The 288,228-nt window shown below is 44.8% G+C and overlaps 3 protein-coding genes and 1 long non-coding RNA gene across 8 annotated transcripts; 3 read left to right on the forward strand and 1 right to left on the reverse strand.

The window, feature by feature from the left end:
- The first annotated feature begins 41,383 nt into the window (after nt 1-41,383).
- Nucleotides 41,384-213,756, forward strand: LOC141050923 (phosphatidylinositol-binding clathrin assembly protein-like). Of its 3 annotated transcripts, none has more exons than XM_073547625.1 (21): nt 41,384-41,793; nt 88,198-88,340; nt 90,783-90,858; nt 98,371-98,473; nt 98,556-98,649; nt 98,732-98,843; nt 123,459-123,565; nt 124,163-124,204; nt 132,411-132,496; nt 132,704-132,827; nt 136,086-136,222; nt 178,608-178,711; nt 183,241-183,384; nt 184,660-184,767; nt 200,205-200,336; nt 200,428-200,458; nt 205,178-205,298; nt 206,020-206,046; nt 207,383-207,439; nt 207,592-207,699; nt 212,409-213,756. In XM_073547625.1, exons 1-21 carry the CDS (start codon nt 41,664-41,666, stop codon nt 212,421-212,423), a joined length of 2,001 nt encoding a protein of 666 aa, XP_073403726.1. In that variant the 5' UTR covers nt 41,384-41,663; the 3' UTR covers nt 212,424-213,756. The 3 variants fall into 3 exon arrangements, with proteins under 3 accessions (XP_073403726.1, XP_073403727.1, XP_073403728.1); XM_073547626.1 differs by having other exon boundaries at nt 200,220-200,336; XM_073547627.1 differs by lacking the exon at nt 206,020-206,046.
- A 16,740-nt stretch (nt 213,757-230,496) lies between these two features.
- VBP1 (VHL binding protein 1) lies at nt 230,497-244,923 on the forward strand. Of its 3 annotated transcripts, none has more exons than XM_073547629.1 (6): nt 230,497-230,615; nt 232,380-232,504; nt 232,595-232,661; nt 238,660-238,758; nt 243,154-243,292; nt 244,389-244,923. In XM_073547629.1, the coding sequence occupies exons 2-6, from the start codon at nt 232,398-232,400 to the stop codon at nt 244,457-244,459; spliced, it is 483 nt and encodes a 160-aa protein (XP_073403730.1). In that variant the 5' UTR covers nt 230,497-230,615; nt 232,380-232,397; the 3' UTR covers nt 244,460-244,923. The 3 variants fall into 3 exon arrangements, with proteins under 3 accessions (XP_073403730.1, XP_073403729.1, XP_073403731.1); XM_073547628.1 differs by having other exon boundaries at nt 230,514-230,668; XM_073547630.1 differs by lacking the exon at nt 238,660-238,758 and having other exon boundaries at nt 230,514-230,668.
- Nucleotides 244,924-261,846: 16,923 nt separating this feature from the next.
- Nucleotides 261,847-285,104, reverse strand: RAB39B (RAB39B, member RAS oncogene family). The gene is made up of 2 exons (XM_073547632.1): nt 284,178-285,104; nt 261,847-266,283 (listed from the first exon to the last, which is right to left on the reverse strand). The coding sequence occupies exons 1-2, from the start codon at nt 284,390-284,392 to the stop codon at nt 265,857-265,859; spliced, it is 642 nt and encodes a 213-aa protein (XP_073403733.1). The 5' UTR covers nt 284,393-285,104; the 3' UTR covers nt 261,847-265,856.
- Nucleotides 271,897-278,655, forward strand: LOC141050926 (uncharacterized). Its single transcript, XR_012220562.1, has 2 exons — nt 271,897-271,946; nt 278,136-278,655. It is a non-coding gene; the product is annotated as an uncharacterized lncRNA (long non-coding RNA).
- Nucleotides 285,105-288,228: the final 3,124 nt, after the last annotated feature.

Raw genomic sequence — 288,228 nt, forward strand, 5'->3', positions numbered from 1 at the left:
AATCATAATGGAAGATCAGTTTTAGCATTTAGTGAACCTAGTAAAAAAGCAAAACAAAAAAACAAGTGCGGGATTGCACTTACTTTTTTAGCAATTTTATCGCACTTGTAATTTTTTTACAATTTATGAGTACACGATATGGTACAACCAATGGTGTCGTTCAAAAGTACAACTCATGTACAAGCCCTAACATGGCCTTTTTGACCAAAAAAATAAAAAAACTTCTGAGTCTGGGAAGAAGGGGAGCAAAAAATGAAAATGCAAAACCAAAAATACCTCTAGTCTTTAAGGGGTTAAAATATATTTTTTTAAAACTTTTTTCACTGGTTTAGTTAGCCCCCCCATCCGATCGCATGTGTTCTTATATACAGTCATGCCACAGCATCGCTGCATATAGCAGAAATTACGGTCTCCTTTGAAGACGGGCCACAGGAAGCTGACCCCGCCTGTCATGACAACCCATCGGCTACCCGCGATCACGTCATGGGTGCACCAATGAGTGAAAGATGCGCACGCATGTTGGCACGTGATAAATGCTGCTGTCAGAGATTGACAGTGAATTTAACATGCACCATACATGTAAGGCGGATGTCGTAAAGGTGTTAAATACCTTCCCCGCTGTGTTACCCAATATACTGTGGGCAGGTACAGTCTGGGGCTGAAATTCAGCCCTTGCATTTGAAATCACACAGGCCCATGCTGTCCCCATCCCCAAGCACCAGATGGGATATATTACTAATATCACCCTGCATGGAGGAAAGCAAGATTTACTACAAGACCAATGTTTCTAATAATACCTCTTTCATAACTCTAAACAGTATGGGTGTCTTGAGAACACCGATTCCATTAACAACGTAGCAGACAAGGTGGCCCATGACCAGACAGGCCCTTCTCACATTTGCCGGAATTGCCAGATGGCCAGTCCAGCCCTGCCTGTGGGCCCTGTCCCCCAGGTCACTCGATCTCCTATGGGCCCTCTCCCTCACTGTTTCACCCCTATTTTCTTATGGGCCCTCTCCCCAACTGTGTTACCCAATATTCTGTGGGCGCCCTCCCCCACTGTTTCAACTCTATTTTCCTGTGGGCATGCTCAGAGGGGGGAAAGGGGACCCACAGTAAAATAAAGGTGGTTGACACAATAGGGGAGGGGGCCCACAGGAAATTAGAATTTAACTGTGGGCCCCCTCCCCTATGTCACGTTTAGGTTGCATGGGGGCCCTCTCCTCTAACTGGTTCAGTGGCTGGAGAAGTAGTCAGGCTGCAGGCATCATATATTTCTTTACTTACAGTCACACTGACTGCAGCCATCAGACTCCCTCTGCTCCTCTGTACAATATATGGCTATGCTGCTTTGGCAGGACCTTGATCAATCACAGCACAGCTCCTTGCCTGAGCTATGCTGTGAGGTCACACAAAGAAAACTAATGCTGACTGGCTGAATTGCATTCCCACTGCTGTCTAGGACTTTGTGGAAGGGGAGCGGAGAAACACAGCACAGGAAACAGGTGACTGTGGGACAGCTGTTGTGTACTTGTGTGTCTCCTCTCAGAGTCAGCCTCACACTCAGCTATGCCTCTAAGGCTATGTGCGCACGTTGCGGAAATTTCTGTGCGGATTCTGCCTCTCTTGGCAGAAAACGCAGTTGAAATTCTGCACGGTTTTGATGCAGATTTGATGCGGATTTGACTGACTCAATGGAATTCAATGGGTGCAGAAATGCTGCAGATCCGCAAAAAGACATGCTGCCGAAAATAAAACGCTGCGAATCAGGATGGAATTTTCCACAGCATGTGCACATCAATTCTGGATTCCCATTGATTAACCTTGCTTGAGCAACCATTGAGGATTTGGTGCAATTCCGTGCAGAATAAACGCTGCGGGTCCGCAAAAAAATCTGCAATGTGTGCACATAGCCTCACTATGCTGGCTGCAGTGAGAGTCCACACACACAGCTCTCTTGGAAGAGTAATAGAAGCCTGCAGCGGTGGCAGGTGATGTGAAGGCGCTGCCCCTGCACTTCCCATCACATCACTTGTGCAGCCTGCCAGCCGGTGCCAGCTATACAATAAAGTGCACACCGCTCGGCACACGCTATGGGCATGCAGGGCAGGCACGAATGAAGGAAGCAGAAGCTGGGAGCGGGCCCACCGGAGGATCCTCCGGTGTCCCAGTGCCCCAGTCCGACCCTGGGCGAAACCATGACAGCTGGGTCGTCCACTCCAAATGTTATCCACTTGTGAATAAACTTTCTCACTTTTGAATGACGGCGTCTAACCTGTTTGGAAAGGTCTTTATAACCCTTCCCAGTTTGTTGGGCAGCAAAAATAACTTCTCTAAAATAATGTATGATGTCTTTCCTCCTTGGCATTGTTAAGACGTCTGAATACGCCACACCAGCAAACTGTCAACATTTTTTGCTTTTGTTGCAGTTATTACACTTTGTAATGAATAATTAATCAAGGCCTTTTGATTAGCAGCAGTTTGCTGCCATTTACCTTTGAAATACGTAATTGTTCACATACAGCGTCTGCATTTTGCTCTAGGTTTTGTTAAATAAATAATGACCCAATGTAATTTGTCACGTGTTGCTGTTAGTTACGGAATTGTTCAATTGTTAGGTGACATGTCTGACAGCAGAATGAACATGTACTGCTGACTGTTTCCAATGGCAACCTGCTACATTTTGAAGCAGCTTGGTTTATAAGCAGAGAAAACAGAATGGAATAATTTGAAACATATACACAAACAGGTGAGAACACCGAAGCATTTGCAAAGATACTCAACCTTCATGTGGATCTAAACAATATCATTGTGCTATGAAGTTACCAAGATTATTGTGACCTGCTACTAAAACATTGGTATTTCCTGAAGTTTTTTGAGAAATCTTGAATTAGTTATGCCTGATATAATAGCCATATAATATTGTGTTCTGTTTGTGTTTTTCTATAATCAGTAGTAGCAAACCTTAGCTGAACCTGCTTGCAGGAATTGTAGGATTTTGACTTCTTCTAAATCTGACTCATTTCCTCCTGTAGATTGTTTGTGCCTCATTTTTTGCATAAATCTGCAGAAAAAATTGCATAGCCTTTTCCTGCTTAAGGAAAAAAAAGGTCACATATATCCATAAACAGGAGGCTGAACATGAGACTATTTGACCGTATAACTCCTGTTCTCCAACTCTTTTTAGACACACGAATCTGTGTCCGATATACAGGATAGTTTCTGACAACCGCAACCAGTCGTCTGAAATCTGGGATGATATTGCAAATGCATGCACATTTATATAAAAATAAAATTAAATATATTTATCTCCTTTCCCCTCCGGTATCTAACTGTATTTCTTAAATAAATTCTAGAGTTAACTTGTTGTGTCTACAGTTCGGTGTTTCTCCAACATCTTGCAATTAGGGCTTGGGCAGCGTTTAAGGGTGTATGCGCATGGTGCATTTTAGAATCTGGCTTACCTGCATTATTTTTTAAGCAGAAGATGCTTGAGGATAAAACCGGCAGTGTCACTGAAGATTTTTGTTTTTTTTTTGAGTCTTTTTAATCATTTTTTTGGAGGGGGCAGTTTTGCCACTGGCAATTTTTTTTTTTTAAATTTAATTAAATAGTAGCAGCTTGCAAGCGGTAGCCATCAGGAGAATGGTCAGGTCACTTCTTGCTGCTGCATTTGAAGCCTGAGATACTTCAAAAAAAGCTCAAAACAGATTGCGCACATGCACAATATTAGTTTTGACATTTCTGTGCGCATGTCCATTCTTTTTGGCCTTTTTTGCAGGCGTGTTCCAGGCGGAATCTGACAGAAAGAGACATCGTGCACACATACTGTTGGAAGCGGGAAATTGTAATACTGATGCGATAAATTAATTTCACTTACTCTTAACCTAAGTGTAAGTATTATATATCCTGTTATGTTGATATTTTGTTACTTAGGAATAAATTCTTGGACTTTTAAGTGCGCTGCCAGACAAATTCCAAAACCACACCAGGTTAAAAAAGTTAACCCTTTAATCCCTACGCGTTTCGAAGCATAACACTTCTTCTTCAGGGGTTGACACATGAATACAGAGAGCTGTCACCACATTTATACATGCAGGATTCAAATTTGGCGCCATGAAAGACATGTGATGCGCCGCAAAGGTCAAAGATCAAAATAGTTCAAGTGTCAGGAAAAGTTCATCAAAGTTAACTAATCTATAATTAATAAAATCAATTATATATTTATTTTATTTTGCAGATAAAAAGAAATGGGAAAAGAAAATTCTTTGTAATAATTGGCACATTTTACTAAATGACCCACTTCTGCAAAAAGTACTCCCTAATAATCCGAGGGTTACTTTCAGGAGGGCTCCTAATATCAAAAATCTTGTAGCCCCCAGTCATTTAAAAAATGGGAAAAAAACCCTTGTAATAACCAACAGTCCACCAAGAGGCATTTTCCGTTGTGGGAAGAAAAATTGTGCTTGTTGTAGTATTATAACGCATAGAATGAAATGGTTTAGATCAACCACTACGGATGAATCTTTCCCCATCCGAGAATTTCTTAATTGTACTTCTGAATATGTGATCTATTTAATTGAGTGTGACTGTGGGAGACAATATGTTGGCAGAACCACACAGCCGCTACATCTCAGAATTAATTCCCATAGATACAATATTAAAAAGGGCTTTTTATTGCATGGTCTGTCTAGACACTTCACTTTGAAACATGATAAAAACCCTCAAGGATTAAGGATAAGCCCCATCGAACAAATTCCTATTAACCATCCTGACAGGATGGGGCAATTAAATAGGAAAGAAATTTTCTGGATCTATAGGCTGAATACTCTGAAAACCCAATGGGTTAAATGAAATTTCTGAAGTGTTTCTCTAATATTCTTGTTATTTTGTTATCTCTAACTTCCACCAATGTGTTAAATCTATCTATATCATTGTCTAGCATAGTTATATATGCATATAAATGTTATTAAGTTTTTTATTATACATTTTTTGATATTTTCTTCTATATGTCTTCACTATACACTGTCGCATATAGTTGTATTTCCTTCCCCTCCTTTCACTTTCTATCACACGTGGTCCCTCACTAATATTTAGGTTCCTTTTTTCTTTCATACAAAACACAATGGGTTAATTTCATTTATATTTTTATTTTCGGTATTATAATTTTTCGTTTTCAACAATTTATTCCTGTCAGTCTGGTTCATGCTCCTAAAATTCCGGATCTGCACTGTATCTTTGGAATCAAATAACTAATGCGTTTTTTTGCTTTATTGGTTTTTATTTCTATATATATTTCATATTTTTCATAATAATATTTTAAAAAACTCTCACAATCATGTACGCACATAGACATATTTTCCTTAGTGTCCCTCTAATTATACCCCTTTCTAGCGGTTTTTTCCATTGATGTATAGTCATGGGTTAACTTGATTTTTCGGTATAGGGTTTTCTCTCTTTTTTATTAATTTTATTAATTTTTTCATGTTTTTAACGTTCCCCCGTTTTTAATAATATTGGTATCGATGTTATGCTCTATTGTATCGTTTTCTGTCCTGAGTGGTGAGCGATCTGGTGATTTCTTATGGGGCTGTTTTTTCGGGTGCGTTTTCGCCCATTGAGTTGTGCGACTGATTTCCTTTGGAATGAAAAGCAAAATAACTGGGACACTTTAATTATTTATTTAATTTTTTATTCAATATTTTTATATATATAAATCTTTTTGTCATTCTTATACGCATTTTTAATCATATATTTATATAAATATTTTTTTTTTTCATACATATATATTTCGGAGACACTTTTTCCTTATGATCGTTTGGCAGTACAAATTGTTTTTTCCTTTTTTAATCCGAACACTCTCCTTGGTGTGGTGGTGTGTTTGTTGGACTGCAATCCTTTTCTTCCCCCTTTTTTTCCCACGTTGTGGGTTCATTTCTTCTTTCCTCTCTTTCGTTTTTTATATATATTTTTTTCTTCTTTTTCTTTTCCCATTTCTTTTTATCTGCAAAATAAAATAAATATATAATTGATTTTATTAATTATAGATTAGTTAACTTTGATGAACTTTTCCTGACACTTGAACTATTTTGATCTTTGACCTTTGCGGCGCATCACATGTCTTTCATGGCGCCAAATTTGAATCCTGCATGTATAAATGTGGTGACAGCTCTCTGTATTCATGTGTCAACCCCTGAAGAAGAAGTGTTATGCTTCGAAACGCGTAGGGATTAAAGGGTTAACTTTTTTAACCTGGTGTGGTTTTGGAATTTGTCTGGCAGCGCACTTAAAAGTCCAAGAATTTATTCCTAAGTAACTGTGTTGCGGTTCCGCTGTGGACCGTTGGACGTGCAGCAGGCTGACATACTATACAGGCTTTACTTTTTCTTTGAAAAGGTGAGTATAAATACCTTAATTATTTATACATTTTACCCAGATAAGACCCTATTGCGCTCTTGTCTCAACCTTTTAGTGTATACAAATGTTGATATTTTGGTGAATTGTGAGATAAATTGAATTAGACAAATAGTTAATTTCATTGTTGAACAAAAAATCTAAATATATACATTATATACCTATATAAATGTGTACATACATAAATTAAATATATCTGCCTTGGAATCTACAAGCATGCAAAGTCTATATATGTACAGTTGTGGCCAAAAGTATTGACACCCCTGCAATTCTGTCTGATAATACTCAGTTTCTTCCTGAAAATGATTGCAAACACAAATTCTTTGGTATTATTATCTTCATTTAATTTGTCTTAAATGAAAAAAACACAAAAAGAATTGTCCTAAAGCCAAATTGGATATAATTCCACACCAAACATAAAAAAGAGGGTGGACAAAAGTATTGGCACTGTTCGAAAAATCACGTGATGTTTCTCTAATTTGTCTAATTAACAGCACCTGTAACTTATCTGTGGTACCTAACAGGTGTTGGCAATAACCAAATCACACTTGCAGCCAGTTGACAAGGATTAAAGTTGACTAAACCTCTGTCCTGTGTCCTTGTGTGTACCACATTGAGCATGGAGAAAAGAAAGAAGACCAAAGAACTGTCTGAGGACTTGAGAAACCAAATTGTGAGGAAGCATGAGCAATCTCAAGGCTACAAGACCTGAATGTTCCTGTCTCTACCGTGCGCAGTGTCATCAAGAAGTTTAAAGCCCATGGCACTGTGGCTAACCTCCCTAGATGTGGACAGAAAAGAAAAATTGACAAGAGATTTCAACGCAAGATTGTGCGGATGTTGGATAAAGAACCCCGACTAACATCCAAACAAGTTCAAGCTGCCCTGCAGTCCGAGGGTATAACAGTGTCAACCCGTACTATCCGTCAGCGTCTGAATGAAAAGGAACTGTATGTTAGGAGACCCAGGAAGACCCCACTTCTTACCCCGAGACATAAAAAGCAAAGCTGGAGTTTGCCAAAACTTACCTGAAAAAACCTAAAACGTTTTGGAAGAATGTTCTCTGGTCAGATGAGACAAAAGTAGAGCTTTTTGGGCAAAGGCATCAACATAGAGTTTACAGGAGAAAAAAAGAGGCATTCAAAGAAAAGAACACGGTCCCTACAGTCAAACATTGCGGAGGTTCGCTGATGTTTTGGGGTTGCTTTGCTGCCTCTGGCATTGGACTGCTTGACCGTGTCCATGGCATTATGAAGTCTGAAGACTACCAACAAATGTTGCAGCATAATGTAGGGCCCAGTGTGAGAAAGCTGGGTCTCCCTCAGAGGTCATGGGTCTTCCAGCAGGACAATGACTCAAAACACACTTCAAAAAGCACTAGAAAATGGTTTGAGAGAAAGCACTGGAGACTTCTAAGGTGGCCAGCAATGAGTCCAGACCTGAATCCCATAGAACATGTCATGATCCAGTGTTGGATCTGGCGGTATTAAAAGCACAAAGTGAACTTTTTTTACTTTGGTTAAGTTCAAAGGTGTTTTGACTGTCCCCGGTGGTGGTTAGTGGTATTGCACCTTAGGTTAGGTTGCGCTTAATTATGGTTCAGGTGTTGGACTCTATAAATGGGTCTCAGGGTGTTCACTCACTGCTGGTGATATTCCTTGCTTAGTTGTTGGAGAGCCTGGTGGAAGGATGGAGCTGGATAGGAGTCCTGCGCAGTCAGCCAGAGAGAACGAGTGCCAGCTAATGGTGTCAGCAGGAAGGACTGGCATGGCCTGGTGGAGTCGCAGTTTATGGTGTCGGCGGGAGGTGCGGGCATGGCTTAGAGGAGTGGCGACTTGGAAGAGAGTTGCACTCAGCATGTTCGACTTGGTTGCTGAGAACTGGACTCGAGCATGCTTGGATTCTTGGCAGAGGCTGGACTCATCTTGGGACTCTGTGTACTGGACTGCTGCAAGTGGTGATGGACTCTGCTCCCAGGCTGCACGATGGTGATGGATCAGGGTGGAGGAGATGCACACAGGTGGTGGGCTCTGTTGCTAGGAGCGTACGCAACAGAGCAAAGATAAGTGGTGTTTCCCCTGTATTGTCTCTTTCCTCATGTGTGTTATTAGTGCAGTGGTGGGATTAGTCTCCGCACCGACCTATTCCCTAGTGAGGGTTTAGGCGCAGGGCGAGCCAGGGTTTTGAGGTACGCGTGCGGCGACAGGCTCGGAGCCTGTATAGGGAATGTTAGGAGTGCAGGGACACTGGCTCAGGGGAGCTTAGGAGGTCTCCATGTCCCCATTCCCTATCGCAGGGCCCACCATTGTTAAAGTTTCCCAGGTTCCCCCCTTATTATTTAAATTCGCCGTACTGGAGGCGGTGTTTCCAGAAATATATATGTTAACGTGTAATTCCTAAATTCGCCAGGTGGAGGCGGCGTATCAACCTGCACGTTCTATTATTTAAATTCACCCCACTGGAGGCGGTGTATCCAGGGTCACGTGTGTTATGGGTTCGCCTTGCGGCATCATCTGCGTCCTGACACACGTGACCGTGACAGAACACCTGTGGAGAGATCTAAAAATGGCAGTTTGGAGAAGACACCCTTCTAATATCAGGGACCTGGAGCAGTTTGCCAAAGAAGAATGGTCTAAAATTCCAGCAGAGCATTGTAAGAAACTCATTGATGGTTACCGGAAGCGGTTGGTCGCAGTTATTTTGGCTAAAGGTTGTGCAACCAAGTATTAGGCTGAGGTTGTCAATACTTTTGTCTGGCCCATTTTTGGAGTTTTGTGTGAAATGATCAATGTTTTGCTTTTTGCTTCATTCTCTTTTGTGTTTTTTCATTTAAGACAAATTAAATAAAGATAATACCAAAGAATTTGTGCTTGCAATCATTTTCAGGAAGAAACTGAGTATTATCTGACAGAATTGCAGAGGTGTCAATACTTTTGGCCACAACTGTATGTACATATGGGCAGCATAGTGGTTCAGTGGTGCAAATCCCATCTGCAAGGAGTTTGTATGTTCTCCCTGTGTTTGTTAGGGTTTACTATGGGGTCTCCAGTTTCCTCCCACACTCCAAAGACATACTGATAGGCAATTTAGATTGTGAGTCTCAGTGGGGACAGTGCCGATAATGTCTGCTACATAAGGGAGTAAAATTAGTGATAAAATGGGTAATACTACATTTCTGATTGGTTTTAAAAGTAAAAAAATAACAACTTCAAATCAAGATAATTTAATTGTATTATATGTCGGTATAATGGCCCCAGATATCAACCTATTTTTTTAAGCTATCGTTGTGCTTCAATGTTACTAGTCAGGTCAAATAGACAATGGCAGCTCCGATTAGCCACCTGCTTTAAAGGATCAGGGCAGGCAGTTGACAAGAGCAGAAAGCAATCTTCTCCATAGTCAGCCTCATGCACTTGTCAATGGTTCTAATTTTATCAGGACAATCCAGAGAATTACCAAAAAGAGTGAGATTAAGCAAATCATGCTCAAATGAGGTGTTTGGGAGGAATTACTGTGCGGATTGGGCTCATTCTGGTGGCATGGCCCTTATGGGCTTAAGCTACGACATGCTTTTTGTACCTGGCACCGGCACAGCAGTCATTGACCGCTGCTGCCAGCGATTCAGCTGCTCAACGTCAACAGAGCAGCTATTCCTCTTAAAGGCTGCTCTGTCGTCGGGGCATGAATGCAGACATCATGCTGATTGACAGCTAGCTGTCTGCAGTTAGGCACCAGGGAGCCAGCTGTCAATCAATATGATGTCAACAGTCACATTCCGACAATAAATTAGAGCGAATCCGCTGCTCTGTCGACGTCATTTCAGTCTGTGACTGCTGAATTCCGAAGTCCTGAATTCTGCTGTCTTAATTTTGGCAAATGACGCTTTAGACTGCTGCACTCTTTTGGCCCTAGTGTCAGGAGTATGCAGTAGATAGTATGTTTGTTGCAGAAATTTAGAAACGTGCTTGTTAACAAAACAGTCCGTTTGAGGATGAAAAAAATGTCTTACTACCCAACTTACTAGATCTACTGGTACAGCGAGGGATACAATCACACAGAAATTATATATCTGGTAGGCACATCCTCTGCTTCTCCCTCCACCCTGTCTCCTAATAACAGGTTTTTTTTTATTTTATGGTCATGACACATTTTTCCTTCAGATAGCATTATCTGTCCATGGCATTATACATTATCTACATAACCGTGTACGCCCTTTGCCTTACTGCATTGCATCAAATAGTATATTGGAGACATTATTATTATGCATTTATATAGACATGTCACTTTTCCAGAGCATTTGTCCAACCATTGACAGATAATGGACCAGAGCAGGGGGCTTGATTATTTTCAGCAAAAGTTGATGTTGTTATTGGTAGCATTTTGGGTAAATAACTTTTTTATCACTTTTAATAAGGCTGGTATAACATTTATCCTGTGCGTTACACCGAATACTAATGTTGGAGTTTCCATCTAAATCTCCCCACAAATTCAGATGAAACCCCCGAAGGAACTATTCACTATAATAATTCAGATAGAGCCTCTGGTGTCCCGTTTCTCTAGGCATACACACAACTGTGGTCGATTACATTTTTGTGCACTATAAAGACACTTAAAATGATGGGACATTGCTGGAACAGAGGCCAGACGCAGCCCTAAGTGACTCCATCTGCCTCATTACAGTGATGGTTCCATCAAGGGATTCATCTGTATTACGTTTTTGGCTGGGAATTTACATGGAAATCCATGATGTAAGCGCTCAGCTTAGAGCACAGTATAAATATTAACCGTGCCTTGTTTCAAATTTTGGGAGGCAGAATGAGCAAATAAACAGCAGTTTCTAGTGGCAAAACAGCTTTCCACGATTTTTTTGTTTTCTTTTTTTACATTTTGTAAACTTTTTTAAATTTCTTTTTAGACTTTTTACTTATTCCCACAATGAGACATGAATATTTTTCAGTTTGATTCTTGTCACATGTACTGTAGTGCATGAGTCCTATCAGTCTTTCACTGACATAGCCTGTTAAATCCTGCTCATTACAAGACCTCAGGTTACAGTAGCAAATATTGTCACCCACGATAGATGCCGCATCCACGATTGGCAGAAGCATCTAAGGGGTAATCGGCCCAATCAGTTCCAGAAGCTATCCAGATCGATGGCCAAGAGTGTCAGTCGACAACTCCGTTGGGTGGCAAAGTACACCCATTCCTCAGTGCCATGAAAAAGTAGCACTGAGGAATAAAGCCGCTTAATCACAACTGTGAAAAAGGTTTATCGGCTTCATCAAGGGGTAAATGTTTTACTTCCAAGGTATAAAACAATGTATATGGTCAAAACTCTGTCTTGTAATAAACCAAATGGCAGTGTATCCCCATGACGTTGACAATTTTGTATTATTCCTAATAAATTGCTACAAGCAGAGATCTTGAAATTGTGAAGAAACGATACAGAACGTAAATTGTAAAGTTGTTTAACTTACTTATACAATGAATAACATAGTGATACACACCTTATCATACCAGAACCACGGGCAGCATGAAGCAGACACTGGCTAGTTACTCAAGTGGCATTTACGTTTCCCTTGAACAACTCGGAGTAAAACATACCTGGCTGAAACGATACAGCCAGTGTCTGATACATTTGCTCCATGGTTAATCCATAGGCATTAACATAGAGTTGGTCTCCACGTTCCGCATCAAAAGTATGGTATTTGGCCACAATTCTTTAATGGACATCTGGCCAAACAGTGAATGGGTGTAGTTGAGTCCCACTGGTTGCTGTCAATCCTGCACTGTTGTACTTCTTCCAATTTTTAAGGGAAGCATGGCAAGTCTTTTATCTCCATTTATCATTTTAGTAGCCCGCCTTTGAACCCTTTCAAGTTCAGTAATGTCTTGAGCACCGGCGTCCAAAATTGCACACAATACTCCAAGTGATATGTGATTATACCTCACTAATCTAACTATTGCCTGTTCTCCCGTCCCTGCACTTGTACTTGTACAGATGCTGGCTGGTCCATGCAGGGTTATTTGAATGTCCCTATTAATGATAGAGATGCCTGGACTGTACATGACAAGCACTTTATGTTTACCATTTGTGTCCTCCTTATTTCCTCATAGGGGAACACTTGTGAGCACGGCCCTCAATCCTCTTGATATGTATGGGACTATACATTACTTTGTAACACCTTATCTTGTTTGCACAGGAATCCTTTGAATTGTTAAGTGCTGTGTAATATGTTGATGCTATAGAAATAAAAATTATTGTTATATGGCCCCCACAAAGCCCAGATCGCAGTATCAACGAGTCTGTCTGGGATTACTTAAAGAGACAGAAGCATTTGTACAAGTGACATTTCCATATCTGGGGTTAGTGCTCCAAGATGTCTTGAACAACTTCCCTGCAGTCTTCTTTCAAAAACTCTGTACAAGTGTATCTAGAAGAATTGATGCTGTTTTGATGGAAAAAATAGGTCATACCAAATATTGATTTCAGATGTCTCTTTTGCTTATTCATTTTGATAATTGATAAAAAAAAACCCATTAACAGTTCTATTTTATAAAGCATTCTTTATTTAGTTTTTTTTTTTTTTACACACACCTAAAACTTTTACACAGTACTGAATTACCAATATATGCAGTAGTAGAAACACCACCATACTGACCAATAACCAAAAATACTCTACTAAATACTCATATTATTATCACTACCACCATACAGTGACCTTGTAAAGGTTAATCAGTGAGGCACTGGTGACTTTCTTGCTAACTATTCACTTTATCTTTTCCAATCACCCTAGAAAGCCATGACCACTCCTTCCATCCATGACTCATCCCTGCAGAATGTAACATACAGACATCTATTACTTATTGCTTTTCCAGCACCTCATCACATTCCCCATCCTCTACACAAACATATAGTGCACAGCAATAGTATCCTCCTCATGCCCGTCTGTGTGCCTACATAATAATAATGCCCTTTCTGCTCCTCCACATAGTAATGATGCCTCCTTATATTGAACCCACATTGTCCCTCACTGTATTAATGACTCTTATAATAATGACCCCTCCATTATTCTGCCTTATATTAATGACTCTCCATTATGTCTCCTTATAATGACACCCATTGTGTCCCCTTATCATACTGATCCTCCATTGTGCCTTTTAAAAAAATTCACCATCGTGCCAATTCCAATACTCGTCACCCACTGTGACTCCTCTTAAAGGCCCTTTTACATTTAGCGATGCACCAGCGATCCGACCAGAGATCCGACCCGGTCAGGATCGCTGGTGCATCGCTAAATGATCGCTAGTGAGCTTTCATACAGAAAGATCTCACAGCGATGCAGCAGCGACGAAGCGCACGATACTCACCTTTCACACACAGCGATCCTGCCGTCCTCCCGCCCGCCTCCAAGCGTCGCTCGTCGTCACAGCAGGAAGTCTCAGCAGGAAGCTGACGACGAGAAATGGAGCCAGACATTCTCACGCGATCAGCGATGGACAGCGGGGGAGCCGGTCGGAGGCAAGTATCACACGTAGCGATATCGCTAGCAATATCGCTGCTACGTCACAAAACCGGTGACGTTTTAGCGATATTGCTAGCGATATCGCTTAGTGTAAAACCCCCTTAACACTTCCAATACTCGTCACCCACTGTGACTCCTCTTAACACTTCCAATACTCGTCACCCACTGACTCCTCTTAACACTTCCAATACTCGTCACCCACTGTGACTCCTCTTAACACTTCCAATACTCGTCACCCACTGTGACTCCTCTTAAAGCCCCGTTACACACTGCGATATCGCTAGCAATATCGCTGTAAAGTCACCGATTTTATGACATTACAGCGATATTACTAGTGATATCGCTGCATGTGATACTTACCTCTGACCGGCTCCCCCGCTGGTTATTGCTGATTGCGCGAGCTGCTGGACCATTCCTTGTCGGCCACTTCCTGCTGTGACGACGAGCGCCGCGTGGAGCCGGGCGGGAGGACGCAGGATCGCCGCGTCTGACAGGTAAGTAGCGATCCCCGTCCCCTGCGATGTCGCTGGTGAGATCTGCCTGAGTGACAGCTCACTAGCGACCACCCAGCGATTCACCAGCGATCCTGACCGCGTCATATCGCTGGTCGGGATCGCTGGTGAGTCGCTAGTTGTAAAGGGGGTTTTACACTAAGCGATATCGCTAGCAATATCGCTAAAACGTCACTGGTTTTGTGACGTTATAGCGATATTGCTAGCGATATCGCTATGTGTGATACTTACCAGCGACCGGCTCCCCCGCTGTCCATCGCTGATCGCGCGAGAATGTCCGGCTCCATTTCTCGTCGTCTGCTTCCTGCTGAGACTTCCTGCTGTGACAACGAGCGACGCTGGAGGCGGGCGGGAGGACGCAGGATCGCTGTGTGTGAATGGTAAGTATCGTGCGCTGCGTCGCTGCTGCATCGCTGTGAGATCTTTCTGTATGAAAGCTCACTAGCGATCATTTAGCGATGCACCAGCGATCCTGACCGGGTCGGATTGCTGGTGCATCGCTAAATGTAAAAGGGCCTTAACGGTACCCTTACACTTCCAATACTCATCACCCACTGTGACTCCTCTTAACACTTCCAATACTCGTCACCCACTGTGACTCCTCTTAACACTTCCAATACTCGTCACCCACTGTGACTCCTCTTAACACTGCCCTCTACGTTGTGCTTCCTTTAAAAAAAAAACACCACCTGTTGTACAAACCATGATGTGCCTGCCAAAGGATAAAAATAAACTAATATCTACTGCACTTTTCTCAGATGCCACGTGGTCATGCGCTCCTCTACTGCAGGCTACAGATTGAGGCAGCGTGATGAATTGATGCCTGATGTCCCTGCCTAATGCCTGCTTGAGTGCAAAAGACGGAGCGAATAGGTTTCTGCAGATGTCAACAGTCGCCAATGCTGTTAAAAGTGTTGCGGACCATCCCGTCTGGCATTCACCAGAATTACCACTTTCGACTCTGCCATTTATAGAAAAGACACCAAAATGCTACATTCATTTTGGTGACTATGCTATGAGGGCTGCTGCAAGGACTTAGGATTTTGTTCATCTTTCCAAATCCATCAGCCAATTTTAGGTTGTAGCTATGACAACTGTATACTATTTACTGCTGTGAGTTGCTGCTTGGCCCAAAAATGGAATTTGAAAATTATTTCCCAGTGATGTATATAAGAAAAGAGTCCATGGATTCACGAGTCAGAGTTGGTGGGCTTGTACTATAGGCATCAGGTGGGCCGCACAATATTAGATAAGCGTTCTATACACGTGTCATCTCGCAACATTGTCCCCTACAACATGTCTAACATCTTGGAAAATTAGGGCTTTCTTTAAGTGTACTGTGTATACAGAAGAGTGATTGCTAGAACAGCGGCAGCAATGTTATACTATAAAATCAGCTTAAAAAATAACCAGTGAAATCATAATCAGCTGCTGTCATTGTATCGATGCTCTTAGCACAGAACGTATTATGAAGCAACATCTCTATTTGTTTGGCTGCCTTGTACTCTGCACCATATCCAGCTTGCAAAACGTTACCAAGAATTTAAGTTTGTTTCCCACTAGTGAGTCTGATAATATTTAAGGTGGAATGGGGAATACATCAGCTTATCTGTAATTCTAGTCTGTACTTAATGTATGGGGAACACTTGTAGGATTTATACCGATATACCGTATGTATATATTACAAAAATCGGAAAATGGTGGCACAATTTCTAATAAAATTAATTGATGACCACTAGTTACACGCCAGGGTAAACTTGCATGTGGGAGGGACACTAGACTAAAAACCGAACTCCAATATATATTGGGCACAAAAAGTGACAAAGGTCAGATGTTAGTCTGGCGGACATATTTGGCTATGTGCACAAGCTGCGGATTTGTTGACCGCATTTATTTTCTGCACGGAATTGCACCAAATCCACAAAGGAATGCTCAAGCAATGTAAATCAATAGGAATCCAGAATTGGTGTGCACATGCTGTGGAAAATTCTGTCCTGATTCTCAGCGTTTTATTTTCTGCAGCATGTCAATTCCTTTTGCGGATCTGCAGAGTTTCTGCACCCATTGACTTACATTGAGTCAGTCAAATCCGCAGCCAAACTGCAGGTGTAAAAAGATTTGCATGCCAAAAACGCTGCAGAAAGGAAGGGTGTGTGGGTGGAGAATAATATGTGGGTGTCTGTCTGCAGTGATACACTGACAGGAGGTAATCCGCACTGTATCACTGCGCCGCCGTGAGAGTTCACAGGAGTTCGTGCTGTCACTTGCAGAAAATTCTCACGCAGCGGTGCCGTGAGAGCACAAACTCTGGTGAACCCTCAGTGATGCACTGCAGGAGTGACTATCTCCTGTCAGTGTATCACCGGAGGCCGGGTAGAGCAGTCGCATCTCCCGATGTGACTGTTCTACTTGTGACATTGTCGTGGGACTCTCGGTAAATGGACTACTTCGGACAAGAAGTATTTATGTTGGCTTATTATTTTATTTTTGCTGCAGGAGACCGAGGGAGTCGGGGATTAGGCGTTCAGTAAGTATGGTAAATTAAGATTCAATAAAGGAGTCTGTGTGATTATTTCAATTAACATAACATAGTAACATAGATAGCAAAGAAAAAAAAGACTTTTGTCCATCCAGTTAAGCCTATATACCATCAGTATAAGTCCCCAGGTCTACGTCCTTCTAAAGATTCTAATAACTGTAAGATACAATATTGTTATGCTCCGTCACCTTCCTTGGTATAAACAGATCCTCGGAGAGATGTTTGTATCATCCCCTTATATACTTATACATGGTTATTAGATCGCCCCTCAGTCATCTTTTTTCTAGACTAAATAATCCTAATTTTGCTAATCTCTCTGGGTATTGTAGTCCCCCCATCCCCTTTATTAATTTTGTTGCCCTCCTTTGTACTCGCACTAGTTCCATTATATCCTTCCTGAGCACCGATTCCCAAAACTGTACACAGTACTCATGTGCGGTCTAACCAGGGAATTGTACAGAGGCAGTATAATGCTCTCATCATGTGTATCCAGACCTCTTTTAATGCACCCCATGATCTTGTTTGCCTTTGCAGCCGCTGCCTGGCACTGGGTGCTTCAGGTAAGTTTATCATTAACTAGTATCCCCAAGTCCTTCTCCATGTCAGATTTACTCAGTGGTTTCCCGTTCAGTGTGTAATGGTAATATTGATTCCTTCTTCCCATGTGTATAACCTTACATTTATCATTGTTAAACCGCATCTGCCACCTTTCGGCCCAAGTTTCCAACTAATCCAGATCCATCTGTAGCAGAATACTATCTTCTCTTGTATTGACTGCTTTACATAGTTTTGAATCATCTGCAAATATCGATATTTTACTGTGTAAAACTTCAACCAGATCGTTAATAAATATGTTGAAGAGAATAGGTCGCAACACCGACCCCTGCGGTACCCCACTGGTCACCGCGACCCAGTTAGAGAATATACCATTTATTATTTATTTATATAGCACCATTGATTTCATGGTGCTGTACATAAGGGGTTACATATAAATTACAGATATCACTTACAGTAAACAAACTTACAATGACAGACTGATACACAGGCTAGAGGAACCTGCCCTTTCGGGCTTACATGCTACAGGATGCTGGGGAAGGAGACATTAGTTTGGGGGGTTGCAGCAGTTCCGGTGTTGGTTGAGGTGATATCTCCAGTAGTGGTGAGGAGGTAGTGGGGTCATTGCAGGCTGTAGGCTTTCTTGAAGAAGTGGGTTTTTAGGTTCCGTCTGAAGAATCCGAATCTGGTTGATAGTTGCACATGTTGGGGCAAAGAATTCCAGAGGATGGGGGCTATTCGGGAGAAGTTTTGGAGGCGGTTGGGTGAGGAGCGAATAAGTGTGGAGGAGAGAAGGAGGTCTTGGGAGGATTTATAACCACCCTCTGCTTTCTATCACAGTTACTTACGCATTTATACACATTTTTTCCCTATTCCAGCATTCTCATTTTGTGTACCAACCTCTTGTGTGGTACGGTACCAAACGCATCCAATGACTCACCTTGGTCCAGTCTATAGCTTACCTCTTCATAAAAACTGATTAGATTGGTTTGACAGGAGCGATTCCTCATAAACCCATGCTGATATGGAGTTAAACAGTTATTCTCAATGAGATAATCCAGAATAACATCTCTCAGAAACCCTTCAAGTATTTTACCAACAATAGAGGTTAGACTACTGGCCTATAATTTCAAGGTTCACTTTTAGAGCCCTTTTTGAATATTGGTATCAAAGGTCTGAATCAGCTTTTTCTCTGATATGATAAGTGTCATGTGTCTGGGTTTGAACTCTTGAACCTGTGCTTTGTAGTCAGCCTCTCTGTTCGCCAAACCGCAGCAGATACAAATTAATTTAAAGGACTTTATTCTGGCTTTGTCTTTATTTACCATATAACTATAGGATTAGTAATGGATAGGTGTCTTATTGACGCTTCTCCATTACTAATCCATGGGCTTGATGTCACCGGACAATACAAAGGTGACATCAACCCCACAAATATTACCCCACTTGCTACCGCTCTATAAGCTGAACATTTGTGGAGCGGCTGAGAGCTGATGTTTTAGCCTGGGGTGGTGCCAATATACATGGCCCCTTCACAGGCTATTAATATCAGCCAGCAGCTGTCTGCCTAGCCTGTGCTGGTTCGATTTTATAGCAGGACCCCCATGTAAATTTTTTTCTGGGATTCCCCTTTAAAGTTGCCAGTAAAGGCTAACCAAACATCTGTGAGTTGATATTAAAAGCCTGGGAACCTTTATGGCAATTGGCTCCTTCCCAGAATATTATCACCAGCCCTCAGCTGGTTAAGAAAATTACGTGGGAGCTCACGCAATTTTTTTTTTTTTTTAAAGTTTTTGAAAATTAAACAGATATTGCATTTCACGCAGATTTTGTGTGTTTTGTTTAACTTTTTATGTACCATTTTATTAATGAAGGTATCTGGCCAACACCTATTCATTACTAAACCTCGGGCTTGGTATTAGAGATATATATATATATATATATATACACACACACACACACACACACACATATACACAGCTCTGGCAAAAATTAAAAGCACTGCAAAATTTTCAGTTTATCTGATTTTTCTCTTTATAGGTATATTTTTGGGTAAAATGTACAGTATTTTTCGGATTATAAGACGCTTCGGGTTATAAGATGCACCCCAAATTTTCAGAAAATAGGGATTTTTTTTTAATAGAATGGTGGTGTTTCTTATAATCCACGCGTTTTATTGCTTACCGAGGGTGGTGGCTGGGGTGAAGCGGGGTCCCAGGGTCGCTGCTGGAGGGAGGAGTGAGGTGTTACTGCAAGCCGCAGGGTGGGTCCGATGTGCAGTGTGCCGCTACGGGTGTTCCCGGCAGTGCTGCTGGGGTGCCCGGCACCGCTGCTGTCCAGGGTGTCCACTGGGGCCATTCTCCCAGAGTCGACTGCACAGGAGGAAACCACAGAACTGCGGGGGTCTCTGGCCTTTCAAGAAATGTCGGCAGAGCCCTCTCGCAGCAGCGGACACCCCAGGCGGCGAGCGTTCTCTCATCCCAGTCTGCAACAACGGTATTGGTAAGGTATATACGCATTATTTGAAGCACCCCCATCCCCCAAAAAAAATTTTGGGGAAAAGAGTGCGTCTTATAATGTGTAAGATACGGTAATTTGCTCTTTTATTTTATAAACTACAGACATGTCTTTGAATTTCCCAACATTAAATTTTGTATTTATTTTCAGAAAATGAGAAATAGTCAAAAGAACAAAAAAATGCAGTGCTTGCAGACCTCAAATAATTGTAAGAAAACAAGTTCATAATCATTTAGAAACAATACCACTGTTTTAACTCAGGAAGAGTTCAGAAATAAATACTTTGTGGAATACCCATGACTTTTAATCACAGCTTTCATGCGTCTTGGCATGCTTTCTACCAGTCTTTCACACTGCTTTTGGGAGACCTTATGACACTCCTGGTACAAAAATGTAAGCAGTTGTTTGATGGCTTGAGACTATCCATCTTCTTTTTGATTACATTCCAGAGGTTTTCAATGGGGTTCAAGTCTGTAGATTGGGCTGGCCATGACAGGGATTGATGTGGTGGTCCTTCATCCACATACTGATTGACCTAGCTGTGTGGCATGGCGCATTTTCCTGCTGGAACAGTCCTCAGAGTTGGGGAATATTGCCTGAGCAGAAGGAATTAACTCTTTTTCCAGGATAACCTTGTATGCGGCTTGATCCATACGTCCTTCGCAAAGATTAATCTGCCCAATTCCAGCCTTGCTGAAGCATCCCCAGATCATCTCTAATCCTCCAAATTACACAGTGGGTGCAAGACATTGTCTTGTATGCCTCTCCAAGTCTCTGTCTAACCATTAGATGACCAGGTGTTGAGCAAAACTGAAAATTAGACTCATCAGAGATTACCCGACTCCAGTCTTCAATGGTCCAATCCTTATGGTCTTTGGCAAACTTCAGCCTGGCTCTCCTTTGCTTCTCATTGATGAAAGGCTTTTTTTTCTAGTTTTACATGTCTTGAGCCCTGCCTCTAGGATAGGAGCCTGTTATAACTGTTCTTGCCATGCACTTCATCCCAGCTGCCATTTGCCATTCCTTTTGTAGGTCACTTGATGTCATCCTGCAGTTGCTGAGTGACATGCGAATAAGATGAGTCATCCCAGTTAGTGGAGAGTCGTTTTCGCCCTCTGCCGGTCTGTAGCTTTGTCCCCAATTTCTGCTGCTTGACTTTGCTGTAATGGACTGTCGTCTTAGAAATTTTAAGGCTGGAGGCAACATGACGCTCACTGTATCCCTCTGCTAGTAAAGCCAGAATTGAGCCTTTCTTCCACTCACGCAAGACTTTTCTTTTAACCCATTCATGACCGAAGCGGTTTTCGATTTTTCACTCCCCTCCTTCCCAGAGCCATAACTTTTTTATTTTTCCATCAATATGGCCATGTGATGGCTTATTTTTTGCGGAACAAGTTGTACTTTTGAACGACATCATTGGTTTTAGCATGTCGTGTACTCGAAAACGGGGAAAAAATTCCAAGTGTGGTGAAATTGCAAAAAAAAGTGCAATCCCACACTTGTTTTTTGCTTGGCTTTTTTGCTAGGTTCAATAAATGCAAAAACTGACCTGCAATTATGATTCTCCAGGTCATTACGAGTTCATGGACACCAGACATGTCTATGTTCTCTTTTATCTAAGTGGTGAAAAAAAATTCCAAAGTTTGCTAAAAAAAAATTTTTTTTTTAAAAATTAGCAATTTTCCGAGACCAGTAGCGTTTCCATTTTTCGTGATCTTGGACTGGGTGAGGGCTTTTTTTTGCGGGCCGAGGTGACGTTTTTAATGATACCATTTTTGTGCAGATACGTTGCATTTATTGCAATGTCGTGGCGACCAAAAAAACGTAATTCTGGCATTTTACATTTTTTCTCGCTATGCCGTTTAGCGATCGGGTTAATGCTTTTTTTATTTGATAGATCGGGCGATTCTGAACGCGGCGATACCTAATATGTGTGATTTTTTTCAATAGTTTTATTTTGATTGGGGCGAAAGAGGGGTGATTTGAACTTTGTTATTTTTTAAATTTTTTTTTTTTTTACCTTTGGCATGCTTCAATAGCCTCCATAGGAGGGTCGGTGATGAGCTCACTTCCGGCCTGGTGGCCGGAAGCTCTAGTTAAATGCTTGCTGTCAGCGCTTGACAGCGGGATTTAACTAGTTAATAGGTGCGAGCAGACGGCGATTCCGCTCACACCTATTGTGGGCACGTGTCAGCTGTTTATAACAGCTGACATGTCGCAGCTTTGAGGTGGGCTCATCGCCGGAGCCCACGTCAAAGCAGGGGAGTCTGATCGCTGATGTACTATCCCGTCAGCGTCAGAAAGGGGTTAAACTCCTTTTGCATGGTTAAGAGTTATTTTTTCATTCCTATTACTTTTGGGATATTACTAGCACTTGTTTTCTCATCCAGCTTGTCCTATTGCAAGAGGATTGTGAACACCACAGCAGGGTTTTTATACTTTCCTTCGTTAAATAAGATTTAGAACAGGTGATCACCTAATCAGAAGCACATTAAGTAGAATGAGGTGTACTCTGGTTGGAATTCAACGGACACTGGAATGGAATGGCTGTCAGACATGTAGAGAAGCTAATTTTTATAAAACTGTGCAGTGGTCTCTTAATTTTTTGCCAGAGCGCTGTGTGTGATACATACAGTACAGACCAAAAGTTTGGACACACCTTCTCATTCAAACAGTTTTCTTTATTTTCATGACTATGAAAATTGTAGATTCACTCTGAAGGCATCAAAACTATGAATTAACACATGTGGAATTATATAATTAACAAAAAAGTGTGAAACAACTGAAAATACTGTATGTCTTATATTCTAGGTTCTTCAAAGTAGCCACCTTTTGCTTTGATTACTGCTTTGCACACTCTTGATGAGTTCAAGAGGTAGTCACCGGAAATGGTTTTCACTTCACAGGTGTGCCCTGTCAGGTTTAAAAAGTGGGATTTCTTGCCTTATAAATGGGGTTGAGACCATCAGTTGTGTTGTGCAGAAGTCTGGTGGATACACAGGTGATAGTCCTACTGAATACACTGTTAGAATTTGTATTATGTTAACTTGCACAGATCCAGTCAGTCCCACCGTTCAACATAAGAGACTCTCTCACAAGTCACTTAACCATCTGCTCACTCTTTCTATCCTCCTTCTCCTAGCTGCAGGAGACATAGATCCCAACCCTGGTCCCCCATGTTACAGAAAGTCAAACCCCCCAACTGTTACACTCAGAAACCCCTCTACTCTTATTACTATTCCCTGCATGCCATCTGTCTCTCTTAATTGTGCACTTTGGAATTCTTGCTCAGTGTGTAACAAGCTCTCCTTCATTCATGACTTTTTCCTTTCTTATTCTCTTAACCTCCTGGCTCTTACTGACACCTGGATCCAGCAGTCAGACACTACCGCTGCTGCTGCTCTTTCATACGGGGGACTACACTTCTCTCATACCCCAAGATCAGACAATAGAGCAGGTGGAGGCGTTGGTCTGCTCCTATCACCAAAATGTACCTTTCAGGTTATCCCTCAACTACCCTCACTAGTCTTCCCTTCTTTTGAGGTCCATGCCGTCAGACTCTACACCCCCTTCTCCATGCGAGTGGCGGTGGTGTATCATCCTCCCGGCCCTTGTCAACAGTTCCTGGATCATTTTGCCACTTGGCTTCCACATTTTCTCTGCTGTGACATCCCCACCCTCATCATGGGAGATTTCAACATCCCCATTGCTCTTCCCCTCTCCCCATCTGCTACTCACCTTTTATCTCTAACCTCCTCGTTTGGCCTTTCGCAGCTTACTAATTCTCCAACGCATGAAGACAGAAACTCCCTCGACTTGGTCTTCTCTCGACTTTGTGCAGTGGATGATTTTGAAAACTCCCCTCTCCCGCTCTCTGACCACAATCTTCTTTCATTCTCTATCAAGAACTGCCAGGCTGCTCCGGTCACCCCCACTGTCCATACTTATAGAAACATACAGGCCATTAACACACAGAAACTTATGAAGAACTTGCAGTGTTCATTGGCTCCTATCTCCTCCCTCTCCTGTCCTGATTCTGCATTGAAGCAATACAATGAAACACTTCAAAGTGCCCTGGTTGAATTTGCACCCCTATAAATAGAGCACCACAACACAGACGGCGACAACCCTGGAACACCCTGCAAACACGTTTCCTGCAGCGGTGCTCCAGGTGCGCCGAACGTCTGTGGAGAAAATCCAATCTACACGAAGATTTCACCCATTATAAGTTTATGCTTAAAACATACAACACTGCCCTTCACCTCTCCAAAAAAAAAAACCTATTTCAACACCCTCATCAACTCACTGTCCAATAACCCTAAACGTCTCTGACACTTTTCATTCCCTACTCAACCCAAGAGTACAGGCCCCAACCATGGAGCTCCAAGCTGATGATCTGGCCAAATACTTCTAAGAAAAAATTGACCAGATCCGACAGGAAATTATCTCCCAATCACCTCATACCATGCACTGTCCTCCTTCCCCCACTGCATCTAGCTCACTCTCTGATTTTGAACCAGTCACAGAAGAAGTAAGCAGGCTCCTTGCATCTTCTCGCCCAACCAGTGACCCATTTCCGTCACATCTCCTCCAGTCCCTTTCCCCTGCTGTCACCCCTCACCTAACTAAAATATTTAACCTCTCTCTCTTTTCTGGTATCTTTCCCTCCTCATTTAAGCATGCCATCATACATCCACTACTTAAAAAACCATCCCTCGACCAAAACTGTGCTGCTAACTATAGACCTGTCTCTAATCTTCCCTTCATCTCTAAACTCCTGGAACGCCTGGTCCACTCCCGTCTTATCCGCTATCTCTTTGATAACTCTCTTCTCGACCCTCTCTAATCCGGTTTCCGCTCTTTACACTACTGAAACTGCCCTCACTAAAGTCTCTAATGATCTACTAACAGCTAAATCAAATGGCCATTACTCCATGCTAATTCTCTTGGATCTCTCTGCAGCATTCGACACTGTGGATCATCAGCTCCTCCTCACTATGCTCCGTTCCATTGGCCTCAAGGACACCGTTCTCTCCTGGTTCTCCTCCTATCTCTCTGACCGCTCCTTTACTGTATCTTTTGCTAGTTTCTCCTCCTCTCATCTTCTCCTTACTGTTGGGGTTCCTCAAGGATCAGTCCTAGGCCCCCTCCTCTTCTCTTTGTTTGACCAATAGGGGCAGTGTACAATCAGTAGATTTGGTTTCCAGTACCATCTCTATGCTGATGACACCCAATTATATGCTTCTCCTCCTGACATCACGCCAGCCTTTCTAGAAAACACCGGCGATTGTCTAAACGCTGTGTCTAACATTATGTCCTCACTATATCTGAAACTGAACCTGTCAAAGACTGAACTCCTTGTGTTTCCTCCCGCTACGAATGTACCTATACCCGACATTGCCATTTCCGTGTGTGGTTCCACTATTACTCCTCAGCAACATGCCCGCTGTCTTGGGGTCATACTTGACTCCGAGCTTTCCTTTGCCCCCCACATTCGATCACTGGCTCGCTCTTGTCAGCTGCACCTCAAAAACATTTCTAGAATTTGAATTTTTCTTACTTTTGACTCAGCAAAAACTCTGTCTTTCTTATTCATTCTCGTCTCAACTATTGTAACTCTTCTAATCGGTCTCCCTCTTACCAAACTCTCCCCTCTCCAATCTGTCTTGAATGCTGCAGCCAGGATCATATTCCTCACCAATCGTTACACCGATGCCTCTATCTTGTGCCAGTCATTAGACTGGCTACCCATCCACTCCAGAATTCAGCATAACTTATTACCCTCACCCACAAAGCCCTCCATGGCTCAGCACCACCCTACATCTCCTCCCTTGTTTCAGTATACCACCCTACCCGCGCCCTCCATTATGCTGCTGACCTGAGGTTAGCATCCTCAATAATCAGAACCTCCCACGCCCGTCTCCAAGACTTTACACGTGCTGTGCCAATTTTTTGGAATGCACTTCCCAGGTCAATACGATTAGTCCCCAATCAACACAATTTTAAGCGTGTCCTGACAACGCATTTATTCAGACTGGCCTACTGCTTCAACACATTAACCTAATCTATCCCTGGGTGGCACAGTCAAAAGTTTAACCATAACCAGGTTCCCCACATCATGTTCCCACATGCTTTATGCACCCATTAGCCCTTTGTGTCTGTACTGTTACACACTTAACATTATGTCTGGTCCAAACAATCAGGGCAATTGTTACCACCCACCTTTCGTGTCTACCTCTTTCCTCATAGACTGTAAGCTTGCGAGCAGGGCCCTCATTCCTCTTGGTATTTGTCATAATCTATGTGATTATTGTTATGCTGTAATGTCTATTGTCTGTACAAACCCCCTCTGAAATGTAAAGTGCTGCGGAATATGTCAGCGCTATAGAAATAAAATTATTTATTATTATGGAAAGAAAAAAGAAGCTAAGAAAAACAAGTGGCCATCATTACTTTAAGAAATGAAGGTCAGTCAGTCTGAAAAATTGTGAAAACTTTGAAACTGTTCCCAAGTGTAGTGGCAAAAACCATCAAGCACTACAAAGAAAGGGGCTCACATGAGGACCTCCCCAGGAAAGGAAGACCACGAGTCACCTCTGCTGCGGAGGATAAGTTCATCCGAGTCACCAGCCTCAGAAATCACAGGTTAACAGCAGCTAAGATTAGAAACCAGGTCAATGCCACACAGAGTTCTAGAAGCAGACACATCTCTACAACTGTTAAGAGGAGACTTTGTGCAGCAGGCCTTCATAATAAAATAGCTGCTAGGAAACCACTGCTAAGGACAAGCAACAAGCAGAAGAGCCTTGTTTGGGCTAAAGAACACAAGGAATAGACATTAGACCAGTAGAAATCTGTTCTTTGGTCTGATGAGTCCAAATTTGAGATCTTTGGTTTCAACCACTGTGTCTTTGTGCGACACAGAAAAGGTGAACGGATGGACTCTACATGCCTGGTTCCCACCGTGAAGCATGGAGGAGGTGTGATGGTGTGGGGGTGCTTTGCTGGTGACACTGTTGGGGATTTATTCAAAATTGAAGGCATTCTGAACCAGCATGGCTACCACAGCATCTTGCAGCGGCATGCTATTCCATCCGCTTTGCGTTTAGTTGGACCATCATTTATTTTTGCAACAGGACAATGAACCCAAACACACCTCCAGGCTGTGTAAGGGCTATTTGACCAAGAAGGAGAGTGATGGGGTGCTACGCCAGATGACCTGGCCTCCACAGTCACCAGACCTGAACCCAGTCGAGATGGTTTGGGGTGAGCGGGACCGCATAGTGAAGGCAAAAGGGCCAACAAGTGCTAAGCATCTCTGGGAAATCCTTCAACACTGTTGGAAGACCATTTCCGGTGATTACCTCTTGAAGCTCATCAAGAGAATGCCCAGAGTGTGCAAAGCAGTAGTCAAAGCAAAAGGTGGCTACTTTGAAGAACCTAGAATATATGACATATTTTCAGTTGTTTCACACTTGTTTGTTAATTGTATAATTCCACATGTGTTAATTCATAGTTTTGATGCCTTCAGAGTGAATCTACAATTTTCATAGTCATGAAAATAAAGAAAACGCTTTGAATGAGGTTTCCTCTTTTTGAGGTTTTCATGTTAGAGTAGGGACTGACAAGTGTAAGGAACTTTGACGCAGTTTGTCAGCTTCCGTATTAAGGCCTTAATATCAACCAATACCTTACATAAATTGATATGTTTTTTGTGCACTTTTTATATTTTTTCCAGGGTACAGTTGGGCCCAAATGGTTCTGCAAACTTGTGGCCACTGTTCACACGGGATGCATTCTAGTTGGCACTGGGCAGCCCCCCTTATGTCCATTCCTTGTGTTCTTTAGCCCAAACAAGTCTCTTCTGCATGTTGCCTTCCTCAGCAGTGGTTTCCTAGCAGCTATTTTACCATGAAGGCCTGCTGCACAAAGTCTCCTCTTAACCACTCGTTTTTCTTTACTTAGAATTTGTATTATGGCAAGTAAAAAGCAGCTAACAGTCTATTCAGTAGGACTATCAGCTATGTATCCACCAGACTTCTGCACAACACAACTGATGGTCCCAACCCCATTTATAAGGCAAGAAATCCCACTTATTATACCTGACAAGGCACACCTGTGAAGTGAAAACCATTTCCGGTGACTACCTCTTGAAGATCATCAAGAGAATGCCAAGAGTGTGCAAAACAGTAATCAAAGCAAAAGGTGGCTACTTTGAAGAACCTAGAATATAAGACACACAGTATTTTCAGTTGTTTCACACTTTTTTGTTAATTATATAATTCCACATGTTTTAATTTATAGTTTTGATGCCTTCAGAGTGAATCTACAATTTTCATAGTCATGAAAATAAAGAAAACTGTTTTGAATGAGGTGTGTCCACACTTTTGGTCTGTACTATATATTTTACACACACATACATACACACACAGTATATAAAAACTTCCTTCTCACCCCCAGTGGGGAGGGTCTTTGTTGTTGTCCTTTCTCATTCTCGGTTCCTCTACCAGAGGCCTGGGAGTTTGAGGGTTCTGCACAGGATCTTAGTTGTTCCCAGTATTGCACATTTTCTGGACAAAGAGTTCAGATGTTGATCCTGGGATCTGTTGTAGCCATTCTTCCAACTTCGGGGTCACTGCTCCAAGTGCTCCTATCACCACTGGAATCACTGTTGCCTTCACCTTCCACCTCCAGTTCTCCTTTGAGGCCCTGGTATTTCTCCAGCTTCTCATATTCCTTCTTTCTGATGTGGCTGTCACTTGGCATTGCCACATCTATTATCATTGCTGTCTTCTGTTCCTTGTCTACTAGCACAATGTCTGGTTGGTGAGCCAACACCTGCTTATCTGTCTGGATCTTGAAGTTCCACATTATATTCACTTATATTTGCTTCGTGTGTGTAAACGTATTTGAATATGGCATGTAATGATATTATGGTCTTCAATGGAGAATGAAAAACAAGAGGTTGGACAAGGAAATGACATCACAATTTTTTTTTATTTAATATATATTTAGCTTACAAAAACGCATACAAATCTGCATGTAAATCCGAATCAAAAATGCATAAAACCACGTGGAATTTCAACTGTGTTTTCTGCCAAGATTTGCGCAGATTCTGCCTAATTTTACAAAAGCAAATATGCTCACATATCCTAAGGGGGGACAGGCATAGAAAGCCCTTCAAACTATAGGCGCTGTGTGGAAGGGTGGTATTATATTTTATTGGATACCCCCTTTTAATCTCTTCACGACATCCACTGTATATGTACAGCACTTGTGGGAGGTGCCTTCCTGCAAACTGCCGTACATATACGGAGTGATGATCACACGGGCTCACTCCGAGCGATGGCATGATCAAAAGCGGGTGTCAGCGCTATAGGAGATCTGACACCTTGAAGAAACGTCCATGATTGGTGCTAGTGTCCATCACGGACGTTTAACCCCTCTGATGCCACTGTCAATAGCAACATTGATCGGGTTGCAGAGAGAGGGTGATCTCTTTCGGCTCCAATGGACCAAAGACAATTGTGTTGTGCTGATGGTCTCCATGGTGACCCCGGGCCGAAAAATGGCAGTGGGGGTCACCTAGGTACGTAGGCCTCTAAGCTCAGACGCCTCTTTCTGTACTGTGAGAAATGTTTATTTAATGCCCTGAAAAGCAAAAACACTGCAGAGTATTAGATCAGAGTTCAGTCAATGGAAAGTTGATGTCCCATACTGGGAGAAGGTTAAAAAAAAAAAAAAAAAGTAAGAAGTTTAAAAAAATTGTAAAAACATGAAAAAAAACAAAAAACAAAGAACCAACAAAAAATTAATCCAATAAATACATAAATTTATGTAAAAATAAATAACCCCTTAAAGGGAATCTGTCACCCTTTTTTTGGCCTTGCAGCTGCCAGCATAGACATCGGGGACTTATCTACAGCATTCTGTAATGCTGTAGATAAGCTCTGATGTAACCTGAAAGAGAAGAAAAACACGTTATATTATACTCACCGAGGTGGGCGGTCCGGTCCAATGGGTGTTGCCGTCCCGTCCGGCGCCTCCCTTCTTCATGCGATGACGTCCTCTTCTCCCGTCCTGTAATGGCTCCGGCGCATTGCTCTGCCCTGTTGAGGGCAGAGCAAAGTCCTGCAGTGCGCAGGCGTCGGGAGAGGTCTGGCGCCTGCGCACTGCAGAATTCTGCTCTTCCCTCAACAGGGCAGAGCAATGCGCCTGCGCCGGAGCCATTTCAGGAAGGGAGAAAAGGACGTCATCGCATGAAGGGAGGCGCCGGACCGGACCGCCCACCTCGGTGAGTATAATATAACGTGTTTTTCTTCTCTTTCAGGTTACATCGGGGGCTTATCTACAGCATTACAGAATGCTGTAGATAAGCCCCCGATGTGTATGCTGGCAGCTGCAAGGCCAAAAAAAGGGTGACAGATTCCCTTTAACGGCCGCTGATACGCCTTTTAACGGCGGCAGATAAGGGTACTTATTCTTCAGCACCGCTTTTTAACAGCGCTGAGAAATAAGTGTATAGCGCCCCCCCATCATCAGAAAATCTCCAGGGTCTTGGCTCAAGACCCCGGAGAACATGATTTGTGTTGGTTTTTACCGACCCAAGTGTTGCAATCACCGTTATTCACGGAATAACGGCAACCACAAAAAAAAAGTCAGATTTCCCATTTATTTCTCTCTCCTCTGATATGATATGATCTAGCACATCAGAGGAGAGAGAAATGGGGTCCCCTAAGCCCTCCCAGTACCTGCGGTGTCCCTCAGTCCTTCTGGCTGTGTCCCCCGGCCCTAGGCCTCTTCTTCCAGGAAGAGAATGGCGGTTCGGATGCGCAGGGCGCCCGCCAAGATCTACTGGCTGGAAACTTTTTCCTATTGGTTCATTTTGATCACTCTGATAGGTTCTATCACAGTGATCAAAAAAAATTGTAAATCAAACACCCCTTAGTTAGGTAAAAATAAAATATAAAAAAAAGTTTCCATTTATGTTCCATTAGGGTTATTATGGTTGGGGTTGGGATTAGGGCTGTGTTAGGGATGGAGTTAGAATTGGGGGGTTCCACTGTTTAGGTAGATCAGGGGGTCTCCAAACGCAACATGGCGCCCGCCATTGATTCCAGACAATTTTGCGTTCAAAAAGTCAAAACGGTGCTCCCTCTCTTCTGAGCCCTGTCATGCGCCCAAACAGAAATTTTCCCCCACATACGGGGTATAGGCATACGCCGTAGAAATTGCACGACAAATTTTGTGGTCCATTTTCCCCTGATACCCTTTGGAACCAAACTTTTTTATTTTCACAAGTAATTTTTTGTGAAAAATTAAAATGTACATTTTTTACTTCCACATGGCTTTAGCTCTCGTGACGCACCAGAAGGGTTAATAAACTTCTTGATTGTGGTTTTAAGCACCTTGAGGGGTGGAGGTTTTAGAATGGTGTCACTTTAGTTTTTTTTCTGCTATATTGACCCCCCAAACTCACTTCAAATTTGAGATGGTCCCCAAAAAAAATGGTTTTGTACATTTTGTTGGAAAAATGAGAAGTCACTGGTCAACTTTTAACCTTTATAACATCCTAACAAAAAAAATCAGTTTAAAAAATGCTGATGTAAAGTAGACATGTGAAGTATATTGTTTATTAAATATTTTGTGCGATATTACTGATTTAAGGGTACAAAATTAAACGTTTGAAACTTGCAAAATTATCGAAATTTTTGCCAAATTTCCATATATACACGCCAGTCATATTGAAGAAATTTTACAACTAACATGAAGTACAATATGTCACGAAGAAAACTCAGAATCAGTGGGATCCATTGAAGCGTTCTAGAGCTATAACGTCACAAAGTGACAGTGGTCAGAATTGTAAAAATTGGCTTGGTCATTAAGTACCAAATTGGCTCTATCACTAATGGGATAAAGTATACATATTTGGTATCGCTGTGTCAGGGATGACCTGGCCTATAAACCTGTTAACCTATGCAGTAAACAGCGTAAAAAAAAAAGTGGCAAAAAACTATGCTTTATCATCATATTGCCGAACAAAGTGAATAAAAACGTGAACAAGAAGTTGAAAGTAATAAAAATGGTATGGCTGAAAACATCTTATCAGGCAAAATACAAGCCGCCATACAGCTCCATCAATGGAAAAAACGAAAAAGCTATAACTCTATGAAAACGGCGATGTAAAAAATTAAAAAAAAAACAAAACTGTGTAAAAGCGGCAAAACATTAAAAAAAACTATATACCTTATATACTTGTGTTGTAAACTCATTTTCTGGTCTGCCTCTGGTTTCTGGTGAAGGAGCTGGTTGTGCTGACAGAGGAGTTGTGAGTACTCTTTCCGGGCTCCCTCTGGAGGTAATGAAGCTGATCTAATTAACAGAGACCTGCCACCTGATAATGAGGACGATGATTGGACATCTGGAGTCTCAGACTGGATTTAAGACAGCCAACTCCCTATTCCCATGCTGGTGATTTTTCTGCCTCTTGAGGTCTTGGTTTACAGCTCAGTTCCAGTCTTCTCAAGCTAAGCTTTCTCTGCTAATGTTCACATTTGATTTGGTTTTGTTTATTCAGTTTTTGTGTGGTCAGCCAGCCCCAGCTGGGGCTGTGCTGAATTTTCACTCTTATGTTACTGTATGTGCCAGTTTGCTTTTTGTCCCTTTTTAGATTGGCCTCATTTTGCTCTATTCCCAGAATATGCCAGAGTGCTGATATAGTGGGTGAAGTCTAGTCACTTCAGTGTTTTTTTGCTATCAGAAGTGTTGGACATTTTTTGCAGGGTTTTTTGGCGTGATTGCAGACAGTATCTTTCCTTTCCTGTCCTTTCTAGTTAGTGTGGGCCCCATCGTTTGCTCAGCCTATTTTCCTACCTGCGTTTGTGTTTTCATCTTGTCTCACCGTCAATACATGTGTGGGGGCTGTCTATTTCTTTGGGGTCTGCTCTGCGGCAGTTTAGATTTCCCCTTTTCTTGCTTTAGGCTTTAGTCCTCCGGCTGTGATGAGGCATCTAGAATCATCGTAGGTATGCTCCACGGCTGCTGTTAGTTGTGTGATTAGGATCAGGGGTCTGCAATCCGCGTAGTTACCAACCTCTCTGGTTTTCTGTGACTTAGCTTGGTTTTGTTTTCCTCCTCGGTGACACAATCAATCCGACCAGAGTATAAGCCGAGGCCCCTAATTTTGCCACAAAAAACTGGGGAAACTTATTGACTCGAATATAAGCCTAGGGTGGAAAATGCAGTAGCTACTGGTAAATATTAAAAATAAAAATAGATACCAATAAAAGTAAAATTGAGACATCAGTAGGTTAAATGTTTTTGAAAATCCATATTGCATCAGGAGCCCCATATAATGCTCCATACAGTTCATGATGGCCCCATAAGATGCTCCATACAAAATACCCCCCATATAATGCTGCACAAAGGTTAATGATGGCCCCATAAGATGCTCCATAAAAAAATAAGCCCCATATAATGCTGCACAAAGGTTAATGATGGCCCCATAAGATGCTCCATAAAAAATAAACCCCATATAATGCTGCACAAAGGTTAATAATGGCCCCATAAGATTCTCCATAGAATATGCTCCATATGCTGCGCCATAAAGGTTCTGGCCCCATAAGATGCTCCATAGAATAGGCCCCATAAGCTGCTGCTGCGAATAAAAAAAATGAGACACTCACCTCTCGTTGCTGGGGGCCAGGTGCCGGTGTCCTGAGCAGGCAGGGCCACCGGCGCGTTATGAGGGCCAGGTGTCGGTGTCGCCGCTGGCTCAGGGCCCCGGCGATATTCACTTGTCCCCATTCCACCACCGCGCTCCGCTCTGTCTTCCGGGTCCTCTGTCAGTGACTGTTCAGGCAGAGGGCGCGCAGTAACTACGTCATCGCGCCCTCTGACCTCAACGTCACAACCAGAGGACGCGGAGGACAGAGCAGTGCGTGACGGTGGACCGGGGACAGGTGAATATCGCATGGCTCCCCCTCTCCTCCCCGTCATACTCACCCCCTCCTAGCGTATCTCTGCAGTCCCTGCTTCTCCCATGGTCTCCAGCGCCACAGCTCTTCCAGTGTTCAGCGGTCACGTGGTACCGTTCATTAAAATCATGAATATGCGCATTTTCATGACTTTAATGAGTGGTAACACGTGTCCTCCTCTGAACACAGGAAGAGCTGCCGCACTGGAAACCATGGAAGAAACAGGGGCTGCAGAAACCGTGCCAGGAGGGGGGGGTATGATCTGACACCCGCGCCCCCTCCTCCGCGGTATATGACTCGAGTATAAGCCGAGAGGGGCACTTTCAGCCTTAAAAAATGGGCTGAAAAGCTCGGCTTATACTTGAGTATATACGGTAAATGTGGTATCGCTGTAATCGTACTGACCCGAAGAATAAAGCTCTCTTAGCACTTTTACCACATGGCAAACAGCATAAAAAATCCTGAATTGCTGTTTTTTGTTTATTCTGCCTCCTAAAAATCAGAATAGAAAGCGATCAAAAAATAGTTCCAATAAAAACGGCAACTCGTCCCGCAAAAAATAAGCCCTCACATGACTTGTCAGAAATATAGAAAAAAAAAATATAGCTCTCAATATCCATCAGATCCTCCTTCATAGATGACCTCAAATCTGACCTAATAATTTTAAGGCTAGAGAACAACACTACGGGTACCGTTACACATAGCGATGCACCAGCGATCCCGACAACGATATGGATCGCTGGTGCATCGCTAAGTGGTCGCTAGTGAGCTGCCACACAGGCAGATCTCACCAGCGACATCGCAGGAGTCGCTACTTACCTTGTCAGACGCGGCGATCCTGACGTCCTCCCGCCCGTGTCCACGCGTCGCTCGTCGGCGCCACAGGAAGCGCCCGACAAGAAATGGTCCAGGACCTTCTCACGCGATCAGCGATAACCAGCGGGGGAGCCGGTTGGAGGTAAGTATCACATGTAGCGATATCGCTAGCAATATCGCTGCTACGTCACAAAATCGGTGACTTTACAGCGATATTGCTAGCGATATCGCAGTGTGTAACGGGGGCTTAACTTGGGTTGGAGGCAAAGCCAAAACCACATGGGCAACATCTCTAACAATTTCCGGGTATAAAGGAATTGCCTCATGCACAGTCAGTTTTGATGAACGGTTGAATTTTTCTATTTCTTTGCGAGCAAGTGAAACATTTTGCTGAAATATGGTCAATCTGCTTGCTAGAGACGGAGTGAAATCTTTTTTCTTGCGGCAACGCTTGCCTGCTCCATGTCATCCAAAGTCAAACTCCTCATCTGAGGAGGATGAAGACATGGCAGCTGTAGCACTGTCAGGACCCAAGTCCTCTTGTGCCTGGCAGTTCTCCTGTAGGCCACTCATCCTAACTGCTACCTCAGTCAGAGCTTCTTTTCCTTTAGTAAGCTGTTGATCATAAAGCAGTATATGATGACTTGGGTCCACAAAAACAGCTGCCAGAAAAATGTTATTTTCCAATAGCTGTGTCTCTCTCCGTTTCATTGAAGCAGAAATGCCATCTGCGATTAAACCTCCTCTTTGGGACAGGCAAAATAGCAAGTTCTTCCACACCCTTATGAAAATGCCAGGAGTTAAATCCTCAGCTTGTAATTTTTTAGTCACGGTAAACGGGTGATTAAGCAATTCCTTCAATTCATCCACCTGTGTCCATTGACCTTCATTTAGGGTTACCTGAGGGTTCTCCATAGCTATAAGAAACGGTTTTAGTTCAAGCAATCGCTCAATCATTAACCCCTTCATGACCAAGCCTATTTTGACCATAATGACCTGGCCATTTTTGGCAATTCTGACCAGTGTCCCTTTATGAGGTAATAACTCTGGAGCGCTTCAACAGATCCTAGCGATTCTGAGATTGTTTTTTGTGACATATTGGACTTCATGTTAGTGGTAAATTTAGGTCGATAATTTTTGTATTTATTTGTGAAAAAAACGGAAATTTGGCGAAAATTTCGCAATTTTCACATTTTGAATTTTTGTTCCAGACAGTTATGTGACACAAAATAGTTAATAAATAACATTTCCCACATGTCTACTTTACATCAGCAACATTTTGGAAACAAAATATTTTTTGTTAGGAAGTTATAAGGGTTAAAAGTTGACCAGCGATTTCTCATTTGTACAACAAAATTTACAAAACCATTTTTTTTTTAGGGACCACCTCACATTTGAAGTCACTTTGAGGGGTCTATACGGCAGAAAATACCCAAAAGTGACACCATTCTAAAAACTGCACCCCTCAAGCTACTCAAAACTACATTCAAGAAGATTATTAACCCTTCAGGTGCTTCACAGTAGCTAAAGCAATGTGGAAGGAAAAAATGGACATTTTAATTTTTCCAACAAAAATTTTCTTTTAGCATCAATTTTTTCATTTTCACATGGGTAACATGATAAAATGGATCCTACAATTTGTTGGTCTATTTCTCTTGAGTACACCGATACCTCATATGTGGTTATAAACCACTGTTTGGGCGCACGGCAGGGCCCGGAAGGGAAGGAGCACCATTTGACTTTTTGAATGGAAAATTAGCTCCAATCGTTAGCGGACACCATGTCATGTTTGGAGATCCCCTGTGTGCCTAAACATTGGAGCTCCCCCACAAATGACCCCATTTTGGAAACTAGACACCCCAAGGAGCTTATCTAGATGTGTAGTGAGCACTTTGAACCCCCAAGTGCTTCACAGAAGTTTAAAGCGCAGAGCCATGAAAATAAAAAATAATTTTTTTCTTCAAAAAATTATTTTTTAGCCCGCAATTTTTTATTTTCACAAGGGTAACAGGATAAATTCGACCCCAAAAGTTGTTGTCCAGTTTGTCCCGAGTACGCTGGTACCCGATATGTGGGGGGGACCACTGTTTGGACACACGTCGGGGCTCGGAAGGGAAGTAGTGATGTTTTGAAATACCGACTTGATGGAATGGTCTGCGGGCGTCATGTTACGTTTGCAGAGCCTCTGATGTGACTAAACAGTGGAAACCTCCCACAAGTGACCCCATTTTGTAAACTAGACCCCCCCAAGGAACTTATCTAGATGTGTGGTGAGCACTTTGAACCCCCAAGTGCTCTTCATAAGTTTATAACGCAGAGCCGTGAAAATAAAAAATCTTTTTTTTTTTTTCTTCCACAAAAGTCATTTTTTTTAGCCCCCAATATTTTATTTTCCCAAGGGTAACAGGAGAAATTAGACCCCCAAAGTTGTTGTGCAATTTTTCCTGAGTACGCTGATACACCATATGTGGGGGTAAACCACTGTTTGGGCGCACGTCGGGGCTCAGAATGGAGGGAGCGCTGTTTGACTATTTGAACGCAAAATTGGCTGGAATAAATCGTGGCGCCATGCCGCTTTCGGAGACCCCGTGATGTGTCTAAACAGTCGAAACCCCTCAATTCCAACTCTAACTCCAACACACCACTAACCCTAACCCAACCCTAATCATAACCTTAACTACAACCCTAACCCCCAACACACCCCTAAACCAAATCCCAACCCACCCCTAACTCTAATTCCAGCCCTAACCCTAATTCCAACCCTAGCCCCAATTCTAACCCTAATTCCAACCCTAATTCTAACCCTAATTCCAACCCTAACCCTAATTCTAACCCTAAATGGAAAAAAATATATATTGCAGCATCGGCCATGGCTGGATTGTAATATTTCACCAAATTTCATTGGTGAAATATTATAAATCGCTCTGATTGGCTGTTTCACTTTTAACAGCCAATCAGAGCGATCATAGGCACGTGGGCGCTAAGCAACGCCCCCTGGGATTAACTATAAAGTGTCCTCTTTGTGCGGGTCAGGTGACCTTTCAGTGACCCCGGTCACCCGACCCGCAGGAGGGCGATTTATAGCATGATGCCTACGTAGGCGTCATGGGTCGTTTGGGCACGACTTTTCATGACGCCTACGTAGGTGTCATGGGTCGTGAAGGGGTTAAATAAGTGCTGCTCCACCGAGTGGCTTGATCGACAATTGCCCCTTTCCCAGCACGTCTCTTCAAGATGGAATCAATTTTAGGGGTTCTGGCAGCAATAACCAATTTCCTCACTTTTCCAGTCAGATTTCCAGCATGTCCCTCTTGCAGACTATCTCTTATTGCCAGCTGCAGCGTGTGCACAACTTTCTCACTTTCTCCAGCTCGGGGCCCAGGAATCGGATCCTGTGCAGGGCAGGCACCCTTCCCCCTCCTCTCTCTGGTGAAGATGGCAGAAGACAGGACAGAGGAGGGGAGATTGCCCCCTGCAGTCTGGAGCCGATGCAGGACGGGAGCACTGCAGCATACAAGTGAGTTTTGATAGGTGCGTGCCCCTGCTTCTAGGGAGGGCAGCTGCCCCTCGCTGGCTACGGTCATGATTCACACACAGCATTTTTGCGGATCCGTTTTTTGCAGTAAAATGCAGTGACTCTGGGCATCCCAGCAAAGACAATGGGTTTCAGGATATGACATTCAGACACATTGTTTTGTGAGGATACGTTTTTGGGCTGAATGAGCATGTCAGTTTGTGTGGCATTTTTCTAATCTGCTTTTGCTATTGAAAACATTATCTATGAGCTCAAAAACCTTTAAGGTGATGCGGTTTTTTAAAAAGCTGATCTGCTTTTGCAGCTGAAAAACATATCCTCAAAAAACGCAGCAAAAACGCTGTGTGAATGTAGCCTTAGATCAGGAATAGAACAGCCATTTATAGGACATTTCATAACTTTCCCAAATTCCCATGAAAAAAAAAATTCAGCACATTCTGCATTGAACTATTGTACCCAATTTATTATATACTTTAGGAGTCGGTTCATTTTATACCGACTCCACAGCCCTGGTTAGGGTTAGGGTTACGGTTAGGGCTGAGATTAGGGTTAAGGGTGTGTTGAGGTTAGGGTTGGAGTTAGAATTGGGGGTTTCCACTGTTCGGGCACATCAGGTGCTCTCCAAGCGCAACATGGCGTCTGATCTCAATTCCAGCCAATTCTGTGTTGAAGTCAAATGGTGCTCCTTCCCTTCCAAGCTCTGCCGTGTGCCCAAACAGTGTTTTGCCCCCACATATGGGGTATCAGCCTACTCAGGACAAATTGCAAAACAACTTTTGGGGTCCACTTTCTCCTGTTACCCTTGGGAAAATAAAAAAATTGGAAACTAAAAGATCATGTTTGTGGAAAAAATATTTTTTTTATTTTCACGCCCGGGCGTTATAAACTTCTGTGAAGCCCTTGGGGGTTCAAAGTGCTCACCACACATCTAGATAAGTTCCTTGGGGGGGGGTCTAGATTCCAAAATGGTGTCACTTGTGGGGGGTTTCCACTGTTAAGGCACATCAGGCTTTCCAAACGTGGCATGGCGTGCAATCCCAATTCCAGCCAAAAAAGACAAATGGCACTGCTTCCCTTCCAAGCTCTGCCATGCGCCCAAATAGTGGTTTACCCCCACATGTGGGGTATCAGCGTACTCAGGACAAATTGCACAATAACTTTTAGGGTCCTGTTACCCTTGGAAAAATAAAAATTGGGGGTGAAAAGATAATTTTTGTGGAAGAAATGTGATTTTTTTAATTTTACGGCTGTACGTTATAAACTTCTGTGAAGCCCTTGGGGGTTCAATGTTCTCACCACACATCTAGATAAGTTCCTTGGGGGGGGGGGGTCTAGTTTCCAAAATGGTGTCATTTGTGGGAGGTTTCCACTGTTTTGGCACATCAGGTTCTTTCCAAAAGTGACATGGCGTCTGATCTGAATTCCAGCCAATTTTGCATTGAAAAAGTCAAACGGCGCTCCTTCCCTTCTGAGCTCTGCCATGCGCCGAAACAGTGGTTCCCCCCCACATGTCAGGTATCAGTGTACTCAGGACAAATTGCACAATAACTTTTGCAGTCCAATTTCTCCTGTTACACTTGGTAAAATAAAAAAAATTGGACCCGAAGTAATTTTTTTTGTGAAAAAAGTTAAATGCTCTTTTTTTTTAAACATTCAAAAAATTCCTGAGATACACCTGAAGGGTTAATAAACTTCTTGAATGTGGTTTTGAGCACCTTAAGGGGTGCAGTTTTTAGAATGGTGTCACTTTTGGGTATTTTCTATCATATAGACCCCTCAAAGTGGCTTCAAATGTGATGAGGTCCCTAAAAATAAAATGGTGTTGCAAAAATGAGAAATCGCTGATCAACTTTTAACCTTTATAACTCCCTAACAAAAAAAATTTTGGTTCCAAAATTGTGCTGATGTAAAGTAAACATGTGGGAAATGTTACTTAAGTCTTTTGTGTGCCATATCTCAGTGATTTAAGGGCATAAAAATTCAAAGTTGGAAAAGTGCGAAATTTTTGCCAAATCTCCGTTTTTTTCACAAATAAACACAAGTTATATGAATGAAATTTTACCACTAACATGAAGTACAATATGTCACGAGAAAGCAGTGTCAGAATCAGTGGGATCCCAGAAAGTGTTTCAGAGTTATTACCTCATAAATGGACAGTGGTCAGAATTGTAAAAATTGGCCAGTCATGAACGTGCAAACCACCCTTGGGGGGGGTAAAGTGGTTAGAAGAAGGACACCGCTGAACAGAGGCCAGATGGAGTCCAGAGTATCACTGCTGCCTCATTATAGTGAATGGATCCCTCAGGGGATTTAGATGTAAACCCTGATGTAAGTGCTCAGCGTAGTGCGCTGGATAAATGTTATCCCAAATTTTATGTAAAATGTTCCCAATAAAAGCTTCAACTCAATCCATAAAAAAAGCAAGTTCCCACTCACGGCTTTCATTCGTCAATGGAAATATAGGGGCTTCCACGTTTCTGGTAGCGCAAAGGTTCTAGAATAGCTCTATGGCTCCTCGCCCCTCAAAAAGAAAACCAGCAAATTTTGTGTTCCCAAATGCTCCCCTCTCTTCTGAGCCCCAGTGTGCCGAAACCACATACAGGAAGGATTAGAACGTCTCCCACCAGAGAAGCCTCCAGCGCCAGTCATGGCGCCCATCCTGGTGGTGGTAAGGTGGGAAACACCCACCAGTCCCTCCATGAGCTCCTAGCTCAGTCCTAAACCCCTGTACCTGTGGAGAGGGAACAGGACAGGTGGGCACATTGCGCCATTATCTCGGTGTAGTCCTCTCATTCCTGTGTACGAGGAGCTCCATGAATAATGACCGGTCCCAGTCAGCCACTGACGCCCCTCGAGGCCACACAGGAGCTGCCTACTATCAGGGCACACTCCCAGCACACGAGCTCTGCAGTGACACATTCCCGGGTCTCCCCAGCACCGGAGCGGGCACACAGCTGTCTCCCCAGCACCGGAGCCGGCACACTAGTGCCCCCTGACAACAGCCGGCGCTCTGCGGACCGCGGTCACATGACACGGCGCCGCCATTTTGTCTTGTGAGTGAAGTAAGGTAAAAAGAGAGAAGGGAAAGAAACCGGAAAGGAAGAGGGAGGCAGCCAGTCACACAGAGCGGAGCGGGGCACGGACTGCTGCCTGACACCACCAGCTGTCAGGGAAGCCTCCGAGCAGGGTGACCCGGCAGCACGTAGCTGGAGGATCGGCGGTGACCGTGACACATCCTGTATCCATAGGCCCGGCCGGGAGTCAGCGCAAACAATGTCGGGGCAATCAATCACCGACCGAATCACGGCGGCCCAGCACAGCGTCACCGGCTCGGCCCTGGCAAAAGCCGTGTGTAAGGCGACCACCCATGAGGTGATGGGGCCCAAGAAGAAGCACCTGGACTGTGAGTGATAAGTACATGGGGGAGGTGCACACTGAGGTGTCATAAATGTACTGAGGTGTATGTCTGAGCCACACGTACTGTATGTATACACTGAGGGGTATGTATGAGCCACACGTACTGTATGTATACACTGAGGTGTATGTATGAGCCACACGTACTGTATGTATACACTGAGGGGTATGTATGAGCCACACGTACTGTATGTATACACTGAGGTGTATGTATGAGCCACACGTACTGTATGTATACACTGAGGTGTATGTATGAGCCGCACATGTATGTATACACTGAGGTGTATGTATGAGCCACACGTACTGTATGTATACACTGAGGGGTATGTATGAGCCACACGTACTGTATGTATACACTGAGGGGTATGTATGAGCCACATGCACTGTATGTATACACTGAGGGGTATGTATGAGCCACATGCACTGTATGTATACACTGAGGGGTATGTATGAGCCGCACGTGTACTGTATGTATACACTGAGGGGTATGTCTGAGCCACACGTACTGTATGTATACACTGAGGGGTATGTATGAGCCACACGTACTGTATGTATACACTGAGGTGTATGTATGAGCCACACGTACTGTATGTATACACTGAGGGGTATGTATGAGCCACACGTGTACTGTATGTATACACTGAGGGGTATGTATGAGCCGCACATGCACTGTATGTATACACTGAGGGGTATGTATGAGCCACACGTGTACTGTATGTATACACTGAGGGGTATGTATGAGCCACACATGCACTGTATGTATACACTGAGGGGTATGTATGAGCCGCACATGCACTGTATGTATACACTGAGGGGTATGTCTGAGCCGCACATGTATGTATACACTGAGGTGTATGTCTGAGCCACACGTACTGTATGTATACACTGAGGGGTATGTATGAGCCACACGTACTGTATGTATACACTGAGGTGTATGTATGAGCCGCACATGCACTGTATGTATACACTGAGGGGTATGTATGAGCCACACGTGTACTGTATGTATACACTGAGGTGTATGTATGAGCCACACGTGTACTGTATGTATACACTGAGGTGTATGTATGAGCCACACGTGTACTGTATGTATACACTGAGGGGTATGTATGAGCCGCACGTGTACTGTATGTATACACTGAGGGGTATGTATGAGCCACACGTACTGTATGTATACACTGAGGTGTATGTATGAGCCGCACATGCACTGTATGTATACACTGAGGGGTATGTATGAGTCGCACGTGTACTGTATGTATACACTGAGGTGTATGTATGAGCCGCACGTGTACTGTATGTATACACTGAGGGGTATGTATGAGCCGCACGTGTACTGTATGTATACACTGAGGGGTATGTCTGAGCCGCACGTACTGTATGTATACACTGAGGGGTATGTATGAGCCGCACGTGTACTGTATGTATACACTGAGGGGTATGTATGAGCCGCACTTGTACTGTATGTATACACTGAGGGGTATGTATGAGCCGCACGTGTACTGTATGTATACACTGAGGGGTATGTATGAGCCGCACGTGTACTGTATGTATACACTGAGGGGTATGTATGAGCCGCACGTGTACTGTATGTATACACTGAGGGGTATGTATGAGCCGCACGTGTACTGTATGTATACACTGAGGGGTATGTATGAGCCGCACGTGTACTGTATGTATACACTGAGGGGTATGTATGAGCCGCACGTGTACTGTATGTATACACTGAGGGGTATGTATGAGCCGCACGTGTACTGTATGTATACACTGAGGGGTATGTATGAGCCGCACGTGTACTGTATGTATACACTGAGGGGTATGTATGAGCCGCACGTGTACTGTATGTATACACTGAGGGGTATGTATGAGCCGCACGTGTACTGTATGTATACACTGAGGGGTATGTATGAGCCGCACGTGTACTGTATGTATACACTGAGGGGTATGTCTGAGCCGCACGTGTACTGTATGTATACACTGAGGGGTATGTCTGAGCCGCACGTGCACTGTATGTATACACTGAGGGGTATGTCTGAGCCGCACGTGCACTGTATGTATACACTGAGGGGTATGTCTGAGCCGCACGTGCACCGTATGTATACACTGAGGGGTATGTCTGAGCCGCACGTGCACCGTATGTATACACTGAGGGGTATGTCTGAGCCGCACGTGCACCGTATGTATACACTGAGGGGTATGTCTGAGCCGCACGTGCACCGTATGTATACACTGAGGGGTATGTCTGAGCCGCACGTGCACCGTATGTATACACTGAGGGGTATGTCTGAGCCGCACGTGCACCGTATGTATACACTGAGGGGTATGTCTGAGCCGCACGTGCACCGTATGTATACACTGAGGGGTATGTCTGAGCCGCACGTGCACCGTATGTATACACTGAGGGGTATGTCTGAGCCGCACGTGCACCGTATGTATACACTGAGGGGTATGTCTGAGCCGCACGTGCACCGTATGTATACACTGAGGGGTATGTCTGAGCCGCACGTGCACCGTATGTATACACTGAGGGGTATGTCTGAGCCGCACGTGCACCGTATGTATACACTGAGGGGTATGTCTGAGCCGCACGTGCACCGTATGTATACACTGAGGGGTATGTCTGAGCCGCACATGTATGTATACACTGAGGTGTATGTATGAGCCGCACATGTATGTATACACTGAGGTGTATGTATGAGCCACACATGTACTGTATGTATGCACTGAGGTGTATGTATGCCCTGGGGTATGTATGAGCCACGCTTGTACTGTATGTATACACTGAGGGGTATGTATGAGCCACACGTGTACTGTATGTATACACTGAGGGGTATGTATGAGCCGCACGTGTACTGTATGTATACACTGAGGGGTATGTCTGAGCCGCACGTGTACTGTATGTATACACTGAGGGGTATGTATGAGCCGCACATGTATGTATACACTGAGGTGTATGTATGAGCCGCACATGTATGTATACACTGAGGTGTATGTATGAGCCACACATGTACTGTATGTATGCACTGAGGTGTATGTATGCCCTGAGGTATGTATGAGCCACGCTTGTACTGTATGTATACACTGAGGGGTATGTATGAGCCACACGTGTACTGTATGTATACACTGAGGGGTATGTATGAGCCACACGTGTACTGTATGTATACACTGAGGGGTATGTCTGAGCCACACGTGTACTGTATGTATACACTGAGGGGTATGTCTGAGCCGCACGTGTACTGTATGTATACACTGAGGGGTATGTCTGAGCCGCACGTGTACTGTATGTATACACTGAGGGGTATGTCTGAGCCGCACGTGTACTGTATGTATACACTGAGGGGTATGTCTGAGCCGCACGTGTACTGTATGTATACACTGAGGGGTATGTCTGAGCCGCACGTGTACTGTATGTATACACTGAGGGGTATGTATGAGCCACACGTGTATGTATACACTGAGGTGTATGTATGAGCCGCACATGTATGTATACACTGAGGTGTATGTATGAGCCACACATGTACTGTATGTATGCACTGAGGTGTATGTATGCCCTGAGGTATGTATGAGCCACGCTTGTACTGTATGTATACACTGAGGGGTATGTATGAGCCACACGTGTACTGTATGTATACACTGAGGGGTATGTATGAGCCACACGTGTACTGTATGTATACACTGAGGGGTATGTCTGAGCCACACGTGTACTGTATGTATACACTGAGGGGTATGTCTGAGCCACACGTGTACTGTATGTATACACTGAGGGGTATGTCTGAGCCACACGTGTACTGTATGTATACACTGAGGGGTATGTATGAGCCACACGTGTACTGTATGTATACACTGAGGGGTATGTATGAGCCACACGTGTATGTATACACTGAGGTGTATGTATGAGCCGCACATGTATGTATACACTGAGGTGTATGTATGAGCCACACATGTACTGTATGTATGCACTGAGGTGTATGTATGCCCTGAGGTATGTATGAGCCACGCTTGTACTGTATGTATACACTGAGGTGTATGTATGAGCCACACATGTACTGTATGTATACACTGAGGTGTTCTGTATGAGCCACATTTGTAATGTATATATACACTGAGGTGTATGTATCTGCCACACATGTAATGTATGTATACACTGAGGGGTATACAAGTGCTTCTCACAAAATTAGAATATCAAAATATATATATTCTCACAAAATCAGCAAGGGATCAAATATAGCTCTGGCAAAAACTAAGAGACCACTGCAAAATGTTCAGTTTGTCTGATTTTTCTCTTTATAGGTAAATTTTTGAGTAAAATGTCAATTGCTCTTTTATTCTATAAACTACTGACAAGAAGTCTTCAAATTTCCAAGCAATTTTGTATTTATCTTCAGAAAATGAGAAATGGTCAAAAAAATTAGAATAAGATGACGATCATCCCGGTCAGTGGAGTCGTTTTCGCCCTCTGCCAGCTGTAGCTTTGTTGTCCCCAATGTTTGTTGCTTGACCTTGTTGTAATGGACTGCTGTCTTAGAAATTTTAAGGATGGAGGCAATGTGACGCTCACTGTATCCCTCTGCTAGTAAAGCCAGAATTGAGCCGCCCTTTTCCTCACTCAAAACTTTTTTTCTTTTCAACTTCTTTGGCCTTGTTAAAAGTTATTCTTTCATTCCTATTACTTTTGGGATACTACTGGGCCTTGTTTTGCCATCCAGCTTGTCCTATTGCAAGAGGATTGTTAACACCACAGCAGGGTTTTTTTTTATAATTTCCTTCATTAAATAAGATTTGGTTCAGGTGATCACCTAATCAGAAGCACATTAAGTAGAATGAGGTGTACTCTGGTTGGAATTCAACTGAAACTGGAATGGAATATATATTATTATTATTATTTATTATAGCGCCATTTATTCCATGGCGCTTTACATGTGAGGAGGGGTATACATAATACATACAAGTACAGTAATCTTAAACAATACAAGTCACGACTGGTACAGGATGAGAGAGGACCCTGCCCGTGAGGGCTCACAATCTACAACGGGATGGGTGAAGATACAGTAGGCGAGGGTAGAGCTGGTCGTGCAGCGGTTTGGTGGATCGGTGGTTACTGCAAGTTGTAGGCTTGTCGGAAAAGGTTGGTCTTCAAGTTCTTTTTGAAGGTTTCCATGGTAGATGAGAGTCTGATATGTTGTGGTAGAGAGTTCCAGAGTAGAGGGGATGCGCGGGAGAAATCTTGTATGCGATTGTGGGAAGAGGAGATAAGAGGGGAGTACAGAAGGAGATCTTGTGAGGATCGGAGGTTTCGAGCAGGTAAGTATCGGGAGACTAGGTCACTGATGTACAGAGGACTCAGGTTGTGGATGGCTTTGTATGTCATGGTTAGGGTTTTGAACTGGAGTCTTTGGGTAATGGGGAGCCAGTGCAGGGATTGACAGAGGGGAAAGGCCAGGAAATAGCGGGGGGACAGGTGGACTAGTCGGGCAGCAGAGATAAGAATAGATTGGAGGGGTGCGAGAGTGTTAGAGGGGAGGCCACAGAGCAGGAGGTTGCAGTAGTCAAGGCGGGAGATGATGAGGGCATGGACTAGGGTTTTTGCAGATTCTTGGTTGAGGAATGTACGGATCCATGAAATATTTTTGAGTTGAAGTCGGCAGGAAGCGGAAAGGGCTTGGATATGTGGTTTGAAGGAGAGATCAGTGTCAAGGATAACCCCGAGGCAGCGAGCTTGTGGGACTGGAGAGAGTGGGCAGCCGTTTACTTTAGTGGATAGGTCTGTTGGGGGGCCACGTGAGATGGGCGAAAGATGATTAATTCTGTTTTGTCCATATTAAGTTTTAGAAATCTAGCGGAGAAGAAGGATGAAATAGCAGAGAGACATTGAGGGATTTTGTTTAGTAGGGAGGTGATATCTGGTCCAGAGATGTAGATCTGTGTGTCATCAACATAGAGATGATACTGAAAGCCATGAGATTCTATGAGCTGTCCGAGGCCGAAGGTGTAAACGGAGAAGAGCAGGGGCCCTAGGACTGAACCTTGCAGGACTCCGATGGATAGGGGGCGCGGTGAGGAGGGGGTGTGCGAATGGGAGACGCTGAATGTCCGGTCTGCTAGGTATGACGCAATCCAATATAGGGCCAAGTCTGTGATACCAAGAGATGAGAGGGTCTGTAGTAATAGGGAATGGTCCACTGTGTCAAAGGCAGAGGACAGGTCCAGGAGGAGGAGGACAAAGTATTGTCGCTTGGCCTTGGCAGCTAGTAGGTCATTGGTGACCTTAGTTAGGGCAGTTTCAGTGGAGTGGTGTGGCCGGAAGCCGGATTGCAAGTGGTCAAGGAGGGAGCAAGAAGAGAGGTGGGAGGCTAGTTCAAGATGGACGTGTTGTTCCAGTAGTTTTGAGGCATAGGGGAGAAGTGATATAGGGCGATAGCTAGATACAGAGGATGGGTCAAGAGAGGGCTTTTTGAGGATAGGTGTGATTGAGGCATGTTTAAAGCTTGAGGGGAAAACACCAGTTGTTAGTGATAGGTTGAAGAGATGGGTTATGGTTGGGATGAAGACTGTGGTGAGGTTTGGGATGAAATGGGATGGGATCGGGTCAAGTGCACAGGTAGTGAGATGTGATCTTGAGAGTAGAGTGGAGAGTCGATCTTCTGTAATGGTGGAGAAGTTGGTTTTGGGGGAGGAGGGCAGGGCAGGTAGGAGGAAGGGCACTGGGGGTTGTTGACCAAAACTGTCTCTGATGTTATCAATCTTCTCCTTGAAAAATGAGGCAAAGTCTATATACAGTTGTGGTCAAAAGTATTGACACCCCTGCAATTTTGTCAGATAATACTCAGTTTCTTCCTGAAAATGATTGCAAACACAAATTCTTCATTTAATTAAAATGTCCATTTTTTCCCTCCACGTTGCTTTAGTTTCAGTGAAGCACCTGAAGGGTTAATAATCTTCTTGAATGTAGTTTTGAGTAGCTTGAGGGGTGCAGTTTTTAGAATGGTGTCACTTTTGGGTATTTTCTGCCATATAGACCCCTCAAAGTGACTTCAAATGTGAGGTGGTCCCTAAAAAAAAAAAAAAAAAAAATGGTTTTGTAAATTTTGTTGTAAAAATGAGAAATCGCTGGTCAACTTTTAACCCTTACAACTTCCTAACAAAAAAGATGTTTCCAAAATTGTGCTGATGTAAAGTAGATATGTGGGAAATATTATTTATTAACTATTTTGTGTCAGATACAGTTGTGGCCAAAAGTATTGACACCCCTGCAATTCTGTCAGATAGTACTCAGTTTCTTCCTGAAAATGATTGCCAACACAAATTCTTTGGTATTATTATCTTCATTTAATTTGTCTTAAATGAAAAAACACAAGAGAATGAAGCAAAAAGCAAAACATTGATCATTTCACACAAAACTCCAAAAATGGGCCAGACATTAGTATTGGCACCCTCAGCCTAATACTTGGTTGCACAACCTTTAGCCAAAATAACTGCGACCAACCGCTTCCGGTAACCATCAATGAGTTTCTTACAATGCTCTGCTGGAATTTTAGACCATTCTTCTTTGACAAACTGCTCCAGGTCCCTGATATTTGAAGGGTGCCTTCTCCAAACTGACATTTTTAGATCTCTCCACAGGTGTTCTATGGGATTCAGGTCTGGACTCATTGCTGGCCACCTTAGAAGTCTCCAGTGCTTTCTCTCAAACCATTTTCTAGTGCTTTTTGAAGTGTGTTTTGGGTCATTGTCCTGCTAGAAGACCCATGACCTTTGAGGGAGACCCAGCTTTCTCACACTGGGCCCTACATTATGCTTCAAAATTTGTTGGTAGTCTTCAGACTTCATAATGCCATGCACACGGTCAAGCAGTCCAGTGCCAGAGGCAGCAAAGCAACCCCAAAACATCAGGGAACCTCTGCCATTTTTGACTGTAGGGACCGTGTTCTTTTCTTTGAATGCCTCTTTTTTTCTCCTGTAAACTCTGTTGATGCCTTTGCCCAAAAAGCTCTACTTTTGTCTCATCTGACCAGAGAACATTCTTCCAAAACGTCTTAGGCTTTTTCAGGTAAGTTTTGGCAAACTCCAGCCTGGCTTTTTTATGTCTCGGGGTAAGAAGTGGGGTCTTCCTGGGTCTCCTACCATACAGTCCCTTTTCATTCATACGCCGACGGATAGTACAGGTTGACACTGTTGTACCCTCGGACTGCAGGGCAGCTTGAACTCGTTTGGATGATAGTCGAGGTTCTTTATCCAACATCCGCACAATCTTGCGTTGAAATCTCTTGTCAATTTTTCTTTTCCGTCCACATCTAGGGAGGTTAGCCACAGTTCCATGGGCTTTAAACTTCTTGATGACACTGCGCAAGGTAGACACAGGAACATTCAGGTCTTTGGAGATGGACTTGTAGCCTTGAGATTGCTCATGCTTCCTCACAATTTGGTTTCTCAAGTCCTCAGACAGTTCTTTGGTCTTCTTTCTTTTCTCCATGCTCAATGCGGTACACACAAGGACACAGGACAGAGGTTGAGTCAACTTTAATCCATGTCAACTGGCTGCAAGTGTGATTTAGTTATTGCCAACACCTGTTAGGTGCCACAGGTAAGTTACAGGTGCTGTTATTTACACAGATTAGAGAAGCATCACATGATTTTTCGAACAGTGCCAATACTTTTGTCCACCCTCTTTTTTATGTTTGGTGCGGAATGATATCCAATTTGGCTTTAGGACAATTCTTTTTGTGTTTTCATTTAAGACAAATTAAATGAAGATAATAATACCAAAGAATTTGTGTTTGCAATCATTTTCAGGAAGAAACTGAGTATTATCTGACAGAATTGCAGGGGTGTCAATACTTTTGGCCACAACTGTGTATGTGTGTATGTATGTATATATATATATATATATAATATATACACACACTACTGTTCAAAAGTTTTGGGTCACCCAGACAATTTTTTGTTCTTCGTGAAAACTCACACTTTTATTAATCAAATGAGTTGCCAATGTAGTCCAGACATCAACAAGGTTCGAAAAAAAAGATTTTTATTTGAAATAATAATTCTCTCCTTTAAACTTTGCTATTGTCAAAGAATGCTCCCTTTGCAGCAATTACAGCATGGCAGACCTTTGGCATCTAGCAGTTAATTTGCTGAGGTAATCTGGAGAAATTTCACCCCATGCTTCCAGAAGCCCCTCCCACAAGTTGTTTTGGCTTGATGGGCACTTTTTGCGAACCATACGGTCAAGCTGCTCCCACAACAGCGCAATGGGGTTGAGATCTGGTGACTGCGCTGACCACTCCATTGCAGATATAATACCAGCTGCCTGCTTCTTCCCTAAATAGTTCTTGCATAATTTGAAAGTGTGCTTTGAGTCATTGTCCTGTTGTAGGATGAAATTGGCTCCAATCAAACGCTGTCCACAGGGTATGGCTTTGCAAAATGGAGTGATAGCCTTCCTTATTCAAAATCCCTTTTACCTTGTACAAATCTCCCACTTTACCAGCACCAAAGAAAAACCAGACCATCACATTACCTCCACCATGCTTGACAGATGGCGTCAGACACTCTTCCAGCATCTTTTCAATTGTTCTGCGTCTCACAAATATTCTTCTGTGTGATCCAAACACCTCAAGCTTGTATTCGTCTGTCCATAACACTTTTTTCCAATCTTCCTCTGTCCAATGTCTGTGTTCTTTTGCCCATATTAATCTTTACCTTTTAATAGCTAGTCTCAGATATTGCTTTTTCTTTGCCACTGCTCTGAAGGCAAGCATCCCGGAGTCACCTCTTCACTATAGACGTTAACACTGGCTCTGCGTTTATAACTTCTGTGAAGCACTTGGAGTTTCAAAGTGCTCACCACACATCTAGATAAGTTCATTGGGTCGTGTAGTTTCCAAAATGGGGTCATTTGTGCAGGGTTTCTACTGTTTAGGCACATCAGGGGATCTGCAAACGTAACATGACGCTCGCAGACCATTCCATCAAGTCGGCATTTCAAAACGTCACTACTTGCCTTCCGAGCCACGACGTGTGCCCAAACAGTGGTTCCCCCCCACATATAGGGTACCAGCGTACTCAAGACAAACTGGACAACAACTTTAGGGGTCCAATTTCTCCTGTTACCATTGTGAAAATAAAAAATAGCGGGCTAAAAAAATCATTTTTGAGGAAAAAAAATGATTTTTTATTTTCACTGCTCTGAGTTATAAACTTCTGTGAAGCACTTGGCGGGGATTCAAAGTGCTCACCACACATCTAGATAAGTTCCTTGGGAGATCTGTTATGAATGGGTCACCGAGGAGGAGAGCAGGCCCAGGCTAAGCCACAGAAAACCAGAGAGGTTGATAACTAAGCGGATTGCCAACCCTTGATTCTATCCACACAACTAGCAGTAGCTCTGGAGCGTACCTACGATGAGCCTAGATGCCTCGGCACAGCCAGAGAGCTAACTAAGCCCAAAGCAAGAAAGGGGAAATCTAAACTGCCCCAGAGCAGACCCCAAAGGAATAGATAGCCCCCCCCAAACATATTGTCGGTGAGACAAGATGAAAACACAAATGCAGGATGGAAAATAGACTGAGCAAATGATGGGGCCCACACTGACAAGACAGGACAGGAAAGTTAAGACACTGTCTGCAATCACGCAAAAAACCCTGCAAAAATTCCAACACATCTGATGCACAAAAACACTGAAGTTGGCGACTTCGCCCCCTACTATATCAGCACTCTGGTCTCTTTTTGCTCTGCTTTCGGAATATACCAATCTAACAAGGGACAAAACAAACTGGTACATTCAGTAACATATGGGCGGTGATTCAGCACAGCCGGAGCTGGCTGACCTGCACAAAACAGAGATGGCCAAAACTAGATCAAATGCAAACAGAATAGCAAATGAACCACTTAGCTGAACATGCAGGGACAGAGCTGGAGACATCAGACCTCAGGAGGCACAGGAAGAAAATCACCAGGTGGGATAGAGGGAGTCGGCTGTCTTAAATCCCAGTCTGAAACCCCAGATCTCCAATCGTCATCTTCATTATCAGGTGGCAAGCCTCTATCAATCAGATCAGCTCCATTACCTCCAGTAACCACCAGAGGGAGCCCAGAAAGAGAACTCGCAACCCCTCTGTCAATCTGACCAGCTCCACTACCTTCAGTAATAACTAGAGGGAGGCCAGAAAGCGCATTCAAAACAGTAACACCCCCCCCCCCTTGAGGAGGGGTCACCAAACCCTCATCCACGCCACCAGGCCGATCAGGATGGGCCCGGTGAAAAACACAAACCAATCTTTCGGCATAAATGTCAGAAGCAGAGACCCAAGAATTATCCTCCTGGCCATAACCCTTCCATTTGACCAAGTACTAGAGTCTCCGTCTAGCCAAACGAGAATCCAATATTTTCTCTACCTCATACTCCAAATTGCCTTTAACCAATACAGGGTCAGGAGGCGCTGCCATTGGAACTACTGGCTCCACAAACCTCTTCAACAAAGATTTATGAAACACGTTATAGATCTTAAACGTAACTGGAAGAGCCAATCGGAAAGAATCGGGATTAAGGATTTTCAAAATCTTATTAGGTCCAATGAATCTTGGCTTGAATTTTGGAGACGCAACCTTCATAGGAATATTCTTTGAAGACAACCAAACCATATCACCCACTTTAAATCGGAGACCAATGGTCCTATGCCAGTTGGAAAACCGTTGGGCTTTTTCCTGAGAGTGGGACAACTTATCCACCACTTGGTCCCAAATCTGCTGCATTCTCTCTACCACAGAGTCCACACTTGAGCAGGCCGAAGATTCCACTTGCCCTGAAGAAAATCGAGGATGAAACCCAAAGTTACAGAAAAAGGGCGACATCAAAGTGGCAGAACTAGCTCTATTGTTTAGCGCGAATTCGGCCCAGGGCAAAAATGAGACCCAGTCATCCTGATCAGCAGATATGAAACATCTCAAATAGGACTCCAAAGTCTGGTTTGTTCTCTCAGTCTGCCCATTGGTCGAGAAAGATAACTGAATTTCCAGTTTGGAACAAAAAGCTCTCCAAAATCTGGAAACAAACTGGACTACTCTGTCCGACACAATGTTCTCAGGAATCCCATGCAACCGAACCACCTGTTGTTAAAACAAGGGCACCAACTCAGAAGAAGATGGCAACTTTGGGAGTGGTACAAGATGGACCATCTTAGAAAATCTGTCACAGATCACCCAGATAGCAATCATTCTCAGAGAGACAGGAAGATTGGAAATAAAATCCATTGAGATATGGGTCCATGGCCTCCTGGGCACCGGCAGGGGCATCAACAACCCACTAGAACGAGAATAGGGGTTGGACCGAGAACAAGTCCCACAGGACTGCACAAAATTGCTGACATCACGAGATAAGGCAGGCCACCAAAAAGACCGACTCACCAAATCTCTGGTACCAAAAATACCTGGATGACCAGCCAATGCGGAGCAATGAATTTCAGACATTACTCTTTCCCTCCACTGGTCAGGGACATACAATTTTCCCATAGGGCAACGTTCAGGTTTGTCGTCCTGAAATTCCTCTAGGGCACGTCTCAAATCGGGTGAGATGGCGGAAAGAACTACACCCTCATTTAGAATGGTAGTAGGCTCGGTCACATCAAGAGAATTCGCAAAGAAACTCCTAGAAAGGGCGTCCGCCTTAACATTCTAAGTGCCCGGAAGAAAAGAGATCACAAAATTAAAACGCGTGAAAAACAAGGCCCCCCTAGCCTGTCTAGGATTCAAGCGTTTGGCTGATTCAAGATAAATCAAATTCTTGTGGTCAGTGAGGACCACAACTTGATGTCTAGCTCCCTACAACCAATGTCTCCACTCTTCAAATGCCCATTTCATGGCCAACAATTCCCGATTCCCCACGTCATAGTTGCGTTCAGATGGGGAGAATTTTCGAGAAAAGAAGGCACAGGGATTCATCTTAGAAGTCACCGGATCTCTTTGGGACAAAACGGCTCCTGCACCAATCTTAGAAGCATCTACCTCCACCTGAAATGGAAGTGAGGCATCAGGTTGCTGTAGAACCGGAGCAGAAGTGAATCTCCGCTTAAGCTCCTGAAATGCCGAGGCTGCCTCTGGAGACCAATTCACCACATCAGTGCCCTTTTTGGTCAAATCAGTCAGTGGTTTAACAATACCAGAAAAATTACTTATAAATTTGCAGTAGAAATTAGGCTAGTTTCACATTAGCGTTTTTTTGCGCAGCGCATCGTGCGCATAAAAAACGCAAAGAAAAACGCAAAACAAATGTGCGTTTTTTTTTCTTCATGCGCACGCTGATGCGTCAAAATAACGCAGTGTTACTTGCGTTTTAGGCCGGTTTCACACTAGCGCATTTTCAGCGCGCGCACGGCCGGGGGTAGCTCCGCCCCCGATCCGTCTCTCTGCCCGGCGTGCCCGCCCCTTCCTTGTAGCGCCGCCTCCTAGCGGACAGCGGCGCCTGCGATCGGCGCACCCTATCTTTAGCATAGGGTGCGCCGATCGTGCGCAGGCCGTGCGCTAGTTGCGCTTTGACCTGCGCTGCGCACTTTTGACGGTGCGCCGTGCGCGCCAAAATCCGAAAAGTTTGATTTTGGCGCGCACCGTCAAAAGTGCGCAGCGCAGGTCAAAGCGCAACTAGCGCACAGCCTGCGCACGATCGGCGCACCCTATGCTAAAGATAGGGTGCGCCGATCGCAGGCGCCGCTGTCCGCTAGGAGGCGGCGCTACAAGGAAGGGGCGGGCACGCCGGGCAGAGAGCCGGATCGGGGGCGGAGCTACCCCCGGCCGTGCGCGCGCTGAAAATGCGCTAGTGTGAAACCGGCCTTACATGCGTTTTTGCATGCGGTTGCGTTTTTTATGCGCATGCGTTTTTAGGTGTGACATTTCACAATAGCAAAATCTTTGACCACCAATGGGTCACCAGTGGGCGTGTTTCATTGGAATGTTTTATAGACCCTGTACTGCTGAATTCATCAGATTTTGCTGCTGTTTCCGGTGTCAAGATGGACTTGCGTCTGGATAATTTCCGCTTCAAGCTGGATCTTGACATTGCGCTGTCTCAGGCGTATGTCTTTTGTTGCCAGCAAGAAAGGGAGAGGGAGAGACAGCAGAGACGGCAGCGGCGTAGGTTTTGGAGGCATCCAATCATCGAACTCCGGCCAAGCCGTGGAGCATATCACACGCTGTACAGCGAGCTACAGGAAAACCCGGAGAAATTTGCTGACTATACACGGATGTCCCAGGAAAGCTTCCTTGACTTGCTGGGTATGGTTGAAGGAAACATCCGGAGAAGGGACACTCAGCTCCGGCGTGCCATTCCTCCCGAAGAAAGGCTCCTTGTCACCTTACGGTATGTATGTTGTTATGTTTGCATAATTTTTTTGGCTTTTTATTTTTTTTTTTTTTTTTGGTCCAAAAAATTAGGTTTTTTTTGGCTATTGATTTTTAACATTATTTTTGTGAAATTGCTTTTTTGCATAATGGTTTTTCTTCTGGCATGTACTAATCCCAAGCCTTTATAAAATGTTTTTTTGCTATGTTGTATTAAAAAAACATGCAAAATAGTTAGGCCATGTACTTTTTTATTTTCAGTGTTTTTAGTAATACCCAAGACAGAAATATAATTATTTTTTCTTTTTATGTTTGGCAGGTTCCTGGCAACTGGAGAGAGTCTTTCATCCCTGCATTTCCAGTACCGGCTGGGAATCTCAACTTTATCTGGGATTGTTGCCGACACCTGCAGGGCTCTGTGGGATGTTCTGTGTCCGGAGTTTCTGCCATTGCCCACTGCCGAAAAGTGGCTTCAAATATCGGAGAAATTCTGGGCAGTCTGCAATTTCCCGAACTGCCTAGGAGCGGTGGACGGGAAGCACATCCGCATCACAAAACCCGCAAGAAGTGGCTCCGAGTACTACAACTACAAGAAGTACTTTTCCACAGTCCTAATGGCCATTGCGGATGCAGACTGCCGGTTTGTGGCGGTGGACATAGGGGCATTCGGACGGGGCAACGATTCACAGACTTTTAAGAACTCTGATATGGGCTGGAGGTTGTACGGCAACCATTTCAATTTTCCACTGGCACGGCCTCTTCCCCAAACCCAAACTCCACCACTGCCATTTGTAGTGGTTGGGGATGAGGCATTTCAGATGTGCCCAAACCTGCTGAAGCCGTACTCCAGCCGTGACTTGGACCACCGCAAGAAAATTTTCAACTACAGGCTTACGAGGGCTCGCAGGACTGTAGAGTGCGCCTTTGGCATTCTAGTGTCCAGATGGCGAATTCTCAGCACCGCCATCAATCTCAAAATGGAAACAGTTGATGAGGTCGTGAAGGCATGCGTGGTTCTCCACAATTTTGTTATGGCAAAGGAGCGGCCGAACTTTGACATGGATGAGCCTGCTGCCAACCCTTTGCCAGATTTTACTCAGCACCCTCTTCGGTCCTCAGTCGAAGTTGCCCAAATGAGGGACCAATTTGCGGACTACTTTTTATCCGATGTTGGTCGTGTAGCATGGCAGGATCAAATGGTTTAATAGTTTTGTTGTTTGTTAAAAATAAAATACATGGTTTTTTATACCTGTACCCAGTGTACTGTGTCTTAATAAACTCCACTACTCATCTGCCCAGGTTAAATTGAAGAAAGGGAAACCACCATAAAAAAAAAATATATATATATATAATATATATATATATATATATATATATATATATATATATATATATATATATAAATATATTTATATATATATATATATATATATATATATATATATATATATATATAATTTTTTTTTTTTTTTTTTTTTTTGTGGTTTCCCTTTCTTTACTTTCTACCGGATGGTCAGCCATCCAACTCTGAAAGGGATACTATATTTCATTTTTGTTATATATATATATATATATATATATATATATATATATAAAAAAAAAATAAATATAGTATCCCTTTCAGAGTTGGATGGCTGACCATCCGGTAGAAAGTAAAGAAAAACAAACCATAGTGTAGGGCGCAGTGTGTGCAGGCGGCGAAAGACACAATAACCAAACATTATTTTGAAAAAAAAATATAACATTTATTTAACTTATTTTTTAGTTGCTGGAAACTGGGGGGTGTGGAGGGATGAGGAACGGCTTTGGGTGGAGTAAGGGGTTCTAGGGGAAGGAGGAACCAAAGAAGTGGGGGAAGGGAGCTGAGGCAAGGAAAGTTGTGAAGTGGGAGGTGAGGGAGGAGGGAGGGTAAGAGTCCTCCTCTTTGTTTTTTTAGGACGGTGGCCCGTCGTCTTCCTGCTGTCCTCGCTTGAGCCTGAGGACTGGCTAGACCCCGGGGACCGCCTTGAGCCTCTGGACCGCCTTGAGCCTCTGGACTGCCTTGAGCCTCTGGAACGCCTGGAGGCTGGGGACTGGCTGGAGCTGGGGGACCGCCTGGCACTTGTTGACCGCCTGCCAGGATCTTGTTCCAGCTGTGGCATGCTGGAGGTGGTGGATGTCCTGGCAGGGGCCGTAAATATTGAATGCGGGTCCCCCAGCTGATGCTGCTCCGAGGTGGTGGTGGTGGTGGTGGTGGCGGTCCATGCAGGCGTGGTGGCTGTGGCGGTCCATACCGGGGTGGTCCTCCCGCTGGTGGTGGTGGTTGCGGCGCTCAAGGCAGGGGTGGTGGCGGCAGCAGTGGTGGGCCAGGCAGGAGCAGCGCTTGGCATGGTGTTGGCGGGTAAGTGTCCAGCTGCACTCGGACTTGGGGCGGTATATTGGTGTCCGGCGAGGCTTGGAAGTGTGGTGGCTGTGCAGTGATATGCAGCAGAAGTAGGTAATGCTGTAAAACGAGTCAGTGGTGGCACCGGTGGAAATGCCACCACTGACTGCTGCATAATCCTACTCTGCTGCATAGCCTGCATAAAAGCATTGTTGCAGGCCTGCATGACAGTCAACTGGAGGTCAGGGGTAAGGTGTTCCGCCGTGTCCCGAGCTATTTGGGTATAAAAATGATGCGCTGGTCTGGCGAGGTCGACTTCCAGGCGCTCAAGGCGACCCTCGATAGACTTGTAGCGTTGGTCCAAAAGGAGGAAACCACTCTCAAGTCTATCGGAGAGTGCCTTGAGGCTACTCTGAAAGACCGAGCTCAATTCAACGAACTCGGGCATGAGAGGCCTGTCCAAGGTCCTCTGCCGCTGCTGGCGGGAAGTGCCCGCAAAACCAGTGGCAGAGACCTGGGACAGGGGAACACCTGAGCGACCAGCTTCCTGGTCTCCAGATGACTGTGGTGCAGACCTGCAAGGTGCTTCCTCGCTGATGGATGGCTGGGAGGGGTCCGGGGCAGCTTGATGAAGGACCGCTTCGGGACCAGGTTGCAGGGTGCTGCTCCAGGTGCTGTGAAAAGAAAAGAAAGAAATTACTACCATAAATTAACAATCGCCAACTCCTGTGGAATAGAAAAGCACAGAATAAAACACAATACAACTAGAAAATACTTACGTTCGGGAGGCAAGGACCGGTCTTAAAAATGCCAAGGCACGATGGTATCGGTACTTCGTGCCGGTCCTTGCCGCAGCACCACTGCGAACCTTATTCTCCTGACGGATATCCCTGTTGAAGCGGTCCTTCATCGAGCGCCAACGGGTTCTGACTTTGTTCACTGTGATGGAAAAAAAAAAAAAAAGAAAAAAAGTAAGACTATGCACTGGAGGCTGTGATCATCCAACTGTGTGTGATGATAGAAACTCCATGGAGTTAATAGCATCACACACAGTTGGGTGATCCCGGCCAAGATCACTGCTGCATCACACTGCATTTAAATACTTACGAAAATCCTTGCGGACCCGGGGAGAGGCGTTGTCCCAGCCATCCATCAGCGATGCGGCCACCTCGTTCCAGAGCCGCCGGATCACCACGTTGTCCGAGTGCAGTTGGTGACGGGTGTCCCACAACGGGACTCGCTCCTGGACTAGACGGATGAGCTCGTCGTTGTCCAGGGCGAGGTCCTCCTCCCGCTGTGGAGCCTAGAAAAGAAAGACAAACATTAATCTTTGAAAGATTTAAAAAAAAAAAATATCGATAACTAGCTGAAGAGCCCGGCGCTGCCCGGGCATAGTAACTAACTGTGGTTAGTTATATAAATTTAAAATTATCCTCCATCCCATAGTCCCGTGCCCATATTCCATCATACATATCCTCCATCCCATAGTCCTGTGCCCATATACCCATCATACATATTCGCCATCCCATATGCCTGTGCCCATATACCCATCATACATATTCGCCATCCCATAGTCCCGTGCCCATATACCATCATACATATCCTCCATCCCATGCCCATATACCCATCATATATATCCTCCATCCCATAGTCCCGTGCCCATATTCCATCATACATATCCTCCATCCCATAGTCCTGTGCCCATATACCCATCATACATATTCGCCATCTCATATGCCTGTGCCCATATACACATGATACATGTTCGCCATCCCATAGTCCCGTGCCCATATACCATCATACATATCCTCCATCCCATGCCCATATACCCATCATATATATCCTCCATCCCATAGTCCCGTGCCCATATTCCATCATACATATCCTCCATCCCATAGTCCTGTGCCCATATACCCATCATACATATTCGCCATCTCATATGCCTGTGCCCATATACACATGATACATGTTCGCCATCCCATAGTCCCGTGCCCATATACCATCATACATATCCTCTATCCCGTGCCCATATACCCATCATATATATCCTCCATCCCATAGTCCCGTGCCCATATACCCAAACAAACATACACACACACACACACACACACACACACACACACACACACACACACACATACACACTTTGAGCCCTAGATATTGATAAACAATCCATGAAAAAATTATTTGTTTTAAATGGAAATAAATGGGAAAAAAAACAACAAACATCGAAAAAAACAACCATGAAAATTTAAAAAAAAACAACTAAAAAATACCAAAAAAAAAAAAAACCAGACTAGAAAATAAGTAAAAAAAAAAAACAGTCCGTCTGTACTTACATCACGTCTACCCGCCCGCACTTGGCCTTGCTGCTCCTGCCGTTCCTCCGGTGGTGGTGGCGTGATGGAGGATGAGCTCTGAAAATTAAACCAAAAAAATTAATCACGTGTTTATTTTTTCAAATCCATACGGAAGCATAGTACTCACTTCTTCTGCCTCTTGCCCTGTCCCGGGGACATATTCTTCACCAGATGAAGACATGCTGCAATAAAAAAAAAAAAGAGACATAAGTACATAGAAATGTATTGAAATTTCAGCCAGACATTAGGTTTTTCATACTTACATTGGTGCAGCTTGTGCTGTGTGTCCACTAGTGAGCAATCCTTAAAGTATTGTGGAATCCCAGTGCCCACACCATTTTATCACCTTGGTTCAATTTTTTTTTTTTACTGTCTAGACCAAATTTCAGTCATGTTTATGTAAAAAACGCATGCGCATAAAAACGCAAGACCATGCGCAAGTATTGCGCTCCCATAGGCTCCAATGTGGTGTTTTTGCGCATTCCGTGCGCATTCCGTGCGCATTCCGTGCGCATGCGTTGTTTTAACGAGACAGGGCGGAACCAAAAATGCAACATGTTGCTTCTGACGCGCCTGGCGCAAAAGACAAAAAAACGCATGCGCACGAAAGCGCAAATATGCGCAAGACCATGCGCACATCATGTAAAATATAGGTGCGCAGTGCGCATGCGCACTGGTGCGCCCGATGCGCTGCGCACAAAAGCGCTAATGTGAAACCAGCCTTAGCAAAACCCAAAAACTTCTGGAGAGCCTTCAAAGAAGTGGGCTGAACCCAATCATAAATGGCCTGTATCTTGGTCGGGTCCATTTCAGTAGCAGACGGGGACAAAATGAATCCCAAAAATGAAATCCTCTGTACACCAAAGAGGCACTTCGATCCCTTAACATAAAGAGAATTTTCCCTCAAAATCCGTAACACAATCCGGACATGTTCCACATGAGAATCCCAGTCACTGGAAAAGATCAAAATATCATCCAGATAAATGATCAAAAACTTATCCACAAAGTCCCGGAAAATATCGTTCATAAAAGATTGGAAGACAGAAGGGGCATTAGTGAGCCGAAAAGGCATCACCAGGTACTCAAAATGTCCCTCCGGAGTATTAAACGTCTTCCATTCATCCCTGTGCTTGATACGAATATGATCATACGCCCCCCAAGGTCAAGCTTGGTAAACCAACAGGCACTTTTAACTCTGGAAAGTAAATCAGAAATCAGGGGTAACGGGTACCGATATTTAACAGTGATTTTGTTAAGGGAACGATAGTCAATACATGGCCTTAATGAACCATCTTTCTTGGCCACAACCCCCCCCCCCCAGCACCTAAAGGTGAAGGGGATGGTCTAATATGACCCTTCTCCAACGACTCCTTGATATAAGATCGCATAGCATCATGTTCGGGTACCGATAAGTTGAAAGGCCGACCATTGGGAAATTTACACCCAGGCATTAACTCAATTGCACAGTCATAACTCCTATAAGGAGGCAAAGACGCAGACTTACTCTCACTAAATACATCAGAAAAATCAGCCAAATAGTCAGGAATATGATGAGACTGGGGAGAGGTGGAGAAAACAGGAGTGTCACTAAGAACACATTGACAACCCCAACTCGCCACAGACACAGATTTCCAATCCAAAACAGGATTATGAGTTTGCAACAAAGGAAAACCCCGAACAATAGTATCATGTAAGTTGTGCAACACCAAAAATTTCCAATTTTCTTGGTGGTCCGGGGCGACCCGCATTATCACCTGGGTCCAAAACGGGTTTATTCTCCACCAAAGGAGTAGCATGAATACCTCTGAAAGGGATAGGAGTCCACAGGGGTATCATGGGAAAACCACAACGTTTAACAAAGTTCAAATCCATCAGCTTCAAAGCTGCTCCTGAATCTACAAAAGCCTTAGCGGAAAATGTAGACAAGGAGCAGATCAGGGTAATTGCCAAAAGGAACTTAGGCTGTACACTGCCAACCGCAAATGTGTGAGCAAAACGCTTTTCTCGTTTAGGGCAGACAGAAATAGTATGAGAGGCGTTCCCACAGAAACAACACAGCCTATTACGCCTTCTAAACTCCTGACGTTGCACCCTAGACAAAACCCTATCACATTGCATGGGTTCAGACGTTCGTTTGAAAGGCAACAACGCCTCTCATGTATTTTTACATTCACGTAAACGACGATCAATTTGAATGGCCAATGACATAGAGTCGTCTAGACCAGAGGGAACAGGAAATCCCACCATAACATGTCTTACGGTTTCTGCCAAACCCTTCCGAAAGAGAGCTGCTAGGGCAGCGTCATTCCATTTAGTAAGGACCACCCACTTTTGGAATTTTTGACAATATAACTCTGCATAATCCTGACCCTGGTTCAATGCCAATAAGGTTTTCTCAGCTTGATCAATAGCATTAGGTTCATCATACAATAACCCCAAGGCTTGAAAAAACGCGTCCACATTAGCCAGAATAGGATCTCTGGGTGTCAAAGAAAAGGCCCAATCCTGGGGATCGCCACGCAGCAGGGAAATAACAATGAGTTAGGTTTCAAACCAAAAAATAGTTTGCAATTATTCTTAAAATTCGAGTAACAACACACTGGCGCTATTCCACTTGAAAATGTGTAAAAGATCCCAGAAGCGGCTGGTGAAAAACAGGCTCTGTGCCGGTTGCCTGTTAAAAAGAGCTGAATCAAATTGAAAAGGATTCACCGCGCTTAAAAAAAAAAAAAAAAAAAAAACTGATTTACACGGATACTCACTTAATGGTGTGAGAAGAAACCCAAGGTCAGAGTTGATACTTGATGTCAGGGATGCTTCACTCTGTTTGGTGATACGTAAGGAAAAATTGCTGGATAAAGTAGTAAGAATTTTTAGGATTGTACTGACCAATAGAAAGGTTAGAAAGCGGATACCTGGACAGATGGTACTCACTTGAGTATGTCCAGGTCCAATGGTGAATGATACCGATGTCAGATTTAGGTGATTTTTAGATCCAGAATAATCTTATTCTTAACTGGGGATATAGCAGTGACAGTAAGACGTAACAATGACAAGTTTGGCCTGAGGTAGAGATAATAGTTAAGTAACTGTAAGCTGCACTTACTGTGCAATGCTATAAATTGCAGTATTAAATGGTTGATTCCTTAAGAGCGCTGATGGAAGTGAAGCGCTGAATTAAGGTTATAGATGGGTAGCTGAGTAGCAGTCTGTGTCCGCTGATGGAACGAGGTGCTGGGCTAGGTGAACCTGCTATTGACCGCTAGTTGATCCAGATGGAGAGCGGTTGGAGCTCAGGCCCTGTGTGATAGATGTGGGTGAATGACAGGCTAGGCCAGCTGTGGAAATGAAGTGCTGGGTTGGTGCACTTACTTGGGGTGGCTGGTGCTCGGTGAGGTAGGCTGGGTGATGGTGCTCGGCTGGAGTGCTGATCCTGCAGCTGCTGCGGCTGCACGTGGAAGACACCGGCACCTGGCGCGCCCCGGCCGGAAGCTACGCAGAGGGGCACGGCGAGTGGTGGGGGCGGAGCTTGTGTGACGTCACACTGGAAGCAAGGACGGGGGCGCAGGAGAGGCACAAAACCAACGCGTTTCAAGGGAATACTTCCCTCTTCATCAGGGTTGTGCCAATTGGTGTGTATACCGTCCTTTTGTAGCAGCGCTGGGTCAATTAGTTCCTCCATCACCTGAACCAAATGTCTAATTGGCTCCTGAATTAAATCAGTTAGATGTGGAATGTGTATCACCTAGATGAGCGCAGGACCCTGGGATTAGTCATTTGTAAGAGGGCAAAATTAGGGTATGTGCACACGCTGCGGATTTGGCTGCGTGGATTTTGTAAAATCCGCAGGTAAATCTGCGGGTCAAAAGACCTGCGGATTAGCCTGTGGTTTTGCCCTGCGGTTTTTCATCTCCACAATGGAGGAGATGGCAAACCGCAGCGGAATCCGCAGAAAGAATTGACATGTCAATTCTTTCAGCGGTTTAGAAACCGCAGGAAAACTGCGCGGAAAAATCTGCACCGTCTGCACTGCGGTTTTTAATATCCATAGGATATTATCGTATTGTACACCGCAGCAAAAACTGCTGTGGATCCGCAGTGGCCAAATCCGCTGCGGAATCCGCAGCGTGTGCACACACCCTAAGACATACAAACACGAATTAACCCTTCTTTATCCAGGAGTTTTAATTAGAAAAAATCACTAAAAAATAACTTTTCAGGCATCTTTCTAGTTATCTTTACATGTAACATGCCTCCATAGGCTGTTTAGTATACGGCAATTAGTATGCCCAAATGAGCTGAAAGAGTGGGGAAAAAAAAAAAAAAAATGTGAGGGGGGGGGGAAAGAAAAAATGCAAAAAGCTTCTACATTCATAAATTGGCAAGAACTCTCCTACCTAAGAGGATTTTTTTATGGAAACATAAAACCGAACTTTTATTAGAAACCCTTCTTAAAAAAGAAAATTGACTGCGTGTAACAGATACATAAAAAGATGAATTTTTAAAATGAATTTTTTTTTAAAACACGTATTGTGGTGAGCCAGAAAAATAATTAAATGAATGAAAACCATTTTATGGTATAGGCATAATAATGCCCCGCTTGGTTCGGGAACAGAGTGCAATTACCCGACTTTTAAAATGCAGTGTAGATACAATACGATGGCTCGAGGAAAAACGAAGTACCGTTAAAAGTCGAAAAGGAGCTCAAATGTCTTGAATTCCATAGTAAAAAATCCTTTAAAAAATGAAAGTAAATAAGCCCTTTAACCCCTTCATGACCCAGCCTATTTTGACCTTAATGACTTGGCCATTTTTTGCATTTGTGACCAGTGTCCCTTTATGAGGTAATAACTCAGGAACGCTTCAACGTATCCTAGCGATTCTGAGATTGTTTTTTCGTGACATATTGGGCTTCATGTTAGTGGTAAATTTAGGTCGATAATTTTTGCATTTATTTGTGAAAAAAACGGAAATTTGGAGAAAATGTTTTAAATTTCGCAATTTTCAAATTTTGAATTTTTATTCTGTTAAACCAGAGAGTTACAGTTGTGGCCAAAAGTATTGACACCCCTGCAATTCTGGCAGGTAATACTCAGTTTCTTCCTGAAAATGATTGCAAACACAAATTCTTTGGTATTCTTATCTTCATTTAATTTGTCTTAAATGAAAAAACACAAAAAAAATTGTCCTAAAGCCAAATTGGATATAATTCCACACCAAGCATAAGAGGGTGGACAAAAGTATTGGCACTGTTCGAAAAATCATGTGATGCTTCTCTAATTTGTGTAATTAATAGCACCTGTAACTTACCTGTGGCACCTAACAGGTGTTGGCAATAACTAAATCACACTTGCAGCCAGTTGACATGCATTAAAGTTGACTCAATCTCTGTCCTGTGTCCTTGTGTGTACCGCATTGAGCATGGAGAAAAGAAAGAAGACCAAAGAACTGTCTGAGGACTTGAGAAACCAAATTGTGAGGAAGCATGAGCAATCTCAAGGCTACAAGTCCATCTCCAAAGACCTGAATGTTCCTGTGTCTACCTTGCGCAGTGTCATCAAGAAGTTTAAAGCCCATGGCACTGTGGCTAACCTCCCTAGATGTGGACGGAAAAGAAAAATTGACAAGAGATTTCAACGCAAGATTGTGCGGATGTTGGATAAAGAACCTCGACTAACATCCAAACAAGTTCAAGCTGCCCTGCAGTCTGAGGGTACAACAGTGTCAACCCGTACTATAAGTCGGCGTCTGAATGAAAAGGGACTGTATGGTAGGAGACCCAGGAAGACCCCACTTCTTACCCCGAGACATAAAAAAGCCAGGCTGGAGTTTGCCAAAACTTACCTGAAAAAGCCTAAAACGTTTTGGAAGAATGTCTGGTCAGATGAGACAAAAGTAGAGCTTTTTGGGCAAAGGCATCAACATAGAGTTTACAGTAGAAAAAAAGAGGCATTCAAAGAAAAGAGCACGGTCCCTACAGTCAAAAATGGCAGAGGTTCCCTGATGTTTTGGGGTTGCTTTGCTGCCTCTGGCACTGGACTGCTTGACCGTGTGCATGGCATTATGAAGTCTGAAGACTACCAACAAATTTTGAAGCATAATGTAGGGCCCAGTGTGAGAAAGCTGGGTCTCCCTCAGAGGTCATGGGTCTTCCAGCAGGACAATGACCCAAAACACACTTCAAAAAGCACTAGAAAATGGTTTGAGAGAAAGCACTGGAGACTTCTAAGGTGGCCAGCAATGAGTCCAGACCTGAATCCCATAGAACACCTGTGGAGAGATCTAAAAATGTCAGTTTGGAGAAGGCACCCTTCAAATATCAGGGACCTGGAGCTGTTTCCCAAAGAAGAATGGTCTAAAATTCCAGCAGAGCATTGTAAGAAACTCATTGATGGTTACCGGAAGCGGTTGGTCGCAGTTATTTTGGCTAAAGGTTGTGCAACCAAGTATTAGGCTGAGGGTGCCAATACTTTTGTCTAGCCCATTTTTGGAGTTTTGTGTGAAATGATCAATGTTTTGCTTTTTGCTTCATTCTCTTGTGTATTTTTCATTTAAGACAAATTAAATGAAGATAATACCAAAGAATTTGTGTTGGCAATCATTTTCAGGAAGAAACTGAGTATTATCTGACAGAATTGCAGGGGTGTCTATACTTTTGGACACAACTGTATCTGACACAATAGTTAATGAATAACATTTCCCACATATCTACTTTACATCAGCACAATTTTGGAAACAACATTTTTTTTGTTAGGAAGTTGTAAGGGTTAAAAGTTGACCAGCGATTTCTCATTTTTACAACAAAATTTACAAAACCATTTTTTTTAGGGACCACCTTACATTAAAAGTCACTTTGAGGGGTCTATATGGCAGAAAATACCCAATAGTGACACAATTCTAAAAACTGCACCCCTCAAGCTACTCAAAACTACATTCAAGAAGATTATTAACCCTTCAGGTGCTTCACAGGAACGAAAGCAACGTGGAGGGAAAAAATGGACATTTTAATTTTTCCAACATAAATTTTCTTTTAGCATCATTTTGTTTCATTTTCACATGGGTAATAGGATAAATTGGTTCCTAAATTTTGTTGGGCACTTTCTCCTGAGTACACCGATACCTCATATGTGGTCATAAACCACCGTTTGGGCGCACGGCAGGGCTCAGAAGGGAAGGAGCGCCATTTTGACTTTTTGAATGGAAAATATGCTGGAATATTTAGTGGTTGCCATGTCGCGTTTAGAGAACTACTGTGCGCCTAAACATTGGAGCTCCCCCACAAGTGACCCCATTTTGGAAATTAGACCCTCCAAGGAACTTATCTAGATGTGTGGTGAGCAGTTTGAACCCCGAAGTGCTTCACCGAAGTTTATAACGCAGAGCAGTGAAAATAAAAAATCAATTTTTTTTTTGCTCAAAAATGATTTTTTAGCCCACTATTTATTTTCACAATGGTAACAGGATAAATTGGACCCCAAAAGTTGCTGTCCAGTTTGTCCTGAGTATGCTGGTACCCCATATGTGGCGGGGAACCACTGTTTGGGCGTACGGCAGGGCTCAGAAGGGAAGGAGCGTCATTTGACTTTTTGAATGGAAAATTAGCTCCAATCGTTAGCGGACACCATGTTGTGTTTGGAGAGCCCGTGTGCCTAAACGTTGGAGCTCCCCCACAAATGACCCCATTTTGGAAACTAGACCCCCTAAGGAGCTTATCTAGATGCATAATGAGCACGTTGAACCCCCAGGTGCTTCACAGAAGTTTATAACGCAGAGCCGTGAAAATAAAAATATTTTTTTTTCCTCAAAAAATGATTTTTAGCCCACTATTTTTTATTTTCACAAGAGTAACAGGATAAATTTGGACCCCAAAAGTTTTTGTCCAGTTTTTCCTGAGTACGCTGGTACCCCATATGTGGGAGGGGACCACTGTTTGGGCACACGTTAAGGCTCGGAAGGGAAGTAGTGATGTTTTGAAATTCCGACTTGATGGAATGGTCGTGGGTGTCATGTTACGTTTGCAGAGCCCCTGATGTACCTAAACAGTGGAAACACCCCACAAGTGACCCCATTTTGGAAACTAGACCACCCAAGGAACTAATATAGATGTGTGGTGAGCACTTTGAACCTCCAAGTGCTTCACAGAAGTTTATAACGCAGAGCCGTGAAAATAAAAAATAATTTTTTTTCCACAAAAATAATTATTTAGCCCCCAATTTTTTTATTTTGCCAAGGGTACCAGGAGAAATTAGACCCCCAAATTTGTTGTGCAATTTTTCCTGAGTGAGCTGATAGCCCATATGTGGGGGTAAACCACTGTTTGGGCGCACGTCGGGGCTTGAATTAGAGGGAGCACTGTTTTACTTTTTTGAATGCAAAATTGGCTGGAATAAATGGTGGCGCCATGCCGCGTTTGGAGACCCCATGATGTGCCTAAACAGTGGAAACCCCTCAATTCTATCTCCAACCCTAACCCCAACACACTTCTAACCCTAATCCCAACCCTAATCATAACTCTAACCACAACCCTAACCCCAACACACCTGTAACCCTAATTCCAACTCTAACCTTAACCACAAGCCTAACCCCAACCCTAACCGTAATTCCAACCCTAATCCTAATTCTAAGCCTAGTAGTATTTTCTTTAGGAAATTTATGGATTAAAGAGGATCTTGATATGGTTTGTACCTCCTAGTTTTGTTTTGTTTAGTGACTCTGAATTATACCCTTTAGCTGCAAATTGTTCAGTCAAATATTGCGTTTCAATTTGATAGTTATTGATATTGGAGCAGTTCCGTCTGATTCTCATGTACTGGCTCTTTGGAATGTTCACTAGCCATGCAGGTAGATGGCAGCTATTGATGTGGATGTAACTGAGTCTACATCTTTACGATAACTCTTGGTAATTATTTTCTCTTGTTCTACATCAATGGTTGGATCCAGAAAATTCACATTCGACCTGCTGACAGTAGGAGTGAACTTAAGACCAAAGGTATTGAGACTAGAGGTAAATGAGTGCAAATTTAGATAGTGGACCATCCCAGACGAACAAAACATAATCTATAAAGCGGCACCATAGTTTTAGATTTTTACGTAAGGTGCCGTTGATATAGATGTTTTCATGCTCCCACTTTCCCACATACAGATTTGCAAAACTGGGCGCAAATCGTGTACCCATCGCGGTCCCGTGGGTTTGAATATAGATGTGTTGAAATAATTGTGTTTCATAATAAATTCAATACTGTCTATGATGAATTGGATCTGGGATGGTTTATATTTATTCAAGGCGTCAAGAAAGAATTTAGCTGCCTCTTGACCTTTAGAGGGGTCAGTGACCGTGTATAATGATTTTATATCCAAAGTCGCCAAAATATAAGTGCCATTCCACTTAAAGGGAATCTGTCACTCTTTTTTTGGCCTTTCAGCTGCCGGCATAGACATCGGGGGCTTATCTACAGCATTCTGTAATGCTGTAGATAAGCCCCCGATGTAACCTGAAAGAGAAGGAAAACTCGTTATATTATACTCACTGAGGTGGGCGGTCCGGTCCGATGGGTGTCACCGTCCGGTCCGGTGCCTCCCTTCTTCATGCAATGACGTCCTCTTCTCCCGTCCTGTAATGGCTCCGGCGCAAGCGCACTGCTCTGCCCTGTTGAGGGCAGAGCAGAGTCCTGCAGTGCGCAGGCGTCGGGAGAGGTCTGGCGCCCGCGCACTGCAGAATTCTGCTCTGCCCTCAACAGGGCAGAGCAATGCACCTGAGCCGGAGCCATTACAGGACGGGAGAAGAGGACATCATTGCATGAAGAAGGGAGGCACCGGACCGGACGGTGACACCCATCGGACCGGACCGCCCACCTCGGTGAGTATAATATAACGAGTTTTCCTTCTCTTTCAGGTTACATCGGGGGCTTATCTACAGCATTACAGAATGCTGTAGATGAGCCCCCAATGTCTATGCCGGCAGCTGAAAGGCCAAAAAAAGGGTGACAGATTCCCTTTAAGGGTTTCCAGAACTTTCAAGGTGTGAGTCATAGCTTTCAGGTATGCTGGTAGCAAAGTCATGCACTTCTGGAGATGTGTATCCACATACTTAGATAAATTAGCAGTTAGACAATTGATGCCGGATATGATGGGCCTTCCCGGTGGATTGTCTGTGTTTTTATGAATTTTAGGAATATGATAAAATACTGCTATTGAAGGCGTTTTGTTATTAATAAATTGAAATTCCTTTTTGTTCAGGATGCCTGAAGATTTGCCCCAGAGGGCTAGCACATTAAGTTTGTTTAAAAATGGTATAGTTGGGTCTGATGGGATTTTTTTATTCTTAAAATTCAAAAATTTAGACCGATCCCCAGAAAACACATCAGGAGTAGGGATTTTTGGTTCAACAGCAGATGATTGAGCGAAATAGGCAGAAATTCCCCGCACTTCAGCAGCGAGCTGCTCAACACGATCAGACAATTGCTTAGTCTCCATTTAGAGAGAAAAAAAATATCTCCTCCTGCAGCCCCAGAAAAAAGAGAAAAATATATGAAAAAAATTCTGACACTTTTTTTTTTTAAATTCTTTCCTTCTTTAGAGTTCCCTAGAGTCTACAGTTAGGCTGGTGATTCTGTTATGAATGTGTCACCGAGGAGGAGAGCAGGCCCAGGCTAAGCCACAGAAAACCAAAGAGGTTGGTAACTAAACGGATTGCTGACCCCTGATCCTATCCTCACAACTAGCAGTAGCCGTGGAACGTACCTACGATGCCCTAGACGCCTCGGCACAGCCGGAGAGCTAACTAAGCCTAAAGCAAGAAAGGGGAAATCTAAACTGCCCCAGAGCAGACCCCAAAGGAATAAATGGCCCCCAAACATATATTGTCGGTGAGACAAGATGAAAACACAAACGCAGGAAGGAAAACAGTCTTGAGCAAATGATGGGGCCCACACTGACTAGACAGGACAGGAAAGGAAAGACACTGTCTGCAATCACGCAAAAAACCCTGCAAAAAGTCCAACACGTCTGATGCACAAAAACACTGAAGTCGCCGACTTCGCCCCCTACTATATCAGCACTCTGGTCTCTTTTTGCTCTGCTTTCAGAATATACCAATCTAACAGGGGACAAAACAAACTGGCACAAGCAGTAACATATGGGCGGTGATTCAGGACAGCCCCAGCCGGAGCTGGCTGACCCACACAAAACAGTCAAAACCAGATCAAATGCAAACAGAATTGCAAATCAACCACTTAGCTGAACATGCAGGGACAGAGCTGGAGACATCAGACCTCAGGAGGCACAGGAAGAAAATCACCAGCTGGGATGGAGGGAGTCGGCTGTCTTAAATCCCAATCTGAAACGCCAGATTTTCCAATCGTCATCTTCATTATCAGGTGGCAAGCCTCTATCAATCAGATCAGCTCCATTACCTCCAGTAACCACCAGAGGGAGCCCAGAAAGAGAACTCGCAACCCCTCTGTCAATCTGACCAGCTCCACTACCTTCAGTAATAACCAGAGGGAGGCCAGAAAGCAAATTCACAACAGGCGTCTAGTTTCCAAAATGGGGTCATTTCTTGAGGAGCTCCAAAGTTTAGGCACACAGGGGCTCTCCAAACACGACATGGTGTCCGCTAACGATTGGAGCTAATTTTCCATTCAAAAAGTCAAATGGCGCTCCTTCCCTTCTGAGCCCTGCCGTGCGCCCAAACAGTGGTTTATGACCACATATGAGGTATCGGTGTACTCAGGAGAAATTGCCCAACAAATTTTAGAATCCATTTTATCCTATTACCCATGTGACAATGAAAAAATTGATGCTAAAATAAAATTTTTGTTGGAAAAATTAAAAATTTTTTCCTTCCACGTTGCTTTTGTTCCTGTGAAGCACCTGAAGGGTTAATCTTCTTGAATGTAGTTTTGAGTAGCTTGAGGGGTGCAGTTTTTAGAATATTGTCACTTTTGGGTATTTTCTGCCATATAGACCCCTCAAAGTAATTTCAAATGTGAGATGTTCCCTAAAAAAAAAAATGGTTTTGTAAATTTTGTTGTAAAAACGAGAAATCGCTGGTCAACTTTTAACCCTTATAACTTCCTAACAAAAAAAAAAATTTTGTGCTGATGTAAAGTAGACATGTGGGAAATGTTATGTATTAACTATTTTGTATCACATAACTCTGGTTTAACAGATGAAAAATTCAAAATTTGAAAATTGTGAAATTTTCAAAGTTTCTCCAAATTTCGGTTTTTTTCACAAATAAACACAAAAATTATCAGCTGTAGATAAGCCCCCGATATAACCTGAAAGATGAGAAAAATGAGTTATATTATACTCACCCAGGGGCGGTCCGGGTCCAGTCTTGGTCCGATGGGTGTCGCGGTCCGATCCGGCGCCTCCCATCTTGTAGCGGTGACGTCCTCTTGGCTTCCCGTCGCGACTCCGGCGCAGGCACACTGCTGCTCTTCCCTGTTGAGGGCAGAGTCCTGCAGAGGTCCTGCGCACTGCAGGACTCTGCTCTGCCCTCAACAGCTGCGCCCACCCCTGATGGCGGTGGGCGCAGCTGATAGGGCTAATAATGGGTGACAGATTCCCTTTAATGGAACCAACAAATGTAATGCTCCAGATTCTCAACTAGCTCAAAGGAAGGTCAGGTTTATAGCTTCTCTAATCAGCCAAACTGTTTCAGCTGTGCTAACATACTTGCACAAGGGTTTTCAAGGGTATTCTAACCATCCATTAGCTATCTTATACAGATAGCAAACACAAAGTACCATAAGAACACTGGAGCGATGATTGTTGGAAATGGGCCTCTATACACCTATGATGATATTGCATTACAAACCAGACTTTCGCAGCTAGAATAGTCATTTACCACATTAACAATGTATAGAGTGTATTTCTGAACCATTTAATGTTAGGTTCATTGGAAGAAACTGGTGCTTTTCTTTAAAAAATAAGGAAATTTCTAAGTGACCCTAAACTTTTGAATGGTAGAGTGTGTGTATAGATATCTCTCTCTCTCTCTATCTATCTATCTATCTATCTATATACACATACACTCACTGGCCACTTTATTAGGTACACCATGCTAGTAAGGGGTTGGACCCCCTTTTGCCTTCAGAACTGCCTCAATTCTTCGTGGCAGAGATTCAACAAGGTGCTGGAAGCATTCCTCAGAGATTTTGGACCATATTGACATGATGGCATCACACAGTTGGCGCAGATTTGTCGGCTGCACATCCCTGATGCGAATCTCCCGTTCCACCACATCCCAAAGATGCTCTATTGGATTGGGATCTGGTGACTGAGGAGGCCATTTGAGTACAGTAAACTCATTGTCATGTTCAAGAAACCAATCTGAGATGATTCGAGCTTTATGACATGGCGCATTATCCTGCTGAAAGTAGCCATCAGATGTTGGGTACATTGTGGTCATAAAGGGATGGACATGGTCAGCAACAATACTCAGGTAGGCTGTGGCGTTGCAACGATGCTCAATTGGTACCAAGGGGCCCAAAGAGTGCCCAGAAAAAATTCCCCACACCATGACACCACCACCACCAGCCTGAACCATTGATACAAGGCAGGATGGATCCATGCTTTCATGTTGTTTACGCCAAATTCTGACCCTACCATCCGAATGTCGCAGCAGAAATCGAGACTCATCAGACCAGGCAACGTTTTTCCAATCTTCTACTGTCCAATTTCGATGAGCTTGTGCAAATTTTAGCCTCAGTTTCCTGTTCTTAGCTGAGAGGAGTGGTACCCAGTGTGGTCTTCTGCTGCTGTAGCCCATCTGCCTCAAAGTTCGACGCACTGTGTGTTCAGAGATGCTCTTCTGCCTACCTTGGTTGTAACGGGTGGCAATTTGAGTCACTGTTGCCTTTCTATCAGCTCGAACCAGTCTGCCCATTCTCCTCTGACCTCTGGCATCAACATGGCATTTCCGGCCACAGAACTGCCGCTCACTGGATTTTTTTTCTTTTTCGGACCATTCTCTGTAAACCCTAGAGATGGTTGTGCGTGAAAATCCCAGTAGATCAGCAGTTTCTGAAATTCTCAGACCAGCCCTTCTGGCACCAACAATCATGCCACGTTCAAAGGCACTCAAATCACCTTTCTTCCCCATACTGATGCTCGGTTTGAACTGCAGGAGATTGTCTTGACCATGTCTACATGCCTAAATGCACTGAGTTGCCGCCATGTGATTGGCTGATTAGAAATTAAGTCTTAACACACAGTTGGACAGGTGTACCTAATAAAGTGGCCAGTGAGTGTGTATATATATATATAATTAGTATTCAGACCGCTCTAAGTTTTTCACTCTTTGTAACATTGCAGCCATTTAGTAAATTCAAAAAAGTTGATCTTTTTTTCTCATCAACGAACACTCTGCACCCCATCTTGACTGACACCAGAAATGTAGAAATTTTTGCAAATTTATTGAAAAAGAAAAACTGAAATTTCACATGGTCATAAGTATTCAGACACTTTGAACTAGATGGACTTAAAGTCTTCCTTCAACCTTAATAACTATGTTACGATATAAGGTTTTGTCCAGATCATGATTGTGGTGTTCCAGTGAACAGATCGCTATCATCGTGCCATTGCAGTTCTGACAAATTGGAAGGCACAGACTATAGCTTTATAAAGTCACTTCTGTGATCTACAGTAGAAAGACAAGAGGATCACAGGTAGAGGAGCAATGTATGATGAATTTTTACATTGGATTTTTCTCCTTCGCCTCATTGGGGGACACAGGTGTGTATGCTGCTGCCACTAGGAGGCTGACACTAAGTGAATACAAAAAAAGTTAGCTCCTCCTCTGCAGTATACACCTACAATTGGCTCCATCCCGAACCAGTTCATGCTTAGTGTCCGTAGGAGGCATATGGGTCTGGTCTTCAGACTATAATTTTTTTTATTTTATTCTATTTTGTTTCCCTAAGAATTACAGGGACGATGGATCCTTTCAAGGACCTGATCTCCCCAAACCAACAGGCGGGAGCGTGGAGTGTCGCCTCCACGTACCCCCTTCTGCACCGTTGATAGCCATGCCTTAGCTTTATTTGAGGGGCGACGGTTCCCTTCAGGGCGCCGATCTAACCAACCCAGCAACAGACAGAAACACAAAGTGTCGCCTACATGTAACCCCTTCTGAAGCCAGGCTTCAGCCGAACAACAGCCCTGTCCCATCCTAGGGGAGTGAACCCCTTGGATGTACAGAGGCACTGCTGGCGTCCATGCGGCCCCCCACTGCATCACCGCTGATAAAACAGCGGTAATGGAAGGCTGCCGACGGTCCCTCTCCTCCCCGATAAAAGGAGGATGGATTGAGGGTGCCTGCACCATCCACTCTGCAGCCTCTGACCTGCAGGCAGAGTGGTAGCTCTGCGTTTTTTCTTGTTCCGCTGCACTTCTGCTCCGGTGGAGAGTATATGGGTCGGATGGGGGGGCTGGGAGTGATCCTGCAGCACGCGTCGCGGCTCCTTAGTACTTCTCCTGACCGGCGCCGGAAATTTAGTCCCCGGCTTCAGCCTGTTCTAGGCTGCAAGCCGGTAGCTCCACCCATAAGCGCGCGTCGCGCCGACGGCCCTGCTCACCTGCTTGGCACTTCCCACTCGGTGCGAGAGTGCCTTCCCAGATCCTGGCGGCCATCTTTAGTGGGGCCTTCCAGGCTCCCCTTATAGCATCCAGACATCCAAGCGGTTCCTTGACAGCAAGACTGCAACCCCAAGAGGGCCAATCACAGGACCTGGCTGGGGTAAGAGCTGCACTGCCTCAAACCTACAGGCCCTTTTATACAGAACTGCGCTCCCATATCCTCTGGTCTGCTTGTTCTGCAGAGCTGCGCTGCCTTAAGAGCAGCACTACTATATACCAGGGCTGTGGAGTCGGAGCTCATTTTGGTGGGGTCGGAGTCGGTATAAAATGGACCGACTCCTAAAATATATAATAAATTGGGTACCGTAGTTCAATGCAGAATGTGCTGAATATTTTTTCATAGGAATTTGGGAAAGTTAAGAAATGTCCTATAAATGGCTGTTCTATTCCTGATCTAAGGCTACATTCACACAGCGTTTTTGCTGCGTTTTTTGAGGATACGTTTTTCAGCTGCAAAAGCAGATCAGATTTTTAAAAAACCGCATCACCTGAAAGGTTTTTGAGCTCATAGATAATGTTTTCAATAGCAAAAGCAGATTAGAAATCTGCTCTATCTATCCATCCATTTATCCATATCTGTCTATCCATATCTTTTCTGTACCAAAAAGAATGAAAGCTGGGTAGCACACAGACTAACACTCCTTTTTTTTTTAGCACCAGTCAGATACACCTCATAGCTGCCCAAAAGGACGCCCAGGACAGGCATTGCTCGTCTTCAGTAACACATCAACATCAATTGATAGTTGGAATAAATAGACTGCATTCACCACATCTTAAGGTGCAGGCTTTATTTTCAAGTGTAGGGGTGTGCAGTATAAGGTTCTACAGCAGCTGAGGTGTGCAGTATGAGATTCTGCGGAACAGTATGAGGTTCTGCCCCCCTAGTTTTGATCCTGGCTAAAACCGTTTCTTATAGATATGATCCCTCAGGTAACCCTAAATGAAGGTCAATGGACACAGGTGGCTGAATTGAAGGAACTGCTTAATCACCTATTTACCGTGACTAAAAAATTACAAGCTGAAGATGTAACTCCTGGCATTTTCATAAGGGAGTGGAAGAACTTGCTATTTTGCCTGTCCCAAAGAGGAGATTTAATCGCAGATGGCATTTCTGCTTCAATGAAACGGAGAGAGACACAGCTATTGGAAAATAAAATTTTTCTGAAAGCTGTTTTTGTGGACCCAAGTCATCGTATATTGCTTGATGATCAACAGCTTACTAAAGGAAAAGAAGCTCTGACTGAGGTAGCAGTTAGGATGAGTGGCCTACAGGAGGACTGCCAGGTGCAAGAGGACTTGGGTCCTGACAGTGCTACTGCTGCCATATCTTCATCCTCATCAGATGAGGAGTTTGACTTTGACAAGTATTTGGATGACATGGAGCAGGCAAAGCGTTGCTGCAAGGAAAAAGATTTCACTCTGTCTCCTATAGCAAGCAGATTGACCATATTTCAGCAAAATGTTTCACTTGCTCTCAAAGAAAAAGAAAAATTCAACGGTTCATCAAAACTGACTGTGCATGAGGCAATTCCTTTATACTTGGAAATTGTTAGAGATGTTGCCCATGTGGTTACGGCTTTGCCTCCAACCAAGTTAGTGTAGAGAGGTTGTTCTCTGGCCTTAAAATTATTAGGTCAGATTTTAGGTCATCTATGAAGGAGGATCTGATGGAGGCAATTCTATTTCTTAGAACAAATTCATAGACTGCACAAATGTTTAGTATGTTTTTGTTGAAAACTGCTTTTTGCCACTTACATAGTTTATTACATAGTGCTATATATAGATATATACAGTATATATGTGTGTGTGTATGTGTGTGTGTATATATATATATATATATATATATATATATATATATATATATATATATATACACATATATATATATACAGTATATGTGTGTATGTATGTGTATATATATGTGTGTGTAATCGATATTACATAGTGTATTACATATTTACAATTTATTACAGTTTTTTGTGTTCTAAAGTTGTATTCCAATAAATATATATTATGTTCTATCTAAATGTCTTGATTATTGTATCATAAAAATGATTAAATGTCTGATGTTCACATTGTACAACAATACATTTTTCACTTAAATATAAGTAATATATGTTGGAGTCTGAGTCGGTGGAAGGGAAATTGAGGAGTCAGAGTTGCAGGTTTGGCTTACCGACTCCACAGCCCTGCTATATACCATAGCACTTCCCTGCATTATACTGTATATTTGGACATTAGCCATTTTTGTCCCATATTAGGCACGGGTGCTGCGTGTCTCTCCCTAAAGCATCTAAGAGGGCTAACAAAACACATACAGTGTTGTTCACCTCATGTACCACCTGTCAGGCTGCATTGCCGCGGGAACAGAACACTCCGCTATGTGAAGCCTGTGACCCTGAACGTGCTCCGGAGTCCTCCGCTGCCACCGATCCCAGTGTACTTGGTCTCCCTGAGTGGGCTTTGTCACTGTCGCAGTCCATGGCTTCGCTAGCTTAAGCAATAGAGTCCCTCCAGGGGTAGGGGCATCAATCTGCCTGTCTTAGAGGGTTCCTCAACATCACAGGAACCGTCAGCCTGCAGGGACCGTTCAGTTGAAGCGGACACAGGCATCTAGAAAACTGACCCACAACACGTCTCCAGGACCCTCTGACACCTCTGCATCCATGAGCTACGTTTCTCGCTCCCCCTCACCAGGGGTTGGTAGAGAACAGAACGCTGAGTTCCCTCAAAGGGCAGATCTCTGCCTTATCCGTCTTGTTTCGTCGCAGGATCGCTTCCAAGCCTCAGGTGAGAGCTTTCATTCAGGGGGTCTCCCACGTGGTTCCCCCCCCCCCCCTATAAAGCACCTTTTGGACGCCTGGGACTTTAACTTAGTCCTAGGTGTTCTACAAGAGTTTCCCTTTGAACCGCTACAGGACATCTCGCTAACGCACCTTTCATGGAAAGTCGCCTCCCTTGTCGCAGTAACGTCAATCAGGTGGGTTTTGGTGTTGACTGCTCTGTCCTGCCGTCCCCGCCCTTCTTGCCAAATGTTGCTTCCTCCTTTCACCTTTAATGAGGATATTGCCCTACCCTCGTTTTGTCCGGCACTGGTACAGCGTGTGGAGAAGGCTCTTCACACTTTGGATTTAGTGAGCGCTCTGAGAAGGTATGTCTCATTAACGGCGTCCTTTCGTCAGACAGATGCACTGTTCGTGCTCCCTGAGGGTCACAAGAAGGGACTTGCCGCTTCAAAGTCAACAATAGCAAGTGGATTCGCTCAGCTATTCAGGAATCTTACCGCGTCAGAGGCAAGCCTATCCCAGCGGGAATCAAGGCACACTCCATTTGGTCGGTGGGCGCTTCTTGGGCCATTCGGCACCAGGCATTGTCGGAACAGGTTTTTAAAGCTGCGACCTGGTCCAGCTTGCACATGTTTTCGAAACACTACAATGTCCACACTCAAACCTCAGCAGGCGGGCTCTGGGTAGACTGATTCTTCAGGCAGCGTTAGCGCATCTTTATACAGTTGATACGTGGGGTTTAACCTGTTGTCGTTTTTCCCACCCAGGGACTGCTTTAGGACGTCCTGTGGTCCTATGTCCACCATTGAGGCGAAGGAGGAACAGGGATTTTTGTGTACTGGCTGTAAAATCCTTTTCTCCAAGCCACTCATTGGGGGACACAGCACCCACCTTGTTGGCCTGATGGCTATGTTTGTTCTTTGGTTTCCGCTCTTTACACTCTACTGAAACTGCCCTCACTAAAGTCTCTAATGATCTACTAACAGCTAAATCAAATTGTCATTACTCCATGCTAATTCTCTTGGATCTCTCTGCAGCATTCGACACTGTGGATCATCAGCTCCTCCTCACTATGCTCCGTTCCATTGGCCTCAAGGACAACGTTCTCTCCTGGTTCTCCTCCTATCTCTCTGACCGCTCCTTTACTGTATCTTTTACTGGCTCCTCCTCCTCCTCATCTTCCCCTTACTGTTGGGGTTCCTCAAGGATCAGTTCTAGGCCCCCTCCTCTTCTCTTTGTATACTGCCCCTATTGGTTAAACAATCAGTAGATTTGGTTTCCAGTACCATCTCTATGCTGACACCCAATTATACGCTTCTTCTCCTGACATCACGCCAGCCTTTCTAGAAAACACCGGCAATTGTCTAAACGCTGTGTCCAACATCATGTCCTCACTATATCTGAAACTGCAAGCCGCGGAGACACCATCACGTGTTTCTCAACGCAAGCAATGACTAGCCAGGTCTTTCCCCGGGAAGGAACAACCACGGGAAGGGCAGTCTCCAATTAAGGAAACCACCTATGCCAAAACATGGAATCCATCCACAGACAGCTGTTTCGGGGTATTGCCCCTCATCAGTGTGGAGTAGGAAACTGGCTAGTAGGAGCAATGCCTAGTAAAAGACTGTGAAAAATGAGCATGAATGAACTCATGGAGATCAACATCCAACACTGCGGAGACACCATCACATGTTAACGCAGTGATTCTAGAGCAATGCTCCCATCCCTTATTGCGTTGAGAAACACGTGATGGTGTCTCCACGGCTTGTGTTTTGCATGTTTTTGCATATTTCCCATAAGGGATGGGAGCATTGCTCTAGAATCACTGCGTTGAGAAACATGTGATGGTGTCTCCGCAGTGTTGGATGTTGATCTCCATGAGTTCATTCATCCTCATTTTTCATATATCTGAAACTGAACCTGTCAAAGACTGAACTCCTTGTGTTTCTTCCCGCTACTAATGTACCTATACCCGACATTGCCATTTCCGTGTGTGGTTCTACTATTACTCCCCAGCAACATGCCCGCTGTCTTGGGGTCATACTTGACTCCGAGCTTTCCTTTGTCCCCCTCATCCGATCACTGGCTCGCTCTTGTTATCTGCACCTCAAAAACATTTCTAGAATTCGACCTTTTCTTACTTTTGACTCTGCAAAAACTGACTGTTTCTCTTATTCATTCTCGTCTCGACTATTGTAACTCCCTTCTTATCGGTCTCCCTCTTACCAAACTCTCCCCTCTCCAATCTGTCTTGAATGCTGCTGCCAGGATCATATTCCTCGCCAATCATTACACCGATGCCTCTACCTTGTGCCAGTCATTACACTGGCTACCCATCCACTCCAGAATCCAGTACAAACTTATTACCCTCACCCACAAAGCTCTTCATGGCTCAGCACCACCCTACATCTCCTCCCTTGTTTCAGTATACCATCCTACCCGCACCCTCCGTTCTGCTGATTACCTGAGGTTAGCATCCTCAATAATCAGAACCTCCCACTCCCGTCTTCAAGACTATACACGTGCTGCGCCAGTTCTTTGGAATGCACTTCCCAGGTCAATACGATTAGTCCTCAATCCCCACAATTTTAAGCGTGCCCTGAAAATGCATTTATTCAGACTGGCCTACCGCCTCAACACATTAACCTAATCTATCCCTGTGTGGCACAGCCAAAAGTTTTTTACCATAACCAGGTTCCCCACATCATGTTCCCATATGCTTTATGCATCCATTAGCCCTCTGTGTCTGTACTTTTACACACTTAACATTATGGCTGGTCCAAACAATCAGGGCAATTGTTACCACCCACCTTTCGTGTCTCCCCTTTTTCCTCATACACTGTAAGCTTGCGAGCAGGGCCCTCATTCCTCTTGGTATCTGTTATGATCTATGTGATTATTGTTATGCTGTAATGTCTATTGTCTGTTCAAGTCCCCTCTGAAATGTAAAGTGCTGCGGAATATGTCGGCGCTATAGAAATAAAATTTATTATTTATTTGGTTTGACATGTTGTTCCTGTATTTGATGGTAATGATCTCCTACTGCTTTGTCACTGAACTGGTTTGGGCAGAAGCCAGTGGTAGGTGTATACTGCAGAGGAGGAGCTACCTTTTTTTTGTGTTCACTTAGGGTCAGCCTCCTAATGGCAGCAGCACAGCACCCATCCATGGTCCTGTGTGCCCCCAATGAGTGGCTCGGCGAAAAGGATTTTACGGTGAATACGCAAAAATCCCTGTTTTTTTTCCAACTAGTGCTTTTTGTTTGTTTTTTTTTTTTTTTTTTTTTTATAAACTTGGCAGCAGAATATTTTTATCATTTTAACAGTAAATGCAGAAAAAAAATGTTACAATAATCCACAGCCGCAAATATACCACACCAAATTATTAAGAGTATGTGCAGACAATCAGTAATCGCTGAGGGTTGGACGCCGCAAACATGTGCAGCGTCCAACCCCCAGTGTCCAGATGTTACAGTATAGTGGATGGGATTTCAAGAAATCCCATGTCCACTATGCGTCCAGAGAGACCCGCGTCTCCCTCGCTGAGACAGACATGTGGCGCGTCTCTCCAGACCACAGCATGTCTATTTATCTTGTGGAAATGCGAGCTTCCGCAAGATAAATTTCACCCGTACAATGTATTGGACCCGGGGAGTCTGCATGGTTCAGTGAAAACAAGGGGATTTACCTGTGTTCAATAGACAGCAGCGTTTTGGACGCAGCGGACATGCGCTGCCTCCAAAGCGCTGCATATTCCTGATTGTGTGCTCATACCCTAAAAGGTTTTTCTGTGACTGGAAAACATATGGCCTGTCCTTACTTTGAGCTTTACTTGGGCACTGCTGTGCACATTTGTTAGTGGTGATGCCTGATATTGCAGCTCATTTCCTTTCACTTGCCTGGTACAAACCTGGCACAGCGGCAAGTGAAAGTTCTGAGCCCTTCCTGGCAAACAATCAGTAGGACAAGGTGTTCAATGACGTTCCACTGCCCCTTTATTTTGCTGATTGGGCAGGTCCAGGAATCGTCCCACTAAATGTTTTAATGAGAACCTATTAGGACTGCAGGAGAATATGCTTATCCACAGAAGTTATCCTAGTTTCTGAATTATGTATTAAAGACGTTCTAACATATAATGCAAATTAGTATTGAAGGAGAGCCACGTGACAAAGGTGCCCTTTGTGACTCGATTGACATCTATTGGACAAGATATATCCTCACAAGCTAGCTACTGAGCATACAGTATGTGCATTGGATTTGGATATCCAAGAAGTATTGTTTCCCCTTCCGGAGAATGACATGCTAAGCATGCCAAGATGAGGAGACTTAAAGCCGCAATGCTCCTCTAGGAAAAATGCAAATTGTCTCTTCAGAGAGGAAGAGGACTAGAACTCTAGTGCCACCTATTGGAAGTAGCAATCCTAAAAGTCAATGTTGACCCTTTAACAAGCCTTGTTACATGACTTAAGATAAAGGCCAAAACCAGAATCTCAATGTGCAGGATTTGGATGTAATGGACTCTATCTGTACATAGATGCCACAGGATCTAGTTTGTGACTACATGTCCCAGCCAGAACGGGTACACAAAGCCTTGCTGGTCAATGAGGTGCAGTCTGGCAACCTAGCTTAAAGTGGATAAGTTTCTCTGACTTCTTGGATTATTGTATGGAGAAATAGTTTAAATGCTGGGATTTTTAAATACTCACCCACAATATTTTTAACGATTATGATGTTTTGAGTTTTTTTATTTTTCGCAATGTGCTGAATCACACAATTATTTTTTTATTATATCCTTTTGCACTGATTGTACAATAAAGCTCCAGTGATTTTTGTCTGAGAACTGGATCATTCGGCCAAAAATTAGTTTATCACCGATTTTATGGAGTTGAATGTACTCGCATTGCGGCGGCTCCCAATAGACTACAAACATTACAAGCAAGAAGCAAGACATGCACGGTTTCCAACTTACTAGTCACAGTTGCAGTACTCTGCTGGTGGCTTTGTTTCATCATTCTCCTGCACTGATCTGTAATGTAGCATAGAGCTATCTTTGCCTGCGTGACTTGTTATGGCCAGAATTGCAATGTTGCCACGGACTAAAGATGACATGTGAGTAGTAATTGTGTGGTCAGATTTTGATATCATGAGATACTAGGGACTGTAAAATGCCGGACTACTTTGTTCCGTTCTTGCACCCCTATTCTTTGCCCTTTGTCACCTGATTACATTTCATATGTAAAATGTCTTCATGTGACTGACGCTGCAAGGACATATTATTGACGTGGTTGTGTCATGTGGCCGTACATAGACTTCATGTTACCACCTACAATATGCAAACACAATGTGTCTAGTGGGGAGCAGCGGCTTGTACATGTAAAAAGGCAGCGCAAGGTGTATCTCCGGATCCGCGTTTTTTTTTCTGTGTGGATTTGCACCATATCCGCAGTGTAGTGCACCTGCAATGTTGTTCTATTGTAACTGAAGAATTGCTGTACGCATGCTGGGGAAAAATCCACGCAGATTTGCAGCATTTTTTTATGTCCATTCTTTTTGTGGGTCCGCAGCTGCGTTTTCCATTGTGGCATATAAAAAATCTGTGTCTCTTTCTTTCCCTCTTTCTTTCTTTCTCTCTCTCCTTCAGAGACACAAGGGAGAAAATTCACAGATGCAATACCACATAACAAATCCACACACCTAAAACGCACTACAATACGCAGGAAATCCGCAAGCGTTTTCTGGCAAGAGATGCGGATTCCTTACACGCAAGATGCAGAAAAAAGTCAGTAATAACAAAGAAGAAGATGCAAGTCACCATGGCACTATGAGTCCTCTTTCAGAAATCAGTGACTTTGTTTTTGCCTATCAAGTAAAAAAAGAAAAAACTGTCCACTGTTAGGCCGGGTGCACATGATAGGGAAGTTCCATCGCATGTCCGCTCCATCCAAAGAGCTGCCGTCTATTGAACGCAGGTGAGTCCACATATGTTCACTGAACTGTGTGGATTCACCGCGTCCAATACATTTTATTGGTGAATTTGACATTCTGCGTTCTGGAAAGAATCGCCGCATGTTCGTCTCCGCTGGTGATCCACAGACATAGGTGGACACATGGTGGACAAGGGATTTCTTGAAATCCCATCCACTATGCCATAACAGCTGGCTGCTGCGGGTTTGGTGCTGCATAAGTACGCATAGTCAAACCCGCAGCAATTACTGATCGTGTGCACATACCCTTAGTGTTATGGATCCGTGTCATCAGTGTATTTGGTCAGTGTCAGTTTTTACCCTCAGTGTTTTTCCACATATGAAAGAAATTATTGCAAAGCTCTTCCTCGGATGCGCATCTTTGGAATGCGCCAATTGTGGGGTGGCTGCAGGCCTCCTCATCCTGAGAATACAAGGCTACAGCTTTCTGCTTTTTCCTTGGCTTGTTAACAAAAAAATAGGGGGACTCCGTACTATTTTTCTTTTTAAGGGATCCCACTATTTTTGCTATCCATCTAAGGCTAGTTTCACACTAGCGTTTGTGGGCGCAGGGCCACCGCTAAGCCCCACCCCTGGCCGCGCCCCCTCCGGTCAGTTCCTCCTCTGATCGCATGAGGCTGCAAGCGATCATCGTATCCTATATTTAGCGTTTTATACGCTGACCGTGCGCTGGTGTGATTTTGCTGGCGCTGCGCCCAGAGAACAAAACTGCAACACAGCGCGTTTTTGTGCGCTGGGCGCAGTGCCAGCAAAATCAGACCAGCGCACGATCAGCGTATCCAACGCTAAATATAGGATACGATGATCGCATGCAGCCTCATGCGATCAGAGGAGGAACTGACTAGAGGGGGCGGGGCTTAGCGTCAGCCCTGTGCTGCGCCCAGAACGCTAGTCTGAAACTAGCCTGAGGTAAGCAGACTGTTGTGTCCTAGTATTATCAGGCTGGTAAGGTTCATGGATGTTGGATCCATAACAGCCTGAAATACCAGTCCCAGTAGTCTGCTTTACTCTGGCTGGTTAACAAATATAGGGGGACCCCACGCTATTTTTGTTTTAAAATTAATTTTTGAAAAAGAGGGGACCTCTCTCTGTGCTTTCCTCCACTTCCTCTGTCATGTACTTCTGGCTGTGTCACGAAATTCACCATTATTTAAATTTGTACACATGCATAGTAAGCTGCGTTCCTGCACTTAATACACATGTGATTAGGAAGATAGGTGATAGTGAATGGGTAATTTACGCAGCCGATTGTCCCTCTCTGCGGGCATCGGTGCACGCATAGTGGGCATGGGATTTCTTGAAATCCCATCCACTATTCTGTAACAGCTGGATTCTGCAGGTTGGACATTGCGGATGTACGCAGCATCCAACCTGCAGCTTTTACTGACTGTGGGAACATATTCCAATTTATCTGCAAACAGGAAATTACTTTTTATTTCCTTCCCAGAAGCCAACTTTCAATTAGCTTTATTTCAAGTGACAATCTAAGGGTATGTCTCCACGATCAGTATTTGCAGCGCTTTGGATGCAGCTCCATCCAAAGCGCTGCCCCCTTCTGTACGCGTGGTATGATTCCGCATGTGTTAATTGAACATATGCGGAATCACCGCATCCTATACCTAGACTGTGTTAATTATCTTCAGCAAATACTGAACTTGGAAACATACCCTAAGGCAATTATAATGTACTGGCAGCTGCTTACACGTGACCTGTTTGCACACGTATGGCATCTGAGAGCAGCACAATACTCACCTATCCTGTATACACTAGTATAGTAGAATGAACTACACCTGTACACACTGCCATAGCGGCAGAGCAACACAATGTTCACCTGTACCCGTCCGCATAGCTGTGCGGTGCGCTCTCCGGTTCCCGCCGGTATAGCTGAGCTGTGTGCTCGCCTGTACCCGATTGCACAGAATACAAGTAAATTGAAGACATATGAAAAAGAAACTTTCTGAATGTGACTGTCACACAAAGCATAATCCATCATCCTTGCATGCTCCCAATTTCAGAATTGAGCGGCAGAAAACAACTCTTTTAAATAGCGAGGAGCATCAATACCAGATACAGCCAGCCAGGGAACCGGAGTTGCGTTGTTTCTAGGAAAAACAATGTTTTTGCTTTCTTAACAATGTTTGTAATGGCAGATTCACAAATCTGACATTCAGGGTCCAGAGTATGGACCGCGATGTTCTGTCTGACCACGGCTTTCCAGACCTGTTTAATCAGCCTCGTAGGCATAAGCCTATAAAGTCGTTTTATCTAAATAGGAAAAATCCTTTGCACAAACACTCGTGCTTTGGAAAAGCATTGATTAAAAGCTATTAATGATTTCTGTTATTACATGGGAATTCCAATTTCAGGACACTCACACATTCATCAGAGTTTCTCTCTGAAGCTCCCGGTGTGTTTGTGCTTTACATAGACAGCGTGTTAATATCTACAGGACCTGTGGCAGGTGGTGGGAGTACGAATTAAGTAGTTTATGCAGATTCTACCACAGATTTTAGCTGATTGCTGTGGTCTTCTATAATGTGGTGAACTTATCAGAAATAAAAAAAATAAATATTCAAAAGCAGACAACCCTAATATATTTATTTTTGTTTTTATGGTATTGCATTTTAAATGCATGCTGGTGCTAGTCTGCTCTTGCTTCGGGCATTGAATTGTAGAATAATCTGAATTCCCACAATCCTGAAGTTCAGAGATGTGTTTATAAGGCTCCTATTATAAAATTATACCATTGCTGCTTGCTTTATATCTGTATTTTTTTTTTTTGTTTTCTCAGATCCTCTGCTCTTACAAGGAAATTGCGGATAAGCTTATAGATGTTGTAGTTTATTGAATGTCTATTGTAATTGGATAGAAATGTGGTGTTATCGTCCTATGCTTCACTAAGCATTGTAACATACTAACTTTTGTGTTTTATCAGATCTTATCCAGTGCACAAATGAAATGAATGTTAACATACCGCAGTTGGCTGACACGCTCTTTGAACGGACCGCCAATGGTAGCTGGGTTGTAGTGTTCAAAGCCCTGATCACAACACATCACCTTATGATGTATGGTAATGAGGTAAGACTACATATCTTATAAGGCCATAGCTCTGCAGTAAAGAATAAATTCACTACATAGTGTAATAAATATTGCAGTGTAACTGTGTTGACTTTTAACCGCTAACTGCCATCGGACGGAAAAGTACGTCCGATGGCAGTACCCCCGCTTTGATGTGGGCTCTGGCGGTGAGCCTACCTCAAAGCCGGGACATGTCAGCTGTTTTGAACAGCTGACATGTGCCGCAATAGCTGCCGGCGGATTCGCGATCCGCCTGCGGCTATTAACTAGTTAAATGCCACTGTCACTGTCAATCTCTGACAGCGGCATTTAACAAGTGCTTTCTGACATCCGTCCGAAAATACGCTCACTGGTGACCCGCGTCACATGATCATGGGTCACCGGTGTGTCGGCATGACAACCAGAAGTCTCCTTGAGATCTCTATGGTTGTTGATGCCGGATTGCTGTGAGCGCCACCCTGTGGTGGCGCGGGTGGCGCTCATGGAAATGCAGTAAATCTGCTACATAGAGGCGATCTGAGCATGGCCTCTATATAGCAGAGGCGATCGAGTTGTGCCAGCTTCTAGCGTAGAAGGCTATTGAAGCATGCCAAAAGGAATAAAAATGTTTTTAAAAATAAAAGTTCAAATCACCCCCTTTTGCCCCATTCAAAATTAAACAATAAAAATAAAATCAAACCTAGACATATTTGGTATTGCTGCGATCAGAATCGCCCGGTCTATCAATAAAAAAGGATTAACCCAATCGCTAAACGGTGTAGCGAGAAAAAAAATCAAAATGCCAGAAATACGTTTTTTGGTCGCCGCGACATTGCATTAAAATGCAATAACGGGCGATCAAAAGATCATATCTGCACCATAATGGTATCATTAAAAGCGTCGGCTAAGCACGCAAAAAATAAGCCATCACTCAACCCGAGATCATGAAAATTGGAGACGCTACGGGTCTTGGAAAATGGCGCAATTTTTTTTTTTTTTCTTTACAGCAAAGTTTGGAATTTTATTTCACCACTTAAATAAAAAATAACCTAGACATGTTTGGTGTCTATGAACTCGGAATGACCTGGAGAATCATAATGGCAGGTCAGTTTTAGCGTTTAGTGAGTCTAGCAAAAAAGCCAAACAAAAAACAAGTGTGGGAATGCATTTTTTTTTTGTTGTTTTTTTGCAATTTCACCACACTTGGAATTTTTTTTCCTGTTTTCTAGTACAAGACATGGTAAAACCAATGGTGTCATTCAAAAGTACAACTCGTCCCGCAAAAAATTAACCCTCACATGGCCATATTGACACAATAATAAAAAAGTTATGACTCCGAAAAAAGGGGAGCAAAAAACAAAAACGCAAAACCGAAAAAGCTCCGGTCATTAAGGGGCTACAGCTCTGCAGTAAAGAGCGATAAGTTCTTTATGTAGTGTAATAAATATTGCAGTATAACTGTGTTGTAGTGACTATTAATATTGATTGCCTATCCTTATGATCAGTGTCGGATTGATGGAGGTCCCAACACTCCTTTTTTTTTTTTTACAAGTCTTGTAGCGTCCAGATATACACAATGAGCAGAGACAGAAAAGCAAAACTTTGTATAGTCTGTAGTGGCTGTTAGCAGGTGCTGCTACTCTGCCCCCATGAAAAGTGATTGCTGGCTAAGGCTGCAGACTTGGAGGACATCCCCTAGAGTAGATGAAGCTGTGCTGGCATTACACACTGTATCTGCTCTTTGCAGTAGCTGGCAACAGCTGATCGATGGGGGTTTAGTTCAACACCAATCTGAAATTGATAACCTAATAGGCCATCAGTTTCAAAGTTTCAGGCAACCACTTTAACCAATAGCAATATAATAAAGAATGATGTAGTCTTATTACAAATATAAAGTTAAAAAAGAAATATGCTTGCTTATGAAACAAGCATTAAGTTTAGTGGGCATCTTCATCTACTAGTATAGCAAATAAAAACAGTAGATCTTTGATCCAGATGTTACACATGTTCACACTGGCACAGACTAATAAGTCCTTGCTCATTAGGGTACTCTTCAGTATATATCCATGATCCTTGTATTTCAACCATGATTTTGCGGTGCATGTGCTGCTGTTGTGCAGCAGGTCCGCTTGAGACTTGTTGGTTAATGAGGCCAATTTTGCCTTCTCCGTAGCATGCAGGGTTGCAGAAACTTCCATCACCTGCTTGGATGCGGACTGTTCCATGTCCCAATCCGTGTGAAAACCAACATGTATGAATGACGCCGAATATTCAGTTATTAGTCAATCATTTGCCAGCAGCAGACAAGATTGGTTGTTTGTTTGACCTAGTTAAGTTGGAAACTTCTTTTTATTTTGCACTTTGACTTCAGAGATTTTACTTTTTTTTTTTTTTTTTAAACAATAATTTTACATGACATTTACTACTGGTCCAAATGATTCTATTTTTTCTTTTCTTTTTAAGCGATTCATTCAGTATCTTGCATCCAGAAATACATTATTCAACCTCAACAACTTCTTAGATAAAGGTGCTATGCAAGGTAAACAAACTGTATTTTTAACAATTTAATACATAATTAGTCAGCTCCCTTTTCTAAAGAATAGACCGCATCAAACTTATAATTTATTAAAGTATGCTTCTTTCCAACATATCAGTCATTTCTTATTTTCTTGCAATGATCATTCATTCTCAAAAACTGCTCAAATCCACCCGCAATTCTGTCTTCCTTAGGAATCAAAGTTTTGCCTATAGGAGTCTTGAGGAGGGGGGAGGCTTGATTAAGGCCAGAGAAACTGATGAGACTAAGGCTATGTTCACACGTGGCGGTTTTTTTGCGGCGGTTTTAACCGCGTGATTTTGCCATGAAAAATAAGCATCCCATGCATTCCTATCGGATTCCGCAATGCTATGCTAATGCTGCGGTTTTTACCGCTGCGGAATCGCTCGCGGTAAATAACGCAGCATGCTCATTAATTTAGCGGGAATCCCGGCGATCCCGCACCCATAGGAATGCATTGTTCTGCTTACTTTCCGCATGTGGCGGTGCACACCATGCGAAAAGTAAGCAGAACATTTGCGGATGGTACCCACGGTTCAGAGGAGAGGAGACTGTCCTCCGGGCTTTGGGTTCCATATATATCCCTGTAAAAAATAGAATTTAAAATAAAAAATATTGTTATTCTCACCTTCCGACGTCCCGCGCAGCCTTCCCGCCTCTCTCCACGCTCCCGGTCCCAGTAATCCTTTGCGAGCAATGACGTCCGTTCTCGCGGGATCGCGAAGTCTCGAGGTCATTCGCGCGACGTCATCGCGAATGACCGCGAGACGTCGCGATCCCGCGAGAACGGATGTCATCGCAGTAATTCTCGCAAAGGATTACTGGGACCGGGACGTGGAGAGAGGCGGGAAGGCTGCGTGGGACGCCGGAAGGTGAGAATAACAATATATTTTTTTTCTTTATTATTTTTTACATCCTATCTTTTACTATTGATGCCGCATAGGCAGCCTCAATAGTAAAAAGTTGGTCACACTCGTCAAACACTATGTTTGACGAATGTGACCAACCTGTCAATCAGTTCTCCAAGCGATGCTCCAGATCGTTTGGAAAACGCTAGCAATTCTGCAAGCTAATTACGCTTGCAAAATGCTAGTTTTTCCGCAGGAAAATCGCGGGAATTTAAAATGCAATTTTCCCACGGAATGAAATTCGGAATTCTCGCGGTCATTTCCGCGAGAGTTCCGCTACGTGTGAACGTAGCCTTAGGGTACCGTCACACTTGGCGACGCACCAGCGATCCCGACAACGATGCGACCTGGTAGGGATCGCTGGTGCGTCGCTACGAAGTTGCTGGTGAGATGTCAAACAGTCAGATCTCAGCAGCGACGCCGCAGCGAAACAGAATGATACGACGTTCGTTGGGACCCTGTCTCTCAGACCTTTAGTATTGAGGTCGTTCATCGTTGTCCGTGTTAAAGACAGCGATGCATGCTGGCCAGCGGGACACCAGTGATCAAAAAATGACCCAGGACATTCGAGCACGATCAGCGACATCGCAGCAGGGGCCCAATCGCCGCTATGTGTCACACGTAGTGAGATCGCAGGCGAGATCGCTGTTGCGTCACAAAATCGGTGATGCAACAGCGATCTCGCTAGCGATCTCGCTGTAGGAGACGGGGGCTTTAGTGCAGAGGGGAAAAATAGCTAAAAATGCAGGGTAGAAGATATATAATGGGTAGAAAGTGTTATTCATCGTGTACACGTACAATGCATCGAATTCTGAAAGGACAGATACACTCTTCAGTGTCCCTTTTCTTTATTGCCTTATTGGGGGACACAGAATACCATGGGTGTATGCTGCTGCTGCTAGGAGGCTGACACTACGCAAAACAAGAAAATTAGCTCCTCCCCGGCAGTATACACCCACCGACAGGCACCAAGCACCTCAGTTTGTGCTTAGTGTCTGTAGGAGGCGGACCGGGATCTCCCCAGATCCGCATTTAATCCTTTTCTTTTCAGGTTTTAGTTGTGTTTTTTAATGATTTCCCCTTTCTTTTCCAGATACAGCATCAGGAAACGGGATGTGAGTTCATCCTGCTTTTCCGATTAATGCGGCTGAGCGAGCAATGTGGTATTGCCCACATCGCAACTCTCAGGACCGCAGGCAGGACCTTTCCCTATCACCCTCGGGTGCTATGGGCTTATAACGGTGGCCGGTCCTAGCCGATTACCCTCCTCACCCCTCTCCCGGGACAGGGCTGAGAGGAAGACGGCGGTCGCCAGCGGTGGCGTTTCCCCTACCATGAGCCGTCTTCTGCACCATACGGACATAGTGCGGGTACTGAGGATCGTTTCTCCCAGCGGCCTGCTGGCTATCGTGGGCCCCTGCGGTCATCCTCCTCAAGGACGTCAAGCCCCGCTCTCAAATATGGACCCTAGCCGACCCATCAGCCCTGCAGCGTTACAGCCAGTACTGCGCTGTATTAAAATACAGCCCTGCACCACGCTATCAGGATCAGTACTTTTTGAATTTCCCGCCAGTTTTCCTTCTCCAAGCGCTGTTAGACGCGCTTATCATCGGGGGTTCAGCGGTGGCCTCCACAGGCAGCATCCTACCCGGTGGCTGCCCTGTCCCTGTGACTCTCCTATCCCTGTGGCCTCCCGGTCTCTGTGGGTCCCGTCCCTTTGGTTTCTTTGCTCCGGGCGCGCCGTCGCTCATGAGGGCAGAGGGAGCACTTTCACTTTCGTTTAAAAAAAACAAAAACATATGCCCAATCCTGCAGGGGCTCTCTGCTCTAGGACCCACCGCTGTAAAAAGAAGTGGGTATCAGGTCAGTCGTCTCCCTTCTGTCCGTCCTGCAGCCCTTCCTCCATGTCTGCCCCTCAGGAGCACTCCGAGCCCCTGGTTGAGAGCACCCCACCCCCTAGTGGGCCGTGGCGATGTCTCAGTCGGTCTCTGATCTCACGAAAGTGTCTCAATCTCTGGTCCAGGTTTTAGAGCGGTTACCCCAGCTATCTGCAGCCACCTGTGCGCCGACCGCCTCTCACGGTGAGTCGCCAGCACCTGACCGCGACCCTCAGACGGACAAGCCGGGTAGGGGCTCTAGGAAGCGAGTCCTGTCTGGCTCTTCTTCCAGTTCGCAGGGTCCCTCCGCTTCTCCCAGGCTACGCTCTTTGTCTCCATCCTCAACAGACGATCCTAGGTCAGACGATGATTCCCAATCTGGATCTGACTCAGAAGCGGACAACATAGCTAGAACTCGGGATATGGTAGATAGTCTCTTATCGGCTATATTCCAAACTCTCAAGATAAAGGAGGATAAGGCACCCCCTCAGGAATGCCCTGTTTCCTTTAAGAAAGCGAGGCTTCCATCTCGAACCTTTCCTAATCACAAAGAGTTCGACACTTCCTTAGCCAATCACTGGCTACATCCTGAGAAACGTTTTTGAGGCCGCAAGTACTCAGATGTACTATATCCCTTCGATGCAGATCTAGTCACGAAATGAACCAAAGCTCCCGAGGTAGATCCACCAGTTTCTCGGATTTCCTCTAAGACGGTTCTTTCCCTTCCGGACGGAGCTTCTCTTAAAGATCCAACAGACAGGCAAATAGAGTTGTTGGCTAAGTCAATTTTTGAGGCATCCGACGCTTCCCTCTGTCCTATCTTCGCCTCGGCTTGGGTGGCGAAGGTCATTTCGGCTTGGGCAAAGATTCTGCGCAAACACATTTCAGCAGCAGCTCCTCAGGACGAGCTGGCGGATTTAGCAGACCAATTTAGTCATGCGGGCAAATACCTTTTGGCTGCCTCCTTGGACGCGGCTGGGTGCGTAACAAGAGCTAACAGCAACATAGTAGCCATACGCCGCATTCTTTGGCTGAAGTCGTGGAATGCGAATCTCTGATGCCACTGGTGGAAAGAGCATTTCCCTTCCCCAGTCCCGCCCTAAGAGGTTCTTTAACAGGAAGGCCTCTCGGCCATTTAGGTCCTTTCACCCCTCCTCTCCCCCGCAGAAGGTTCATCCCAGCAGTATCGGCATCCTGCTTCCAGAGACCGGAGAAAGCCTTCTTATAACCCAGCTCCCCGCTGGAGATCCAGAGGTCAGCCCTCCAGGTCCTCAGGCTCCCGATCCGGCAGATTTTCATCTAAGTGTCGGGTCACCCCCACCTGGAAATCTTTCCAGGGTGGGAGGCAGACTTTCCTCTTTCAAAGACGCATGATTATCCATTATCGACGACGCTTGGGTCAGGGAAATCATCACATTCGGATACAAAATCGAGTTTTCTTCTCCTCCAGTCGCTTCTTTCTGTCTCGATCCCTAAGACAGCGATCCCAGATCCCAGGGCTCCTTCAGGCCGTCTCCTCCCTCCTTTCCACAGGGGTCATCGTTCCCGTTCCTGCAAACGAACGGTTTTTAGGGTTGTACTCGAATCTCTTCGTAGTCCCGAAAAAGGACGGCTCTCTTCGTCCAATTTTGGACCTCAAGTTGCTCAATCGCCACGTGAAGATCCGGAGAGTTTCTCTGCTCTGTGGACATACAGGATGGCTACCTTCACATCCCCATTTCTCTGCGGCATCAGAGATACCTCCTCTTTGCGATTCAGGACAATCACTATCAGTTCACGGCCCTCCCCTTTGGACTAGCCTCCGCTCACCGTGTCTTTACGAGGGTGATGGCAACAGTCAGGGTCATCCTTCGATCCAGAGGGATTCTTATTTACCTGGACGATCTCCTGGTCAAGGGTTCGTCCCGCCAAGACTGCCCTCAGCCGCCTCGGATGGATAGTCAACGAGGAGAAGTCCATCCTGCGCCCTACCCAACGTCTGTTTTTTTTTTTTTTTTTTTTGGGCATGGAGTTCGATACGAATCTAGCCTGGGTGTTTCTACCGAGGGACAAGTTTTCAACCCTTTCCAAAGGGATCCAGTCCCTACAACGCTCGAGGATCTAGTCCCTTCGGTCCTGCTCGAGGGTCCTGGGGAAGATGATGGCTTCCATGGAAGCAGTGCCCTTCGCACAATTCCACTCTCGCCCTCTCCAACTGTTCCTCCTGTCAGTCTGGGACAAGACCTCGTTTTCTCTGGACCGCCCCATTCTTCTTCCGCTCAGAGTCAGATAATCGGTGACTTGGTGGGCATTGCCGGAGTCAGTTCTCCGCGGAAGGTCTCTTCTTCCGCCTCGGTGGCAGGTCTTCACCACCGATGCCAGTCTCCTAGGATGGGGGGCGGTTTACCATCAGAAAACGGTCCAAGGGCGCTGGAACACCTAGGAGACCCTTCTGCCCATCAACCTTCTGGAGATCAGGGCAATCCTCCTTGCTCTCCTTCGTTGGCAGCATCTCCTCGTAGGCAAACCAGTCCGCATTCAGTCAGACAACGCCACGGCTGTGGCGTACAAAAACCACCAGGGCGGTGCTCACACCAGGCAGGTTATGTCAGAAGTGGCAAGGATACTGCGCTGGGCAGAGCGTCACGTTCCGGCGATCTCCGCTGTTCACATTCCAGGGGTGGAGAATTGGGCAGCTGACTTCTTGAGTCGCCAAGGTCTAGCGTCAGGCGAATGTTCCCTTCATCCCACAGTCTTCAGTCAGATATGCCAGCGTTGGGGCATCCCGGACGTCGATCTCATGGCATCTCGGATGAACAACAAAGTTCCTCACTTTGTAGCCAGGTCCAGGGATCCTCTAGCCGTCGGTTGCGACGCCCTAGTAATTCCGTGGTCCCAGTTCCAGCTGCCTTACCTGTTTCCTCCCCTTGCCCTCATTCCAAGAGTGGTCAAAAAGATAAAGTCAGAGAGCATCCCAGTCATCCTAGTGGCTCCACACTGGCCGAGACGCCCTTGGTACGCGGGTTGGTGAACATACTCGTGGACGTCCCCTGGAGGCTTCCAGACCGTCCAGATCTTCTCTCGCTAGGCCCTCTTTACCACCAGAATTCTCAGTCTCTGAGTGTAACGGCATGGCCGTTGAGGCCGCAATTCTGAAGGATTCAGGGTTTTCCAGCCGGGTCATTCAGACCATGATCAAGGCTCGGAAGCCAGCTTCCTCCCGCATTTACCATAGGTACTGGAAGGCCTTTTTCCGTTGGAGCGATGATAACGATGTTCTTCCACTGTCATTCTCCATTCCATCCATTCTTCGTTTCCTCCAATCTGGTTTGGATGCGGGCCTATCCCTCAGTACTCTCAAAGGCCAGGTGTCTGCCCTAGAATCCTCTTCCAGAAGGATCTAGCTTCCTTACCGCAAGTGAAGACTTTTCTCCAAGGAGTCGCCCATGTGGCTCCTCCTCATCATTCTCCGTTAGAGCCATGGGATCTCAATCTTGTTCTTGGCGCCCTCCAGAAGGCGCCGTTCGAACCAATCCAGGACATCCCTCTGTCTTTTTCTTTCATGGCAGGTGTCTTTTCTAATCGCCATTACTTCTATCAGGAGAGTTTCTGAGCTGGCGGCCTTATCCTGTCGTTCTCTGTACCTTATCCTCCACCAAGATAAGGTTGTTCTCAGGCCAGTTCCTTCCTTCCTTCCTTCCTTCCTTCCAAAAGTGGTATCTCCCTTTCACATTAACGTAGATATCGTCCTTCCATCGTTTTCTCCTGCGCCTGCTCATCCTCTGGAAAAGTCGCTCCACAAACTGGACGTAGTGAGAGCCTTGCGTGTTTACTTTGCCAGGACCGCTTCTTTTCGCCAGTCTGATTCCCTGCTTCTCATTTCTGAGGGTCGCCGGAAAGGTCTTCCGGCCTCCGATTCCACAATTGCTCGCTGGATTCAGTCTACCATCCTGGAAGCCTATCGACTTCAGGAGAAACGGCCCCCTCCGGGGGTGAAAGCACACTCCACCCGGGCTGTTCGGGCTTCTTGGGCTGTGCGACACCAGGCTTCGGCCTCACAACTTTGCAGGGCCGTGACCTGGTCGTCTTTGCACACCTTTGCGAGGTTCTACAGGGTTCATACCCAGGCCTCGTCTGATGCAGCTCTTGGTAGGAAGGTTCTGCAGGCGGCGGTCGCGCACCGGCCGACCTAAGCCCTTCCTTCTGTCGTTCCTTTTATTGCTGTTCCCACCCTCAGGACTGCTTTGGAACATCCCATGGTATTCTGTGTCCCCCAATAAGGCGATAAAGAAAGAGGGATTTTGGGTTCTTACCGTAAAATCTCTTTCTTGGAGCCTTCATTGGGGGACACAGCACCCTCCCTGTTTAAGTTGTACCGTGCTGGGTCTTCGAGTCCCTTGTTGGGTTGGTACATATGTTCATGGTTTTTGGTTGCTTCTCCTACTGCTTTTTCACCAACTGAGGTGCTTGGTGCCTGTCGGTGGGTGTATACTGCCGGGGAGGAGCTAATTTTCTTGTTTTGCATAGTGTCAGCCTCCTAGCAGCAGCAGCATACACCCATGGTATTCTGTGTCCCCCAATGAAGGCTCCAAGAAAGAGATTTTACGGTAAGAACCCAAAATCCCTCTTTTATTGGCATTTTTTTTTCATTGCTTCCTTGTTTCCTCTATGAAAATGAAGTTAAAAGATCGATGTTCATGTAGTTTTAAACCTTTTCTACCACCTTCCAGGCTATGATATGTCAACCTTCATTAGGCGCTACAGCCGGTATCTGAATGAAAAAGCTCTTTCTTACAGACTTTTGGCAGTGGACTTCACCAAAATGAAAAGAGGGTATGTAAAACAATAACATAAATCACATACTTGAGTTGTTGTTTTTTTTTTTTCAAAACCTATTTTGCTGTTCTCATTTTAGGATAGACGGAGTTATGAGAACTATGGCTACAGAAAAGTTATTGAAAACTCTTCCTATCATTCAGAATCAGCTAGACGCTCTGCTCGATTTTGATGTAGGTACATGATGGTTTTATGACTGTGTAATATCTGTATTGCTTTTTTGTTTTAACTTTGTTTTATATACTTTGATTTTAGGCAAGCCCAAATGAATTAACTAATGGTGTTATAAATACTGGCTTCATGCTGCTTTTCAAAGATTCCATTCGATTATTTGCTGCCTACAATGAAGGAGTTATTAATTTGTTAGGTATGTCATCTTCTGCTCAGTAATTTCTGTCAATGTTATCGGTCTCATTTAAATTTTAGTACATCTAATAAATCTGTTGGAGACAAGGGACTATATACACTTCTTTGTAAGTTCTTGACTTGTCATAGCGGATGTTCATTCACCTTGTGTTCAATACAGCCTTTAGTAACCGGTATGGGATGGCCCTGCTCACAGGATATTCACCCAGTATTTATACTTCATACCAAACATGCAAATTACAGATGTGATCCAAATTGATATTTAACAAAAGACCTTTTCGAATTTACAAAACTTGTTTTTTTTTCCTTGTTTGCATTGAGGTAATTTTTTTTTGTAATCCTTAATGACTGGCTATTTTTTTTTTTTTTCTCCACTTTTTTGCAGCCATAGTATACCATATTTTTCGGAATATAAAATGCACCTCAAATTTTCAGGAGTAGAATAGGGTAAAAAAATTAATTTGTCAAATGGGGTCAGTCTTACTGTCCGAATTCAGATTACCGGGGAGGGAGGGTTCAGTTAGCAGCGTTGGTGGAGCTGAGGTCACAGGAGATGTTCGGCGATATGACTCCCATTCCAGGCTGATGTGGTGGCCTCCCGAGAAGTCCCATCCCAGGCTGGAGCGGCAGGTTCGGTGGTGGTGTGGGCGGCCATTTTCCCGGAGGCCACTGCATCACAGCAATTTATGTGCGGGGCCTCCGGGCTTTCACAAAATGCCAGTGGAGCCCCCCCACACCACAGAGCACCAACCGCTGAACCTGCTACACCAGCCTGGGAAAGGGAGTGTGATCATCGCCTGGCAGCGTCTGACCGGAACCGACGCAGAATCGCCCCCACTCCTGCTGCCGCCACAGTATTTGTAAGTACCATATATACTCGTGTATAAGCCGACCCCCCCTAATTTTGTCACAAAAAACGGGGAAAACTTATTGACTCGCGTATAAGCCTAGGGTGCACAGTGTGTGGCCCCAGATAATGCTGCACAGTGTGTGGCCCCAGATAATGCTGCACAGTGTGTGGCCCCAGATAATGCTGCACAGTGTGTGGCCCCATCATGTTGCTGCTGCTGCCTCCGTTACAAAAAAAAAACAACAAAAACTGTATACTCACCTCCTGCTGCTCATCAGCGTTGCCGCCTCTGGAACGGGGACAGGTGAATATGGCTCCCCCCGTTCATACTCTCCCCCTCCTGGCGCTCGTCTCTGCAGCACAGCCCCTGCTTGTTCCATGTTCTCGGCGCCGCTGTGCCCAAAAAATGGGCTGAAAATCTCAGCTTATACACAAGTATATACGGTATATATTCCGACTATAAGACGCATCCCCATTTTCCCCCAAAAAATTTTGGGGGAAAAAGTGCGTCTTATAGTCCGAAAAATTTGGTAAGTTATCTTTTTATGAGGCTTTGTTTTATGCCTGACAAATTTTATTATTCTCTTACCACTATTCTAGGGTGCATATAAATATATATTTATTTGTAACCTAGAATAGTGGTAAGAAAATAATAAACTTTGCCAAGCATAAAAAATGTTTTTCTCATCTGTTTCTACAAAGATCACCAAAAATCTCTGGAGAACATTTTTTTTTAACTTAATTTTTCCGCTGCAGCTGTGGCATCCATAGTTGTCTCAATTACAAGTGAAAACAACAGTAAATTGAAATGACATTACAGGGGTATTCCCATCTTCAAGATCACATCTCAATATATTAGGTGTAGTTGTAATATGAGCAATTAGAAATGTAGTATAGCTCTTCTGATTTATGTTGCATACCCAATGTGCAGGGCATTGCTGTAGCTTAGGTATCCATAGTTACTACCAGTAACAACTGTCACTATATGTTCGTATTACATGGGGTAATCGGCATGGCAAATCAGAAGAACCATACTACATTTCTAATTGGAGGTATTTGATAATATTGTTATTATACCTACTACTTTTGGGATAGTATAGCATCTTTGAGATGGGAAAATCCCTTTAAATCACTGCCAGATGTGATCTTGGTTGGCTAGGATCCAGCAACTCTGCCAGCAGACACCCGGCGTTTGTGTGATTGCCAGGTCCTATAGAAACATCAGCACCATGTTGGGCGTTTTGTAGACGTGCAAATAGTAGAGAGAAGCCGTGATAAATCACTTCTGTCTTCTCCCCAGGGTCCCCAGCTATTTATATATTATGCTCCAAATTTCCAAGGTTAAATGACCAAGCGCTGTAAATTTACAGCAATTGGCCCTTATAGGGGTAATTATTACATATTTATTTTTAGATCTAATGGAAGAGAATATTATGGAATCACTTTGTAATTTTGGGCAATTCTCGTTCCATGAAAGTAATAGATTTGGTGATGATGAGGTCATTTTACAATGATAATGCATCTTGCCGTAGAGAGAAAAAGAGCATGTTAAAGCTTTTCTTTTGAAAACATCAACTCAATGAATTGGCCAGTTGAAAACAAACATATGATGGTGGGTGAAAATAAAAAATAAAATGGTGAATTACTATGGTCTACTCTGCAAAGATGATCTGTCAACTGCTGTTTAGAGACCTGGAAAAATCTTAATGTAAAATATTTATCCTAATGAAAGCTCACGCTTCAAAAAATAAATAAATTTGGGCTGAATTTTGGCACCTGGTCTCGCTTGTCAGATTACATTCCTTACACTCACTCTGCACCCATTTCTTGCTAGTCCATGCCCCAATAGTGATTATAGAAGCAAAAAGCAGAGCCTAACATAGTAAAAGTGGTACAAGTTTGTTTTTTGTTTTTGTTTCTTTTGCTCGATAAATATTGATCATTGTGTTTTGCAGGTAATGCCCACGTGATTATTAGGCTATGTGCCCATGTTGCGTTTTTTTTAGCGTTGCGGCCGCGGAAACGCTTACAAAACGCATCCCCATGCAATCCTATGGGATTCCCCAGTTGCTGTGTCAATGCTATGGATTTTACCACTGCGGAATCACATAGTGGTAAAATCCGCAGCATTTCCATTATTTCTGCGGAATCGCGGCGATTCCGCCGCCATAGGATTGCTTTGAAACTCTCACTTTACACATGTGGCTATGCCCACCATGCATAAAGTGAGTGCTTCATGTGCGGATGGTACCCAGGGTCTGGAGGAGAGGAGACTCTCCTCCAGGCCCTGGGTACCATATCCCTGTAAAAAAATGGATTTAAAATAAAAAAAAAAATAGGGATATACTCACCCTCTGTCGACCCTCGGAATCCTCCCGCCTCTCAGCCATGCTGCCAGCATCTTCCGTTCCCAGGGATGCATTGCGCAAATGACCTCTGACGTCGCGGTCTCGCGAGACTGCTACGTCATCAGAGGTCATTGTCGCAAGGCATCCCTGGGAACGGAAGATGCTGGCAGGCGGGAGGTTTCTGGGGGGCGACAGAAGTTGAGTATATCCCTATTTTTTTATATTTTTAGTTATTTTTAACATCCTATCTTTTTCTATTGATGCTGCATAGGCAGCATCAATAGTAAAAAGATGGTCACACTTGTCAAGCACTGTGACCAACCTGTCAATCACTTCTCCAAGCGATGCTTCAAATCGCTTGGTAAAGCGCAAACATTCTGCAAGCTAAAAGTGCTTGTGTTTTGTGGGAAACCACATGCGAATTCCACATGCGTTTTACCTGCGGCAGGGAGTTGCGGAAATGCTGCGGACATTTCCACAGCATTTCTGCAATGTGGGCACTTAGCCTTACTGCTTTACCATTTTTCTGTCGTGTTATATGTATGGAGCAGGCTCAGGAGCTAAGCCTGCACCGTACCTGGCAGATGCTGACTGTGTTGCACAACTGGCATCTTTCTGTAACTGTAGCTACCGGACCATTCTCTGATTGCTGTGGTTTAACCGTTTAACTGCCACTCTCAATCACTGATGGCAACATTTATATGGTACAATTGCGAATGCATAATGCAGTTTTTTTTTTTTTTATTGTTTTTCATCATATCACCCCACTTGGATTTTTTATTTTCGTTATATCGTAAATGAATGGTGTCCTTCAAAACTAGATCCTTGATATAACTATGTCAATAGAAAAAAAGTTATGAATTTTACTACAGAAAGAGTGGAAAAAAAACAAAACAAAATTACTCTGGAGCTTGTATCTTTTTGCACAACTCATTAATAACTGATTCAGTGAATTTGGCTTTGTCTCAATGGAAAGTAAAAACAAAATCTAAGAAAAGTAAAACAGTGTTTGAAAAATGTTCAACGTTTCTATCACGTTTAACCCCTTAGTGACAGAGCCAATTTGCTACTTAACCCCTTTGTGACAGAGCCAATTTCTCTATCGCTTCATTGGGGGACACAGGAACCATGGGTGTATGCTGCTGCCACTAGGAGGCTGACACTATGCATTGAAAAAGGTTAGCGCCTCCTCCGCAGTATACACCCCACCGACCGGCACTCATCTCTTCAGTTTAGCTTAGTGTCAGTAGGAGGTGGACACAGGTCTTTCTTTAGACCCATATATACCTCAGTGTGCATCGTTTTCTTTTCAGGTTTCGGAGGGATACAGAGCGAATAGTCACATCTGTAGTCCAACAAAGAGACTATGAGTACGGCGTGTACTGCCACCCCGTATCCTCATAGCTCTCCACGGCAGGACCAAGATCCCAGAGCATGGATGCGTGTCAGGCGATCCAGCTGGCCCTCGCCCCCGTCTCCCACCCACTCGCCCACCAGAGCCTGTCTGTCCGGATGAGACGCGGACATCCTTCTATGGAAAAAGACAGGAACACTCAAGGAAGGTAAGTATGGGACCCCGGAATGCAAGCCCTTCCTCTCCCTGCCCTCCCTCCTATGACTCCCCGGCTTTCATTTGGGCAGCCACGCTGCAGGCTCGGTTACCTTGTGGAGCGAGCGCCCTGAGTGGCATTTCCCCAACAGCTCTCCCCCCCACCATACCCTTTTCTCCCCGGCTGCACTTATCCTTTTTCAGCTCTGGCAGCTGGACGGCAGCGGATCCTGGTTCACAGCTGGGCGGCGGGCAGAGATCCATAGCGGAGCGATCGTGCAGCTGTGCAGCGTCGCCTCCGCGCTCCCCGCCGGCCGCCGCATCTAATCCAGGCCCCGGCTTCAATTGGGACCTTGTCCGGCGTCGTGGCCACGCCCCCCGCCTTTTCCCTTAGGCGGGCTTCTCTCCCGCCCGTTCTACGCCTGCCCCCCCCCCGCCCTCTCCCTACACGTTGGCGCTCAGGAGGCGGTACTCAGCCCCCCTAGCCTGCCTATCCGCAGCGGGTGGTGCAATCCATGGCTGCAGTTAGTCCCGCCCTCCTCCCTGTCGCCTCAGAAAGCGCGCGCTTTTTCCTACCGGGCTCCCCTCAGGCAGCCGCCATTTTCTCCAGCCTGTCAGCTGGACTCCGTCGCCTCCTCTGGGGCCACTGCATACGGACGAGCTGTGCAGCAGCGCTCGCTGGAAGCATCCACAGGACACCGCTGCAGACTGACACCCTCCTCTGCCTCCTGTCCCCCAACCCTCCAGCACTGCTTCAGTGACTTTCCCTCACTATGTCTAATTCTAAGCCTGATCGTGCTCGTCCTCCGGCTCCCTCTTGCACCTTAGTCAAGTTCTTTGCATGCTCTTCTTGCAAACGCAAACTTCCATCAGGTCAGTCCACATCGACTGCAGCAACCCCGTTCAACCCGCCGCCCAGGAGCCCCCTATTGCTCCACACGAGAGCGAATCTCCCTTTCCTGACTGGGCTTCTTCCCTATCTCAATCAGTGACGGATCTCACTAGGGTGTCTCTGTCCCTAGTGGCCTTGCTTGATAAGTTGCCCCTGGACGCCTCTGCAGGACCCAGCAGGTCACAAGAGGTTCCATCTGAACCAGCCAGCATGAGCCGCAAAAGACCCAGGCAGGATCTCCGGCCGGAATCCTCCCCTCGCTCCATCTCACCACATAGTCCTTCCCAATAGTCTCCTTCCCGCGCCTCCTCACCTGAGTCAGGCGAAGCGTTCTCGGACGCACCATCCGAGGAGATTTTAGAGCTGGATTCGGACCATACCGCGGACATTAAGGTTACGGTACAGAACCTCATTTCAGCGATTAACCAAACCGTCAGATCAGGAGGTTTCGTTCAGACGGGCAGAAACACCTTCCAGAGTTTTTGCTCCTCATTCTGAGTTTGCCAAGCTCCTCACCAGGGAAAGGGAAAATCCGACCAGGCGCTTTCAAAGAGGGAAGCGCCTCGGCGTGCTGTATCCATTTTCTCAAGAGCTCACCGACAACTGGTCGGCTTCTCCCTCTGTAGACGCTCCTGTGTCCAGACTATCTAACAGCACAGTCCTTCCGATTTCAGGTGTGGCAGCTTTGAAGGATACTAACGACAGGATCATAGAATCCTTAGCAAAGTCAGCATTCGTAGCGGCTGCAACGGTGCCAGCCTGTGCCTCGACTTGGGTAGCAAAGGCCCTAGCTACTTGGGCGGAGGATCTCCGCCAAGGCATTCTTGATGGAGCCCAATCAGAGCGACTGGCTGAGCTAGCCAACCAGATCTCCCATGCAGGGGAATATTTGGTCTCCACCTCCTTAGATGCCGCCTCTTGCGCAACTCAAGCGTCCAGCAACTTGGTTGCAATCCGGCTACAATTTGGCTCAAGGCTTGGCAGGCGGATTTGTCTTCTAAAAAGTCCCTTACCAACCTGCCCTTTCAGGGTGCGCGTCTCTTCGGATCCCAGCTAGACCAGATTATCAAGGACGCCACTGGGGGCACAAGCTCTCTTCTCCCTCAGTCCAAGCCTCGTAGACCTCCTCCAAGGCATCAGTTTTGGTCCTTTCGGTCTTTCTGCCGCGTCGCGGCGGCGGAACCCTTTTCCAACCAACAAAGGCCGCAAGCACGCCAGGATAGGAAGAAGGTCTCCTTTAGACCCACTCCAGCCTGGCGATCTCATTCCTCCCAGGGCAGATCCTCCAGGTCCAGGACTGGAAGGTCCACCTCGGCATGACTATCTACAAAGTCCCGAGGCACCTTTCCAACTGGGCGGCCGACTCCTTTTCTTCAGAGACGTCTGGCTTGCCTCAGTGGAAGACGCTTGGGTCAGGGAAGTTGTATCCTCAGGATACAAGATAGAGTTCATTTCTCGGCCCCGGGATCGCTTCTTCGCATCCCGTCCTCCAAAAGACCCCGCCTTAGTCCCGGGCTTCTTTGCATCCATCGACTCCCTTCTCAGTTCCGGCGCGATTGTGCCTGTTCCCGAAGCAGAACGATTCACAGGGTTTTACTCAAACCTGTTTTGTAGTGCCGAAAAAAGGCGGCGCGGTTCGGCCAATTCTGGACCTCAAACTGCTGAACAAGAGGGTCCGCTTGCGACATTTCAGAATGAAGTCCCTTCGCTCAGTAATCGCTTCCATGGAGGCGCAGGAATTCATGTGCTCAATAGACATTCAGGATGCCTATCTCCATGTCCCCATCTTTCCCGGGCATCAGAAATTCCTGCGCTTCGCTATTTTTCAGGCCCACTACCAGTTTGTCGCTCTGCCATTCGGTCTCGCCACCGCACCCAGAGTGTTTACAAAGATCATGGCGGCATTGATGGATGAGGATCAGAGGTCTCATACTCTTCCCGTACCTCGACGACATTCTAATCAAGGCTCCGTCTTTTCATCAGATTCTCCAAAGCCTTACCATCGTTCTCGACACCCTGTCCAGTTTCGGGTGGCTCGTAAACAAGAAGGCCTGCCTCGTCCCGACTCAGCGCCTTGTGTTTCTAGGCTTATTGTTCGACACCCATCGATCGAGGGTCTTTCTCCCGGAAGAGAAGTTGATCTCGCTACGACGAGATGTTCGATCGCTGCAAAGTCCGAAGCTTCCATCTTTCCGGTCAGCCATGAAAGTCTTGGGAAAGATGGTGGCGATGACCGAAGCGATCTCCTTTGCTCAATTTCACACGAGGCCGCTTCAACAGTCCATTCTGTTTCGGTGGAACAGGTCCGTTCTCTCTCTGGATCATCGAATTCGCCTCTCGTCCCGGGTCAAACAGTCCCTCAATTGGTGGCTGACGTCACCTCTCATCTCCCTGGGCCGGTCATTCCTTCCGATTCACTGGCAGATTGTGACAACGGACGCCAGCCTTCTCGGCTGGGGGAGCTGTGTTTCGCAATCAGATGGTTCAGGGTCGGTGGTCGTCTCAAGAGACAACGCTACCGATTAACGTCCTCGAGATACGGGCGATTTATCTGTCTCTCATTCACTGGGAAAGGCTTCTCAGGGGTCTGGCGGTCTGGATTCAAACAGACAATGCCACAGCGGTGGCATATGTCAACCACCAAGGGGGAACACGGAGCTCCTCGGCTCTAGCGGAAGTGTCCGGAATTCTCCACTGGGCAGAGGTATCGGTTCCAGCGATATCCGCAGTGCACATTCCTGGTGTGCCGATTTTCTCAGCCGCGAGGATCTCGCGGCGGGTGAGTGGTCCTTGCATCCGGACGTCTTTCAGCAGCTTTGCCGTCGTTGGGGGGACTCCGGACGTGGACCTGCTAGCGTCTCGACTGAACAGGAAGGTCCAACAGTTCGTATCCAGGGCCCGAGATCCTCTCGCAGTGGGCGCCGATGCTCTGACCATTCCCTGGTCGCAGTTCAGGCTCCCCTATCTGTTCCCTCCCCTTCCTCTTCTCCCCAAGCCGTTGAAGAAGGTCAAGGCGGAAGGGGTACCAGTCATCCTCATCGCTCTGGATTGGCCCAGAAGAGCTTTTTTTCACGGACATCAACCTTCTCGCGGACGCCCCCTGGAAGCTTCCAGACAGGGCAGATCTGCTGTCTCAAGGGCCAATCTGCCACCCCAATTCTCTGCCGCTCAATTTAACGGCGTGGCTGTTGAAACCGCGGTTCTGAAGCGGTCAGGTTTTTCAGATTGGGTTATTCACACCATGATTCGGGCTAGAAAACCATCGTCTTCCAGAATTTACCGTATGTGGAAGGCCTATTTCACTTGGTGCGAGGACAATGACATTTCGCCTATGTCCTTTTCTCTTGCTTCCATCCTGGCGTTCCTCCAGGCAGGCCTAGATGCGGGCCTTGCTCTCAGCTCTTTGAAAGGTCAAGTTTCGGCGCTTTCCATTCTTTTTCAGAAGACGTTGGCCTCCCGTCCGCAGGTCAAAACCTTTGTGAAGGGAGTGGCTCATACCGCTCCTCCGTACAACGCGCCTGTGGATCCATGGGATCTCAGTCTGGTTCTGGAGGCTCTTCAACGTTCTCCCTTTGAAGCTCTCAGGGAAGTCTCCCTGTCCCTTCTCTCTTGGAAAGTAGCCTTTCTGGTGGCCATCACCTCCATCCGGCGTGTGTCGAAATTGGCAGCCCTTGTTGCTCCCCTTTCCTGGTGCTTCATCAGGACAAGGTGGTCCTGCGGCCTCCGCCTTCCTTCCTCCCTAAAGTGGTGTCCACTTTCCACCTAAATGAGGACATCGTTCTCCCGTCCTTTTGTCCGGGTACATTCCACCCTCTGGAGCGCTCTTTGAACCAGCTAGACCTGGTCAGGGCGATGAAGGTTTACCTGGCTAGGACGTCTCCTTTGCGGAAGACAGACTCTCTTTTCGTCATTCCAGAGGGTGTGCGGAAAGATCAGCCGGCTTCTAAGGCTACCATTGCTGGCTGGATTAGATCTGCAATTTTGGAGGCCTACCGGGTAAAGCATCGAGTGCCCCCTCCTGGAATTAGAGCTCACTCTACCCGGGCAGTGGGTGCCTCCTGGGTGGTGCACCACAGAGCTTCTGCACAGCAGCTCTGCAAAGCGGCAACCTGGTCTTCGATCCACACGTTTGCCAAATTTTACAAGGTCCACACCTACGCTTCGGCGGACGCCAGCCTGGGCAGAAGGATCCTGCAGGTGGCGGTGGTGAGTCCTCAGACCTAATGGAAGTTTGCTTTTCCCTCCCCAGGGACTGCTTTGGGACGTCCCATGGTTCCTGTGTCCCCCAATGAAGCGATAGAGAAAACAGGATTTTTGGGTTGCTTACCGTAAAATCTGTTTCTCGGAGCCTTCATTGGGGGACACAGCACCCTCCTATATTCTGCAACTCCTGTTCTTATGTTTGTTGATTACAGTTGAGTTGTCTGTTCTGTTTTCATTCTGTTTTGTTACTTCTCCTACTGCTTTCTCAGTAACTGAAGAGATGAGTGTCGGTCGGTGGGGTGTATACTGCGGAGGAGCTAACCTTTTTCTATGCATAGTGTCAGCCTTCTAGTGGCAGCAGCATACACCCATGGTTCCTGTGTCCCCCAATGAAGGATCCGAGAAACAGATTTTACGGTAAGCAACCCAAAAATCCTGTTTTGGCACTTAATGACCAAGCCAATTTTTAAAATTCTGACCACTGTCACTTTATGAGGTTACTAGCTGAAGAGCCCGGCGCTGCCCGGGCATAGTAACTAACTTTGGTTAGTTTAACAAATTATAATTATATCTATATATAAAGCTGAGTGTATAGCCCCGCCCACTCCGCATTGCCACATTCACTATAATATCCCACATCATCCCATCAGCCAGAGCTACCGGACTACTACACCTAATATCCCACATCGTCCCATCAGCCAGAGCCACCGGACAACTACCACTAATATCCCACATCATCCCGTCACAGCCGCTGGACTACTACCACTAATATCCCACATCATCCGGTCACAGCCGCCGGACTACTACCACTAATATTCCACATCATCCCGTCGGAGCCACCGGACTACTACCCCTAATATCCCACGTCAGCCAGAGCCACCGGACAACTACCACTAATATCCCACATCATTCCGTCAGCCAGAGCCTCCGGACTACTACCCCTAATATCCCACATCATCCCGTGAGCCAGAGCCACCGGACTACTACTCCTAATATCCCACGTCATCCCATCAGCCTGGGGTCAGAACCAGAGCGCTGAGTGGAATTGCCCTGACTTGCATATCAATGATCCCTTTAATAGAATCATGGGGTCAGAACCAGAGCGCTGAGTGGAACGGTCTTAACTTCCATACCGGGGATCCCTTTAACCCCTTCCCGACCAATGACGCCACATAATTAGAAAGATAGCGTGCACTCAAGTCTTAGTAGTGAGGTGCAGGTGTAATGGACCAATAGGTCCTATTACCAATAATAATCTATTCACCGCACACTCAGAGGAATATAATGCCAACAAGTGTTCATTTTATTATGTACAAAACATGTGGGAGCCAAAAAAGATTATAGAGCACCAGATAGAAGCGATATACATATAACGACGTTTCGGCTCAGCCCGAGCCTTTATCAGTTTATCGCTGCAAATAAAGAGAGATACATCAAAACATATGCAGAAAAAAAACGAGAGAATATACAACACCATATAAAAATCACATTATCCAAATATAATACAGTGATAAAAACACATATATATACATACAAATTATATTGCTTTCATGGAGAACATGGGTGTAAAGAACAAGAGCAAAGGCCCAGTAAACTAGTACCATAATAAGTAGAATAAGGGGGAAAAAAAGGATTACCTGAATCCTGTTTCGGATCTTTGAATAAATAGGAAGAGAACTCCCAAGAGAATAGCCCAAGAAAGATGGCTGAAAAGAATTTGTCAACATCATGGTTAGTAAAATAGGTAAAGTTGTAATTGTAGTTACTCTGGTTTTCTAATAGGGTTGTCAGTGTGTAGTATATAGTGGATCAGCATTGTGGGGAAAATACCATCCTTGTAGTGAGAAGCCTTAAGAAAAAAAACTGGTCATAATAATAATAGAAGAGATTAAGCATATGGTAATACCATCAGATAGGGCAGTAAGAGTGCTTGCCCAAAGAGTGTTAAAATAGGGAAATAAGTATACACAAAGTATAGCTAAATCAGTGCTAGCATTGCAGAGTAATTACCAGAGTAACTACAATTACAACTTTACCTATTTTACTAACCATGATGTTGACAAATTCTTTTCAGCCGTCTTTCTTGGGCTATTCTCTTGGGAGTTCTCTTCCTATTTATTCAAAGATCCGAAACAGGATTCAGGTAATCCATTTCTTCCCCCTTATTCTACTTATTATGGTACTAGTTTACTGGGCCTTTGCTCTTGTTCTTTACACCCATGTTCTCCATGAAAGCAATATAATTTGTATGTATATATATATATATGTGTTTTTATCACTGTATTATATTTGGATAATGTGATTTTTATATGGTGTTGTATATTCTCTCTTTTGTTTTTTTTCTGCATATGTTTTGATGTATCTCTCTTTATTTGCAGCGATAAACTGATAAAGGCTCAGGCTGAGCCGAAACGTCGTTATATGTATATCGCTTCTATCTGGTGCTCTATATTCTTTTTTGGCTCCCACATGTTTTGTACATAATAAAATGAACACTTGTTGGCATTATATTCCTCTGAGTGTGCAATGACGCCACATAGGCGTCATGAAAACTGGTGTCAGTCTGACCAGTGACGCCTATGTGGCGTCATGACTTTAAAGCCCCCCTGCGGGTCGGGTGACCTAGGTCACTGAAAGGTCACCCGACCCGCAGATACAGGGGGGCTTTGTTCTTCACCATAGGGGGCGTGGCTTCGCCCCCACGTGACTACGATCGCTCTGATTAGATGTTAAAAGTGAAACAGCCATTCAGAGCGATAGTAATATTTCATCAATGAAAATTGATGAAATATTACAATCCAGCCATGTCCGACGCTGCTGTAGCATCGGACATGTCTGGTGACAGCGATCCGCCCCCCCCCCCCGCCACTGAATGACAGCGGCGATGTGCTGCCGCTGTCATAATCCCCCCCCCGACTTCCATTCGCTCCCCCCCGGCTTCCAATGGCCCCTCCTCCCACCCCCGGTACTCACCGAGTGCCGTTATGTCTCCCGGTGTTCCGCGGTCCCGGACCATGGGCGACGCCATATTTGAAAATGGCCGGCGCATGCGCAGTGTACCCGCTGGCTCCAATTTCCATTCATTCATTTTGATCACTCTCACAGTGATCAAAATATAATGAAATGTAAATAAACCCCCCGTTTATCACCCCCATAGGCAGGATCAACTAATAAAATAAAGAAATTATTTTTATTTTTCCTTTAGGGTTGGAAAGAGGGTTAGGGTTGGAATTAGGCTATGTGCACACACTGCGGATTGGTCTGCAGATTTTTATCTGCAGAACCGCAGGTAAAACCTCCGGTTTTGCCCTGCGGTTTGCCACCTGGACAATGGAATAGGTGGCAAACCGCAGCAGAATCCGCAGAAATAATTGACATGTCAATTGTTTCTGCGGATTTAAAACCGCAGCTTTTCCGCAGTTAAAAATCCGCAGCGTGTGCACAGCAGAATGTTAATCCCATAGGATAACATGTTACTGTACACTGTCTGCAGAACTGCTGCAGTTCTGCTGCGGCCAAAACTGCAGCAGAACGGCAGCAAAAACCGCAGCGTGTGCACTTAGGGTTAGGGTTGGAATTAGGGTTATGGTTAGGGTTGGGGGTGTGTTTGGGTTAGGGTTATGGTTAGGGTTGGGATTAGGGTTCGGGATGTGTTGGGGTTAGGGGTGTGTTGGGGTTAGGGTTGAAGTTAGAATTGTGGGGTTTCCACTGTTTAGGCACATCAGGGGGTCTCCAAACGCGACATGGTGCAACCATTGATGCCAGCCAATTTTGCGTTCAAAAAGTCAAACCGTGCTCCCTCCCTTCCAAGCCCCGAGGTGTGCCCAAACAGTGGTTTACCCCAACATATGGGGTATCAGCGTACTCAGGAAAAATTGCACAACATCTTTTGGGGGTCTAATTTCTCCTGGTACCCTCGGGAAAATAAAAAAATTGGGGGCTAAAAAAATATTTTTGAGGAAAAAAAAATATTTTCTATTTTCACGGCTCTGCGTTATAAACTTCTGTGAAGCGCTTGGGGGTTCAAGGTGCTCACCACACATCTAGGTAAGTTCCTTGGGGGGTCTAGTCTCCAAAATGGGGTCACTTGTGGGGGGGGTTCCACAGTTTAGGTACATCAGGGGCTCTGCAAATGTAACATGATGCCCGCAGACCATTCCATCAAAGTCAGCATCTCAAATTGTCACTACTTCCCTTCCGAGTCCCGACGTGTGCCCAACAGTGGTTCCCCCCCACATATGGGGTACCAGCATACTCAGGACAAACTGGACAACAACTTTTGGGGTCTAATTTATCCTGGTACCCTTGTGAAAATAAAAAATTGCGCACTAAAAAATAATTTTTTGAGGGAAAAAAATATTTTTTATTTTCACGGCTCTGCGTTATAAACTTTTGTGAAGCACTTGGGGGTTCAAAGCGCTCACTATGCATCTAGATAAGTTCCTTAGGGGGTCTAGTTTCCAAAATGGGGTCACTTGTGGGGGAGCTCCAATGTTTAGGCACACAGGGGCTCCCCAAACATGACATGGTGTCCGCTAACGATTAGAAGTAATTTGCATTTCAAAAAGTCAGATGGCGCTCCTTCCCTTCTGAGCCCTGCCGTGTGCCCAAACAGTGGTTCCCCCCCACATATGGGGTGCCAGCGTACTCAGGACAAACTGGACAACAACTTTTGGGGTCCAATTTCTCCTGTTAGTCTTGTGAAAATTAAAAATAGCGGGCTAAAAATCATTTTTGAGGAAAAAAAATGTATTTTTTATTTTCACTGCTCTGTGTTATAAACTTTTGTGAAGCACTTGGGGGTTCAAAGTGCTCACTACACATCTAGATAAGTTCCTTAGGGGTCTGGTTTCCAAAATGGGGTCACTTGTGGGGGAGCTCCAATGTTTAGGTGCACAGGGGCTCTCCAAACGCGACATGGTGTCCGATATCAATTGGAGCTAATTTTCCATACAAAAAGTCAAATGGTGCTCCTTCCCTTTCGGACCCTGCCGTGCGCTCAAACAGTGGTTTATGAACACATATGAGGTATCGGTGTACTCAGGAGAAATTGCTCAAAAAAATTTAGAATCCATTTTATCCTGTTGCCCATGTGAAAATGAAAAAACTGAGGCTAAAAGAAATTTTTTTTTTTTTTTTTTTTTTTTACGGATCAATTTGTGAAGCACCTGGGGGTTCAAAGTGATCACTATGCATCTAGATAAGTACCTTGGGGGGTCTAGTTTCCAAAATGGGGTCACTTGTGGAGGAGCTCCAATGTTTATGCACACAGGGGCTCTCCAAACGTGACATGGCAACCGCTAAATATTCCAGTATATTTTCCATTCAAAAAGTCAAATGGCGCTCCTTCCCTTCTGAGCCCTGCCGTGCGCCCAGTGGTTTATGACCACATGAGGTATCGGTATACTCAGGAGAAATTGCCCAACAAATTTTAGGATCCATTTTATCCTGTTGCCCATGTGAAAATGAAAAAATTGATGATAAAAGAAAATTTTTGTTGGAAAAATTAATGTCCATTTTTTCTTTCCACGTTGCTTTAGTTCCTGTGAAACACCTGAAGGGTTAATAATCTTCTTGAATGTAGTTTTGAGTAGCTTGAGGGGTGCAGTTTTTAGAATGGTGTCACTTTTGGGAATTTTCTGCCATATAGACTCCTCCAAGTGACTTCAAATGTAAGGTGGTCCCTAAAAAAAAAAAAAAAAATGGTTTTGTAAATTTTATTGTAAAAATGAGAAATCGCTGGTCAACTTTTAACCCTTATAACTTCCTAACAAAAAAATATTTTGTTTCCAAAATTGTGCTGATGTAAAGTAGACATGTGGGAAATGTTATTTAGTAACTATTTTGTGTCACATAACTCTCTGGTTTAACAGAATAAAAATTCAAAATTTGAAAATTGCGAAATTTTCTAAATTTTTGCCAAATTTCTGATTTTTTCACAAACGCAAAAATTATCGACCTAAATTTACCACTAACTTGAAGCCCAATATGTCACAAAAAAACAATCTCAGAATTGCTAGGATGCGTTGAAGCGTTCCAGAGTTATTACCTCATAAAGGGGCACTGGTCAGAATTGCAAAAAATGGCCTGGTCATTAAGGTCAAAATAGGCTTGGTCATGAAGGGGTTAAGAGAGCCTGGGGTCAGAATCAGAACGCTGAGTGGAATTTCCCTTACTTCCATACCGGAGATCCCTTTTAAGGGTGGTTTCACATTAGCGTTTCAGGGCGCAGCGACGGCCTGCGCACGGCCGCAGCTAAGCCCCGCCCCCTGCCGTGCCTCCTTCGGTAGCTCCGCCTACCGGCGCATGACGTTGCATGCATCCTGCGTCCCCTATCTTTTATCACTGGGGACGCAGGCCGTGCGCAGTATGCATTTGGCGGTGCATGCGTCCTTTTGGCGGTGCGCCGAGCGCAACCAAATTGCAACAGATTGCGTTTGGCGCTGGTCGGCGCACCGTCAAAAGGACGCATGCGCCGCCAAACACATACTGCGCACGGCCTGCGTCCCCAGTGATAAAGATAGGGGACGCATGCAGCGTCATGTGCCGGTAGGCGGAGCTACCGGTGGAGGCGTGGCAGGGGGGGCTTAGCGGTGGCCGTGCGCAGGCCGTCCCTGCGCCCTGAAACGCTAATGTGAAACCACCCTAAGAGAGGCCTGGGGTCAGTACCAAAGCGCAGAGTGGATTGGCCCTCAATTCTGTAATGGGGATCTCTTTTTAAGAGGGAAGATGTGCCTATGGAATGGAGGATGTGGGATGGGTATATGGGCACGGGAGGGGGAGATTCATTTCTGTCATGTGGCCTCTGCTCCTTTCTGGGGGGCAGACAATGGCTGGGAGCTTATGTTCCCGGGGATGCTAGATTTCTCCCACCATGTCAGTGTCTGCTGAGGTGTTGTTAAGTGGGAAAACTGTTGCTCATAGCAACTAATCACAGCTCAGCTTCTTTTAAACAGCTCTGGTGAAATGAAAGATGCTTAGTGATTGGTTGGTGATACACACATACATACATTCAATTTTATGCATATAGATAGCTCTGGAACGCTTCAACTTATCCCACTGATTCTGAGATTTTGTTTTTTCGTGACATATTGTACTTCATGTTAGTGGTAAAATTTCTTCGATATCACTTACGTTTATTTATGGAAAAAAATGCATTTTTTTCACTGTCTCTTTTTATGATTCTTTTTTGTACGTTCTGAGGAACACACCTCCAAATTTTATTACACTAGTTTTTGTGTTCAGAAATATATCCAATATGGCACCAATGTGAGTACTGGACACACGGTTTTGCCTATAATAATAGATGGTACACCATTTGGTTTTTAAAATTGAAGTTCCAGGACCCATTCAAAGCTTCTAGAGACATTGAGCAAACAAGAAAATCCTTTCAGGAATTATTACTCACAGAGGGAGGCATGCTCCTAAAATACATTGGCTGATTATAACATTTGGCTTGGTCAAAGCTAATCAGTGGACATTAGTCTGCTTGTGCAAAAGTAATTGATATGCACTGAATAATCTATACTAGTCTGCTCTGTGCATATAGGCTGCCATAGTTCTCAGCAGTGCGAGTCCTTGTTACACAGCATGATGCACCGCTGAGAAGCATGATCTTTTGTGCTGCACAAAAGATCATTTCACCCAATGAACAAGAGTTTTGCTCATTTATTGGGTGATCAGCAGCCTGTTTACACAGCAAAGTAATGTATGTTCTTAACACTTGTTCACAATTATCTTGTAATGTAAATGCGCTTTTACGCTTTCTTTATCGTTTCATTGGGGGACACAGGTAACAATGGGTGTATGCTGCTGTTGCTAGGAGGTTGACACCAGGCAAAAAAGGAAAATGGCTCCTCCCCAGCAGTATACACCCACCGACAGACAAAAAGCACCTCAGTTTAAGCTTAGTGTCTGTAGAAGGCGGACCTGGATCTGACCCCAGATCCGCAATTTTCCTTTGCAGATTCTGTTTGCGTTTATTAATCTTTTTCCCTTTGTTGTTCAGGTTCATCTTTTTAGGGTAACTGCGTCATTTCTCCAACTGTTTTCCCGTATGTACAGTTGTGGCCAAAAGTATTGACACCCCTGCAATTTTGTCAGATAATACTCAGTTTCTTCCTGAAAATGATTGCAAACACATTCTTTGGTATTATCTTCATTTAATTTGTCTTAAATGAAATAAAAAATAAAGAATTGTCCTAAAGCCAAATTGGATATAATTCCACACCAAACATAAAAAAGAGGGTGGACAAAAGTATTGGCACTGTTCGAAAAATCATGTGATGCTTCTCTAATTTGTGTAATTAACAGCACCTGTAACTTACCTGTGGCACCTAACAGGTGTTGGCAATAACTAAATCACACTTGCAGCCAGTTGACATGGATTAAAGTTGACTCAACCTCTGTCCTGTGTCCTTGTGTGTACCACATTGAGCATGGAGAAAAGAAAGAAGACCAATGAACTGTCTGAGGACTTGAGAAACCAAATTGTGAGGAAGCATGAGCAATCTCAAGGCTACAAGTCCATCTCCAAAGACCTGAATGTTCCTGTGTCTACCGTGCGCAGTGTCATCAAGAAGTTTAAAGCCCATGGCACTGTGGCTAACCTCCCTAGATGTGGACGGAAAAAAAAAATTGACAAGAGATTTCAACGCAAGATTGTGCGGATGTTGGATAAAGAACCTCGACTAACATCCAAACAAGTTCAAGCTGCCCTGCAGTCTGAGGGTACAACAGTGACAACCCGTACTATCCGTCGGCGTCTGAATGAAAAGGGACTGTATGGTAGGAGACCCAGGAAGACCCCACTTCTTACCCCGAGACATAAAAAAGCCAGGCTGGAGTTTGCCAAAACTTACCTGAAAAAGCCTAAAACGTTTTGGAAGAATGTTGTCTGGTCAGATGAGACAAAAGTAGAGCTTTTTGGGCAAAGGCATCAACATAGAGTTTACAGGAGAAAAAGAGACATTCAAAGAAAAAAAACACGGTCCCTAAAGTCAAACATGGTGGAGGTTCCGTGATGTTTTGGGGTTGCTTTGCTGCCTCTGGCACTGGACTGCTTGACCGTGTGCATGGCATTATGAAGTCTGAAGGCTACCAACAAATTTTGCAGCATAATGTAGGGCCCAGTGTGAGAAAGCTGGGTCTCCCTCAGAGGTCATGGGTCTTCCAGCAGGACAATGACCCAAAACACACTTCAAAAAGCACTAGAAAATGGTTTGAGAGAAAGCACTGGAGACTTCTAAGGTGGCCAGCAATGAGTCCAGACCTGAATCCCATAGAACACCTGTGGAGAGATCTAAAAATGGCAGTTTGGAGAAGGCACCCTTCAAATATCAGGGACCTGGAGCAGTTTGCCAAAGAAGAATGGTCTAAAATTCCAGCAGAGCTTTGTAAGAAACTCATTGATGGTTACCGGAAGCGGTTGGTTGCAGTTATTTTGGCTAAAGGTTGTGCAACCAAGTATTAGGCTGAGGGTGCCAATACTTTTGTCTAGCCCATTTTTGGAGTTTTGTGTGAAATGATCAATGTTTTGCTTTTTGCTTCATTCTCTTTTGTGTTTTTTCATTTAAGACAAATTAAATGAATATAATAATACCAAAGAATTTGTGTTTGCAATCATCTTCAGGAAGAAACTGAGTATTATCTGACAAAATTGCAGAGGTGTCAATACTTTTGGCCACAACTGTATGTGACCGAGAGAGCAGTGTGGTGTTACCCACATTGCCCACTCTCGGACCTGCAGGCAAGGCTTTATCCCCTGTCACCCTTATGGGTGCCTCAGGGTGATTCCTGGAGGCCAGTCTTTGCCTTTTCCCTTACTCACCCCTCTCCTCGGAGAGGGCTGAGAGGAAGACGGTGGTCATCGGCGGTGGCCTCCCCCTTCTTGTAACGGGTTGATGCCGTCTTCTGCATCATCTGGAGATGTTGCGGGAAGGAGGATCCCCGATGCCTGTGACCCTCTCCCACTCGAGGGCTCCTGATGCGAACCTCATCTGTGAAGAATCGTGGACCCACCTGCAGGTAATGTATGTTTCCTCCCCCCGCAGTGGCGCACGCAGGACCTGACACATTCCTGTCCCTTAACAGAGAAAGGGCACCTTTTTTTTCCCACCGTGTCCCTATTCCCGTTCTTCCCTGGGACCGCCGCGCAGGCAGAGGACCCCTATTAATTCTTCATCCTTTAACAGGGACCGGGCACCTTCAAACAGTCGCGGCATTTTCCCACTCATTCTTCCCTGGCCACACCCATTCTCGGCCGAGATCTTGAATTTCGTGCTCTTTCTGGGCAATAGGAGGCCTCGCTGGGTCAGAGAGTGTCTACTCTGACCAGGCCACGCCCCACGCTTGGCGAGCGTCTTTTGGCGCTTTTTTCGGCAAGCCTCCCATCTCAGCTCCTGCTCTGACTGGGTACCGACGAAACCCCCCCCCCCGGCGCATCCCCCCAATAGGAGGGGCGTTTTCAGTTTTGGCAGGCAGATCCTCAGAGCTGGCTACGCCCCCGGCGTGTCGGCCAATCTGAACTTGCCTTTCGATTTCACCGGTTGGAACCTTAGCCACGCCCACCGCTCTGCAGCATGCTGCTGTGTCGTATCCCTAAGGCCATCTTAGAGCTTCTGCCCCGGCAGTTCGTGCCTTCTGGCTGAGACACTGCTCTTCCTGCCTCCTCCTGCGCATTTGGCATCAGACCTCGACATCTGACAAGGGGGATGCAGCTATCCTATCAGTCATCTGTTGATCCATCGCTGGCATCTGGTAGGCTCTACCCTGTCCCCTTCCCCGCCTCTGTCCCCTAGGTTACCCTCTTGAGCAGTATCTCCCAGGCTTGCCTTATGCCCAACTCTGCAGGATCTTCTCGTCTTCCCTCTAATCCCACTGTGATTCACTGCGTCCGCTGCGAAATAAAGTGGTCTTCAGGTCAGTCTTCCCCTTTCTGCATGTCCTGCAGTCCTTCCACCATGTCTGCACCACAGGAGCACCCTAATGCCCGGGATGAGAGCACACCCCTCCCCCGGAGTGGGCTGTCGCCATGTCTCAGTCGGTCTCTGACCCAACTGAAGTATCGCGATCCATGGTCCAGGTCTTGGAACGTGTTTCACATCTATCTGCTGCCACTAGTGCTCCGAACGCCTCTCGGGGTGATTCGCACGACCACGACCTTTACAGGGACAGATCGGGTAAAAGGTCTGGGAAGCGGGCTCTTTCTAGCTCCTCATCCAGTTACCCGGACCACTCTGCATCTTCCAGGATGCCCCCCATGCCTCCTCCGAGGAGGCGGCCTTTGGGTCGGATGTGGATTCCCATTCTGAGTCTGATTCGGGCCAGGCTTCAAAGATGCAGGATATGGTAGATGGCCTTATTTTGGCTATTACTCAAACTCTTAAACTGAAAGACGACTAGGGTCCTGCTCAGGAGCACTCCGTTTCTTTCAAACGGTTAAAACGTCCTTCCCGGACCATTCCCGATCACAAAGAGTTTGAAGTGATTATGTCTAAACATTGGGAACACCCCGAAAAGCATTTCCAGAGTAGGAAGCAGCTAGACATCCTTTATCCCTTTAGCCCAGATCTTGTCGGCAAATGGGCAAAATCCCCTAAGGAGGACCTGCCGGTTTCTCACCTATCCTCCGGTTTCTCACCTATCCTCCAAGACAGTTATGTCTATACCGGATGGTGCATCTCTTAAGGATGCTACGGACAGGCAGATTGAGTCTTTGGCTAAATCGTCCTTTGAAGCGACTGGTGCCTTCCTCTGCCCCAGCTTCGCCTCCACCTATGTGGCTAAGTCCATCTCTGCCTGGGTCAAAATGCTACGCCAGGCCATCTTAGCGGCAGCTCCTCCGGATGAGATGGCAGAGTTGGCAGACCAGATTGCTCACGCCGGCAAATATCTTCTGGCTGCCTCTTTGGATGTGGCCGGTTGTTGCGCCAGAGCAAACAGCAGCATCATTGCTATACGCCGCATCCAGTGGTTGAAGGTGTGGAATGTAGACCCAACCTCTAAAAAGTCCCTCACTAACCTGGCCTTTCAGGGTTCTAGGCTCTTTGGGTCCAGACTGGACCAGATAATTTTGGATGCTACCGGGGGAAAAGTACCTCTTCCTCAGTCCAGGCCAAAACGTCCGTTTAATAGAAAAGGGACCCTGCCTTTTCGTTCCTTTCGACCTTTCTCTTCAGGGACTTTCTACCAGCAGGACCGCTCTTCCGCTCCAGAGGAAATAAGGAAACCATCCTTCAACCCTGCACCTCACTGGAGGCCAAAGGGCCGCTCCTCCAAGCCCTCTGGGTCCTGCTCTCACAGGTTGTCTTCTAACTGACTGGTCACCCCCACCTGGGTCAGAGAGATAGTTACGTCCGGTTACAAGATCGACGACGCCCCCCCCAGGAATACGGTTCTTTCTGTCTCGCTCGCCAAAACTGCCGTCTCTTCCGTCTAAGCACAGGCGTAATCTTACCCGCTCCCTGGAACAATCGGTTTTCAGGGTTCATCCGTCGACCTGATGGCATCTCGGATGAACCACAAGGGTCCTCTGTTTGTAACCAGGTCTCGGGAACCGCTAGCCATCGGTTGGTTTTTCTCACATGGTCATTTAGACCATGACTAGGGCAAGAAAACCAGCATCCTCGCGCATCTACCATAGATATTGGAAGGCCTTTATCCGGTGGTGTGAGGAGAACAATTTGTTTCCGATGTCCTTTTCCCTTCATTCCATCCTTGGTTTTCTTCAAGCGGGCCTCGACTCAGGTCTATCGCTCAGTGCCCTTTAAGGTCCGGTTTCCGCTCTGTTAATTCTTTTCCAGAGAGGTCTGGCTTCCCATTCCCAGGTGAAGACTTTTTTCTTCAGGGTGTCGCCCATCTGGCACCACCTTACCATCCGCCGATAGAACCATGGGATCTTAATCTCGTTCTCGGCGCCCTTTGAGCCCGTTCAAGATGTTTCGTTTTCTCTCCTGTCATGAAAAGTGGCCTTCCTAATCGCCATTACGTCTCAGGATTGTTTCCGAGTTAGCAGCATTATCTTGTCGTTCTCTGTTCCTGTTCCTTCCTTTCTTCCCAAGGTGGTTACTGCTTTTCACATCAATGAAGACATTGTCCTCCCTTGTCTATGTCCTTTTCCGGTTCATCCCCTGGAGAAGTCACTCCACAAGCTGGATTTGGTCAAAGCTATTCGAGTCTACCTTTCTAGGACTGCTTCTTTTCGTCAGTCCGATTCCCTATTTGTCATCTCTGAAGGTCGTCGAAAGGGGCTCCCAGCTTCTAAGTCCACTATTGCCCGTTGGATTCGTTTGGCAATATTGGAGGCATACTGCGTTCAGGAAAAACAGCCTCCTCCGGGGGTGATTGTGCACTCCACTTGGGCCGTGGGGACTTCCTGGGCTGTTCGTCATCAGGCTTCGGCCTTGCAGATTTGCAGGGCCGCAACCTGGGCGTCTTTACACACCTTTGCGAGGTTTTACAGGGTTCATACCTACGCCTCGTCTGATGCAGGCCTGGGTAGGAAGGTGCTGCAGGTGGCAGTTATGCAGCGGCTGACCTAAGTTCGTTTTCTTAGTTTTCTGCGTCTCTCATGCCCAAGATTCCCAGCCCTGCAGTGTGAATAAATCCTAAGCGACTGCAGGGCGGGATCTCTGGCCGCACGATAGGAAGGCCGGGATGTGATGTGAGAGCACTGGCAGCGCTAACTGCGCATGCCCAAGAAGATGTAGTACAGCGCAGGTGCCACGATTTCAAAAGAAGCAGAGGAGGCTCTAACGGGGTCTACCCAAGCTGGGGTACCTCTTTCGGTATCACCCCGTGTTTTCGGAGGTCCGCTCTGCGTTGGCTGGAGTCTGAATGAATGACGCTGGCTGGAATTCCTTGGTTACATGGGCGCATATAAAAGATCACTGCTTCTCCACGTATTTCCAGTCTGACAACACTTTACTCACAGGACACAGAATATATCACACAGATACAGAGGGCAGGCCAATAGAAAAGTGGCAGGCCAGACATGCATTGCAAAAGCCGCATGTGGCCGGTGCCTGCCGATGTTTACTGTGGGAATTACAAAGGTTGGGGGGAGGGTGGACAAAAGGAGAATATCGTGTCCCCTCTGCCCAGGGGCGCAGCCTGTGGGCTGATGCATTAGGGACATGCATCTCACATAGAACCTATTATACATACATATAACTGCACAACATATTCTGGGTGCTGAGTGGTTCTGTAACACGTAACAGAGGCGGCGCCAAATACTGAAGAAAGAAATGACTGATAGATGCGAGGCGTCTGTCAGAGGGGGAAAGACCTGCCCCTGGTCAAATTTCAGGTATTTTTGACCAATTTTAAAAACAATTATTTCTGCGGTGGAAGGGATGCTAAGTAATAGAGCCACATTGACAGAATACATCATTAGTGCTGCACAAGGTGGCTGTTTTACTTAAAACGCCTGGGGGAGGGGTGACAGATTCCCTTTAAATAAATCGCTTCTCTAGCTCCCTGATGCTCCATTAAAATACTGTGGTACTGACAGAAAGAAGTGATCGCTATACTCAATGGTCTTGGTTCGTGATTTTTAATTGGAGTTGCAGTTTGCATGCCTAACCAAGGTGCAGATTATTGGTAAATGGTGGGGAATCCTGCCCTAGCGACTATCAACTATCTAGATTTTAATTTTTTATTTTTTTTTTTATAATTGTAGTGCTTTCATGCAAAAATCATATCATATACATAATTGATCCTAAATCATTTACACTTTAAAAATGTATATGTATCCTTCTTTTCATCTACTACAGAGAAATACTTTGATATGAAAAAGAACCAATGCAAAGAAGCCTTGGACATTTATAAAAAATTTCTTGCTCGAATGACCAAATTGGCAGAATTCCTCAAAGTGGCAGAGGTCAGTATTTTCTTTCCTGAGTCTAAGGGGCCTCATGTAGCTCTTGGCACTGGTACAGTAGCATGGCTCCTGCATGATGCAAATTGAATGCTCTTAAGAAATCTTGGCTTTGCCAATGGTTAATGAATGTAAATATAATAGCACCCATCAAATGCTTAATTGCTTGTAGCCATTCTTGCTTTACTTCAGAATTTGTCCTGTGACCAACAGCATCTTGCAAGTTTTTTTTTTTTGTTTTTTTTTTTTTTTTGTTTTGTTATCCTTTACTACTTTTTAAATGTGTGCATTCATTGCCAGAATGGCATGAAGCTTGGTTCGTGTCCATGTCTCTGATCTTTGCATTTGGAGTTGCACTAACAACAACTGCATGATGTTGGCGCAGTTTTGCAAGATTAAATTGCCTGGTTCTTCTTTGCTTTTTTTTTTTCAGCTTTGTCTTTTAATTTTTGCAAGTGCCACTGTACCAGTCCATTAAGTTAATAAAGGCCCTTTTACCTTCATACTGTGTGTAAACATTCAGTATCCACAGCACTCTCCATTGCCGCTGCATGAAGTAATGTACACTTTTCTCCCCCCCTTCCTTTTTTGTGAATTCAGCAAGTTGGAATTGATCAGGGTGACATTCCAGATCTTACTCAGGTCAGTGTGCATTTCACATTCATTTAATGCTTTTCTTTTCACATTCCTTCCAGATCTCTGTATATTTTTTTTATTGCTTTATCCATAAACCATAATCATGAGAAGTTTTCTCTTCCATATACATTTTATATGGAAAAACATTCATGTGAACTGGTGCCTTCAGATATCCGACTTTAAATAACTATGTACGCTTTCATGCTCAAAAGTAAACCATTTTAAAGGGAATCAATCATCTGGATACTTCACCCCTGTCTGTCGGGTGTGTAATGGATGTTTAATGCTTAATTAGTCCTCACCTTGCTTGTAGAATTTTGTCTGAAAGTTGTAGAGAAATCATGTGTTTTAGTTGTAAGTGCAACGGGGAGAACCGTGCACTTACAGCTCTCCTACCTCTCGCTTTTTGCCTCTGGTTTGTGATAGACAATCGAATCTTGTCTCAGAGACATGCCTCCCCTGGCCAAGATTTGGCGCAGGCGCTGTCGTCGCCAGTGATCATCTCTTAATAGGGGGTCGGTGCATTTCAGCTCTTGCACCTTCATCGAACCTGATCAATCTACTGATGCATTGAGGAGGTGACCCTGCGAAGTGACTGCATCTGTAGAAAATCTGGGCATTAGAGGCATATAATTGAGACAAGAGTGACCTGCCGTCACAGACAGGAGGCTAACAGCAGGCATGGAAAAGCGAGAGGTAGGAGATCTGTAAGGGCACTGCCAGTCCTGCTGCACTTGTGTCTAAAACCTAAATGCTGGCTTTCTCTTCCAGACAAAATTCTACACGCAAGGTAATGTAAGGATTTAATAAGCATTAAAGGGCAGATACAACCATAATAAATAGCACGTGTGTAATATCCTGATTATGCAAATTGTCTCTTCAGAGAGGAAGAGAACTAGAACTCTAGTGCCACCTATTGGAGGTAGCAATCCTAAAAGTCAATGTTGACCCTTTAACAAGCCTTCTTACATGACTTAGGATAAAAGCCAAGCCAGAATCTCCATTTGTAGACACTGTGTTTCGGGGTACTGCCCCTCATCAGTGCAAAGTGGGAGACCTGGTTTGGCTGTGAGAGAGTCGTCTGACCGATATCCAAGAAGTATCATTTCTCCTTATGGAGAATGGGAGCATTGCGGCTTTAAGTCTCCTCACCTCGACATGCTTAGCATATCATTCTCCATAAGGAGAAATGATACTTCTGTAATATCCTGATGACGGTTCCCTTTACATAACACAGCTCTCCTGTGTTCTTTCATTGAAATAAGTGATTTTATCTAATGAGCGCAGTTTTATGTCTGGTCACTTGCTGCAGTTAGTGCAAACACATACATCTATTTGGAGTCATTGTGGCTGATTTACTAAAGCTGTGTAGTTTTTATACAATGTAAACTTAAACCAGACGATCTTAAAATGCACCAGATCCTCACAGTGGTTAATGCTGTACGATACATTGAGTGCATCTTTAGACACTGTAGTCGAAGTTTACTCCATCTATCAATCCATTACTTCAGTCCATTAAGTTAAGGTTCATTTTGGTGGAGAGGATCACCGTTTAGGCAACACCCTTTCCCATCAAACCATGCCTGCTTTTTGATAGGCCAAGTTCCTTGTTGAGCGAGTCTACAACATGTAATGAATGTTGTGCAAACCATGTAAGACAGTTGTTGGCACAGAATAAGTCAGAAAACTTATGCTTACATCTAGGTTTACATGATTTCACTCTTAAAGAGACACTCATCATGTTTTTACTTCCCCGCATGAAAGTAGTATTTGGAGGCAAAGACCTTGATTCCAGTGCTGTCACTTACTGGGCTCCTTGCTGTAATTTTGATAAAGCATTTGTGTCTGCTGCAGCTCTACCAGTCCTCCAGGTGATAAACTCCTGTTATGTAGTCCTCAAACGCCATTCAGGGCTCACCATAGAGCACTGTGTAAAGGTGAATCCAGCCTTAGTGTTGTTTTTTTATCAAAGTATTTTAGATATATATTGAGAAATAATCATCTTTCTATTATCATGTAGTGCATACAATTATAATAGGTGGCTCAGTGGTTAGCACTGCAGCCTTGCAGTGCTGGGGTCCTGGGTTCAAATCCCACCAATGACAACATCTGCAAGGAGTATGTATGTTCTCCCTTTGTTTGCGTGGGTCTCCTTCCACATTCCAAAGACATTCTGATATGAATTTAGATTGTGAGCCCCATCGGGGACAGTGCCTATAATGTCTGTAAAGCGCTGTGGAATGTATGGCGCTATATAAATGAGTAAAATAAATAAATAAAATTAATATGCTGGAGACTTATGTACAAAGGTCCTTTTTAAGAAGGAATCTGTCAGTAGGATCACCCCTCTTAAGCCATCTATATGGACATGTAGGGCATAGTACGCTGAATAAAGTGATACCTTTATCTACTATCCAGTGACTTATTCCAGATAAATCTACTTTTCTTTTTTTTTTAATCTATGAGCTCTTAAGATTTATGGGCTGAACACCTGAGAATTTGCCTCCAGCGATTATTTTAAGTGAAACATGTCTCACACTGGTAATCCCCCTTTTCACTTAAAGGGAAGGTGCCGCAATTTTATATAATTTGCAAAAAAATAGTAAGTTACAAAACATGTTGTTTCAGCAAATGTTGTACTAACCAGGATTTATGGTTTGTTTGTAATAATGTTTTCATATAGCCACTGGGCGCTGACATCTTGATTTGCAGATCTGTGGAGGACTCATACAGTCTGCAAATATGGCCGTCCCTGGACATAGGAAACTGCGGTCGGCTTCCGACCGCACATTGCAGCCTCAGTAGCAGAGAACTGGGCACGCCCCTGTGGGCTGCACCATTCACTGCTGTAGGTGTGGCTGGGCGCCATTTTACTGTAGCCCAGTGCTGTCTGCTGAGCTCCACTTACCCTCTATCACAGGACCACTTGTGGCATAACAGGTCCTGTGTTGTGAGGAGAGGCTGAAGATATGGAGAAGGTGGTCAGCAGAGGAGAGAAGCGCTCACTGGAGCCGGAGGATGGAGAGTGGTGAGTGCGGGTGACTTTCATCTATGCTCCTCTGTCCTGCTACTCCAGGCTCGGCCCTGTGCTTCCTGCTCCAGCGTCCTCCTGCTCTGTCTCCGCCTCCTCACTCACAGCCCCAGTGATCTCCGGTAATCTGACACCTTTGCTTTTATGGCTGTCTGAGGAGGACAGTGACTTATACAGCCCATAGTCTTGTGTATAATTGGGGGGGGCTGGAAGTTTCACCAGTGTGGGCATATCTGTAATACTGTCTGCTGAGCCGTGTATCTAATCCTCTCCTGTGTGATACTGCCTGCTGAGCCGTGTATCTAATCCTCTCCTGTGTGATACTGACTGCTGAGCCGTGTATCTAATCCTCTCCTGTGTGATACTGCCTGCTGAGCCGTGCATCTAATCCTCTTCTGTGTGATACTGCCTGCTGAGCCGTGCATCTAATCCTCTTCTGTGTGATACTGCCTGCTGAGCCGTGCATCTAATCCTCTTCTGTGTGATACTGCCTGCTGAGCCGTGCATCTAATCCTCTCCTGTGTGTTACTGTCTGCTGAGCCGTGTATCTAATCCTCTCCTGTGTGATACTGACTGCTGAGCCGTGTATCTAATCCTCTCCTGTGTGATACTGACTGCTGAGCCGTGTATGTAATCCTATCCTGTGTGATACTGACTGCTGAGCCGTGTATCTAATCCTATCCTGTGTGATACTGTATTCTGAGCCAGGTATCTAATCCTCTCCTGTGTGATGCTTTCTGCTGAGCCGTGTATCTAATCCTCTCCTGTGTGTTACTGTCTGCTGAGCCGTGTATCTAATCCTCTCCTGTGTGATACTGACTGCTGAGCCGTGTATGTAATCCTATCCTGTGAGATACTGACTGCTGAGCCGTGTATCTAATCCTATCCTGTGTGATACTGTATTCTGAGCCGGGTATCTAATCCTCTCCTGTGTGATACTTTCTGCTGAGCCGTGTATCTAATCCTCTCCTGTGTGATACTGTCTGCTGAGCTGTGTATCTAATCCTATCCTGTGTGATACTGTATTCTGAGCCGGGTATCTAATCCTCTCCTGTGTGATACTTTCTGCTGAGCTGTGTATCTAATCCTATCCTGTGTGATACTGCCTGCTGAGCCGTGTATCTAATCCTCTCCTGTGTGATGCTGACTGCTTGGCCGTGTATCTAATCCTCTCCTGTGTGATGCTGCCTGCTGAGCCGTGTATCTAATCCTATCCCGTGTGATACTGCTCTCCTGAAATACTCTGTGCTGCTGTCACCCTGCTCCCAGAATCCTTGCTGCCTGCCATCCTCGGTGACCGAAGACCCCATTCCTCTCCTCAGATCCCATCCTGGCGATGTGTGAAACCGAGGGGACAGGGGCCTGATGTATGGTGGAAGGAGCAGGGCGACAGCACCACAGAGTATTTCAGGAGAGCAGTGTGCTGGTCTGTGGGGGGCGCCCTGTTCGGTGCCAGGGATTGTACAAAGAGCGCTGTTTTATTCACATGGATGGACCGTCTGCTTGTCTGCTCCACAGAAATCCAGGAAACATGTCTGCTGATTGATGGCCTGTTCTGATCCAGACTTTACATGCAAAGACAGTCAGTAACTTTGCAAGCCCCATCAAAATGGCTGCTCACTGTGTCTATAGATGTCATAGGTTTTTGTGCCAGATTTCAGTAGCTGCTCCCCCTAGTGTTAACAAGTGGAAATGCCAAACTTTTTAAAATTATTTTTCATATTTTGCAAAATTAAAAACAAACGATAATATTTTTTAAGAAAATGTAAACATTAATTCTTTACATTTTTTCAATTGCTGAAAAAAATTTTTTTGGATGGCACCTTCCCTTTAAAATAATCTCTGCAAGCAGATTCCCAAGAAGATCTATGTCCAGCCCATAGATCTTAACAGCTCATTTACATAAAAGTAAAAACGTGTATTTCTGTGGAATAAGTCATCAGTTTGCAGATATTAATGTATTATTTTGTTCATCTTCCTGTGCCCTACATGCCCACATAGATGGATTAGGAGGGGTGATCCTATTGAACGATTCCCTTTTTAACTCCAGTCCACTAATAATAAAGCTCTACCTTAGTATGCTGGTTTGGGAAGTGATGCAGATTTGTCTGATATGCAAGATATTATTTGGAGTTGCAGTCTGTGCTCTTTTTCCCTCTTTTTGACCATAAAGTGGATCTGCCACCAGATTTCAGAATACAAACTGTCTACCTTTTTAAGTATAGTTCTTAGATTTGATGAGTTTTATCTACTATCTTCATGTCACAGTGGTGTCAGAATCCAGGTAATAAAAGTAAGCATTTTTATAGCTGAACTCCTAAAATTCTCACTTTTAATATCAGAATATAAAACTTAAAAAAAAGGATAATGCAACCACTCTGACATAGATTTCCAAAGTGCAACAGCCTCCTAAGGTCTAATTTAATAATGTAACATCTGGTGAGAGATCTGCTTTACACTGGTAGTATCCTGAGCGCTCCTCGATTTATACTATACCGTACACCTAAAAGGTTTCACCGGATCTTCAGTTTCTTATCAAGAATAGTGACCACCAATTGAAACCTTACACAAGAATTTCACTGTTTTCTTCCTCTTTATGGCTGATGATATTTGTATTTCTTGCAGAGTTTTTAGTTATTAAATTATGACCCATATTTTAAGGAGCTGTGTATTGAAGCTATAAACCAGATGTTTAAAGGGAATCTGTCAGCAGGTTTTTCCTATGTAATCTGATAGCAGCACAAGGTGTGGACAGAAGCCTTGATTCCACAATTTGTCACATAGTTTACTAGGTGCAGAAGTTGTGATAGTCAGTTTTCTCTGCTACAGATCTAGCAGAGCTCAGTTATTGAGCTGTGTATAAGGGTACTGTCACACTTAGCGATGCACCAGCGATCCCGACCAGCGATATGACGCGGTCAGGATCGCTGGTGCATCGAAGTGGTCGCTAGTGAGCTGCCACACAGGCAGATCTCACCAGCGACATCGCTGGGGTCAGGGGTCGCTACTTACCTGTCACAATAGGCGATCCTGACGTCCTCCCGCCCGGCTCCACGCTCGTCTCTCCACAGGAAGCGCCGCAGGAAGCTGACGACGAGAAACGGTCCTGGAAGTTCTCGCACGATCAGCGATAATCAGCTGGGGAGCGGGTCGGAGGTAAGTATCACACACAGCGATATCGCTAGCAATATCGCTATAACGTCACAAGTTAAAGCGATATTGCTAAGTGTGATAGGCCCTTTACCCTGACACACCACATCTTTCTGTATACATTGTATAGTGACAAGAGAGCTGCTAATCATGGTTGTGTGAGTCTGGACTAGGAGGCACAAGGTTATCTTGTAGTGATAAATTCCTTCTGATTTAAAACACTGATTTGTGTTGAAACAGCAAATCACAGCCCGGGAAGTGACCACATCCCTGTAATTGGGGTCTCTGCTTTTACATCATGGTGCTTTCTTATTAAAAAGCATAAACTTGCTGACAAATTCCCTTTAAGCGCAACCACCAATATAATGTTCGTTTTTGGGACTTTATCTGTTTCGGATGTTCCTTTTATGGTGGCTTAATAAATTGTATTATTTTATTCCTAGCAGCCATGTAAGTTGTTGTTGTTTGATTTCATAATCACAATAAGGAATTGTTCTAACTACAAGAGTTACAAATCAGAATGTCATACAATAATAAGTGATTTCAACCAGAAGTACATATTACCATATGATGCAATTCAAGACTACTATCTAAATGTTCTTGGATGAAATCCTGATGGTAGTCCTCTTTTAGGCTAGTTTCACATTAGCGTTTTTTTGCGCAGCGCATAAAAAACGCAAAGAAAAACGCAAAACAAACGCGCGTTTTTTTATCGTCATGCGCACGCTGATGCGTAAAAAAAAAATGCAGCGTTGCTTGCGTTTTACATGTGTTTTTGCATGCGTTTGCGTTTTTTTATGCACATGCGTTTTTAGGTGTGACATTTTTTCCATTGTCTAGAGAACATTCTAGACTTGTTTCACTCAAAAACGCATGCGCAAAAAAAAGCAACCGTGCGCAAGACCATGCGCACACATGCGTTCCCATTGACTTCAATGTGTTGTTTTTGCACATTCCGTGCGCAAGCGTGCGCATGCGTTTTTTTGCCGAGACAGGGTGCACCAAAAAATGCAACATGTTGCGTCTGGCGCGAAAGACAAAAAAAAGCATGCGCACGAAAACGCACGTGTGCGCAAGACCATGCGCACGTCATGTTAAACATAGGTGTGCGGGTGTGCGCGCTGCGCACAAAAGCGCAAATGTGAAACCAGCCTTAAAGGGGTTATTTTGAACATTAATATAGATGGTCTGTCATAGGGATAGGTTGCCAATACCAGATTGGTGAGGGTGCGACACCCGGGAGACTCCACAGATACTTACCCGGGGGTCCGGTCCAATGGGTGTTGCGGTCCGGCACCTCCCATCTTCTAGCGATTACATCCTCCTTCTTACTTCTGCCTCGGCTCCTGCGCAGGCGTACTTTACCTTCCCTGTTGAGGACAAAGTGAAGTACTGCAGTGCAAAGGCGTCGGACCTCTCTGACCTTTCCCGGCGCCTTCGCACTGCAGTACTTTTACTCTGCTCTCATTAGGACAGATAACGTACGCCTGCGCAGGAGTCGCGGCAGAAGTAAGAAGGAGGACGCCATCGCTAGAAGATGGGAGGCACCGGACCGTGACACCCACCGCACCAGACCGCTCCCCCCCAGTGAGTATAATCTAACTTGTTTTTCTTATCTTTCAGGTTTCATCGGGGGCTTATCTACAGCATTACAGAATGCTGTAGATAAGCCCCTGATGGCATTGGCCGCAGCTAATAGGGCAAAAAATGGGTGACAGATTCCCTTTAATACAGGTGTATCTGTAGTACCCCGCTGCGGCCATTATGCAGATGACAAAGATGTGCTTTTCCTCTCTGCCACCTAACGCATAAGGCCAGCACTGGGAACCACTGATCAGCAGAGGTGTCAGGAGTCGCACCCCCACCGATCTGGTACTGATGGATAGGCCATTAATTTAAAAATACCGGACAACAGCACATACTTTCCATAGGAGATGCAGGCAAAACAATGTTAAATGCAGGTATCTTTGTCTTGTACATCTTTGCAGCAACTTTTCTCAGAGTATCTAATTAATGACTATTCATCTGCAGGCACCCAGCAGTTTGCTGGAAGCACTTGAACAGCACTTGGCATCCCTTGAAGGGAAAAAAACAAAGGAACTCTCAGCTGCTAGTCGGTGAGTTGTACAAAGTGCTCTCATAATGCCAACATAGCGAAATTCACTCGGAGCAGAGGATATAACCTAAACTACATTTTGTCTATTTTTTCCCCCACACTATATAAGGTTTAATTATTGTGTGTGTAAATATGCATGTATATATGGTGTGGGGGGGGTATTTATATTTTATGACACACTATATAATTTTATATTTTTTTATTGCAGAGCTAGCACCTTGTCTAGTGCGGTATCTTCTCTTGCCACAACTGGGTTGTCCTTTTCTAAAATGGATGAAAAAGAGCGACAGCTGGCACTAGAGGAGGAACAAGCCAGACTTCAAGCACTTAAGGTATTGCCAAAAAAAATATAAAAATCATGTACATCTTCATGCTTGAGTCTTTCAATATTCTCTGTACATTATAATGTTTACCTTGTAGAGGTTGTCTCATAATGGCAGCCTTTGTCCGTATGCCTTATATGCCTGATGGATAACTTTATAATGGGTTATCTATATCATTGTAATCCTGTGATAATGAGATTACTGCTAAGAACTGACTGCACAGGAAGTGTCAGTCAGAAAAGTACAGAATTTCAGGAGATTTATTTTGGATGGGGAATTTTAAAAAATAATTTAACATTCTCCTTGTGTTATGCTTTTGCTAAAATGAATAGAAGAAATGGTAAAGGTATTTTCATTTGAATAATTTAACATGAAAATATTTTAGAGCTGCCTCCTACAGTCGAGGCCAAATGTTTTGAGAATGACACCCAAATTTTTGTTTGCCGCTTCATTGTTTTTGGATGTTTTAGTCATAATTGTACTTTAGTAACCTTAAAAACATCTAAGTATTTCATGTGTTTTTAAACTTTTTATTGACAAATACCGTATTTCTCAGACTATAAGACGCACCTAGGTTTTAGAGGAGGAAATTAAGAAAAAAAACTGAAGCAAAAAAATGTGGTCAATTCTGTACTTAATAACCTTATCCTGGTAAATATTATCCCCTCGTCCCTCATCCCTATCCCTCTCCTGGTATGCATGCCTCCTCATCCCTAGCCTGGTATACATGCTTCCTCATCCCTAGCATGGTGTGCATGCATGGCCCCCTCACCCCTATCCTGGTAGTGAATGATTCCCCTTATCCTGGCCGGAAAGATCACTCTCATCCCTATACTGATATTCAGGGTCCTCATCTCATCCAAGTATGCATGGCCCCATCCCTATCCTGGTATGCAGGCCCCTTCCCTGTCCTGGTATGCAGCAGGGCTGTGGAGTCGGTAAGCCAAACCTGCGACTCCGACTCCTCAATTTCCCTTACACCGACTCCGACTCCAACTCCGACTCTGACTCCACGACTCCGACTCCCACACATATTGCTTATATTTAAGTGAAAAATTTATTGTAGTACAATGTGAACCTCAGACATTTAATCATTTTTATGATCCAATAATCAAGATATTTCGATAGAACAGAATATATATTGGTGTACTACCCGGTTTTCATTCTTTTTGGTACAGATACGATATGGATAGACAGATATGGATAAATGGATAGAGCAGATTTCTAATCTGCTTTTGCTATTGAAAACATTATCTATGAGCTCGAAAACCTTTCAGGTGATGCGGTTTTTTAAAAAGATGATCAGCTTTTGCAGCTGAAAAACGTATCCTCAAAAAACACAGGAAAAACGCTGTGTGTGAATGTAGCCTTAGATCAGGAATAGAACAGCCATTTATAGGACATTTCATAACTTTCCCAAACTCCTATGAAAAAATATTCAGCACATCCTGCATTGAATTACTGTACCCAATTTATTATATATTTTAGGAGTCGGAGTCGGTCCATTTTATACCGACTCCAACTCCGACTCCACCAAAATGAGCACCGACTCCGACTCCACGACTCCGACTCCACAGCCCTGGTATGCAGGGCCCCATACTTATCCTGGTATGATTGGCCCCATCCCGGTCCTGGTATGCATGGTCCCATCAGAAAAGATTAAATAAAACAAACCATTACACTTTCCCACCTTGCGTTCTCTCGCAGCGTCCTGCTCCGTTGCCAGCAGTTGCTTTATGCTTGTAAGCAGCGCATGGCAGGGATGTCATGCGCTGCTCACAAGGAGAGCACAGCTGCCGGAATACTCGCCAGGACTTTTCATTGTATAAAGCAGTGAGTAGTTATTGCTTTTCAGTAGCGCGCAGTGTCAGCCGGAGCCTCCTGCTGCTGCCGACTGTCACGTGTGCTGATACTTAAGAGAAATAAATATTCTGAGCATTCATTTCTCTTGAGTGTCGGCACACGTGACTGCCGGCAGCAGCATGAAGCCTGTAGCTGACACTGCATGCTACTGAAGAGCAATGAATACTCACTGCGAGTATTCCGGCAGCTGTGCTTTGCTTGTGACCAGCGCATGACGTCCCTGCCATGCGCTGCTTACAAGCATTAAGCAGCTGCTGGCAACGGAGCAAGACGGTGCGAGGTGCGAGTGAGCGGAGGAAAGTAAGTGTAATGTTATGGTTTTTTTTTTTTTTTTTATAAATCTTTTTGGATGGGGCCAATCATACCAGGAACGGGATGGGGCCAATCATACCAGGATGCCAGAAAGAAATGAATATTCATTGCCCTCCATGTCCATGGTCGTGGAATGCAGTGAATATTAATTTCTCTTGAACGGGCACAGGAGTTAGCCACAGCCCCCGTCTCCTGCCTCTGTGACATGCTGCTCTGCCGAAACCGCTCCCACACCACAGCCAGAGCTGGTACATCCGGACTTTAAGACACACCCCTATTTTCCTCCACATTTTGGGAGGAAAAAAGTGTGTCTTATAGTCCAAAAAATATGTAAATCAGGTTTATACACAGACTTAATAGTTATAGTGTTGATTTCCCCCCCCCCACCCAAGACGTCTGCAATTCACCCTGGCAGCTGAATGCCAGCTTCTGGGCCAAATCCTGACTGATGACCACCCTTTGTTGTCTAATTAGTGCTTGGAGTTTATCACAATTTCAGTGTTTTTGTTTGTCCACTCACTTTTTGAGGATTGACCACAAGTTCTCAATGAGATTGAGATCTGGGGAGTTTCCTCATCCTGGAGTCAGAATTTCAATGTTTTGTTCACCGAGCCAAATAGTTATGACTTTTGTGTTGTGGCATGGTCTCAATTCTGCTGGAAAAAGCGTTGTTCTTGACCAAATTGCTCATGGATGGTTGGGAGCAGTTGTTCTTGGAGGGTGTGTAGATCCCATTTTTTTTCCTTATTCATGACAGTGCTGTTAGGCAAAATTGTGAGTGAGCCCCTCCATGGATGAAAAGCAACCCCACACATGAGTGGTCTCAGGATGGTATACCTCTGACATGACACAGGACTCATTGTAGTTCTCCCCTTTTTATTCTCCTGACAACCCTTCTTTCAGATGTCCCAAAAAGTCTGAAGGGGAAAATAAATTTGCGGGAAGTACAGAGATTGGACTGCAGAGGACTGGGGTATTGTCATTTTCTCTGATTAAGCCCCCTTCAGAATGTTTGGGACATGATGGTCTGGAGAAGAAAACTTGAGTCCTAGTATGTCTTTGTTTTCCTAATGTAAATTATTTCCCTTACAGGAACAACGTCTTAAGGAAATTTCTGTAGTTTCAAATTCTACACCTGGATCAACGTCGCCAAGCACTTTATCTGGGAAAAGTGTTAATACCACCTCGGCTGTGGATTTATTCTCCACTCCTGCGCCAACAACTAATAGGTAAGTCTAGACATGTATATAAACATTAATCCATAGTACGACACATTGCCCTAATAACTTCTTAATGACCTCCAATACGACTTAAAACTGACCTGCGATATAAGAGAATAGCAACCTCCGACTGGTGACAATCCAGCAGCTATCAGCTGTACACTACAGCTGACAACTTGTTGCATCAGCCATGATCAGTGTTGACACTGATCATGGCCGTTAAACTCCTTAAATACTGCTGTAAACAGTGACTACAGCATCTAGATGATTAACAGAATGTGGGGGTGGCCTCTTTAACTCCATGGGCGCCCTGAGATTTTGTTTGTGTGGTCCTGATGTTTGGGATGACAATCTTGGCCAAATAACAGCCTTAAGGTCTTCTGGCCGGTTCGGAAGTTGGATACATTTAGTTGGTAAAAGTAAATTTTTTTCATTCCTGTTGCATTAATTCCTTAAAAGCACCTGAATGGTTAACTCCTTTACCCTAGAGGGTGGTTTGCACGTTAATGACCAAGCCAATTTTTACAATTCTGACCACTGTCCCTTTTATGAGGTAATAACTCTGGAACGCTTCAACGGATCCCAGTGATTCTGAGTTTTTTCGTGACCTATTGTACTTCATGACAGTGGTAGAATTTATTTGATGTGACTTGCGTTTATTTGTGAAAAAAGTGGAAATTTGGTGAAAATTTTCCAACTTTGAATTTTCATGCCCTTAAAGGAAATCTGTCACCTCATTTTTGGCCTATGAGATACGGCCACCGCCATCAGGGGCTTATCTACAGCATTCTGTAATGCTGTAGATAAGCCCCCGATGTAACCTGAAAGATAAGAAAAACGAGTTATATTATACTCACCGGGGGGACGTGGTCCAGTCCGGCGCCTCCCATCTTCTAGCGATGACGTCATCCTTCTTACTTCAGCCGCGGCTCCTGCGCAGGCGTACTTTATCTGCCCTGTTGAGGGCAGAGTAAAGTACTGCAGTGCACAGGCGCCGGACCTCTCTGACCTTTCTCGGCGCCTGCGCACTGCAGTACTTTACTCGGCCCTCAATAGGGCAGATATAGTACGCCTGCGCAGGAGCCGCGGCAGAAGTAAGAAGGAGGACGCCATCGCTAGAAGATGGGAGGCGCCGGACCGGACCCCCAGGTGAGTATAATCTAACTTGTTTTTCTTATCTTTCAGGTTACATCGGAGGCTTATCTACAGCATTACAGAATGCTGTAGATAAGCCCCTGATGGCGGTGCCGGCAGCTGATAGGGCTAAAATGGGGTGACAGATTCCCTTTAAATCACAGAGATATGTCACACAAAATAGTTAATAAGTACAATTTCGCACATGTCTACTTTACATCAGCACAATTTTGGAACTAATTTTTTTTTTTGTTAGGAAGTTATAAGGGTTAAAAGTTAACCAGCGATTTCTCATTTTTACAACACCATTATTTTTTTAAGGGACCACATCACATTTGAAGTCACTTAGAGGGGTCTATATGATAGAAGATACCCAAAAGTGACACTATTCTAAAAACTGCACCCTCAAGGTGCTGAAAACCACATTCAAGAAGTTTATTAACCCTTCAGGGGCTTCACAGGAATTTTTGGAATGAAAAAAAAAATGAACATTTAACTTTTTTTCCCCAAAACTTTACTTCATTTCCAATTTTTCTTTATCTCTTCATTGTGGAACACAAGTAACCATGGGTGTATGTTGCTGCTGCTGCCGCTAACAGGATGACACTAGGCAGAAAACGGAAAATAGCTCCTCCCCAGCAGTATACACCCACCGACAGGCACCAAGTACCTCAGTTTAAGCTTGGTGTCTGTAGGATGCGGACCTGGATCTGATCCCAGACCCGCATTTTTCTTTTTCAGGTTTCTTGTGTTTTTTATTAATCTTTTATCTTTGTTTTTCAAGTTCTTCTTCCTTAGGGTAACAGTGTGTAATTTCTCACCATGTTTTCCTGTACCTATGCGACCGAGAGAGCAGTGTGGTGTCACCCACATCGTCCACTCTCGGACCCGCAGGCAGTACCTATTACCTAATCGCCTGTTGCCTTTAGAGGTGATTCCCGGTGGCTGGTCCAAGCCTTTTCCCCTCTCCACTCCTCTCCTTGGAGAGGGCTGGGTGGAAGATGGTGGTCACCAGTGGTGGCCTTCCCCCTTCTTGTAAGGGATTGATGCTGTCTTCTGCACCATCTGGAGATGGTGCGGAAGGAGGATATATCATACCAGGACCCTCATCCATCTGAGGTCTCCTGAAGACCACCTCATCGGTAAAGCGGAACCGTGGACCCACCCTGCAGGTATGTATGTTTACGTCCCCACAGTGGCGCACAGCAGGTCTTAGCAGCATTTCCATCCCATTCAGCTACATGGGACAGGGCGGCTTTAGTGCAGTAATCTCTGCACAGTCGTGGCCATTTCTCCCTGGCCGGTCCCAGACCTTGGGACCAACCCCCTTTTCTTCCTAGCCGCACCTCCTCAACGGCTTCCCCGGCCACTCACCACCACAAGTTTTTATTAAGCACTCTTTTAGACCAATAGGAGGTCTCGCTGGGTCAGAAATTCTCCTCCTCTGACCTGGCCACGCCTCCCCGCTTTGCGTGCGTCTCCTCGGCGCGCTTTTACTCCTATCGTGGAGATCCTTCTTCCAGCCAGTACATGCCCGCGGCGATTCAACCAATCGGAGGGACGCTTTCTGTTTCTCACCGGCCGGCAGATCTTCCTGGCTGTTCACGTGCCCCGGCGTGTCAGCCAATCAGAAGGATACTTTCTCTTTCACCGGCCATCATTTCAGTCACGCCAACTGCACTGCATCATGCTTGCTGTGACACAGCGCAGCCGATCCTATATCGGAACTTGTGCCTCAGCAAATTGTATTCCTGTCTGTGACACTGCCTTTATCTGCACATTTCGTTCCCTCGGCATCACACCTCTCTGCATTTAACCTGTGGACTTGTGCCACAGGGGGACACAGCTAACCTCACAGTCATCTGCTGACATCGGGTAGGCTCTGCCCTCTTTCTCCTTCCTTTCTCTGCCCCCCCCAGTATAGCCCTCAGCATTATTACCTAGGCTCGACTTATGCCCAACCTTGCAGAGGCTTCTCGTTGCTCCTCTGAGCCTACTGTGATTCATTATGCCTGTGCCCTCTGCGAAAGAAAGTGGTCTTCAGATCAGTCTTCCCCTTTCTGCCAGTCCTGCAGTCCTTACACCTTGTCTGCCCCACAGGAGCACCCTAATGCCCATGATAAGAGCACACCCCTCCCTCCGGAGTGGGATGTTGCCATGTCACAGTCGGTCTCTGACATGACAAAAGTATCACAGTCCCTGGTCCAGGTCCTGGAGGGTCTTCCACATTTGTCTACCGCCACCAGTGCTCCGAACGCCTCTCACGGTGATCTGAGATGGCCGGTGGACACCGCATCTTGAGGCATGTTTGCCCCTCTCCTATATACTGACAAGCTCATTACCTTAGAGAGATCATTCTCCTCAATGCCTAAAGCTCCATTGTCCTTTCTGATAGATGCCTATAAGCTCTACACAATCTATATTCCACACGTAACTGAAGAAGGTCACATTGACCGAAACGTCTTTTTTCGTGTACTACAATAAACCGCCTTACAAAATACCTTTAAGTTGAGTTCTAGGTTCATATTTGGTGCTTTAAACACAGGGAACGTCCTGAAAAGCGCTTCCTGGGATGGAAGCAGCTAGAAATTGTTTGTCCCTTTAGACCAGACCTCGTTGGTAGATGAGCAGAGTCCCATAAGGTGGACCCGCCAGTTTCTCGCCTATCTTCCAAGACCGTCTTGTCTCTGCCGGGCGGTACATCTCTTAAGGATGCTACGGATAGGCAGATTGCGTTCTTGGCTAAATCAGCCTTTGTAGCGACTGGCGCCTCCCTCTGTCCCATTTTTGCCTCCACCTGGGTGGCAAAGTCCATGTCTGCCTGGGCAAGAATGCTTCTCCAGGGTATCCTAGCTGCAGCTCCTCCAGAAGAGATGGCAGATTTGGCAGACCAGATTTCCCATGTCGGCAAATATCTTCTGACCGCCTCCTTGGATGCGGCCCGTTGTTACAACAGGGCAAACGGCAACATCATTGCTATACGCCGCATTCTCGGGTTGAAAGCGTTGAATGCAGATCCTCCCTTAAAAAGTCTTTCACTAACCTTGCTTTTCTCAATTTTTTAGGGGGACATAAGTATTTACATTTATACCTAACCACAGTTAGTTACTATGCCCGGGCAGTGCCGGGCTCTTCAGCTAGTATTAAATAGTTTTGTTATAGCAGCCTGGATGTCTGGAGGCCTGTATTTTAGCATTTCTGGGAGGATCCCATCTGGACCACTGGCTTTTTTTTTTTTTTACCTTTTATCCGTGTGATCCTTTCTGTTATTTCTGTCAGTGTGATTGGTGTATCCAGAGGATTTTGGAAATCTTTGAACTTTCCCTCCATATCTTTCAGTTCTTTCTTTCTTTCTTTCTTTCTTTCTTTCTTTCTTTCTTTCTTTCTTTCTTTCTTTCTTTCTTTCTTTCTTTCTTTCTTTCTTTCTTTCTTTCTCCAACTCCTCTCCCCCTATCTGGCATGAGAGTTCTGGGGAAGATGATTGCTGCCATGGAAGCCGTGCCTTTTGCCCAGTTCCATATCCATCCTCTTCCGTTGGCCCTCTTGTCTGCTTGGGACAAAGAGCACCGTGTCCCTGGACTGGTCCATACTTCAATCCCTGACTTGGTGGACACTATCCGCCTCAGTCCTGCGCGAGAAGTCCTTTCTCCCTCTCCGGTGGTAGGTCATCACCACCGACGCCTGTCTCCTTGGTTGGGGAGTGGTCTTTCTTCATCACACAGCGCAGTGTCATTGGAACGTCCAAGAAGCCGCTCTCCCCATCAGTCTTCTGGAGATAAGGGCAATTTTTCTTACCTTTCGCCGCTGGCAGTCCCTCTTCGCATGCCAGCCTGTCCGCATACAATCGGACTCCTTCCTTCCGTGATGGCAGAGGTAACAAGGAATCTGCGATGGGCAGAGCATCATGTTTTCCACCTCTCCACTTAATTTTGAGAGTCGTAAAAAAGAAATATGGAAGGAATTCCTGTAATCCTGGTATCTCCAGACTGGCCAAGAATGACTGGTACGCGGATCTGGTGAACATGCTCATGGACGCTCCCTGGCTTCCAGTCTGGCCTCTTCTCTCACATGGCCACCTCTTCCACCAAAGTTCACAGCCTGAGTTTAACGGCATGACCATTGAGGCCGCAGTCCTGAGGGAGGCCGGTTTTTCCCTTCAGGTCATTCAGACTATGATTAAGGCAAAAAAACAGCATCCTCGCTTATCTCCCACAGATACTGGAAGGCCTTCTTACGGTGGAGTGAAGACAACAATTTGGTCTCTGTATTTTTCCATTCCTTCCATCCTAGGATTTCTACAAGCGGGTCTTGATTCTGGTCTATCTCTGTAAATTCAAAAGAAATGTTCCAACTCCAAATAGTATGAAAATTTTCTTTTTTTATTCCATATGTATTAAAAAAAAAAAGCTCCTCGGACATCACAGCAGACTGGAGGACAAGCGACGCGTTTGGACCACGACTGTGGTCTTTATCAAAGCAGCTTTGATAAAGACCACAAAAGATAGAGACCAAATTGTTGTCTTCACTCCACCGTAAGAAGGCCTTCCAGTATCTGTGGGAGATAAGCGAGGAACATTTCTTTTGAATTTTCACGTTGTTCACGTCTCATCAGGACGGAGTTCCAGGCACCATCTTCCAAACTGTGAGCTGGCTAATTTCTTTATTTTGTTGTCTATCTCTCTGTACCCTAAAGGGTAAAGTTTCCGCTCTGTCAATTCTTTTCCAACGAAGTCTAGCTTCTCGTTCCCAAGTTAACTTTTCTTCAAGGAGCTGCCCACCTGGGTCCTTCTTATCGTCCTTCGATAGGTCCATGGAATCTTAACCTTGTCGTTGGCGCATCCAGCGCGCTCCTTGTTGAGCCCATTTAAGATATTCCATCTTCTCTCCTGTCATGGAAAGTTGCCTTCTTAGTTGCCATTACGTCCATCAGGAGAGTTGAGTAGCGACATTGTCCTGTCGATCTCCATTTCTGATTCCACATCAGGACAAGGTAGGGCAGACCCGTTCCTTCTTTCTTGCCTAAGGTGGTCTCTTCAGTTCACATTAATGAAGACATTGTCCTTCGTTCTCTATGTCCCTCTCCGGTCCATCCACTGGAGAAGTCCCTTCACAAGTTGAGCTACCTTTCAAGGACTGCTTCTTTTCGCCTCTCTGATGCCCTATTTGTCATCTCTGTAGGTCATCATAAAAAGCTTCCAAATCCACTATTGCATGTTGGATTCGTTCAGCAATATTGGAGGCATATCGCGTTCAGGACAAACAGCCTCCTCCCGGGGGTAAAGGCTCACTCCATCCGGGCGGTGGGAGCTTCCTGGGCAGTTTGTCACCAGGCTTCGGCTTTATAAATTTGTAAAGCCGTGACCTGGTCATCTTTGCACACTTTTGCGAGGTTTTACAGGGTTCATACCCATGCCTCGTCTAATGCAGGTCTGGGAAGGAAGGTGCTGCATGTGGCGGTTATGCACCGTCCAACCCAAGTCTGTTTTCTTTACGTTCTTTCTGTTTCCCACCCTTGGGACTGCTTTGGGACATCCAATGCTTACCTGTGTCCCCAATGAAGCTATAAAGAAAGAGGGATTTTTGGTACTCACCATAAAATCTTTCTTGGAGACTTCATTGGGGGACACAGCACCCTCCTTAACTGTTTGTACCGCTTTTGAGCCTACGTCCCCAAATATGAATATGGACGTGATTCCACTCCCATAGGCGTGGTGACATATTCATTACCTTAATGAGCGGTACCATGTGACCGCTCAGCACAGGAAGAAGCTGCCACCCCCAGGACAACGGAGGATGCAGGGATGTTCAGTGATGGCATGAGGATGGTGAGTATGATAGGGGGGGGGGGAGCACTGAGGAGCACGGAGCAGAATGGGGGGGGGGCACTGAGAAGCATGGAGGAGGACAGGGAGCTGAGCCATACATAGAAGGATGGGATGGGGGAGCCGAGCCATCCATACTGGGAGGGGGAGAGAGCCACACATAGAAAAACAGGGATGAGGGGACAATGCATACCCGGGTTATACTCGATTCATTAAGCTTACCCAGTTTTCCGTGACAGGAATACGCAGAGACTTGGGAGGAACGGACCGCTAGTTGCCTCTTGGACTGCATGTTTTCCTAGAACAGTTTGCAGTCTCCATATACAAAGCCCCTAATTGCTAGAGCAGAATCCCCTCTCGTGACCCCATTTTAGAAATTAAACCCCTTGGGGAATTTATCTACAGGTATAGTGACGATTTAGACTCCATTTGGTATTTTCCAGAAACAAGCCGCAATGAATGTTGCTGAGTGGAAATTGCAAACTGCCGTTGTAGTCACCAGTACGTTTCAGTCACCAGAACATTATGCCCAACCTGTGCTTCTGGAGGCATGCACCCGTAAGTTAGGTGGTCTGTCATCGCTTCAGAAATGCCAAACGTGGACGCAATATGTGGTTTACACCATGGTTTACACCGTGGGGCTCAGAAGGGAGGGGTGAATTTGGATTTGGGAGCACAGAATTTGCTGAATTTCGTTTGGCCGGTGAGGAGCCATTTCGCTTTTCCAGAGCCTTTGTGCTGCTACCAGTAATGTGAAAGCCCCCTATATTTCCGTTAACAGATGACAGACCTGGGTGAGGGTCAACTTTTTGTTTGTGGATTGAGTTGAAGCTTTTATTGGGAACATTTTACATAACATTTGGGATCACAGTTATCCGGCGTTCTACGCTGACCACTTACTTTGAGGTTTCCATCTAAATCTCCGAGTGACATGATTCAGATGAAACCCCTGAGGGATCCATTCACTATAATGAGGCAGCAGAGTTACTCTGGACTCCATCATCCTCTTCCTTTTCAGAAATGAACAAAACTGTGGCCGACGGCACTTTTATGCAATCCTGAAAAGACACAGCCGGATCACAAAGTCAGACGGTGTTCACAGTGCCTCCATCTGCCTTATTATAGGTAATCTTCTGCCGGGGGTTCCGTCTGATCCACGTATTTCAGAGATTTACATGGAAACCCCGGTGTAAGCGCTCAGCACAGAGTGCAAGATAAATGTGCGCCGAGCCTTAATGCGATCTTTGAGAGACAGAATGAAAAATCAACAACAGGTGAAGAATTGGTTTTATTTTTTATGCCTTTCCTCGTGCAGTGTAAGCGATTAGGCGACTTTATTCTTCAAGTCGGTGCGATTACAGCGATACCAGATTTATATTGGGTGTTTTAGTGTGTGACAGCAGCCAAACAGACACTTTTTTGTGTAAATCAAGTTTATTGAAATAATTATACAATACAGAATCCAGGCTTATTGTAAGGTATATAAGAAAGCATATAATCCACATCAGCATGAGATTATCAACTGTAGGATAGAAATGATAGCTGTATCATTTCTATTGTAATAAAACTTGCTAAACTGACAACAATCAATATATTGATGGGTTTGTAGAGCAGTCAATAAAAGAATATTGACATGTTTAGAATGTTTGTGAAATAAAGTTATTTATACAACCTTAACAAGAAAATGAAGAGAGAGGAGAAAAGAAACAGGTTGGAAAGAAGAAAAAAGAAAAGGGGAGGGGATTAAATGATTGTAAAAAATAGGAATTACAAATTAGAAATGGGATTGAGGCATGCCATAGATCCTCCGATCACTCCGATGGGAGTCAAGATCCAGGAAGACCATCCAGGAACCCAGGGTGCCCCGAAAACCATCCAGTCAAATCAAAGGGGTGTTCATGTATTGAAGAGAATCATCAGCGTCCCGATACCCATACCTCCAAGTCCCGATACCCATACCTCCAACCCGGGGGTCTCTCTAAAAATAAGCCAGGGAGCCCAAGTGTTATAGACTCTGTCGCCAACTATTTGGCCTATCATTTGCTCCATTCTATAGATATCGTTAAGCTCAGCGACAAACTCAGAACGAGAAGGTGACTATCTGTTCCCAATATCTGGGGATCAAGTTTCTGACAGCTGGTGGTTCCTCGTCTGAGAAAATATCCTGTAACGACTTAATTCCTGATCGAGTCACATAGTCATAGACTATTTGGCGACAGCTTTTATCTTTATTTAAAACTTTTTTCCTACATAGTCCCGCCGGAAAGTAGGGATTGCTTGGAAATAGTACAGGAGACAGGGCAATAAGTCCATGTTTATCACATTAACCCGGCCCAATCAAGCAAACTGTGTGATATAAAAAAAATAATCAATTCTACTATAAGTATTGTGGACCCCTGAGAAAAAGCTGAAGTCTCTAGAGTCAGGGTGAAGAGCCCTCCACACATCTACCAACCTCAGGCCAAACATCTGTTTTTTATATGGGTGATGGAAGAAGAGGAGTAGGAGGACTTACTCGAGGAAGCATCAACAGTGGTGTTCATGGGAGTATTGAAGTCACACCCGAGGATCACAGGAGAGGAGCCAGCAAACTCTGCAAGACGTCTTTTGCACTCCGCACCAAACTTCTGCTGGCCCTGGTTCGGGAAATACACATTGGCTATTACGAGTTTACCAGATCCCCAAGAGATCATCAGGAAGATAAATCTGCCTTCGGAATCTATTACCGGAGTCAACGATATCTGGCATAAAAGAGCTGTGAAAAGCTATAGAGACCCCCCCCCCTGGGATTGGAATGCGGATTCGGACCGTGAGCCAACTTAGGGTAGTATTTTGATGAACACTGAGGTATAGATCCAGATTTGAAGTGGGTCTCCTGTAGCAAAAGAACCAAGATTCGTTGTTTATGGTTAGAGTACAATATTTGCCTTCTTTTTTCCAGAACATTGAGCCCCCTAGTATTAAAGGAACAAAATTTGATTTTATCCATAGTCTAGATTCTCACCTACACCAGCCCGCCTCTAAATGTCTGCCCTTGATAGGTATCCCCAGTAAAAGTGGAAGGTCAAACAAAAAGGGGTATTGGGAAGGGAAAGGAGAGAGAAAGAGATAGATGAAGGTAAGAGAAGTTAGAAAAAGCATAAAAGAGAGTAACAGTTTACAGAAATAAACATTTCTTACAGTGTTTACTACCGTTGCCGGCATTGGTAGTCTACTACCTTTGCACCACTCCAGGAGGGAGAAAGCCGAAACCGGACAGGAACCCCCCCCCCCACCCGAGGGGTCCCCCCAAATGAACAGGGCAAGAACTCATTAAAACTTCCCCTAAACATGGGGGTGAATCCCAAAGGGAAATCATTCTATATAGAATATAAACGCGGTCATTTCCCGGGTCATTATAAAACACTGCATGTAATTAACGGGTGAGACTACGTAATACCCCAGATTATGAACACATGGGTATCTCATCCACATCTCACATGTTCAGAGGTAAAAGAGGACAGCAATCGAGACCTATTAATAACTATAAAGAAAACGTGAATCGAAAAGAAGTTAAACATATTGGGGACAGTCAGGCGAAACTGTCAACCAATCCTATCAGGATCAGTCCCGCACCCTGTAGGGAAAATGCACAAAAGGCTAGTGGGCTATCAGGTGATGCTTGATGGATTTCTGCCACTACTCCTCTTCTTGGAATGTTGGGCTGAAAGCCATCTAGATGGAGCCTCAGGAAGAGCGGGAGTCAGAGGCCAATCTGGAAGATCGATCATTGGTAAGTCAAAAGTTCCCCAAAAAATGAGCTAGATCTCCAATGCGACGGAAAATGGCCGTTTTACCTCCCTTAAAAGCCATCAGTTGAAAGGGGTAACCCCATCTGTATGCAATGTTGCTTTCTTTTAATTTGGCTAATAAGGGTCTAAGGGCTCTGCGCAGTGATGAAGTACACCTGGATAGATCTGAAAGAATCAGGATTTGGTGGCCTTCGAACTTTATATTCCCCTTTTTCTTTGCGGCGGTCATTATGGCCTCTTTAACTCTGTAGTAGTGTACTCTACAAATGACATCACAAGAACGGGTTTCAGAGGTGGGTTTGGGCCCTAAGGACCTATGGAGTCTGTCAGATTCGATTGAGCTGTCCCCAGCATCGTCAAGGATCTCCAAAAAAATCTTTTGCACCGTGTTATCTAGGTCAGAGAAACCAATTGATTCAGGAAGACCACGAATACGGATGTTATTTCTTATTACGATTTTCCAAGTCCTCCAAGCCAGATGCAAGCTCCTCTATTTTAAGGGTATGCTCAGTTATAACTTCTCTGTAGGCCTGAAGTTTGTAGTGAACGTCCTCTTGGGCTTTTTCCACATCTTCTATTCGGGAAGTAAATACTGCCTTCAAATTGTTTCTCTTTTTTTTATTCGACTTTTCGAGTCTGCAAGCAAACCCCTCCAAGTCAGATTTGGTAGGCAGGGCCTTTATATATTTAGTCAGCTCAATTACACTCATTTCGTCATTGACAGCAGGGTTCTCGTCGCAATCTCCCATGGATTTTGTAGGAGATCTACGTGAGCTCGATGACCCCGTTGGGGGGGGGGATAGCCGTCTTGGAACATGAGGATCGTGTGCTCCTGACCTGTGGGGCAGGGTTGAGAAAACGCTTCATATCCTCTGAGGAAGACTCCTCATGTTTAGTTACGTTTCGCCTGACTGTCCATCCATTCTTTCCCATAGATGATCACGTCTATTATTAACTCATATATTTCGGGGGAATCGGGGGGATGAGATAATTAAACCGTCAATCCCTGCCCATCATCAGCAAGCCCTCGCCATGTTTCCTAGTCATTTATTTATTCATTGAGGGCAGAAGCCCAGTCTAACAATGGCTCCAACCACAGAGTCCTGTGAGGAAGAGAGGGGGTTTTCAAGGGCTATTTGTAATTTTTATGCCTAATAGCATAAAAGGATATCTAATAAGTGGAAGTATAACCACAAACGAGAGGATTTTTGATAAATATATTCAATTTTATTGCACATATATATTATGTGGGCTGTCACATTGTAGAAGGATCAACTTTATTCTCATTTGCACAAGGAAAGACTAGAAGCAATGGGATGAAACTGAATGGGAGGAGACACAGATTAGATATTAGAAAAAACTTTTTGACAGTTAGAGTGATCAATGAGTGGAACAGGCTGCCACGAGAAGTGGTGAGTTCTCCTTCAATGGAAGTCTTCAAACAGAGGCTGGACAGACATCTGACTGGGATGATTTAGCGAATCCTGCTTTGAGCAGGGGGTTGGACCAGATGGCCCAGGAGGTCCCTTCCAACTCTACGATTCTATGATTCTAAGATATACATAGCGTTTATGATGAGGTAGATATAAAAATAGCAGCCAAGCAAAAAATGGCAAAATAAACAGACAGAAATTACAGTGCCAGACAGACAATAAGCATCGCAGGGCTAGAGTCTACAGTCAAACTGGGAACCAAGCCTGATGAACGCTATGTATATCTTTATAATATATGTGCAATAAAATTGAATATATTTATCAAAAATCCTCTCGTTTGTGGTTATATTTCCACTTATTAGATATCCTTTTATGCTATTAGGAATCTCTTTTTCCATATTAATTTCGATTCAGATTATTGTGTTTTTTGTTTGGTGTAAGCGTTTGGCCTGAGGGGATTTTCCGGTTAGCCACGGTATTGTTTTAGGGTTATATTGTAATTTTTATGCGTCGCCTCTAGGTGTCGCTAGAATCCCAATAATAGCCAGGTATAATAATAGGACAGTGCTTCTTCTGCACTGTGCCCTATATAACAGTACCAGGGGATTAACTATGGATATTTTGGATACATTTTTACAGGGACTGATCAGGTGGATCACAAATCACAATCTTGGAAGTGCCTTTAGTCCAAGATAGGCAGAAATAAGCGCCTCTGATTTGTTTGCGGGGTTTTCTTCTAACTATGGGGGCAGTCTACTTTTAGCTTTCTTTGAAGATCCAGTCTTGAATCCTGTGTGTTCGTAGGAAGGCTGTCAGCTCTGCAGAGTCCCCTGCAGGCTCTTGTGTGAGGCAGTTCTGCTGTAATGGCTGCCGGAGGGAAAGCAGAGGGCTGTACAGTGTCTCCGGAGCAGAAACGGAGGGGAGAGCTGTGATCCAGATCCTTAGGAGTTACGCCTCAGATCACACATTGGGACTCCCTGCTGATGTGGCTTCTGTGCTGACTTAGGGTACCGTTACACTTAGCGATACACCAGCGATCCCGACAACGATTTGGATCGCTGGTGCATCGCTAAGTGGTCGCTAGTGAGCTGCCACACAGGCAGATCTCACCAGCGACATCGCTGGGGTCGGGGGTCGCTACTTACCTGTCAGACGCGACGATCCTGACGTCCTTCCACGCGTCGCTCGTCGGCGCCACAGGAAGCCCAGCAGGAAGCGCCCGAAGACAAATGGTCCAGGACGTTCTCGCACGACCAGCGATAATCAGCGGGGGAGCCGGTCGGAGGTAAGTATCACATGTAGCGATATCGCTAGCAATATCGCTGCTACGTTACAAAATCGGTGACTTTACAGCGATATTGCTAGCGATATCGCAGTGTGTAACGGGGGCTTTAGTACAGATCACAGTATATACCACAGTGAGCTCTATAGTTTATGTAATATGAGATTGGCTGTAAATAAAGCAGATCAATAAAGTCTAATGCTCCTTATGTCCCTTATGCAAACTAGGCAGATGGAGGCACAGTCACCTATTTATCTGACTGCTTTGAATCCACAGGATAAGTCTATGAACCAGGGATTCTCTTTATATATGCAAATCTTCTTTCTTCAGAAAGGTAATGCAAAGTACTTTGATGTATATAGGCAAATTCAGGTACTCGCCCACATAAGGGGAGGGGGGAACGTTTCTCCTGGCTTTATCTGTACAAGGACAGAATGGCAGACATCTTGGATAGGGAAGCAGTGTAATCCTGTTACTTTCTATGATGGAAAAGTTTGCTTGGTCCTAAAGGTCTGATTTAGGTCCCCAGATGATCCTGGGGCAAGCAGCAATAGTCCCACAGTAAAAGAGGATAGTTTGGAACCTCAAAGTCCGCTTTATAGTCACTTTTCTGGGAAGTCTTGTGGGAGCTCAAGTCTCCTGCTTCCTCACATGGCAAGAGCTAGACCACACCCCCTAAAAGACGCTTTTTATTGCAAAAAATAGTTTTTGCATCACCACAATTTGAGAGTGATAATTTTTCCATATTTTGGCACACAGTTATGTGAGGTCTTGTTTTTTGTGTGACTAGTTGACGTTTTTATTGGTACAATTTTCGGGCAATGACATTTTTTTGATCGCTTTCTATTCCGATTTTTGGGAGGCAGAATAAACAATAACCAGCAATTCAAAAATTTAATTTTTTTGGGGTGGGGGTTATGCTGATCCGTGTGCGAAAATTGATAAGGCAGTTTTATTCTTCGGGTCAGTACGATTACAGCGATACCGCATTTCTACTTTGTTTTGACGCTTTTATACAGTAAAAACTCTTTTATAGAAAAAATAATTATTTTTGCATCACTTTATTCTGAGAGCTATAACTTTTTTTATTTTTCCGCTGATGGAGCTGTGTGGCGGCTTGTTTTTTGCAGGACAAGATGTAATTTTCAGTGGTACCGTGTTTATTTACCGTATTTTTCGGACTATAAGACGCACCCAGGTTTTAGAGGTGTAAAATAAGGAAAAAAATATTTGAAGCAAAAAAAATAAAAATATTTAATAACAAATAACATACTATTATATGTGGTGTTATTATATAAAATAGTATGTTATTAGGTTGGAAGCTACGGGTAGAAGATGGTGCTGCGGAACCAGTGCGTTGTCTGTAAAGTACTATATGAAGACGCTGGAAGGTGAGTATAAGAACGGGGGGACACAGGGTTTATATTTAAAGGGAATCTGTCACCCTTTATTTTGGCCTTTCAGCCGCCAGCATAGACATCGGGGGCTTATCTACAGCATTCTGTAATGCTGTAGATAAGACCCCGATGTAACCTGAAAGAGAAGAAAAACACGTTATATTATACTCACGGAGGTGGGCGGTCCGGTCCGATGGGTGTCGCCTTCACGTCCGGCGCCTCCCTTCTTCATGCGATGATGTCCTCTTCTCCTGTCCTGTAATGGCTCCGGCGCAAGCGCACTGCTCTGCCCTGCACTGCAGAATTCTGCTCTGCCCTCAACAGGGCAGAGCAATGTGCCTGTGCCGGAGCCATTACAGGACGGAAGAAGAGGACGTCATCGCATGAAGAAGGGAGGCGCCGGACCAGACCGCAACACCCATCGGACCGGACCGCCCACCTCGGTGTGTATAATATAACGTGTTTTTCTTATCTTTCAGATTACATCGGGGGCTTATCTACAGCATTGCAGAATGCTGTAGATAAGCCCCTGATGTCTATGCCGGCAGCTGATAGGGCAAAAAAAAGGGTGACAAATTCCCTTTAAACCACCACTCCAGCACTGAAAAATAATACTGGATTGCCGCCTTAAGATCCCATAGGAGAACTATAACTCCTAGCATGTCCTGCAGATCCTATGGCATACTGGGAGATATAGTTCACCACAGGAGTGGCAGAGTGCTTTTTTATGTGTTGTAATTACTAAACTTTTAGTTTCAACAATTTTATTGAAATGAAAACATCACTTAACATGAAATACAGTCACATTAGATAGAGTACAAGGATCCCCACGCAGGGGGAAATACGTAGAAAAAAAGGCACTTAAAGTCATACGGTATCCTTGTCTACAAAATCTTCGCTTAGAATATGTGTAGAAAGACAAATATAACACAACTAAGTTAGACTTAATGGGATGGGGAGGGAAAGTGGGGATTTTAAAGTGAGTGTCGATAATGCGAGATATACAAACGTGGGATACCAGTGTACCTGTTTTAGAGTTTCTAATTGTAAGGAGCCACTACCATGCCAGTATATTATATAGATAAAGATATTTTTTTGGAAAGGTCATCATCTCTATGTGCCTGAATCCAAGGATCCCAGATACCTCGAAAGTTATCAAAAGAATCAGATCTGATGGCTTCTATTTTCTCGTATAACATTATCAAATTGACCCTTCTCTTCACCTGCATAATTGAGAGCGTACTGGTTTTCCATCTGCTAGCCATGTGATTTCTTGTTGCCATAGCAATAAAATCAACAAGACTGCAAGTCCTATTGTTAGCATTGGTTGGTCTGTCCCCAGCAGAAGACCTGACAGTGACAGAGGTAATTTCCTACCCAAGATATTATTAATTAATTTTACTACATCTTTCCACAGAGACTTTACTGTCGGACATGTCCACCAAATATGGAGAGTATCTCCATCGTCAGTGCACCCTCTAAAACAATTGCCAGGGACTAAATGGTAAATATTGTGCAGGAAGCTAGGTACATAGTGTATTCTAAAGAGCAATTTAAGAGATGTCTCAGTAAGTGAAACTTGATTACTACCCCTCATTATATTTTCATAACACCTGAACCACCTTTGAGATGTGAGGGAGATTCGTAGGTCTGCCTTCCATTGCTCCATGGTCTTCAATTTCGGGCCATCTCTGGGTTTGTTAAATATAGAATAACAATGGGATATAAGGCCATTGCCAAGTGGGTCATATAGACATTTTAATTCGTACGTTGTAGGTTGTACGTTTGAGGAGCCAACCGTTTTCCAGGAAATGAAAAAATTGTTCAAGTTGGAATGCCTCAGACCTCAAGACTTGATATTTTGCGATGAACTCTTGTTTTGACATTAGCTTAACCCCTTCCTGACATCCGACGGTATATCCCGTCCATGGGACCTGGGCCCCTATGCCCATGGACGGGATAGTACGTCGGGCGCAATCAGCGGCGCCCACGTGGTGAGCGCCGCTGATCGCGGCCGGGTGTCAGCTGATTATCACAGCTGACACCCGGCACAATGTGTCAGGGGCAGTCACGGACCGCCCCCGACACGTTAACCCCTTGCACACCGCGATCAAACATGATCGCGGTGTACCGGGAGTTAAAGGGAAGCATCGGCAGGGAGGGGGCTCCCTCCGTGCTTCCCTGAGCCCCCCACGGCAGCGCAATGTGCAGCGCTGCTGCGGGGGACTCCTTTCCTCCAGGCCCCCGAATCCAAGATGGCGATGGGGGCCTTCGGGGGCCTGAGGAAGCTGGCTTCCTCAGTGCCTGCAAAGCGCAGGCATGATGAAGCCTTCTGCAGTGCCGGTGTCAGATCGCTGATCTGTCACAGTGATCTGTGATGTGACAGATCAGCGATCTGTCACAGGGCAGTGATGTCCCACCTGGGACTATTTAATAAAGTAAAAAAAAAAATAAAAAAAAGTGTAAAAATAATTAAAAAAAAATCGCCAAATAAATTAGAAAAAAAAAAAAAAATTCCCCCAATAAATCCATTTTTTGGAAATAAAAAAAAAAATAATAAAAGTACACATATTAGGTATCGCCGCGTCCGTAACGACCCGCCCTATAAAACTGTCCCATTAGTTAACCCCTTTAGCGAACCCCTTAAAAAATAAAAAACGAAGCAAAAAATAATGATTTATTATCATACTGCCAAACAAAAAGTGTAATAACGCGCGATCAAAAAGACGCATATAAATATCCATGGTAGCGCTGAAAACGTCATCTTGTCCCGCAAAAAACGAGCCGCCACACAGCATCATCAGCGAAAAAATAAAAAAGTTATAGCTCGCAGAATAAAGCGATGCAAAAATAATTATTTTTTATATAAAATCGTTTTCATTGCATAAAACCGACAAAAACATAAAAAAACGACCTAAATGAGGTATCGCTGTAACCGTACTGACCCGAAGAATAAAACCGCTTTATCAATTTTACCGCACGCGGAACGGTGTAAACGCACCCCCCCAAAAGAAATTCATGAAACGCTGGTTTTTCTTCATTCTGCGTCCCAAAAATCGGAATAAAAAGCGATCAAAAAATTTCACATGCCCGAAAATGGTACCAATAAAAACGTCAACTCGTCCCGCAAAAAATAAGACCTCACATGACCCGGTGGGTCAAAATACGGAAAAATTATAGCTCTCAATATGTGGTGATGCAAAAACTATTTTTACAATAAAAAGCGTCTTTTAGCGTGCGACAGCTGCCAAAAATAAAACCCCCATAAATTGTAAATCAAACCCCCCGTTATCACCCCCTTAGTTAGGGAAAAATAATAAAATAAAAAAAATGTATTTATTTCCATTTTTCCATTAGGGTTAGGGCTAGGGTTAGGGCTAGGGGTGTGTTGGGGTAGGGTTAGGGCTAGGGTTAGGGTTAGGGGCATGTTGGGGTTCGGGTTGGAGTTAGAATTGGGGGTTTCCACTGTTTGGGCACATCAGGGGCTCTCCAAATGCAACATGGCGTCTGATCTCAATTCCAGCCAATTCTGAGTTGAAAAAGTCAAATGGTGCTCCTTCCCTTCCAAGCTCTGCCATGCGCCCAAACAGTGTTTTACCCCCACATGTAGGGTATCAGCCTACTCAGGACAAATTGCAAAACAATTTTTGGGGTCCAATTTCTCCTGTTACCCTTAGGAAAATAAAAAATTGGGGGCAAAAATATCATTTTTGTGGAAAAAAATGATTTTTTTATTTTCACGTCCGAGTGTTATAAACTTCTGTGAAGCACTTAGGGGTTCAAAGTGCTCACCACACATCTAGATAAGTTCCGTGGGGAGTCTAGTGTCCAAAATGGGGTCACTTGTGGGGAGTTTCAATAGTTTAGGTACATCAGGGACTCTCCAAAGGCAACATGACACCCGCAGACCATTCCATCAAAGTCTGCATTCCAAAACGTCACTACTTCCCTTCCGAGCCCCGACGTGTGCCCATACAGTAGTTTTCTCCCACATATGGGGTATCAGCATACTCAGGACAAATTGGACAACAACTTTTGGGGTCCAATTTCTCCTGGTACCCTTGGGAAAATAAAAAAATGGTGACTAAAATATCATGTTTGTGGAAAAAATACGAATTTTTTATTTTCACGCCCGGGCGTTATAAACTTCTGTGAAGCCCATGGGGGGTCAAAGTGCTCACCACATATCTAGATAAGTTCCTTAGGGGGTCTAGTTTCCAAAATGGTGTCATTTGTGGGGGGTTTCCACTGTTTTGGTACATCAGGGGTTTTCCAAACGCGACATGGTGTCCGATCTCAATTCCAGCCAAAAACGTCAAATGGCGCTGCTTCCCTTCCGAGCTCTGCCATGCGCCCAAATAGTGGTTTACCCCCACATGTGGGGTATCAGCGTACTCAGGACAAATTGCACAATAACTTTTAGGGTCCTGTTACCCTTGGGAAAATAAAAATTGGGGTGAAAAGATCATTTTTGTGGAAAAAATATGATTTTTTAATTGTACCGCTGTACGTTATAAACTTTTGTAAAGCCCTTTTGGGTTCAAAGTTCTCACCACATATCTAGATAAGTTCCTTAGGGGGTCTAGTTTCCAAAATGGGGTCACTTGTAGGGGGTTTCCACTGTTTAGGTACATCAGTGACTCTCCAAACGTGACATGGCGTCCGATCTGAATTCCAGCCAATTTTGCATTGAAAAAGTCAAACGGCGCTCCTTCCATTCTGAGCTCTGCCATGCGCCGAAACAGTCGTTCCCCCCCACATATCAGGTATCTGCGTACTCAGGACAAATTGCACAATAACTTTTGCAGTCCAATTTCTCCTGTTACCCTTGGTAAAATAAAAAAAATTGAACCTGAATTATTTTTTTTATGAAAAAAAGTTAGATGTTCATTTTTTTTTAAATATTCAAAAAAATTCCTGTGACGCACCTAAAGGGTTAATAAACTTCTTGAATGTGGTTTTGAGCACCTTAAGGGGTTCAGTTTTTAGAATGGTGTCACTTTTGGGTATTTTCTATCATATAGACCCCTCAAAGTGGCTTCAAATGTGATGTGGTCCTAAAAATAAAATGGTGTTGTAAAAATGAGAAATCGCTGGTCAACTTTTAACCCTTATAACTTCCTAACAAAAAAAAATTTTGGTTCCAAAATTGTGCTGATGTAAAGTAAACATGTGGGAAATGTTAGTTATCAAGTTTTTTGTGTGCCGTATCTCTGTGATTTAAGGGCATAAAAATTCAAAGTTGGAAAATTGCGAAATTTTCAAAATTTTCGCCAAATTTCCGTTTTTCTCACAAATAAACGCAAGTTATTTGAATGAAATTTTACCACTAACATGAAGTACAATATGTCACGAGAAAACAATGTCAGAATCACCGGGATCCATGGAAGCGTTCCAGAGTTATGACCTCATAAAGGTACAGTGGTCAGAATTGTAAAAATTGGCCCGGTCATGAACGTGCAAACCACCCTTGGGGGTGAAGGGGTTAAAGTGAGTAGTTAAATTTTGTAGCCTAGTTAGCTTATTCTGCTGCTACCATACGTGGTTTCGGGACGTAACTCCTGGTGGAAACATGGGATTATTAAACCGGTTCAGGAGAGGAGAGGGATGAGACTGCAACGCAAATTGGAATCTATTCGCTCTCCCGGTTCGCAGGGAGTGAAAGGTATATGGCGAATGTAAAGCCAGATCTTTCGGTAAAGGCCCCGTGGCCCAAATTAGGCTCTCCAAGGAGTAAGGTGCTATTTGGGAGTTTTCTATTTGTAGCCAGACAGGTGTGTGGTGTTTCGCATTTACCCCTGCTAGCTGGGCAATCTGAGCCGCCCTATAATAACGAGTAAAGTTTGGTAGCGAGACTCCTCCCTGTCTTTTGTGTCTAAACAGGATTTGCTGGGAGATGCGGGGCTTTTTATTGTTCCAGATAAAACGTAGTATGTACGAGTGTATCATTTTGAATGTAATTGGAGGTATTGAAATAAGCAAGGATCGGAACAGATATAGAAATTGACTGGTAAAGTTACCATTTTAATCAAGTGCACCCTTCCCAAAAAGGAAAGAGATGGAGATGACCATTTTGACAAAGATTGTGTTTGTTTTTGGAGAAGGGGAGCATAATTATATTTAAATAGCGTGGATTTAGAATAAAGTAAGGTTAATTCCTAGATATGTAATATAATGTTTTGCATGTCGGAAGTGAAAGTTCTCTACTATTGAGGCCATGTGCACACGATGCAGATTTCCAGCGGATCTGCAGCGAATTTTACCGCGCAGAAACACTGCATATCCGCATTGTGATGTACAGTAGCATGTTAATCAATAGAAAAAAAAAACCGCTGTGCAGACGCTGCGGATTTTTCCGCGGTTCAAAATATGCAGCATGTCACTTGTTTTGTGCGGTTTTCCACCTGCTCCATTATCCAAATCCGCAGGGGGAAAACCGCAAGAAAACCGCAAAAAAAACATGAAGATATCCGCAGGAAAAATGCATGTCATTTGACCTGCAGATTTCTTCAATTCTGCGCGGAAAAATCCGCAGGGCAAAAAAGTACGTGTGCACTTAGCCTGAAGCTTGTACGGCAGTAGGAGTGTTCAGAAACATAATCTCTGATTTCTCAATGTTGACCTTTAAACCTGAGATTTCCTCAAAGGATTTAAGGGTATTTAAAAGATTAGGCAGGGATATATGGGGGTTTGTCAACGTCAGAAGGAAGTCGTATTCATGTCTGCGTATACTGACCTTGTATTCATGTCTGCCTATAGTTTGGCCTGTGATATCGGGGTGTAAACGGATCTTCTGCCCCAGTGGTTCTATCACTAAAGCGAATAGGGCTGGAGATAGGGGACACCCTTGCCTGGTTCCTCTGCTGATAATTATTGGTTCTGGAGTAGTAGAGGGTAATTTTAAATAGGCAACCGGGGAATTGTATAGAAGTTTTAGTGAGTCGATTAATTGTTGTGAAACCCCCATTTTGTGCAAGATATTAAACATGTATGACCAAGTGACGGTATCAACAGCTTTTTCTATATCTAAAGCTAGCAAGGTTAAGGGGGTTTTACGTTTGTTGGCGTTATGTATGAGGTTTAGGTTTTTACGGATATTATCCGGGGCTTGTCTGGTTGGGATGAGTCCAACCTGATCTTTGTGAATAAGACTAGGCAGGCATTTATTAATTCTGTTGGCTATTATGGAGGAGAAAAATCTTGAGATCCACGTTCAAAAAGGATGTTGGCCTGTAAATTTTTGTGAGCAATGGGTCTCTCCCTTGTTTTGGGATGACAGTGATATGCGCCGTATAGAATTCCGGCGGCATTGTTTGGCCTGTTAGCATATTATTGCAGTATGTTTCTATATGTTTTAACTCCTTACTGTCATGTGACGTACTATCCCGTCCATGTGCCCTGGGACTTAATTCCCAGGGACGGGATAGTACGTGACAGCAATCAGCGGCGCCCACGTGGTGAGCGCCGCTGATCGCGGCCGGGTGTCAGTTGATTATCACAGCTGACACCCGGCACAATGTGTCAGGGGCGGTCACGGACCTCCCCCGTCACGTTAACCCCTTGCACACCGCGATCAAACACGATTGCGGTGTACCGGGGGTTAAAGGGAAGCATCGGCAGGGAAGGGGCTCCCTCCGTGCTTCCTTGAGCCCCCCACAGCAGCGCAATGTGCAGCGCCGCTGTTGCGGGGGGCTCCATCCCTGCAGGTCCCTGAATCCAAGTGTAAAAATTAAAAAAAAAAAAAAAAAATATTCCCTAATTCATTTTTTGGAAATAAAAAAACAAAACAATAAAAGTACACATATTTGCTATCGCTGCGTCCGAAACGACCCGCCCTATAAAACCGTCCCATTAGCTAACCCCTTTAGCGAACCCCTTAAATCATTTTTTGCTTTTTTTTTTTTTTATCATACCGCCGAACAAAAAGTGCAATAACGCACGATCAAAAAGACGTATATAAATATCCATGGTACCGCTGAAAACGTCATCTTGTCCCGCAAAAAACGAGCCGCCATACAGCGTCATCAGTGAAAAAATATAAAAGTTATAGCTCGCAGAATAAAGCGATGCAAAAATAATTTTTTTTTTATATAAAATTGTTTTCATTGCATAAAAGCGCCAGAACATAAAAAACGACCTAAATGAGGTATCGCTGTAACTGTACTGACCCGAAGAATAAAAGGGCTTTATCAATTTTACCGCACGCAAAACGGTGTAAACGCACTCCCCAAAAGAAATTCATGAAACGCTGGTTTTTGTTCATTCTGCATCCCAAAAATCGGAATAAAAAGCGATCAAAAGATGTCACGTGCCCGAACATGATACCAATAAAACCATCAACTCGTCCCGCAAAAAATAAGACCTCACATGACTCAGTGGGTCAAAATATGGAAAAATTATAGCTCTCAATATGTGGTGATACAAAAACTATTTTTACAATAAAAAGCGTCTTTTAGCGTGTGACAACTGCCAAATATAAAAACCGCCATAAATAGTAAATCAAACCCTCCGTTATCACCCTCTTAGTTAGGGAAAAAAAATAAAATAAAAAATAGTATTTATTTCTATTTTCCCATTAGGGTTAGGGTAGGGCTAGGGTTAGGGCTAGGGCTGAGATTAGGGTTAGGGGTGTGTTGGGGTTAGGGTTGGAGTTAGAATTGGGGGGTTTCCACTGTTTGGGCACATCAGGTGCTCTCCAAATGCAACATGGCGTCTGATCTCAATTCCAGCCAATTCTGCGTTCAAAAAGTCAAATGGTGCTCCTTCCCTTCCAAGCTCTGACATGCGCCCAAACAGTGTTTTACCCCCACATATGGGGTATCAGCGTACTCAGGACAAATTGGACAACAACTTTTGGGGTCCAATTTCTCCTGGTACCCTTGGGAAAATAAAAAAATTGGTGACTAAAAGATCATGTTTGTGGAAAAAATACAATTTTTTTATTTTCACGCCCGGGCGTTATAAACTTCTGTGAAGCACTGGGGGGTTCAAAGTGCTCACCACACATCTAGATAAGTTCCTTGGGGGGTCTAGTTTCCAAAATGGTGTCATTTGTGGGGGGTTTCCACTGTTTTGGTACATCAGGGGTTTTCCAATCGTGACATGGTGTCCGATCTCAATTCCAGCCAAAAACGTCAAATGGCGCTGCTTCCCTTCTGAGCTCTGCCATGCGCCCAAATAGTCGTTTACACCCACATATGGGGTATCAGCGTACTCAGGACAAATTGCACAATAACTTTTAGGGTCCTGTTACCCTTGGGAAAATAAAAATTGGGGGTGAAAAGATCATTTTTGTGGAAAAAATATGATTTTTTAATTGTACCGCTGTACGTTATAAACTTCTGTGAAGCCCTTGTTGGTTCAAAGTTCTCACCACATATCTAGATAAATTCCTTGGGGGGGTCTAGTTTCCAAAATGGAGTCACTTGTGGGGGGTTTCCACTGTTTAGGTACATCAGGGGCTCTCCAAACGTGACATGGCGTCCGATCTGAATTCTAGCCAATTTTGCATTGAAAAAGTCAAACGGCGCTCCTTCCCTTCTGAGCTTTGCCATGCGCCGAAACAGTGGTTCCCCCCCCACATATCGGGTATCGGCGTACTCAGGACAAACTGCACAATAACTTTTGCAGTCCAACTTCTCCTGTTACCCTTGGTAAAATAAAAAAAATTGAACCTGAACTATTTTTTTTGTGAAAAAAGTTAAATGTTCATTTATTCAAAAAATTCCTGTGAAGCACCTGAAGGGTTAATAAACTTCTTGAATATGGTTTTGAGCACCTTAAGGGGTGCAGTTTTTAGAATGGTGTCACTTTTGGGTATTTTCTATCATATAGACCCCTCAAAGTGACTTCAAATGTGATGTGGTCCGTTAAAATAAAATGGTGTTGCAAAAATGAGAAATCACTGGGAAATGTTACTTATTAAGTTTTTGTGTGCCGTATCTCTGTGATTTAAGGGCATAAAAATTCAAAGTTGGAAAATTGCGAAATTTTCGCCAAATTTTCGTTTTTTTCACAAATAAACGCAAGTTATATGAATGAAATTTTACCAGTAGCATGAAGTACAATATGTCACGAGAAAACAATGTCAGAATCACCAGGATCCATGGAAGTGTTTCAGAGTTATTATCTCATAAAGGGACAGTGGTCAGAATTGTAAAAATTGGCCCGGTCATAAACGTGCAAACCACCCTTGGGTGTTAAGGGGTTAATAAGATATTGAAAAAATTTTTATAATATAATGCGGTCAACCCGTCGGGACCCGGAGCCTTCCCAGTTTAAAGTAGATGTGATTTCCTCTTCAGTGATAGGAGAATGTAATGTATCAGCGTAAGCCAGAGTTGGGGAAGGTAGTGGTAGTGGAAGGTAGAAAATCATCCAATTTGGGCAATGAAAAATTCGTGTATAGTTTTTGATAATAAGTTTGAAATATTTTGTAGATTTTGTTCGGGTTAAAAGTAGTTTGGGACTGTTCATCTTTTATGGAGAAGATAGTTTAATCGCTCTTTCTTTAATTTTCGAGCAAGTATTCGGTCCATTTTATTAGAGAACCGGTAGAATGTCGCTTGCGTCCACCTGATTGCTCTTTCCGTACGAGTCATTAGTAAAGTATTTAGTTGTAGTTTTAAGTCATAGATTCGTTTAGTTAAGTATAGGGAGGGGTGTGACTGATTGGCGGTTTCTAATTTATAAAGTTCATTCTCGAGAGTCAATTGCTCCTTAAGACGATTCCTCTCAATTTTGGGTGCTATCCTAACGAGCAAACCAGTGATATATTTTTTATGAGCCATCCATATATTGCCCATAGAGGTGTCAGGTGTGATATTAGAAAGGAAGAAGGCATTGAGCTCATGTTCGACCATTATTCGCGTTTGAGGATCACAAAGCAAGGATTCATTCAGTCTCCAGGTATACAGACGTGCAGTTTCCACGTTTAATTTAAATACAGAGAGTACGCTATCCTGGTCGGACCAAGAGGAGGGGACATGTCTGGAATACATCAATGACTGTATGTTTTCTGAATTAGTTCGAATCCAGTCAATCCTGGATTATGAATGGAAAGCTCTAGAAAAATAGGTATAACCTCTGGACTGTCCATGAGATTCTTTCCATGTATCAACTAGATGATGAGCTTGCAAGATATTATCAAAGATAGTTTTTTCCGTCCTTGACATGTCAGGCCTCCGCTTATTATAGCTATCAAGGGTTGGGTTTACAGTCACGTTAAAATCGCCCCCCCCCCCATATGATAGTATCATAGGATATGGACCTTAAAGATCTTGCAATAGATTTAATTGTTTTCATTTGAAATGTCGGGGGTGCATAGCAATTAACAAGACAGTCGCTTCTCCTGAACCGTGCCCCAAAGGATTATATATCTACCTTCTGTGTCCACAACCAAACCCTCCTGTATAAATGGAAAGGAATTATGCAGCAATATGGCGACACCTCTCTTTTTTTATCATGAGTAGCAAGAAAAAATCTCGAGTAAAGTTTATGAAAAAATTTGGGAGATGAGTTGTTAGAGAAATGAGTTTCCTGTAGGAATAGCACACCAGGGGAATGTTTCTGGTAATCAATAAAGGCGCTTTTTCTTTTTATCGGGGAGTTGAACCCCTAACTTTGTGTGATAATACCTTATACATTAGGTATGCATAAAGAGATTCTAATGAAATTTCTAATTAAACTACTACAGTCATTTTCACCTTAGTCACAAATCCAAAAATATTTTTACATCTCATCAACACTCTTTTAGGGAAGGGAGGGTAACAGAAAATACAACAACAAGAGAATTGGTCACAACCAATGACCAGTTTGTGGGCTATAGTGCGCCGGTCCACTATCAGTGGGGCCAGAGGCAGTCATAGCCCAAAATGGAGTGTCATACTTACTCCAGGGACACAACACTCCACTAATGGGAAAAGGAAACAATATTATTCATAAATTGTTATAAAAAAACATCAAATAGTAATACTATCAGAACGATATCTCAGCATTTTGGCCGTTCTTTGAAAATATTCCAGCACATTCGTCAATAGTGAACTCAAGAATTAGGGCATGTGCACACGCTGCGGATTCTGCTGCGGATCCGCAGCAGTTTTTGCTGTGGTGTACAGTAGCATTCAAACCAATGGAAATAAAAAACCGCTGTGCGGAATTTTCCGTGCGGATTTGCTGCAGTTTCAAAACCACAGAAAGAATTGACATGTCAATTCTTTCTGCGGATTCCGCTGCGGTTTGCCATCTCCTCCATTGTGGAGATGAAAAAACGCAGGTAAAACCGCAGGTCTTTTGACCTGCAGATTTACCTGCGGATTTTACAAAATCCGCGCGGCCAAATCCGCAGAGCATTCCGCAGCGTGTGCACAAACCCTTAGACTGTTTGTTGTGCTGTGATTTATTGAGTCTAGTATGGCGAACTTCCATCCACTCTCTGCGCGGTCTCTGTGGTAGGGCTCCCGAATCAGAAATCGGGATGCCTTCCTTCTCCAGCGCTTGTCTCCCTTCCTCGTAATTTCTTGGAGAATAGGTGGAGTTGCCATAGGAGAAAATTAAAGCATGTGGGAATCCCCACCTGTATTTAATCTTTGCTTTTATTAAGGCCAGAGTTATATCTTTCATGGCTTTTCTCCTTATTAGAGTTGCCGGGCAAATGTCCGGAAACAGAGATACAGTATCTGGGACACCTGGTAAATTGTTCAGTTTACGAGCAGTGGATAGAATCAGGTCTCTGGATTCTTCATGGTGCATTTTAAGGACAACGTCCCTAGGTGAGGCATCAGATTTGAGACCTCCCAAGGCCCTGTGGATTCTGGTTATTTTTAAAGAATTAGGGTCTGCTTGGTGCAGGAGGGTGCAGAAGAGATTTGAGGCAACCTCCATTAGATTGGAGCTACTTTCAGGTAGTCCTTTAATTCTAATATTACCTCGGCGAGAACGATTTTCCAAGTTCTCACACTTTAGCTCTAGGAACTCGAGTCTAGCATCTTGTTCCTGTAGTTGCTCTCTATTATGTTCAGTGGCATCTTCTGTGTCATCCATTCTTCTTTCCATCCAAATCATTGGTTCTTTGAGCAATATCCTGGATTTGCTGTGTGAAATTGCTTACAGCCGAGGATAATTCAGCTCTGAAAGTTTTCTGAATGGTAGCCAGGAGGTCCTCCATTGTCATTGGAATCATGTTTGTTGGAGTAGTCAAGTTAGTTTGCGGTGATCTCTGGGGGGAGCTTCCGGTGTTCAATGAGGTTGATTGTGATGCTGACATAGTGCGATTAGTTGATTTTGTATGTTGAGTCATCTGTTGCGTGATCGGACGGGTATTGTTTTTTTGATGTAGCAGATTTTTTGGGAGGCATTGCTGACACCTCCTGCGTTCTGAAAGTTATCGCATGACAATTACTTATATAGGTGGGTGCATACTTGTGCCTGTGGTGACAGATCTAGTGTTCCATAATTTCAGTCCACCAGGATCGTCCATGCCCTCCGTGTTGGATTTTAGCAAGATATGGGGTAAATTTTATAGAACAGAGTATGTCAATAGTGCAGTTCTGTTGCAATACCCCTTTAATATCACAGGAGTAAGGGGGTGTGTGAGCCTGTAGGTCAGAGTAACATCCCAAAACAGAGAAAAAGAAGAAAAAAAAAAATATATAAGGAAAAGAGAAGAAGAAAAAAGGAAATATTCTCTCTTCCTTCTTTTTAAGTATGGACAATTGCGTCAAGTAGCCAGCAGGTGGAGTCCCACACCTTTATACATAAAACAGGGTATCACTGGAGATTATATTAACTCTTAAGGCCCTTTTACATTTAGCGATGCACCAGCGATCCGACCAGCGATCCGACCCGGTCAGGATCGCTGATGCATCGCTAAATGATCGCTAGTGAGCTTTCATACAGAAAGATCTCACAGCGATGCAGCAGCGACGCAGCGCACGATACTCACCTTTCACACACAGCGATCCTGACGTCCTCCCGCCCGCCTCCACGCGTCGCTCGTCGTCACAGCAGGAAGCCCAGCAGGAAGCGCCCGACGAGAAATGGAGCCGGACATTCTCGCGCTATCAGCGATGGACAGCGGGGGAGCCGGTCGCTGGTAAGTATCACACATAGCGATATCGCTAGCAATATCGCTATAACGTCACAAAATCAGTGACGTTTTAGCGATATTGCTAGCGATATCGCTTAGTGTAAAACCCCCTTTAGTCTCGTAGCTTCTCCTTCAGCTGGGGACAGGGTAGAACATACTGTATAGCTGTCTGATAGTCAGGGTCGGGAAACAGCAGGGCTCCCGCAATCTTTTCAGGCACTCTGCTGATCAGGGAGGATCCTACAAGTGGACCCTAAAATGGCTCCTGCTGTCCTCCTGCAATCTGGGGTGGTCCCGGGTGTCCCCGCAGCCCCAGCAAGTCACCAACCTCCAGGACACAGCATGCAGCCAGCCTCCTCCTCGCCGCACTCCCGGCGTCACCTCCAGATCTATCACCGCTCACGCCGCGGGTCGTCCGCCACTCCAGGCCGCGGCTCCGCCGGATGTACAGGCCACAGCAAGCCCCACGGTCTCTCTCAGCACACCCGGCGTCCAGGAGAGAGCTCCTTCCGCGCGACTGCCAGATGACAGCAAAGGGTAAGCGGCCGTTTTCTCCCACCGTTGGTCACCGGTCATAGGAAGGGGGCCTCCGGACACGCAGCACCGCAGCGGCCGCGATGTGACCCAGGCAGGCTTCAGGCCTGTAGCTAGGCCGCGAGTGTCTTCCTCGCCTCGAGGCACCGGGTGGGCTCAGGGTCAACGGGCATTATCCTCCAGGTCCTTTCCAATGTACTCCGGCACCCAGTGGGGGCGGATGGGCTATAGGGAGCCCTGAATCAGGCTGATTATTATTTTCTTGAGAGGAGCTCAGGCCGGCACATCCTGCTTTTTCAATTGCTGGCCACCCCACCTCATAATTACTAAACTTTTAATTAATTCTTTCTTGTACAGGCTGTGCTCACATCAGTGCAGATCCTACAGCCAGACACGCTAGAAAACCAAAAGTGTCTCTCTCTACAGCTTACAGGACTTGTGGTGAGGTAATGAAGGGCTTGAGCATCACACGACCACGCAGAGCCCTCCCCCTTATTACCTCACCACAGGTCCTGTAAGAGGAAGCTGCATTGTTTCCAGTGCAGTGTCTGCAGGATCTGTGGTGACATAATGAAGAGGGAGGGCTCTGTGCTGTCATGTGATGCTCCAGCCCACCCTCTTCATTACCTCACCACAGGCCCTATAATGACGGGAGCACTCAGCATCAGTACAGCCCGCTCTGTGCTGTCAGGTATGCGACTGCGGCAATCTCCTTTGGTACCCTGCTCCTGCCGCCTCCTTCTCCACTGGACACAAAATCTCCCCAGCCGCTGCAGGAATCCAGCGCTGGGGAAACCATGTGGGTCCACTGTTTAAGTGAAGGAATATTAATTTGCTACTCCCCGCCCACAGCTCGGCGCTGACAGATGAGTGGGGAAGCGGCTAATGAATATTCCTTGACTTTAAGCATCGGGACCACTTGGTTTCACCAGCGCCAGATTCCTGCCTCCTACGAGTGCGATCCTACTCCGCCATTGCCCCCTCCCCACATGTTGCATGCGGACCATCGCACCCCACACTTTTCTCCCAAATTTGGCGGAAAAAAGTGCTTCTTATGTTCCAAAAAATATGGTATATCCGTCTTTTTTATCGCATTTTATTCCACTTTTTGTTCGGCAATCTGTTAAAGCATTGTTTTTTTGCCTTGTGTTTTTTTATTTTTATGGTGTTCACTAAAGGGGTTAACTAGTGGGACAGTTTTATAGGTTGGGTCCTTGCGAGCGCTGCAGTACCAAATATTTTTACTTTTATTGTTTTATTTTTTTCAATCAAGTATTTATATTTATTTAGAGATTACAATATCTTTTGATTTTTATTTTTGATTTTTTAAAAATAGCTTTACAATTTAACTTTTTGTTTCTACTTTTTTTTTTACTTTTCTATTTTGTCCTACTATGGGACTATCAATTTTTACAGGCTGATCGCTTCTGTAGCATGGGGATGCAGCAGCAACCCCATGATGTAGTAACTGTCAGCTCTGCACCGACAGACAAACTTGCTCATCCATGCATGATCAGCAAGTATTCTAGGTCTGGTGACCCGGATGCCATCATCAAAGGCAGAGGGGGCTGTCAGCCCTCTGCTGGCTCCCGGAATGCTGCAATCTCGTTCGATTGCAGCATTTTTGGGGTTAAAGAGCGGGAATGGTCTGTGACACTTAGTGCCGGCTGTCTGCTGTCATAATCAGCTGACACCCTGCGGTGATTGCCCGCACAGACGTAATAATCCGTCCCTGGTCAAATAGGCCCAGGGCACATGGACGGATTATTACGTCCAATGTCAGATAACTACCAGAAAGCAATTTTGAATTTGTTAAGGGGTGCAGTTTTTAAAATGGTATAACTTTTGGGGGATTCCTGTATAATAGGACCCCTAAAATCATTTCAAAACTGAATTTTTCCCTAAAAAAATACGTTTTGTAAATTTCCTTGCAAAAAAAAAAAATTACTGCTGCATTTTAGAAGTGAGGATTGACATTAGGTTAGGGTCCTGGAAAACCAGAAATGCTTCACCGTGGCTTCCAGGTACACATAAATTGGCCATTTTATGGGCTAAACTTTCTCTATTTTTCATACTTCTAATGCAGTAAGGCAATTCATATTTCATGTTTGCATGTTATGGCGCTACAGTGTGCTTATGTAATGGTCAACGTGTGACTGGACACAGCGCCTCCAGCAGGGCGAATTTATGACACACGTGACCCTGGATACAGCGCCTCCAGCCGGGCGAATTTAAATAATAAGGGGAAACACAGGAACAATTACAGTGGTGGGCCCTGTAATAGGAAATAGGGACGTGGAGACCTCCTGAGCTCCCCTGAGGCAGCGTCCCTACACTCCTTACGTTCCCTATACAGGCTCCTCACCTGTCGCCGCACGCGAACCTTATGCCCTGACTCGCCCTGAACCTAGTCCCTCGCTAGGGCATTGGCCGGTGCGGAAACTAATCCCACCACTGCACTAGATCACACATAAGGAAAGTCACAAACAGGGGACATAGAAAACTTGGCTCTCTCTGTGCAAATGCTCCAGCACAGAGTCCAGCAACCGACTGCAGCCTTCCTCCTGAATAGCTGCCACCAAGTTAAGTCAGCGCTGCAAAGAACTCCCTTCTGTGACTCCTTCCACACCAGGACTCAGACTGAGCTGAGCAATCTCTCCAGCTCCTTCCACCACCAAGGTTGGTTGCAAATGAACAACTATCACCAACAGTGATTGCACCCCCCTAGCACACCTTTATAGGGTGTCACACCAGATACATGATTAAGTGCACAAAAACCTAAAGTGCAATATCAAAACCACCACCGGGGACAGTCAAGACACCTTGGAACTTTCCAAAGTAAAAAAAGTTCACCCAGTGATTTTAATACCGCCAGATCCAACACTGGATCATGACAGTACCCCCTCCTTAATAAGGGGCCTCTGGACCCTCAAGACCAACCCTCATTAGGGAAACACCTACAGCGGGGACGCCCAGACCCTGAGTTCACCCCACCACTACCTGACACTTCAGGTTTATGACAAACGCACCGCTGGTATTGGCAATAAAGTTCATTTTGGAGGCACCACTCATCCCCACAGCGCCGACCTGGGGAACGAGTTTATGTATGTGTATGTTTGTTTGTTATGAGCTGATCAGGCTCCACAACACACTTCCACAAGATGTTTTTTTGGTGGCACACATACACGCTCGTTCACACACATTTCCGGACCTGAACGTTTATTGCACACATTCGTTTGTCATAAAATAGGTGAACTAATTCTGGACCTGATAACAGAGGCGTCCCCCTGTGTCACCACACTCACACCCCCGCACTACACCATAGGGTACACCACCCTCCAACCCTTTCCACCACGAGGTCTGCCTCTCACAGGGTTTGGTAGCGGCGAGGGCTGAAACTTGCCCCTACTCTCCCGCCGCACAATCGCTGCTCTCACAGGAGAGGAAGGGGTCCCCTGAAGAGAGACGGCAGAGACAGTAGTCCCAAGGCAGCAGCCCTCACACGACTGCCCCCAGCTAACTACTTCCCTTGCTCGCCAATCTATCCCCGGGTTGTGTTTTTTTAGCCAAGGGAAGCCTAAAACGATAGGTACTGGCATTCCCTCCAAGACGTAGCATGACAAGGACTCCTCATGACGTCCTATACGCAGATGGATGTTTTCTACGACTTGGGTAAGGCTCCCCTGGCTCAGTGGAACAGAGTTAATGGCCTGGACGCTTATAGGTTGGGCCAGTGTCCTAGACTTCAGGCCATGAGTCTGGACAAAACGAGCATCCACCAGACTGACTCCTGCTCCGCTGTCCACAAGCACCGGTACTACCTCCGGTACCCCGCCAGACAACACTTCCGCTGACATAATACCTTGGGAGGGCAAGATGGAGGAAATGTACATTCCCTGGTTGTCTTCCTCCAAACGACCAGGGGTCTGCGGCTTCCGAGATGACACAGATATTTTGGCACGTAATGGGCACGCCTTAAGGAAATGACCAATCTGCCCACAGGAAAAACATGCCAACCCCACTCCCTGAACCGTAGGCAGGCCTGAACACAACCCAACACCTCCTAGTTGCATAGGTTCGTCCGGAGACTTGGCACGCCCTGGGCAGGCTCCCATGAAATGGCCCGGCTTCCCACAGGAAAAGCATACCCCCCCACCACGGCGAACCCCAGGCAACCCCCTATTTGTACCAACAACCCCGGGCTGCCTGGGTTCCACCAACCGTACCGGGGGGTCCTCCCCCCCCCCCCCCGGAGGGGACTACAGGGGGCACATTTTGTGTATGTCTTTCCCTAAGGCGTCTATCCACCCGGATGGCGAGGGACATGGCGGCCTCCAGCGACCTGGGGGCAGCGTACTGCACCAGAGTGTCCTGCAACTTTGGAGACAGACCCTGCACAAATTGACTCCTAAGTGCAGGGTCATTCCACTGAGTGTTAGTGGCCCATCTCCTAAACTCAGAGCAGTACTCCTCAGCAACCCGGGCTCCCTGTTTACACCTACGGAGTCGGGATTCCGCCAGAGAGACGACATCAGGATCCCCATACACAAGCGCCAAAGCCGCAAAAAACTCGTCCACGGACTCTAAAGATGGTGAATTGTCCGGCAGGGAGAAGGCCCAGGATTGGGGATCCCCCTTCAAAAGGGACATAATGATTCCCACCCGTTGCTCTTCGCTCCCTGAAGAACGAGGGCGCAGCCTGAAATATAATTTACAGGCTTGCTGAAATACCAAGAATTGATCTCTCCCTCCAGAAAACCGGTCTGGGAGAGATATCTTGGGTTCTGGCTGAGCCTGTGCCTGAATCAAACCTCCAACACCCACCAACAGCTGCAGTTGCTGCACCATCTCACCGCGCAGCCCCCTAATCTCTTCAGTAAAGGTCTGCAGTACCTGGGTAAAGGTTTGCATTAGGTCCATGGCTCAGCAGAAGAAAAAAAAAACTTTATTGGTTGGTGATAATGTAATGGTCAACGTGTGACTGGACACAGCGCCTCCAGCAGGGCGAATTTATGACACGCGTGACCCTGGATACAGCGCCTCCAGCCGGGCGAATTTAAATAATAAGGGGAAACACAGGAACAATTACAGTGGTGGGCCCTGTAATAGGAAATAGGGACGTGGAGACCTCCTGAGCTCCCCTGAGGCAGCGTCCCTACACTCCTTACGTTCCCTATACAGGCTCCTCACCTGTCGCCGCACGCGAACCTTATGCCCTGACTCGCCCTGAACCTAGACCCTCGCTAGGGCATTGGCCGCTGCGGAAACTAATCCCACCACTGCACTAGATCACACATAAGGAAAGTCACAAACAGGGGAAATAGAAAACTTAGCTCTCTCTGTGCAAATGCTCCAGCACAGAGTCCAGCAACCGACTGCAGCCTTCCTCCTGAATAGCTGCCACCAAGTTCAGTCAGCGCTGCAAAGAACTCCCTTCTGTGACTCCTTCCACACCAGGACTCAGACTGAGCTGAGCAATCTCTCCAGCTCCTTCCACCACCAAGGTTGGTTGCAAATGAACAACTATCACCAACAGTGATTGCACCCCCCTAGCACACCTTTATAGTGTGTCACACCAGATACATGATTAAGTGCACAAAAACCTAAAGTGCAATATCAAAACCACCACCGGGGACAGTCAAGACACCTTGGAACTTTCCAAAGTAAAAAAAGTTCACCCAGTGATTTTAATACCGCCAGATCCAACACTGGATCATGACAGTTTCCTTTTTTCTTTTTTTTTTTTTTTGAAGCAATCTACAGTCATTGCTACATAAAGCGACAATGGTCAGATTTTAAAAATTTGGCCCGTCATTAGGGCGTTAAAGTTAAATTGTAGGTCAATATTTGTAACCCAAAAGCTTGGAGGGGTTCTACGCAGAGAAAATGGAAGATATATACCTCTAGTTCATATATTATTTTTTTTTTTTACCCTTCTCGTTTTGGCTCATAAATGCTGGTGAGATTTGTTTATTTTTCAAACTAATTAACTTGACAATTTGTTTTTGGAGCTTAATATTTACAGTGCCTTGCAAAAGTATTCGGCCCCCTGGAACTTTTCAACCTTTCCCACATATCATGCTTCAAACATAAAGATACCAAATGTAAATTTTTGTTGAAGAATCAACAACAAGTGGGACACACTTGTGAAGTTGAACGAAATTTATAGGGTATTTTAAATTTTTGTGGAAATTCAAAAACTGAAAAATGGGGCGTGCAATATTATTCGGCCCCTTTAGCTTAATACTTTGTTGCGCCACCTTTTGATGCGATTACAGCTGCAAGTCGCTTAGGGTATGTCTCTATCAGTTTTGTACATCGAGAGACTGAAATTCTTGCCCCTTCTTTGGCAAACAGCTCGAGCTCAGTGAGGTTTGATGGAGATCGTTTGTGAATAGTAGTTTTCAGCTCTTTCCACAGATTCTCGATTGGATTCAGGTCTGGACTTTGACTTTGCCATTCTAACACCTCGATACGTTTATTTGTGAACCATTCCATTGTAGATTTTGCTTTCTGTTTGGGATCATTGTCTTGTTGGAAGACAAATCTCCGTCCCAGTCTCAGGTCTTTTGCAGACTCCAACAGGTTTTCTTCAAGAATGGTCCTGTATTTGGCTCCATCCATCTTCCCATCAATTTTAACTATCTTCCCTGTCCCTGCTGAAGAAAAGCAGGCCCAAACCATGATGCTGCCACCAGCATGTTTGACAGTGGGGATGGTGTGTTCAGGGTGATGAGCTGTGTTGCCTTTACCCCAAACATATTGTTTGGAATTGTTGCCAAAGAGTTCGATTTTGGTTTCATCTGACCAGAGCACTTTCTTCCACATGTTTGGTGTGTCTCCCAGGTGGCTTGTTGCAAACTTTAAACGATACTTTTTATAGATATCTTTGATAAATGGCTTTCTTCTTGCCACTCTTCCATAAAGGCCAGATTTGTGCAGTGTACGACTGATTGTTGTCCTATGGACAGACTGTCCCACCTCAGCTGTAGGTCTCTGTATTTCATCCAGAGTGATCATGGGCCTCTTGGCTGCATCTCTGATCAGTCTCTTCCTTATTTGAGATGAAAGTTTAGAGGGACGGCATGGTCTTGGTAGATTTACAGTGGTATGATACTCCTTCCATTTCAATATGATCACTTGCACAGTGCTCCTTGGGATGTTTAAAGTTTTAGAAATCATTTTGTATCCAAATCCGGCTTTAACCCCTTCACCCCCAAGGGTGGTTTGCACGTTCATGACCGGGCCAATTTTTACAATTCTGACCACTGTACCTTTATGAGGTCATAACTCTGGAACGCTTCCATTGATCCCAGTGATTCTGACATTGTTTTCTCGTGACATATTGTACTTCATGTTAGTGGTAAAATTTCATTCAAATAACTTGCGTTTATTTGTGAAAAAAATGGAAATTTGGCAAAAATTTTGAAAATTTCGCAATTTTCCAACTTTGAATTTTTATGCCCTTAAATCACAGGAATACGGCACACAAAAAACTTGATAAGTAACATTTCCCACATGTTTACTTTACATCAGCACAATTTTGGAACCAAAATTTTTTTTGGTTAGGAAGTTATAAGGGTTAAAAGTTGACCAGCGATTTCTCATTTTTACAACACCATTTTATTTTTAGGACCACATCACATTTGAAGCCACTTTGAGGGGTCTATATGATAGAAAATACCCAAAAGTGACACCATTCTAAAAACTGAACCCCTTAAGGTGCTCAAAACCACATTCAAGAAGTTTATTAACCCATTAGGTGCGTCACAGGAATTTTTTTGAATATTTAAAAAGAAATGAACATCTAACTTTTTTTCACAAAAAAAATACTTCAGGTTCAATTTTTTTTTATTTTACCAAGGGTAACAGGAGAAATTAGACTGCAAAAGTTATTGTGCAATTTGTCCTGAGTACGCTGATACCTGATTTGTGGGGGGGAACGACTGTTTCGGTGCATGGCAGAGCTCAGAATGGAAGGAGCGCCGTTTGACTTTTTCAATGCAAAATTGGCTGGAATTCAGATCGGACGCCATGTCACGTTTGGAGAGTCCCTGATGTACCTAAACAGTGGAAACCCCCTACAAGTGACCCCATTTTGGAAACTAGACCCCCCAAGGAACTTATCTAGATATGTGGTGAGAACTTTGAACCCACAAGGGCTTTACAGAAGTTTATAACGTACAGCGGTACAATTAAAAAATCATATTTTTTCCACAAAAATGATCTTTTCACCCCAATTTTTATTTTCCCAAGGGTAACAGGACCCTAAAAGTTATTGTGCAATTTGTCCTGAGTACGCTGATACCCCACATGTGGGGGTAAACCACTATTTGGGCGCATGGCAGAGCTCGGAAGGGAAGCAATGCCATTTGACGTTTTTGGCTGGAATTGAGATCGGACACCATGTCGCGTTTGGAAAACCCCTGATGTACCAAAACAGTGGAAACCCCCCACAAATGACACCATTTTGGAAACTAGACCCCCTAAGGAACTTATCTAGATGTGTGGTGAGAACTTTGAACCCCCATGGGCTTCACAGAAGTTTATAACATACAGGCATACAATTAAAAAATCATATTTTTTCCACAAAAATGATCTTTTCACCCTCAATTCTTATTTTTCCAAGGGTAACAGGACCCTAAAAGTTATTGTGCAATTTGTCCTGAGTACGCTGATACCCCACATGTGGGGGTAAACCACTATTTGGGCGCATGGCAGAGCTCGGAAGGGAAGCAGCGCCATTTGACGTTTTTGGCTGGAATTGAGATCGGACACCATGTCGCGTTTGGAAAACTCCTGATGTACCAAAACAGTGGAAACCCCCCACAAATGACACCATTTTGGAAACTAGACCCCCTAAGCAACTTATCTAGATGTGTGGTGAGCACTTTGACCCCCCCAGTGCTTCACAGAAGTTTATAATGCCCGGGCGTGAAAATAAATAATTCGTATTTTTTCCACAAACATGATCTTTTAGTCACCATTTTTTTATTTTCCCAAGGGTACCAGGAGAAATTGGACCCCAAAAGTTGTTGTCCAATTTGTCCTGAGTATGCTGATACCCCATATGTGGGAGAAAACTACTGTATGGGCACACGTCGGGGCTCGGAAGGGAAGTAGTGACGTTTTGGAATGCAGACTTTGATGGAATGGTCTGCGGGTGTCATGTTGCCTTTGGAGAGCCCCTAATGTACCTAAACAGTGGAAACCCCCCACAAATGACACCATTTTGTAAACTAGACCCCCCAAGGAACTTATCTAGATGTGTGGTGAGCACTTTGACCCCCCCAGTGCTTCACAGAAGTTTATAACGCTCGGGCGTGAAAATAAAAAATTCGTATTTTTTCCACAAACATGATCTTTTAGTCACCTTTTTTTATTTTCCCAAGGGTACCAGGAGAAATTGAACCCCAAAAGTTGTTGTCCAATTTGTCCTGAGTATGCTGATACCCCATATGTGGGTGAAAACTACTGTATGGGCACACGTCGGGGCTCGGAAGGGAAGTAGTGACGTTTTGGTATGCAGACTTTGATGGAATGGTCTGCGGGTGTCATGTTGCCTTTGGAGAGCCCCTAATGTACCTAAACAGTGGAAACCCCCCACAAATGACCCCATTTTGAAAACTAGACCCACTAAGGAACTTATCTAGATGTGAGGTGAGCACTTTGAACCCCCAAGGTCTTCACAGAAGTTTATAATGCCAGGGCATGAAAATAAAAAAAATCGTATTTTTTCCAGAAACATGATCAATTAGTCCGCAATTTTTTCATTTTCCCAAGGGTAACAGGAGAAATTGGACCCCAAAAGTTGTTGTCCAATTTGGCCTGAGTATGCTGACACCCCATATGTGGGAGAAAACTACTGTATGGACACACGTCGGGGCTCGAAAGGGAAGCAGTGACGTTTTGGAATGCAGACTTTGATGGAATGGTCTGCGGGTGTCATGTGCGTTTGGAGAGCCCCTGATGTACCTAAACTTTTGAAACTCCCCACAAGTGACCCCATTTTGGACACTAGACCCCCCACGGAACTTATCTAGATGTGTGGTGAGCACTTTGAACCCCCAAGTGCTTCACAGAAGTTTATAACACTCGGACGTGAAAATAAAAAAATAATTTTTTTCCACAAAAATGATATTTTTGCCCCCAATTTTTTATTTTCCTAAGGGTAACAGGAGAAATTGGACCCCAAAAATTGTTTTGCAATTTGTCCTGAGTAGGCTGATACCCTACATGTGGGGGTAAAACACTGTTTGGGCGCATGGCAGAGCTTGGAAGGGAAGGAGCACCATTTGACTTTTTCAACTCAGAATTGGCTGGAATTGAGATCAGACGCCATGTTGCATTTGGAGAGCCCCTGATGTGCCCAAACAGTGGAAACCCCCAATTATAACTCCAACCCTAACCCCAACACACCCCTAACCCTAATCTGAGCCCTAACCCTAGCCCTAGTCCTAACCCTAGTCCTAACCCTAGCCCTAACCCTAGCCCTAACCCTAGCCCTAGCCCTAACCCTAGCCCTAACCCTAGCCCTAACCCTAGCCCTAGTCCTAACCCTAGCCCTAACCCTAAGGCTGTGTGCACACGCTGCGGATTTTGCTGCGGTTCCGCAGCGGTTTTGGCTGCTGCGGACCCCAGTACCATGATTCCCTATGGGAATCAAAAACCGCAGTGCAGACGGTGCGGAATTTTCCGCGCGGATTATCTGCGGTTTTCAATCCGCAGAAAGAATTGACATGTCAATTCTTTCTGCGGATTCTCCTGCGGTTTGCCATCTCCTCTATTGAGGAGATGAAAAACCGCAGGACAAAACCGCAGAGCAATCTGCAGGTAAAACCGCAGGTCTTTTGACCTGCGGTTTCACCTGCGGATTTTACAAAATCCGCGCGGATGAATCCGCACCTAATCCGCAGCGTGTGCACACAGCCTTACCCTAACGGGAAAATGGAGATAAATACTTTTTTTTAGTTTTATTATTTTTCCCTAACTAAGGGGGTGATAACGGGGGGTTGATTTACTATTTATGGCGGTTTTTATTTTTGGCGGCTGTCACACGCTAAAAGACGCTTTTTATTGTAAAAATAGTTTTTGCATCACCACATTTTGAGAGCTATCATTTTTCCGTATTTTGACCCACTGAGTCATGTGAGGTCTTATTTTTTGCGGGATGAGTTGACGTTTTTATTGGTACCATTTTCGGGCACGTGACATTTTTTGATCGCTTTTTATTCCTATTTTTGGGACGCAGAATGAACAAAAACAAGCGTTTCATGAATTTCTTTTGGGGGGGTGCGTTTACACCGTTCCGCGTGCGGTAAAATTGATAAGGCGGTTTTATTCTTCGGGTCAGTACGGTTACAGCGATACCTCATTTAGGTCGTTTTTTTATGTTTTGTCGGTTTTATGCAATGAAAACTATTTTATATAAAAAATAATTATTTTTGCATCGCTTTATTCTGTGAGCTATAACTTTTTTATTTTTTCGCTGATGATGCTGTGTGGTGGCTCGTTTTTTGCGGGACAAGATGACGTTTTCAGCGGTACCATGGATATTTATATGCGTCTTTTTGATCGCGCGTTATTACACTTTTTGTTTGGCGGTATGATAATAAATCATTATTTTTTGCTTCGTTTTTTATTTTTATTTTTTAAGGGGTTCGCTAAAAGGGTTAACTAATGGGACAGTTTTATAGGGCGGGTCATTACGGACGCGGCGATACCTAATATGTGTACTTTTATTGGTTTTTTTTTTTTATTTTCAAAAAATGAATTTATTGGGGAATTTATTTTTTTTTTTTTACTAATTTATTTGGCGATTTTTTTAAATTTATTTTTACATTTTTTTTTTAATTTTTTTTTTACTTTATTACATAGTCCCAGGTGGGACATCACTGTCCTGTGACAGATCGCTGATCTGTCACATCACAGATCACTGTGACAGATCAGCAATCTGTCACAGGCATTGAAGCAGACTTCCTCTTGCCTGCGCTTTGCAGGCACTGAGGAAGCCAGCTTCCTCAGGTCCCCGAAGGCCCCCGTCGCCATCTTGGATTCGGGGGCCTGGAGGATAGGAGCCCCCCGCAGCAGCGCTGCACATTGCGCTGCCGTGGGGGGCTCAGGGAAGCACGGAGGGAGCCCCCTCCCTGCCGATGCTTCCCTTTAACTCCCGGTACACCGCGATCATGTTTGATCGCGGTGTGCAAGGGGTTAACGTGTCGGGGGCGGTCCGTGACCGCCCCTGACACATAGTGCCGGGTGTCAGCTGTGATAATCAGCTGACACCCGGCCGCGATCAGCGGCGCTCACCACGTGGGCGCCGCTGATCGCGGTAGACGTACTATCCCGTCCACGGTCATACGGGCCCGGGTACCGTGGACGGGATAGTACGTCGGATGTCAGGAAGGGGTTAAACTTCTCCAGAACAGTATCACGGACCTGCCTGTTGTGTTCCTTGGTCTTCATGATGCTGTCTGTGCTTCAAACAGAACCCTGAGACTGTCACAGAGCAGGTGCATTATACAGAGACTTGATTACATACAGGTGGATTGTATTTATCATCATTAGTCATTTAGGACAACATTGGATCATTCAGAGATCCACAATGAACTTCTGGAGTGAGTTTGCTGCACTGAAAGTAAAGTATATTGCACGCCCCACTTTTCAATTTTTGAATTTCCACAAAAATTTAAAATAACCAATAATTTTCGTTCAACTTCACAATAGTGTCCCACTTGTTGTTGATTCTTCACCAAAAATTTACATTTGGTATCTTTATGATATGATATGTGGGAAAAGGTTGAAAAGTTCCAGGGGGCCGAATACTTTCGCAAGGCACTGTACATGTGACACTTGTGTGGTTATTGCTCTCAAATGTTCCCATTTTCTAAATAAAAAACATTTTGTACCCTCCAGCATGCCCAACCTTACCAGTGACCTGTTCGACCTGCATCCAACATTTGTACCAACAGTGCAAAGCACTCCTGCTATAGCATCATCCACAAACAGCACATGGGGAGGTACGTAGAAGTAGATTCGGTCTGTAACCTAAGAGATAGTCTCTAGGAACTTTGTCTTATTGCTTTATATGTTAGACTGATATTGGCAGCGCGATGCTAGGCTATGCTACCAATTTCCTATCTGATGGGGTTCTGATCCCTAGAATCAATAACTGTTCCTACAACTGCTCAGGAAAAATAAGATTTTGCTTACTCTCCATAAAATCTTTTTCTCGGTGCCTTCATTGGAGGACACAGGAAACCATGGGTGTATGCTGCTGACATTGTGCACAAATTGCACAAAAAATTAGCTTCTTCAGTAGAAGACACGTGTAATAGAGAAAAATACACAAAACTACAGGGTAACAATAGAAGTTAATACAGTTGTCAAGCTTGAGAGAGTGTTATGTCTCCCAGTGAAGGCTCTGAGAAAAAGATTTTACAGTGAGTAACCAAAATCTTATTTTCTCTATCACCTCGTTGGGGGACACGGGAAACCATGAGACGTACAAAAGCAGTCCCTGGGGAGGAAACCGGCACAACTCCATTCACGTCGGAGAACTAGCCACTGCCGCTTGCAAGATTCTCCTACCTAGGCTGGCTTCTGCCGAGGCGAAGAAGGTATGGACTTTGTAGAAATTGTCAAGCGTGTGAATAGAAGATCATGTCACTGCTTTGCAGAGCTGTAAGTTGGATGCCCAAAGATGAATGGCCCAGAAGGCACTCACCGCTCGGGTAGAGTGGGCCTTAATACCAGGAGGAGGCACTCTGTCCTTAATCCGGTACGCCTCAAAGATTGTCGCCTGGATCCAGCGAGAAATTTTAGCCTTGGACGCCGAAAGGCCTCTGAGAGGACCTTCAGGGATATCTAAGAGAAAATCCATCCTCCTGAACGGGGTGGTCCTAGTTAGATAAAGGCTAATCACCCTGACCAGGTCCAACCTGTTCACAGAACGCTCCAGAGAATAAACTGATGATGGGCAGAAAGAGGGGAGGGCCAGGTCCTCATTGAGATGAAACGCGAAGACTACCTTTGGGAGAGAAAAAAGTACAGGAAGGATGTAAGACCACCTTATCCTTGTGCAGAATAAGAAAGGGTGAGCGACAGGAAAGAGCCGCCAGCTCCAAAACCCACCTGATGTCAGTGATCTCCACGAGAAAAACCACCTTCCAAGATAGAAGAGGCAGGGAGACCTCTGAGAACTTCAAAGGGGCGACTTTTGAGAGCCTCCAGAACCAGAGACGAGCAAACTTGTTCTGAAAACGTTCGCCAATCTCAAATTCGGCATTCTCGAGCATTTTTCCTAAAAATCTGGAAAATTTGTCAAATGCTCGGTAATTAAGTTTCCATTAAGGGCTCTTTCAGTGTTTCCTGTACATGTGGTGACAGTTTTCACATATACCAGAGACACTTGCACACGTAGACCCCATTCACTTAGGTCTGTACACATGTCACACATGCCGGGTGCTGAAAACGGCTCACATCTGTCTCCCTGCTTGCGCTACAATCTGCGCTAGTAGGAGACGATGTTGAGAGTTGTATTTAACTGTTAACCGCAATAGCAGGTGGCGGCTGATGGGAGTAAAAATAATATAGCCTGCGTTATAAATAAATAATAAAATAATGACGTGGGGTTTCCCAGTATTTTTGATAACCAGTCAGTGAAAACTGTCAGCTTTTGCAAGGCTTGTTATCAATGTTGTATTTTAAATGATATGCTGTATTTACCGTATTTTTTTTAATAGCGGGGGCTGCTATTTTCAGTGTGGTAATGGTCCGTGGACATTGGCTCCCCAGCCTAAAAATTGCAGCCCGCATCTGCCCCAGAATAGGTGCATACATTAAATGTGCCAATTCTGGCGTTTTGCCCGACTCTTCCCACTTGCCCTGTGGCAGTGGCAAGTGGGGTTCATATTTGTGGAGTTGATGTCACCTTTGTATTGCCAGTTGACATCAAGGCCAGAGGTTAGTAATGGAGTGGCGTCTATAAGACGCCTCCATTACTATCCCCATAGTGACACTGTATAAAAAAACACATCCATAATAAAGTCCTTTTTATTTGAAAGAATATCACTATGGGGTTAGTAATGGGGGCGTCATCGTTGGTAAAGGTGACATCAACCCCCCCTCCCAACTATGACCGCACCAGGGCAAGTAGGAAGAGGCGGGCAAAGCACCAGAGTTGGTGCATCTAATAGATGCGTCATTTCTGGGCTTTACGGACTGCTATTTTTAGGCTGGGGGGTGACAATAGCCATGGACCCTTATCGGCCTGAGACCACCAGCTTTAGCTTGGCTGGTTGTCAAAAATGGGGGGGGGACCCCACACCGTTTTTTTTTTTCTTTTTTGCTTATTTAAATAATAAAAAAAGAAACAGCATGGGGACCCCACTATTCTTAATAATCAGCCTTGCTAGCGCTGAGGGATGCAGCCCGCAGCTGTCAAAAATACAGGTGAACCCACGTTCATTTTTTTTTTTTCACTATTTGATAGCGCAATTGATGCAACTTTTCAAGGAAGTTCGAATATAACCGAACCTTTAAAAGGTTCACGCCTCTCTATCCAGGACGAGGTTGAGGTCCCAGGGATCAACTGGTGGTATATACGGAGTCACTGCATGAGATATTTCCTGAAGAAAAGTCATTACCTGAGGATGTGAAGCAAAATTCTTTTGAAAAAGAATGGATAACGTAGGGACTTGGCCCTTCAGAGAACTGAGAGCTATAAGTACATAAAGCCCTGCTGGAAGGAAGAGAGAAAACCATTAGTCTCACACCAACGGAAAAAGGCCTTCCATGTCCAATGGTAGACTCGAGACGATACCGGCTTTCAAGCTCGGATCATCGTCTGAATCACATGCTCTGAGAACCAGAAGCTCTTAAAACAACGGCTTCAACAGCCATACCATCAAATCACGCAACAGAGAATTCCGGTGGAAGATGGGTCCCTGAGAAAGCAGATCTGGTCAGTCTGGAAGTCTCCAAGAGGCGTCTGTGGGTACGTTGACTACGTCTGCATACCAGGCACTCCTGGCCCCATCCATTGCTATTGGGGTGACCTGCACCTCTTCTTCTTTGATCTTCTTTAACAGTCTGGGAAGAAGGGGAAGAGGCAGGCAGGAACAGGTAAGGAGGGACGAACTGTGACCAGAGTATTGCAAGAGCATCGACGTTCACCATGAGAGGATCGTGGGACCTGGAGATGAACCGTGGGACTTTTCTGTTCATCCTGGAAGCCATGAGATCCATGTTCTAAGTGCCCCACCGTAGAAAAATTTGATGAGAAACTGTCTGATGCAGAGACCATTCTCCCCTCGCGACTGAGAAAGTTGGCGGCCCAATGATATACGCCGGAAATATGCACAGCCGATATTGCCGGAAACCTGGTCTCTGCCCAGACAAGAATCTTGGAGACCGTGGTCATTGAGTTCATCCCTGGTTCTTGATAAATGCCATCGTCGTTCAGTTGTCTGTCTAGACTTGAACTGGAAGGTCCCTGGGAAGGTTTTGTCAGGGGAGAAGGGACAGAAGAATTACTCTACTCTAATCTCGAGAACGTTTATTGGCAGAGAAGTCTCCGCCGACCAATGGCCCTGGACTGTGAGGTTTGTGAAAGACTTCTCCCCAGCCAAGGAGACTGGCATCCGTTGTAACTACTTGCCAGTGGATAGGGAGGAAGGACCGACCCTGACGAATGAGGAGGGAAGACAGCCACCTGATTAGGGGCACCCTGATTTGCAATGAGATCTGGAGTGAAAGGTCCAGGGAGATAACAGACCTGTCCCATTGGGACAGAATGGTCTGCTGATATGTCCTGGTGCAGAATTGATCGAAGGGTATTGTTTCCGCAGCTGCCGCCATCATACCTAAAAACGCCATGGGCGAGCGAGGGGAACAAGGTCGAGGGCACTGAAGAGCGCAAAGCCCTCGTTGTAGAGCTGCTTTCTTTTCCTTTGGAAGAAAGACCCTCGCTCAGTGAGTATCGAAAAGCATGAACAAAAAAATCAGATGTTGGGTCGGAACTATACAAAATTTGGACCAGTTGACAATCCAGTCGAGACAGGGTACACTAAGCTAAACTGATTAACTTGGTGCCAGTTGGTGGGGTGTACATTGCTGAGGAGGAGCTAATTTGCTTGTTCATAGTGTCAGCCTCCTAGTAGCAGCAGGATACACCCATGGTTTCCTGTGTCACCCAATGAAGCAATAGAGAAAGTTGAGTTAAGGCTACAACAGACAAAGTGATACTTTTGCTAGCGATTGTCAGAGATCAGAGCTTCAAGAAATGGACAATGGTGTTCATTGATGAAGCAACCCATTTTACATACATAGATTGTGATACACATATAGGGAATTCTACCTCTTGTCCACTACTTGTTGCCACTGGACCCTAACTAATAATTGGGGATCAGGCTTTACACCCTCAGATAGAAGTGCAGGAAGATCCCTCAACGGTATTGTAACGGGAAGTGGCATGTTAGTTTGTACAATTTGTAGTTGTGCTAGTTTCTTAGTGTGACCGAATTTATGACTTTCAATTTCTTCCTAGGGCATTTTTCATCAACAAATGGAGTTAGTTCCCCACCACACCTGGACATCTTTGACATGCAACCCGTTGAAGAAGTTGTAAAGTCTACCCCTGCTTTTAACGCTTCGACATTTCCTTCTAAATCATCAATGGGACTTGTTAGTGGTAAATCTGATTTATATTACTAGATTTGTGTGTAGAGTTGCATAGCAAGGTCATTTGACCTTGAAAATCCCTGCAGTAATCCTGAAATTAAAGTAAGTAGTGCAAGAAAAATATGGTTGCTTTATTATAGAAACAGCACCACACTTGTCCACAAGTTATGTGGGTGGTACTGCAGCCCAGACTCATTCACTTCAGTCAAGCGTCAGGACCGGGATCAACTCACGGACACGTGGTTCTGAACAAAGCAGCCATATTTTTTCTAATCCTTGCCAAATACACTGGTCTCCAGAAAAATTAAAAAATCTTGTATTTTAAAATTTGAAAACTTTGTAATGTCTATCTTGAGATACTGGATGTGACATTTACAGTCTAGAAGCCAGAAAATTCTGATTGCTTTTCCACTTCTGATTCCTGACAGCAGTGTTAGGGCTTGTGCACACGTTGCATATTTGGTGTGTTTTGGGTGGGTTTTTGCCATACAGATTTACTAGTTTTTCACCGTTGACCTCACTAAAATCAGGCAAAAATGTGTTTTTCGAGCTACGTTTTTCCTGCCAAGAGAGCGTAGAAAAGGTGCTGAAATCTCTGCATCCATTTACTCACTAATTTGGATCGAAAACTGCCAACTCCAGTAATATCTCTGTCTGACCTAAGCAGTGCCATATATAGGAGGGGGACATCGGTGTTTTTAGTCATTTGGATTTACACAAGGTGTCCATGTCAACACTACCCTATACGAGACAGATTATGACAACATGTTCTATTTAATAATCTACTTAAAAAAGATAATTGTGATTGGAGCTCAGATAAATTTTAATTCCCATAGAGCTCAATATGTGCAGCTATTACTCAATGGACAGCGCCCTGTGCTTTAAAAAGGTGCAGATCCCAGAGGGTAGGACCAGGACCTACATCTATCTGACTTTTTGTGGCATTTCCTGTGGATATGCCACTAGTGTCAGAGATGGGAGAAGTCTAAAAGTTGAAAGCTTATTAGGGGAGATTTATGAAACAATCTAAAAGAAGAACTGTGTTTGTTCCCATATCAAACAATCACAGTGAAGCTTTCATTTTTCAGTATTGTAATATAAAATAAGATCTGTGCTGTGATTGGTTGGTATGGGCAACAAAGGCAGCTTTTCTTGTAGACCGTTTCTAAACTTTCCAAATTGTTTGTATTTTGAACGTTGTGAATTATAATATTTTTATTTTGTTTTTACAAACCAAATATATGCTTAGATGCTAAATGTAGTATTCGCGTATAATCTGGTGTAGGTTTCCCAATTCAGTCAGGTGTACAGAACGTATCCACACCAATGAATGTGGATTTTGATGCCGTTTTTGGAACAAATACTTCTGCACATGAAAGTAACGAAACACCAGGTACGCTTTATATTGGCTTCATTTTCTGAGGTACAGTAAAGAGTATAAAACAAATCTGTTTGTTTGAAAAATGCATGTATAACTTTCCCATACTCCCTCTTCTGCTTAAATGCATGCATAGTCAATGACTGAAGTGATCGCTACACATGTACAGCGTGAATAAACCTTTGTCTTGTGTAGCTGAGGCAAGACTAATCATATGAATGTATGCAATGATCTTCATATCTGTATAAATATGTGTCTAATACCTGGGTAATGTAATGCTCTGGGGCTAAAGAATCTCTACTAAATAATATGAAGTTGTGTCATTTGTTTTTTTTTGTTTTGTTTGTTTTTTCTTGGCTTTTTTTTTTTTTTAAATTTCGTCGAAATCCTGCAGTCACCAAAGTTAAGCACAAAAATTGAGCTTGGATTAACCCCTTTGTTACATTGGACGTACTATTCCGTCCATGTGACCTGGGACTTAAGTCCCATGGACGGAATAGTACGTCATAGCTGACACCCGCCACTATCACAGCTGACACCCAGCACTATGTGCCAGGTGCGGTCACGGACCGCTCCCGGCACACTGATCAAACATGATCGCAGTGTACTGGGGCATAGGGAAGAATCGCGTTGTTCCGAGGGCCTCTTTCCTTCAGGCCCTCGGATCCAAGATGGCAGCAGGGGCTTTCCGGGTCCTGCAGGGAGGCGGCTTTCTCTGTGCCTGCTAAGAAGCCTCCTGCACTGCCTGTCAGATTGCCGATCTGACACAATATAGTAATGTCGTCGTGTCCCCCCCCCCCCCCCCCCCCCCCCCGGGACAAAGTAATAAAGTGAAAAAAAAGTGTAAAAATATTTGAAAAATTCCTAAATAAATTAGAAAAAAAATTCCCTAATATATATTCTTATTTTTTGTAAATAAAAAAAACAAACAAGTACACATAATTAGTATCGCCGCGTCCGTAACGTCCCGCCCTATAAAAATGTCTCACTAGTTAACCCCTTTAGTGAACTCCTGGGAAAAAAAAAAAAGAAAACAAAGCAAAAAAACAATGCTTTATCATACCGCCGATCAAAAAGTGCAATGACACAAGATCAAAAAGAAGGATATAAATAAACATGGTACTGCTGAAAACGCCCTCTTGTCCTGCAAAAAACGAGCTGCCGTACAGCGTCATCAGCAAAAAATTAAAAAAAGTTCTAGCTCGCAGAATAAAGCGATGCAAAAGTCATTATTTTTTTTTTTTTATAAAATTGTTTTTATTGTATAAAAGCGCCAAAACATTAAATTATATAAATGAGGTATCGCTGTAATCGTACAGACCCGAAGAATGAAACCGCGTTATCAATTTTACCACACGCGGAATGGTTTAAATGCCAAAAAAAAAAGAAATTCATTAAATGCTGGTTTTTGTTAATTCTGCGTCCTGAAAATCGGAATAAAAAGCGATCAAAACATGTCACGTGCCCAAAAATGGTACCAATAAAAACGTCAACTCGTCCCGCAAAAATAAGACCTCGCATGACTCTGTGGGTCAAAATCTGGAAAAATTATAGCTCTCAAAATGTGGTGATGCAAAACTATTTTTTGTAATAAAAAGCGTCTTTTAGGCTGGTTTCACACTTGCGTTTTTTTTTTTTGCTCTGTTTTTGCGCAAAAAACGCATGCGTTTTTTCCTATACTTAACATGGGTGCACATAGACATGCGTTTGTATGCGCATGCGTTTTTTTTGTAGTGTGCGCCCGGGCGCACAAAATGCATCCTGGTGCATTTTTTTGTGCGTCCGACCTGGCTCCAAAAAAACGCATGTGCACGCAATGCACACAAAATTCACCCAAAAACACATTATAGTCTATGGGAGAGCTGACGTGCGCATGGTAATGCGCACGTCAGCGCAAAAAAAGCATTTTTAAAAAAACATGCTCAAAAACACAAAAAAAGCATACAAACGCATGATGCATTTTTTTATGTGCGTTTGCACTGCACACGCAGCGCAAAAAAACGCAAGTGTGAAAGTAGCCTTAGCGTGTGACAGGTGCCAAACCTAAAAACCCACTATAAATAGTAAATCAAACCCCCCTTTATCACCCCCTTAGATAAAGAAAAATAATAAAATTTAAAAACAAAGTATTTATTTCCATTTTCCCGTTAGGATTGGAGTTAGAATTGGGGAGTTTCCACTGTTCAGGCGCATCAAGGGCACTCCAAATGCGACATGGTGTCCGATTAGGGATGAGCGAGCATATTCGTGGGTATTCGGTACTCGGTACATAGCGAGTATTTCACTACTCGCCTCGCACTATTTGTTTCTCCCGCCCAGCAGTTGCCAATCACAGTAATGCCGCACCCTGCTATGACTCATCATAGTCTGGTACTAAGCCCTGCCGCCGCCATTTTCTGCACATTGCATGCAGAACACAGCTAGTGTAGGGAGAGTGTGAGCAGCTGCTAGGGAGAGATGTGTTTTTTGGTGCAAATCATCCAGAAATCCTCTGTGAAACCCAAAAGCTCTTTTCAGAGCTGAAAGTATAAGGTCAGGGACTGAGTAGTGACCGTTTTCCCAGCTTTTTGGGGGGGTCACATTTACCCCTGCAATGCAGTTTTTTTTGTGCTGTTGCGGTGCTGTGTTCATAGAATCACAGCGAGTAGGACGCACGCACAGTACTGCACAACTGACACGCAGCCAGCACCGCTGTCTTGTGTGGTGTCTGGGGTGCGGATTCTTGCCTTAAACCTCAGGGCAGTTTTTTTGTGCTGTTGCGGTGCTGTGTTCACAGCGAATAGTACGCACGCACGGTACTGCACAACTGACACGCAGCCAGCACCCCTATCTTGTATGGTGTCTGGGGTGCGGATTCTTGCCTTAAACCTCAGGGCAGTTTTTTTGTGCTGTTGCGGTGCTGTTTGTAAAACACAAAGCAGTACTAGGCTGTAGTGCTACCTTCCACAAAGCACTAACTGCTCCTTGTTCCCCAATATCTGTATCTGAACATCTGCAACTATGGCAGAAAAATCCAAAATTCCTAAAAAGGCTGTTGTGAAGGGACAGGGACGTGGGGTCGTTGGTGCCCAACAAGGCACAGAGTCTGGGAGATCGAAGAAGGTTGATGCATCTAGTTTCCTGGCGAAATTTCCCGGTCTGGAACATAAACAGGCCTGGAAGCCAGAAGAACAAGAGCAGATCCTGTTTTGGATGGCTGATAAGGCCTCAACGAAATGTTTTAGCAGCATCCAATCGTCCATGACAAAACAGTCTACTGTCCATACAGATAACGCTGGGTCATCCTATTTTCAACCTGTTCCTAGTTCATCACCCGGTCAGGAGTCACAGGAAACATTTGACCCCAACCTTGGTCACTCCGAGGATCTGTTTGATCCATTTCCTTGCATTGCCTCTGGCCTTTCACCGCACGACATTGAAGAGGAACGTGAAGGGGTATCGTCTGTTGATGATGGCCAAATATTTGAAACCTCACTGCCAGAAGAAAGCCACTTTCATCCACATAATATACCGGCTGAAGAGGTGGAGGCTGATGGTGATGACACACAGTTGCCATCTGGCCAGTCGCCAATATCAACACGGAATGAGGATGACATGGACGGCGAGGTGGTCAATGATGAGACCAGCAATCCGACCTGGACCATTGGCACACATAGCCAGCACAGCAGCACAGAGGATGACGGTGGATATGTAGCACCAACAAAGGCGCCAAGGGCTACTGGTTTGAGCAGAGTGCTAAGTGTGTCAACTGTTGCCAAGAGCAATCCCTCTGTGCCCCAAGTCAAGGCAAGGGTTCGTTCAGCCGCTGTTTGGAATTTTTTTTTCCGATAGTCCTTCTGAACCAAATGTCATCTGTACCATCTGCCAAAGGAAGCTGAGCAGAGGCCAGGGCAAAGGCAACCAAAGCACCACCAGTATGCGGAAACACATGGCAGCCATGCACCCTAGTCGGTGGGCTGAACAACAGGGTACCAAATCAGTGTCTGCGACTGCGGGTCAAACCACTGCCATGTCGCCTGTGATGTGTCCTTTCCAATCTGGTGGGCAGGAAGCAGGTGATCATCAAACCTCTTGCTCACAAGCTGCGGTTGCACAGACACAGACCACAACAAGCTCATCCACTTGTTTGTCCCAGAAAAGCGTCCAATTGTCCGTGCCCCAGATGTATGAAAGGATGCGTAAATACCAAGCCACGCACCCACAAGCACAAATATTGAACGCGCACATTGCCAAGTTGCTAGCCGTGGAGATGTTACCGTTTAGGCTTGTGGGGACACAGTCTTTCCGTGATCTTTTGGCTGTGGCTGCCCCACGATACTCTGTTCCCAGCCGGCACTATTTTTCCTGCTGTGCCGTCCCCGCGTTACACCAGCACGTCTTAAACAATCTAAAGCGTGCTCTCGCCAACGCCGTAACCGGGAAGGTCCATCTTACAACAGACACGTGGACAAGTACTTGTGGCCAGCGACGAAACATCTCTGTCACGGCACACTGGCTCAACCTGGTGGAGGGTGGGACAAAGTCTCAAACTAGACCATCAACACATCCTACTGACGCCACGAATAGTGGGCCCAACCTCAATCGGGGTTTCCTTCTCATCATATACGTCCAGTCTCCCCTCTTCCGCCTCCTCCGTCTCATCATCCTATGCTGAATTACCCTCCACATCACTCCCAAGTTGGGAGCTGTGCAGCAGCGCATCGGCAAAGTGCCAAAACGCTCTGCTGAAGCTGATCTGCTTAGGTGAAACACCACACACTGCAGCAGAGCTGTGGCAAGGAATAAAACAGAACGATCAGTGGCTCTCCCCACTGCAACTCCAACCTGGTCTGGTTGTCTGCGACAATGGGCTTAACCTGGTGGCAGCTTTAAAGCTCGGGAAGCTGGTACACGTGCCAAGCATGGTTCACGTGCTGAACCTAGTGGTGCAGAAATTTATAAAAACATACCCTAACTTGCCGTACTTGAGAAGGTGTGCCGTATTTGCGCCCATTTCCGCCACTCCTCAACAACTGTTACCAGTCTTGCAGCTCTTCAAAAGCAATTTAATTTGCCAAACCACAGACTCATTTGCGACCTGCCAACACGGTGGAACTCAACATATCATATGCAAGGTTAAGTGAGCAGCACAGGGCACTTTCTGAATGCCAGCTTAAACATGCCTGTCACACTGAGACTCAGCCAAGACACATAACTGTCGAGTGGGTGTGGATCGCTGATATTTGTGAGGTGCTTGGCAACTTTGATTACTGCACCAAGCTTGTGAGCGGTGATCATGCTATTATCAGCGTAACCATCCCTATGCTATGTCTGCTGAAAAAAACGCTGCAGAATCAAAAAATGGAATCTTTGCGTGCCCAGAAGCTGGGTATGGAGGAAGATTTCACAATGGGTGATCCTACCCCGCCCAGCCAATATCATTATGTATCATTGGGGGACGAAGATGATTTGAAATGAGGAGGGAGAGGACTTTTTCAGTGGTACTGAGGGGACACCTCATGCTACAGAGGGGAATCCCAACCCCGGCTTCATGTCTGTCCAGCATGGGTGGGCTGAAGAGGAGGAGGTGGAGGAGGCGAGTCAGTGTGAGGAGAGGATGGGTATTGTTCCTCCTTCAGGGGTTACAGAACATTTGCTTCTTTGCAGCTTGGCACACATAGCACACGTCATATCTGACTGTCTGTGCCAAGACCCTTGCGTATTCCAATTTTCAATAGCAACCTATAATGGTTGGCCCCCTTTCTAGACCCACGGAAGGAGGACAAATTCACAATGGAATCCTTCAAGAAGGCCGTTGTCGATCATTTGATGGCACCAGCACCATCAGACACCACTACTATCAGAGATACCAGCTCTATGCAACAGCATGCATTAATGGGGAGAGATATGCCAAGCAGGTCCAAAAGAGGTGGTGGTAAAATGTCCACAAACTGGGCCATCTTCAATAAACCGGCTCATCACCAAGGAATAGCTGCAACAGTAGCAATGTCAAGGAGGGTGAAGTTGCACAAGATGGTCAACGACTATTTAAGTGACCATACCTGCGTCCTTCCTGACGCTTCTGTACCGTTTAGTTACTAGGTATCCAAGCTGCATAGTTGGCCCGACCTCTCCTTCTATGCCTTGGAGGTGCTGGCCTGCCCTGCTGCTAGTGTGATGTCAGGGCGTGTTTTCAGTGCCGCTGGGGAAATCATCACAGATACACGCACACGGTTGGCTACAGAGAATACAGACAGGCTGACTCTGATAAAATTTAACAAGGACTGGATTTCGCAACAGTAAGCCCTACAGATGGCAGTATCCCAACGTAAAGTCACCCAACATATTTTTTTTTTTAAAATTGGTGATCACATCCATCCCTTCCCATACAAGCCCCCTTTTCTTCTTACACATGTTTTCAAAACCTGCTTCTGACACATGTACCTCATGGTCAATAAGCTAAAAACAATGTTATGTTAATTAATATTTCCCATCGGAGGCACTTGTGATCAGAGTGAGACCCTTCTTCCTTCATCAACCATGGTATCATGCCCCTTGGTCTAATTTTTGGAGACACTATGGCTATGCCTAGACACTGGGCACTGCCACCTCTATGCTAGTAGTCCTAGCTTCATCATAGTTGTTTGGCCCTTCAGACCTGTCTTGATTCCTTCATCAACTATGATACAGCCCCTTGGGCTAATTTTTGGAGACACTATGGCTATGCCAGGACATCTTCTTCTTACACATGTTTTCAAAACCTGCTTCTGACACATGTACCTCATGGTCAATAAGCTAAAAACAATGTTATGTTAATATTTCTCATCGGAGGCACTTATGATGAGAGTGAGACCCTTCTTCCTTCATCAACCATGGTATCATGCCCCTTGGTCTAATTTTTGGAGACACTATGGCTATGCCTAGACACTGAGCACTGCCACCTCTATGCTAGTAGTCCTAGCTTCATCATAATTGTTTGGCCCTTCAGACCTGTCTTGATTCCTTCATCAACTTTGATACAGCCCCTTGGGCTAATTTTTGGAGACACTATGGCTATGCCTGGACATTGGGCACTGCCACCTCTATGCTAGTAGTCTTGACTTTATCACAATTGTTTGGCCCTTCAGACCTGCCTTTCTTCCTTCATCAACCATGATACAGCCCCTAGGGCTAATGTTTTGAAGACACTATGTCTATGCCTACACATTGGGCAGTGGCACAACAAGGATAGTACTCCAAGCTTTATAATTGTGAATCCCTTGTGGTGATGATGGGTGGCTTCTTCCTGCATTATCCATAACAACCCCTAGGGCAGATTGCTCTCCTTACACCACTTACACACTTAGCTGTCAGAAGATCGCCTCCATCATCACTCGCTCTTACGTCACTTCTGATATATCACTGGCACTACCTAAGTGGCGTATGAGTCCCGCTCTCTTCCAGCAAAAAAACACAGAACTTCAAATAATGTTTGTACATTCTAGTGAAGCAGTGGTGTAAAATCAATCGTGCAGCCCCTGACCAGGTGCCCCCATTTTATATACATTTGTTTACAGCATACATTTTTTTACATTTACACATTTTTTAGCCTTTTCCTCAGCCCCCAGACCACTTTGTAGGGTCCAGCAGACAATTACTCGCATTTTCCATTGACTATCATTTGACTCGCTATTTGTACTGAATACCCGAGTATTAAGGTATACTCGGTACGAGTATCTCGAGTCCGAATACTTCAGTACTCGCTCATCCCTACGTCCGATCTCAATTCCAGCCAATTCTGCGTTGAAAAAGTCAAACGGCGCTCCTTCCCTTCCGAGCTCTGTCATGTGCCGAAACAGTGGTTCCCCCCACATATCAGGTATCAGTGTACTCAGGACAAATTGCACAATAACTTTTGGGGTCCAATTTCTCCTGTTACCCTTGGTAAAATAAAAAAAAATTGGACCTGAAGTAATTTTTTTGTGAAAAAAAGCTAAATTTTTTTTTTTTTTTTTTTTTTTTTTTAACTTTCAGAAAATTCCTGTGAAGCACTTGAAGGGTTAATAAACTTCTTGAATGTGGTTTTGAGCACCTTGAAGGGTGCAGTTTTTAGAGTGGCGTCACTTTTGGGTATTTTCTATCACATATCCTAAAAAAATGGTGTAAAAATGAGAAATCGCTGGTCAACTTTTAACCCTTATAACTTCCTAACAAAATAAAATTTTGGTTCCAATATTGTGCTGATGTAAAGTAAACATGTGGGAAATGTTAGTTATTAGGTATTTTGTGTGCCATTATCTCTGTGATTTAAGGGCATGAAAATTCAGAGTTGGAAAATTGCAAAATTTTCGCCAAATTTCCATTTTTTTTTTTTTTACAAACACAAGTTATATCAAAGAAATTTTACCACTATCATGAAGTACAATATGTCACAAAAAAAACAATGTCAGAATCACCGGGATCCATGGAAGCGTTCCAGAGTTATTACCTCATAAAGGGACAGTAGGCAGAATTGTAACAATTGGCCCGGTCATTAGCGTGCAAACCACCCTTGGGAGTAAAGGGGTTAAGCTGGTATACATGCATCACATGAACACATGTTCACATTGGCCATAAAGCGCAAAAAAGCAAATGAATTTAAATAACTTGGGGTTCTTAGTAAAATTTTTTTTGATCAAAAATAGCATAAAAGCCGTCCCACCGTCGTCGAGGTACCCTTGATCGGGGCGGTCCTACACTGTCTAATATTAAAAACATTACCATGTGTTAAAATTGACCTCCAGTGTGTGAATAAGGATAGAGTCCCAATTTATGAACACCAGTCAGGGGAAGCCTTTAAATGTAATTACCAGCTCAGAAAAGGGAGGCCACACCCCGACTTGCACAGAATTCAAAAATACAAAGATAAGCACAAAAATTGAGCTTGGATTAAGTTGGTATACATGCAGCATATAAACGCAAGTTCACATTAGCCATAAAGCGCAAAAACCCTGCTGTAACTAAATAAGTAAAAGGCAAGTGCATTTAACTAACTCGGGGTTCTTAGTAATACTGTTTTTGATCAAAAAATAGCATAAAAGCCGTCCCCCGTCGTCAAGGTCACCAAAATTAATTGCATAATCCTACCAGATGAGGTTAGAAAAGGATAAAACCAGGGTACAACATGACATAGCATTTCCAATACAAATTCACAATAAATGCGAGATTTAAAAAAAAAAAAAAAGAAAAATAGGTTTTCATTGTATTGTACTTTGTGATGTGGATACTTGTTGCAAAACGGAAAATCCCCAACATATCCACTATGTCTACATTTGACATTGGATTATTATAATAGGACAACCTATAGAGCTGGTCAATTACTGAAAACCATTGCAAGAATATTCTGTCACTTTATGATTTTCCATCCTTTGTAACCCCCACCTATCTTGAGATTGAGAGGGACATGGCTCTTCTGTTCTTTTTTTACAGGAAAGATGTATATCTTTGTACCGTGTTAGCCAGTAGATAGAAAAATATTCAGGATTGAGAGTCCTCAGTAGTTGATAGCCTTTAAAAGGTAACTGAAAAGATGGTAACACATTGCAAGCTTTCGAGAGCTTGCAATGTGTTACCATCTTTTCAGTTAGCCTTTAAAAGGTATCAACTACTGAGGACTCTCAATCCTGAGTTCTTTTGTTAAGCATTCCCTGCACAGTGGTGGTGCTGCTGTGGACCTGGCAGTCCAAAGACCGTCAGCCCACCTGATTGTCTTGGAAGGGTCCACAATGCTGTTCAGGGACTGCTATACTGGTGGAAACAAAATGAATATAAATATGAAATAAAATGAATATAATGCTCAAAACCCTCAAGCAGTTAAATGAAGGGATTTGTTCATTCTTTAAGCAGCTTCCAGTCAGAAGCCGCTTTCTCTCTGTCTCCATACTTGAAAGTGTATCTTAAAGGATGCCGGTGTTTTCCTGAAGCAGTTTCGCCGCAGTGTGCACCACCACTTGAAAGACACTGTGTGCACATACCCTAAGGGTGAGTGCACACGCTGCGGATTTGCAGGTAAAACCGCAGGTAAAGTGACCTGCGGTTTTCCTGCAGAATTGCCAGCGGTTTTCCCCTGTGGATTGACACCTGGAAAGAATTGACATGCTGCGGATTTAAAACCGCAGCTAATCCATGCGGAAAAATCTGCAGCATGTGCACTGCGGATTTGAAATCCCATTGGCTAACATTGTACTGTACAATGTCTGCGGATCTGCTGCGCATCCGCAGGGCCAAATCCGCTGCGAATCCGCAGCAGAATCCACAGCGTGTGCACATATTCTAAGCAAGTGTTGCTTTTCTACGAAGTCCAGTCCTGCTCTTGGCAAAAAAGGATATCGCATTCATAAGAACTTCCCATAGACTAAGCACACATACTTAAAACCAAGCATATTAAAATTAAAGGGTCACAGTTGACTGTTAATTCGCTTCAGCATCATAGATCATTGTAAGGAATGATTGCCCCAGCAATAATCATTACAGCTTTATTTATATCTATGGTTTATGCCTCTGCAATGTTGGATTGAGTGTACCCCCTTACAAAACTAATTAACTTTTCTCTCTTTATTGCATGCTTGCTCATTCTCATCCGCCCGTATCTCTGGTGAGTTGCTAGATATAGTTTTCTGCTCATAATAAAGACTAACATTCTTTTTCAGTGTTGTTGTATAACCCACATCACCATTTTACAGATGTGCCATTCATTGCTAAAAATGTAATTACTTAAGCTTTTTTTTTTCTAGGCAGGCAGCATAATATATAGTGTAAACAGAGGATTTTGTGTACGAGGGAGGTCAATTCTCTCATATTTTATTGAATATGTATCTGATGTAAATGGGAACAGTTGTCATACGCTAGGACAATGTCTAATGATTTACATTCTCCCTCATGTAAGATGTTTCAGGACACAGTACTATTATGCCACGTTCACACGTTCAGGATTCGGTGAGTATTTTACCTCAGTATTTGTAGCCAAAACCAGGAGTGGATCAATCAGAGGAAAAGTGTAATAGAAACACGTCACCACTTCTGGATTTATCCCCCACTCCTGGTTTTGGCTTACAGATACTGAGGTAAAATACTGACCAAATACTGAAGGTGTGAATGTGGCCTTAAAGGTTTCCAGACGAGCTATAATTTTAAAATATCTATCCGACATTGCTTAGATATTTTGCTGATTTATAAAGTGAAATGAGTGAGGAACATTTTTTTGATTGGATGTTCTAAAGGTAATATCATGCGGTGTAATATAATGTCCCTTCTATAATATTATGCGGTGTAATATAATGTCCCTTCTATCAGGGCTGTGGAGTCGGAGTCGTGGAGTCGGAGTTAGTTTTGGTTGGAGTCGGTAGAAATGTACCGACTCCAGCTTTAAAAAAAAAAATGTATTAATATTTCATAATTGAACTTTCATATAAATTTTATAAATGTTACTCAAATATATATGTTCTATCAAACTATGAACAACAGTGATAAGCAGTTCTGCTGGAGATAGAGACATTTCTTACTTCTTGTGTGTCACTGTTCTCCACTGCCCTTATCTAATCTTATACTTGGTTAACCTCATGCTGCACCAACCCCCCTACTTACAATGTATGAAACTGAAAGTGAAAATGTGTTGCAAATTCTTAGTAGTAAAGCTCCTCCTCTAGACTAGATCATACTAGGTGTGCGTCTTCCAAGCATCTCACAGCTGCCTGCTACTCAGAAGAGGAAGACTGTAAGAAGTATTATCCTTTCAACAAACTTTGCATCAGTTAACTGTGAGTACATGAGGAATAATAACAGTATTACTGACCACTATATCAGTTGTACGACCTGGCAATAATTTTGTACAATTGTTTTTAGGAAAAACAATTGTCATTTGGATTGTGAATGCAGAATTAAAAACCTGAGAATGTCAAAGAAGCATCACATTAAATCAGCTGTATTTGAACATTTCACCATCACTCAAGATAGAAAACATTATGTCTGTCAGTGTATGACAAATGATCCAGACGAAAACAAATGCTGTGAAGCCAAGATGAGTGCATATTCAGGCAAAGATAAAAATGCTCCTACCAGAGCTTCTAATCTAAAGAGATATTTACAGCGCTTTCATCCAGAAGTACTGAAAGCAGTGGATGAGAAAGACTGCATCCAAACCAATGAACCAGTGCCCAGCTCTTCCAGCCAAACAAAGGAGCAGAGAACTTTGCAGCCATCAGTTGCAAGATATTTTGTCAGTGACAAAGTTACTGTGACAATGACAGTAGATACATTTAAAAAACAGATCATAGAGCTTGTTGTAAAGGATAGTGTGCCTATTTTAATTATTTTCACGACCAGCTTTTATGTGTCTGAATGGGGAAATGGCCCGCAAGCTTGGTGTTTCTCTGGAGAGAGAGAGTATTAGAAAATTAGTAATCGAAGAAGCTTTTAAACAAAAGGAAGAACTTAAAAAAACTCTCAAGGGACGCTTTCTGTTTCTTAAAATGGATGCCTGCACACGTCACAGAGTGAACTATTTTGCCATCAATGTCCGATTTGTTTGTGACAAAAATGAAATAGTTACCAAGACATTGGCAGTAAAAGACACGAAAGCTCATCACACCAGTGAGTTTCTCCAGGTCTTGGTGGAAAAGGTTCTGCAAGACTATGAACTTAAAAAAGAGCAAGTTCTTTCTGTCGTAACTGACAATGCTTCAAATATGATAAGTACTATTAAGCTAATGAATGAGAGTAATGATGGTGACCAGCAGCTAGAAGAACATTCTGGGTCCACAGACACAGAAATGTTTGAAATAGAGGAACACAGTATTGTAACTGAGGAGCAAACTGAAGTTGCTTCAGATGAACAGCAACATGATAATTTAGATGATCTTGTTGAAACTGTCAATATGTTCTTTCATTCATCACATGCGCTGTGTTGTGCATACGCTAGAGCTGGCTATAAGAGACAGTCTGCAAGAAGGACATGCTGCTGCACTGATTGGCAAGGTGAGAAAATTGGCTACTGTTGCCAGAACCCCTAAAGTTGACTCAATTTTGAAGAGACGTGCTGGAAAAGGGGCAATTATTGATCAAGCCACACGATGGGGCAGTACTTACTTAATGATTCAGCGCTTGGTTGAACTGAAAACCTTTCTTGTAGACATGGCTAACCCTCAACTGACGCTAAATGAAAGTCAGTGGAATCAGGTGACTGAGCTGGAAAAATTGCTAGAGCACCCATTTACAGTGACTAAAAAATTACAAGCAGAGGACTTAACTCCAGGTATTTTCTTAAAGGAGTGGAAGAACCTGATGTTTCGCCTGTCCCAAAGAGGAGGGTTAATTGCAAGTGGCATTGCTACATCAATGAAACGGAGAGAGGAGCTACTATTACAAAATAACATTCTTTTGGCAGCTGTTTATGTAGACCCAATGCATCGGATTCTTCTAGATGATCAACAGCTAAGTAAAGGAAAAGAAGCTCTGTTTGAAATAGCAGTAAGGATGAAAGGGTTGCAGAACAGTCAGGAGGAACAAGAAGAATTTGGTCGTCCTGCCACATCTTCACCCTCATCATCAACTGATGAAGAATTTAATTTCGAAAAATATTTGGATCACAAGGACCGTGCAAAGCGTTCCCGCATAGAAGAAGAGTCATCCCCATCAAGGAACACAGCCAGTACATTTCAGCAGAATTTTTCATGTGCACTAAAAGAAATTGAGAAATTTGACCGTTCATCAAAAATAACAGTGCAACAAGCGATTCCTCTGTATCCTGACATTGTCAGAGATGTTGCCCGAGTGGTTACTGCTTTGCCACCAACACAAGTTAGTGTAGAGAGGTTGTTCTCTGCTCTCAAAATAATTAGATCAGATTTGAGGGTATCCATGAAGGAGGATCTGACAGAGGCAATACTTTTTCTGAGGACAAATTTATAGATTTCTTATTAACTGCATAAAAGTGTTTATTGCATATTTACTTACAGTTTAGAAAAGTTTATAAAAGTTATTTGCTATATTCTAATTGTATTCTAAAAAATTTAGTTTTTGCTCTAAGTGGTCTGATTACTTATATGATGGTGAGAAACTGAATAAGCACGATGTTTAATATTTTACAACAGTAAATTTGTTGTTATGAATTGGCCATTTATGAAGGAGTCGGAGCCGGAGCCTGATAAAATCCAGGAGTCGGAGTCGCAACTGTGGCTTACCGACTCCACAGCCCTGCCTTCTATAATATTATGCGGTGTAATATAATGGCCATTCTATAATATTATACTGTGTAATATAATGTCTCTTTTATATAATATTATACAGTGTAATATCATGGCCCTTCTGTAATATTATACGGTGTAATATAATGACCTTTCTATAATATATGGTGTAATATAATGTCTCTTATATAATATTATACGGTGTAATATCATGGCCCTTCTATAATATATGGTGTAATATAATGGCCCTGCTATAATATTATACCGTGTAAATATAATGGCCCTTCTATAATATTATAAGGTTTCATATAATGGCCCTTCTATAATATTATACGGTGTAATATAATGGCCCTTCTGTAATATTATACGGTGTCATATAATGGCCTGATATCATGGCTCGTCTCTAATATTATACGGTGTGATATCACGGCCCTTCTATAATATACGGTGTAATATAATGGCCCTTCTATAATATTATACCGTGTAATATAATGACCCTTCTGTAATATTATACGGTGTCATATAATGGCCTGATATCATGGCCCGCCTCTAATGTTATACGGTGTGATATCATGGCCCGTCTCTAATATTATACGGTGTGATATCACGGCCCTTCTATAATATACGGTGTAATATAATGGCCCTTCTATAATATTATACCGTGTAATATAATGACCCTTCTGTAATATTATACGGTGTCATATAATGGCCTGATATCATGGCCCGCCTCTAATGTTATACGGTGTGATATCATGGCCCGTCTCTAATATTATACGGTGTGATATCATGGCCCTTCTATAATATACGGTGTAATATAATGGCCCCTGTGTAATATTATACGGTGTAATATAATGGCCCTTCTATAATATTATACCATGTAATATAATGACCCTTCTGTAATATTATAAGGTTTCATATCATGGCCCTTCTGTAATATTATACGGTGTCATATAATGACCTGATATCATGGTCCGTCTCTAATGTTATACGGTATGATATCATGGCCCGTCTCTAATATTATACTGTATGATATCATGACCTGTCTCTAATGTTATACGGTGTGATATCATGGCCTGTCTCTAATGTTATACGGTGTGATATCATGGCCTGTCTCTAATGTTATACGGTGTGATATCTTGGCCCGTCTGTTATACGGTGCCATATCATGGCCTGTCTCTAAAGTTATACGGTGTGATATTATGGCCCGTCTCTAATAATATACGGTGTGATATCATGGCCTATTTGATTAATTTCAGTCTCTTTTTGCCTTCTCAGTTATCTACTTCACAGATGATGTATTGCAACCAACTATCTCACAGCAGATTCAAAGGTCTGTGGCCACTGGAACGTACAGTGGAAAATTCATGGCAAATGACCTTGATTCTTCACTTGCAAACCTGGTCGGAAGTAAGTGATTAATGGTAGAGTTTGTTGTAGGTAGGTCATTTTTCTTTCTCAGATGCTTTCCCTCACAAAATGTTGTTGCCTTGCGTTTCAGATCTTGGCTTTGGAGGAACACCATCAAAAAGGTGTGTGGAATAATTTCTACAATTTCATGGCTCAATCCACAGCATTGATATTAGAGCGCTGGTGATTAAATATTGTATATAGGTCATTTTTATATAAGTCTGTGGAAGACTTAATGCAAAGGATCATTTAGACTACAATTCATCTTTTTATTTTTTTTTTATAATCTTTTTAGCTTAAATCAAGCGTTAATGGGGTTATCAGACTTGGAAAAAATGTTTCAAAAGGCAGAGGATGTTAAAAAGATATACGGTATATTCACCTGTGGCCATCTATATAATCATGGTCAACATCCCAATGACATTTTCCAGTCACCAGACCACTGCAGCCAATCACAGGTCTTTGTGGTTAAGTGACCAAAAACAAGTAGTCATCAGTGGCTACCACCGGAGACATTATATGTTCTTTCTGTCATGATCTGACAGTTTTAAATTGCACTGGGTGAACTTTTTTTTACTTTGGAAAGTTCCAAGGTGTCTTGACTGTCCCCGGTGGTGGGTAGGTGTATTGCACTTTAGGTTTTTGTGCACTTAATTAGGGATCAGGTGTGACACCCTATAAAGGTGTGTTAGGGGTGTGCAATCACTGCCTGTGATATTGTGAGATTGTTTTCACTTTGAGTTGGAGAGCCTGGAGGAAGGATGGAGCTGGTGAGGAGTCCTGCGCAGCTTAGCCAGGGGGGACGTGTTTCAGCTATGGTGTCTGGACGAAGGGCTGGCATGGCGTGGTGGGGTCGCAGTGATGGTGTCAGCGGGAAGTGTCTGCATGGGCTGGTGGAGTGGCGACTATGGAGAGTGGCACTCACCATGTGGGACTTGGCCGCTGAGCTGGACTCAAGCATGCTCGACTTCGTGTCAGAAGCTGAACTCATCCTTGGGACTCTGTGACTAAGCAGCTGCAACTGGTGGGTGGACTCTGCTCCAAGGCTGCACTAAGGTGAAGGGTCCTGTTATGGTGATGGATCCGGGTGGAGGAGAAGACGCACGCAGGTGGTGGGCTCTGTTGCTAGGAGCGCACGCAACAGAGCAAAGCTAAGTGGTGTTTCCCCTGTATTGTCTCTTTCCTCATGTGTGTTGTTAGTGCAGTGGTGGGATTAGTCTCCGCACCGACCCATTCCCTAGTGAGGGTTTAGGCTCAGGGCGAGCAAGGGCGTTAAGGTACGCGTGCGGCGACAGGTGCGGAGCCTGTTTAGGGAATGTGAGGAGTGTAGGGACACTGGCTCAGGGGAGTGCAGGAGGTCTCCATTTCCCCATTCCCTATCGCAGGGCCCACCATTGTTAAAGTTACCAAGGTTCCCCCCTTATTATTTAAATGCGCCTTACTGGAGGCGGTGTATCCAGATATATGTATGCATGGCGTGTAATACCTAAATCCGCCAGGTGGAGGCGGCGTATCCACCTGCACGCTTTATTATTTAAATGCGCCCCACTGGAGGCGGTGTATCCAGGGTCACGTGTGTTATGGGTTCGCCTTGTGACATCATCTGCGTCCCGACACACGTGACCAATGACATTATCACAGGCCCTACAGTTTTTTTTTTTCTGGTGAGCCTTGGCCATGTGGAGACCTATGGTATTTGCTGCCGGGCCTCACTGAGGTGTGGGGAGCGGCAAGGTGTGTTAGTGCCGCTGCAGCAGCAGTTATCAGGGTCTGGGGGCTTCTGCTCAGCTAACCAGAAAATCAAAAAAAAATGGCGGCTGCGATCTGGCTAAAAGCCCCTAGAGTCGCTGCTGGGGAGCGGGACTGGTTCATGCATGCGGGCGCACCCAGGCAGGTGGGAGGAATGGTGCCCCACGGAGCTGCCTGGTATTCCCCGAGGTGAAGGGGTACACCCCTGTGGTGAGCTGACTGGTGTGATAGTCCACGGGGTTTACGCCAAATCTTCTATACCATCGAAGAAGCCGCCCCTCCTGGTCGTATGGAGGCGACCAGTGAGTGTATATATTTTCCTCCATATTCCTGCGGCTCTGGTACTAAAGCCCCCTAGAGTCGCTGCTGGGGAGCGGGACTGGTTCATTCATGCGGGCGCACCCAGGCAGGTGGGAGGAATGGTGCCCCACGGAGCTGCCTGGTATTCCCCGAGGTGAAGGGGTACGCCCCTGTGGTGAGCTGACTGGTGTGATAGTCCGCGGGGTTTACGCCAAATCTTCTATACCACCGAAGAAGCCGCCCTCCTGGTCGCTTGCAGGAAGGCGACCAGCGAGTGTATATTTCATCCATATTCCTGTTCCCTTCTCCTCCAGGTGTGTGCAGCAGGTGCGCTGCGGGGGAGTAGGGACAAGTCTCTACCCTCGCCATTGACCAACCCTGGGAGGCGTAGACCTCATGGTGAAGAGGGTTGGAGGGTGGTGTCCCGTGGTGAATGGCGGGGGTGTGAGTGTGGTGACACAGGGGGACGCCTCTGTTAGAGTCCAGAATGAGTTCACCAAATTTATGACAAATGAATGTGTGCATTAAACGTTCAGGTCCGGACCTGTGTGTGAACGAGCATGTATGTGTGCCACCAAAAAACATCCTGTGGAAGTGTGTTTTAGAGCCTGATCAGCTCATAACAAATAAACATACACATACATAAACTCGTTCCCCAGGTCGGCGCTGTGGAGATGAGTGGTGCCTCCAAAATGAACTTTATTGCCAATACCAGCTGTGCGTTTGTCATAAACCTGAAGTGTCAGGTAATGGTGGGGTGAACTCAGGGTCTGGGCGTCCCCGCTGTAGGTGTTTCCCTAATGAGGGGTGGTCTTGAGGGTCCAGAGGCCCCTCATTAAGGAGGGGGTACTGTCATGATCTGACAGTTTTAAATTGCACTGGGTGAACTTTTTTTACTTTGGAAAGTTCCAAGGTGTCTTGACTGTCCCCGGTGGTGGGTAGGTGTATTGCACTTTAGGTTTTTGTGCACTTAATTAGGGATCAGGTGTGACACCCTATAAAGGTGTGTTAGGGGTGTGCAATCACTGCCTGTGATATTGTGAGATTGTTTTCACTTTGAGTTGGAGAGCCTGGAGGAAGGATGGAGCTGGTGAGGAGTCCTGCGCAGCTTAGCCAGGGGGGACGTGTTTCAGCTATGGTGTCTGGACGAAGGGCTGGCATGGCGTGGTGGGGTCGCAGTGATGGTGTCAGCGGGAAGTGTCTGCATGGGCTGGTGGAGTGGCGACTATGGAGAGTGGCACTCACCATGTGGGACTTGGCCGCTGAGCTGGACTCAAGCATGCTCGACTTCGTGTCAGAAGCTGAACTCATCCTTGGGACTCTGTGACTAAGCAGCTGCAACTGTTGGTGGACTCTGCTCCAAGGCTGCACTAAGGTGAAGGGTCCTGTTATGGTGATGGATCCGGGTGGAGGAGAAGACGCACGCAGGTGGTGGGCTCTGTTGCTAGGAGCGCACGCAACAGAGCAAAGCTAAGTGGTGTTTCCCCTGTATTGTCTCTTTCCTCATGTGTGTTATTAGTGCAGTGGTGGGATTAGACTCTGCACCGACCCATTCCCTAGTGAGGGTTTAGGGTCAGGGTGAGCAAGGGCGTTAAGGTACGCGTGCGGCGACAGGTGCGGAGCCTGTATAGGGAATGTAAGGAGTGCAGGGACACTGGCTCAGGGGAGCTTAGGAGGTCTCCACGTCCCCCATTCCCTATCGCCCAGGGCCCACCATTGTTAAAGTTTCCCAGGTTCCCCCTTTATTATTTAAATTCGCCTTTCTGGAGGCGGGGTTTCCAGATTGTATGTATAACGTGTAATACCCAAATTCGCCAGGTGGAGGCGGCGTATCCACCTGCACGTTTTATTATTTAAATGCGCCCCACTGGAGGCGGTGTATCCAGGGTCACGTGTGTCACATGGGTTCGCCTTGCGGAAACATCTGCGTCCTGACACACGTGATCATGACACTTTCTTCTCGTATTCCCTGCCTTTTGAAAAAATAAATTGTTCATCGGACAACCCCTTTTGAACTTTGACTAGCAGTTTTATGTGGGCTACAATGATTGCCCTCTTAGCCCTCTTGTTAGATAATAGATTTAAGGACACGCCTAGTGAATATACAACACCAATTCCAAAAAAGGGTCCATATGCTGTCTAAAATCTAAAGAAAACATGAATGTACTGATTTGGAAATCCCTTACCAACTTCTATTAACTCTCTCTAAACTTATTTGAGATGTGTTGCTGCCATCAATTTTTACAAATTTATTTTTTAACAAATGAAATGGCAAAACGTCCAACACCTTCTGATTTGTGTTCTATGTTGTGTTCTGCATAAAATATGACTAGATGAGATTTCCAAATCATTAAATTTATTGTTTTCTTTACATGTTACACAGTGTCCCAACTTTTTTGGAATTGAGGTTGCAAATAGTAGGCAGCATCTGCCCTTGTCTACTGTGCACACAACTACATGTGTAACTGTTCCAAAATATTCTGTCATATGAACCTAAGATTAAAATGGTGCACTCTTGCGTGTGTTCGCTACAGCATAAAGCAATGTTTTGGCCATAAATCTTGTGTAGACGTGTGTGTATAATGGGACATTGGTGCATAATGTAAGGCTTTGTAAGTTTATTATTATTTACAAGTGATGTGATTTCATAAGATTAACATTTCGTTATTATCAAATGTTTTAGACTTTTGTGCATAATGGCATTTTTTACAGCCTTAGTTGTTTGGAATTAGATTCTTGATGTCATGCCCGACGTGTTGCTGAAGAATGACCTGTTGTCTGTGTCCCAGCAGATCTGACATGCAGTGGAATCAGCCTACAGAGAAAAGACTGACTGGTGGCACAAACTGGCAAGCAAGAACAAGCACTTCAACCACGTGGACCCCTGCACCTATAGCTCCTGTACCTCAAATGGTAGGTTGTCTGGTTATTTCATAACACGTGAGTGTTTCACTTTGTATAAAATCATGATCTCTCCAGCTACATCTTCTGGATTCAGATCTAACCATGTACAGCCACAGAAGATTACTCTTTTGATGCCCCTGTCACTTGCATAATAAGTGTTTGTTTTATTTCCATGACAAAAGGAGCAATATATTTCCCAAATTGTCGCACAATACTGCTTATTGTGTGACTATTTCCCAGAAAGGTGGAAACCTCCATCTACAGTATAATACATTAACCGAACATCTGAGGGTCTGAATTTCTGGTAATTTTGCAGCGGACTATTTTTCTTCCAAGTAAGGATGCTTGCCTGGGTAGTGACAGGTACAGTTTTAACGGATGACACCATATAACTCTCTTGACCCAGAGACTTAGGGATTTTACAGTATATACACTCAATACATTGATTGGGCCCTTAACTATAGAAAACAATTAGATTACTCACCATGATCCTTTGCTCTTCTCTAGAAAGAACTTACTGCACACATGTTTTTATGTATATGCAGAATTTCTTATAATCTGGCAGCTCTGCAGTCCTGAGGCCAGTGGATTGTCCGACTTTTATATATACTATCCGTTATCTATATACTCTCCAGTGATGTTGGTGCGCTGTTAAATGTGGTGGCTTACAGTGCTGTTGCATTTCATGACTTTGTAATCATTTTGGGTTTTATTAACCATGCTATCCCAGAATGGAGTCCATTACTCTACTGGATATGTAAGTGCTGTTTTCTGTGACCTATTAAAGGTAGAATTAAGATGCTTTAATTGCTTGCAGCTGTTGCATTTTCAGCTTTAAACTGTTATGGAAACTTTCACCTATTGGTGATGGGGTAGCTAAATATTGAGCTGTTGGACATTGTTTTAGTGATGTGTGCTGCATGCCGGCTCTAACAGGACGAGCACTTTTATAGCAAAGAAAGATTCTGGCACATCACAGCATCAAATGTATGCGTGGGTCCCATTTCCCTAACCAAGACCAAACGACTGCGCCTTACTGGATCTCCCTGTTGCCACATGGAAAATTGGCACAGCAATGGGCACAACCTTGGCTATCTCAAGAAGTGAAATCTGCCTATGGTGCCTAGTCCAAAACAAAAAAACCCTATGAACTCCTGATGTAAATGTTTTAACCTGTTTTTTTTTATCTCTGATATTTTGTAATAAGATTGCAATATTTTAGTGCATTTCTTTTCATTTGTTTGAGGGTTTAGTTTTTAACTTAAAAAAAAAATGAAGAAAACAAAGGGTATACCCCATGATTGTCCATCGATGATATATCGATGATAACTGGCACCACCACCAATTAGTTGTTTATATCCAGCAGTAGTACATGGTGTAAAGAGCTGGAATGGCACAGCTCGGTAAACTGAAGTGTCCTTTCTTAGGTGATGATTTTAAAGGGAATCTGTCACCCCATTTTTCGAGTATCAGCTGCCGGCAGCGCCATCAGGGGCTTATCTACAGCATTCTGTAATGCTGTAGATAAACCCCCGATGTAACCTGAAAGATAAGAAAAATGAGTTATATTCTACTCCCCCAGGGGCGGTCCGGTTTTGGTCCGGCACCTCCTATCTTCTAACAGTGACATCCTTTTCTTTGCTGCCTGTCGTGGCAGGTCTGGCGTCTGCCCGCTGCAGTTCTCCCACTGGAGTTCTCCCGATAAACAGCTGATCGGCACCGCAGCTGCATGTGTTGCGGCTGTGTGACAGTCACAACACATGCATGGAGTGCCTGACTGTCACACAGAAGGGACACATGCAGCTGGGGAGCCGAACTGCTGATTTTTGGGAGAGCTCCAGGTATCCAGGTTTCCGATGCAGCTATTCGGTAAGCACTATTGCTATTCGGATAAGGACTTACCCGAAGCTATTCGCTCATCCCTACTACTGATGTGTGACCATAACAAGTAACCATAATGATCTAAGAAAAGAATGTTACTCACACTGTGAATTGTGGGCATGGCTATTTTGTAATTATGATCAAGAGATGCCATTGTAGCTGCATTATGTGTGAACATGTCTAGAATTATGTGTTTTTGGTATCATTTGAAGGTTCCTGCACCCCTGAGCTATCCAGTCACTACACCTCAAGTGCCTGTGTACGGAATGGTGAGAAAGCTATTGCCCTTGTTTTTAAAAGTTAATCTTGAACGAACTTGTTTTTAAAAGTTAACCTGAACGAACTGTAAATGTTTGCATTGGTAGAAATCTATAATTCAGTTCTCTCTTTATAGTACATGTATATTGGTTTTGCTTTTCAGGTTCCTACACAGATTGGTGCAAATCCTCTCATGGTTCCTCAGCCAATGATTTATTCACAGCCGGGAATAAGACCCACAAATCCATTTGCGCCTGTTTCTGGGGCTCAGGTAAGCCTGTGTCACTCTTAACAAGATGAATATCTGATTTTCTTAAATGTGGAAATGTTTCTTGCTTATGTCAGGTAGATAATTTATTTCTAATCATGTATGCATTTAGATTATAATGGCTTTTGTTCCACCGAACAAGTTAAGCCATGTTCACACATTCAGTTTTTTTGGTGAGTATTTTACATCAGAATTTGTAAGACAAAATCAGGAGTGGAACAATCGGAGGAAAGGTGTAATAGAAACACGTCACCATTTTTAACCCATTACTGATTTTTGCGTACAAGTACTAACCAAATACTAATCACTGTCTTTGTCTCAATGAGCCTTTTGGCCACAAATGTAGGCGTGTAAAATTATTTTTTTTTTGTATTGTTAACATGAGGAATGAAGGCTTAATTGAACAGATGCCAAGCAGCACTAGACTTTTCTTTTTTTTTTTTTTTTTTTTTTTATATAGTGAAAGCTGGCTGCCACATTATTTTAAGTCAACACTTAAGCTTGTTAAACACTTTTGGCCCGTAACTAGAGTCCAGGCTCCACATGGAAACTAATTGTACACCTATAAAAGATAAAGGCTTTCATTGCAGGAAAATTTCAGGAGATAGAAAAAGCAAGTCAATTGCAAGCTTGCTTATTTTCATGCTAATTAAAGCAATTTAAGAACTAGAGATCACATCCTTGAAAGTCCAGGAAACTTTAAAGATTGAATTTCTCTGTTAGATTGCACCAAACTGCAATTTTTCACTTGGAACTATTTAAAAAATACTCCCTTTTTTAAAAAATTGCTCATTATAGTGCTCTCTATAAACCTGCACCTGAACCGTCCATTGCTGGTAAGAGGAGGCCGCTTTTAGTGCTCATACTGACTGCTCTACTGATGTGTGACCATTGGCTGCCACCACATTTTCAAATTTAGTAAAATGAGGACATCCTTGTGTTTCATATGTCCTTTCGTGGTAGACTCCCCTGTCCATATTGGCAGCTGTCTCAGTGAAGGGCATGAACATAGTATAGGCTAAGGAGAAAGCTTATGGATCCAAATATGGACAAGTACAATAAACATGAGCAATACAAGACACACATAAGTACAGGAGGAGAGAGGTCCCTGCCCGCAAGGTCTCACAGTCTACAAGGGATGGATGAGGATACACTAAGAGAGGGTAGAGCTGGTCGTGCGGCGGTTCAGTAGACTGAGGCTCACTGCAGGTTATAGGCTTGTCGGAAGAGGTGGGTCTTCAGGTTCTTTTTGAAGGTTTCCATGGTAGGTGAGAGTCTGATGTGTTAGGGTAGAGAATTCCAGAGTGGGGGGGAATCATGGGAGAAGTCTTGTATGCGGTTGTGGGAAGAAGAGATAAGAGGAGAGTAGAGAAGAAGAGATATTGGGAGGATCGAAGGTTGCGTGTGGGTAAGTGGCAGGAGACCATGTCACAGATGTAGGGAGGAGACAGGTTGTGGATGGCTTTGTATGTTATAGTTAGGGTTTTGAACTGGAGCCTCTGGACAATAGGAAGCCAATGAAGGGCTTGGCATAGAGGAGAGGCTGGGGAATAATGGGGAGACAGGTGGATTAGTCGGGCAACAGAATGTAGGATGGATTGGAGTGGTGCTAGAGGGGAGGCCAGAGAGTAGGAGGTTGCAGTAGTCGAGGCGGGAGATAAAGGCATGCATTAGTGTTTTTGTGGTGTCATGGTCAAGGAATGCACGGATCCAGGAAATGTTTTTGAGTTTGACACGGCAGGAGGAGGCTAGGGTTTGGATATGTGGCTTGAAAGTGAGGGCAGTGTTGAGGATCACCCCGAGGCACCGAGCACGCGGGAATGGGGAAAGTGAGCAGCCATTGACATTGATGGATATGTCTGGTGGATGGGTGGAGTGAAATGGGGGAAAGATTATGAATTCTGTTTTGTCAATGTTCAGTTTTAGAAAGCGAGCAGAGAAGAAAGCTGAAATAGTGGACAGACATTGTGGGATTTTGGTCAGTAAGGAGGTGAGGTCAGGTCCAGATAGGTAGATCTGCGTGTCGTCGGCATAGAGATGATACTGGAGACCGTGGGATTCTATGAGCTGTCCTAGGCCGAAGGTGTAGATGGAGAAGATTAGGGATCCTAGAACTGAGCCTTGAGCAACACCGACAGAGAGGGAGCGGGGTGAGGAGGTGGTGTGGGAGAGGGACACACTGAATGTTTGGTCTGTTAGATACAATGAGATCCAGGATAGGGCCAAGCCTCTGATGCCCAGAGATGAATCTGGAGCAGGAGGGAATGGTCCACTGTATCGAAGGCAGAAGACAGGTCCAGGAGAAGGAGAACAGAGTAGTGTCGCTTGCTCTTGGCGGTTAGTTGGTCGTTGGTGACTTTAGTTAGGGCAGTTTCAGTTGAGTGATGTAGTCGGAAGCCTGAATGTAAGCCGTCAAAGAGGGAGCAGGAGGAGGGGTGGAAGGACAGTTTAAGATGGGCATGCTGTTCCAGTGGTTTTGAGGCATAAGAGAGAAGAGATATCGGGCGATAGCTAGACACAGAGGATGGGTCAAGGGAGGTCTTTTTGAGGATGGGTGTGATCGAAGCATATTTGAAGGATGAGGGGAACATACCATTTGTAAGTGAGAGGTTGGAGAGGTGTGTTAGAGTGGGGATGAATACCGTGGCTTGGTTAGGAATGAGGTGTGACGGGAGCGGGTCAAGTCTGCAAGTGGTGAGATGTGATATTGAAAGGAGGGTGGAGAGCTGATCTTCCGTCATGGTGGAGGTTGTTTTTTTAGGAACAGGGCTGAACAGCTATTGGGGGCTGTGGGCCAAAGCTTTCTCTGATCGTTTCAATCTTCTGCTTAAAGAAGGAGGCAAAGTCTTCAGCGGTAATGAGATGAGAGGGGGGGAGGTGCTGGGGAACGGAGTAGAGAATTGAAAGTGTTGAAAAGCTGTTTAGGGTTGTGAGACAGGGAGGATATGAGAGATGAGAAGTAAGTTTGTTTTGGGGCAATGAGTGTGGACTTGAAGCTGGTGAGGGACTGCTTGTATGCGGTTAAGTGCTCGGCAGAGTGGGATTTCTTCCGTCTCCGTTCAGCAACCATGGAAGCCCGTCTCAGTTGTTTGGTGAGGCTGGTCTTCCAGGGCTGCCTGTTAATTGTACGAGTTTTGCTATGTGTGAGGGGGGCAGCCGAATCAAGTGCTGCTGTTATTGTGATGTTATAGAAGGTGGCAGCAGCATCTGTGTCATGAAGTGAAGCTATGTCTGTAAGAGGGAGGAGGGACTCAGAGAGCAATTGTAAATTGAGGTGTTTGAGATTTCTGCGAGGGTGAGAGAGTTTGAGGAATGGGGGTTATGCAGTTTTGATTGATTACTGGAAGTCTCAAGCCAGACTCCCACTGCAGAAAATTCAAGTGCCAACAAAATAAATACTTGCATATCAAAGTTTAGTGTGTACTTAGTTTTTTGTTTTTTTTTAATACCCGTGAAATTCCCTGCTCAGCCAGTACAGATATTCCTTTTGATTAATTTTCATAAAGCAGTGGGTTGCCGCACATTTACAAGGACCACTGCAGCCAGTATGGTGATTGGTCACAGACATGATGCCAGGTACCTGCAAGTACTATTGGTGAATCTGTAAGTGGTTGCAAAGTGCATCTTATACCCTCACACACACGTTCTGGTACATTTGATTGCTGCTACTGTAAATATTTCATGTTGTGTGTAAAGTATGTATCTGGCATTATTACATAGGGAACGCGTAGTACCCTAGTTGAGACACTAGGTGGGGATGTAGAAGAACTTTTTCTGTAAATAGTTAAACAGAGGAGGAGCTATCTGCAGCGAAGTCGATCAGCATTGAGGAATATAGTCAGTAGGGCTTTAGAGCCCGTACAGGGCAGACAGCTACGCAACGTTGAAGCATGGTACCCACCCATCCAGGGCCCAGTGGGCCAGTAGTACAGTCTCAATAACAGTGTGACAAGAGTGGGTGGAGCATAGGCTAAGGGCAACGCCAGAACAGTACGGGGACGCAGGTGGCTCTATCATGTGGCAGATCATTGCATGGGCTGATGCCCTCAGATCTAGGGCGAAATGGATGAGGGAACCCCCAACCACAGGGAGGACGCTGCGTTACCACAAGAGTAAGACCCCAGGCACGTACTGAAGGCCATAGGAAGAAGTGCAGGGAAAGTGAAGAATGTGGACTTTATGAAACCCTATGCTTATGATGTATCTGACAAGGATGTTCTGTGCAAAGAAAGAAGTAACGTTCTGCGTTTTAAGTTGCAACTGGACTGTGTCTCTGTTTGTGCACAATCGTATGAAAAGGGTCTGCAGCAACTCAGAGGAGACCCTGAAGGTGCAGATGGCAGTGAGGCAAGTAAACTGATTGATGGACATTATTTTCATGTGATGGGAGACCAGGGTGCGCATGAGCCATTAGCCTCAGCCACGACTACGGCCCTGGTGCTCCCTCACACATCTGCTTTTTTCAATACACGAAAACCAAGAACTCGACCAACTGACAAAAAAAATGTGTATGTCCATGCAGACAGTGTGGGTTATATTTGGTACGTCAGATATCATATGTGGATATTTCAATGCTTTCTGCACATAAATATATATATTTTTTCTTTTCCATGACCAATGAAAGCAGAACCCTACTTCTTACTTCATTTGTGCATAACAGATCTATATTTTGGTGGAACAACTGTAATTATTTTTTTTTTTTTTTTTTACAGATGCAATTCATGTAAAACAGCCAAAGCAGCAAGGAGGCATTTGCAACCAAAAACTGGTGAAAAGGGATTTCCTATCGTTTGCTGGCATGGTCTTTACCAGGGCACCGATGTTTCCAGTTTAATACCCTTTATTTGAACTGCAGTCATGTAGAGGTTGTGGTTAGAGCTGTCCTGCCATGGAATCTAATGTGACCTGCTTTGACTGTACAAAGCTGCTCCACAAAAACATCCTATTTTTCTTTTTTACTACACTGGTGGTAGGCAAAAATTTATAAATGTGAACATTGAGGTGCCTTTGTCCAACAACACAAGGGGTTTTGTAGTATTTTTTCCCAATATCTTTATCTCTATTCATTCTAAAAATATCTCAAATTAATACCCATCTTTTCCTGACAACACATGTAGCTTTTCTGAAGAATTTGCTCCTAGCCGAACAGTCGGATTGTCAGGTTTCATTGTGCTGAAATAATCACAATTGATATTGTGTACCATGAGGACCAGGATCAATCTTCACAAGAAGTCCACGTCAGGAAAGCCATTGTTTTATACTGAGGAAATGGGAATGAACTTTGGAGCTGTATGAACCAGTAGAGCAAATGGCAATGCAATAAGATGTCTTTTATTGTCACATCAGAAATTTCGCTTTTTGTGTGGGTCCGAGGTCATTTTGTAAAGTCGAAACTTCTGTTTATATGAATGGTTTTTCTTGCTCCTTCTCGTCTTGTATTTTTTTCCTGTATATTTTACCCTTTAAATCCAGGTGTGACTTGTATGTTGGAGGTATTGCAAATAACAGGAGGTCATTTATTTTTTTTTTTCCTTTTGCCATCGCTTAAAGAAAGTTTATCCTTTGTAACCAATAAGTAGGGGATGTGTAACTCCTGCTGTTTGTGCCACTTTACTTTAAATAGTCAGTACGTTTTTTATTATGTAAATATATATTATATATATATCCTGAATAATTTCTTTAATGCTGACGCATCCTTATCTTTAAATATATTTCTCAAAGCAATGTCCTTTCAAAAAGGATCTTAAAGAAAAAAAAAAGTGCAGATAATTGTTGAATGATTAGTTGATGCCAAATTAGCTGGATAGATGAAATGCATCATTGTATATTTATTTAATCACAACGAAAACATCTGAATATTTCCATCATCTCCTCAATCCTCGTTGCCATTATAGCCACTTGTGGCAATTGGAGAAAGGACATCAAAGCCAAGGTTTACTGTGCCCATGTACTACAAGAATGTGGATCTCAGAGTGTGGTATTAAAATAAGATATCTCAAGTTCAGATTTAAAAGAAAAAATGAAATTGAATAATGTAATAAAAATGGTATGTGAACTATGGCTGTTTTTGTTTTTTTTCAGTTGCAAACTAAAGTGAAAGGTATTTTGCTTCTCATATAGAAGTGGGAGAAGTCAAAGATACAGGCATTGGCCTTTGCTGCTGGTTTGACATTAACCCCTTAGGGACCAGGGTTATTTCAGTTTTTGCATTTTGTTTTTTTTACTCCCCTTCTTCCCAGAGCCATAACTTTTTTTTTTTTTTTTTTTATTTCTCAATCGCCACATTGGGGGACACAGGACCATGGGTGTTACGCTGCTGCCACTAGGAGGCTGACGCTAAGTAGATGCAAAAAGATTTGCTCCTCCTCTGCAGTATACACCCAAACACTGGCTCCAGCCAAACCAGTTCAAGCTTGGTGTCAGAAGGAGGCATATGTGCTCTGATTTTAAGACCACATCCATGGCTTTCTTTTCTCCTTTTTCCTTTATTTTAGATCTTCATTTTCAATGGATTACAGAGGAGCGACTGATCCCTTAAGGGCTCCGTTCTCCTCAAACCTACAAGCGGGAACACAGATTTTCGCCTCCACGTACCCCCTCCTGCATAATTTTTGTCTATATAGGAATGCCTGTGATATTCTACACGGCGACAGATCCCTTCAGGGTACCGCTTTTCCCACCGGCAACAGATGGGAACGTGGAGTGTCGCCTCCACGTACCCCTCTCTGCATCCAGGCTCATACCGCTCTTTCCTGTGTGCTGGACCAACAGCCCTCACCCATCCTTGGGGAGTTAACCCCCCTATGGATGCCCAGAGGCATTTACTGCATCCGTGCGACCCCCTCTCCATTGCCCCTGATGAATAGCGGTGACAGAATGAAGGTGGGTAGACTTTCTCCCCCCTCTCTGACCTCGTAGTGTGTGGATGGAAGGTTCATCACCGTCCATGCTGAAGCCCCTGGCAGCACTCATGTTTTCCTCCATTATCTGCGGTGGCTCCATGCCGGGGACGCACACCGCTAGTAAGATGTTCCAAGTCACGGCGGTGGGCTCCTGTAGCAGGGTTCCGAATGCTCTCCCGTGGCGTTCCCTTCCCCCGGGTGCCGCTCCTGCTGGCTGCAGAAATTTAGCCCCCAGCTTGGGCCTATTACCGACCACAATTCCGAGGCCCCGCCCACTGGATGATGTTGCGGTTGTAGCCCCGCCCCCTGAGCTGGCGCTTCTCGCTCATTGCGAGACTTCTGCATGCCTCCTTTGCAATTCCCACGGACTATCTTTATCCACCCAGCTAGCCCTTTACTCGTGCCAGGGCACAGTGCACCTGCAGCACTCACGGGGCACAGGACCTGGGTAAGAGCTCTGACACTGCAGCAGACAGGGTCAGCCCACATTGGCCCTTCCCTGCAGTTTCTCTGGGCTACATTCCCTATTGGAGTATATTAGCAGAAAAAGGAGTCAGCAGGGGCATACTATGGGTACACTCTATGACATCCAAGAGGGGTAACAAGGTACCTACGGTGTATTGCACCTCATGTGCTACCTGCCAGACTTTGTTACCACGGGGACATAGTACCCCACTCTGCAAAGACTGTGATCCCGAATGCGCTCAGGAGTCCTCCGACACTACCGAACCCAGTACACCTAGCCCCCGAGTGGGCTTCATCGCAGTCCATGGCATCACTGGCCAAAGCAATACAGTCCCTCCATGATCCTTCCTCTACCTCACGGGAACACTTGGCCAGCAGGGGCCTGTCTAAGTCAAAAACTCCACAGGTATCTTCTAAACGAGGCCATAGATCTCCATCACCCGGGCTTTCTCGCACCTCTGTCTCACGTTTCCTCTAACCCAGGGCTGGCAGTATTCAGGACTCTGTGTAAGAATTTGACATGCCCGTTGACCTAGACTCGCTGGATACCCACGCAACGGTGGACAGTCTCATTGAAGCTGTCAATCATACGTTAAAGGTTGATGAGGATCCTAATTCTGTCCCGGGTCATGCAGTGTCCTTTAAAAGGACAAAACATCCTCATAAGGTTTTCTCCAACCACCCCGAGTTCCAGGACATAGTTTGCTGGCATAGAGAGCGACCGGACAAACGCTTTGCAGGTCAGAAGCCTATTGAGGCAAGAGACCCTTTTTCCTCTGTGGAAGGAATGGGCCGAATCCCCTCCAGTTGTTCCAACTTTCTCCCGTCTGACCTCTAAAACCCTTCTGTCCTTACCAGTCGGTTCCACGGACCGGCAGATAAAGAACCTGGCTCGTTCGGTTTTCGAAGCTTCGGGCTTGGCACACTCCCCCTCTCTTGCCACGACGTGAGTAGATAAACCTATGGTCTCTTGGGCAGATACCCTGAGCAAGACCATACAGGACAGTGACCTTCCTTCGGAAGCAGTTGACCTAGCCAATCGGCCCTCCTTGGCCGGGGAATATTTGTTGCATTCTTCCCTAGACTCTAACGGTGCTGCGCTTGCAGCCTCAATTGCCATCACCATCCGACAGGCATTGTGGCTCAGGGAATGTCAAGCAGACTCTACGTCCAAAAAGGCCTTGGTATCTCTGCCCTACCAGAGCAGGCATTTATTTGGTGAGATGCTGGATCAGCTTATCTCTGACGCCACAGGAGGAAAAAGTAAATTCCTTCCCCAGCAGAAGACTATGCGACCTTTTCATCAACAACAGACACGTTTCAGACCTTTAATACCAATTCCGGTTGGGCCAATGCGGCTACATCTTCTGGCTCGGGGCGTTCCCCTCGTGGGGACAGGGGTACCCAGGTCTCGCTTACGACCAACCTGTCATGGAAGGGCCAACCCAGGCAAACTAGATCTAAGGGACACAACTTGGTTTTCCCAGGAGCGTGGCAGTTATCAGGTGGTTGGGTTTCAGGAGCATGGAATGGAATAGGGTCATTTAGGAGGTTCACAGTATTGTTAAGTTGGACAGGCCCCCTGATATTCTGGTGCTGCAAGTAGGGGGGGAATGACTTGGGTGTTCGCCCCTCGCGTGAATTGGTGAGGGACATTAAACATGACATATTGAGGTTATGGATAGCTTTTAGAGGGATGACGGTAGTATGGTCAGGTATTGTTCCTCGGAAATGCTGGCGACATGCTAGATCTGTGGAGAAGATTGATAGGGCGATGATAAAAGTGAATCGGGCGATATTCAGCTTTGTGATTAGAAATGGAGGTGTGGCTGTAAGTCATTTCGAGTTGGAAGCAGGAGACGAGATGCATTTGAATGCTGTGGGTACTGATTTGTGGGCACTCGGTTTACAGGTCGGTATTGAGAGGGTCATAGAAGTTCGGTTTGGGGGGATCTCAGGTATTTGATGGGTCATATACCCTCGTTGTGGCGGTTGGGGGATCTTTGATGTTGGTGCTAAATTGGACTGAGGATCCGTGGCTATATGGATTCCTCAGTTGGTGTTATTTGATGGTTTTCTGGTCTGGTGACTTTGGGGGGACTTTTGCAACGTTAGGCCGGATCCCCGGGGTTTAAGTGGATAATGGTACCTTTCGGGGTGTTTGGTGCTCACGAGTCAGTGGGGTTGCGGCTGGGAGTATTTTATGGCTTATTTGTCCACTTTCAGTTAGTTAATCACAAGATTTCTGAGCTTCAAGGAACCTTTCCGTGTTTATTAATTTATTGTTAAATATATATGTTGTTAATAGAGGCTGCTGTGGCCAATTATCCAATTTTGGTGTGTCTTTTATTGGGTTAAGGGGGTATTGGGTATAATGTTAACCTAGTTGCCCCACCGGGAGATAGACCATACCATTGTCAAGCACAAGCCGGAGCAAGCCCCCCCCCCCCCCGCGGCTTAGGCACAGGCCGGCATGACGGGGTTGGAGGGGGGTGGGGATATTCATAAATGGGTGGGCAATATGCAAAGAGGGGGTTTATTGGCAGTGTGAGCAGGCCCGCCCTTTAAATTTCCCAAACCAACTTCCAAAACAAGAGAAATAAAATTTGGGTCACAGTGGCTGTGATGGTGGTTGGGGGGGGTCCTTGAAGTTTGTGCCTAAATTGGTTTGAGGATCCGTGGGTATATGGATTCCTCAGTTGGTGATATTTGATGACTTTCTGGTCTGGTGATTTTGGGCCGGATCCCTAGGGTTTAAGTGGATAATGGTACCCTTCGGGGTGTTTGGTGCTCCCGAGCCAGTGGGGTTGCGGTTGGGAGTAATTTGATTTATTTGTCCACTTTCAGTTAGTTAATCACCAGATTTCTAAGCTTCAAGGACCCTTCCCGTGTTATTAATTTATTGTTCAACTAGATGGAGGCCTGATTCTTTCGCATCAGGAGGGCGGTAATGTCACGATGGGGGCAGGCGTTGCAGCGTTGAGAATCCCCCCCATGTGCTCACCAACTTATCCACTCTCTCCCCGTGTGCTGACTTCTCCCATCTGTGCTCTCTTCTTTGACCTTTCTACCCCATGTGCTAGCTGTTTCTCTCCTTCCTGTGCGGTGTTCTCCCCTCATGTGCTGTCCTGTTTGAGCGCTCTCCCACCTGTGCTCTGTCACTCTCACCCCTGTGTCTGACCGTGTACAGAAAATACCACAGCTACTGGGAAGGGGAGGAAGCAAAAGACAATACTGACATTACAGCAGGAGATTGCAGAGGATACATTTTGTGAGGTAAAATATTGTTTAAAAACAGTCAGTGAAATATTTTACCTCACAAAAGAATCCTCTGTGATCCCCTGCTGTAATGTCAGTATTGTCTTTTGCTTCCTCCCCTGCCCAGGAGATGTGGTATGCTCCGTACACGGTCAGACACAGACAATTTTAAAATGATCTTTCGTTTGTGAGAAAACCCCTTTAATGTGACCGGCTTCCTCTGCCTGTAGACAAGTCACGAATGGGCCGCCGGGATCAGCCGAATGCTTCACTGTGCGGAATTCACACAAGCGGTGTGCAACGGTGTTCCGCTGGTGGTTGGTCAAGTTAAATCAAGCCAAATGCATTTGGCATCTGAAATGTGCAACTTTGACCCTGAAAAAACTAATGCAGAGCAACAAAAGTTGAAAAAAACATTCAACTTTTGTCGAGAATAGAGCCAAACATTGCCCTGAGGAAGACATGGTAAAAAACTCGCATTAAAAAACGACAGTTCAGCTGTTTGTTTTAGCTGGACTCCATGTGTTTTTAATCTGCATAGCTCCACCTATTTTATTCCACCCTCTCCCCCCCTCTTGTTCCAATGCGCCTCAGTACCCGGAAGAGGGAAAGAGGAACATTCAACCCCCCCCACCGGCAAAACAGGAGCAGTCTTCCATACCTACCTACCTGACTGCTACAAACCAAAGGAATACTCAGACGGGTGAAGTTAGGTCGCACATTCAAGGGACACGCCAGACCAAATCTTTTTTTTTTTTTTTTTTGAATACACAAAATTTATAAGTCGGTGGGCCACAAGGGGGAGACAATGTTTCACAAAAGAAATCATAGCGTCAGTAATGTGGTAGAAATGGAATAACTACACATGTGATACTTCAATTAAGGCAAGGGGGCTGGACTTGTAGCAGTTGTGAGTGCAGAAATGTAACAAAAGCCACACTTGTACCAAGCAGCAAAACCGTAGATAGATAATCTACATTACATATTGAATACAATACAATGCTTAACTTACATAGATGAACACTAGATGTAGCAGAGTTGGTCAAGATAAATCAAGCCAAATGCATTTGGCATCTTAAATGTGCAATTTTGACCCTTTAAAAACTAATGCAGAACAACAAAAGTTGAAAAAACGCATTCAATTTTTGTGGAGAGTGGAGCCAAACACTGCCCTGAGGAAGACATGTTAACAAACTGGACGCATTAAAAACGACAGTTCAGCTGCTTGTTTTAGCTGGACTCCATGAATTTTTAATCTGCACAGCTCCACCCATTTTAATGCACCCTCCCTCCCCCTCTTGTTCCAATGCGCTTCAGTACCAAGGAGAGGGGGAGAGGAACATTCAAACCCCCTTTCCCCCCCCCCCCCAAAAAAAAAAAAAAAACAGCAGCAGTCTTCCCTTACTTCTCCTGATGCTGGGTATTGTACCTACCGTATTTTTCGGACTATAAGACGCACCCCAATTTTCAGTAGGAAAATAGGGGAAAAAAAAATAATGTGTCAAATGGAGGGTCCGTCTTACAGTCCGAATTCAGCTTACCTGGGAAGGGATCCGGGACAGGTGGAGAAGTAGTCACAGGGGTCCTTCAGTGTCCAGTCTCGTGCGGTGGCGGCTCTGTGCTGGGGCAGGTTGGTTGTGCTGGGGCAGCTGTGCTGGGGCAGGGGCAGCTGTGCAGGGGCAGCAGGGCTGGGGCAGCTGTGCTGAGGCAGGGGCAGCAGTGGTGGGGCTGGGGCACCTGTGCTGGGGCAGGTGGGCTCTGCGGTGCGGTGGTGGCAGCGGGCTGTGCTCCGATGCAGGGGCGGCGGCTCCGCCGGCATTTCTTCGCAGCCCGGGGGCCCCCGCACTTCCCTTGCTGGCCGCCGCCATGTTGCGGTGGCCTCCAGGAGCATGGACGCCAGAAAGACGGCCGCCGGTCCAGGGACGGCGCATGCGCGGGATCAGATCTCGTCCCGAGATCTCGGGGGACGAGATCCAAATCTCGGCAACAAGATCTCGTCCCCCAAGATCTCGGGACGAGATCTGAAGCTGCGCATGCGCCGTCCCCGGACCGGCGGCCATATTCCCAGCGTCCATGCTCCCGGCGTCCACCGCAACATGGCGGCGGCCAGCAAGGGAAGTGCGGAGGCCTCCGGGCTGCGAAGAAATGCCGGCAGAGCCACCGCCCCTGCACCGGAGCACAGCCCGCTGCCACCACCGCACCGCAGAGCGCCGCCCGCTGCCACCAGCCACCAGGTTAGTACCGTGTATTGCGGCCATAAGACGAACCCCCCACTTTCCCCCAAAATTTTTGGGGAAAAAAGTGCGTCTTATGGTTGGAAAAATACGGTACCTACCTCCATGGTTCTCACTGCCAGATTGCTATGAGCGCCACCCGGTCGTCGGCGCTCATAGCAAGTGAGCATTTCTGCTACATACAGGCGATGATCAGATCGCCTCGTATGTAGCAGAGCCGATCAAAGTACTGCAGCTTCTAGTCTCTGATGGAGACTATTGAAGCTTGCAAAAAGTAAAAAAAAGTTAAAACTTTTTAAAAATCAAACCTACACATATTTGGTATCGCCACATTCAGAATCGCCCGCTCTATCAATATAGAAAAAGAATTAACCTGATCGCTAAACGGCATAACGAGAAAAAAAAGTTAAAAAGCTCGAATTACGGTTTTTGGTTGCTGCTACATTGCATTAAAATGCAATAATTGGAGATGAAAAGATCACATCTGTACCAAAATGGTATAATTAAAAACGTCCGCTCGGTGCGCAAAAGATAAGCCCTCACCCAACCCGAGATCACAAAAAAACAGACGTTACGGGTATTGGAAAATGGAGCAATTTTTTTTTTAACAAATTTTGGATTTTTTTTTCACCACTAGGATTAAAAAGAAACTAGACATGTTTGGTGTCTATGAACTCGTAATGACCTGGAGAATCATAATGGCAGGTCAGTTTTAGCATTTAGTGAACATGGTTAAAAAAAAAAAAAAAAAAAAGTGGGTTTGCACTTTTCTTTGCAATTTCACTGCACTTGGAATTTTTTTTCCCGTTTTCCAGTACATGATATGTTAAAACCAATGGTGTCGTTCAAAAGTACAACTCGTCCCGCAAAAAACAAGTCCTCACATGCCCATATTGACTGAAAAATAAAAAAAAGTTATGGCTATGGGACGAAGGGGTGCAAAAAATGAAAATGCAAAAACAAAAATTCCTCTAGTCATTAAGGGGTTAAATGACCATCTCTTCTAGAGCCAACCACAGCCGTTACATCAGGGTGTCAGCTATAATACACCAGCTCCATCATTGCACCATACATGTACAGTGCTATATACAGCAGGTATGTGCGAACTCATTGCCTGTTACACCGAACATGTATAGTGGATGTAGGAAAGGAGTTGCACTAGCTCTCAAAGTAAACCATGGAGATAAGTATGTCTTCCCCTAGTGGTTCATCTCAGGTAGTGTACTTCAACTCCTAGTGAAGTGACGAGGAGCCTGAGGATGACCAGCACACAGCCATATACTGTTTACATCAATCTGCTGCCTGACTAAAAATTGAAGACCTAGGTAGGAGAAAACCACTTAAATTTTGGCCAGTCAACAGCCTTATTGACCATTGTGGCAGGAGAGAAGACATTCCACTATTTAGCCTGTCCCATCAGGGTTTATGCATGTGGGGCAGTCAAACTGTATATATAAAACAGAAAATCCGTGTGTGGTAGCCTGTTGAATACAAAACCACATTTTTCACCCAATTTGAGTGAAGTTTTGCACGACTCGTCTTTAACACCAGACCAAAAATACAGCGAACATTAAAACTTGAAATTCCCCCCCCCCCCCCCATGAGATTTGGCTCCTAATTTTAGGATCTATAGCCATACAGGAGAAAATGGGTGTCTGTGTGTTGAATGCAAGATCACATTTTCTTGACCAAAGGGCTTTAAAAAAATTAATGCGACAGCGTCCAAAGAGATGCTCTTAATATGTCAGCAACCAAATAGTCACTGAGGTGGGGCAACCTGAAGTCTGTAATTATAGCAACGGCTGTTGCAGAGGTAACTGGGGCCTCATTTCTGAAAATTGACTCACAGTAAGATCGTTCTGGTTGCATATAGCAGAGCAACGAGAGTGCAGCTTTCAGCATTGAAGCTGCTGAGGTGAAAGCTGAGCTCTGATTAGTTGCTATGGCCTAGAACAGTCTGACTGTGAGACAGTAACACAATTTCTGCTTTACACATAGATTCACCTATTAGATATCTGATTAGTGTGATTGATAAGGGTCATAATACTAAGGACTGTTTTTTTTTTTTTGCATTATTTGAAAAAAAAAATTATTGGGAAGGTTAATCCAAAAGCTAAGAAAGCAAAACTGTCTCAAACAGCTGAGACAACAACGCGAGTCCCAGCTTGAAAGTAAATGGATGAGACAGGCTGAATCAAGAGATACAGAGACATCTGAACAACTGGAATGTTGTCTTCAGGGGAATCAGATGAGACAGACTGAATCAACAGAAGCTGAGACATCTAAATACAGGGAACATCTTCATCAGGCGAGGCAGAGGAGACAGGCTGAATCAAGGGATGTAGAAACATCAGAACACCGGGAATTTCGTCATCAGGAGAATCAGATGAGACAGACTGAATCAACAGAAGCTGGGACATCTAAATACAGGGAACATCATCAGGAGAGGCAGAGGAGACATGCTGAATCAAGGGATGTGGAAACATCTGAACACCGGGAATGTCGTTTTGAGGAGAAACAGATGTGAAAGGCTGAATCAAGGGATGTGGAAACATTTGAACACTGGGAATGTCATCTTCAGGAGAAATGGATCAGACAGGCTGAATCAAGGCAAGCTGAAACATCTGAACAAAAGGATGCATGTCATCAAAATGACCGCATACGACATATGCATGCTGAATTGAGTTTGGAAGCATTTGTCGGAATTAATTTGGAGAGCCTGTATTTTCACATGGTCAACTCTATGTTGCATGCTCTAGGGTGGTAACCCTAACAATCTTTTCATATGTGCATCTGAAGGTAAAACGTTTTACAAAAAAGCATTACAATAGACAGCTGTGTATCTATAAATCAATTTTATTCCTTTGTCCGTTAACCACTGATAGTACAACCCCTTCCCCCCAGTGTAACCTCAGTTTACCTCAGTGTTTCGATAAATGTGTAAAAATAAACAACTGTTATAACCAAACTAACAAAAAAGAAGAGTTAAAAAATTTTTTTTAAAGCTGAAGATGTCAAGCTTCAGGGTGCAACTGAAAATGTAACCTTAGCATGCGTAACCTAACCAACCATGTAACATATCATTTTCTTTGAGACAAGCTGCAGCTACTTTGCTAGCATTCTGTAAAAGAAATGCAAAATGGTCAAGTTTTTGCAGTTTAGACCCCTCCCCCCTCAACAAATACAGATTTACAATCCAAACCTCTTGAATAATAATAATTTTATCTCTACAGCACCAACATATTCTGTAGCACTTTACATTTAAGTGAGGACTTGTACTGACAATAAAGACCTCATCAAGTAGCAGGAGTGAGGGTCCTGCTCACAAGCTACAATCTCAGTGTAACTATAGGTGCACAGACTAGATGCTGCCTGACACTGACACCCCATAAAGAGGCCAGACTAGATCAGCAGCAATGCAGACCTGCCCCTGAGCTACCCAAGAAGTATAGGTTCCAGGCCAGCTGACACCACAGACCACGCTACAGACATAAAGGTTCCAACAAAAACAGAACATGACATCTAATATGGGACCTCCAGCAACAAATACAGACCCAGACAAGATCACCCCCATTATAGACCACCTCAGATCATATTTCCCCAACAGATATACCCCATAACACATGATCCCATGCAATAATGTTCTTATATCAGATCACTTACCCAAAATATACAGACAGCAGACCAGATCCCCCCCAAAGAAAAGACCTCATAGACTACAAAGCCCCTAAATACAAACCACAGACTAGATGGCCCCTAATACCCACCTCAACAAGTACAGACCCCAGACAAGATCACCCCATTACAGACCACCTCAGATCATATTTCCAAACAGATATACTGTTAGGGCCTGCGGAACGCACCAAATAATATAAGAGGAGATATGAGGTGCGTTCGCAGCCCGGGGTCCACTGTGCAGAGATAGAACCTGCTGCTAATGCTGGGACAAGATGGTGGATGAACGCTTGCTCGCACGTGGGTTAACCTCACCCAGTGTGAATTGAAGCGAACTCTGTTGCGTCACAGAGTTGCTAAATGAACGCTGTGCCCTGTTAGCAGTCAGAGGGTGCAGCTGATAGATGCTGGTGGGTTCCCTATGATTCATCCCCACTATACTGGTGATTGGACTCGCTTTGACCCTCGGTGGCTTTTAAGCCTGCACCTGAGGACGCCCTGAGTCAGATGCTGAGTCCAAGCGGGAATTCCCACACCTAACTAAGCAGCGGACATCGTTCGAGATTTCCCCTGTGCAGCGGTGGGAACTCGACACCTAACAATACCCCCCTCCTTGGGCCTCGCTACGCTCAAACGCAGCAATGAGCTGAGGAGCACGAATGTGATCAACAGGTTCCCAGGTACTGTTCTCTGGACTATAGCCCTTCCAGTCCACCAGATTGAACTTTTTACCTCGTACCACATTGCACCCAACAATGGCGTTCACCTCATAATCGTCCGTAGACGAGCCCGATGTCCCGGCAGATGACTCAGAAAACCGGGACATGTTAACAGGTTTTAGGAGGAACACATGAAAGGTGTCGGTGACACCTAGGTGTGGAGGAAGAGCAAGGCGATATACCAGAGGGTTAACCTATTCCAGGACCTCGAAGGGACCTATAAAGTGAGGCGCAAACTTAGTGGACTCAACTCGCAGCCTGATGTTACGAGCGGAGAGCCACACTAGGTCGCCAGGAGCAAAGGTTGGAGCGGGGCGCTCATCGGCGGAAACCCTCATTCTCTCCTTGGAGGCCCGGATGGCATCCTGTGTGTGGTCCCAAATGTCACGTGCCTCCACCACCCAGTCTGCCTCCCTAGAGTCGGTGGAAGACACGGGCATTGGCAATGGGACACGCGGATGCTGGCCATAGTTAAGGAGGAATGGGGTCTGCCCGGTGGAGTCGGCTACAGCATTGTTCAATGAAAACTCCGCCCACGGTAGCAAGGATGCCTAATCATCCTGCCTGGCCAAAACAAAATGTCGCAGGTATGTGACCAGAGTCTGGTTGGCCCTCTATACCAACCCATTTGTCTTGAGATGGTATGCTGAAGAGAGATTCAGCTCTATGCTGAGTAGACGACAAAGCTCTCTCCAGAACCGAGATGCAAACTGGGGACCACGGTCACTGACAATTTTGTCTGGCATGCCATGTAGGCGGAAAACATGCTTAATAAACAACGCTGCCAAGGCCCGTGCAGAAGGTACCTGTGGAAGAGGCACCAAGTGCACCATTTTGGAAAAATGGTCGGTGACTACCCAGATAGCGGTGCAGCCACGAGACTTGGGTAAGCCCACCACAAAGTCCATCCCGACCATCTCCCAGGGCCTGTCTGCCACTGGCAGGGGATAAAGTAGCCCAGCAGGGCGTTGCCGAGGAGACCGATTCTTGGCGCAGGAGACACACGCCCGAACATAGTCTCTGACGTCACGGACCATATGCGGCCACCAGTACATCCTAGCCAGGAGCTCAGATGTCCTCTTGGTCCCAAAATGTCCACCCACCCTGGACGAGTGAGCCCAAGAGAGAACCTCTGGTCGCAAATTAGGTGGAACGAGAGTCTTGCCCGGGGGCACAGACTCTAGCGCGACCGGGGCCACAGTTCTCAGGCTCTCTGAAGGGACAATTAACCGAGGCTCCTCCTCCTCCTTCCCTGGTGGCACTACGGAGCGAGAGAGAGCATCGGCAAGAATGTTCTTCTCCCTGGAGAGAAAATGGACGGTGAAATGGAACTGGGAGAACAGGGACCATCTAGCCTGGCGAGAATTCAACCACTGAGCAGTCTGAAGATACACCAAATTTTTGTGGTCGGTGTAGACTTGGAAGGGAAAGCGAGTCCCCTCCAGGAGGTGTCTCCACTCCGAGAAGGCCAATTTCATTGCTAGCAGCTCCCTGTCCCCGATGGAATAATTCCTCTCCGCCGGTGTGAACGTCTTGGAGAAAAAGGAGCAAGGGTACTTCTGACCCTGAGCATCATTTTGGAATAGGACTGCTCCAGCACCGACGGATGAGGCATCCACCTCCATTATAAAAGGTTTATCTACATCGGGGCGATGAAGAATAGGAGCGCTAGCAAAGTGGGACTTTATAGAGAGGAAGGCCTTGGAGCCCTCCTCCGACCACAATTAGGGATTTCTTGGTGAGGGCTACCAAGGGAGCTACCAAAGTTGAGAAGTGGGGAATGAACTGGCGATAATAGTTAATGAACCCCATAAAGCGCTGCACCGCTTTGAGAGAATGGGGTACCTGCCAGTCCATCACAGCCTGTAGCTTGGCAGGATCCATAGCTAATCCCTGGGCAGAGATGATATAACCCAGGAAAGGCAAGGACTCCTGCTCAAACACACACTTCTCCAACTTGGCATAGAGGGAGTTTGCCCGTAGGGGGTCGAAGACTTTGCAAACGTCTCTCCGGTGGGAGTCTATATCTGGAGAGAAGATGAGGATATCATCCAGATAGACTACAAAAGAGGTGGAGAGCATATCCCGGAAGATATCGTTCACAAAGTCTTGGAAAACGGCTGGGGCATTACAGAGCCCGAAGGGCATCACCAGATATTCATAGTGCCCGTCCCTGGTGTTAAATGCCGTCTTCCATTCGTCCCCCTCACGAATGCGAATCAGATTGTAAGCACCCTGCAGATCAAGCTTCCTATATACTCTCGCTCCCGGCAACCTATTGAAGAGTTCTGATATCAGGGGCAGAGGGTACTTGTTCTTGACAGTGATGGCATTAAGACCCCTGTAATGGATGTAGTTCTCCATTCTTCTTCTGCAAGAAGAATCCCGCCAATGCAGGTGACACTGACTTCCTTATGAATCCTCTTGCCAGATTCTCCTGGATGTACTGGGACATTGTCTCTGGGAGATACAAGAGATAGACTCGACCCCGGGGAGGCTCTGCACCAGGCAAGAGGTCAACAGGACAGTCATAGGGGTGGAGAGGTGGAAGGGTCTCCGCAGCCCTCTTGGAGAACACGTCTGCATAGGGCCAATAGTGCTTGGGGAGAGAGGAAAGATCTGCGGGTACCTCCGTAGTGGCAACCTGTACGCACTCCCTCAGACATCTACCCTCAAGATTCACTCCATCCCAGAATCCTCCCTGTGGACCACTCAATATGTGGGGAGTAGTACTGTAGCCAAGGTATCCCCAACAGGACCTCATCAATTCCCTCGGGAATGACTAGCAGGGAGATGATCTCCTGATGGGACGGAGACATGGACAGAGTAAATGGGATGGTCTGGTGTGTTATCTGTGCGGGCAGTTTCGACCCATTCACCACTCGTACGGTCACTGGTTTAGTGATCATCACCAGAGGTATTGCGTGCCGTTGGGCAAAGGCAGTGGACATGAAGTTGCCCTCCGCCCCGGAATCCACGCAAAGCTCGACCGTGTAAGTGGAAGGGACAATTGTAATTGTCCCCTTAATGGACAATTTGGGAGAAAACCTTGCCGTGTCTAATGTACCTCCTCCTACAGCCACTAGACGCTGATGTCTCCCTGACCGCTGGGGACATTTCCTGGCATAATGTCCCAACTGCTGGCAGACCGGACAGACCATGGGTACTCGAGCAACCCAGGACTTAGACTTCGCTCGAGAAATCTCCATGGGCTCCTGTGGCTCGGACGCCTGAACCGTAGATTCCAGAGGTGTGGCGAAGGTGGGAGCCAGCCGAAACCTCTGCCTACACTGGGCTCGCTCCAACCCTCGCTCGTAAAAACGAAGGGCGATGCGAGTGGAGTCCGCTATTAGCTCCTCCAGTGTGGCGGGAATCTCCCTAGTGGCCAAAGCGTCCTTCACATGGTCAGCCAGCCCCCTCCAAAATACAGGGATAAGGGGTTTATCCGGCCACTCCAGCTCAGACGCTAACATCCGGAAGTGAACGGAAAAATGGCTGACCATGGATGAACCCTGTGACAGTGCCAGCATTTGGAGCGCCGTATAATGGGTGATATGAGGTCCCAAAAAGACCTGTTTCAGAGTGCTCAGGAACCGCGAAGCACTCTGCACGATTGTTGCGCTCCCACAGCGGCGTAGCCAACTCCAACGCCCTGTCCGACAAAAGAGATTCGATAAATCCCACTTTAGCCCGCTCTGAGGGGAAATGTGCAGCCAGGAACTCCAGGTGCATAGCACACTGGCTCGCGAATCCCCTACATGACTTGCTATCACCGGAGTTCTTATCTGGCAGCGAGAAGTGGGATAAGGTCGGAACAGGGGTGGCAGTGGACAAACTGGCTGTAGCCACGCTAGCAGCCTGAACCGCTACTGCGGTAACATCCACAGCTGAGGTTGTGCGCTCGAGAGCCGCCAACCTGCCCTCCAGCTGCTGGATGTACCGCTGCAGTCGCTGTTCATCTGCCATTACTAGCCAGACCCTGGCACTAGTATAATGCTAGGGCCTGCAGAATGCATCAAATAATATGAGGAGATATGAGGTGCGTTCGCACACTGTGCAGAGATGGAACCTGCTGCTGAGTAATGCCGGAACAAGATGGTGGATGAACGCTTAACCTCACCCAGTGTGAATGGAAGCGAACTCTGTTGCTTCACAGAGTTGCTAACTGAACGCTGTGCCCTGTTAGCAGTCACAGGGTGCAGCTGATAGATGCTGGTGGGTTCCCTATGATTCATGATTGGACTCGCTCTGACCCTCGGTGGCTTTTGAGCCCACGCCTGAGGACGCCCTGAGTCAGATGCTGAGTCCAAGCGGGAATTCCCACCCTACACCGACCGGTTATTAGTGCGGTAAATGCTTAGGTGTGTCCTAAGTGCGTACAGTGCCGCACTGGCGGTCGCTGCTGGTTTGACACAGTATATTCGTGCTAGTGCTGGATGACACAGTCTGGCACTAGTTAGCTCAAACACCGAAAACATGCAACAACACTAGGAAGGGGTTCTTTAGGAGCTTTCACCAGATATCAAACATACATACACGATTAACGGTTTATACTAGCGCATATCTGGGCGGCCATGCAAACCTTTTATGTTCCAGGACCTTCCTAGTAGTCCAATCGGAACCGCTACAGGACCTGAGCATGTGATCCCTGACCTCCAATGAGAGGTCATCCTGTGGGCATGCTCAGTAGAAGAAAAGCATTACATAGTCCCTGGAACATCTGCTCGCTGCTGATCAATGCTGGTTACAAAGGCTGAGCCTGGAATGGCAGCTGTAGCCAGACGCTGGGACCGACGTCTCTGCTGAGCAGGCTCTACTGCGGAAGAGAATGGGAGACCGCAGCGGACAAGGTTCAAGATTCCCTCTGTGCAGTGGCGGGAACTCGACACCGAACAAGTACAGCTGCATATCAACTGACCTCCCCAAAAAAGACCCCCAGACCAACCTCCTACAAATACAGACCACCAGGTCAGACCCCTAATACAGATCCCCCCCCACCAATACTGATCCCTGGACCAGATTACCCCAATTACAGACCAGACACCCACTGACTACCTGATCCTCTACCTCCAGAGACCCTAGACAGAGCAGAGGCGGCCCACACAAGCTCCACACTCAAGAAGGAATGAGTCAAATGTGTTCTCTTTTGCTTTTTCCCTTAATTTTGGCGCACAGAATGATTCCTCAGACAGACTGCACTACTGACACTAGTCCCCAGTACACAGCAGTTTCCCGCCCCTGCGGCGCTGTCAATGTCCTTCCGCGGCCCCGCTCACAGGGTGTGCCTGCCCTGGCAGTGGCTTAGTGAGTAGGCAGCATCCAGGACCAGGAAGTGACGCAATTGTGGGCGGAGCCTCCCGCAATGGATGGTGATTATGGAATAATTCCCACTGCCTCCTGTCATCAGCACAGGCTCCGTTTCCTGGTGGTGGCCGTCCCCACTATGCTCCTGCTCAGCGTCTGCACTCGCCTGCCACGGCGCAGCTGCAGGACTACACCGCCCGGCAGATCTGTTAGGTCCTATCGCCATGGTGACCCGCTCACGTTTCTCAGCCAATCAGCGCTTTTAGAGGCGTGGCGTTAGTTTGCACGTCCTCGTAGTAATAAAGCTCGTTGACGCAAAGCACGCACAGCTTCCAAGATGGCGAAGGCCAACGAAGGCGGTGGTGAGGCCGGTATAAAGAAGGGGCACCTGAGCATCCCCGAGGCCGTGTTTGTGGTAGGACGGGTGGCGGGCTCCGTGCAGAGCAGCGGGCCGAGGCTGTGTCCGTCCGTGGCGGAGTTGTGGCGCTAGCTCGCCCCCTGCTGCAGGGAGCTGCTCCGCCCTGTACGGGCACGCGTGGCCCCCACAGTCAGTCTTATGTGGCCTAAAGACCCGGGCACTCTGCCCGCACGGCCTCTCCCTGGGAGCATGGCTGCTGCCTAGAGTCGGTGGAAACTGTGAGCCCTGAGGCGCCGCCTAGCGGCTGTGTGACCCATCTAATCAGAAGAGCCTCAGATGCCATCGGGTGTGAGGTGGTCTTCTGCCCCACCCGGAGGCCACCGATCACTGATGTAGCTCCTGGTGGTCCTGTGTGATTGGGCAGAGAAGAGCCCTGTGGACCACCCCAGAGCTGCTGTGGTGGCTAGCTTTTTCTGACTGCACCTCTTGCTGAGTGATCAAAGACCAACTAACCAAAGCGATCACTTGTCACAGGTCACCCCCTAGTAGCTCCAGAAGATGCGCATGTTTACTTATAGTTCAGTGGTCCCTTATCCTGATAGAGAGCGCTGTCTAAACCCTTCTCACTCGATGATGTAATATGCCGTGGTACGGGCTTATGGAGTAGGCACTGGTGATGAGCGCGTATACTCGTTGCAGGGGTTTTCCTGAGCATACTTGGGTGTCCTCCGAGTATTTTGGCGTGCTTGGAGATTTAGTTTTCGTCGTCTCAGCTGCATGATTAGCGACTGCTAGACAGCCTGAATACATGTGGGGATTCCCTAACAAACAGGCAATCCTCCCATGTATTCAGGCTGTCTAGCAGCCACAAATCATGCAGCTGAGATGACTAAAACTAAATCTCTGAGCACGCCAAGATACTCGGAGATCACCTGAGCAACGAGTACACTCGCTCATCACTAATAGGCACCAATGCTGGCTGTGTAACTCGGCTATCACCTGCCCCTATCGGCAGCGACCAGAGCTAGGTGGGCTGCCATGGCAGACAATGACCTGCTGAAGGCCCGTTCACTGTCTTTTATACTGTCTGCAATAAATATATGGTACAGTACTACAGTCAGACTAAAGAAAATACAGTAAAAAGTCAAGTTATTAACATTATCAAAGGGGTCTCCCATCTACATAGATGGAATATTGTTGGACAGTTCTGTAAATACAATTTTGCACTCGTCTTCAGCTTGTATCCCCATTCCCCCCCCCCCCCCCCCCCCCCCAAGGGAAAAAAAAAATCCTCATATTTCTGTCTACAGAAAATGTAAATGAAAGACAAACTTATGGCTTTTGGAAGAAAAGATGAAAGTGTGAAGATAAAAAAAATAATTAAAGTTGTGAGTGTTAAAGATGTACTTTAAAAGGAGGCTTTTAATTTGGACATTACAGTCTCTAAATGAAGGGCTAGTTGATATCATCGCGTGTAAATGTCCCAATGATCCCCTGCAGGAGGCGTGGTGCAGTATCCCATGGCTTATAGCTAATAAGTGGGTGACTCTTATGTATGTGGTTTGGCTGAGCTAATGCAGGTTCTGAGCTGGGGTCCCTTCATCCGACATCCATAAACCCTTCCAGGACAGATTGTTATAGGGTTTTCCTAATGTGGAAAACACCCCTTACGTAAGATAATGCAGCTTCCCTGCCGTATTATGTATGAGATGTCATTTATTGATGGAAATGTTTTCGTGCAATGTTAATACAATATGTGTTCCCATAGGAAGATGTGGATTCCTTTATGAAGAAATCTGAAAATGAGACGGCTGATGTAGTGCTCAAGAGGCTAGATGAACAGTACCAGAAATATAAGTTTATGGAATTAAACCTTTGTCAGAAGAAGAGGAGGCAAGTGCTCACTTGATACTCGTGTATCTTATGTTCCTATTACTATAACACAGAACGTGACTTCTGAAATGTTTTTTTTTTTTTCTCTAGGCTGAAAAACCAGATCCCAGAAATTAAACAGACGCTAGAAATTTTAAAGCACATGCAGAAGAAAAGGGTAATGTAACATTGCTCTCTTTGTGTGCAGCGGTTATTGTAGGGTCTGTAGAATTTCTGAGTTTGTTGTACGATTCCATATTAAAAGTTCAGCTGTTGCCATGAGCTGGTACCTTCTGAGTCGGGCATATGGAAGTTACATGTGGGAATGTTTCCCTCCTGTTCTGAAGTAATTCAGGTGTGCTGTAAGCTGTGCCCAGTAGTATTAACCCCTTTCCAACATCGGGTGGAATAGTACGCCGATGTCGGACTCCCTCCCTTTGATGTGATCCCACATTTTTCCCGGCACGTGTCAGCTGTTTTGAACAGCTGACAAGTGCCTGCAATAGCCGCGGGTGGAATTTCGATCTACCCGTGGCTATTAACCTGTTAAATGCCGCTGTCAAACGCTGACAGCGGCATTTAACAAGCATTTCCGGGAAGCGTGCCGGAAATCTGCCCACCGGTGACCCACTTCACGTAATCGCGAATCACCAGTGTCGGCATGACAACCGGAGATTTCCTAGAGACCTCTATGGTTGTCAGTGCCGGCTTGCTGTGAGCGCCACCCAGTGGTCGATGCTCATAAAAAGTGACTAATTCTACTACATAGAGGCGAACTGTTCATCGCCTCTATTTAGCAGAGCCGATCGGGTAGTGGCAGCTTCTAGTCTCCGGTGGAGACTATTAAATCATGCCAAAAGTTTAAAAAAAAAAAAAATTAAAAATTAAATATAAAAGTTCAAATCACTCCCTTTTTCGCCCCATTCAAAATAAAACAATAAAAAAAAATCAAACATACACATATTTGGTATCGCCGCGTTCAGAATCACCTGATCTATCAGCAAAAAAACAGGATTAACCTGATCGCTAAACGGCGTAGCGAGGAAAAAAAGGCAAAACGCCAGAATTTTTTTTTTTTCTTTTTTTCTTGGTTGCGGCAACATTGCATTAAAATGCAATAACAGGCTATCGTTTCTGCATGAAAATGGTATTAAAAACGTCAGCTCGGTGTGCAAAAAGTAAGCCCTCACCCAACCTGAGATCACAAAAAATGGAGACGCTACAGGTCTCGGAAAACGGCGCAAATTTTTTTTTTTTTTTTTTTTTTTTTTTTTTTTTGTTTGGATTTTTTTTTTTTTGCTCCACCTACAGTGCCTACAAGTAGTATTCAACCCCCTGCAGATTTAGCAGGTTTACACATTCGGAATTAACTTGGCATTGTGACATTTGGACTGTAGATCAGCCTGGAAGTGTGAAATGCACTGCAGCAAAAAAGAATGTTATTTCTTTGTTTAATTTTTTTTTAAATTGTGAAAAGTTTATTCAGAGGGTCATTTATTATTCAACCCCTCAAACCACCAGAATTCTGTTTGGTTCCCCTAAAGTATTAGGAAGTATTTCAGGCACAAAGAACAATGAGCTTCACATGTTTGGATTAATTATCTCTTTTTCCAGCCTTTTCTGACTATTTAAGACCCTCCCCAAACTTCTGAACAGCACTCATACATGGTCAACATGGGAAAGACAAAGGAGCATTCCAAGGCCATCAGAGACAAGATCGTGGAGGGTCACAGGGCTGGCAAGGGGTACAAAACCCTTTCCAAGAAGTTGGGCCTACCTGTCTCCACTGTTGCGAGCATCATCCGGAAGTGGAAGGCTTATGGAACTACTGTTAGCCTTCCACGGCCTGGACAGCCTTTGAAAGTTTCCTCCCATGCCGAGGCCAGGCTTGTCCGAAGAGTCAAGGCTAACCCAAGGACAACAAGGAAGGAGCCCCGGGAAGATCTCATGGCAGTGGGGACATTGGTTTCAGTCAATACCATAAGTAACGTACTCCACCGCAATGATCTCCGTTCCAGACGAGCCCGTAAGGTACCTTTACTTTCAAAGCATCATGTCAAGGCTCGTCTACAGTTTGCTCATGATCACTTGGAGGACTCTGAGACAGACTGGTTCAAGGTTCTCTGGTCTGATGAGACCAAGATCGAGATCTTTGGTGCCAACCACACACGTGACGTTTGGAGACTGGATGGCACTGCATACAACCCCAAGAATACCATCCCTACAGTCAAGCATGGTGGTGGCAGCATCATGCTGTGGGGCTGTTTCTCAGCCAAGGGGCCTAGCCATCTGGTCCGCATCCATGGGAAGATGGATAGCACGGCCTACCTGGAGATTTTGGCCAAGAACCTCCGCTCCTCCATCAAGAATCTTAAGATGGGTCGTCATTTCATCTTCCAACAAGACAACGACCCAAAGCACACAGCCAAGAAAACCAAGGCCTGGTTCGAGAGGGAAAAAATCAAGGTGTTGCAGTGGCCTAGTCAGTCTCCTGACCTTAACCCAATTGAAAACTTGTGGAAGGAGCTCAAGATTAAAGTCCACATGAGACACCTAAAGAACCTAGATAACTTGGAGAAGATCTGCATGGAGGAGTGGGCCAATATAACTCCAGAGACCTGTGCCGGCCTAATCAGGTCTTATAAAAGACGATTATTAGCTGTAATTGCAAACAAGGGTTATTCCACAAAATATTAAACCTAGGGGTTGAATAATAATTGACCCACACTTTTATGTTTAAAATTTATTAAAATTTAACTGAGCCACATAATTTTTTGTTTTTTAAGATTTATGCATCTGTTAATAAATCCTGCTCTTGTTTGAAGGCTCTAACTTATTTGCATCTTATCAAACCTGCTAAATCTGCAGGGGGTTGAATACTACTTGTAGGCACTGTAGGTAAAAAAAGAACCTAGACATTTTGGGGTCTCTGAACTCATAATGACCTGGAGAATCATAATGGCAGGTCACTTTTAGCATTTAGTGAGCCAAGTAAAAAAAAAAAAAAAAAAAAACACAAGCGTGCGATTGAACTTTTTTTTGCAATTTCACCGCAGTTGCAATTTTTTTCCAATTTTGTAGTACACAACATGGTAAATCCAATGGTGTCATTCAAAAGTACAACTCATCCCACAAAATACAAGCCCTCACACGGCCACAATGATGGAAGAATAAAAAAAGTTATGGCTCTGGGAAGAAGGGGAGCGATAAACGAAAACGCAAAGCTGAACAAAGCTCTGGGGGTAAAAAAAAAACAACCACTCAGCAAGTATTTATGGCATATTGGTGCTACTAGAGCTGATTGCAGGACAGCATGTCCTAACTCCAGATTTTTTTTTTTAATCAGTTTATTCACATGGGAAGACTTTTGCGTATGATGAGTCTAATTGGCTATTCATAAGTGATTGCAACTCATTAGAGGGGTGTGCAAACTGTATGTGGTCAGACCAGTCTTTAAAGAGAAAGTTTGCAGTAATTCAATGACTGCAGACATCCTATGCGTGACAGCGTGTGGGGCGCCCACTGTCGCAATTGTTCAGTATTGTGAGTGGGTGGTCACATGGCTGCATGTATGTGAATTGCATACTTAGTCACATGCCGAGTGGTCTATTCCAGCTTCTGAGAAGCTGAACATGTCTAGACTGCAAGTGTACATATCATATACATGTGGTCAAGTGACCGTCCAATCACACCGGGAATACTAAAAAATTGTGACTGCCTGCATACCGTCACAATTGAGTCAGTATTCGTAGTGAAGCAAACTTTTATCCCAAGCCTGGACAGTCCCTTTAAAATGAGCCCCTTCAAAACATAGAGCATTCATATTGTTGTCAGCTGAACTGTTTACACAGGGCAATGTGCTAGTTCAGATGACCAGTGTTTTTTTTTTTTTGTTTTTTTTTTTGCAGAAAAACTGAATAAATCGCTGTAACACAGTTGGCGTCAGAATGCAGTTTTTAGTTATTTACTTTATTGAATAATGGTGTATACAGAGGTCGCGCTACATATTTTTCATAGGAGTAAAAATACTCCTCCCAATATTTTTCACCACGGAGGAGTACGTATACTGTACCCCCATCTCCATAATAGTGCTGACCACCGTACGAGTGACGCCCACGTCATGCCGCCAATAACGCACAGCCAGCCCTGCCCCCGGCTGCCATTGGCCGCGGAGAGGCCGACTGATGCTACACACGCTGAGATGCACAGAGAGAGCGCGCCGCGATGACGTCAGTCGTGCGGGTCACGTGTCCGTACGGCCGCTGCTGCACGCTACCACCCGCTGAGAGACAAGCACAGAGGGCGCGCCGCGATGACGTGTGTCGCTCCGCAACATCTGATACTGTCCTTTCCCCAGCTCCGTCCAACTCGCTGCCACTGTAGCTTAGAACGATGCGTCCCGTGGACGTATCGTACTAATCTGAAGGCGTTTTTTCGCCTTCCTGTGCGTCAGACGCCCAGACAGGCGTTAATGCGACCTCTGTGGGCAGGGGTACACGGTGTACAACGGGGCCATCAAGGCTTAAGCCACATTGGCTCACAGTAATGGTGGTTTGCTCTTCCTTGTGACAAGACGTCACATTCTATTGGATGCCCACAGACAGGTGTGAAGCATGCCAAGCACAGGAGAAATCAGGACGGTCGCCAGAAAATTTCAGGAAAAATGTCGCTGGTATCAAATACTGATCTTCTAAGATTCAACAACTTGGTAAACTGTGTGACCACATGAACAATCACAAATTGTCCCTGCAAGGGTCATAGCCTGGGCATCAGCAACCAGTCAACCCTTACACCTGGCATCCACAGTCAGTCAGCCCTCACCCCTGGGGAATCGCCAACCCGACAGCCCTCACCCCTGGGGCATCGCCAACCAGACAGCCCCAAGCTCCTGGCCAGCCGCAGTAAGCTGCCACTAGTCCCAGTGTGAGACTCCCCCATATAAGTCGTCCGGGTGCAGCTCCCAGTGCGGAGTAACCGGGGCTCCCCTTCCTCCATCACCCCACACCCCGGACACTTCTGCGGGCACTGCCCCCCATGTGCACAGATCGCCGCGGACACATCCCGTCTTTTGTCCCGTCTACGTCTACATAAGAAAGTCACTTCACAACTTACCAAGACCAGAGCGAACCTCTCCTCCAGCTCCCCCGGGTCCGGCATCGGAACTTTCAGGGGTAATAACGAGGTTCCGGGGGCTCCCCCCGCACTCTTCGCGTTACCCATGTTCGGGACCCCGGTAATCTGCACCCCGAAAGCCGGGTGTCCCCTTTTTCCCGTGCGCGCCACCGCTACACCAGCATAAAGTCCCCGGGACCCATCCTTTGTACTAGAGAGTCCCGCCTCGCAACCCACACTATGCTCAGCTTCATTCACCCGGCCGCACACTCTAAGCCACGCCCCTCATCCCTGCAGTCATTGGTGCGCTGCCTGATACTCCGTGCTCTCATTGGAGCAGAGACTGTGGAATTTCAGTCACACAGCGCCCTATACTGTAAGATGCAACAGTTGTTTCTGAGTAACTTTTTCAAGCTGTGTAATGTATACTATGGACGGCCGCGGTCCTTCCGCTGCTGACGTCACCAGGGTAATCGGTCCAACTCGCTGCCACTGTAGCTTAGAACGATGCGTCCCGTGGACGTATCGTACTAATCTGAAGGCGTTTTTTCGCCCAGACAGGCGTTAATGCGACCTCTGGGTGTATAGTAACAATACCATAGCGTTTTAAAGCAAAAACATGTGCATGTTTATTTAGAACTCAATCTCTTCATCTAGCAGATGTGCCTTCTGCTCCATTGACAGCTGATTGATCATTGGCTTGTGTGAAAGAGCTTTTAGCCTTAGGAGTCTTTTTATATTTGGTCCAAGAACTTTTGCCAGAGGAAGAACAGGATTGTGGCACGGTGGCTCAGTGGAGTCCTGGGTTCGAGTCCCACCAAGGACAACATCTGCAAGGAGTTTGTATGTTCTCCCCATGTTTGCGTGGGTTTCCTCCCACACTCCAAAAAACATACTGATTGGGAATTTAGATTGTGAGCCCCATCAGGGACAGTGATGAAAATATGTGCAGACTGTAAAGCGCTGCGGAATATGTTAGCGCTATATAAAAATAAAGTATTATTATTTATTATTATTGTGTATGTATTTATTTGCCTTATAATTATCCACCTCTTACTACACAGGGTACTACTGAACCAATGGAAACAAGGTTTTTGCTGGTAGATAATCTGTATTGTAAAGCATCAGTGCCACCAACAGACAAAGTCTGCTTGTGGCTTGGGGTGAGTTTAACAATTTAAATGTATATCAATGCCAAGCGGAGGACTTTGTCATATCAATGTAATTTAAATTAATGACAAGCTGTAACTGTTTACTTAATGGACATCTGTCACCGGGTCTCTGCAATTTTCTCTGAGTGTCAGAAACCCGATTCCAGCTAAGTCATTTACTGGACTGTATGCTGTCCTTTTTGATTACCTTTTTATCTGTTGCAGATCTAGCAGAGCTCTGTATAACTCCGCCCCCACCACTGAGTGGCAGTTTTCTGTGTACACTGTTCATAGGCAGAAAACTGCCAATCAGTGGTGGGGGCGGAGTTTTACAGAGCTCATGAATATGGAGGACTACATGGCAGCAGGTTTACTAGTCCTTTAGTGATAATCTCCTGCTGATTAAATGGGTATTTTATCAAAACTACAGGGTGGCCCATTTATATGGATACACCTAAATAAAATGGGAATGGTTGGTGACCCAGATCGGCACGCTGAATTTGCAGGATGGGCAAAACTAAAATTGGAACAGGACCCTCAGTTTACCCAGAACATTATGTTCAGTGATGAGGCAAACTTTTTTAGGTGGGCCATTTATATGGATACACCTAAATAAAATGGGAATGGTGACAGTTTTCTTGCGTAGGGTGTCTTGCATTGAAATCTGCTGCAATGACTCGGGTACTGCGTTCACCAGACATCAACACAATTTCTATCCGCTCCTCACGTGTTAACCTCTGCAACATATCAATGGCTGTAAACAAAGAGAAACTTGTAAACTCATGAAAGAATAAAGATACACTAAAACCAAGGACGCCATTTGTTTTTCTTGTGAAATTCTCAATAAGCTTGATGTGTCACATGTCCCTCTTCCCACTGATAAAAATAGTTGGATCTAAAATGGACGACTTCAAAATGGCCGCCATGGTCACCACCCATCTTGACAAGTTCCCCCCTCCCATATACTAATGTGCCACAAACAGGAAGTTATCACCAACCATTCCCATTTTATCTAGGTGTATCCATATAAATGGCCCACCCTGTACATCAAACAGCCCAATAAGTGAGACATCAGGGTCTCCATCTCTACATTATGCTGCTGTCAGTTACATGGCAAAAGCCTGATGAGATTCCCTTATAAATGGAACCTGTGACTACCTTCATGCCACTTAATACAAATGCAGCATGAATCAGAACCTATCTTGGTGATTGCACCCAGGTATCAATGAAACACTGCAGTCTTTAAGAGAAAATTTGTCTTTGAAACGACAGTTCGGCTATAGGGAGAGACCGGACTAGTCTATTGTGGGCCCCGGCCGACTTCTCCTCGGTCCAGTTGAGTGACAGATCTCTCCACTGTCGAGGAGATTCTGAAAGGCGACTTTTCTATAATATTATGCATAATATTTATTAACAAAAGGTTCTCATCCAGCTTCCGTTTTCCCACCTACAAATAATGGAGAGGTCTGTAACTTTTATTGAAGGTACACTTCAACCGTGAGAGACAGAATCTTAAAAAAAAAAAAAAAAAAAAAAAAATCCAGAAAATCATTGTATGATTATGTAATTTGCATTTTATTGCATTAAATATGTATTTGATAAAATAGAAAACAGAACTTAATATTTGGTACAGAAACCTTTGTTTGCAGTTAGAGGTCAGTTGTTTCCTATAGTTCTTGACCAAGTTTGCGCACACTGCAGCAGGTTTTTTTTTTTTTTTTTTTTTTTTTTTTTTTTTTTTTGTTTCTGGGCTGTCGCTTGTCAACAGTGAGTTTCAGCTCCCTCTAAATATTTTTCTATTGGATTCAGGTCTGGAGACAGGCTAGGCCACTGCCGGACCTTGAAATGCTTCTTACGGAGCCACTCCCTAGTTGCCCTGGCTGTATGTTTTGTGTTATTGCCATGCTGGAAGACCCAGCCATGACCCATTTTCAATGCTCTTACTGTGGGAAGGAGGTTGTTGGCCAAAATCTCACGATACATGACCCCATCTATCCTCTCTTCAATACGATTCAGTCTTCCTGGCCCCTTTGCATCATGCTTCACGGTTTTTAACAGTGTTCTTGGGGTTGTACTCGTCCTTCTTGCGCCAAACACGGCGAGTGGAGTTGCTGCCAAAAAGTTCTATTTCGTTCTCATCTGACCACATTGACCTTCTTCCATGCCGCCTCTGGATCATCCAGATGGTCATTGGTGAACTTCAAACAGGCTGGACATGTGCTGGAGTGAGAAGGGGAACCTTCCCTACCCTACAGGATTTTAATGTATGACAGCATAGTGTGTTACTAACAGTACTTCAGGCAATTGACCAGGTCCTCCCATGTAGTTCTGGGCTGATTCCTGACTTTTCTCAGAATCATCCTCACCCCATGAGGCAAGATTTTGCATGGAGCCCCAGACCGAAGAAGATTGACAGTCATCTTGTGTTTCTTCCATTTTCTAATTGTGCCAACAGTTGTTGCCTTCTCACCAAGCTGCTTGCCTGTTGTCCTGTAGTTCATTCTAGCCTTGTTCAGGTCTACAATTTTGTCCCTGGTGTCCTTGGACAGCTCTTTGGTCTTGGCCATGGTGGAAAGGTTGGAATGTGATTGTGTTTTGGCAGGTGTCTTTTATACAGGTAGCAAGTTCACACAGGTGGACTTAATACAGGTAATAAGTGCAGAGTAGGAGGGATTCTTAAAGAAAAACTAACAGGTCTATGAGAGCCAGAATTTTTACTGGTGATCAAATACTAATTTAATGATTTAAAAATCATACAATGTGACTCTTCTGTGGTTTTTTGTTTGTTTGTTTTTTAGTTTTGAGATTCTGCCCCTCACAGTTGAAGTGTACCTATGATAAAAATTACTTTGTAGTCTTAGGCTGTGTGCACACGCTGCGGATTAGGTGCGGATTCATCCGCGTGGATTTTGTAAAATCCGCAGGTGAAACCGCAGGTCAAAAGACCTGCGGATTGCCCTGCGGTTTTCATCTCCTCAATGGAGATGGCAAACCGCAGCGGAATCCGCAGAAAGAATTGACATGTCAATTCTTTCTGCGGATTGAAAACCGCAGATAATCCGCGCAGAAAATTCCACACTGTCTGCATTGCGGTTTTTGATTCCCATAGGGAAACTGCTGCGGGACCGCTGCGGAACCGCAGCAAAATCCGCAGCGTGTGCACACAGCCTTACACCATGGAAAGGTTTTATTTCTATGCAGTTTCTCGTTTTGCAGATAGAAGTGAGAGCATGGTTCTAATTTTATTTTTGAGCGTCTAGGAGGAACCCAAATTTCTGCCTCGTTTCCTTTGGTTACACTTCTCTAAACTCCTGAATGTTTTGGCCTTCATAAAGACAAATGTTAGTCATCTAGACGTGGTGTCGGGTAAAAATTATCTTGACCTAAAGTTTAATGACTTATTAGGATTGGCTATGAATGTGTGAGTGGTAGAGGTCTTTAGCCTCTGTTCCCCACCAGTAAGAAGGGGCCACGTGACTCTCCTCAGCAATATTCAATACAGTCTGTGCAGCGGACTATTCATTTGCTTTAGCCGATTACTACCCACATACATGGATGGTGCCATATGAGTACTGCTGTAAAGTTCAATATGAATCTTGGCACTCATTAAGTGGAATAATGTTTGCTATTATGCGATCCAGAATATTTTAGAAGTTTCGGTCTAAATAACAGACTTTCATCAGTACTGGAAATAACACATACCTATTGGTCAAATGTCATACTGTCCAAATAAGAAAATTGTAAGATCGAATAAAAGGAAAAACAATCAACAATTTTGGACTCCCAACTCTGATTTTACTTACCTTTTCTGTTTTTTCCATCACTGTACATACATTGGTATGAGACTTTCTGCTATCACTGGATACCTTGTCCCTTTCATCCACAGGCTTTTTCTTTAAACTTCTAAATCTTATTGATGGGATGCTTCCATTTTTTTTTTTTTTTTTTTATTTTTTTTTTTTTTTTGCTTGTTTTCTCCCAAAAAAATGTGGATTTGTTTGACTCTTATTTTTGGGTTCTTTCATTTTTGCAATATTTTTTTTTTTTTTTTTTTATTTGGACACTGACATATGGTATTGTTCTCATTTGACTCCCATGTATGTTATTTCCAGTAAAGCTGAAGGTCTACGATTGAGATAAAAAAAAATGTCTATAATATTCTGGATTGCATATTGCCTAATAAAATTATTCCACTCTTCAACTTTTGAGTGTGAAGTTTCATATTGGATTGTATCACTGGATAGGATCCCACTAGAGCACCAATTTGTCCCGAAGTGACGTGGTTATCCTTATTTATTTGGTTAGTAGGACCCAGAAATATTAATTTTAATGTATCTATTGTAAATGTCCAACTCAATGTCTAGATTTTCTTAGGGGGAACATTGTAATCATCTCTTTGATTCCTAGGCCAATGTAATGCTTGAGTATGATATTGATGATGCTCAGGCTTTACTAGAAAAGAATTTGTCTGCAGCCACAAGAAGTCTTGAATCGACAGAAGAGGACCTAGACTTCCTCCGGGACCAGTTCACCACCACTGAAGTCAGTATCCTTTTCAAGGTGTTGCTATGCATTGTTTTGGAAATTTTCTTCTCTTTACTGGTTCAATAGAAGCCAAACACCAATGTGTCTGCGATGGCGGACCCTATGTGCTCAGTGATTGGCTGCAGTGGTGTTGCACCCTGTCAAAGTGAGGTCACCAGTGTAGCCAAAACACTGAATTTTGAGCAGTGTTGGCGCGTGGGACCCAGGGAGGAGTGAGTACTCATTTTTGTCTATTTCACGTATAGAGGAGCATTTATTTTCCTTTTTAAAAGCAATTTTTTTATTTTATATTTTTTAGACAACTATCCCGTGATAAATGTATTACAGCTAGGTGTCTGACTGCTACTGATCATGACAATAGGGGCCACTTGTTTGGGTGGAGTCGTAGTGCACGTACATTACCGATGGTCCTCTCACTATGGCAGCATTGTGACATTGCAAGTATTGGTTGTTAATGTAGTTGAGTTGAAACATGCAATGTAACGCCACATGACAGGGAGACTCCAGATAGAGAATTTTTTTCAGCCGCCAGAACAGGGTTTAGGGTTAAATTTGCGGCCGAGGCAAATCCTCCGGGCATGCGCAATGTAAAATGCGGATCCGGCCGCCCGAAAGAAACGTTGCATTGTCCGTCCAGGCATGTTGGCGGACGCCAAAATTTTGGCGGATCCGCAAAAAAACAGATCCAATGGATGGCCATCCGTCAAGATCCGCCGGTAATGCAACTCAATGGGGGAAAAAAACGGATCCGCCAAGCAAAATGGCGGATCCGTTTTTTTTTGCAAAACGGCGGGTTTTGACTGATGGGGAATAACGGATGTGTGAAACAGGCTTTATTTGTCAGAGACACCTGCTCACCATTGCCAGGATCTTACTGACATCACCTGCGGCTTGTGGTGAGCTGATTTTGCACTTCTATATTTTTTAAGCGTTATTTGCAGCAGTCTTCCTTTCCTGCCTAAAATTTTTGCACAGCACGGTCTGTAGATATAGATGTGACCGTTGATTTACGTGGTCATACCATTCCTGAAGTGTAATTTGGGTGTTCGGTAAACCGGTAACAGAAATCATTGTTCTTTCTTTAACCCACGTTTCAGATATGGCTAGGGTTTATAACTGGGATGTAAAACGAAGAAACAAGGACGGCGTCTCTAAAAGTAAAGCATAGCTGTGCCTCTTTTAAATATTTCCAGACACAGATTGTTTTAGATAAACTCCCAGTTTTCATTTGAGCACTTGGGATGGACATTTAGTTGTGGATCTGCCCTCCTCTCCCTTAAAGCAGGCACTTTTTCCTTATTTATTCATATAGCCCCATTACATGCATGCCCTTGTTTTATGCCAATCTAACAATGGATGGAGAGGCATTATCGGCTGCTCCTGTGCCCTCCTAATGCATAATAAAATGTACATAATATGCAGAAAAATATCCACACGTTTTGTATACTAAACACTTGGAGAGTGCTAATAAAATAAATCCACTAAGTGCCATCTGGTTTGCTGGACTGTAATCATTGTTACAAAACGGGCTTTTTATGATGTGATTCCCTTTCTAGTGTGATGTTACCAAAAAACCTATTTAATTTCAATCTGGGAAGCGAACAGTTTTAAATAAATGTATTGTGATCTGTTGATGGCCGCCTGGGACAATCTAATTTCATTTGTTTCATGTTTTCATTCTTATTTGGTGTAATGTTCACCTGCGCAGAAATGTGGCTGACGTGTATGCTTCTCTCTTGTACTGAACCCGTCAGGTGTTAGCCAAATTGTCTGAAAACAAGGCTTGCAATTCTGTATGCTTTACAAGCAGCCAAAGGAATTTAGGAAGAGACCCGATTTGTCTGATGGAGTTCCTTCCCCAGTTAATTGACAGATCTTTTCTAATATATATATGTTGGAAAGCTGCAAATCATCTGGTCTATGCAGTCTATCCCTAAATTCACAAAACTATTGACTGATTCCATTTAGAAAGATAAGTCTTGGTAGATATTTCCATTTCTCACATGTTCTTTTTATTCTTCCAACTTACTTGAGCAGCTTTGAGGCTTAAAGGTATAATGCTGTAGATAAGCCCCCTGTTTGACCTGAAAGATAAGAAAAATAAGTTTTATTTTGCTCACCTGCTGGGGTGGTCCGGTCCGATGGGTGTCGCAGATCTGGGTCCGGCGCCTCCCATCTTCTTGTGATGCCACTGTTCTGAGCATCATGCTCCTGTGTAGGGCAGACCAATGTACTGCAGTGCACAGGTGCCAGGAAAAGTCAGAGAGGCACCGCAAAAAGATGGGAGACGCCGGACCTGCGACACCCGCCGGACCTGCGACACCCATCGGACCGGACCGCCCCAGCAGATGAGCATAAGAAAAATAAGTTTTATCTACAGCATTATACAATGCTGTAGATAAGCCCTGAAAGGCAGTGGCTGTATCTTATATTGGCTCAAACTGCTGACAGGTTCACTTTAAAGGGGTATTCTCATCTCCAAAATCCTATGTAGATACTGTATGCAGTAGGTGTAATAATATTATCAAACACCCCAAATAAGAAATGTTATATAGTTCTTCTGATTCTCTGGTGCTTACCCCCATATACAGGACATTGCAGCAGCTTGGGTATCCATGGGTTAGACCACTGGCACCTAAGTGCACATGCTTAAAGATCTGATATCCGTAGTACACCTGCTGCAGGTAATTGTCGGGGAACCTCGTGAAAGGCCGGGCAAGTTGTTTGACTAAAATGTTTGTATGTGCAAAATACGGTTATGGCCCATCTAGATGTGACCATTACAGGTAGTATACAACTATTCACTTGCTATTAGTAGGTGCATTGGTGTTGGTTTAATGGTCTTCTTCTTTTTTTTTTTTTTTTTTTTTATTAAACAGACTAACGATAGTTCCAATCACATATAGCATGATGTTCAAGGCAGCACATGTTCTGTTTACATAGGATGATATGCTACTGTGAACAATGATTTTTAATTGTGCTTAAAAATCTTGCCTGGTGAAGGAGCATTTTTTTTACCTCATTGTCTTGCGCAAACCAGGGGACTGATACAAATAGAGAGCAAAGACATTTTATGTTCCTAGAAATAGTTGGAAGTAATACCGGTTACACTACGCCATGGCAGCAAGTGGAAGGGATCAGTGGCCACCCTTGGATTCTTTAAGGAGATAAGTGCTAAAAATCCTTTGAGTAACTAAACGGCCTGCAATGAAATTTGGTGGCAGAAGGCACTGAGGCGTTGGTATTCACAATAAGACACATACAATACAGTGAGGTCTTCATACCCAGACTGCATGATGATCACCTCTCCTGACCCAAAAGTATATAGTTGGCCCCAAATATTCTCAAAACCGTATACACTAGCCACAGAGGCTTTAGGATTGTGCTCTGTGGAGCAATGAAACACAGCAGTATCTCTTTTTGGGGTCAATGGATCAGCTATATTTCTAACAGAAGAAAAATGAAGCATATACTTTGAATAAAATCCTGCCTACAGTGAAGCACAGTGGTGGCTCAGTGATTTTTCATTGCTTTGCTTCCTGTGGCATTGAAAACCTGCAGGGTGTGAAGGGAAAGATAGAGGCAGTTGAACATAGAAGGTCTATTGACGCTCAAAATTCTTGGGAGTTGAAGGGCATTTGCAGTGCACAAATCCAAAAAAAATTAGTGAACTGGAAGACATTGACCGTGAGGAATAAGCTAAGGGCCTTTAGGAACGCTGCTAGGATATGGTGTCCGGCTGTAAATCACCCTTGCAGCAGGTACTGAAGGAGATAGCAGAAAAAAAATTTTGAACCACTCTCCATAATGTTTGAAAATTCTTGGCGAGCAGGAGAAGTCTCAGAAGACTGGAGAAGAGCAAATGTTCCTATCTTCAAAAAGGGGAAGAAAGTTGACCCAGGGATCTATAGTCTGGTGAGTCTGACTTCTATACCAGGAAAGATCTTTGAACAAATTATTAAACAACATGTATGTAAGTACCTGGATAAGAATGAAGTGATTAGCCAGAGTCAGCATGGGTTTGTAACTAATAAGTCATGTCAGACTAACTTAATTTCCTTCTATGACGGAATCACTGATTGGGTGGATCGGGGAAATGCTGTAGTATCTCACACAATCCTTATTGAAAAAATAACTAAGTATGGAATGGACAAGGGAACTGTTAGGTGGATTCATAACTGGCTTAAGCCCCCGTTACACACTGCGATATCGCTAGCAATATCGCTGTAAAGTCACCGGTTTTGTGACGTTGCAGCGATATTGCTAGCGATATCGCTGCATGTGATACTTGGCTCCAACCGGCTCCCCCGCTGATTATCGCTGATCGCGCGAGAAGCTCCTGGACCATTTCTCGTCGGCCACTTCCTGCTGGACTTCCTGTGGCGCCGACGAGCGTGGACGTGGGCGGGAGGACACAGGATCGCCACGTCTGACAGGTAAGTAGCTATCCCCGACCCCTGCGATGTCGCTGGTGAGATCTGCCTGTGTGGCAGCTCACTAGCGACCACCTAGCGATGCACCAGCGATCCTGACCGCGTCATATCGCTGTTGCATCGCTAGGTGTAACGGTACCCTTAGTGATCGGACTCAAAGAGAGGTCGTAAATGGCTGCACATCCAGTTGGAAGATGTCTCAAGTGGGGTACCACAGGGCTCTGTCCTGGGCCTTGTATTGTTCAACATCTTTATCAATAATTTAGATGAAGGAATTGAGGGTAAACATTAAATTTGCTGATGACACAAAGCTAGGAGGGATAGCTAATACTAGAGAAGAGAGAGAGGATTCAAAAAGATATAAATAAACTGGAGCAGTAGGCAGCAACTAACAGAATGGTTTTTAACAGGGAAAAATGCAAAGTACTACATCTGGGCAATAGAAATGAGAAAAGCATATACAGAATGGAAGGAATAGGGCTAAGCAACAGCACATGTGAAAAAGACTTGGGTATACTAATAGATCACAGACTGAATATGAGTCAACAGTGTGATGCAGCAGCAAAAAAGGCAAATGCAATTCTAGGATGTATTAACAGAAGCATACAGTCTAGATCACGTGGTCGTTATTGCCCTCTACTCCTCTTTGGTCAGACCTCATCTGGAATACTGTGTCTAGTTTTGGGCACCACATTTTAAAAAAGACATCAACAAACTGGAGCAAGTTCAGAAAAGAGCGACCAGAATGGTGACCGGTCTGCAAACCCTGTCTTATGAGGAAAGGTTGCAGGATTTGGGAATGTTTAGCTTGCAAAAGAGAAGATTTAATAGCTGTCTACAACTATCTGAAGGGCTGTCACATTATAAAAGGATCATCTTTATTCTCATTTGCACAAGGAAAGACTAGAAGCAATGGGATGAAACTGAATGGGAGGAGACAGATTAGATATTAGAACTTTTTGACAGGGTGATCAATGAGTGGAACAGGCTGCCACGAGAGGTGGTGAGTTCTTCAATGGAAGTCTTCAGAGGGTGGACAGACATCTGTCTGGGATGATTTAGTGAATCCTGCTTTGAGCAGGGGGTTGGACCAGATGGCCCAGGAGGTCCCTTCCAACTCTACTATTCAATTATTCTAGGTCATAATAGCTAAAGGGGCTCTACTAGCTACTAAAGATGCTGGTCAATAGGGAGATGAATAATTCTCAGACTGAAAGTCATTAAAAGGGCATTTCAGCTTGAATTTTTAGAGAGAACTTTTAATGTAGTTGTGTTGAGATATTTAAAATGTTCTTGTTTGCAGAAAAAAACAAACAGCTGAAAGTTTACAATGGAACCTATATTGCAGTGGGGGTTGAATAAGTGGTTAGCAACAGTAGATCAAGAGGATCTGTCTGCTCTCCTGTCATCTCTCTTTTAAAGAGACTGTCAGTAGGATCAACTGACCTCCCCCTCCAACCCGTCTATATGGGCATGTAGGTCCTAGTAAGTTGATTGGATCACAGATTAAGATATTAATTCAATGTGTTAGGGTACCGTTACACCTAGCGATGGACCAGCGATCCCGACCAGCGATATGACGCGGTCAGGATCGCTGGTGCATCGCTAGGTGGTCGCTAGTGAGCTGCCACACAGGGGACGGGGGTCGCTACTTACCTGTCAGACGCGGCGATCCTGCGTCCTCCCGCCCGGCTCCACGTGTTGCTAGTCATCACAGCAGGAAGCGCCGCAGGAAGTGGCCGACGAGGAATGGTCCAGCAGCTTCTCGCGCGATCAGCGATAACAAGCGGGGGAGCCGGTCGGAGGTAAGTATCACATGTAGCGATATCGCTGCGATATCGCTGCAACGTCACAAAATCGGTGACTTTACAGCGATATTGCTAGCGATATCGCAGTGTGTAACGGGGGCTTTACTCAAAGTAAATCCATGTTTTCTTAACATTTAAATGCGCTGTTAAGATCTATGGGCAAGAGTCTGCCTCTTGGGGTGGGTACGGCTGCCACTATTTGACATTACTCAATCATACGCAGGCAACAACATGCACAGGGAAGAATACTCTCCACAATGGCATAGAGCAGGTTTCTCAGTGCAAGAATTGTAATCAGTCAGTCTGCTCTCACTGCAGAGCAGTGTCACTACATAGTGTCAGGAGCTTTCATCACAGCAGTCAGTGTGTGACAAGAGGCAGTACAGCAGAGAAGGGCTTTCTCATTACAAACACTTCTATGGTTGGGCGTGTTCTTCTTTCGCCTCTATTTTATAGTGTTTGTGATTGATCAACATCATATAGGGGAAGAAGTACAAACCACCAGAGACCCTCTCAGGGAGATCTGTGTCTAGCCCATAGATCTTGTTGTTCAATGTATCCGCGCTGACCACACAAGGACAGGATTATTCTTCAAAGCTTTATTGTGCTGACGCGTTTTGTGGCAAATCGGCCTCTTCCTCAGGGCCAAAGGATTTCAAGTATCTGTTTACAGCAGTGGTTTTATACAAAGCCTTCATGACATCACAATTACAAACAACAGACATCACTTCCTGTGGAAACGCCTCCTACAATGTCAAAATGTCATACACCAGTCACAATAACTTTATATCAAGATCTAATCTCTGATAAAAACACAGTAAACATCTAAACAATCAATCTTTAATTTGAAAAAGTATATGAAACCTATAATCACTACATATTAAAATGTTATAAAAATAGAGTTAACTAGAATCAAACCCACAAGTATTAGGCAAGTCAGAACACTTAATGCTTCCCATTACCATCATACTATTTTTCCACTTGTTAGGAATGGTTGTGGCATGACATCACAAACAGACAAAACATCACTTCCTGTGAAAATGCCCCCTCAAATGTCATACGCCAGTCACGATAACTTTATATCAAACTATAACCTCTGATAAAACACGTTAAACATCTAAACAATCAATCTTTAATTTAAAAAGTGTATAAAACCAATAATAAATATATTAAAATTTTATAAAAATGGAATGACTGGACTCAAACCCACAGGTTTTAGGCAAGCCAGAACCCTGAAGGCTTCCCATTACCATTGTGCTGTCTCTCCACTTGTAAGGAATGCTTGTGTAATTTGGAATTAACTGATTGTTCAATCGGTAAAACTCCCACTAGGTGTCCGACAGCCAAAACCGGACCCCCACATGAGCTCGCTCACCCACTAGGTCAGGGAGGAAATCTGTTGGGCCACTAAGGACAAAAAAACATAAAGGACAGCTTATCAAAAAAGATCTACCAACTCATTGAGGCCTTTTGGATGAATGGTATCTAGTTTATACAGTTAGGTCCATATATATTGGGACAGAGACAACATTTTTCTAATTTTGGTTCTAGACATTACCACAATGAATTTTAAACAAAACAATTCAGATGCAGTTGAAGTTCAGACTTTCAGCTTTCATTTGAGGGTATCCACATTAAAATTGGATGAAGGGTTTAGGAGTTTCAGCTCCTTAACATGTGCTACCCGGTTTTTAAGGGTTTTTTCTTTTAACCAGAAAAAACCCATCCGAGAAATTGCTACAACATTAGGAGTGGCAAAATCTACAGTTTGGTACATCCTGAGAAAGAAAGCACTCGTGAACTCATCAATGCCAAAATACCTGGGCGCCACGGAAGACAACAGTGGTGGATGATTGCAGAATAATCTCCATGGTGAAGAGAAACCCCTTCACAACAGCCAACCAAGTGAACAACACTCTCCAGGAGGTAGGCGTAGCAATATCCAAATCTACCATAAAGAGAAGACTGCATGAAAGTAAATACAGAGGGTTCACTGCACGGTGCAAGCCACTCATAAGCATCAAAAATAAAAATGCTAGACTGGACTTTGCTAAAAAAAAAACATCTAAAAAAGCCAGCACAGTTCTGGAAGAACATTCTTTGGACAGATGAAACCAAGATCAACCTCTCCCAGAATGATGGGAAGAGAAAAGTATGGTGAAGGCGTGGTACAGCTCATGATCCAAAGCATACCACATCGTCTGTAAAACACGGCGGAGGCAGTGTGATGGCTTGGGCATGCATGGCTGCCAATGGCACTGGGTCACTAGTGTTTATTGATGATGTGACACAGGACAGAAGCAGCCGAATGAATTCTGAGGTATTCAGAGCCATACTGTGTGCTCAGATCCAGCCAAATGCAGCCAAACTGATTGGTCGTCGTTTCATACTACAGATGGACAATGACCCAAAACATAAAGCCAAAGCAACCCAGGAGCTTATTAAAGCAAAGAAGTGGAATATTCTTGAATGGCCAAGTCAGTCACCTGATCTCAACCCAATTGAGTATGCATTTCACTTGTTAAAGACTAAACTTCAGACAGAAAGGCCCACAAACAAACAGCAACTGAAAACCACCGTAGTGAAGGCCTGGCAGAGCATCAAAAAGGAGGAAACAGCGTCTGGTGATGTCCATGAGTTCAAGACTTCAGGCAGTCATTGCCAACAAAGGGTTTTCAACCGAGTACTAGAAATGAACATTTTATTTACAATTATTTAATCTGTCCAATTACGTTTGGTCCCTTTAAAAAAAGGGTGGCACATGTTAAGGAGCTGAAACTCCTAAACCCTTCATCCAGTTTTAATGTGGATACCCTGAAATGAAAGCTGAAAGTCTGAACTTCAACTGCATCTGAATTGTTTTGTTTAAAATTCATTGTGGTAATGTCTAGAACCAAAATTAGGAAAATGCGGTCTCTGTCCAAATATATATGGACCTAACTGTATAAACTAGATACCATTCATCCAAAAGGCCTCAATGAGTTGGTAGAGCTTTTTTGATAAGCTGTCCTTTGTTTTTTTGTCCTTAGTGGCCCAACAGATTTCCTTCCCTGACCTAGCGGGTGAGCGAGCTCATGTGGGGGTCCGGTTTTGGCTGTCGGACACCTAGTGGGAATTTTACCGATTGTTCAATCAGTTAATTCCAAATTACACAAGCATTGCTTACAAGTGGAGAGACAGCACAATGGTAATGGGAAGCCTTCAGGGTTCTGGCTTGCCTAAAACCTGTGGGTTTGAGTCCAGTCATTCTATTTTTATAAAATTTTAATATATATTTATTATAGGTTTTATACACTATTTAAACTAAAGATTGATTTTGTAGATGTTTAACGTGTTTTATCAAAGTTTATAGTTTGATATAGTTATTGTGACTGGCGTATGACATTTTGATATTGGAGGGGGCGTTTTCACAGGAAGTGATGTTTTGTCTGTTTGATGTCATGAAGGTCTTGTATATAACCACAACCATTCCTAACAAGTGGAGAGATAATATGATGGTAATGGGAAGCATTAAGTGTTCTGACTTGCCTAAAACTTGTGGGTTTGATTCTAGTTAACTCTAATTTTATAAAATTTTAATATGTAGTGATTATAGGTTTCATATACTTTTTCAAATTAAAGATTGATTGTTTAGATGTTTAATGTGTTTTATCAGAGATTAGATCTTGATATAAAGTTATTGTGACTGGTGTATGACATTTTGACATTGGAGGGGGCGTTTCCACAGGAAGTGATGTCTATTTGCATGTAATTGTGATGTCATGAAGGTTTTGTATAAAACCACTGCTGTAATCAGATTCTGTAATTCTTTGGCCCTGAGGAAGTGGCAGATTTGCCACAAAACGCGTCGGCACAATAAAGCTTTGAAGAATAATCCGGTCCTTGTGTGGTCAGGGCGGATATATTGAAAAACCCGGTCGTTTTCTTCCTCCTTTGTGACATTGGTATCTACGGGAGTCTGCAGCGATCACTGGTTCCTTTCACATTCTGCAAGGGGTTGTGACTGTTCATAAACTGTAAAGGTGAGTGCACTAACCGTGTATTGTCACCCAAAATATCACTTATCACCCTATGTGCGCTCTCTTTCCTTAATAGCCCATAGATCTTAACATATACAGTAAGAAAAAATGTGGAATTCTTTGGAATAAGAGAATAGCATTGCAGATATCAAGGTATTTTATTTAGCTTCCTATGGGCTACATGCCCATATAGACGGCTTAGGAGGGGTGATCCTACTGACATTCCTTTTAAGTAAATGTTTGTCCTCTGCATGAAATAAAGCTGGAGCCGTGCTTATGTCTTTACATTATAGTGTTAATAAATTTAGAGGAGGAATAATTTAAGAAGAACTTTGTGATGTGTTGCTATATGATTTACCCCAAATAATAGTCCCAGATGAATCCTATGACGCACTTCTTAATGTTTTCACAAATATTTAGGAGTACTGACAGAACGTTATGTTATGCGGGAAGATACTCAAGAATCTTTAAGTAGGGGCGTGGCCTGGACCTCATGTAGGGAGGACGTGGAGTGAGAGAGCTCCTGCCCGGATCCGACAATAAATCCTGATTACCGGCACTGCTGACGAGTCCCACTGACCTGGAGGGCTGCAATATCTCCCTGGGCGTTTAGACAGCGGAGGATCCTTGGGCCATGTCGAACCGCAGCAGTAAAAAAGATAAGGAGACGCCGGGGCGCGCCTCTGCTACATCCAGGATGGCGCCAGCAAACAACAAGTCGGCTGGTAGTGGAGCGATGGGAGCTGCTGGCAGGCTGGAACGATATGCAAGGGTGCCTCCTGCTGCTGCTCGATCGCCCAGTGCACAGACTGAGGCAGACGCTGGATGCAGCGTGGAGCTGGAGGATCATCTCTCCAGGGAGGGAACAGTGAGTAAACTGGCCCCCCCTTCAGCCCAACATGTGCAGACACAGGGGCCTGTGCTGGAGGAGGAAGGAGTGGGGGATGGGGAGCAGCCGGAGTCTGTGACTGCTGAGCCCACACTGGGAGAAATCCTTGCAGCAATTAACTCCTGCAATACCACACTGGCCACTCTAAGTAATCAAATGGAGATTGTCACCAAGGACATGGCCTGTATTAAACAAGAGCTGCGAGGGGTGACTGCCAGGGTGGGGGAACTGGAGGAGCGTGTTGGTGCGACGGAGGATAAATTGCCACCAATAACACGGGAGCTGGGAAAAGCCACGCAAAATATTACAATACTGCTGAACAAGGTGGATGATTTAGAGAACCGCTCCCGTAGAAGTAATCTGCGACTGGTGGGGGTTCCGGAGAGGACGGAGGGGACTGACTCACTTGGCTTTTTTGAAAAATGGCTAATGGACACCTTTGGTAAAGATGTTTTGTCCCCATTCTTTACTATTGAGAGAGCACACAGGGTCCCTACGCGTGCCCCCCCGCCGGGAGCACCCCCGCGTCCCATCTTGCTTAAGCTCCTACACTTTAAAGATAGAGATGCTATCCTGCGCAGATCCAGAGACATTAAGGAACTTGCTATTAATGGGAGGAAAGTCTCCATTTTCCCTGATTTTTCCCTGGAGGTGCAGCGTAAAAGGGCGCAATTTATTGAGATTAAAAAACGCCTACGTGACTTACAGGTGACATATTCCATGATGTACCCTGCTAGACTGCGGATTGATGTGAATGGAGAAACGCACTTTTTTGATACGGCGGGAATGGCGCTGTCCTGGCTGGATATTAATGAGAGGTCCATGAGGAGGAAGAATACTTGAAGTTCTCCCTTTTTTCGCCACCAGGTGTTGTTACTCCTTTTTGTCTAGGACGCTATGCTGGTATAATTACTACTGTTCATTCCATTTCGGATTCAGGGCGGGAGCTGACCGGATTGCTGTGGACACTCGTTACAGTGACAAGCTGTGGACCCTTCTCCCTGCATGGACTCTGGGCGAGTTTTCTAGCCCTGATTCTCTCTATTTGAGAGAAATGTGCAAGTTACACTTGTGTTTGGGGGTAGGGGCGCTGTGCACTGGTGTGCAGTGCTCCCTCTCCCTCCTTTGTTTTTTTCGTTTGTTGTTGTATTCCCTAATTGTTCTGTGGGATGTGATGTGCGTCAGCCGTGTCGCCCAATTCATTGTACTGAGGGATGGTGGAGATTGCCTCTCTCCCTCGGGAGTGGAGTATGTTCCGATTTCTCATTTTTTAGTCTGCTCTTATGGCGATATCACTTAATATTGTAGCGTGGAATGTTAGGGGGCTCGGGGATGCAAATAAGAGATGTGCTATATTTACTAATATGCAGAAATTTCTCCCGGCTATCCTGTGTATGTCTGAGACCCACATGGTGAAAGATAATATTCATTGGCTAAGAAAGGGATGGGTTTCACATGAATATCATTCCACGTACTCGACCCATGCGCGGGGTGTCAGTGTGCTGGTGCACAGGTCCATCCCCTTCTCATGTACTAAATCAGTGGTTGACCCTGGGGGCAGATTTGTATGTTTGCTTTGCACGTTATACGGTATACAATTTATTTTGGTTGCCATGTACATCCCCCCGCCCTATTCAGTCGAACCAGTAAAAAGAATCTTGTCTATTTTGGGTTCCTTTCCCCCTGCGCCGACTCTTCTAATAGGAGATTTTAATACATATTTGCATCCCTGTTTGGATAAGTTGCATTCGGGAAACATATCAGAAGATGCAGCCTCAACCTCATTTGCTAGAACGTTAGTGGAGCTGGGTATGGTAGATCTTTGGCGTGTCCAAAACCCCACAGCCAGACAGTTTTCCTGCTACTCTAGCTCCCACCACGCTATGTCACGGATAGACCTGGCCATTGGGAATACACTCATGACCCCATATGTACGAGGGGTGGCCTACCTGCCTAGAAGTGTATCTGATCACTCGCCGCTACATGTCACACTTTCATGGGGACACCCCCTCACCCTATCTAGACCTATCTGGAAGCTTAATCCCTTCTGGATCCAGCTTATAGGGGGATCTTTGCATGATGCCATTCTAGAATATTTTCAACTTAATGAGTACTCTGCATCATCACACATAGTCTGGGATTCCATGAAAGCCTATGTCAGGGGCTTATATATTAGAGAAATATGCACACGGAAAAGCCAAAATAGACGCTACACCCAGAGTCTGATCCAGGAGGTGTCTGTTGCGGAGGCTGCGGTGATACTCAACCCGACAGAGGAAACTAAAAAAGCTTTGGAGAAGGCACAGGGGTCGCTCAGGGAAAACCTCATGTCGGCGGCAGCAAATAAACGTTATTTCCTCAAACAAAAATATTTTATAGAGGGGGAGGGAGTAGGACATTTATTGGCCACGGTCATTAGAGCACAGGACGGATCTTCATATATCAATAGGCTAAAAACGGACTCGGGTGGTCCTGTGACAGACAGTGCGGACATAGTGAGTGAGATAAGGAGGTATTATATGCGACTATACACATCAGATTGCAGTCTCACGGAGACTGAGATTGAGCAGTACCTGGATGCTCTCTCTCTCCCTGCATTGGCTGATAGCGATAGGGATTCATTGGATCGGGACATCCTGTTGGAGGAGTTGGAGGAGGCGCTTGGTCAGATGCAAAATGAAAAGGCTCCAGGAATGGATGGCCTGCCTGGCGAGTTTTACAAAACCTATGCACCCTTACTGCTACCTAAGCTACTTAAGGTATTTGAAGAGGCTGAAAGGCAGAGGGTCCTCCCGCCATCTATGAGGGAAGCTTTGATAGTTTTAATATTAAAGCCCGGAAAGGATCCAGAGGTTCCGGATTCATATCGCCCGATTTCCCTATTATCAACAGATGTTAAATTATTGGCCAAGGTACTCGCCAATAGGATGTCCCGAGTTATCTCATCTGTTATACAGAAGGATCAGACGGGATTTATCCCAGGCAGAGCCACATCTATGAACCTTAGGAAACTATACTTGGGGATTCAACATAGTTCTGGGGAGTTGGGGGGAAGAGCAATTTTGTCCTTAGACGCCGCTAAGGCGTTCGATAGTTTGGAGTGGGGTTTTTTGTGGGCGGTACTTCGGAAAATGGGCTTTGGACACAGATTTATAAATTGGGTGAGGCTGTTGTATGGCTCGCCGGTGGCGAAGGTTGGGGCTAATGGCAGGGTCTCTGAGTCTTTTCCTCTTGGGAGAGGTACTAGACAGGGGTGCCCGCTCTCGCCCTTGCTATTTGCTACTGCGGTGGAGCCATTGGCAGTTGCAATTCGGAAGTCCAGAGAAATAATGGGATTCAGATGTGGAACTGTGGAGTTGAGGATATCATTGTACGCGGATGATTTACTTCTATATTTAGATAAGGTACATTCCTCGATTTTGCCGGCAATGGAGGTCATTCGAGAATTTGGGCTGAGGTCTGGTCTTCGGATTAATTGGTCCAAATCAGCTTTAATGCCGATAGACCCTCTCCCGGCGTATTTCTCAGATTTGCAGATACCGGTCCCTGTAGTTCGGAGGTTTAAGTATCTGGGTATAATTGTTAGTCCTGCCCCGAAGGATTTTCGGGCTCTGAATCTGGAGCCCCTGTTGCAGCGATTTAGAGCAAAAGTACATACTTGGTGTCGCCTGCCGTTGTCGAATATTGGTAGATCTAACTTAATCAAAATGGTAATGATGCCACAATTATTATATTTGATACATAATTCTCCGGTGTGGATCTGTAGGGACTTTTTTGCAAAAATAAATACATTATTCCGGGAATTAATTTGGAAGAAAAAACAGGCTAGGATTCGCTTGGAGATACTGCAGCGAGGGAAGGAGGAGGGAGGATTGGCGGTGCCAAACCCATTCATATACTTTATAGCCTCCCAGATGCAACATCTTAAGGGTTGGGGTAGAGACAGGGCGTGTGACAATGGTGGTGATATTGTGAGGGAAGGATCGGTATGGAAATATCCAGGGTGCCGGTTGGAGGTGGGAAGACGGCAGATAAATGGGGCACGATACCCCACGTTGGCTATGATTTTCAAGGTGTGGGATAGGGGTAAGTCTCTTTTGAAGATAAATGGGCCTACGGAATTGTGGCCATTGTGGCGAAATCCGGATTTGCAAGAGATCAAAAAGCTGGTGGGGTTCGGAAGATGGGAAGATAAAGGGATTTATCTGGTGTCACAAATTTTGCAAAATGATACTCTTAAGAGTTTTGAACAATTGAGAACAGAATTTCACCTCCCGCACGTCTTCTTTTATCAGTACTTACAGCTAAGACATGCATTGGAAAAACAGAGAAGGACAAATCCGGTGATAGTGACACATAATCAAACACTACATATGCTACTTACATCTGAGTCTTCTAGGGGACTTATCTCTGAATTATATAAAAGATTATTACCTGCCCATCTGGAGACATATCCACTGACTGCTGCTAAGAATAAGTGGGAACGGGACGTTGGCCCCCTGACGGAGGACCAGTGGTCCGATATTCTAGAACAGGTCCCTAAAATGGCGGTTTCTGAGTGCCAGCGGCTTTCGCAAATATATCTCATTTACAGGGTATATAAAACACCCAGCTTATTATTTAAAATGGGACTTAGGCCCAATACACAATGTGTTAGGTGTGGGCAGGATGATGCCCACTTGATGCATGTTATGTGGGAGTGCGGGCACATTGGGGATTTCTGGAGGCAGACCCTGGGACTCATAGCCCAAGTATACCATATCACAATACGACCGTCACCTCGTCTATGTTTGTTGAATTTGTGGGAGGAGGGGGTTGACCCGGACTCTGCAGTGGCCCTGGGAATAGCACGCATCCTGTATCAGGCAAGAAAGATACTTGCATATCATTGGTTGGATCCTATGCCACCAACATTGTCAGAGCTTAAAAATAAACTAAATAATGTCATCAGATTGGAAAGGGGGGCTTATTTAAAAAGAAATGCATTAAGAAAGTTTTACAAAATTTGGCAGCCATGGATGGAGTCACCGGGTCTCCCCTCGGGCGCACTGGTACGGGATGCGATGTTGGACCAGTTGCTGTTGTGCTTGCGATGAGGGGATGCTTGGGGGGTGAAAATAAAGTCTAGTGCCCTTTGTGGCGAAGTAGATTTTGAGTGGCGCGGTGGGAGGGAGCTGGGGTGGATTGGACCTGATATCCGTGGGGGGCGGGGGGGGGGCGAAATATGATGCGGAGTGGCGCGGCTGGCGGGGATGGTTTTCCCGCTGAAATGAGGCACTGATGTATAATTTTGATTTTTGTTTATTTGTGGAGCCATGTTGTTTATAGGCTCAATTTTATGCAAATATCTGTGTTTTGAGATTTCTTCTTTTTATTTATTCTTACACAGGAAGAGTTTTACCCTTTAAATAATATTTGCTCTCAATGTAAATTTTACTAGCTATATAAGATGTCATATTCTTTCTGTATTGATTCCTGAATGTTTAATAAAAAAGATCTGATTCAAAAAAAAGAATCTTTAAGTAGTATTTCCTTAAAAACACAAATTGTAGTGACAGGTTCTCTTTAAGCAGTGTTGTGTCACAGTAAACTGATAGCTCAGTGGCATAGTTTACTATTTACGTTTTTTGTGTGTGGCACATGTAGCAAATACCCAAAATGGTAGATTAGACTGTGCTTCAGTGGTATACTCTCCCTGGCTAAAGCTAGCCATACAGATTAGATAGAAGTCAGGTGAATAATAGTCCAGCTGACAGCTGTCTCTCCAGACTTCCCCATGCACACTAAACCCGACCAATCACTCCTGTGTTTTCTAAGAAAGAGCAGCTACAAAATCATCTGGCAGCAGCTCATCTCCCTGGAGAACAAAAGGATCTAGACCGACGTACACATTAGATGGTCGGCCACCTTCTATGCCATGTGTATGGTACCCTTGACGTGAAAATTAGAAACTTTTGTAACATATATTATCAGAGAAATCTGCTTCTTTCTCCTGGATTGATCATTACACTCAGAATTTTCCTTTCACAGTGAATACCGTCTCTCCCATTACAGAGACAGGAGACGTTGCATTTTTACTGCAGTGACACCTGCTCTCTTGGCAGTAAAGAAGCGGCTTACAAAAAGCAGGTTTAGGCTAGTTTCACACTGGCGTTTTTGAGCGCAGCGACGGCCGCCGCTAAGCCCCGCCCCTGCCGTGCCTCCACCGGTAGCTCCGCCTACCGGCGCATGACACTGCATGCGCCCTGCGTCCCCTATCTTTATCACTGGGGGCGCAGGCCGTGCGCAGTATGCTTTTGGCGGCGCATGCGTCCTTTTGACGGTGCGCCGACCTGCGCCAAACGCAACCTGCTGCAGTTTGGTTGCGCCGGCGCACCGTCAAAAAGGCGGAGCTACCGGCGGAGGCGCGGCAGGAGCGGGGCTTAGCGGCGGCCGTGCGCAGGCCGTCGCTGCGCTCAAAAACGCTAGTGTGAAACTAGCCTTAGCTGCATTTTTCAGGATCCCAAAACTCAGCTTTACTTTCACTACAGCAGCATGAACATGGTTCACCAATGCAAGACATATGTGAAACCATAAAACCATTTTTGGAAAATGAAACAGGTAAACTATTCCTGACCAATTCACCTCCCCCACTAAGACATTTGCAGAGAATTGAGTTTGTAGAACATAGTTTACTTTCACACTTTGGTTGGCCACAGGCAATATTCAGTTTTCACACCATGGTTGTCCAATGTTTACTTTTCACACATCACTAATTTACTTAAACTATACTAATCATTAAATTGTACTAATCCTAAACTGCCATGAACATAAGGACATTATGGTTTAAACTTGGGGGAAAAAGTCACAAAAATAATTGGGTTTCACATACTGCTTTTTTTTTAGTAAAAAAAAAAAAAATCAGCAAAGCCTGATGCCTGCATTTTTGCTCTTACCCATTGCTTTCTATGGATCAAAAATGCTGAAAGAAATGACATGCTGCATTTTGCAAAAACCAAGGTAATGCACAATAGGACACAAAAACCAAGCTGTGTGCATGAGGTTTCTGAAATCACAGACTCAACTGAAAATTTGCATTAAAAAAAACAAACGCTAGAAAAAAAAAAAAAACATGAGAACATAGCCTCACAAAGAGCTTTTTAATGCTGCAGATTTTCTGCACCCATTAAGGAATTCACTGTGGTTTCGGGAGAACTTACAGCAGAATGTCTCCCTGTAGCTCCTCCTCCCTCTTCCATAGAATTTTAAAAGCGCCAACTGTCATCTCAGTAATGGGAAATCTGGATGGGGCCCATTGTACTGTATTATCGTGTGCAATAAGTATGCATCTGATGAGGCGTAACCTGTACTATCACCAACCCGACTCTTCCTGCTTGATAGGTTTTGGAACATGAAATAAACACAGAGACTTGTTACGAGTTTTATCAGTTCACATATTACCAGTAGTTTGTTCTAGGTACAAGCATGTTTTGTCATTCACATACAGCTAGATAGCATATGTTCACATTTACAGTGCAAAAACAGAAAGCAAGGGAGTGTACATTTTTATATCCTGGAGATTCTGAGGAACGCAAAACCAACATGCAGACTTGACATTTTAGAATGTAAGCTCTTTATTTATAGAAATGTGTAGAACTTGTCTTATTATTTCTAGAAAATAACTAAAAGATGGAAATTCTTATTCTCCTAAGACGCGAGTCATTAAGAGGGATGAGATATGTGTTCAGAAACATTAGTCTATTAAGAAGATATATATTAAAACTCAGTTTTAATAATTAATCCAGAGCAATTAATCATGTTGTCTCACTTCTAGACAACACCTGTCCACATGTCCTACTATTCCCCGTGGACATAAGAGTTCTCTGGCATGGATACCCCCATCTATGTGCCAGAGAGAAGACTCAGGTGGTCACTGACTTACATGGTGGACTATTCAACTGAGTGGCCACCGAATTATCCTAGATTTCCCCTGCAGCAAAATGGCAAGTCTATATTGGCCCATATTAAAGGGGCTGCCGGAAGAGACAACACCTATGAAACGCACCTCATTAATATGGTCCATGTGACAGCTGTGCGGAGGCCTTTGCGGATGTAACCGATTTTCTGTTGCATCCAGACAACATGAGACCCATATAGAGCGATGATACAGCTATACGACGTGTAAGCTTATAAGAACTGTATTAAATCGCAGTGCTTGGTTTAGTCACTGCCACATCAATGTGTTGCCCTTAAATAGTTGGCTAGCTTTCCTCTAGGTTCCTCAAGAAGATCATTTTATAGGGAGCTAGGTAAAGCCATATTTAGTCATAATGACATTTGAATATGTTAGCACACAATTACTGTTCAAACCAAGCACAGCACTCGCTGAACATTTGGTGTGACTAAACAGTTAAGTGCGCCTTCCCACCTACTTGTTTTCCCATCAATCTCTACCCTTTTCTGGCTCTTGCCAGACTAGTCAATCAAGGAAGAGGGAGGCAATAGTAGAAAACAAGTATTTGGGAAAGTGCACTCAACTGTTTGGCCCCGCCAAGATGCACCTAGCGCCTGTGCTTGGTTTGAACAGTCATTTTCTACTGACAGAATTCCTATAAACACATTAGCCTGTACAATGAACACAAAAGTCTAACCTTCTTCAAAGTGGCCAGTACTTCAAGTCTCTCCATGCCTTTACACAGGCACATGCCACGAGTGAAAATGAAGTTCAGAGGCCACATGTCCTGATGCTTTTAAATTTGATATTAACTTTTATAACAAGGAGTAAACTGAATAAGGGTGAATTTACACAGCTTTGAAAAATAAATGCTCCCCCCCCCCCCCCCAAAGCAAGATGGATGTTGGCTAGAAGAAAAGTATGAAAATATAAATTGCAATACAAATGCTAAGTTTTTTTTATGTCAGCACAAAATGACTGTTCAAACCAAGCACAGATGCTAGGTGCACCCTTGGTGTGACCATACATCTGCCCCTCCCCCTCTATTTTGATTGCCAGCTCCGGCTTTACAGGAGCCAGAGGAAGGCAAAGATAGGTGGAAAATAAGTAGGTGAGAGTCTGCACTTTACCGTTTGACCATGGCAAGGGTGCACTAAGCTCAGTTTGAACAGTCATTTTGTATTGAGACTTCTGTGACTTATGTATTTTCTACAGACTTCTGTACAAGGGGGAGAAAGCCTGGCCCAAATGAAACAGAATGAAATTCCTGGCACTTTTTTATAATCATTGGAAAAATGGCAGGTAAAATGTGTGTGAAGGCGGCTGTAAGGAGAGCAAAAAAGGCCCCTTCTGCGGGAATTAGAACAGTACTGCTCATTAACATGTTCTTATCCCATCTGGGTCTTTCCGTATTAATCTACCAATTTGGGGTTGGATCCTACAAGAGTGAAGAAGGTGAACAATTCATGAAGGAAATGGCATCCTGGTGTCTGTTCCCGCTAGCACCCAGACATCTCTCTCAGTTGAAACTGCAGGTTCCAATTTTTAACCACAATTCATATTTGTGTGCATTAAAAACATAATTTAGGACTACTGCCGATAATGGGTAAAGTTATACCGCATGGGTACAGTACTGTGCCCCGGATTAAATCCAATAGAAGCACCTACAACCATTGGGTACTCAACTGGCTCGCCCCTAGCATGGTGGGAAGGGGCCGCTAACCATCAAGCATCACAACACTACTATTAAGAGGGTTGTGCGGGATTAATATTTCCCTATAGGCATGTAGCTGTAGAAATTAACACCATCCTCTCGGCTCGAGCACCTCCTCTCTGCCGCTGCTCCCAGTCTTCATTGACAGGCTGCCGCAGTGATGTCATGACTACATCACACTTGGCTATTGCAGCCAATCACAGGGCTTAGCATTGATGCTAATGGAGAAAGTACTGAGCTGAGCTCACTTACTGGCTGCCGTTGTCGTGTAGTAGTTACGATATCACCGCTGCAGCCTGTCTATAAGGACCTGGGCAGAGGCGGAGATAAGGATGGACCCGGGGAGGGTGAATATAACTGTGTGAAATTTTACTTTGCAAGCCTATAGAGAAGTAAAAATTATTCTTGGACAACCCCCTGAAGCATAAGGATACTTTGTAACCAAAGCCTCTGTGGGATTGGGATCCTTAAAGGAGTTTTCCAGAATTGAAAAAAAAAACAAAAAACCGTTCACATGTCTTTTGGATGCAGTTTAGCCCTTTTTTTATGTCAGGGAGCGGAGCTGCCCCTGTATATGAAAGAAAAGAATCCAGTCTTCTAATCCTGGACTACCCCTTTCTGCCATGAAGAAGATTGTTGGATCTCCACCATTTGGGTTTATTACAGATTGTAAATCGATAATTCTATACAGCCAGCAATGTTTCCTGATTCTATCTAATGTTCCTGCGTGAAACAAACATGTGAAAGTATTGAACAATACCTGGTCTCAAGGCAGTATTGGTATTTTAAGCAAACACTGAGAAAAGGCCAAAAAGTTATTGTTACCATGTAATCTGAATGTAGGTTGTATTGCCATAACGGTAAGTGGGAATTTAATCTATTGCTTAGATTACACTATTTTCTTTTGAAATAGTGCAAATTATGACATTTGGTCTGATCACACCATTTAATCTACAAAGAACAAACTATTTAGCGCTCACTCCCCGATGCACCTTACATTGTACCTAATTAGGAGGAACGCAATAGGATCTCAAGTTCCATTTTTGAACGTTTCAATGTTTTACTTTTTTTCTATATATATTAGTAGTATACTCTGTTACATTTTCTCCATCTCATTTCGGTCAGGACGAGCAGCCATAAACTACCAACTTACTAGGAGGCTGGCGCCATAGAAGAGCTCGGAAATGCCGCCAGTTCTTAGTCACTTGGTAGCCATAGTATTATTTTGGTTGCCTCTGCCAGGTGTGAGTAACGTACGCTTTAAGACCACTGAACTAGTTAAGGTCACAACAAAATTAGATTTTTTTTTTTTTCCCCATTAGAAGCCATAAAATAACTTTTCAAAGTCTCCGTTTCCAATGCACGGTAAATAAAAGGGTTGCCTCTTCTATAACTATATATAATGACCATTACACTGTGGCATTAACTCACGGCATAAAACTACCAACATTAAACTACACAGAATTTATCAAATGAATTAGGATGTTTCTGAAATTCTTGGTATCATTGATTTATGAATCCCAACTCCTAAACATAGACATGCACACTTGGCCCTTGCCAGAGATCTAAGAGCTTCCTTAAGTTTGAGATGTGGTTACGGATTTTACAAACTATTATTTTTTATTTTTTTTTTCCTTCCACGTTCCAACCTCCCTCTGCTCTATCGTACCATCAGCAAATTTCAGGGAACCCTTTATCTCTCAGATTGGTTTACGGCTGTTATTTTATTAGAGTTCACAATGGCGACCTTGATATTAATTTCTCCCGCTTTAGCAAAGGCACCGCCTGTCTGATTTAATTACCTCTTCGGAGGAGTGCACTACGTTTGGGACGAACCCACTTTTTACCCCCTCCCAGCCTTCTTGGATATTTATCTCTCCCTTTCTAACAAGCTCGTATATATCACGAGTCAGGTCGGTGAAGGCTTTCTCTACGTTGATGGCATCTCGGGCCGAGGTTTCTATATATCTCATGCCATAGGCGGTGGCCAGTTTCTCTGCCTCGTGTCTTGTCACTTGCCGTTGTGTATCTAGGTCACATTTGTGGCCCACGAGGACAAAAACAATCTGGTAGGGCTGCACGTGAGCTTTAGCCTCCTCCAACCATTCGTGGACATTCTGGAAGGAGCGGCGGTTGGTGATGTCAAATAGCAGGAGCCCTCCAACAGAATTTCTGTAGTAGGCACGTGTGATGGACCTGAAAAGGAAAGAGAACACTGTTTTAATAAAAAATAAAATTGTTAGATCTTGTAGGTTTGATAATTGTGAAAATGTTCTATAGAAAAGGGAGGGTGGGCACAATGAAAAATTATATTTTTTTAATATGCCGTGCTTAATTGAAAGGGGACAAACCCACTAAGTTTCCACCTTGGCTGAATCCTGTTAGAAAACAACAATCAGCTGTGTACTCACCCTCCCCAGGTCTACATGCGAGTCTCTGCCTGGCAGTAGCAGCAGCAGCACTGACATCACTTTCATAGCGTGGCAGCCAATCAGCAGCTAGGCCAGCGTAGACAGAATGCCTCCTTCAGAGCAGATGAGCTCACCGATAGGCAGGTGTGCTGTCAAGGTAACGTCAGCGCTGCAGCCAATGCCAGTCAAAGACTTGCCAGTGGACCAGGGGAAGTACAGCACTAAAGTAGACACTTGATTTGAAAGGGGACAAGCCCCTTAATGCTTCCACTTCTAGCACAAGACTTGACTAGAAGCATGACAGAAGAAGTGTAGCCAAACATTATGTAATTAATTTTGCTATTGAGCAATCCCACCCCAAAAAAAATGAATTACTAAGTTGTTTGTGGTCCACTGTATTTTTTCCCACATCATTTTCAGTTGTGGGCTAGATCAGTTGCACTACACTTAGGGTGCTTTCACATTGCGCTCTGTGCCCCCATCAGGGAATACGTCCGAAATCCCCCGCAAAACAGGGTCTGGACATATGCGCCGACGGGGCCATAGATTGTAAGGGTGACGGTAGAGCCAACATGCGCTCTCCTGTGCAACATTTTCAGGAGATGTACACCCGTACAGCAGGCAAACACTCAGACGTAGTACACTGCTGCCTATTGAAGTCTAAGGAGACGGAAGAAGACAGCCGGTCTATGTTGCATTTTTTTTTCTCAATTGTTTACTTAATTCCAGTGATTGTTTCACAGCTACACTGCTGAGTACTGCTCTGTAATGCCCACCATTGCCAAGTCCTGCTTGATAATGTCCACCATGCTGCTAGGCCTAATCTAAGACTACATCCTGCTGTTGGGCAGCAACAAACTGTCTCAGACCCTATGTGTTTGCTTAAAGGTAACTTGACATGTCCACTAATGCTATTACAGATTAATAGGGCTCCAATGTGGCCCAGTTGCATTACTGAAAGCACAGCTACCGGGATAAAATTAACTTGTTTCCTCCCAGGAGCCGCTGGCTTTCAGGCACTACACCTCATTCCAAATTATTATGCAAATTTGATTTAAGTGTCATAAAGATGAAATTGTTTTTTTTTTCAAATAAATTCATGGATGGTTTGTGCCTCAGGGCTTTATGGATCACTGAAATCAGATTCAACACCTGTGATAATTAGTTTGCTAGGTGAGCCCAATTAAAAGGAAACTACTTAAGAAGGATGTTCCACATTATAAAGCAGGCCACAGGTTTCACATAAGGATCTCTCTGCTGCCGAAAAGGGTTAAATAGCGCAATGCCTTGGACCAGGTATGAAAGTATTACATAGTTCACAAAAACTTAAGTGTGATCACCGTACTGTACTGTAAAGAGACTTGTGGCTGATACAGAGCACAGAAAGATTTGTGCAGATAAAGGCATAATGAGGAAGTTTCTGCCAGACAAATTCATTGGATTAAGAAAGCTGCAAAAATACCATTACAAAGCAGCAAACAGGTTTTGAAGCTGCTGGTGCCTTTAAGAGAACCTCAAGCTATAGGATCCTCCAGATGCTTGCATGGAGTTCCGAAAATAGCGACACAAGGAAAATAGTTTTTTTTGTACGAATTTCTGAATTTTTTTTCACCACAAAAAAAAAAAGTGTTTGGTATCTGCGTACTCGTACTGACCTGACTGGCTAAACTGCCTTTAGCCATAGTGGTTTCCTCCTATTTGTAGTTTGTTCCTTCCCATAGGGTATATATGCGGCACAGGTACTGTTCAGGATGCTTATAAAAGTTTCCCCATTTGTTTTGTGTACTTTTATTTTACAGGACATTGTCCCAACTTATGGCACTAAAATCACTTCTCAGCCAATGGAAATTCACCTTTCTGAAGTTTGGTGTCCTTATAGCCCCTACTATATTTCTTATTAAAGGATACATGAAAAATTATTATTTTGTGATCACTATTTACTCATGTGAGCCCCAACCCGAGTATTTGATATGCGGCCCGGCCTATTGGTCAATATTAGTTCTAGAAGTCCCCCCCCCTTATTGTTGGGCCCTGAACCAGTTGTAAAAAGTAATTGTCTTTCATTGCTGTCAAGCACCGGTTTCCTTGGCTGTACCTGCAGCTTTCTGCACCCAATATATATCAAGGTAGCTGAAGTCTCCATGACTCGCTGCCTCATCTACTTGCTTTATGAGGATATTTTCTGCTTTCCATTATATTTGGAGACTTACAACAAACCCTTATTTTATTTTCATTAGCCTCACATATATTATCACATAGGATGGGTTTTAGGGACGATTTTACATATAAACACACCCCTCCCTCTCAGCTATTTGTACAGTCATTCCTGAATAGACTATAGCCCCGTAATTAACAGCCCAGTTATAGCGGTTGTCCGGCCGTGTCTCCATTATCCACACCTTATCATTTTCTTTCAACAATATGAATTCTAACTCCTCCATCTTGTTGGTGAGGCTCCTGGCATTAGTGCACATGCACTATATGTATCTCTCTGTACCTCTATTCCTGCTTGGTGTATTGACGGTCCCAACCATTCCCCCAATTTCATTGCTCATCCCAGGTCACTAGCTACACTCTCTACCCAGTCCGTAGTTTAAACACTCCTCCAACCTTCTAGCCACTTTTTCCCCAGCACAGATGCACTCTCCCCTTTGAGGTGCAGCCCATCCCTAGTGTGGAGCCTGTGGCCAACAGAGAAGTAGGCAGGGTTCTCTAGAAACCCAAAACCCTTCCTTCCTACACCAATTCCTCAGCCATTAATCTACCTTCCTATTCTCCCGCTGCCTTTCTGGCGTGGCACACACGATTTCAGAAAATACTACCTTTGAGGTCCTTGCTTTAGAAATAATAATAACCTGAAATAATTTTTAAAAGACCTTCCACATACCTCTAACTTTGTCATTGGTCGCAATATGTACCATGACAGCTCACGCTGACGTCAGATAGGTGAAGTGAGATCATTGGCTGTGAACTCGCAGGACCTGTCTGATGGCACCACGAGCAGAACTTTCTTACGCCCTTGGTGCCCTCAGATAGGTAATAGGAGTTCACAGGGAAACACTGAGCAGCGATAGCAGACACTACTCAGTGTCTCTGTTGGATTACAGGCTGTATGGTTGCATCATGCAACCTGCCATCTTGATGTAGCAGAGCTAGACCCATCATGGGACAAATGGATTATCATCATCTCTGCGGAAAGGTGAGGAATATTGTAGTTATTTTAACTCTCTTACAGGAGACAATGGCGTCTCTGGAGTGGGCTAGGCAGTAAGTATGGTTTAATTAAGATTTATTAAAGGAGTCTGTCATTCTTTCAATTAAAAGGACTTTATTCTGTGTATTTATGTTTTTATACAATATGACTATGGGATTAGTAATTGGGGTGTCTTATTGACGCCTCTCCATTACTAACCTCGGGGCCTGATGTCACCTGACATTACAAAAGGGGACATCAACCCCTCCAAGTATCACCCCACTTGCCACTGCTACACGGCAAGTGGGAAGAGCGAAGGTAAGTGCCAGAATTGGCGCATCTTAGAGATGCGCCTTTTCTGGGGCAGCTGAGTGCTGATGTTTTTAGCCTGGGGGGCAGTATCCATGACCCCTTCCTAGGCTATTAATATCAGTCCGCAGCTGTCTGCATAGCCTTTGCAGGTTATTAATTATAGGGGGACCATACATTTTTTTTTTTTTTTGGGGGGGGGTCCTTCATTTTAATAGCCAGTAAAGGCTAAGTATACAGCTGTGAGCTGATATTGATAGCCTGTGAAGCTCCATGGGTATTACCCCCTTCCCAGGCTATAAACATCTGCCCGCAGCCGTCAAGCTTCACTCTGCTGTCTAAGAAAACTATACGGGAGCCCACACCATTTTTTTCTTCAGAAAAATAAATTTTTAATAATTACATGTACAGTAAGCTGCACACACACTTACTAATTGTATCGTCACTGACATATATCTCCCTATTCTATGTGTATATACTTTATGTAATCTATTCTATCCTGTTGGATCCTGCTCTATTTTACTGCACGCTGCTGCTGAATTGTCAGCTTTTATTCTATTATATATGTTTAGAAAAATATTTCCTTTGAAAACAGTGTAAATGACAGAATTGCTCTATGTAAAAGCTCATGTGAAAACCACATTGCAATCGCACCGCTTTCGGATGTAAATCGAATGCTAGGTGTGATAAATCAGATTATACTCACATGACACTTACTTGCATTACACTCGTGAGACTCTCGGCAGGAAGACTCAGAGCAATATTTTTATACGTTTAGTGTGACTCCGAGAACCCTAATGGTATTATTTTTCAGTTGGAGCTGTGCGAGGGCTCGTTTTTTTAACGTGACAAGTTGTAGTTTCTATTGATACTATTATTGTTTGAACAAGATGGTTTAATCGCTTTTTATTGCATTTTGTTTGTGAATTGTGACCACAAAAATCTTGGGAGTTGTTTCACTCTTTACAATGTATTACATTTTTGCTTTTATTTTAAAAAAACAGACTTTTACTTACAATGCATTACCAAATATATAGATCTATAATTGACCCCTTTCCAATGCCCACGTCGGAATTCCTCCCTTTTTTGTTTTGAACAGCTGACAGGTGCCTCTAAGAGCCGCGGGTGGAATCGCGATCCATCCGTGGCTGTTAACCTGTTAAATGCTGCTGTCAAACTCTGATAGCGGCATTGAACTCACGCTTACGGAAAGCGCACCGGATATCCCATCTATTGATCACCCCGTCACGTGATCGTGGGTCACTGATGAGTTGGCAAAACAACCAGGAGGTCCCAAGCAGAGCTCTATAGTTGTCATAGCCAGATTGCTATGGCCACCGCCCGGTGGTCGGTTCTCATAGCAAGTGAGCATTTTTGCTACATACAGGCAATGATCAGATCAGACAACTGCAGCTTCTAGTCTCCCATGGAGACTACTGAAGCATGCAAAAAGCAAAACAAAAATGTTCTTAAAAATAATAAAAAAATAAGTTCAAACCACCCCCATTTTCCCCATTCAAATAAAATAAAAAAATCAAAACATACACGTTTGGTATCGCCGCGTTCAGAATCGCCCGATCAACATAAAAAAAAGTTAACCCGATCAGTTAACGGTGTAACGAAGAAAAAAATAAATTAAAACGCCAGAATTACGGTTTTCTGGTCGCCGCTACATTGCAATAAAATGCAAAACAGGCGATAAAAAGATCTACACCAAAAAGGTATCACTAAAAACATCAGCTCAGTGCGCAAAAAAAAATAAGCCCTCACCCATCCCCAGATCACGAAAAATGGAGATGCTACAGGTCTCGGAAAATGAAGCTTTTTTGAAAGTGCAGCAGGGAAGGAGCGGGTCATGTGACAGGCAGGCTGAAGTGACGTGCACAGAGCCTGTCACATGACCCGCCCCTTCCCTGCTGCACTTTCACCGGCAATGTGAAGACCAGGTGAGACGGACCGGCGTGGTGGTGGGGGGAATGGAGTGGCAGGGGGGGGGGGGGGGGGAATGGAGCGGCGGGGAGGATTTGTTACTCTGTGAGGAGGGCTTCTTTATGTGGATGGGGAGGGCCTGTAGCTATGTAGGGTGGGATTGTTGCTACAGGGGGCATGTTTTTAGTAGCATAGGAGGAAACGACCAGTTGTCATTTCAATGCCATAACAACCCCCCCTTGGACGTTCTGTTCAGAATACCTACAAAACCATGCAAACTAGTGACATAAAGTGAATTACTTATTGTCACAATTCTGCAGCCCAGATATGCCCTGAGATTGTGAAAATCCCGGACAACCCCTTTAAGGAACCTGAATTGCAGTTGTCTGATCGCCTGTTCTATACATGGTAATATTATACTGTAGTGCTGCAATATATAAAAAGTTATGTTCTCCTATCTAGCCCAGCCATAGCATGTCCAACTCTGGTCTGTTTTACAGACCAGGCTTGTGCATGTCATTAGTCGGCCACCGTTGTGCTCCTAGCTATGCACACAGAACCCGTCCCTTCTGCAATTTGTAGACATCACTGGCTCCTCTGATCAGACTTGTCCAAGGTCGGCTTCTGCAGTTTCCTGCCCCAAGATGTGACTCCAGAAGGCATTTGTTCTTCATCCCGAGAGCCGATCATAAATGTGCTCATAAAGGGCAGTCTGTGATTGGATGACACGGGATTAGACCCCAGTGTCTGCCTCTCCTGACTCTGTACAATGGCTGCGGGTAATGTACGCCCTAAGCACTAGTGTCTCTTCCTCCCTCACAATTCCCTCTAGGCCCCTTCCAGCGTCCTTTGCCGAGTGCAGCAGAATGGCCGCACCCCTGTCTGCAAATAACTCATGTATGGCCCCCTTCCTCTCCTCTTCGTGTTGATGCTGCCGATGGCTCTAGGATAGACAAAGTTTTTAAAGAGCTGATCGGGCCCCCTCTCCTTCGGGTCCCTGGTGCAGCTGCATCAGCAGTATGTCAGCCCCTGATGCACACATCTCGTACAACAGTATGAACCCCCAAACGACTGATCAAGGATACTTGCGACGAGATGTACACTGGATGGCATTGTCAATCATGGAGCACATTTTCCTAATGGGAATTACACAAGCAAATACAAAGTGATTCAGTACAAGTCACTGCTTCTAAACTCCTTTAATCTAAACTCACTGAATCTCAAGTCACACACTTAAGCCAAACTACACTTAGGGAGAAATCACTAGCAAGCTCTTTCACACTCACTATATTATCTAAATACCATTGCTTTTTCCTTGGCTTCACTACAACCTGCAACTCACTGCAATGTCCACAATGCAGTACCAAACTGTTTGCGTACCTGTAATGAAGACTAGAGGGGTCCAGCTACCATTCATAATGACACCCACACCATAATCGAGGTAGGAATCTGAGGTTTCCTCATGATGGTCTCTTCATGTCAATACCCACATGGTCTCCAGATAAAACACTTCTTACCATTAATGTGACTTCTGGTGCTGCATGGTTTTGCTGATGGCTTTGTAGTCTGGTTGATCTGTGGTGAGGTTAAGCTTCATGCAAGCGTTGAGACCTCCATCCGTTATACGTAATCGTAGGTTGGTCTTAATGTTCTTTAGATGTGAGAAAGATTGCTCACATGCATAAGTAGAGCCAATCATTGTCACTACAGCATTACACATGCTGCAGTGTTTGGTATGTGACGGGAAGCGCGTTCCAAGTTTTGACAATCAGCTGGTCCGCAGGTTGAAGTTTTTTCATTTCTCCCTACTTGTGTTTGCTCACCAACTCTGCTTGCTGTCATGCAAGTCTTTCTAAATCTTCATTCAGTGACTTGAACTTATTCACCCACGTCTGAGGCCTTCAGGTCAGCAGCTTGTAGCTCAAAATCTCTGACGGAGACATTGGGAATGTAATGGCGCTGTCCACTGCATACTCATGTGGATGGATGACGAACTTACAAAAATGAGTGAGCTCACGAAATCCTCCAAAGTGCACGCTTTGAATGACTGCAGATTAGATGTGAAGCCCGCTAGCTGCTGAAGCTCAAGATATTGAGCAGGGTCACTAGCTGTGCATGAATCTTTAAATTTTACCGGTTTTTCAAAGTTCAGATCTTGATGAAGACTTATGTTGAAACGCGTCATCTGTTTCTGAAGTGTTTTTCTACATGCCCGGCAATCCTGTGCCATTCATGTTTTAACCTAATGGATTAAAGGTTATATTTTAGTCTGCGATCTACTCGCTGTTTTTTTTTTTCCTTCCCAAGTACGTTTGCGCCATGGAACCGTGCTGAGCAGAGGCGTATCTAGGCTCTCTGGCACCCGGGGCAAGAATTCGGTTCGGCGCCCCCCCCCCCCCCCCCCCCCAAAGTACATATGCGACTTGCACACTTAGCCATGTACCCACGAGCTGCTCCTCCTAATGCTCTCAATGTTCAGTAAAAAACTGAGAGAAGCAGGAGGAGAAGCTCGTTGTCAAGTATGAAAATCGCACATGAGTGAAGTGTCCATGTGATGACTACTGGAACCTGCAGAGCTGAATCCTGACATTGCAGCTTCTGAATTCTCACAACGAATGCACTGCACACATTTAGGATTCTCCCTTGCCGATATACAGTCATGTCAGCACAAGCATGTGATTTATATACTTCTGGCCACATTCCGACTAGACGTGCCCGGCCTCGCTCTGTTCATTATCATTGAGTGAGGTCACACATGTCTAGTCAGCATGTGACCGCATGTATGTATATTACCGGCATGAGAGAATCCTGACAGCGTTCAGTGAGAACTGTGAGAATTCAGAAGTCTGCAGTCACATAGAATGACTGCAGACTCAGCACAAACCTGGACAACCCCTGTAATGCTCCTAACAAATAAAAACATGAGAATTAGTCAGTATCACAAATAACATTTACATCCAGGTACCTTATAGATGACGTCGTCTCTGAAGTCAGTCACCTTTTCTTCTAGACCCCATGATGAGTTTTCTCATCCACATCTCGTCTCTGCAGACTTCCATCTTCTCCGGTCTTCTGCAGCAAATCTCCACACGATGCCCTTAAAGATAGAAGTGTCATTATAATGCCCCTAAATACAAATATCTGCAATATACTGTCGCCTCACACTATTCCCCTCCCTCCTCATACTGTCTCCTCTAACATCCCACCTGTTCCCCATACTGTCTCCTCATATATTTACCCCCTCACTCTCTATACTGTCTGCTCACACATATCCCCGACTCCCCATACTGTGTCCACTTACATTAACCCATTCGCTCCCCATACTGTCTGCACCAATCCCCCATACTGTTTCCTCATACATACTCTTTATTTTGTGTCCTCAAATCTCCCCACACATTAAATCCCCCCATCCCCACTCCAAATCCCCCCATCCCCAACATACATTAAGTACCCCCCATCCCCATTCCAAATCCCCCCACACATTAACCCAATCCCCACTCATTAACCCCCATCAGCACTCCAAATACCCCCACACATTAACCCCAACCCCACTCATTAACGCCCCCATACATTAACCCCCATCCCCATTCATTAACCCCCGCACACATTAACCCAATCCCCACTCATTAACCCCATCACCACTCCAAATCCCCCCCACACATTAACCCCCATCCCCATTCATTAACCCTCACACACATTAACCCCCATCCCCATTCATTAACCCCCGCACACATTAACCCCATCCCTACTCATTAACCCCATCACCACTCCAAATCCCCCACACATTAAATAACCATCTGCACTCCAAATACCCCCACACATTAACCCCCATCCCCATTCATTAACCCCCACACACATTAACCCCCATCCCCACTCATTAACGCCCCCACACATTAATCCCCATCCCCATTCATTAACCCCCGCACACATTAACCCAATCCCCACTCATTAACCCAATCCCCACTCATTAACCCCCATCACATTAAATAACCCCCATCTCCACTCCAAATCCCCCCACACATTAACCCCATGGCATCCCCACTCATTAACCCCCATCCCCACTCTAAATACCCCCACACATTAACCCCATGGCATCCCCACTCATTAACCCCCATCCCCACTCTAAATACCCCCACACATTAACCCCATGGCATCCCCACTCATTAACCCCCATCTCCACTCTAAATACCCCCACACATTAACCGCCATCCCCTCTACAAATCCCCCCCATCTCCACTCATTAACTCCCCCTCATCTCCCATCTTCGGTGGTTCTTCAGCTCCACATTGGAGCACACTTACCACCAGCGTTTGCTTTGGGCGCCGGGGAGTGACGTCAGCAGCGTGATCACATGACATGATCACGCTGCTGACGTCGCTCTGGCCCGGCGGTCAGAGCTTCAATTGTACAGGCGTCTGTATAGACGCCAGTACAATTGCTCCCTGGGAGCAGGCGCGGCCTCCTTCTCTGCGCCGGCTGTCAGCTTGACAGCTGACACAGAGAACCGCCGACTCTCAGGCCGGGGGGGCGGCAGAACGCAGCCGCCAGGGAGGGACACTGCGGACCACTGCATTAGGCGGCCCGACTGCGCCCCCCTGCTGGCTGCGCCCGGGGCAACTGCCCCGGCTGCCCCCCCCTAGATACACCACTAGTGCTGAGTGCCAGGTGCCTAATGAAGACTTCACAGAAGGGTGAGCTGACTATAGTTCGATTTTTTTTTTTTTTTTTTTTTCTTCTTCTTCTCTCGGTTTTTCAAAGTGTAGTAAACGACCTGTTTCAATGTCGGCGATGAAGAGTTCTAGCTGGTTTTCAAATGCAAACACTGCTTGTTGAAGGACTAAGGCTAGGTTCAGATTGCGTTAGGGCAGTTCGTTCAACATATGCGTTAAACGGACTGCGCTAGCGCAACTGCCTTATGCGATCCCACTAGTGCAGATGCTTCATCTGTGCTAGCAGTGACGGACCCTCAGACGCTACAGCCCGCGTCCGAGGGTCCGTCACAGAATGACGGCACATCGCTAACGCATGCCGATAATGACATGCGTTAGCGATGCGCTCATCTATAGCAGTCTATGGGTGCGTTAATGCATCCGTTACATAGCGTTAATGCCGCTATGTAACAGATGCGTTAAACGCAACCCCCCTAACGCAATATGAACCCAGCCTAAGACTGTATTTCCAACGCCTTGTATTTTCACATTGAGCTGGTTCATCTGTTCAGTCATGTCCACGAGATAGTAGAACTTCAGGAGCCACTCTGTCAGCTAACTCAGGATGCTCAACGTTCTTCATTTGAAGAAAAGTACTTATCTCGCTCAGACAAGCAGCAAAACGGCTGAGCACCTTCCCTCTGGACAATAAACACACATTGCTGGGCAGAAGCAGACCAGGATAATTATTCCCAGCTTCATCCAGCAGTGTTTTAAACTGGCAATCATTTAAACCTCGGGCAACAATAAAGTTGACCACCTGAATGACCAGTGACATCACCAAGCTGCTCGCCACACATCTGAGCACAAAGCGCCTCCTGATGTAGCATGCAGTGAAAACTTAGGATATTTCTCTTTTCATGTTCACGAAGAAGCACTACGAATCCTTTGGTTTTCCCCACGATGATTGGAGCACCATCAGTACACACTGAGATAAGTTTATCCATCGATAGATTTTTTTCTTTAGCAAGCTCAGTGAAAGACTTGAATAAATCCTCCCTTCTTCAGCTGTCCCGGGAGGTGACTGGCGCTCCATGCGGCTCTACCGGGCAAGTGTGGATGTTCAGGTGCTGCGGTCGAATCCTGTGGTAGGATGGTGACCGGAGATTGCAGGACCTGTGTGACATCAGTGGTCACGTATAGCCCACGACTGCCACAGGTACGAGGCGCCGTAAGGACTAAACTTATCCTACGCGTTTTGGAAATCGGCGGTTTCCTTCATTTTTTTTTTTTTGTTAAAGGTTTGTCTGATAGCCAGATGCAGCCATCAAAAGAGCCACATCTGGCTCCTGAGCCATAGGTTCCCTACCCCTGGTATATGATGTCACTTTCAGTCCAAAATGGATCACTACGTGGCATTCTTTTAATTTGACAAGACTATGAGGGCAACGCCATGAAGAGGCCTTCAAAAGGAATGTCACACTTGTCCTTTACCTAGGATTATGGTGTGGATTGGTATAATGCACAGTAACCAGGTCCCTCTTGTCTTCATTCCAGGTACACTAGCAGCTCAGCGTTACAATGATTTGGTCATGGAACAATTGGTACAGCCATTTCTCGGAGTTGTTTTTCCAACAGTCAAGCTTCATATTGCTTATACTGCTGTGAGCAGCCTGCGTGGCCTAAATGTGCTACCATGCCCTGCAGTGTCTCCGGACTTGTCCTCCATCAAGCACATCTGGGACGTCATTGGTCAGCAATTACAAAAGGAGCTACCAGCAGCGGATCTTGATGATTCTCGTGGTGGAAAATTCCTCAGGTCATTAATAACCTCATCGATAGCAGCCAAGGTTTGTAAGTGTGGAGATTTCTGCATGTGTCACTCATGCGCGATACTGAATCAAAAAGTTTTGAAAATTTTGTTTCCATGTTTTCATCATTCACATATCAGCCACATGTCTATCCATACGGTGATTTCCATAATGTCACAAATTTTCATTCTTGGAGTTGTAGTTTCAGTGTTGAGTGTAAGTAACTGTATTTAGAATTTGGCAAAATAAATACTGATAAACCCTTATCAATGTAGTTTAATTTTCAAATGTTAATGAGAATACAATACGTAAGCATGTCATACATTGAAGTGTCTCAGAAGTAGCCTTGAGGCCTATAGCAACCAATTGTAAGAAATGGTGATTGGTTGTTGTGGGCAAAGCCACGTCTCTGAGCCCACCTGCAAACAAGTTACCCATTATGGACATATCAATACAAAACTTGTATTGTGTGCTCATTAGCTTTTGCATTTGAGCCCAAATCCTACAAGATTCTTCATACTCACATCCATCATGGTTGACCTGAAAGGGTTTCAGAAATTTTCCATAGGCTAATGAAAGAGATTAAAAATATTGCTTACTATTCCAAACCAGCACATTGTTAATGGTCGGTCTGCACACACAGATTGACGTTACTATTGGAAATATAGAAAAATGTCAATATCAACATTTTCCAGTTTGTTTACTCACTTTGCAGTTATGTGATAAAAATAAACTATTAATGCCTTTATTTTTAAAGCTTTCCTAGTCTGCAGTATTTTTTCCAACACTGGCCTAAAACCACAGCACTTTTTTTTTTTTTTCAGATTTTTTAACTACTGTAAATATATTTCAAAAAGGTATAAAGGTGCTATTGACATGAAATTCTCACCAGATGTCGGTATCAACCCATCCAAGCCAGACAGGGAAAGAAATCAAACCATAGATGTCCATAACTTATTTTTTTGTATATTAATGAGAAATAACACCGGTAAAAGGTATTGCACACATGATTAAAGAAAGGTGCAAAAAGACCATGGAAAGTCATGACAACAGCTGAAATCTATCAGTAAGTACAAAACAATCACACCACTTAGTAAAAAATAATATCAGCTGGTTCAACTGATGGCCTATAAAAAGGTGTTTCATTACCAAGGTGCCACACAAGAAACATCTAATGACTGGTAAAGTCAGTGAGCTGTCTCAAGACCTTTGCAACCTTATTGTTGCAAAACAGACTGATTGAATTGGTTAAAGAAGAATTTGTAAACTACCGCTGGTTACAGTGAGCACTGTTGGGGTCATAATTCAGAAGTGGGTAGAACATTTCACCATAAACTGGCCACAACCAGGTGCTACCGCAAGATTTCAGACTGACGAGTTAAACGAATTATCTGAAGGGTTGTTCAAAAGGCCAGGTCATCTGGCGTAGCACTCCATCACTCTCCTTCTTGGTCAAATAGCCCTTACACAGCCTGGAGGTGTGTTTGGGGTCATTGTCCTAATGAAAAATAAAGGATGGTCCAACTAAACGCAAACCGGATGGAATAGCATGCCGCTGCAAGATGCTGTGGTAGCCATGCTGATCAGTATGCCTTCAATTTTGAATAAATCCCCAATAGTGTCACCAGCAAAGCACCCCCACACCATCACACCTCCTCCTCCATGCTTCACGGTGGGAACCAGGCATGTAGAGTCCATCCATTCACCTTTTCTGCGTCACACAAAGACATGGTGGTTGGAACCAAAGATCTCAAATTTGGACTCACCAGACCAAAGCACAGATTTCCACTGGTCTAATGTCCATTCCTTGTGTTCTTTAGCCCAAACAAGTCTCTTCTGCTTGTTGCCTGTCCTTAGCAGTGGTTTCCTAGCAGCTATTTTACCATGAAGGCCTGCTGCACAAAGTCTCCTCTTTAGGGTATGTGCACACGCTGCGGACTGTAGTGCGGATTTGGCTGCACGGATTTTGTAAAATCCGCAGGTAAATCTGCAGGTAAAAAGACCTGCGGTTTTACCTGATGATTGCCCTGCGGTTTTTCATCTCCTCAATGGAGGAGATGGCAAACTTCAGCAGAATCCGCAGAAAGAATTGACATGTCAATTCTTTCTGCGGTTTCAAAACAAGCGCGGAAAAATCCACACCGTCTGCACTGCGGTTTTGTATTCCCATAGGGAATAATGGTACTGTACACCGCAGCAAAAACTGCTGCGGACCCGCAGTGGCCAAAACCGCTGCAGAATCCGCAGTGTGTGCACACACCCCAACAGTTGTTGTAGAGATGTGTCTGCTGCGAGAACGCTGTGTGGCATTGACCTGGTCTCTAATCTGAGCTGCTGTTAACCTGCGATTTCTGAGGCTGGTGACTTGGATGAACTTATCCTCCGCAGCAGAGGTGACTCTTGGTCTTCCTTTCCTGGGGCGGTCCTCATGTGAGCGTTTCTTTGTAGCGCTTGATGGTTTTTGCCACTGCACTTGGGAACACTTTCAAAGTTTTCACGATTTTTTTGACTGACTGACTTCATTTCTTAAAGTAATGATGGCCACTCGTTTTTCTTTACTCAGCTGCTTTTGTCTTGCCATAATAGAAATTCTAACAGCCTGTTCAGTAGGACTATCAGCTGTGTATCCACCAGACTTCAGCACAACTCAACTGATGGTCCTAACCCCACTTATTAAACCTGACAGGGCACACCTGTGAAGTGAAAACCATTTCCGGTGACTACCTCTTGAAGCTCATCAAGAGAATGCCAAGAGTGTGCAAAGCAGAAATCAAAGCAAAAGGTGGCTACTTTGAAGAACCTAGAATATAAGACATATTTTCAGCTGTTTCACTCTTTCTTGTTAATTATATAATTCCACATGTGTTAATTCATAGTTTTGATGCCTTCAGAGTGAATCTATAATTTTCATAGTCATGAAAATAAACAAAACTCTTTGAATGAGAAGGTGTGTCCAAACTTTTGGTCTGTAATATAATATAATATAATATATATATATATAAAAATTTAGTCCCAGGTTTTATAGGAGCCGTCTTACTGCCACAGCTCCAGATGTGCAGTTTTTGTGGCCCAGTAGGTGTATGCCCAGCAGTGACCACAGATCCGTCCACCATAGGGACCCATTGTAAAGTCCGCATTTTTGCAGTGACTCTCTGTATACTTATTTGCCGTCTGCTTCGCTTTCCTATGCAGTGAATTAAACAGTATGAAGATGCAATCCAGCCAGACGAATGCTAAGAGAACACCCCTTTGGCTTCATCGATGGTAACATTACAGCACCCAGTTTATATTTTTGGCTAAATTCTCAAGCATAGTGTGCACTTAACCTTACAAACAGTATTTGCTGTCTCCATAAGTCGACTCCATTCACACAGGGGACTTTGGGACTCCTGTTGTTGGATCTGACCCCCCGGTGATCATACATTTATCGCCTATACACAGAACAGGTATTTAGTAGAATATTCTCCGGCAGTCGGAGCGGTCATTGCAATCCAAGCACAGTACATATTCCATAGACTCGTGGGGTCGGCCAGACAGTCAGTAATCTGGAGGCAGCACCTGGCTCTCGCCACCACAAGCCCTATAGAGCCACATGTTCTGTCCAGTGGATCTGAACAGGTCCTGGTATCACATCTAAAATATGACGGAGTACCATACACCCATCTGAATGAAGCCTTTGTTACACCATAACACACACACTGTACTGAGCTGTGCAGAAAACTACTGTGTCATACAGCAAGCTTCTGACGTAGGACCCCAGCCCAAGGCTTGATCTACATGGCAATCTGGGCCACTCGGTGCCGCTGATACATGGTGGCACTACATAATTGAAGGGGTCACATTGCAACACCTTCCCTAAGGCCGGGTTCACATTACGTTTAGGCAGTCCGTTAACGCTGCCATTCAGTCCAATTGTCGGGCGCATCGCAACGCATGCCGTAATGCGGTACGCGTTCGCAATGTGCCGTCATTCACTGACGGAGCCTTGGACGTGGGCTGCAGCGTCTGAGGCTCCGTCACCGCTAGCGCAGATGAATCATCTGTGCTACCTGCGTTATGCTATACCGTTAACGCAGCCCGTCAACGCTATGCGTTGAACGATCTGCTTAACATAATGTGAACCTAGCCTAACTCAACAAGCAAGTCACTATCAGACTAGGTTGAATTTTTTGGGAATTTGTTGTTGACCCCTTCAATTATGTAGCAACACAATGTATCAGCGACACCAAGCCAACTTAAGTTATGCGACAAAGTCACCGTGTAGCCCTAGCCTTATGGTGGCGCTCGGTATGTCACTGTGTATCCCTAGCTTTATGGTCCTGCTCCGTATATCACTGTGCAGCCCTAGCCTCATGGTCCTGCTCTGTACGTCACCGTGTAGCCCTAGCCTTAAAGTGGCATTCAATACTTTGCCTTGTGGCCCTAGCCTTATGGTGGCGCTCTGTACATCACAGTGTAGCCCTAGCCTTATGGTTGCGCTCTGTACATCACAGTGTAGCCCTAACCTTATGGTGGCGCTCTGTACATCACCGTGTAGCCCTAGCCTTATGGTGGCGCTCTGTACATCACAGTGTAGCCCTAACCTTATGGTGGCGCTCCGTACATCACAGTGTAGCCCTAACCTTATGGTGGCGCTCTGTACATCACAGTGTAGCCCTAGCCTTATGGTAGCGCTCTGTACATCACAGTGTAGCCCTAACCTTATGGTGGCGCTCTGTACATCACAGTGTAGCCCTAACCTTATGGTGGCGCTCCGTACATCACAGTGTAGCCCTAACCTTATGGTGGCGCTCTGTACATCACAGTGTAGCCCTAGCCTTATGGTGGCGCTCCGTACATCACCGTGTAGCCCTAACCTTATGGTGGCGCTCTGTACATCACAGTGTAGCCCTAACCTTATGGTGGCGCTCTGTACATCACAGTGTAGCCCTAACCTTATGGTGGCGCTCTGTACATCACAGTGTAGCCCTAGCCTTATGGTGGCGCTCTGTACATCACAGTGTAGCCCTAGCCTTATGGTGGCGCTCTGTACATCACAGTGTAGCCCTAACCTTATGGTGGCGCTCTGTATATCACAGTGTAGCCCTAACCTTATGGTGGCGCTCTGTACATCACAGTGTAGCCCTAACCTTATGGTGGCGCTCTGTACATCACAGTGTAGCCCTAACCTTATGGTGGCGCTCTGTACATCACAGTGTAGCCCTAGCCTTATGGTGGCGCTCTGTACATCACAGTGTAGCCCTAGCCTTATGGTGGCGCTCTGTACATCACAGTGTAGCCCTAACCTTATGGTGGCGCTCTGTATATCACAGTGTAGCCCTAGCCTTATGGTGGCGCTCTGTACATCAACGTGTAGCCCTAGCCTTATGGTGGCGCTCTGTACATCAACGTGTAGCCCTAGCCTTATGGTGGCTCTCTATACATCACCGTGTAGCCCTAACCTTAAGGTGGCGCTCCGTACATCACCAGCTGAATATCTTCGATTAGGTCCATAATGACATGATATATTGGAGGCAAAGCAAAATACAATAGGGCGCCATGCCCCCTTACATGTGTCCTACTCCAAGGTCTGAGGCTGTGTTCACAAGCAATGGTCACAATGTGCCCCCATGGGCCGAGCAGACTAGCCGTGTGGTTTTGCAAGAAGAAAAAACATAGGTTTCCCAGCAAAACTAAATATATTATGTAAAGAGCAGGTACAGAGCGGGGTCAGGGCACTGTATGCCCACTACCTGTATACGCAGCCTCACAGTGTGCGGACCACCACTGGCGTGATCGCCCCCCTTACCTGAACCTCTCCTGGCCAGCTGTGTCCCAGATCTGCAACTTGATTCTCTTGCCTGGTTCAATTTCCACCAGCCGTGAAAAGAAATCCACTCCCACAGTGGGGTCAGACACCTGGGCAAAGCGGCCTTCTGTGAACCTCCGGATCAGACACGACTTCCCGACCGTGGAGTCCCCAATCACGATCAGACGGAATTGGTACAACCAGATTGCTTCCATGATTGGCGGCCAGACAACGGTTCCTCCAGAAATCGGTTTTCTTTTTTGGAGTGTTCCACAGAGGTCCTGTGTCTGGTCTGCACAGTCCGAGCCTCACTCCCAGGGTCCCCTGGAGCCCCTCACAGCACTGGCGGGGGGCACCTTACTTGCAGGCCTTTTATGGCTCCAGCTATTAAGAAGGGGCCTCAGGAACCAGACGACAAACCCCTGCGATCTCGCAGTGCAGAGCTCCGGGTGCAGCTGCGGCCTCCGCCTCCAGGGGGCGATGCAGCCAGGTGTCAGGTGAGCGGAGGGCAGGGATCACTGGAGGTGTGTGATCGGCGCAGCCGTGATGGAAGGGCAGGCGGCAGACATTTTGCCGCTGAGTACGAGGAGTATTATGCACAGGCCTGGGCTGGCGGGGCGGTAATCGCCGGCATGTGAGGGGTTACCGCGGCGGGCGCGCACATTGCACGGTGGTGGCTGCAGGGCGGTGCACCGGACAATGCAGCGGAGCCCGGCACCTACCTAGGAGTGATGGTTGCCGGGATCAGCACATGCACATGAGAACGCAGCAACTACCGGCCGAGGCTGCCAATGGCGGCGCCCAGGAGACAATGCAGGGCCCGGGCCGCGGAGTGATGGAGAGCTGCTGCCCGCACCGAGCTGATGAAATGGCAGCAACATCAGCACCAAACACTCTGACTCATCATTGGCATCAGCAGCTGCCGTAATCACCGCAGTATGCGGGCAGCCGGCCCGGCCTCTACCGTATTGCTCCGAGCAGCCGCGCCCTCTCCAGTCAGTCCAGTGCTCTCAGCCAATCAGCGCGGGGATAACTGAAGGCCGAGCTAGAACATCATATTACACAGCAACCATTATTCCAGAGTCTCCCCTACATAACCCATACAGAGTCCATGCAAGAGGCAGGGCAGGACCCCCTTACTGGGCCCATAAAGAATCTACCCTAGAAGCAGGACCCCCCTACATGGCCCATACAGAGGCTACTCTAGAGGCAAGACCCCCCTACATGACCCATACAGGTAATAGAGTCTACAAAAGAGGCAGGAGCCCCCAAGTGTCTAAAACATAACAGGACTCCCTTACATAGCCCATACAGAGTCTGTCCTAGAGGCAGGAACTCCCAAGTGTCCGACACATGGCTGGACCCCCATACATGGCCCATACAGAGTCTGTCCTAGAGGCAGGAGCTCCCAGGTGTCCGACCCATGGCTGGACCCCCATACATGGCCCATACAGAGTCTGTCCTAGAGGCAGGAACTCCCAAGTGTCCGACACATGGCTGGACCCCCATACATGGCCCATACAGAGTCTGTCCTAGAGGCAGGAGCTCCCAGGTGTCCGACACATGGCTGGACCCCCATACATGGCCCATACAGAGTCTGTCCTAGAGGCAGGAGCTCCCAGGTGTCCGACACATGGCTGGACCCCTTACATGGCCAATACAGTTAAGTCTACCCTAGATGCAGGATCCCCTAGGTGTCTGACACATGACAGGACCCCCTTACATGGCCCATACAGAGGATACTCTAGAGGCAGGACCCCCCTACATGGCCCATACAGAGGCTACTCTAGAGGCAAGACCCCCCTACATGACCCATACAGGTAATAGAGTCTACAAAAGAGGCAGGAGCCCCCAAGTGTCTAAAACATAACAGGACTCCCTTACATAGCCCATACAGAGTCTGTCCTAGAGGCAGGAGCTCCCAGGTGTCCGACACATGGCTGGACCCCCATACATGGCCCATACAGAGTCTGTCCTAGAGGCAGGAACTCCCAGGTGTCCGACACATGGCTGGACCCCCATACATGGCCCATACAGAGTCTGTCCTAGAGGCAGGAACTCCCAGGTGTCCGACACATGGCTGGACCCCCATACATGGCCCATACAGAGTCTGTCCTAGAGGCAGGAGCTCCCAGGTGTCCGACACATGGCTGGACCCCCATACATGGCCTATACAGAGTCTGTCCTAGAGGCAGGAACTCCCAGGTGTCCGACACATGGCTGGACCCCCATACATGGCCCATACAGAGTCTGTCCTAGAGGCAGGAACTCCCAGGTGTCCGACACATGGCTGGACCCCCATACATGGCCCATACAGAGTCTGTCCTAGAGGCAGGAATCCCCAGGTGTCCGACACATGGCTGGACCCCCATACATGGCCCATACAGAGTCTGTCCTAGAGGCAGGAACTCCCAAGTGTCCGACACATGGCTGGACCCCCATACATGGCCCATACAGAGTCTGTCCTAGAGGCAGGAGCTCCCAGGTGTCCGACACATGGCTGGACCCCCATACATGGCCCATACAGAGTCTGTCCTAGAGGCAGGAGCTCCCAGGTGTCCGACACATGGCTGGACCCCTTACATGGCCAATACAGTTAAGTCTACCCTAGATGCAGGATCCCCTAGGTGTCTGACACATGACAGGACCCCCTTACATGGCCCATACAGTTAATAGAAAAGTGGGCACACATCCTCCAAGCCTCTTGTCATTACGCATTTAGGGTGGTTTATACAAAGCCTTTTTCTGTGGCTGCAGCCACATTTTATTTTTAAGGCCACCTTAACACATTGAGTATTTGGTCAGTATTTTACCTCAGTAGTTGTAAGTCAAAAGCAGAAGTGAAACAGTAAGAGAAACATGCCCATATCATGATGCTTGCACCAGCATGCTTCACTGTCTTCGCAGTTGTCGTTGCCACATATTGAGGGACGTTCGGAGACGTTGTGTCTGCTTCAAATTAAATTGTAAAATCTAAGTATACAAAGAGAGAGAACCACACTGGCACTCAGTATCGGAACAGAGCTCTTTATTACATCATCCGGTCAGTCTCTATATAGGTAATTACTATTCATGCATTGTTCTAATAAAATTGGCTTGTCTCTAATATGTGCTGGCATTAGCATACATACTGTACTTCTAACTGGCTAAGTTAGCATTATTGACACCATGCTTGTAGTCTAGGGCTCTAAGTTTTGTTCTCTAATTTCTATGTTTTTACACAAAGACATTAATGAGAATCTATAATAATAAATGCCCTAACCAGCTTCCGGTTGTAACAACTTCCGTCCAGTTGTAACCGGTGACGTCACCACACACACACGCACATGTTAACCCTCAACACACCACACCGCCTCAACACACACTCCTCTCACCTTTCACCTCCACTCACGTCCACTCACTCTTTCACTCCACATACGTTCCTTTCTCTCACTCCGTTTCTCATACTCACACCGTCATCGTCGCTGCCCCGACACCTTCCTCCGCCGCCGCGATCCTGGATCCAGACGTTCTCCAGGCCGCCGACATGTTCTTGCGGCGACGCCATCTTGGATTTCGTGAAATCCCGCGAGATTCAAGATGGCGTCGCCGCAAGAACATGTCGCTGGCGTGGACGACTCGGGATCCAAAAAGATGGCGTCGGCGAAATCTCGCGAGATTACGCCGACGCCATTTTGGATCCCAATGTCGTCCACGCCGGCGACATGTTCTTGCGGCGACGCCATTTTGGATCGGCGAAATCCCGCGATAGTCAAGATGGCGTCGCCGCAAGAACATGTCGCCGGCAAGGACGACGTCGGGATCCAAAATGGCGTCGGCGAAAACTCGCGAGATTTCGCCGACGCCATTTTGGATCCCGACGTCGTCCACGCCGGCGACATGTTCTTCCGGCGACGCTATCTTGACTATCACGGGATTTCACGATACTCAAGATGGCGTCGCCGCAAGAACATGTCGCCGGCGTGGACAACGTCTGGATCCAGGATGGCGCCGGCGGAAGAAGATGTCGGGGATCGTGGAGCAGCGGCGATGACGGCGTGAGTATGAGAGA

Source organism: Dendrobates tinctorius, unplaced genomic scaffold (assembly GCF_039654945.1).
Source record: "Dendrobates tinctorius isolate UK_male_01 unplaced genomic scaffold, ASM3965494v1 ptg000154l, whole genome shotgun sequence".
In the NCBI taxonomy this organism is placed as follows: domain Eukaryota; kingdom Metazoa; phylum Chordata; class Amphibia; order Anura; family Dendrobatidae; genus Dendrobates; species Dendrobates tinctorius.

Excerpts from the sequence above, each read along its gene's own strand:
- RAB39B (XM_073547632.1), bottom strand. The coding sequence starts at position 284,392 with ATGGAAGCAATCTGGTTGTACCAATTCCGTCTGATCGTGATTGGGGAC. Across the intron at positions 266,284-284,177 it reads GCTGGCCAGGAGAGGTTCAG|GTCCATCACACGTGCCTACT; the intron begins GTAAGGGGGGCG and ends TTTCCTTTTCAG.
- LOC141050923 (XM_073547625.1), top strand. The coding sequence starts at position 41,664 with ATGTCGGGGCAATCAATCACCGACCGAATCACGGCGGCCCAGCACAGC. Across the intron at positions 200,337-200,427 it reads ACTTGCAAACCTGGTCGGAA|ATCTTGGCTTTGGAGGAACA; the intron begins GTAAGTGATTAA and ends CTTGCGTTTCAG. Across the intron at positions 205,299-206,019 it reads TAGCTCCTGTACCTCAAATG|AATGGAGTCCATTACTCTAC; the intron begins GTAGGTTGTCTG and ends ATGCTATCCCAG.
- VBP1 (XM_073547628.1), top strand. The coding sequence starts at position 230,591 with ATGGCGAAGGCCAACGAAGGCGGTGGTGAGGCCGGTATAAAGAAGGGG. Across the intron at positions 230,669-232,379 it reads TCCCCGAGGCCGTGTTTGTG|GAAGATGTGGATTCCTTTAT; the intron begins GTAGGACGGGTG and ends GTGTTCCCATAG. Across the intron at positions 243,293-244,388 it reads GTTCACCACCACTGAAGTCA|ATATGGCTAGGGTTTATAAC; the intron begins GTATCCTTTTCA and ends CCCACGTTTCAG.